The sequence below is a fragment of the Chiloscyllium punctatum genome, chromosome 39 (assembly GCF_047496795.1).
Source record: "Chiloscyllium punctatum isolate Juve2018m chromosome 39, sChiPun1.3, whole genome shotgun sequence".
Classification (NCBI taxonomy): Eukaryota; Metazoa; Chordata; class Chondrichthyes; order Orectolobiformes; family Hemiscylliidae; genus Chiloscyllium; species Chiloscyllium punctatum.
In genome coordinates this window covers 70225027-70513384 of record NC_092777.1, presented here as the reverse complement: position 1 = coordinate 70513384, position 288358 = coordinate 70225027, and the positions used below count along the sequence as shown (strand labels likewise).

At 58.2% G+C, this 288358-nt stretch overlaps 2 protein-coding genes across 2 annotated transcripts; both read right to left on the bottom strand.

Annotated features, from left to right (window-relative positions):
* Positions 1 to 58655: 58655 nt before the first annotated feature.
* Positions 58656 to 266401, bottom strand: LOC140464203 (rab11 family-interacting protein 4A-like). The gene is made up of 3 exons (XM_072559054.1): positions 266208 to 266401; positions 249372 to 249459; positions 58656 to 58831 (listed from the first exon to the last, which is right to left on the bottom strand). Exons 1-3 carry the CDS (start codon positions 266364 to 266366, stop codon positions 58656 to 58658), a joined length of 423 nt encoding a protein of 140 aa, XP_072415155.1. The 5' UTR covers positions 266367 to 266401.
* An 11376-nt stretch (positions 266402 to 277777) lies between these two features.
* On the bottom strand, positions 277778 to 283253 carry LOC140464202 (uncharacterized; the record flags this gene model as incomplete). The annotated part of the gene is made up of 6 exons (XM_072559053.1): positions 277778 to 278124; positions 279180 to 279271; positions 279877 to 279946; positions 280527 to 280574; positions 281147 to 281233; positions 282075 to 283253. Coding segments are annotated over 6 exons (1560 nt in total), but the record flags the coding sequence as incomplete, so codon positions are not given.
* Between the last annotated feature and the right edge of the window lie 5105 nt (positions 283254 to 288358).

Below are 288358 nucleotides of genomic sequence, written 5' to 3'. Positions count from 1 at the left end.
ACACGGCTCCCCTCACACACTCCAGACACACGGCTCCCCTCACACTCTCCAGACACACCGCTCCCCTAACACTCTCCAGACACACGGCTCCCCTCACACTCTCCAGACACACCGCTCCCCTCACACACTCCAGACACACGGCCCCCCTCCCACTCTCCAGACACACGGCTCCCCTCACACTCTCCAGACACACCGCTCCCCTCACACACTCCAGACACACGACTCCCCTCACACTCTCCAGACACACGGCTCCCCTCACACTCTCCAGACACACGACTCCCCTCACACACTCCAGACACACGACTCCCCTCACACTCTCCAGACACACGACTCCCCTCAGACTGTCCAGACACACGACTCCCATCACACACTCCAGACACACGGCCTCCCTCACACACTCCAGACACACGACTCCCCTCACACACTCCAGACACACGACTCCCCTCACACTCTCCAGACACACGACTCCCCTCACACACTCCAGACACACGACTCCCCTCACACTCCACAGACACACGACTCCCCTCACACACTCCAGACACACGACTCCCCTCACACTCTCCAGACACACGACTCCCCTCACACTCTCCAGACACACGGCTCCCCTCACACTCTCCAGACACACGACTCCCCTCACACTCTCCAGACACACCGCTCCCCTCACACTCTCCAGACACACCGCTCCTCTCACACACTCCAGACACACGGCCCCCTCACACACTCCAGACACACCGCTCCCCTCACACACTCCAGACACACGGCCCCCCTCACATACTCCAGACACACGACTCCCCTCACACACTCCAGACACACGACTCCCCTCACACACTCCAGACACACGGCTCCCCACACACACTCCAGACACACGGCTCCCCTCACACACTCCAGACACACGACTCCCCTCACACTCTCCAGACACACGGCTCCCCTCACACTCTCCAGACACACGACTCCCCTCACACTCTCCAGACACACCGCTCCCCTCACACTCTCCAGACACACCACTCCCCTCACAATCTCCAGACACACCGCTCCCCTCACACTCTCCAGACACACGACTCCCCTCATACTCCCCAGACACACGACTCCCCTGACACACCCCAGACACACGACTCCCCTCACACACTCCAGACACACCGCTCCCGTCACACTCTCCAGACACACGACTCCCCTCATACTCCCCAGACACACGGCTCCCCTCACACACTCCAGACACACGACTCCCCTCACACTCTCCAGACACACGGCTCCCCTCACACACTCCAGACACACGACTCCCCTGACACTCTCCAGACACACGACTCCCCTCACACTCTCCAGACACACCGCTCCCCTCACACTCTCCAGACACACGACTCCCCTCACACTCTCCAGACACACGACTCCCCTCACAGTCTCCAGACACACGACTCCCCTCACACTCTCCAGACACACCGCTACCCTCACACACTCCAGACACACGACTCCCCTCACACTCTCCAGACACACGACTCCCCTCACACTCTCCAGACACACGGCCCCCTCACACACTCTCCAGACACACGACTCCCCTCACACTCTCCAGACACACGACTCCCCTCACACACTCCAGACACACGACTCCCCTCACACACTCCAGACACACCGCTCCCCTCATACTCTCCAGACACACCGCTCCCCTCACACACTCCAGACACACGACTCCCCTCACACACTCTCCAGACACACGGCTCTCCTCACACACTCCAGACACACGACTCCCCTGACACACTCTCCAGACACACGGCCCCCCTCACACTCTCCAGACACACCGCTCCCCTCACACTCTCCAGACACACGGCTCCCCTCACACTCTCCAGACACACGGCCCCCCTCACACTCTCCAGACACACCGCTCACCTCACACTCTCCAGACACACCGCTCCCCTCACACACTCCAGACACACGGCCCCCTCACACACTCCAGACACACCGCTCCCCTCACACACTCCTGACACACCGCTCCCCTCACACACTCCAGACACACGACTCCCCTCACATACTCCAGACACACGACTCCCCTCACACACTCCAGACACACGACTCCCCTCACACACTCCAGACACACGGCTCCCCACACACACTCCAGACACACGGCTCCCCTCACACATTCCAGACACACGGCTCCCCTCACACACTCCAGACACACGACTCCCCTCACACACTCCAGGCACACGACTCCCCTCACACTCTCCAGACACACGGCTCCCCTCACACACTCCAGACACATGGCCCCCTCACACACTCCAGACACACGACTCCCCTCATACTCCCCAGACACACGGCTCCCCTCACACACTCCAGACACACCGCTCCCCTCACACTCTCCAGACACACGACTCCCCTCACACTCTCCAGACACACGGCTCCCCTCACACACTCCAGACACACCGCTCCCCTCACACTCTCCAGACACACGGCCCCCTCACACTCTCCAGACACACCGCTCCCCTCACACTCTCCAGACACACCGCTCCCCTCACACTCTCCAGACACACCGCTCCCCTCACACACTCCAGACACACGACTCCCCTCATACTCCCCAGACACACGGCTCCCCTCACACACTCCAGACACACGACTCCCCTCACACTCTCCAGACACACTGCTCCCCTCACACACTCCAGACACACGGCTCCCCTCACACACTCCAGACACACGACTCCCCTCACACACTCCAGACACACCGCTCCCCTCACACTCTCCAGACACACGGCCCCCCTCACACACTCCAGACACACGGCCTCCCTCACACTCTCCAGACACACGACTCCCCTCACACACTCCAGACACACGGCTCCCCTCACACTCTCCAGACACACCGCTCCCCTCACACTCTCCAGACACACGGCTCCCCACACACTCTCCAGACACACGACTCCCCTCACACACTCCAGACACACGACTCCCCTCACACACTCCAGACACACGGCTCCCCTCACACACTCCAGACACACCGCTCCCCTCACACACTCCAGACACACCGCTCCCCTCACACACTCCAGACACACGACTCCCCTCACACTCTCCAGACACACGGCTCCCCTCACACTCTCCAGACACACCGCTCCCCTCACACACTCCAGACACAGGACTCCCCTCACACACTCCAGACACACGACTCCCCTCACACACCCCAGACACACGACTCCCCTCACACACTCCAGACACACCGCTCCCCTCACACACTCCAGACACACGACTCCCCTCACACACTCCAGACACACCGCTCCCCTCACACTCTCCAGACACACCGCTCCCCTCACACTCTCCAGACACACCGCTCCCCTCACACACTCCAGACACAGGACTCCCCTCACACACTCCAGACACACGACTCCCCTCACACACCCCAGACACACGACTCCCCTCACACACTCCAGACACACCGCTCCCCTCACACACTCCAGACACACGACTCCCCTCACACACTCCAGACACACCGCTCCCCTCACACACTCCAGACACACGACTCCCCTCACACACTCCAGACACACCGCTCCCCTCACACACTCCAGACACACCGCTCCCCTCACACACTCCAGACACACGACTCCCCTCACACTCTCCAGACACACGACTCCCCTCACACTCTCCAGACACACCGCTCCCCTCACACTCTCCAGACACACGGCTCCCCTCACACTCTCCAGACACACGACTCCCCTCACAGTCTCCAGACACACGACTCCCCTCACACTCTCCAGACACACGACTCCCCTCACAGTCTCCAGACACACGACTCCCCTCACACTCTCCAGACACACGACTCCCCTCACACACTCCAGACACACCGCTCCCCTCACACACTCCAGACACACGACTCTCCTCACACACTCCAGACACACGACTCCCCTCACACTCTCCAGACACACGACTCCCCTCACACTCTCCAGACACACCGCTCCCCTCACACTCTCCAGACACACGACTCCCCTCACACTCTCCAGACACACCGCTCCCCTCACACACTCCAGACACACGACTCCCCTCACACTCTCCAGACACACGACTCCCCTCACAGTCTCCAGACACACGACTCCCCTCACACTCTCCAGACACACCGCTCCCCTCACACACTCCAGACACACGACTCCCCTCACACTCTCCAGACACACGACTCCCCTCACACTCTCCAGACACACGACTCCCCTCACACACTCCAGACACACGACTCCCCTCACACTCTCCAGACACACGGCCCCCTCACACACTCTCCAGACACACGACTCCCCTCACACTCTCCAGACACACGACTCCCCTCACACACTCCAGACACACGACTCCCCTCACACACTCTCCAGACACACGACTCCCCTCACACACTCCAGACACACGGCTCTCCTCACACACTCCAGACACACGACTCCCCTCACACACTCTCCAGACACACGGCCCCCTCACACACTCTCCAGACACACCGCTCCCCTCACACACTCCAGACACACGACTCCCCTCACACACTCTCCAGACACACGGCTCTCCTCACACACTCCAGACACACGACTCCCCTGACACACTCTCCAGACACACGGCCCCCCTCACACTCTCCAGACACACCGCTCCCCTCACACTCTCCAGACACACGGCTCCCCTCACACTCTCCAGACACACGGCCCCCCTCACACTCTCCAGACACACCGCTCACCTCACACTCTCCAGACACACCGCTCCCCTCACACACTCCAGACACACGGCCCCCTCACACACTCCAGACACACCGCTCCCCTCACACACTCCAGACACACCGCTCCCCTCACACACTCCAGACACACGGCCCCCCTCACATACTCCAGACACACGACTCCCCTCACACACTCCAGACACACGACTCCCCTCACACACTCCAGACACACGGCTCCCCTCACACACTCCAGACACACGGCTCCCCTCACACATTCCAGACACACGACTCCCCTCACACTCTCCAGACACACGGCTCCCCTCACACACTCCAGACACACCGCTCCCCTCACACTCTCCAGACACACCGCTCCCCTCACACACTCCAGACACACCGCTCCCCTCACACTCTCCAGACACACCGCTCTCCTCACACACTCCAGACACACGACTCCCCTCATACTCCCCAGACACACGGCTCCCCTCACACACTCCAGACACACGACTCCCCTCACACACTCCAGACACACGGCTCCCCTCACACACTCCAGACACACGACTCTCCTCACACACTCCAGACACACCGCTCCCCTCACACTCTCCAGACACACGGCCCCCCTCACACACTCCAGACACACGGCCTCCCTCACACTCTCCAGACACACGACTCCCCTCACACACTCCAGACACACGGCTCCCCTCACACTCTCCAGACACACCGCACCCCTCACACTCTCCAGACACACGACTCCCCTCACACACTCCAGACACACGACTCCCCTCACACACTCCAGACACACGACTCCCCTCACACACTCCAGACACACGGCTCCCCTCACACACTCCAGACACACCGCTCCCCTCACACACTCCAGACACACCGCTCACCTCACACTCTCCAGACACACCGCTCCCCTCACACACTCCAGACACACGGCCCCCTCACACACTCCAGACACACCGCTCCCCTCACACACTCCAGACACACCGCTCCCCTCACACACTCCAGACACACGGCCCCCCTCACATACTCCAGACACACGACTCCCCTCACACACTCCAGACACACGACTCCCCTCACACACTCCAGACACACGGCTCCCCTCACACACTCCAGACACACGGCTCCCCTCACACATTCCAGACACACGACTCCCCTCACACTCTCCAGACACACGGCTCCCCTCACACACTCCAGACACACCGCTCCCCTCACACTCTCCAGACACACGGCCCCCTCACACTCTCCAGACACACCGCTCCCCTCACACACTCCAGACACACCGCTCCCCTCACACTCTCCAGACACACCGCTCTCCTCACACACTCCAGACACACGACTCCCCTCATACTCCCCAGACACACGGCTCCCCTCACACACTCCAGACACACGACTCCCCTCACACACTCCAGACACACGGCTCCCCTCACACACTCCAGACACACGACTCCCCTCACACACTCCAGACACACCGCTCCCCTCACACTCTCCAGACACACGGCCCCCCTCACACACTCCAGACACACGGCCTCCCTCACACTCTCCAGACACACGACTCCCCTCACACACTCCAGACACACGGCTCCCCTCACACTCTCCAGACACACCGCTCCCCTCACACTCTCCAGACACACGACTCCCCTCACACACTCCAGACACACGACTCCCCTCACACACTCCAGACACACGACTCCCCTCACACACTCCAGACACACGGCTCCCCTCACACACTCCAGACACACCGCTCCCCTCACACACTCCAGACAAACCGCTCCCCTCACACACTCCAGACACACGGCTCCCCTCACACTCTCGAGACACACGGCTCCCCTCACACTCCCCAGACACACGGCTCCACTCACACTCTCCAGACACACGACTCCCCTCACACTCCCCAGACACACGACTCCCCTCACACTCTCCAGACACACGGCTCCCCTCACACTCTCCAGACACACCGCTCCCCTCACACTCTCCAGACACACGACTCCCCTCACACTCTCCAGACACACCGCTCCCCTCACACTCTCCAGAGACACGACTCCCCTCACACTCTCCAGACACACCGCTCCCCTCACACACTCCAGACACACGACTCCCCTCACACTCTCCAGACACACGACTCCCCTCACAGTCTCCAGACACACGACTCCCCTCACACTCTCCAGACACACCGCTCCCCTCACACACTCCAGACACACGACTCCCCTCACACTCTCCAGACACACGACTCCCCTCACACTCTCCAGACACACGGCCCCCTCACACACTCTCCAGACACACGACTCCCCTCACACTCTCCAGACACACGACTCCCCTCACACTCTCCAGACACACGGCTCCCCTCACACACTCCAGACACACCGCTCCCCTCATACTCTCCAGACACACCGCTCCCCTCACACACTCCAGACACACGACTCCCCTCACACACTCTCCAGACACACGGCTCTCCTCACACACTCCAGACACACGACTCCCCTGACATACTCTCCAGACACACGGCCCCCCTCACACTCTCCAGACACACCGCTCCCCTCACACTCTCCAGACACACGGCTCCCCTCACACTCTCCAGACACACGGCCCCCCTCACACTCTCCAGACACACCGCTCACCTCACACTCTCCAGACACACGACTCCCCTGACACACTCTCCAGACACACGGCCCCCCTCACACTCTCCAGACACACCGCTCCCCTAACACACTCCAGACACACGGCCCCCTCACACACTCCAGACACACCGCTCCCCTCACACACTCCAGACACACCGCTCCCCTCACACACTCCAGACACACGGCCCCCCTCACACTCTCCAGACACACGGCTCTCCTCACACACTCCAGACACACGACTCCCCTGACACACTCTCCAGACACACGGCCCCCCTCACACTCTCCAGACACACCGCTCCCCTAACACACTCCAGACACACGGCCCCCTCACACACTCCAGACACACCGCTCCCCTCACACACTCCAGACACACCGCTCCCCTCACACACTCCAGACACACGGCCCCCCTCACATACTCCAGACACACGACTCCCCTCACACACTCCAGACACACGACTCCCCTCACACACTCCAGACACACGGCTCCCCACACACACTCCAGACACACGGCTCCCCTCACACATTCCAGACACACGACTCCCCTCACACTCTCCAGACACACGGCTCCCCTCACACACTCCAGACACACGGCCCCCTCACACACTCCAGACACACGACTCCCCTCATACTCCCCAGACACACGGCTCCCCTCACACACTCCAGACACACCGCTCCCCTCACACTCTCCAGACACACGACTCCACTCACACTCTCCAGACACACGGCTCCCCTCACACACTCCAGACACACGGCCCCCTCACACTCTCCAGACACACCGCTCCCCTCACACACTCCAGACACACGACTCCCCTCACACTCTCCAGACACACGGCCCCCTCACACTCTCCAGACACACCGCTCCCCTCACACACTCCAGACACACCGCTCCCCTCACACTCTCCAGACACACCGCTCCCCTCACACACTCCAGACACACGACTCCCCTCATACTCCCCAGACACACGGCTCCCCTCACACACTCCAGACACACGACTCCCCTCACACACTCCAGACACACGGCTCCCCTCACACACTCCAGACACACGACTCCCCTCACACACTCCAGACACACCGCTCCCCTCACACTCTCCAGACACACGGCCCCCCTCACACACTCCAGACACACGGCCTCCCTCACACTCTCCAGACACACGACTCCCCTCACACACTCCAGACACACGGCTCCCCTCACACTCTCCAGACACACCGCTCCCCTCACACTCTCCAGACACACGGCTCCCCTCACACTCTCCAGACACACGACTCCCCTCACACACTCCAGACACACGACTCCCCTCACACACTCCAGACACACGGCTCCCCTCACACACTCCAGACACACCGCTCCCCTCACACTCTCCAGACACACGGCTCCCCTCACACTCTCCAGACACACGACTCCCCTCACACTCTCCAGACACACCGCTCCCCTCACACTCTCCAGACACACGACTCCCCTCACACTCTCCAGACACACCGCTCCCCTCACACTCTCCAGACACACGGCTCCCCTCACACTCTCCAGACACACGACTCCCCTCACACTCTCCAGACACACCGCTCCCCTCACACTCTCCAGACACACGACTCCCCTCACACTCTCCAGACACACCGCTCCCCTCACACACTCCAGACACAGGACTCCCCTCACACACTCCAGACACACGACTCCCCTCACACACCCCAGACACACGACTCCCCTCACACACTCCAGACACACGACTTCCCTCATACTCCCCAGACACACGGCTCCCCTCACACACTCCAGACACACGACTCCCCTCACACTCTCCAGACACACGACTCCCCTCACACACTCCAGACACACGACTCCCCTCACACACTCCAGACACACGACTCCCCTCACACACTCCAGACACACGGCCCCCCTCACACTCCCCAGACACACGACTCCCCTCACAGTCTCCAGACACACGACTCCCCTCACACTCTCCAGACACACGACTCCCCTCACAGTCTCCAGACACACGACTCCCCTCACACTCTCCAGACACACCGCTCCCCTCACACACTCCAGACACACGACTCCCCTCACACTCTCCAGACACACGACTCCCCTCACAGTCTCCAGACACACGACTCCCCTCACACTCTCCAGACACACCGCTCCCCTCACACACTCCAGACACACGACTCCCCTCACACTCTCCAGACACACGACTCCCCTCACACTCTCCAGACACACGACTCCCCTCACACACTCCAGACACACGACTCCCCTCACACTCTCCAGACACACGACTCCCCTCACACACTCCAGACACACGGCTCCCTTCACACTCTCCAGACACACGACTCCCCTCACACACTCCAGACACACGACTCCCCTCACACACTCCAGACACACCGCTCCCCTCATACTCTCCAGACACACGGCTCCCCTCACACACTCCAGATACACGACTCCCCTCACACTCTCCAGACACACGGCCCCCCTCACACACTCCAGATACACGACTCCCCTCACACACTCCAGACACACGGCTCCCCTCACACACTCCAGATACACGACTCCCCTCACACTCTCCAGACACACCGCTCCCCTCACACTCTCCAGACACACGGCCCCCCTCACACTCTCCAGACACACCGCTCACCTCACACGCTCCAGACACACGGCCCCCTCACACACTCCAGACACACCGCTCCCCTCACACACTCCAGACACACGGCTCCCCTCACACACTCCAGACACACGACTCCCCTCACACACTCCAGACACACGGCCCCCTCACACACTCCAGACACACGGCCCCCTCACACACTCCAGACACACCGCTCCCCTCACACACTCCAGACACACGGCCCCCTCACACACTCCAGACACACCGCTCCCCTCACACACTCCAGACACACCGCTCCCCTCACACACTCCAGACACACGGCCCCCCTCACACTCTCCAGACACACCGCTCCCCTCACACACTCCAGACACACGGCCCCCTCACACACTCCAGACACACCGCTCCCCTCACACACTCCAGACACACCGCTCCCCTCACACACTCCAGACACACGGCCCCCTCACACACTCCAGACACACCGCTCCCCTCACACACTCCAGACACACGACTCCCCTCACACACTCCAGACACACCGCTCCCCTCACACACTCCAGACACACCGCTCCCCTCACACACTCCAGACACACGACTCCCCTCACACTCTCCAGACACACGGCTCCCCTCACACACTCCAGACACACGGCCCCCTCACACACTCCAGACACACGACTCCCCTCATACTCCCCAGACACACGGCTCCCCTCACACACTCCAGACACACGACTCCCCTCACACTCTCCAGACACACGGCTCCCCTCACACACTCCAGACACACGACTCCCCTCACACTCTCCAGACACACCGCTCCCCTCACACTCTCCAGACACACGGCCCCCTCATACTCCCCAGACACACGGCTCCCCTCACACACTCCAGACACACGACTCCCCTCACACACTCCAGACACACGGCTCCCCTCACACACTCCAGACACACGACTCCCCTCACACACTCCAGACACACCGCTCCCCTCACACTCTCCAGACACATGGCCACCCTCACACACTCCAGACACACGGCCTCCCTCACACTCTCCAGACACACGACTCCCCTCACACACTCCAGACACACGGCTCCCCTCACACTCTCCAGACACACCGCTCCCCTCACACTCTCCAGACACACGGCTCCCCTCACACTCTCCAGACACACGACTCCCCTCACACACTCCAGACACACGACTCCCCTCACACACTCCAGACACACGACTCCCCTCACACACTCCAGACACACCGCTCCCCTCACACACTCCAGACACACCGCTCCCCTCACACACTCCAGACACACGGCTCCCCTCACACTCTCGAGACACACGGCTCCACTCACACTCCCCAGACACACGGCTCCACTCACACTCTCCAGACACACGACTCCCCTCACACTCCCCAGACACACGACTCCCCTCACACTCTCCAGACACACGACTCCCCTCACACTCCCCAGACACACGACTCCCCTCACACTCTCCAGACACACGGATCCCCTCACACTCTCCAGACACACGACTCCCCTCACACACTCCAGACACACGACTCCCCTCACACTCCCCAGACACACGACTCCCCTCACACTCTCCAGACACACGGCTCCCCTCACACTCCCCAGACACACGGCTACCCTCACACTCTCCAGACACACGACTCCCCTCACACTCTCGAGACACACGGCTCCACTCACACTCTCCAGACACACGACTCCCCTCACACTCCCCAGACACACGGCTCCACTCACACTCTCCAGACACACGACTCCCCTCACACTCCCCAGACACACGACTCCCCTCACACACTCCAGACACACGGCCCCCCTCACACTCCCCAGACACACGGCCCCCTCACACACTCCAGACACACGACTCCCCTCACACACTCCAGACACACGACTCCCCTCACACTCTCCAGACACACGACTCCCCTCACACACTCCAGACACACGACTCCCCTCACACACTCCAGACACACGGCCCCCTCACACACTCCAGACACACGGCTCCCCTCACACACTCCAGACACACGACTCCCCTCACACTCTCCAGACACACGGCCCCCTCACACACTCCAGACACACGGCTCCCCTCACACACTCCAGACACACGACTCCCCTCACACTCTCCAGTCACACGACTCCCCTCACACTCTCCATACACACCGCTCCCCTCACACTCTCCAGACACACGACTCCCCTCACACACTCCAGACACACAATTCCCTTCCACTCTCCAGACACACGGCCCCCCTCACACTCTCCAGACACACGACTCCCCTCACACTCTCCAGTCACACGACTCCCCTCACACTCTCCATACACACCGCTCCCCTCACACTCTCCAGACACACGACTCCCCTCACACACTCCAGACACACGACTCCCCTCACACACTCCAGACACACGGCTCCCCTCACACACTCCAGACACACGACTCCCCTCACACTCTCCAGACACACGGCCCCCCTCACACACTCCAGACACACGACTCCCCTCACACACTCCAGACACACGGCTCCCCTCACACACTCCAGACACACGGCCCCCCTCACACACTCCAGACACACGACTCCCCTCACACACTCCAGACACACGGCTCCCCTCACACACTCTCCAGACACACCGCTCCCCTCACACTCTCCAGACACACGGCCCCCTCACACACTCCAGACACACGACTCCCCTCACACACTCCAGACACACGGCTCCCCTCACACACTCCAGACACACGGCCCCCCTCACACACTCCAGACACACGACTCCCCTCACACTCTCCAGACACACGGCTCCCCTCACACACTCTCCAGACACACCGCTCCCCTCACACTCTCCAGACACACGGCCCCCTCACACACTCCAGACACACGACTCCCCTCACACACTCCAGACTCACCGCTCCCCTCACACTCTCCAGACACACGACTCCCCTCACACACTCCAGACACACGACTCCCCTCACACACTCTCCAGACACACGACTCCCCTCACACTCTCCAGACACACCGCTCCCCTCACACACTCCAGACACACGACTCTCCTCACACACTCCAGACACACGACTCCCCTCACACTCTCCAGACACACGACTCCCCTCACACTCTCCAGACACACCGCTCCCCTCACACTCTCCAGACACACGACTCCCCTCACACTCTCCAGACACACCGCTCCCCTCACACACTCCAGACACACGACTCCCCTCACACTCTCCAGACACACGACTCCCCTCACAGTCTCCAGACACACGACTCCCCTCACACTCTCCAGACACACCGCTCCCCTCACACACTCCAGACACACGACTCCCCTCACACTCTCCAGACACACGACTCCCCTCACACTCTCCAGACACACGACTCCCCTCACACACTCCAGACACACGACTCCCCTCACACTCTCCAGACACACGACTCCCCTCACACACTCCAGACACACGGCTCCCTTCACACTCTCCAGACACACGGCCCCCTCACACACTCTCCAGACACACGACTCCCCTCACACTCTCCAGACACACGACTCCCCTCACACACTCCAGACACACGACTCCCCTCACACACTCCAGACACACCGCTCCCCTCATACTCTCCAGACACACGACTCCCCTCACACACTCCAGACACATCGCTCCCCTCATACTCTCCAGACACACCGCTCCCCTCACACTCTCCAGACACACGACTCCCCTCACACTCTCCAGACACACGACTCCCCTCACACACTCCAGACACACGGCCCCCCTCACACACTCCAGATACACGACTCCCCTCACACACTCTCCAGACACACGGCCCCCCTCACACACTCCAGATACACGACTCCCCTCACACACTCCAGACACACGACTCCCCTGACACACTCTCCAGACACACGGCTCCCCTCACACTCTCCAGACACACGGCCCCCCTCACACTCTCCAGACACACCGCTCACCTCACACTCTCCAGACACACGGCCCCCTCACACACTCCAGACACACCGCTCCCCTCACACACTCCAGACACACGACTCCCCTCACACACTCCAGACACACGACTCCCCTCACACACTCCAGACACACGGCTCCCCACACACACTCCAGACACACGGCTCCCCTCACACATTCCAGACACACGGCTCCCCTCACACACTCCAGACACACGACTCCCCTCACACTCTCCAGACACACGGCTCCCCTCACACACTCCAGACACACGGCCCCCTCACACACTCCAGACACACGACTCCCCTCATACTCCCCAGACACACGGCTCCCCTCACACACTCCAGACACACGACTCCCCTCACACTCTCCAGACACACGGCTCCCCTCACACACTCCAGACACACGACTCCCCTCACACTCTCCAGACACACCGCTCCCCTCACACTCTCCAGACACACGGCCCCCTCATACTCCCCAGACACACGGCTCCCCTCACACACTCCAGACACACGACTCCCCTCACACACTCCAGACACACGGCTCCCCTCACACACTCCAGACACACGACTCCCCTCACACACTCCAGACACACCGCTCCCCTCACACTCTCCAGACACATGGCCACCCTCACACACTCCAGACACACGGCCTCCCTCACACTCTCCAGACACACGGCTCCCCTCACACTCTCCAGACACACGACTCCCCTCACACACTCCAGACACACGGCTCCCCTCACACTCTCCAGACACACCGCTCCCCTCACACTCTCCAGACACACGGCTCCCCTCACACTCTCCAGACACACGACTCCCCTCACACACTCCAGACACACGACTCCCCTCACACACTCCAGACACACGACTCCCCTCACACACTCCAGACACACGGCTCCCCTCACACACTCCAGACACACCGCTCCCCTCACACACTCCAGACACACCGCTCCCCTCACACACTCCAGACACACCGCTCCCCTCACACACTCCAGACACACGGCTCCCCTCACACTCTCGAGACACACGGCTCCACTCACACTCCCCAGACACACGGCTCCACTCACACTCTCCAGACACACGACTCCCCTCACACTCTCCAGACACACGACTCCCCTCACACTCTCGAGACACACGACTCCCCTCACACTCCCCAGACACACGACTCCCCTCACACTCTCCAGACACACGGCTCCCCTCACACTCTCCAGACACACGACTCCCCTCACACTCTCCAGACACACCGCTCCCCTCACACACTCCAGACACACGACTCCCCTCACACTCTCCAGACACACGACTCCCCTCACACACTCCAGACACACGACTCCCCTCACACTCTCCAGACACACGGCCCCCTCACACACTCCAGACACACGGCTCCCCTCATCCTCTCCAGACACACGACTCCCCTCACACTCTCCAGACACACGACTCCCCTCACACACTCCAGACACACGACTCCCCTCACACACTCCAGACACACGACTCCCCTCACACACTCCAGACACACGGCCCCCTCACACACTCCAGACACACGGCTCCCCTCACACACTCCAGACACACGGCCCCCCTCACACACTCCAGACACACCGCTCCCCTCACACACTCCAGACACACGGCTCCCCTCACACACTCCAGACACACGGCTCCCCTCACCCTCTCCAGACACACGACTCCCCTCACACTCTCCAGACACACGACTCCCCTCACACACTCCAGACACACGGCTCCCCTCACACACTCCAGACACACGACTCCCCTCACACTCTCCAGACACACGGCCCCCTCACACACTCCAGACACACGGCTCCCCTCACACTCTCCAGTCACACGACTCCCCTCACACTCTCCATACACACCGCTCCCCTCACACTCTCCAGACACACGACTCCCCTCACACACTCCAGACACACAATTCCCTTCCACTCTCCAGACACACGGCCCCCCTCACACACTCCAGACACACGACTCCCCTCACACACTCCAGACACACGGCTCCCCTCACACACTCCAGACACACGACTCCCCTCACACTCTCCAGACACACGGCCCCCCTCACACACTCCAGACACACGACTCCCCTCACACACTCCAGACACACGGCTCCCCTCACACACTCCAGACACACGGCCCCCCTCACACACTCCAGACACACGACTCCCCTCACACACTCCAGACACACGGCTCCCCTCACACTCTCCAGACACACGGCTCCCCTCACACTCTCCATACACACCGCTCCCCTCACACTCTCCAGACACACGACTCCCCTCACACACTCCAGACACACGACTCCCCTCACACTCTCCAGACACACGACTCCCCTCACACACTCCAGACACACGACTCCCCTCACACACTCCAGACACACCGCTCCCCTCACACACTCCAGACACACGACTCCCCTCACACTCTCCAGACACACGGCCCCCCTCACACACTCCAGACACACCGCTCCCCTCACACACTCCAGACACACGGCTCCCCTCACACACTCCAGACACACGACTCCCCTCACACACTCCAGACACACGGCTCCCCTCACACTCTCCATACACACGGCCCCCCTCACACTCCCCAGACACACGGCTCCCCTCACACACTCCAGACACACGACTCCCCTCACACACTCTCCAGACACACCGCTCCCCTCACACTCTCCAGACACACGGCCCCCTCACACTCTCCAGACACACCGCTCCCCTCACACACTCCAGACACACGACTCCCCTCACACTCTCCAGACACACCGCTCCCCTCACACTCTCCAGACACACGACTCCCCTCACACTCTCCAGACACACGACTCCCCTCACACTCTCCAGACACACCGCTCCCCTCACACACTCTCCAGACACACGACTCCCCTCACACACTCCAGACTCACGGCCCCCTCACACACTCCAGACTCACGGCCCCCTCACACACTCCAGACACACGACTCCCCTCACACACTCCAGACACACCGCTCCCCTCACACTCTCCAGACACACGGCTCCCCTCACACACTCTCCAGACACACGGCCCCCTCACACACTCCAGACACACGACTCCCCTCACACACTCCAGACACACGGCTCCCCTCACACACTCCAGACACACGACTCCCCTCACACACTCTCCAGATACACGACTCCCCTCACACACTCTCCAGACACACGTCCTCCCTCACACACTCCAGACACACGGCTCCCCTCACACACGCTCCAGACACACGGCTCCCCTCACACACTCTCCAGACACACGGCTCCCCTCACACACTCTCCAGACACACGGCTCCCCTCACACTCTCCAGACACACGGCTCCCCTCACACACTCTCCAGACACACGGCTCCCCTCACACACTCTCCAGACACACGGCCCCCTCACACACTCTCCAGACACACGGCTCCCCTCACACACTCTCCAGACACACCGCTCCCCTCACACTCTCCAGACACACGGCCCCCTCACACACTCCAGACACACGACTCCCCTCACACTCTCCAGACACACCGCTCCCCTCACACTCTCCAGACACACGACTCCCCTCACACACTCCAGACACACGACTCCCCTCACACACTCTCCAGACACACGGCCCCCTCACACACTCCAGACACACGACTCCCCTGACACACTCCAGACACACGGCCCCCCTCACACTCTCCAGACACACCGCTCCCCTCACACACTCCAGACACACGACTCCCCTCACACTCTCCAGACACACGGCCCCCCTCACACTCTCCAGACACACCGCTCACCTCACACTCTCCAGACACACCGCTCCCCTCACACACTCCAGACACACGGCCCCCTCACACACTCCAGACACACGGCTCCCCTCACAGTCTCCAGACACACCGCTCCCCTCACACTCTCCAGACACACCGCTCCCCTCACACACTCCAGACACACGGCCCCCTCACACACTCCAGACACACCGCTCCCCTCACACACTCCAGACACACCGCTCCCCTCACACACTCCAGACACACGACTCCCCTCACACTCTCCAGACACACGGCTCCCCTCACAGTCTCCAGACACACCGCTCCCCTCACACTCTCCAGACACACCGCTCCCATAGAACATAGAACAATACAGCACAGAACAGGCCCTTCGGCCCACGATGTTGTGCCGAACTTCTAACCTAGATTAAGCACCCATCCATGTACCTATCCAAATGCTGCTTAAAGGTCGCCAATGAATCTGACTCGACCACTCCCACGGGCAGCGCATTCCATGCCCCCACCACTCTCTGGGTGAAGAACCCACCCCTGACATCTCCCCTATACCTTCCACCCTTCACCTTAAATTTATGTCCCCTTGTAACACTCTGTTGTACCCGGGGAAAAAGTTTCTGACTGTCTACTCTATCTATTCCTCTGATCGTCTTATAAACCTCTATCAAGTCACCCCTCATCCTTCGCCGTTCCAACGAGAAAAGGCCGAGAACTCTCAACCTATCCTCGTACGACCTACTCTCCATTCCAGGCAACATCCTGGTAAATCTTCTCTGCACCCTCTCCAAAGCTTCCACATCTTTCCTAAAGTGAGGCGACCAGAGCTGCACACAGTACTCCAAATGTGGCCTAACCAAAGTCCTGTACAGCTGCAACATCACCTCACGACTCTTGAATTCAATCCCTCTGCTAATGAACGATAATACTCCATAGGCCTTCTTACAAACTCTATCCACCTGAGTGGCAACCTTCAAAGATCTATGTACATAGACCCCAAGATCCCTCTGCTCCTCCACCTTACTAAGAACCCTACCATTAACCCTGTATTCCGCATTCTTATTTGTTCTTCCAAAATGGACAACCTCACACTTGGCAGGGTTGAACTCCATCTGCCACTCCTCAGCCCAGCTCTGCATCATATCTAAGTCCCTCTGCAGCCGACAACAGCCCTCCTCACTGTCCACAACTCCACCTATCTTTGTATCATCTGCAAATTTACTGACCCGCCCTTCGACTCCCTCATCTAAGTCATTAATAAAAATTACAAACAGCAGAGGACCCAGAACTGATCCCTGCGGAACTCCACTTGTAACTGGACTCCATGCTGAATATTTACCATCTACTACCACTCTCTGACTTCGACCGGTTAGCCAGTTCTCTATCCAACTGGCCAAATTTCCCTCTATCCCATGCCTCCTGACTTTCCGCATAAGCCTACCATGGGGAACCTTATCAAATGCCTTACTAAAATCCATGTACACTACATCCACTGCTCTACCCTCATCCACATGCTTGGTCACCTCCTCAAATAATTCAATAAGACTTGTAAGGCAAGACCTACCCTTCACAAATCCGTGCTGGCTGTCCCTAATCAAGCAGTGCCGTTCCAGATACTCGTAAATCCTATCCCTCAGTACCCTTTCCATTACTTTGCCTACCACCGAAGTAAGACTAACTGGCCTGTAATTCCCGGGGTTATCCCTATTCCCTTTTTTGAACAGGGGCACAACATTCGCTACTCTCCAGTCCCCTGGTACCACCCCCGTTGCCAGTGAAGACGAGAAGATCATTGCCAACGGTACTGCAATTTCCTCTCTTGCTTCCCACATAATCCTAGGATATATCCCGTCAGGCCCGGGGGACTTGTCTATCCTCAAGTTGTTCAAAATGTCCAACACATCTTCCTTCCTAACAGATATCTCTTCTAGCTTATCAGTCCGTTTCACACTCTCCTCTTCAACAATACGGTCCCTCTTGTTCGTAAATACTGAAGAGAAGTACTTGTTCAAGACCTCTCCTATCTCTTCCGACTCAATACACAGTCTCCCACCACTGTCCTTGATCGGACCTACCCTCGTTCTCGTCATTCTCAGGTTTCTCACATATGCATAGAATGCCTTGGGGTTATCCTTGATCCTATCCGCCAGGGATTTTTCATGCCCTCTCTTAGCTCTCCTAATCCCTTTCTTCAGGTCCCTTCTGGCTATCCTGTATCCCTCCACTGCTCTGTCTGAACCTTGTTTCCTCAACCTTATGTAAGCCTCCTTCTTCCTCTTTACTAGACATTCAACCTCCCTCGTCAACCAAGGCTCCCTCACACGACCATTTCTTTCCTGCCTGATCGGTACATACATATCAAGGACACGTCGTATCTGCTCCTTGAAAAAGTTCCACATTTCCACCACATCCTTCCCTGACAGCCTATGCTCCCAACGTATGCTCCTCAAATCCTGTCTTACAGCATCGTAATTTCCCTTCCCCCAATTGTAAAATCTACCTTGTTGTGCGCACCTATCTCTCTCCATAACCAAGGTGAAAGTCACAGAATTGTGGTCGCCATCACCAAAATGTTCACCCACCAACAAGCCCACCACTTGTCCCGGTTCGTTACCGAGTACCAAATCCAATATGGCCTCCCCTCTGGTTGGACAATCTACATACTGCGTTAGAAAAGCTTCCTGGACACACTGCACAAACACCGCCCCATCCAATCTACTTGATCTAAAGAGCTTCCAATCAATATTTGGGAAGTTGAAGTCGCCCATGACTACGACCCTGTGGCTTCTGCACCTTTCCAAAATCTGTTTCCCAATCTGTTTCTCCACATCTCTGCTGCTATTGGGGGGCCTATAATAAACACCCAACAAGGTGACTGCACCTTTCCTATTCCTGACTTCAGCCCATACTACCTCCAAAGGCAGATCCCCCTCAAACTTCCTTTCAAACTCCCCTCACACACTCCAGACACACGGCCCCCTCACACACTCCAGACACACGGCCCCCTCACACACTCCAGACACACCGCTCCCCTCACACACTCCAGACACACCGCTCCCCTCACACACTCCAGACACACGACTCCCCTCACACACTCCAGACACACGACTCCCCTCACACTCTCCAGACACACGACTCCCCTCACACTCTCCAGACACACGGCTCCCCTCATACTCCCCAGACACACGGCTCCCCTCACACACTCCAGACACACCGGTCCCCTCACACTCTCCAGACACACGGCTCCCCTCATACTCCCCAGACACACGGCTCCCCTCACACACTCCAGACACACGGCTCCCCTCACACAATCCAGACACACGGCTCCCCTCACACACTCCAGACACACGACTCCCCTCACACACTCCAGACACACCGCTCCCCTCACACTCTCCAGACACACCGCTCCCCTCACACACTCCAGACACACGGCCCCCCTCACACACTCCAGACACACGACTCCCCTCACACACTCCAGACACACGGCCCCCTCACACACTCCAGACACACCGCTCCCCTCACACACTCCAGACACACCGCTCCCCTCACACACTCCAGACACACCGGTCCCCTCACACTCTCCAGACACACGGCTCCCCTCATACTCCCCAGACACACGGCTCCCCTCACACACTCCAGACACACGGCTCCCCTCACACACTCCAGACACACGGCTCACCTCACACACTCCAGACACACGACTCCCCTCACACACTCCAGACACACCGCTCCCCTCACACTCTCCAGACACACCGCTCCCCTCACACTCTCCAGACACACGGCTCCCCTCACACACTCCAGACACACCGCTCCCCTCACACACTCCAGACACACGACTCCCCTCACACACTCCAGACACACGGCTCCCCTCACACACTCCAGACACACGGCTCCCCTCACACACTCCAGACACACGACTCCCCTCACACACTCCAGACACACGACTCCCCTCACACACTCCAGACACACGGCCCCACTCACACACTCCAGACACACGACTCCCCTCACACACTCCAGACACACGACTCCCCTCACACACTCCAGACACACGGCTCCCCTCACACACTCCAGACACACGACTCCCCTCAGACACTCCAGACACACGGCTCCCCTCACAGTCTCCAGACACACCGCTCCCCTCACACACTCCAGACACACGACTCCCCTCACACACTCCAGACACACGGCTCCCCTCACACAATCCAGACACACCGCTCCCCACACACACTCCAGACACACGACTCCCCTCACACACTCCAGACACACGGCTCCCCTCACAGTCTCCAGACACACCGCTCCCCTCACACTCTCCAGACACACGGCTCCCCTCACACACTCCAGACACACCGCTCCCCTCACACTCTCCAGACACACGACTCCCCTCACAGTCTCCAGACACACCGCTCCCCTCACACTCTCCAGACACACGACTCCCCTCACACACTCCAGACACACGACTCCCCTCACACTCTCCAGACACACGACTCCCCTCACACACTCCAGACACACGACTCCCCTCACACTCTCCAGACACACGACTCCCCTCACACTCTCCAGACACACGACTCCCCTCACACACTCCAGACACACGGCTCCCCTCACACACTCCAGACACACCGCTCCCCACACACACTCCAGACACACGACTCCCCTCACACACTCCAGACACACGACTCCCCTCACACACTCCAGACACACGGCTCCCCTCACAGTCTCCAGACACACCGCTCCCCTCACACACTCCAGACACACCGCTCCCCTCACACACTCCAGACACACCGCTCCCCTCACACACTCCAGACACACCGCTCCCCTCACACTCACCAGACACACCGCTCCCCTCACACACTCCAGACACACGACTCCCCTCATACTCCCCAGACACACGGCTCCCCTCACACACTCCAGACACACGGCTCCCCTCACACACTCCAGACACACGACTCCCCTCACACACTCCAGACACACGGCCTCCCTCACACACTCCAGACACACGACTCAACTCACACTCTCCAGACACACGACTCCCCTCACACACTCTCCAGACACACCGCTCGCCTCACACTCTCCAGACACACGACTCCCCTCACACACTCCAGACACACGGCTCCCCTCACACACTCCAGACACACCGCTCCCCTCACACACTCCAGACACACCGCTCCCCTCACACTCTCCAGACACACCGCTCCCCTCACACACTCCAGACACACCGCTCCCCTCACACACTCCAGACACACGGCTCCCCTCACACACTCCAGACACACGACTCCCCTCACACACTCCAGGCACACGACTCCCCTCACACTCTCCAGACACACGGCTCCCCTCACACTCCCCAGACACACGACTCCCCTCACACTCTCCAGACACACGACTCCCCTCATACTCCCCAGACACACGGCTCCCCTCACACTCTCCAGACACACGACTCCCCTCATACTCCCCAGACACACGGCTCCCCTCACACTCTCCAGACACACCGCTCTCCTCACACTCCCCAGACACACGACTCCCCTCACACTCTCCAGACACACCGCTCCCCTCACACACTCCAGAAACACGACTCCCCTCATACTCCCCAGACACACCGCTCCCCTCACACTCTCCAGACACACCGCTCTCCTCACACTCCCCAGACACACGACTCCCCTCACACACTCCAGACACACGACTCCCCTCACACACTCCAGACACACGACTCCCCTCACACACTCCAGATACACGGCTCCCCTCACACTCTCCAGACACACGGCCCCCCTCACACACTCCAGACACACGACTCCCCTCACACACTCCAGACACACGACTCCCCTCACACACTCCAGACACACGGCCCCCCTCACACACTCCAGACACACGACTGCCCTCACACACTCCAGACACACGACTCCCCTCACACTCTCCAGACACACGACTCCGCTCACACTCTCCAGACACACGACTCCCCTCACACTCTCCAGACACACGACTCCCCTCACACTCTCCAGACACACGACTCCCCTCACACTCTCCAGACACACGACTCCACTCACACACTCCAGACACACGACTCCGCTCACACTCTCCAGACACACGACTCCCCTCACACTCTCCAGACACACGACTCCACTCACACACTCCAGACACACGACTCCCCTCATACTCCCCAGACACACGGCTCCCCTCACACTCTCCAGACACACCGCTCTCCTCACACTCCCCAGACACACGACTCCCCTCACACTCTCCAGACACACCGCTCCCCTCACACACTCCAGAAACACGACTCCCCTCATACTCCCCAGACACACCGCTCCCCTCACACACTCCAGACACACGACTCCCCTCACACACTCCAGACACACGACTCCCCTCACACACTCCAGATACACGACTCCCCTCACACACTCCAGACACACGGCTCCCCTCACACTCTCCAGACACACGGCCCCCCTCACACACTCCAGACACACGACTCCCCTCACACACTCCAGACACACGGCCCCCCTCACACACTCCAGACACACGACTGCCCTCACACACTCCAGACACACGACTCCCCTCACACTCTCCAGACACACGACTCCACTCACACACTCCAGACACACGACTCCCCTCACACTCTCCAGACACACGACACCCCTCACACTCTCCAGACACACGACTCCACTCACACACTCCAGACACACGACTCCGCTCACACTCTCCAGACACACGACTCCCCTCACACTCTCCAGACACACGACTCCCCTCACACTCTCCAGACACACGACACCCCTCACACTCTCCAGACACACGACTCCACTCACACACTCCAGACACACGACTCCGCTCACACTCTCCAGACACACGACTCCCCTCACACTCTCCAGACACACGGCCCCCCTCACACACTCCAGACACACGGCTCACCTCACACACTCCAGACACACGGCCCCCCTCACACACTCCAGACACACCGCTCCCCTCACACTCTCCAGACACACGACTCCCCTCACACTCTCCAGACACACGACTCCCCTCACACACTCCAGACACACCGCTCCCCTCACACACTCCAGACACACGACTCCCCTCACACACTCCAGACACACGGCTCCCCTCACACTCTCCAGACACACGGCTCCCCTCACACTCTCCAGACACACGACTCCCCTCACACTCCCCAGACACACGGCCCCCCTCACACACTCCAGACACACCGCTCCCCTCACTCACTCCAGACACACGACTCCCCTCACACACTCCAGACACACGACTCCCCTCACACTCTCCAGACACACGGCTCCCCTCACACACTCCAGACACACCGCTCCCCTCACACTCCCCAGACACACGACTCCCCTCACACACTCCAGACTCACGGCTCCCCTCACACTCTCCAGACACACGACTCCCCTCACACTCTCCAGACAAACGACTCACCTCACACTCCCCAGACACACGACTCCCCTCACACACTCCAGACTCACGGCTCCCCTCACACTCTCCAGACACACGACTCCCCTCACACTCTCCAGACAAACGACTCCCCTCACACACTCCAGACAAACGACTCCCCTCACACACTCCAGACACATGACTCCCCTCACACACTCCAGACACACCGCTCCCCTCACACACTCCAGACACACGACTCCCCTCACACACTCCAGACACACGACTCCCCTCACACTCTCCAGACACATGGCTCCCCTCACACACTCTCCAGACACACGGCTCTCCTCACACACTCCAGACACACCGCTCCCCTCACACACTCCAGACACACGACTCCCCTCACACTCTCCAGACACACCGCTCCCCTCACACTCTCCAGACACACGACTCCCCTCACACACTCCAGACACACGGCTCCCCTCACACACTCCAGACCGGCTCCCCTCACACACTCCAGACACACGACTCCCCTCACACACTCCAGACACACCGCTCCCCTCACACACTCCAGACACACCGCTCCCCTCACACACTCCAGACACACGGCTCCCCTCACACTCTCCAGACACACGACTCCCCTCATACTCCCCAGACACACGGCTCCCCTCACACACTCCAGACACACGACTCCCCTCATACTCCCCAGACACACGACTCCCCTCACACACTCCAGACACACGGCTCCCCTCACACACTCCAGACACACGACTCCCCTCACACTCTCCAGACACACGACTCCCCTCACACACTCCAGACACACGACTCCCCTCACACACTCCAGACACACGGCTCCCCTCACACTCTCCAGACACACGACTCCCCTCACACTCCCCAGACACACGACTCCCCTCACACTCTCCAGACACACCGCTCCCCTCACACTCTCCAGACACACGACTCCCCTCACACTCTCCAGACACACGACTCCCCTCACACTCTCCAGACACACCGCTCCCCTCACACTCTCCAGACACACGACTCCCCTCACACTCTCCAGACACACCGCTCCCCTCACACTCTCCAGACACACGACTCCTCTCACACTCTCCAGACACACGGCCCCCCTCACACTCCCCAGACACACGACACCCCTCACACTCTCCAGACACACGACTCCCCTCACACTCTCCAGACACACGACTCCCCTCACACTCTCCAGACACACGGCCCCCTCACACACTCCAGACACACCGCTCCCCTCACACTCTCCAGACACACGACTCCCCTCACACTCTCCAGACACACGACTCCCCTCACACTCTCCAGTCACACGACTCCCCTCACACACTCCAGACACACGGCCCCCCTCACACTCTCCAGACACACGACTCCCCTCACACACTCCAGACACACGACTCCCCTCACACTCTCCAGACACACGGCACCCCTCACACACTCCCAGACACACGGACTCCCCTCACACTCTCCAGACACACGACTCCCCTCACACTCTCCAGATACACGGCTCCCCTCACACACTCCAGACACACGACTCCCCTCACACACTCCAGACACACGACTCCCCTCACACTCTCCAGTCACACGACTCCCCTCACACTCTCCAGATACACGGCTCCCCTCACACACTCCAGACACACGACTCCCCTCACACACTCCATACACACCGCTCCCCTCACACTCTCCAGACACACAATTCCCTTCCACTCTCCAGACACACGGCCCCCTCACACTCTCCAGACACACGACTCCCTTCACACTCTCCAGACACACGGCCCCCTCACACTCTCCAGACACACGACTCCCCTCACACACTCCAGACACACGACTCCCCTCACACTCTCCAGACACACGGCTCCCCTCACACTCTCCAGACACACGGCCCCCTCACACACTCCAGACACACGGCTCCCCTCACACACTCCAGACACACGGCCCCCTCACACTCTCCAGACACACGGCCCCCTCACACACTCCAGACACACGACTCCCCTCACACTCTCCAGATACACGGCTCCCCTCACACACTCCAGACACACGATTCCCCTCACACTCTCCAGACACACGGCCCCCTCACACTCTCCAGACACACGACTCCCCTCACACACTCCAGACACACGACTCCCCTCACACTCTCCAGACACACGACTCCCCTCACACACTCCAGACACACGAATCCCCTCACACTCTCCAGACACACGGCCCCCCTCACACACTCCAGACACACGAGTCCCCTCACACACTCCAGACACACGACTCCCCTCACACTCTCCAGACACACGGCCCCCCTCACACACTCCAGACACACCGCTCCCCTCACACACTCCAGACACACGGCCCCCTCACACACTCCAGACACACGGCTCCCCTCACACTCTCCAGACACACGAATCCCCTCACACTCTCCAGACACACGGCCCCCCTCACACACTCCAGACACACGAGTCCCCTCACACACTCCAGACACACGACTCCCCTCACACTCTCCAGACACACGGCCCCCCTCACACACTCCAGACACACCGCTCCCCTCACACACTCCAGACACACGGCCCCCTCACACACTCCAGACACACGGCTCCCCTCACACTCTCCAGACACACGACTCCCCTCACACACTCCAGACACACGACTCCCCTCACACTCTCCAGACACACGACTCCCCTCACACACTCCAGACACACGAATCCCCTCACACTCTCCAGACACACGGCCCCCCTCACACACTCCAGACACACCGCTCCCCTCACACACTCCAGACACACGGCCCCCCTCACACTCCCCAGACACACGGCTCCCCTCACACACTCCAGACACACGGCCCCCTCACACTCCCCAGACACACGGCTCCCCTCACACACTCCAGACACACGGCCCCCTCACACACTCCAGACACACGGCTCCCCTCATACTCTCCAGAAACACCGGTCCCCTCACACACTCCAGACACACGACTCTCCTCACACACTCCAGACACACCGGTCCCCTCACACACTCCAGACACACGACTCCCCTCACACTCTCCAGACACACCGCTCCCCTCACACTCTCCAGACACACGGCCCCCTCACACACTCCAGACACACGACTCCCCTCACACACTCCAGACACACGACTCCCCTCACACACTCCAGACACACGACTCCCCTCACACACTCCAGACACACGACTCCCCTCACACACTCCAGACACACGGCCCCCCTCACACTCTCCAGACACACGGCCCCCCTCACACACTCCAGACACACGACTGCCCTCACACACTCCAGACACACGACTCCCCTCACACTCTCCAGACACACGACTCCACTCACACACTCCAGACACACGACTCCGCTCACACTCTCCAGACACACGACTCCCCTCACACTCTCCAGACACACGACTCCCCTCACACTCTCCAGACACACGACTCCCCTCACACACTCCAGACACACGACTCCCCTCACACTCTCCAGACACACGACTCCGCTCACACTCTCCAGACACACGACTCCCCTCACACTCTCCAGACACACGGCCCCCCTCACACACTCCAGACACACGGCTCACCTCACACACTCCAGACACACGGCCCCCCTCACACACTCCAGACACACCGCTCCCCTCACACTCTCCAGACACACGACTCCCCTCACACTCTCCAGACACACGACTCCCCTCACACACTCCAGACACACCGCTCCCCTCACACACTCCAGACACACGACTCCCCTCACACACTCCAGACACACGGCTCCCCTCACACTCTCCAGACACACGGCTCCCCTCACACTCTCCAGACACACGGCTCCCCTCACACTCTCCAGACACACGACTCCCCTCACACTCTCCAGACACACGACTCCCCTCACACTCTCCAGACACACGACTCCCCTCACACTCTCCAGACACACGACTCCCCTCACACTCTCCAGACACACGGCTCCCCTCACACTCTCCAGACACACGACTCCCCTCACACACTCCAGACACACGGCTCCCCTCACACTCTCCAGACACACGACTCCCCTCACACTCCCCAGACACACGGCCCCCCTCACACACTCCAGACACACCGCTCCCCTCACACACTCCAGACACACGACTCCCCTCACACACTCCAGACACACCGCTCCCCTCACACTCCCCAGACACACGACTCCCCTCACACACTCCAGACTCACGGCTCCCCTCACACTCTCCAGACACACCGCTCCCCTCACACTCTCCAGACACACGACTCCTCTCACACTCTCCAGACACACGGCCCCCCTCACACTCCCCAGACACACGACACCCCTCACACTCTCCAGACACACGACTCCCCTCACACTCTCCAGACACACGACTCCCCTCACACTCTCCAGACACACGGCCCCCTCACACACTCCAGACACACCGCTCCCCTCACACTCTCCAGACACACCGCTCCCCTCACACTCTCCAGACACACGACTCCCCTCACACTCTCCAGACACACGGCCCCCCTCACACTCCCCAGACACACGGCGCCCCTCACCTTCTCCAGACACACGACTCCCCTCACACACTCCAGACACACGACTCCCCTCACACTCTCCAGACACACGACTCCCCTCACACTCTCCAGACACACGACTCCCCTCACACTCTCCAGACACACGACTCCCCTCACACTCTCCAGACACACGACTCCCCTCACACTCTCCAGACACACGACTCCCCTCACACTCTCCAGACACACGGCCCCCTCACACACTCCAGACACACGGCTCCCCTCACACACTCCAGACACACGACTCCCCTCACACTCTCCAGATACACGGCTCCCCTCACACACTCCAGACACACGACTCCCCTCACACTCTCCAGTCACACGACTCCCCTCACACTCTCCAGATACACGGCTCCCCTCACACACTCCAGACACACGACTCCCCTCACACACTCCAGACACACGGCTCCGCTCACAGTCTCCATACACACCGCTCCCCTCACACTCTCCAGACACACAATTCCCTTCCACTCTCCAGACACACGGCCCCCTCACACTCTCCAGACACACGACTCCCCTCACACTCTCCAGACACACGGCCCCCTCACACTCTCCAGACACACGACTCCCCTCACACACTCCAGACACACGACTCCCCTCACACTCTCCAGACACACGGCCCCCTCACACACTCCAGACACACGGCTCCCCTCACACACTCCAGACACACGGCCCCCTCACACTCTCCAGACACACGGCCCCCTCACACACTCCAGACACACGACTCCCCTCACACTCTCCAGTCACACGACTCCCCTCACACTCTCCAGATACACGGCTCCCCTCACACACTCCAGACACACGATTCCCCTCACACTCTCCAGACACACGGCCCCCTCACACTCTCCAGACACACGACTCCCCTCACACACTCCAGACACACGACTCCCCTCACACTCTCCAGACACACGACTCCCCTCACACACTCCAGACACACGAATCCCCTCACACTCTCCAGACACACGGCCCCCCTCACACACTCCAGACACACGAGTCCCCTCACACACTCCAGACACACGACTCCCCTCACACTCTCCAGACACACGGCCCCCCTCACACACTCCAGACACACCGCTCCCCTCACACACTCCAGACACACGGCCCCCTCACACACTCCAGACACACGGCTCCCCTCACACTCTCCAGACACACGAATCCCCTCACACTCTCCAGACACACGGCCCCCCTCACACACTCCAGACACACGGCCCCCCTCACACACTCCAGACACACCGCTCCCCTCACACACTCCAGACACACGGCCCCCTCACACACTCCAGACACACGGCTCCCCTCACACTCTCCAGACACACGACTCCCCTCACACACTCCAGACACACGACTCCCCTCACACTCTCCAGACACACGACTCCCCTCACACACTCCAGACACACGAATCCCCTCACACTCTCCAGACACACGGCCCCCCTCACACACTCCAGACACACCGCTCCCCTCACACACTCCAGACACACGGCCCCCCTCACACTCCCCAGACACACGGCTCCCCTCACACACTCCAGACACACGGCCCCCTCACACTCCCCAGACACACGGCTCCCCTCACACACTCCAGACACACGGCCCCCTCACACACTCCAGACACACGGCTCCCCTCATACTCTCCAGAAACACCGGTCCCCTCACACACTCCAGACACACGACTCCCCTCATACTCTCCAGACACACCGGTCCCCTCACACACTCCAGACACACGACTCCCCTCACACTCTCCAGACACACCGCTCCCCTCACACTCTCCAGACACACGGCCCCCTCACACACTCCAGACACACGATTCCCCTCACAGACTCCAGACACACCGCTCCCCTCACACTCTCCAGACACACGACTCCCCTCACACACTCCAGACACACGGCTCCCCTCACACACTCCAGACACACGACTCCCCTCACACTCTCCAGACACACGACTCCCCTCACACACTCCAGACACACGACTCCCCTCACACACTCCAGACACACGGCCCCCTCACACACTCCAGACACACGGCTCCCCTCACACTCTCCAGACACACGACTCCCCTCACACACTCCAGACACACGACTCCCCTCACACTCTCCAGACACACGACTCCCCTCACACACTCCAGACACACCGCTCCCCTCACACACTCCAGACACACGGCCCCCCTCACACTCCCCAGACACACGGCTCCCCTCACACACTCCAGACACACGGCCCCCCTCACACTCCCCAGACACACGGCTCCCCTCACACACTCCAGACACACGGCCCCCCCACACTCCCCAGACACACGACTCCCCTCACACACTCCAGACACACGGCCCCCTCACACACTCCAGACACACGGCTCCCCTCATACTCTCCAGACACACCGGTCCCCTCACACACTCCAGACACACGACTCCCCTCATACTCTCCAGACACACCGGTCCCCTCACACACTCCAGACACACGGCTCCCCTCACACTCTCCAGACACACCGCTCCCCTCACACTCTCCAGACACACGGCCCCCTCACACACTCCAGACACACGATTCCCCTCACAGACTCCAGACACACCGCTCCCCTCACACTCTCCAGACACACGACTCCCCTCACACACTCCAGACACACCGCTCCCCTCACACTCTCCAGACACACGACTCCCCTCACACTCTCCAGACACACGACTCCCCTCACACTCTCCAGACACACGGCCCCCTCACACACTCCAGACACACGACTCCCCTGACACACTCCAGACACACGGTCCCCGTCACACTCTCCAGACACACCGCTCCCCTCACACACTCCAGACACACGACTCCCCTGACACACTCCAGACACACGGCCCCCGTCACACTCTCCAGACACACCGCTCCCCTCACACTCTCCAGACACACGACTCCCCTCACACTCTCCAGACACACGACTCCCCTCACACACTCCAGACACACGAATCCCCTCACACTCTCCAGACACACGGCCCCCCTCACACACTCCAGACACACGAGTCCCCTCACACACTCCAGACACACGACTCCCCTCACACTCTCCAGACACACGGCCCCCCTCACACACTCCAGACACACGACTCCCCTCACACTCTCCAGACACACGGCCCCCTCACACACTCCAGACACACCGCTCCCCTCACACACTCCAGACACACGGCCCCCTCACACACTCCAGACACACGGCTCCCCTCACACTCTCCAGACACACGACTCCCCTCACACACTCCAGACACACGACTCCCCTCACACTCTCCAGACACACGACTCCCCTCACACACTCCAGACACACGAATCCCCTCACACTCTCCAGACACACGGCCCCCCTCACACACTCCAGACACACGACTCCCCTCACACACTCCAGACACACGACTCCCCTCACACTCTCCAGACACACGGCCCCCCTCACACACTCCAGACACACCGCTCCCCTCACACACTCCAGACACACGGCCCCCTCACACACTCCAGACACACGGCTCCCCTCACACACTCCAGACACACGACTCCCCTCACACACTCCAGACACACGGCTCCCCTCACACTCTCCATACACACGGCCCCCCTCACACTCCCCAGACACACGGCTCCCCTCACACACTCCAGACACACGGCCCCCTCACACACTCCAGACACACGGCTCCCCTCATACTCTCCAGACACACCGGTCCCCTCACACACTCCAGACACACGACTCCCCTCACACACTCCAGACACACGGCCCCCTCACACACTCCAGACACACGATTCCCCTCACACACTCCAGACACACCGCTCCCCTCACACTCTCCAGACACACGACTCCCCTCACACACTCCAGACACACGACTCCCCTCACACTCTCCAGACACACGACTCCCCTCACACTCTCCAGACACACGACTCCCCTCACACTCTCCAGACACACGGCCCCCTCACACACTCCAGACACACGACTCCCCTGACACACTCCAGACACACGGCCCCCGTCACACTCTCCAGACACACCGCTCCCCACACTCTCCAGACACACGACTCCCCTCACACTCTCCAGACACACAGCTCCCCTCACACACTCTCCAGACACACGACTCCCCTCACACACTCCAGACACACGGCCCCCTCACACACTCCAGACACACGGCCCCCTCACACACTCCAGACACACGGCTCCCCTCACACTCTCCAGACACACGGCTCCCCTCACACACTCTCCAGACACACGGCCTCCCTCACACACTCCATACACACGGCTCCCCTCACACACGCTCCAGACACACGGCTCCCCTCACACACTCTCCAGACACACGGCTCCCCTCACACTCTCCAGACACACCGCTCCCCTCACACTCTCCAGGCACATGGCTCCCCTCACACACTCTCCAGACACACGGCTCCCCTCACACTCTCCAGACACACGACTCCCCTCACACTCTCCAGACACACCGCTCCACTCACACACTCCAGACACACGGCTCCCCTCACACTCTCCAGACACACGACTCCCCTGACACACTCCAGACACACGGCCCCCCTCACACTCTCCAGACACACCGCTCCCCTCACACACTCCAGACACACGACTCCCCTGACACACTCCAGACACACGGCCCCCCTCACACTCTCCAGACACACGGCTCACCTCACACTCTCCAGACACACCGCTCCCCTCACACACTCCAGACACACGGCCCCCTCACACACTCCAGACACACGGCTCCCCTCACAGTCTCCAGACACACCGCTCCCCTCACACACTCCAGACACACGGCCCCCTCACACACTCCAGACACACGGCTCCCCTCACACTCTCCAGACACACGACTCCCCTCACACACTCCAGACACACGACTCCCCTCACACACTCCAGACACACGGCTCCCCTTACACTCCCCAGACACACGACTCCCCTCACACACTCCAGACACACGACTCCCCTCACACTCTCCAGACACACGGCCCCCCTCACACACTCCAGACACACGGCTCCCCTTACACTCCCCAGACACACGACTCCACTCACACAATCCAGACACACGACTCCGCTCACACTCTCCAGACACACGACTCCCCTCACACTCTCCAGACACACGGCCCCCCTCACACACTCCAGACACACCGCTCCCCTCACACACTCCAGACACACGACTCCCCTCACACACTCCAGACACACGACTCCCCTCACACTCTCCAGACACACGGCTCCCCTCACACTCTCCAGACACACGACTCCCCTCACACTCCCCTGACCCACGGCCCCCCTCACACACTCCAGACACACCGCTCCCCTCACACACTCCAGACACACGACTCCGCTCACACTCTCCAGACACACGACTCCCCTCACACTCTCCAGACACACGGCTCCCCTCACACACTCCAGACACACCGCTCCCCTCACACTCCCCAGACACACGACTCCCCTCACACACTCCACACTCACGGCTCCCCTCACACTCTCCAGACACACGACTCCCCTCACACACTCCAGACACACGGCTCCCCTCACACACTCCAGACACACGACTCCCCTCACACACTCCAGACACACGGCCCCCCTCACACACTCCAGACACACAACTCCCCTCACACTCTCCAGACAAACGACTCCCCTCACACACTCCAGACACACGACTCCCCTCACACACTCCAGACACACGACTCCCCTCACACTCTCCAGACACACGACTCCCCTCACACTCTCCAGACACACGGCTCCCCTCACACACTCCAGACACACGGCTCCCCTCACACTCTCCAGACACACGACTCCCCTGACACACTCCAGACACACCGCTCCCCTCACACTCTCCAGACACACGGCTCCCCTCACACTCCCCAGACACACGACTCCCCTGACACACTCCAGACACACCGCTCCCCTCACACTCTCCAGACACACGACTCCCCTCACACACTCCAGACACACGGCCCCCGTCACACTCTCCAGACACACCGCTCCCCTCACACTCTCCAGACACACGACTCCCCTCACACTCTCCAGACACACGACTCCCCTCAGACACTCCAGACACACGAATCCCCTCACACTCTCCAGACACACGGCCCCCCTCACACACTCCAGACACACGAGTCCCCTCACACACTCCAGACACACGACTCCCCTCACACTCTCCAGACACACGGCCCCCCTCACACACTCCAGACACACGACTCCCCTCACACTCTCCAGACACACGGCCCCCTCACACACTCCAGACACACCGCTCCCCTCACACACTCCAGACACACGGCCCCCTCACACACTCCAGACACACGGCTCCCCTCACACTCTCCAGACACACGACTCCCCTCACACACTCCAGACACACGACTCCCCTCACACTCTCCAGACACACGACTCCCCTCACACTCTCCAGACACACGGCCCCCCTCACACACTCCAGACACACGACTCCCCTCACACTCTCCAGACACACGGCCCCCTCACACACTCCAGACACACCGCTCCCCTCACACACTCCAGACACACGGCCCCCTCACACACTCCAGACACACGGCTCCCCTCACACTCTCCAGACACACGGGTCCCCTCACACACTCCAGACACACGAATCCCCTCACACTCTCCAGACACACGGCCCCCCTCACACACTCCAGACACACGACTCCCCTCACACACTCCAGACACACGACTCCCCTCACACTCTCCAGACACACGGCCCCCCTCACACACTCCAGACACACCGCTCCCCTCACACACTCCAGACACACGGCCCCCTCACACACTCCAGACACACGGCTCCCCTCACACACTCCAGACACACGACTCCCCTCACACACTCCAGACACACGGCTCCCCTCACACTCTCCATACACACGGCCCCCCTCACACTCCCCAGACACACGGCTCCCCTCACACACTCCAGACACACGGCCCCCTCACACACTCCAGACACACGGCTCCCCTCATACTCTCCAGACACACCGGTCCCCTCACACACTCCAGACACACGACTCCCCTCATACTCTCCAGACACACCGGTCCCCTCACACACTCTCCAGACACACCGCTCCCCTCACACACTCCAGACACACGGCCCCCTCACACACTCCAGACACACGGCTCCCCTCACAGTCTCCAGACACACCGCTCCCCTCACACACTCCAGACACACGGCCCCCTCACACACTCCAGACACACGGCTCCCCTCACACTCTCCAGACACACGACTCCCCTCACACACTCCAGACACACGACTCCCCTCACACACTCCAGACACACGGCTCCCCTTACACTCCCCAGACACACGACTCCCCTCACACACTCCAGACACACGACTCCCCTCACACTCTCCAGACACACGGCCCCCCTCACACACTCCAGACACACGGCTCCCCTTACACTCCCCAGACACACGACTCCACTCACACAATCCAGACACACGACTCCGCTCACACTCTCCAGACACACGACTCCCCTCACACTCTCCAGACACACGGCCCCCCTCACACACTCCAGACACACGACTCCCCTCACACTCCCCTGACCCACGGCCCCCCTCACACACTCCAGACACACCGCTCCCCTCACACACTCCAGACACACGACTCCGCTCACACTCTCCAGACACACGACTCCCCTCACACTCTCCAGACACACGGCTCCCCTCACACACTCCAGACACACCGCTCCCCTCACACTCCCCAGACACACGACTCCCCTCACACACTCCAGACTCACGGCTCCCCTCACACTCTCCAGACACACGACTCCCCTCACACACTCCAGACACACGGCTCCCCTCACACACTCCAGACACACGACTCCCCTCACACACTCCAGACACACGGCCCCCCTCACACACTCCAGACACACAACTCCCCTCACACTCTCCAGACAAACGACTCCCCTCACACACTCCAGACACACGACTCCCCTCACACACTCCAGACACACGACTCCCCTCACACTCTCCAGACACACGACTCCCCTCACACTCTCCAGACACACGGCTCCCCTCACACACTCCAGACACACGGCTCCCCTCACACTCTCCAGACACACGACTCCCCTGACACACTCCAGACACACCGCTCCCCTCACACTCTCCAGACACACGGCTCCCCTCACACTCCCCAGACACACGACTCCCCTGACACACTCCAGACACACCGCTCCCCTCACACTCTCCAGACACACGACTCCCCTGACACACTCCAGACACACGGCCCCCGTCACACTCTCCAGACACACCGCTCCCCTCACACTCTCCAGACACACGACTCCCCTCACACTCTCCAGACACACGACTCCCCTCACACACTCCAGACACACGAATCCCCTCACACTCTCCAGACACACGGCCCCCCTCACACACTCCAGACACACGAGTCCCCTCACACACTCCAGACACACGACTCCCCTCACACTCTCCAGACACACGGCCCCCCTCACACACTCCAGACACACGACTCCCCTCACACTCTCCAGACACACGGCCCCCTCACACACTCCAGACACACCGCTCCCCTCACACACTCCAGACACACGGCCCCCTCACACACTCCAGACACACGGCTCCCCTCACACTCTCCAGACACACGACTCCCCTCACACACTCCAGACACACGACTCCCCTCACACTCTCCAGACACACGACTCCCCTCACACACTCCAGACACACGAATCCCCTCACACTCTCCAGACACACGGCCCCCCTCACACACTCCAGACACACGACTCCCCTCACACACTCCAGACACACGACTCCCCTCACACTCTCCAGACACACGGCCCCCCTCACACACTCCAGACACACCGCTCCCCTCACACACTCCAGACACACGGCCCCCTCACACACTCCAGACACACGGCTCCCCTCACACACTCCAGACACACGACTCCCCTCACACACTCCAGACACACGGCTCCCCTCACACTCTCCATACACACGGCCCCCCTCACACTCCCCAGACACACGGCTCCCCTCACACACTCCAGACACACGGCCCCCTCACACACTCCAGACACACGGCTCCCCTCATACTCTCCAGACACACCGGTCCCCTCACACACTCCAGACACACGACTCCCCTCATACTCTCCAGACACACCGGTCCCCTCACACACTCTCCAGACACACCGCTCCCCTCACACTCTCCAGACACACGGCCCCCTCACACACTCCAGACACACGATTCCCCTCACACACTCCAGACACACCGCTCCCCTCACACTCTCCAGACACACGACTCCCCTCACACACTCCAGACACACGGCTCCCCTCACACACTCCAGACACACGACTCCCCTCACACTCTCCAGACACACGACTCCCCTCACACTCTCCAGACACACGGCCCCCTCACACACTCCAGACACACGACTCCCCTGACACACTCCAGACACACGGCCCCCGTCACACTCTCCAGACACACCGCTCCCCTCACACTCTCCAGACACACGACTCCCCTCACACTCTCCAGACACACAGCTCCCCTCACACACTCTCCAGACACACGACTCCCCTCACACACTCCAGACACACGGCCCCCTCACACACTCCAGACACACGGCCCCCTCACACACTCCAGACACACGGCTCCCCTCACACTCTCCAGACACACGGCTCCCCTCACACACTCTCCAGACACACGGCCTCCCTCACACACTCCATACACACGGCTCCCCTCACACACGCTCCAGACACACGGCTCCCCTCACACACTCTCCAGACACACGGCTCCCCTCACACTCTCCAGACACACCGCTCCCCTCACACTCTCCAGACACATGGCTCCCCTCACACACTCTCCAGACACACGGCTCCCCTCACACTCTCCAGACACACGACTCCCCTCACACTCTCCAGACACACCGCTCCACTCACACACTCCAGACACACGGCTCCCCTCACACTCTCCAGACACACGACTCCCCTGACACACTCCAGACACACGGCCCCCCTCACACTCTCCAGACACACCGCTCCCCTCACACACTCCAGACACACGACTCCCCTGACACACTCCAGACACACGGCCCCCCTCACACTCTCCAGACACACGGCTCACCTCACACTCTCCAGACACACCGCTCCCCTCACACACTCCAGACACACGGCCCCCTCACACACTCCAGACACACGGCTCCCCTCACAGTCTCCAGACACACCGCTCCCCTCACACACTCCAGACACACGGCCCCCTCACACACTCCAGACACACGGCTCCCCTCACACTCTCCAGACACACGACTCCCCTCACACACTCCAGACACACGACTCCCCTCACACACTCCAGACACACGGCTCCCCTTACACTCCCCAGACACACGACTCCCCTCACACACTCCAGACACACGACTCCCCTCACACTCTCCAGACACACGGCCCCCCTCACACACTCCAGACACACGGCTCCCCTTACACTCCCCAGACACACGACTCCCCTCACACACTCCAGACACACGACTCCCCTCACACTCTCCAGACACACGGCTCCCCTCACACTCTCCAGACACACGACTCCCCTCACACTCTCCAGACACACGGCCCCCCTCACACACTCCAGACACACGACTCCCCTCACACACTCCAGACACACGACTCCCCTCACACACTCCAGACACACGACTCCCCTCACACTCTCCAGACACACGGCTCCCCTCACACTCTCCAGACACACGACTCCCCTCACACTCCCCTGACCCACGGCCCCCCTCACACACTCCAGACACACCGCTCCCCTCACACACTCCAGACACACGACTCCGCTCACACTCTCCAGACACACGACTCCCCTCACACTCTCCAGACACACGGCTCCCCTCACACACTCCAGACACACCGCTCCCCTCACACTCCCCAGACACACGACTCCCCTCACACACTCCAGACTCACGGCTCCCCTCACACTCTCCAGACACACGACTCCCCTCACACACTCCAGACACACGGCTCCCCTCACACACTCCAGACACACGACTCCCCTCACACACTCCAGACACACGGCCCCCCTCACACACTCCAGACACACAACTCCCCTCACACTCTCCAGACAAACGACTCCCCTCACACACTCCAGACACACGACTCCCCTCACACACTCCAGACACACGACTCCCCTCACACTCTCCAGACACACGACTCCCCTCACACTCTCCAGACACACGGCTCCCCTCACACACTCCAGACACACGGCTCCCCTCACACTCTCCAGACACACGACTCCCCTGACACACTCCAGACACACCGCTCCCCTCACACTCTCCAGACACACGGCTCCCCTCACACTCCCCAGACACACGACTCCCCTGACACACTCCAGACACACCGCTCCCCTCACACTCTCCAGACACACGACTCCCCTCACACACTCCAGACACACGGCTCCCCTCACACACTCCAGACACACGGCCCCCCTCACACACTCCAGACACACAACTCCCCTCACACTCTCCAGACAAACGACTCCCCTCACACACTCCAGACACACGACTCCCCTCACACACTCTCCAGACACACCGCTCCCCTCACACACTCCAGACACACGGCCCACTCACACTCTCCAGACACACGGCTCCACTCACACTCTCCAGACACACGGCTCCCCTCACACACTCCAGACGTACGACTCCCCTCACACACTCCAGACACACGGCCCCCTCACACACTCCAGACACACGACTCCCCTCACACACTCCAGACGCACGACTCCCCTCACACACTCCAGACACACCGCTCCCCTCACACTCTCCAGACACACCGCTCCCCTCACACACTCCAGACACACGGCCCCCCTCACACACTCCAGACACAAGACTCCCCTCACACTCCCCAGACACATGGCCCCCCTCACACTCTCCAGACACACCGCTCCCCTCACACTCTCCAGACACACGGCCCCCCTCACACTCTCCAGACACACGGCTCCCCTCACACTCCCCAGACACACGACTCCCCTGACACACTCCAGACACACCGCTCCCCTCACACTCTCCAGACACACGACTCCCCTCACACACTCCGGACAGACGACTCCCCTCATACTCCCCAGACACACGGCTCCCCTCACACACTCCAGACACACCGCTCCCCTCACACACTCCAGACACACGACTCCCCTCATACTCCCCAGACACACGGCTCCCCTCACACACTCCAGACACACGACTCCCCTCACACTCTCCAGACACACCGCTCCCCTCACACTCTCCAGACACACGACTCCCCTCACACACTCCAGACACACCGCTCCCCTCACACGCTCCAGACACACCGGTCCCCTCACACTCTCCAGACACACCGCTCCCCTCACACACTCCAGACACACGACTCCCCTCATACTCCCCAGACACACGACTCCCCTCACACTCTCCAGACACACCGCTCCCCTCACACACTCCAGACACACGACTCCCCTCACACTCTCCAGACACACGACTCCCCTCACACACTCCAGACACACCGCTCCCCTCACACACTCCAGACACACGACTCCCCTCACACTCTCCAGACACACGACTCCCCTCACACACTCCAGACACACGGCCTCCCTCACACACTCCAGACACACGACTCCACTCACACTCTCCAGACACACGACTCCACTCACACTCTCCAGACACACCGCTCCCCTCACACACTCCAGACACACCGCTCCCCTCACACTCTCCAGACACACCGCTCCGCTCACACTGTCCAGACACACGACTCCCCTCACACACTCCAGACACACGACTCCGCTCACACTGTCCAGACACACGGCTCACCTCACACACTCCAGACACACGACTCCCCTCACACTCTCCAGACACACCGCTCCCCTCACACTCCCCAGACACACGGCTCCCCTCACACACTCCAGACACACGACTCCACTCACACTCCCCAGACACACGGCTCCCCTCACACACTCCAGACACACGACTCCACTCACACTCCCCAGACACACGGCTCCCCTCACACACTCCAGACACACGACTCCCCTCACACTCTCCAGACACACGACTCCCCTCACACACTCTCCAGACACACCGCTCCCCTCACACTCTCCAGACACACCGCTCCCCTCACACACTCCAGACACACGACTCCCCTTATACTCCCCAGACACACGGCTCCCCTCACACACTCCAGACACACGACTCCCCTCACACACTCCAGACACACGACTCCCCTCACACACTCCAGACACACGACTCCCCTCACACTCTCCAGACACACGACTCCCCTCACACACTCCAGACACACGGCCCCCCTCACACACTCCAGACACACGACTCCCCTCACACACTCCAGACACACGACTCCCCTCACACACTCCAGACACACGGCCCCCCTCACACACTCCAGACACACAACTCCCCTCACACTCTCCAGACAAACGACTCCCCTCACACACTCCAGACACACGACTCCCCTCACACACTCCAGACACACGACTCCCCTCACACTCTCCAGACACACGGCTCCCCTCACACACTCCAGACACACGGCTCCCCTCACACTCTCCAGACACACGACTCCCCTGACACACTCCAGACACACCGCTCCCCTCACACTCTCCAGACACACGGCTCCCCTCACACTCCCCAGACACACGACTCCCCTGACACACTCCAGACACACCGCTCCCCTCACACTCTCCAGACACACGACTCCCCTCACACACTCCAGACACACGGCTCCCCTCACACACTCCAGACACACGGCCCCCCTCACACACTCCAGACACACAACTCCCCTCACACTCTCCAGACAAACGACTCCCCTCACACACTCCAGACACACGACTCCCCTCACACACTCTCCAGACACACGGTTCTCCTCACACACTCCAGACACACGACTCCCCTGACACACTCCAGACACACGGCCCCCCTCCCACTCTCCAGACACACCGCTCCCCTCACACACTCCAGACACACGGCCCACTCACACTCTCCAGACACACGGCTCCACTCACACTCTCCAGACACACGGCTCCCCTCACACACTCCAGACGTACGACTCCCCTCACACACTCCAGACACACGGCCCCCTCACACACTCCAGACACACGACTCTCCTCACACACTCCAGACGCACGACTCCCCTCACACACTCCAGACACACCGCTCCCCTCACACTCTCCAGACACACCGCTCCCCTCACACACTCCAGACACAAGACTCCCCTCACACTCCCCAGACACATGGCCCCCCTCACACTCTCCAGACACACCGCTCCCCTCACACTCTCCAGACACACGACTCCCCTCACACACTCCAGACACACGGCCCCCCTCACACACTCCAGACACACGGCTCCCCTCACAGTCTCCAGACACACCGCTCCCCACACACTCTCCACACACACGGCCCCCTCACACACTCCGGACAGACGACTCCCCTCATACTCCCCAGACACACGGCTCCCCTCACACACTCCAGACACACCGCTCCCCTCACACACTCCAGACACACGACTCCCCTCATACTCCCCAGACACACGGCTCCCCTCACACACTCCAGACACACGACTCCCCTCACACTCTCCAGACACACCGCTCCCCTCACACTCTCCAGACACACGACTCCCCTCACACACTCCAGACACACCGCTCCCCTCACACACTCCAGACACACCGGTCCCCTCACACTCTCCAGACACACTGCTCCCCTCACACACTCCAGACACACGACTCCCCTCATACTCCCCAGACACACGGCTCCCCTCACACACTCCAGACACACGACTCCCCTCACACACTCCAGACACACGACTCCCCTCACACACTCCAGACACACCGCTCCCCTCACACACTCCAGACACACGACTCCCCTCACACACTCCAGACACACCGCTCCCCTCACACACTCCAGACACACGACTCCCCTCACACTCTCCAGACACACGACTCCCCTCACACTCTCCAGACACACGACTCCCCTCACACACTCCAGACACACCGCTCCCCTCACACTCTCCAGACACACGGCCCCCCTCACACTCTCCAGACACACGACTCCACTCACACTGTCCAGACACACGACTCCCCTCACACACTCCAGACACACGACTCCGCTCACACTGTCCAGACACACGACTCCCCTCACACACTCCAGACACACCGCTCCCCTCACACTCCCCAGACACACCGCTCCCCTCACACTCTCCAGACACACCGCTCCCCTCACACTCCCCAGACACACGACTCCCCTCACACACTCCAGGCACACGACTCCCCTCAAACACTCCAGACACACGACTCCGCTCACACACTCCAGACACACGACTCCCCTCACACACTCCAGACACACGACTCCCCTCACACTCTCCAGACACACGACTCCCCTCACACTCTCCAGACACACGGCTCCCCTCACACACTCCAGACACACGGCTCCCCTCACACACTCCAGACACACCGCTCCCTTCACACACTCCAGACACACGACTCCCCTCACACTCTCCAGACACACGACTCCACTCACACACTCCAGACACACGACTCCCCTCACACTCTCCAGACACACCGCTCCCCTCACACTCTCCAGACACACGACTCCCCTCATACTCCCCAGACACACGGCCCCCTCACACACTCCAGACACACGACTCCCCTCACACACTCCAGACACACCGCTCCCCTCACACTCTCCAGACACACGGCCCCCCTCACACTCTCCAGACACACGGCCCCCCTCACACACTCCAGACACACCGCTCCCCTCACACTCTCCAGACACACGGCCCCCCTCACACTCTCCAGACACACGGCCCCCCTCACACACTCCAGACACACCGCTCCCCTCACACTCTCCAGACACACGGCCCCCCTCACACACTCCAGACACACGGCTCCCCTCACACACTCCAGACACACGACTCCCCTCACACTCTCCAGACACACGACTCCACTCACACTCTCCAGACACACGTCTCCCCTCACACACTCCAGACACACCGCTCCCCTCACACACTCCAGACACACCGCTCCCCTCACACTCTCCAGACACACCGCTCCCCTCACACACTCCAGACACACCGCTCCCCTCACACTCTCCAGAAATACGACTCCCCTCACACTCTCCAGACACACGACTCCTCTCACACACTCCAGACACACGACTCCCCTCACACACTCCAGACACACGACTCCCCTCACACACTCCAGACACACGACTCCCCTCACACACTCCAGACACACGGCCCCCCTCACACTCTCCAGACACACGGCTCCCCTCACACTCTCCAGACACACGACTCCCCTCACACACTCCAGACACACGACTCCCCTCACACACTCCAGACACACCGCTCCCCTCACACTCTCCAGACACACGGCCCCCCTCACACTCTCCAGACACACCGCTCCCCTCACACACTCCAGACACACCGCTCCGCTCACACTGTCCAGACACACGACTCCCCTCACACTCTCCAGACACACGACTCCCCTCACACACTCCAGACACACGACTCCCCTCACACTCTCCAGACACACCGCTCCCCTCACACTCTCCAGACACACCGCTCCCCTCACACTCTCCAGACACACCGCTCCCCTCACACTCTCCAGACACACGACTCCCCTCACACACTCCAAACACACGACTCCCCTCACACTCTCCAGACACACGGCTCCCCTCACACACTCCAGACACACGACTCCCCTCACACTCTCCAGACACACGACTCCCCTCAAACACTCCAGACACACGACTCCCCTCACACACTCCAGACACACGACTCCCCTCACACACTCCAGACACACGACTCCCCTCACACACTCCAGACACACGGCTCCCCTCACACACTCCAGACACACGACTCCCCTCACACACTCCAGACACACCGCCCCCCTCACACTCTCCAGACACACGGCCCCCCTCACACACTCCAGACACACCGCTCCCCTCACACTCTCCAGACACACGGCCCCCCTCACACTCTCCAGACACACGGCCCCCCTCACACACTCCAGACACACGGCTCCCCTCACACACTCCAGACACACGACTCCCCTCACACTCTCCAGACACACGACTCCACTCACACTCTCCAGACACACGTCTCCCCTCACACACTCCAGACACACCGCTCCCCTCACACACTCCAGACACACCGCTCCCCTCACACTCTCCAGACACACCGCTCCCCTCACACACTCCAGACACACGACTCCCCTCACACTCTCCAGACACACGACTCCCCTCACACACTCCAGACACACCGCTCCCCTCACACACTCCAGACACACCGCTCCCCTCACACACTCCAGACACACCGCTCCCCTCACACTCTCCAGAAATACGACTCCCCTCACACTCTCCAGACACACGACTCCCCTCACACTCCAGACACACGACTCCCCTCACACACTCCAGACACACCGCTCCCCTCACACTCTCCAGACACACGGCTCCCCTCACACACTCCAGACACACGACTCCCCTCACACTCTCCAGACACACGGCCCCCCTCACACTCTCCAGACACACGACTCCCCTCACACACTCCAGACACACGGCTCCCCTCACACACTCCAGACACACCGCTCCCTTCACACACTCCAGACACACGACTCCCCTCACACTCTCCAGACACACCGCTCCCTTCACACACTCCAGACACACGACTCCCCTCACAGTCTCCAGACACACGACTCCCCTCACACTCTCCAGACACACGACTCCCCTCACACACTCCAGACACACGGCTCCCCTCACACACTCCAGACACACCGCTCCCTTCACACACTCCAGACACACGACTCCCCTCACACTCTCCAGACACACGACTCCACTCACACACTCCAGACACACGACTCCCCTCACACTCTCCAGACACACCGCTCCCCTCACACTCTCCAGACACACGACTCCCCTCACACACTCCAGACACACCGCTCCCCTCACACACTCCAGACACACGACTCCCCTCACACACTCCAGACACACCGCTCCCCTCACACTCTCCAGACACACGGCCCCCCTCACACTCTCCAGACACACGGCCCCCCTCACACACTCCAGACACACCGCTCCCCTCACACTCTCCAGACACACGGCCCCCCTCACACTCTCCAGACACACGGCCCCCTCACACACTCCAGACACACGGCCCCCTCACACACTCCAGACACACGACTCCCCTCAAACACTCCAGACACACGACTCCCCTCACACACTCCAGACACACGACTCCCCTCACACTCTCCAGACACACGACTCCACTCACACTCTCCAGACACACGACTCCCCTCACACACTCCAGACACACGGCCCCCTCACACACTCCAGACACACGACTCCCCTCACACACTCCAGACACACGACTCCACTCACACTCTCCAGACACACGGCTCCCCTCACACACTCCAGACACACCGCTCCCCTCACACTCTCCAGACACACCGCTCCCCTCACACACTCCAGACACACGACTCCCCTCACACACTCCAGACACACGGCCCCCCTCACACTCTCCAGACACACCGCTCCCCTCACACTCTCCAGACACACCGCTCCCCTCACACACTCCAGACACACCGCTCCCCTCACACTCTCCAGACACACCGCTCCCCTCACACACTCCAGACACACGACTCCCCTCACACACTCCAGACACACCGCTCCCCTCACACTCTCCAGACACACCGCTCCCCTCACACTCTCCAGAAATACGACTCCCCTCACACACTCCAGACACACGGCCCCCTCACACACTCCAGACACACGACTCCCCTCACACTCTCCAGACACACGACTCCCCTCACACACTCCAGACCCACGACTCCCCTCACACACTCCAGACACACGACTCCCCTCACACACTCCAGACACACCGCTCCCCTCACACACTCCAGACACACCGCTCCCCTCACACTCTCCAGACACACCGCTCCCCTCACACACTCCAGACCCACGACTCCCCTCACACTCTCCAGACACACGGCTCCCCTCACACACTCCAGACACACGACTCCCCTCACACTCTCCAGACACACGACTCCCCTCACACTCTCCAGACACACGGTTCCCCTCACACACTCCAGACCCACGACTCCCCTCACACACTCCAGACACACGGCCCCCCTCACACTCTCCAGACACACGGTTCCCCTCACACACTCCAGACCCACGACTCCCCTCACACTCTCCAGACACACCGCTCCCCTCACACTCTCCAGACACACCGCTCCCCTCACACTCTCCATACACACGGCTCCCCTCACACTCTCCAGACACACGGCTCCCCTCACACTCTCCAGACACACGGCTCCCCTCACACTCTCCAGAAATACGACTCCCCTCACACTCTCCAGACACATGGCTCCCCTCACACACTCCAGACACACGACTCCCCTCACACTCTCCAGACACACGACTCCCCTCACACTCTCCAGACACACGGTTCCCCTCACACACTCCAGACACACGACTCCCCTCACACTCTCCAGACACACGACTCCCCTCACACTCTCCAGACACACGACTCCCCTCACACACTCCAGACACACGGCTCCCCTCACACTCTCCAGACACACCGCTCCCCTCACACACTCCAGACACACGACTCCCCTCACACTCTCCAGACACACGGCCCCCTCACACACTCCAGACACACGACTCCCCTCACACACTCCAGACACACGACTCCCCTCACACTCTCCAGACACACGACTCCCCTCACACACTCTCCAGACACACGACTCCCCTCACCCACTCCAGACACACGACTCCCCTCACACACTCCAGACACAAGACTCCCCTCACACTCTCCAGACACACGACTCCCCTCACACTCTCCAGACACACGGCCCCCTCACACACTCTCCAGACACACGGCTCCCCTCACACTCCCCAGACACACGGCCCCCCCTCACACTCACCAGACACACGGCCCCCATCACACTCTCCAGACACACGGCTCCCCTCACACACTCCAGACACACGACTCCCCTCACACTCACCAGACACACGACTCCCCTCACACTCTCCAGACACACGACGCCCCTCACTCACTCCAGACACACGGCTCCCCTCACACTCTCCAGACACACGACTCCCCTCACACACTCCAGACACACGACTCCCCTCACACTCTCCAGACACACGACGCCCCTCACACTCTCCAGACACACCGCTCCCCTCACACTCTCCAGACACACGGCTCCCCTCACACTCTCCAGACACACGGCTCCCCTCACACTCTCCAGACACACCGCTCCCCTCACACTCTCCAGACACACGACTCCCCTCACACACTCCAGACACACGACTCCCCTCACACTCTCCAGACACACGACGCCCCTCACACTCTCCAGACACACGACTCCCCTCACACACTCCAGACACACGACTCCCCTCACACACTCCAGACACACGACTCCCCTCACACTCTCCAGACACACGACGCCCCTCACACACTCCAGACACACGACTCCCCTCACACACTCCAGACACACGACTCCCCTCACACTCTCCAGACACACGACTCCCCTCACACACTCCAGACACACGACTCCCCTCACACTCTCCAGACACACGACGCCCCTCACACACTCCAGACACACCGCTCCCCTCACACACTCCAGACACACCGCTCCCCTCACACACTCCAGACACACGACTCCCCTCACACTCTCCAGACACACGACTCCCCTCACACTCTCCAGACACACGGCTCCCCTCACACTCCCCAGACACACGGCTCCCCTCACACTCCCCAGACACACCGCTCCCCTCACACTCTCCAGACACACCGCTCCCCTCACACTCTCCAGACACACCGCTCCCCTCACACACTCCAGACACACGACTCCCCTCACACACTCCAGACACACGGCCCCCCTCACACTCACCAGACACACGACTCCCCTCACACTCTCCAGACACACGGCCCCCCTCACACTCACCAGACACACGGCCCCCTCACACACTCCAGACACACGACTCCCCTCACACTCTCCAGACACACGGCCCCCCTCACACTCACCAGACACACGGCCCCCCTCACACTCACCAGACACACGACTCCCCTCACACTCTCCAGACACACGACGCCCCTCACTCACTCCAGACACACGGCTCCCCTCACACTCTCCAGACACACGGCTCCCCTCACACCCCCCAGACACACCGCTCCCCTCACACACTCCAGACACACGACTCCCCTCACACTCTCCAGACACACGACGCCCCTCACACTCTCCAGACACACCGCTCCCCTCACACTCTCCAGACACACGGCTCCCCTCACACTCTCCAGACACACGGCCCCCCTCACACTCTCCAGACACACGACTCCCCTCACACTCTCCAGACACACGACGCCCCTCACACTCTCCAGACACACGACTCCCCTCACACACTCCAGACACACGACTCCCCTCACACACTCCAGACACACGACTCCCCTCACACTCTCCAGACACACGACGCCCCTCACACACTCCAGACACACCGCTCCCCTCACACACTCCAGACACACGACTCCCCTCACACTCTCCAGACACACGACTCCCCTCACACTCTCCAGACACACGGCTCCCCTCACACTCCCCAGACACACGGCTCCCCTCACACTCCCCAGACACACCGCTCCCCTCACACTCTCCAGACACACCGCTCCCCTCACACTCACCAGACACACGACTCCCCTCACACTCTCCAGACACACCGCTCCCCTCACACTCACCAGACACACGGCCCCCCTCACACTCACCAGACACACGACTCCCCTCACACTCTCCAGACTCACGGCCCCCTCACACACTCCAGACACACGACTCCCCTCACACTCTCCAGACACACGGCTCCCCTCACACACTCCAGACACACGGCCCCCTCACACACTCTCCAGACACACTACTCCCCTCACACACTCCAGACACACGGCCCCCTCACACACTCTCCAGACACACTACTCCCCTCACACTCTCCAGACACACGGCTCCCCTCACACACTCCAGACACACGGCTCCCCTCACACACTCCAGACACACGGCTCCCCTCACACTCTCCAGACACACGGCTCCCCTCACACACTCCAGACACACGGCCCCCTCACAAACTCTCCAGACACACGGCCCCATCACACACTCTCCAGACACACGACTCCCCTCACACTCTCCAGACACACGGCTCCCCTCACACTCTCCAGACACACGGCCCCATCACACACTCTCCAGACACACGAGTCCCCTCACACTCTCCAGACACACGGCCCCATCACACACTCTCCAGACACACGACTCCCCTCACACACTCCAGACACACGGCTCCCCTCACACACTCCAGACACACTACTCCCCTCACACTCACCAGACACACGGCCCCCCTCACACACTCCAGACACACCGCTCCCCTCACACACTCCAGACACACGACTCCCCTCACACTCTCCAGACACACGGCTCCACTCACACTCACCAGACACACGGCCCCCCTCACACACTCCAGACACACGGCTCCCCTCACACTCTCCAGACACACGGCTCCACTCACACTCACCAGACACACGGCTCCCCTCACACTCTCCAGACACACGGCTCCCCTCACACACTCCAGACACACTACTCCCCTCACACTCACCAGACACACGGCCCCCCTCACACACTCCAGACACACCGCTCCCCTCACACACTCCAGACACACGACTCCCCTCACACTCTCCAGACACACGGCTCCACTCACACTCACCAGACACACGGCCCCCCTCACACACTCCAGACACACGGCTCCCCTCACACTCTCCAGACACACGGCTCCACTCACACTCACCAGACACACGGCTCCCCTCACACTCTCCAGACACACGGCTCCCCTCACACTCTCCAGACACACGGCTCCCCTCACACTCACCAGACACACGGCTCCCCTCACACACTCCAGACACACGGCTCCCCTCACACTCTCCAGACACACGGCTCCACTCACACTCACCAGACACACGGCTCCCCTCACACTCTCCAGACACACGGCTCCCCTCACACTCTCCAGACACACGGCTCCACTCACACACTCCAGACACACGGCTCCCCTCACACTCTCCAGACACACGGCTCCCCTCACACACTCCAGACACACGACTCCCCTCACACACTCCAGACACACGGCCCCCCTCACACACTCCAGACACACCGCTCCCCTCACACTCTCCAGACACACGACTCCCTTCACACACTAACCCACTTACCCGCTCACTCCCTCACTCACTCACCACACTCACTCGCTCACTCACCCGTTCGCTCAGTCACCCCCTCACACACTCACTCACCCACTCACTCACTCACCCACTCACTCACCCACTCACTCCCTCACTACAACTCCCTCACTCACTCACTCACTCACCCACTCACTCACCCACTCACTCACTCACTCACTCACCCAGTCACTCACCCACTCACTCACTCACTCACTCACCCACTCACTCACACACTCACTCACCCAGTCACACACTCACTCACCCAGTCACTCACCCACTCACTCACTCACTCACTCACCCACTCACTCACACACTCACTCACCCAGTCACACACTCACTCACCCACTCACTCACCCACTCACTCACTCACCCACTCACTCACCCACTCACTCACCCACTCACTCCCTCACTACAACTCCCTCACTCACTCACTCACTCACCCACCCACTCACCCACCCCACTCACCCACTCACTCACCCACTCACTCACCCACTCACCCACTCACTCACCCACTCACCCACTCACTCACCCACTCACTCACCCACTCACTCACCCACCCACTCACCCACCCACTCACCCAGTCACTCACCCACTCACTCACCCACTCACTCACCCACTCACCCACTCACTCACCCACTCACCCCCTCACTCACCCACTACAACTCCCTCCCTCACTCACTCACCCACTCACCCACTCACTCACCCACTCACTCACCCACTCACTCACCCACTCACTCACCCACTACAACTCCCTCCCTCACTCACTCACCCACCCACTCACCCCCTCACCCACTCACTCACCCACTCACTCACCCACTCACTCACCCACTCACCCACTCACTCACCCACTCACTCACTCACTCACCCACTCACCCACTCACTCACCCACTCCCTCACTCACTCACCCACTCACTCACTCACCCCCTCACTCACTCACTCACCCACTCACTCACCCACTACAACTCCCTCCCTCACTCACTCACCCACTCACTCACCCACTCACTCACTCACCCCCTCACTCACTCACTCACCCACTCACCCACTCACTCACTCACCCACTCACTCACTTGCTCACTCACTCACCCCCTCACTCACTCACCCCCTCACTCACTCACTCACTCACCCACTCACTCACTCACCCTCTCACTCACTCACTCACCCACACACTCACTCACTCACCCACTCACTCACCCACTAACCCCCTCACTCACCCCCTCACTCACTCACCCCCTCACTCACTCACTCACTCACCCACTCACTCACTCACCCCCTCACTCACTCACTCACTCACTCACTCACTCACTCACCCACTCACTCACTCACTCACTCACCCACTCACTCACTCACCCCCTCACTCACTCACCCACTCACTCACTCACTCACCCCCTCACTCACTCACCCCCTCACTCACTCACCCACTCACTCACTCACTCACCCACTCACTCACTCACCCCCTCACTCACTCACTCACCCACACACTCACTCACTCACCCACTCACTCACCCCCTCACTCACTCACCCACACACTCACTCACTCACCCACTCACTCACCCCCTCACTCACTCACTCACCCCCTCACTCACTCACTCACCCCCTCACTCACTCACCCCCTCACTCACTCACTCACTCACCCACTCACTCACTCACTCACCCACTCACTCACTCACCCCCTCACTCACTCACTCACCCACTCACTCACCCCCTCACTCACTCACTCACCCCCTCACTCACTCACCCCCTCACTCACTCACCCACACCCTCACTCACTCACCCACTCACTCACTCACCCACTCACTCACCCCCTCACTCACTCACTCACCCCCTCACTCACTCACCCCCTCACTCACTCACTCACCCCCTCACTCACTCACTCACCCACTCACTCACTCACCCACTCACCCCCTCACTCACTCACTCACCCCCTCACTCACTCACTCTCCCACTCACTCACCCACTCACTCACTCACCCACTCACTCACCCCCTCACTCACTCACTCACCCCCTCACTCACTCACCCCCTCACTCACTCACTCACCCCCTCACTCACTCACTCACCCACTCACTCACTCACCCACCCACTCACCCCCTCACTCACTCACTCACCCACCCACTCACCCCCTCACTCACCCCCTCACTCACTCACCCACTCACTCACTCACCCACCCACTCACCCCCTCACTCACTCACTCACCCCCTCACTCACTCACTCACCCACCCACTCACTCACTCACCCACTCACTCACTCACTCACTCACCCACTCACTCACCCGCTCACTCACCCCCTCACTCACTCGCTCACTCACTCACCCACTCACTCACCCACCCACTCACTCACTCACTCACTCACCCACTCACTCACCCACCCACTCACTTGCTCACTCACTCGCTCACTCACTCCCTCACTCACCCACTGACTTGCTCACTCGTCTCCTCACTCACACACCCACTCACTCACTCACACACCCACTCACTCACTCTCTCACTACCTCACTCCCTCACTCACTCACTCACCCACTCACTCACTCACTCACTCACCCACTCACTCACCCACCCACTCACTTGCTCACTCACTCGCTCACTCACTCCCTCACTCACCCACTGACTTGCTCACTCGTCTCCTCACTCACACACCCACTCACTCACTCACACACCCACTCACTCACTCTCTCACTACCTCACTCCCTCACTCATTATCTCACTCTCTACCTCACTCACTCCATTACTCATGCACTAACTCACTCACCCCCTCACTCACCCCCTCACTCACCCCCTCACTCACCCCCTCACTCACTCCCTCACTCACTCATCACTCACCCACTCACTCACTCACCTCCCTCCAACAACCACAACCATCTTCCTTTGTGCCAGGTATGACTCGAACCAGCGGAGAGTTTGCCCCTGATACCCATTGATTCCAGTTTTGCCAGGGCTCCTTGATTCCTTACTCGGTCAAATGTGGCCTTGATGTCAAGAGCTGTCCCTCTCCCCACCCCAATGGAATTCAGCTCCTTTGCCCATGTTTGAACCAAGGCTGTAATGAGGTCAGGAGCTGAGTGACCCTGGCAAACCCCAAACTGGGTGTTACTGAGCAGGTTATTGCTGAGCAGGTGCTGCTTGATAGCCCTGTTGATAACCCCTTCCATCACTTTACTGATGATGGAGAGTAGACTGATGGGGTGGGAACTGGCCAGGTTGGATTTGTCCTGCTTTTTGGGTACACGGCATACCTGGGCAATTTTCCACATTGTCGGGTAGATGCCATTGTTGTAACTATACTGGAAGAGCTTGGCTAGGGGAGCGGCACGTTCTGGAGCACACGTTTTCAGTACTATTGCTGGAATGCTTTAAGGGCCCATTGCCTTTGCAGGATCCAGTGCCTCCAACTGTTTCTTGATATCACATGGAGTGAATTGAATTGGTTGGAGACTGGTATCTGTGATCACTGGAGGAGCCCAAGACAGATCATCCACTCAGCACGTCTGACTGAAGATTGTTGCGAATGCATCAGCCTTATCTTTTGCCCTGATGAGCTGGGCTCCTCTATCAGTGAGGTTGGGATATTTATGGAGCCACCTCCTCCAGTGAGTTGTTTCATTGTCTATCACCATTCATGATTGGATGTTTGGGTTAAATTAAAATTCACGCATTACTGCTTAAAAATCTCTCCCAAACAGAGGGAGATTTCTCTGTCCCCTCTGTCCAGGCCCTCAAGACAGAAACAATCCCTCACCCCTCCATCTCTTCACCACCCTCACTCCTCACAGGACTGGGACCGAGAGTGAGAGTAGACTGGGAGTGATGGGGAGTATGTGAGGGAGAGGGAGAGAGGGTGAGGTGGAGGGGGAAGACGGTGAGGGTGAGGGGAGAGACAGAGGGAGGGAGGGGGAGACGGTGAGGGTGAGGGGAGAGACAGAGGGAGGGAGGGGGAGACGGTGAGGGTGAGGGGAGAGACAGAGGGAGGGAGGGGGAGACGGTGAGGGTGGGGCTTTTGCTACCTCTGAATACATCAGCTCCCATTTGTGCTGACCACCCCACAGGGCAGTGGCCTCACTTTGGGAAATTCCTGCTTTAGCCATTTGGGAAATGGTCAGTTTTGCCTGAGCTCCTTTTGCGAAATGTATTCTGTCCCTGACCTTACCCTGGACCATACCCTGACCCTGGACCATACCCTGACCCTGGACCATACCCTGACCCTGGACCATACCCTGACCCTGGATCCTGCCCTGACCCTGGACCATACCCTGGACCATACCCTGACCCTGGACCATACCCTGACCCTGGACCATACCCTGACCCTGGACCATACCCTGTCCCTGGACCATTCCCTGACCCTGGACCATACCCTGACCCTGGACCATACCCTGACCCTGGACCATTCCCTGACCCTGGACCATACCCTGACCCTGGACCATACCCTGACCCTGGACCATACCCTGACCCTGGACCATTCCCTGACCCTGGACCATACCCTGACCCTGGACCTTACCCTGACCCTGGACCTTACCCTGACCCTGGACCATACCCTGACCCTGGACCTTACCCTGACCCTGGACCATTCCCTGACCCTGGACCATTCCCTGACCCTGGACCATACCCTGACCATACCCTGACCCTGGACCTTACCCTGACCCTGGACCTTACCCTGACCCTGGACCTTACCCTGACCCTGGACCATACCCTGGACCATTCCCTGACCCTGGACCTTACCCTGACCCTGGACCTTACCCTGACCCTGGACCATTCCCTGACCCTGGACCATACCCTGACCATACCCTGACCCTGGACCTTACCCTGACCCTGGACCTTACCCTGACCCTGGACCATACCCTGACCCTGGACCTTACCCTGACCCTGGACCATACCCTGGACCATACCCTGACCCTGGACCTTACCCTGACCCTGGACCATACCCTGGACCATTCCCTGACCCTGGACCTTACCCTGACCCTGGACCATACCCTGACCCTGGACCTTACCCTGACCCTGGACCATACCCTGGACCATTCCCTTACCCTGGACCTTACCCTGACCCTGGACCTTACCCTGACCCTGGACCTTACCCTGACCCTGGACCTTACCCTGACCCTGGACCATACCCTGACCCTGCACCTTACCCTGACCCTGGACCTTACCCTGACCCTGGACCTTACCCTGACCCTGGACCATACCCTGACCCTGGACCATACCCTGACCCTGGACCATACCCTGTCCCTGGACCATACCCTGACCCTGGACCATTCCCTGACCCTGGACCATACCCTGACCCTGGACCATACCCTGACCCTGGACCTTACCCTGACCTTACTCTGACCCTGGACCGTACACTCCCTGACAACTTCCTCAAGTTCATTTCTTATTTGACCCAAAAATCTGCTCTCATTGTACCGGTTCAGGGGTCACAGGTCAGCAGGCCCCAGCTCAGGGGTACCAGGTCAGGGGTCACAGGTTAGCAGACACCAGCTCAGGGGGTACTGGGTTAGGGGTGACTGGTCAGTGCACCCAGTGTACTTGGCGAGAGTGTGTTTCCAATCTGTTCCTTCAGTTTGTCACAGGGACACACTGAGCAAACACCTTGATATTTATAACATTCATCAACACCTTCTGAAAATATCAGCAACTCAGAATGTTCCAGAAACAAATAGGAGTCATTCCCTCAGTTCAAAAGAATGATTTGTAGAGAAAATGGAGCAGTGAGAATATAGCAGGCCATTCTGCCCATCAACCTGCTCCTCCTTTCACTAAACGCACGGTCAATCAGAGTGAGGGCCAGATTGAGACAGGAGTAGGGAGGAGGGGAGAGAATGAGGAGGGCGAGTGGATCGAGATTGTGTCTGTAACTTACGGCAAGATTTCCCAACTGACCAATGGCATGCAGAGTTGGTGTCATTCCAACCGCAGGCTCCATCAACCCTGCAGCCAATCACAATTCTCCAAATTCGCAACTGTGATTGGTGGAGGATTGATACCTTCAGCCAATCAAGATGATGGACACAGCAAATGATTGATGAACTCAGTCCATCACAGGTGATCAACTCCAATGTAACCAATCAGTGCTGGAGGGAGGTGAGACACTGGGATTCCCCTGGGATTGGGAATGAGCATTCCCCGAGGCCGGCCTGAGACTGCACTGGGACAGGTCACGGCCTTACATTCTCAAATACCTCCTTCATCCAGGCAACACACGTCCACAAAACCCATTCCCACTCTCCCACTGAGATTCCAGACAGAATCCGGGCTGGAATATACCTGGCGACAGTAATAATCTTCATACACGGCGTCAAAGTGCGGGTTCTCCAGACACAGGACAGACCCCAATCGATCAGCACAACCTGTCAACACAAACAAATCAAATCACAGCAGGACAACAGCAAAACAGTCCCGAATTACTGCCCCTCACTGGGGCACAGTCCCAAATTACTGCCCCTCACTGGGACAAAGTCCCGAATTACTGACTCTCACTGGGACAAAGTCCCGAATTACTGACTCTCACTGGGGTACAGTCCCACACACTGATCCTCACTGGGGCACAGTCCCACACACTGACCCTCACTGGGGCACAGTCCCACACACTGACCCTCACTGGGGCACAGTCCCACACACTGACCCTCACTGGGGTACAGTCCCACACACTGATCCTCACTGGGGCACAGTCCCACACACTGACCCTCACTGGGGTACAGTCCCACACACTGATCCTCACTGGGGCACAGTCCCACACACTGATCCTCACTGGGGCACAGTCCCACACACTGCCCCTCACTTGGACACAGTCCAACACACTGCCCCTCACTGGGGCACAGTCCCGAATTGTTGCCCCTCACTGGGCCACCGACCCACACACTGCCCCTCACTGGGGCATAGTCCCAAATAATTGCCCCTCACTGGGGCACAGTCCCGAATTATTGCACCTCACTGGGGCACAGTCCTGAATTACGCCCCCTCACTGGGGCACAGTCCCAAACACTGACCCTCACTGGGACACAGTCCCGAATTACTGAACCTCACTGGGACACAGTCCCGAATTAGTGACCCTCACTGGACACAGTCCCACACACTGACCCTCACTGGGGCACACCACCCACACACTGTGCCACACTGGGGCACAGTCCAACACACTGCCCCTAACTGGGGCACAGTCCCAAATTATTGCCCCTCACTGGGGCACTGTCCCACACACTGACCCTCACTGGGGCACAGTCCCACACACTGACCCTCACTGGGGCACAGTCCCACACACTGCCCCACACTGGGGCACAGTCCCACACACTGCCCCACACTGGGGCACAATCCCACAAACTGACCCTCACTGGGGTACACCACCCACACACTGACGCTCACTGGGGCACAGTCCCACACACTGACCCTCACTGGGGCACAGTCCCATACACTGCCCCACACTGGGGCATAGTCCCACACACTGACCCTGTCTGGGGCACAGTCCCACACACTGCCCCACACTGGGGCATAGTCCCACACACTGACCCTGTCTGGGGCACAGTCCCACACACTGCCCCACACTGGGGCATAGTCCCACACACTGACCCTCACTGGGGCACAGTCCCACACATTGACCCTCACTGGGGCACAGTCCCACACACTGACCCTCACTGGGACACAGTCCCTCACACTGCCCTCACTTGGACACAGTCCAACACACTGCCCCTCACTGGGGCACAGTCCCGAATTATTGCCCCTCACTGGGCCACCGTCCCGAATTACTGCCCCACACTGGGGCACAGTCCCGAATTACTGCCCCACACTGGGGCACAGTCCCACACACTGACGCTCACTGGGGCACAGTGCCACACACTGACTCTCACTGGGGCACAGTCCCACACACTGCCCCTCACTGGGGCACAGTCCCATACACTGCCCCTCACTGGGGCACAGTCCCGAATTACTGCCCCACACTGGGGCACAGTCCCGAATTACTGACCCTCACGAGGGCACAGTCCCACACACTGCCCCACACTGGGGCACACTACCCACACACTGACCCTCACTGGGGCACAGTCCAACACACTGACCCTCACTGGGGCACAGTCACACACACACTGACCCACACTGGGGCACAATCCCACACACTGACCCTCACTGGGGCACCGTCCCGAATTACTGCCCCTCACTGGGGCACAGTCCCGAATTACTGCCCCACACTGCGGCACAGTCCCGAATTACTGACCCTCACTGGGGTACAGTCCCACACACTGCCCCTCACTGGGGCACAGTCCCGAATTATTGCCCCTCACTGGGGCACAGACCCACACACACTGGGGTACAGTCCCACACACTGACCCTCACTGGGGCACACAACCCACACACTGTGCCACACTGGGGCACAGTCCAACACACTGCCCCTCACTGGGGCACAGACCCGAAGTATTGCCCCTCACTGGGGCACACTCCCACACACTGACCCTCACTGGGGCACAGTTCCGAATTATGTCCCCTCACTGGGGCAGAGTCCCACAAACTGACCCTCACTGGGGCACAGTCCCACACATTGACCCTCACTGGGGCACAGTCCCACACACTGCCCCACACTGGGACACAGTCCCTCACACTGCCCTCACTTGGACACATTCCAACACACTGTCCCTCACTGGGGCACAGTCCCGAATTATTGCCCCTCACTGGGCCACCGTCCCGAATTACTGCCCCACACTGGGGCACAGTCCCGAATTACTGCCCCACACTGGAGTACAGTCCCACACACACTGGGGCACAGTCCCGAATTACTGCCCCACACTGGAGTACAGTCCCACACACACTGGGGCACAGTCCCGAATTACTGCCCCACACTGGGGCACAGCCCCACACAAACTGGGGTACAGTCCCGAATTACTGCCCCACACTGGGGCACAGCCCCACACAAACTGGGGTACAGTCCCGAATTACTGCCCCACACTGGGGCACAGCCCCACACAAACTGGGGTACAGTCCCGAATTACTGCCCCACACTGGGGCACAGCCCCACACAAACTGGGGTACAGTCCCGAATTACTGCCCCACACTGGGGCACAGTCCCACACACACTGGGACACAGTCCCGAATTACTGCCCCTCACTGGGGCACAGTCCCGACTTATTGCCCCTCACTGGGGCACAGTCCCACACACTGACCCTCACTGGGGCACAGTCCCGAATTATTGCTCCTCACTGGGGCACAGTCCAACACACTGTCCCTCACTGGGGCACAGACCCGAATTATTGCCCCTCACTGGGGCACACTCCCAAACACTGACCCTCACTGGGGCACAGTCCCGAATTATGTCCCCTCACTGGGGCACAAGCCCACAAACTGACCCTCACTGGGGCACAGTCCCACACACTGACCCTCACTGGGGCACAGTCCCGAATTTTGACCCTCACTGGGGCACAGACCCACACACTGACCCTCACTGGGACACAGTCCCGAATTATGTCCCCTCACTGGGGCACAAGCCCACAAACTGACCCTCACAGGGGCACAGTCCCACACACTGACCCTCACTGGGGCACAGTCCCGAATTACTGCCCCACACTGGGGCACAGCCCCACACAAACTGGGGTACAGTCTCGAATTACTGCCCCACACTGGGGCACAGTCCCACACACACTGGGACACAGTCCCGAATTACTGCCCCTCACTGGGGCACAGTCCCGAATTATTGCTCCTCACTGGGGCACAGTCCAACACACTGCCCCTCACTGGGGCACAGACCCGAATTATTGCCCCTCACTGGGGCACACTCCCACACACTGCCCATCACTGGGGCACAGTCCCGAATTATTGCCCCTCACCGGGCCACCGTCCCACACACTGCCCCTCACTGGGGCACAGTCCCGAATTACTGCCCCACACTGGGGCACAGTCCCGATTTACTGCCCCACACTGGGGCACAGTCCCGAATTACTGACCCTCACTGGGGTACAGTCCCGAATTACTGCCCCACACTGGGGTACAGTCCCACACACACTGGGGCACAGTCCCGAATTACTGCCCCTCACTGGGACAAAGTCCCGAATTACTGCCCCTCACTGGGGCACAGTCCCAAATTACTGCCCCTCACTGGGGCACAGTCCCGAATTACTGCCCCTCACTGGGACAAAGTCCCGAATTACTGCCCCTCACTAGGGCACAGTCCCGACATTTTGCCCCTCACTGGGGCACAGTCCCACTCACTGACCCTCACTGGGCACAGTCCCGAATTACGTCCCCTCACTGGGGCACAGTCCCACACACTGACCCTCACTGGGGCACAATCTCACAAACTGACCCACACTGGGGCACAGTCCCACACACTGGCACTCACTGTGGTACAGTCCCACACACTGACCCTCACTGGGGCACAGTCCCACACACTGACCCTCACTGGGGCACAGTCCCGAATTACTGACCCTCACTGGGGCACAGTCCCACACACTGACCCTCACTGGGCCAAAGTCCTGAATTACTGTCCCACACTGGGGCACAGTCCCACACACTGCCCCTCACTGGGGCACAGTCCCGAATTACTGACCCTCTCTGGGGCACAGTCCCACACACTGACCCTCACTGGGGCACAGTCCCACACACTGACCCTCACTGGGACACAGTCCCATACACTGCCCCTCACTGGGGCACAGTCCCGAATTACTGCCCCACACTGGGGCACAGTCCCGAATTACTGACCCTCACTGGGGTACAGTCCCGAATTACTGCCCCACACTGGGGTACAGTCCCACGCACACTGGGGCACAGTCCCGAATTACTGCCCCACACTGGGGCACAGTCCCACACAAACTGGGGTACAGTCCCGAATTACTGCCCCACACTGGGGCACAGTCCCACACACACAGGGGCACAGTCCCGAATTACTGCCCCTCACTAGGGCACAGTCCCGACTTTTTGCCCCTCACTGGGGCACAGTCCGACACACTGACCCTCACTGGGCACAGTCCCGAATTACGTCCCCTCACTGGGGCACAGTCCCACACACTGACCCTCACTGGGGCACAGTCCCACACACTGCCCCACACTGGGGCACACCACCCACACACTGCACCTCACTGAGGCACACCACCCACACACTGCCCCACACTGGGGCATAGTCCCACACACTGACCCTTACTGGGGCACAGTCCCACACACTGACCCTCACTGGGGCACCGTCCCACACACTGCCCCACACTGGGGCACACCACCCACACACTGCCCCACACTGGGGCATAGTCCCACACACTGACCCTTCACTGGGGCACAGTCCCACACACTGCCCCACACTGGGGCACACCACCCACACACTGCACCTCACTGAGGCACACCACCCACACACTGCCCCACACTGGGGCATAGTCCCACACACTGACCCTCACTGGGGCACAGTCCCACACACTGCCCCACACTGGGGTACAGTCCCACACACTGGTCCTTACTGGGGCACAGTTCCACACACTGACCCTCACTGGGGCACAGTCCCACACAATGACCCTCACTGGGGCACAGTCCCACACACTGGTCCTCACTGGGGCACAGTCCCACACACTGCCCCACACTGGGGCACAGTCCCGAATTGGTGACCCTCACTGGGGTACAGTCCCGAATTACTGACCCTCACAGGGGTACAGTCCCGAATTACTGCCCCACACTGGGGTACAGTCCCACACACACTGGGGCACAGTCCCGATTTACTGCCCCACACTGGGGCACAGTCCCATACAAACTGGGGTACAGTCCCGAATTACTGCCCCACACTGGGGCACCGTCCCACACACACTGGGGCACAGTCCCGAATTACTGCCCCTCACTTGGGCACAGTCCTGACTTATGGCCCCTCACTGGGGCATAGTCCCACACACTGACCCTCACTGGGCACAGTCCCGAATTACTGACCCTCACTGGGCCACAGTCCCACACACTGACCCTGACTGGGGCACAGTTCCAAACACTGGGGCACAGTCCCGAATTACTGCCCCTCACTGGGGCACAGTCCCGACTTATTGCCACTCACTGGGCACAGTCCCACACACTGACCCTCACTGGGCACAGTCCCGAATTACGTCCCCTCACTGGGCCACAGTCCCACACACTGACCCTCACTGGGGCACAGTCCCAAATTACTGAACCTCACTGGGGGCACAGTCCCGAATTAGTGACCCTCACTGGGGTACAGTCCCACACACTGCCTCACACTGGGGCACAATCCCACAAACTGACACACACTGGGGCACAGTCCCACACACTGAACCTCACTGGGGCACAGTCCCGAATTATTGCCCCTCACTGGGGCACAGTCCCACACACTGACCCTCACTGGGGCACAGACCCGAATTACTGACCCTAACTGGGGCACAGTCCCGAATTAGTGACCCTCACTGGGGCACAGTCCCACACACCGACCCTCACTGGGGCACAGTCCCGAATTACTGCCCCTCACTGGGGCACAGTCCCACACACTGCCCCACACTGGGGCACAGTCCCACACACTGGCCCTCACTGGGGCACAGTCCCAAATTACTGAACCTCACTGGGGGCACAGTCCCGAATTAGTGACCCTCACTGGGGTACAGTCCCACACACTGCCTCACACTGGGGCACAATCCCACAAACTGACACACACTGGGGCACAGTCCCACACACTGAACCTCACTGGGGCACAGTCCCGAATTATTGCCCCTCACTGGGGCACAGTCCCACACACTGACCCTCACTGGGGCACAGACCCGAATTACTGACCCTAACTGGGGCACAGTCCCGAATTAGTGACCCTCACTGGGGCACAGTCCCACACACCGACCCTCACTGGGGCACAGTCCCACACACTGACCCTCACTGGGGCACAGTCCCACACACTGCCCCACACTGGGGCACAGTCCCACACACTGGCCCTCACTGGGGTACAGTCCCACACACTGACCCTCACTGGGGCACAGTCCCACACACTGACCCTCACTGGGGCACAGTCCCACAAACTGACCCTCACTGGGGCACAGTCCCACACACTGACCCTCACTGGGGCACACCACCCACACACTGTGCCACACTGGGGTAAACACCCACACACTTACCCTCACTGGGGCACACCACCCACACACTGTCCCTCACTGGGGCACAGTCGCACACACTGATCCTCATTGGGGTACACCACCCACACACTGCCCCCCACTCGGGCACACCACCCACACACTGCCCCCCACTCGGGCACACCACCCACACACTGTACCACACTAGGGCATAGTCCCACACACTGACCCTCACTGGGGCACAGTCCCACGCACTGCCCCACACTGGGGCACAGTCCCGAATTACTGACCCTCACTGGGGTACAGTCCCACACACTGACCCACACTGGGGCACAGTCCCACACACTGCCCCACACTGGGGCACAGTCCCACACACTGACCCTCACTGGGGCACAGGCCCACACACTGCCCTTCACTCGTCTACAGTCCCAAATTAATAACCCTCACTGGGGCACAGTCCCACACACACTGGGGCACAGTCCCACACACACTGGGGCACAGTCCCGAATTACTGCCCCTCACTGGGCACAGTCCCGAATTATTGCCCCTCACTGGGGTACAGTCCCACACACTGACCCTGACTGGGGCACAGTCCCGAATTACGTCCCCTCACTGGGGCACAGTCCCGAATTATTGCCCCTCACTGGGGTACAGTCCCACACACTGACCCTCACTGGGGCACAGTCCCGAATTACTGACCCTCACTGGGGCACAGTCCCACAAACTGACCCTCACTGGGGCAAAGTCCCGAAATACTGTCCCACACTGGGACACAGTCCCATACAAACTGGGGTACAGTCCTGAATTACTGCCCCACACTGGGGCACCGTCCCACACACACTGGGGCACAGTCCCGAATTATTGCCCCTCACTGGGGCACAGTCCTGAATTTTTGCCCCTCACTGGGGCACAGTCCCACACACTGACCCTGACTGGGGCACAGTCCCACACACTGGGGCACAGTCCCACAAACTGACCCTCACTGGGGCACAGTCCCACACACTGCCCCATACTGGGGCACAGTCCCACACACTGCCCCTCACTGGCCACAGTCACGAATTATTGCCCCTCACTGGGCCACCGTCCCACACACTGCCCCTCACTGGGGCACAGTCCGAATTACTGCCCCACACTGGGGCACAGTCCCGAATTACTGCCCCTCACTGGGGCATAGTCCCGAATTACTGCCCCACACTGGGACACAGTCCCGAATTACTGACCCTCACTGGGGTACAGTCCCGAATTACTGCCCCACACTGGGGTACAGTCCCACACACACTGGGGCACAGGCCCAAATTACTGCCCCACACTGGGGCACAGTCCCATACAAACTGGGGTACAGTCCTGAATTACTGCCCCACACTGGGGCACCGTCCCACACACACTGGGGCACAGTCCCGAATTATTGCCCCTCACTGGGGCACAGTCCTGAATTATTGCCCCTCACTGGGGCACAGTCCCACACACTGACCCTGACTGGGGCACAGTCCCACACACTGGGGCACAGTCCCGAATTATTGACTCTCACTGGGGCACAGTTCCACACACTGCGGCACAGTCCCGAATTACTGCCCCTCACTGGGGCACAGTCCCGACTTATTGCCCCTCACTGGGGCACAGACCCACACACTGACCCTCACTGGGTCACAATCCCACACACTGCCCCTCACTGGGTCACAGTCCCGAATTACTGACCCTGACTGGGGCACAGTCCCGAATTACGTCCCCTCACTGGGGCACAGTCCCACACACTGACCCTCACTGGGGCACAGTCCCGAATTACTAACCCTCACTGGGGCACAGTCCCACTCACTGACCCCCACTGGGGCACAGTCCCGAATTACTGACCCTCACTGGGGCACATTCCCACATACTGACCCTCACTGGGTCACAATCCCGCACACTGCCCCTCACTGGGGCACAGTCCCGAATTACTGACCCTGACTGGGGCACAGTCCCGAATTACGTCCCCTCACTGGGGCACAGTCCCACACACTGACCCTCACTGGGGCACAGTCCCGAATTACTAACCCTCACTGGGGCACAGTCCCACTCACTGACCCCCACTGGGGCACAGTCCCGAATTATTGCTCCTCACTGGGGCACAGTCCAACACACTGCCCCTCACTGGGGCACAAACCCAAATTATTGCCCCTCACTGGGGCACACTCCCACACACTGACCCTCACTGGGGCACAGTCCTGAATTATGTCCCCACACTGGGGCAAAGTCCCACAAACTGACCCTCACTGGGGCACAGTCCCACACACTGACCCTCACTGCGGCACAGTCCCACACACTGTCCCACACTGGGGCACAGTCCCACACACTGACCCTCACTGGGGCACAGTCCCACACACTGCCCGTCACTTGGACACAGTCCCACACACTGCCCCTCACTTGGACACAGTCCAACACACTGCCCCTCACTGGGACACAGTCCCACACACTGCCCCTCACTTGGACACAGTCCAACACACTGCCCCTCACTGGGGCACAGTCCCGAATTATTGCCCCTCACTGTGCCACCGTCCCACACACTGCCCCTCACTGGGGCACAGTCCCGAATTACTGCCCCTCACTGGGGCACAGTCCCGAATTACTGCCCCACACTGGGGCACAGTCCCGAATTACTGACCCTCACTGGGGTACAGTCCCGAATTACTGCCCCACACTGGGGTACAGTCCCACACGCACTGGGGCACAGTCCCGAATTACTGCCCCACACTGGGGCACAGTCCCACACAAACTGGGGTACAGTCCCGAATTACTGCCCCACACTGGGGCACAGTCCCACACACACTGGGGCACAGTCCCGAATTACGTCCCCTCACTGGGGCACAGTCCCACACACTGACCCTCACTGGGGCACAGTCCCGAATTACTAACCCTCACTGGGGCACAGTCCCACTCACTGACCCCCACTGGGGCACAGTCCCGAATTACTGACCCTCACTGGGGCACATTCCCACATACTGACCCTCACTGGGTCACAATCCCGCACACTGCCCCTCACTGGGGCACAGTCCCGAATTACTGACCCTGACTGGGGCACAGTCCCGAATTACGTCCCCTCACTGGGGCACAGTCCCACACACTGACCCTCACTGGGGCACAGTCCCGAATTACTAACCCTCACTGGGGCACAGTCCCACTCACTGACCCCCACTGGGGCACAGTCCCGAATTATTGCTCCTCACTGGGGCACAGTCCAACACACTGCCCCTCACTGGGGCACAAACCCAAATTATTGCCCCTCACTGGGGCACACTCCCACACACTGACCCTCACTGGGGCACAGTCCTGAATTATGTCCCCACACTGGGGCAAAGTCCCACAAACTGACCCTCACTGGGGCACAGTCCCACACACTGACCCTCACTGCGGCACAGTCCCACACACTGTCCCACACTGGGGCACAGTCCCACACACTGACCCTCACTGGGGCACAGTCCCACACACTGCCCGTCACTTGGACACAGTCCCACACACTGCCCCACACTGGGGCACAATCCCACAAACTGACACTCACTGGGACACAGTCCCACACACTGCCCCTCACTTGGACACAGTCCAACACACTGCCCCTCACTGGGACACAGTCCCACACACTGCCCCTCACTTGGACACAGTCCAACACACTGCCCCTCACTGGGGCACAGTCCCGAATTATTGCCCCTCACTGTGCCACCGTCCCACACACTGCCCCTCACTGGGGCACAGTCCCGAATTACTGCCCCTCACTGGGGCACAGTCCCGAATTACTGCCCCACACTGGGGCACAGTCCCGAATTACTGACCCTCACTGGGGTACAGTCCCGAATTACTGCCCCACACTGGGGTACAGTCCCACACGCACTGGGGCACAGTCCCGAATTACTGCCCCACACTGGGGCACAGTCCCACACAAACTGGGGTACAGTCCCGAATTACTGCCCCACACTGGGGCACAGTCCCACACACACTGGGGCACAGTCCCGAATTACTGCCCCTCACTAGGGCACAGTCCCGACTTATTGCCCCTCACTGGGGCACAGTCCCACACACTGACCCTCACTGGGCACAGTCCCGAATTACGTCCCCTCACTGGGGCACAGTCCCACACACTGACCCTCACTGGGGCACAGTCCCAAATTACTGAACCTCACTGGGGGCACAGTCCCACACACTGCCCCACACTGGGGCACAGTCCCACACACTGACCCACACTGGGGCACAGTCCCACACACTGACCCTCACTGGGGCACAGTCCCGAATTATTGCCCCTCACTGGGGCATAGTCCCACACACTGACCCTCACTGGGGCACAGTCCCGAATTACTGACCCTCACTGGGGTACAGTCCCACACTCTGACCCTCACTGGGGCACAGTCCCACACACTGACCCTCACTGGGGCACCGTTCCACACACTGACCCTCACTGGGGCACCGTTCCACATACTGACCTTCACTGGGGCACAGTCCCACACACTGCCCCTCACTGGGGCTCAGTCCCACACACTGCCCCACACTGGGGCATAGTCCCACACACTGACCCTCACTGGGGCACAGTCCCACACACTGACCCTCACTGGGTCACAATCCCACACACTGCCCCTCACTGGGGCACAGTCCTGAATTATTGCCCCTCACTGGGGCACACTCCCACACACTGACCCTCACTGGGGCACAGTCCTGAATTATGTCCCCACACTGGGGCAGAGTCCCACAAACTGACCCTCACTGGGGCACAGTCCCACACACTGACCCACACTGGGGCACAGTCCCACACACTGCCCCTCACTGGGACACAGTCCCACACACTGCCCCACACTTGGGCACAATCCCACAAACTGACCCTCACTGGGGCACAGTCCCACACACTGCCCTTCACTTGGACACAGTCTCACACACTGCCCCACACTGGGGCACAATCCCACAAACTGACACTCACTGGGGCACAGTCCCACACACTGCCCCTCACTTGGACACAGTCTCACACACTGCCCCACACTGGGGCACAATCCCACAAACTGACACTCACTGGGGCACAGTCCCACACACTGACCCTCACTGGGACACAGTCCAACACACTGCCCCTCACTGGGGCACAGTCCTGAATTATTGCCCCTCACTGTGCCACCGTCCCACACACTGCCCCTCACTGGGGCACAGTCCCGAATTACTGCCCCGCACTGGGGCACAGTCCCGAATTACTGCCCCACACTGGGGCACAGTCCCGAATTACTGCCCCTCACTGGGGCACAGTCCCACACACTGACCCTCACTGGGGCACAGTCCTGAATTAGTGACCCTCACTGCGGTACAGTCCCACACTCTGACCCTCACTGGGGCATAGTCCCACACACTGCCCCACACTGGGGCACCGTTCCACATACTGACCTTCACTGGGGCACAGTCCCACACACTGCCCCTCACTGGGGCTCAGTCCCACACACTGCCCCACACTGGGGCATAGTCCCAAACACTGACCCTCACTGGGGCACAGTCCCACACACTGACCCTCACTGGGTCACAATCCCACACACTGCCCCTCACTGGTGCACAGTCCTGAATTATTGCCCCTCACTGGGGCACACTCCCACACACTGCCCCTCACTTGGACACAGTCCCACACACTGCCCCACACTGGGGCACAATCCCACAAACTGACCCTCACTGGGGCACAGTCCCACACACTGCCCCTCACTTGGACACAGTCTCACACACTGCCCCACACTGGGGCACAATCCCACAAACTGACCGTCATTGGGGCACAGTCCCACACACTGACCCTCACTGGGGCACAGTCCCACACACTGCCCCTCACTGGGGCACAGTCCCACACACTGCCCCTCACTGGGTCACAATCCCACACACTGCCCCTCACTGGGGCACAGTCCCGAATTACTGCCCCTCACTGGGGCACAGTCCCACACACTGCCCCTCACTGGGGCACAGTCCTGAATTATTGCCCCTCACTGTGCCACCGTCCCACACACTGCCCCTCACTGGGGCACAGTCCCGAATTACTGCCCCTCACTGGGGCACAGTCCCGAATTACTGCCCCACACTGGGGCACAGTCCCGAATTACTGCCCCTCACTGGGGCACAGTCCCACACACTGACCCTCACTGGGGCACAGTCCTGAATTAGTGACCCTCACAGGGGTACAGTCCCACACTCTGACCCTCACTGGTGCACAGTCCCACACACTGACCCTCACTGGGGCACCGTTCCACACACTGACCTTCACTGGGGCACAGTCCCACACACTGCCCCTCACTGGGTCACAATCCCACACACTGCCCCTCACTGGGGCACAGTCCTGAATTATTGCCCCTCACTGGGGCACAGTCCTGAATTATGTCCCCACACTGGGGCAGAGTCCAACAAACTGACCCTCACTGGGGCACTGTCCCACACACTGACCCACACTGGGGCACAGTCCCACACACTGCCCCTCACTTGGACAGAGTCCCACACACTGCCCCTCACTGGGGCACAGTCCCGAATTATTGCCCCTCACTGGGCCACCGTCCCACACACTGCCCCTCACTGGGGCACAGTCCCGAATTACTGCCCCTCATTGGGGCACAATCCCGAATTACTGCCCCACACTGGGGCACAGTCCCGAATTACTGCCCCTCACTGGGGCACAGTCCCGAATTACTGCACGACACTGGGGCACAGTCCCGAATTACTGACCCTCACTGGGGTACAGTCCCGAATTACTGCCCCACACTGGGGCACAGTCCCACACAAACTGGGGTACAGTCCCGAATTACTGCCCCACACTGGGGCACAGTCCCACACACACTGGGGCACAGTCCCGAATTACTAGGGCACAGTCCCGAATTACTGCCCCACACTGGGGTACAGTCCCACACACACTGGGGCACAGTCCCGAATTACTGCCCCACACTGGGGCACAGTCCCACACAAACTGGGGTACAGTCCCGAATTACTGCCCCACACTGGGGCACAGTCCCACACACACTGGGGCACAGTCCCGAACTACTGCCCCTCACTAGGGCACAGTCCCGACTTATTGCCCCTCACTGGGGCACAGTCCCACACACTGACCCTCACTGGGCACAGTCCCGAATTACGTCCCCTCACTGGGGCACAGTCCCACACACTGACCCTCACTGGGGCACAGTCCCAAATTACTGAACCTCGCTGGGGGCACAGTCCCACACACTGCCCCACACTGGGGCACAGTCCCACACACTGACCCACACTGGGGCACAGTCCCACACACTGACCCTCACTGGGGCACAGTCCCGAATTATTGCCCCTCACTGGGGCACAGTCCCACACACTGACCCACACCCTGGCACAGGCCCACACACTGCCCTTCACTGGTCTACAGTCCCAAATTAATGACCCTCACTGGGGCACAGTCCGAATTATTGCCCCTCACTGGGGCACAGTCCCATACACCGACCCTCACTGGGGCACAGTCCCGAATTACGTCCCCTCACTGGGGCACAGTCCCACACACTGACCCTCACTGGGGCACAGTCCCGAATTACTGACCCTCACTGGGGTACAGTCTCACACACTGACCCTGACTGGGGCACAGTCCCGAATTACGTCCCCTCACTGGGGCACAGTCCCACACACTGACCCTCACTGGGGCACAGTCCCGAATTACTGACCCTCACTGGGGCAAAGTCCCGAAATACTGTCCCACACTGGGCCACAGTCCCACACACTGCCCCACACTGGGGCACAGTCCCACACACTGACCCACACTGGGGCACAGGCCCACACACTGCCCTTCACTGGTCTACAGTCCCAAATTAATGATCCTCATTGGGGCACAGTCCGAATTATTGCCCCTCACTGGGGCACAGTCCCATACACCGACTCTCACTGGGGCACAGTCCCGAATTACGTCCCCTCACTGGGGCACAGTCCCACACACTGACCCTCACTGGGGCACAGTCCCGAATTACTGACCCTCACTGGGGCAAAGTCCCGAAATACTGTCCCACACTGGGACACAGTCCCACACACTGCCCCATACTGGGGCACAGTCCCACACACTTCCCCTCACTGGGGCACAGTCCCGAATTACTGACCCTCACTGGGGTAAGGTCCCGAATTACTGCCCCACACTGGGGTACAGTCCCACACACACTGGGGTACAGTCCCGAATTACTGCCCCACACTGGGGCACTGTCCCATACACACTGGGGCACAGTCCCGAATTACTGCCCCTCACTGGGGCACAGTCCTGACTTATTGCCCCTCGCTAGGGCACAGTCCCACACACTGACCCTGACTGGGGCACAGTCCCGAATTATTGACCCTCACTGGGGCACATTTCCACAAACTGGGGCACAGTCCCAAATTACTGCCCCTCACTGGGGCACAGTCCCGACTTATTGCCCCACACTGGGGCACAGTCCCACACACTGACCCTCACTGGGCAGAGTCCCGAATTACGTCCCCTCACTGGGGCACAGTCCCACACACTGACCCTCACTGGGGCACAGTCCTGAACTATTGCCCCTCACTGGGGCACAGTCCCACACACTGCCCCTCACTGGGGCACAATCGCACAAACTGACCCTCACTGGGGCACAATCCCACACACTGCCCCTCAATGGGGCACAGTCCCAAATTATTGCCCCACACTAGGGCACAGACCCACACACTGACCCTCACTGGGGCACAGTCCCACACACTGACCCTCACTGGGGCACAGTCCCACACACTGTCCCACACTGGGGCATAGTCCCGAATTAGTGACCCTCACCGGGGCATAGTCCCACACACTGACCCTCACTGGGGCACAGTCCCACACACTGACCCACACTGGGGCACAGTCCCACACTCTGCCCCTCACTTGGACACAGTCCCACACACTGCCCCACACTGGGGCACAATCCCACAAACTGACCCTCACTGCGGCACAGTCCCACACACTGACCCTCACTGGGGCACAGTCCTGAACTATTGCCCCTCACTGGGGCACAGTCCCACACACTGACCCTCAATGGGGCACAGTCCTGAACTATTGCCCCTCTCTGGGGCACAGTCCCACACACTGCCCCTCACTGGGGCACAATCCCACAAACTGACCCTCACTGGGGCACAGTCCCACACACTGACCCTCAATGGGGCACAGTCCTGAACTATTGCCCCTCTCTGGGGCACAGTCCCACACACTGACCCTCAATGGGGCACAGTCCTGAACTATTGCCCCTCTCTGGGGCACAGTCCCACACACTGACCCTCACTGGGGCACAGTCCTGAACTATTGCCCCTCACTGGGGCACAGTCCCACAAACTGACCCTCACTGGGGCACAGTCCCACACACTGCCCCTCACTTGGACACAGTCCAACACACTGCCCCACACTGGGGCACAATCCCACAAACTGACACTCAGTGGTGCACAGTCCCACACACTGACCCTTACTGGGACACAGTCCCACACACTGCCCCTCACTTGGACACAGTCCAACACACTGCCCTTCACTGGGGCACAGTCCCGAATTATTGCCCCTCACTGGGCCACCGTCCCACACACTGCCCCTCACTGGGGCACAGTCCCGAATTACTGACCCTCACTGGGGCACAGTCCCGAATTACTGCACCACACTGGGGCACAGTCCCACACAAACTGGGGTACAGTCCCGAATTACTGCCCCACACTGGGATACAGTCCCACACACACTGGGGCACAATCCCGAATTACTGCCCCACACTGGGGCACAGTCCCACACAAACTGGGGTACAGTCCCGAATTACTGCCCCTCACTAGGGCACAGTCCCGACTTATTGCCCCTCACTGGGGCACAGTCCCACACACTGACCCTCACTGGGCACAGTCCCGAATTACGTCCCCTCACTGGGGCACAGTCCCACACACTGACCCTCACTGGGGCACAGTCCCAAATTACTGAACCTCACTGGGTGCACAGTCCCACACACTGCCCCACACTGGGGCACAGTCCCACACACTGACCCACACTGGGGCACAGTCCCGAATTATTTCCCCTCACTAGGGCACAGTCCCACACACTGCCCCACACTGGGGCACAGTCCCGAATTACTGACCCTAACTGGGGACAGTCCCGAATTAATGACCCTCACTGGGGTACAGTCCCACACTCTGACCCTCACTGGGGCACAGTCCCACACACCGACCCTCACTGGGACACACTCCCACACACTGACCCTCACTGGGGCACAGTCCCACACACTGCCCCTCACTGGGGCTCTGTCCCACACACTGCCCCACACTGGGGCATAGTCCCACACACTGACCCTCACTGGGGCACAGTCCCACACACTTACCCTCACTGGGACACAGTCCCACACACTGACCCTCACTGGGGCACAAACCCGAATTATTGCCCCTCACTGGTGCACACTCCCACACACTGACCCTCACTGGGGCACAGTCCTGAATTATGTCCCCACACTGGGGCAGAGTCCCACACACTGACCCTCACTGGGACACAGTCCCACACACTGACCCTCACTGGGGCAGAGTCCCACACACTGACCCTCACTGGGACACAGTCCCACACACTGACCCTCACTGGGGCACAGTCCCACACACTGACCCTCACTGGGGCACAGTCCTACACACTGCCCCTCACTGGGGCTCAGTCCCAAACACTGCCCCTAACTGGGGCTCAGTCCCAAACACTGCCCCACACTGGGGCACAGTCCCACACACTGCCCCTCACTGGGGCTCAGTCCCAAACACTGCCCCTCACTGGGGCTCAGTCCCAAACACTGCCCCACACAGGGGCATAGTCCCACACACTGACCCTCACTGGGGCACAGTCCCACACACTGACCCTCACTGGGGCACAGGCCCACACACTGCCCTTCACTGGTCTACAGTCCCAAATTAATGACCCTCACTGGGGCACAGTCCGAATTATTGCCCCTCATTGGGGCACAGTCCCATACACCGACCCTCACTGGGGCACAGTCCCACACACTGATCCTCATTGGGGTACACCACCCACACACTGCCCCTCACTGGGGCACACCACCCACACACTGCCCCACACTGGGGCATAGTCCCACACACTGACCCTGTCTGGGGCACAGTCCCGAATTATTGCCCCTCACTGGGGTACAGTCCCACACACTGACCCTGACTGGGGCACAGTCCCGAATTACGTCCCCTCACTGGGGCACAGTCCCACACACTGACCCTCACTGGGGCACAGTCCCGAATTACTGACCCTCACTGGGGCAAAGTCCCGAAATGCTGTCCCACACTGGGACACAGTCCCACACACTGCCCCATACTGGGGCACAGTCCCACACACTGCCCCTCACTGGGGCACAGTCCCGAATTATTGCCCCTCACTGGGCCACCGTCCCACACACTGCCCCTCACTGGGGCACAGTCCCGAATTACTGCCCCACACTGGGGCACAGTCCCGAATTACTGCCCCTCACTGGGGCACAGTCCCGAATTACTGCCCCACACTGGGGCACAGTCCCGAATTACTGACCCTCACTGGGGTAAGGTCCCGAATTACTGCCCCACACTGGGGTACAGTCCCACACACACTGGGGCACAGTCCCGAGTTACTGCCCCACACTGGGGCATAGTCCCGAATTACTGCCCCTCACTGGGGCACAGTCCTTACTTATTGCCCCTCGCTGGGGCACAGTCCCACACACTGACCTTGACTTGGGCACAGTCCCGAATTATTGACCCTCACTGGGGCACAGTTCCACACACTGGGGCACAGTCCCAAATTACTGCCCCTCACTGGGGCACAGTCCCGACTTATTGCCCCTCACTGGGGCACAGTCCCACGTACTGACCCTCACTGGGGCACAGTCCTGAACTATTGCCCCTCACTGGGGCACGGTCCCACACACTGCCCCTCACTGGGGCACAATCCCACAAACTGACCCTCACTGGGGCTCAGTCCCACACACTGACCCTCACTGGGGCACAGTCCTGAACTATTGCCCCTCACTGGGGCACAGTCCCACACACTGACCCTCACTGGGGCACAATCCCACAAATTGACCCTCACTGGGGCACAGTCCCACACACTGCCCCTCAATGAGGCACAGTCCCAAATTATTGCCCCACACTGGGGCACATTCCCACAAACTGACCCTCACTGGGGCACAGTCCCGAATTACTGACCCTCACTGGGGCACAGTCCCGAATTAGTGACCCTCACTGGGACACAGTCACACACACTGCCTCACACTGGGGCACAATCCCACAAACCGACCCTCACTGGGGCACAGTCCCAAATTATTGCCCCACACTAGGGCACAGTCCCACACACTGACCCTCACTGGAGCACAGTCCCACACACTGCCCCTCACTGGGGCTCAGTCCCACACACTGACCCGCACTGGGGCACAATCCCACAAACTGACCCACACTGGGGCACAGTCCCACACACTGACCCTCACTGGGGCACACCACCCACACACTGTGCCACAGTGGGGTAAATACCCACACACTTACCCTCACTGGGGCACACCACCCACACACTGCCCCTCACTGGGGCTCAGTCCCACACACTGCCCCACACTGGGGCATAGTCCCACACACTGACCCTCACTGGGTCACAATACCACACACTGACCCTCACTGGGGCACAGTCCTGAATTATTTCTCCTCACTGGGGCACAGTCCAACACACTGCCCCTCACTGGGGCACAAACTCGAATTATTGCCCCTCACTGGGGCACACTCCCACACACTGACCCTCACTGGGGCACAGTCCTGAATTATGTCCCCACACTGGGGCACAATCCCACAAACTGACACTCACTGGGGCACAGTCCCACACACTGACCCTCACTGGGACACAGTCCAACACACTGCCCCTCACTGGGGCACAGTCCCGAATTACTGCCCCTCACTGGGGCACAGTCCCGAATTACTGCCCCACACTGGGGCACAGTCCCGAATTACTGCCCCTCACTGGGGCACAGTCCCGAATTACTTCACCACACTGGGGCACAGTCCCGAATTACTGACACTCACTGGGGTACAGTCCCGAATTACTGCCCCACACTGGGGTACAGTCCCACACACACTTGGGCTCAGTCCCGAATTACTGCCCCACACTGGGGCACAGTCCCACACAAACTGGGGTACAGTCCCGAATTACTGCCCCACACTGGGGCACAGTCCCACACACACTGGGGCACAGTCCCGAATTACTGCCCCTCACTAGGGCACAGTCCCGAATTACTGCCCCTCACTGGGGCACAGTCCCGAATTACTGCCCCACACTGGGGCACAGTCCAGAATTACTGACCCTCACTGGGGTACAGTCCTGAATTACTGCCCCACACTGGGGTACAGTCCCACACACACTGGGGTACAGTCCCGAATTACTGCCCCACACTGGGGCACAGTCCCACACACACTGGGGCACAGTCCCGAATTACTGCCCCTCACTGGGGCACAGTCCCACACACTGACCCACACTGGGGCACAGTCCCACACACTGACCCTCACTGGGGCACAGTCCCAAATTATTGCCCCTCACTGGGGCACAGTCCCACACACTGACCCTCACTGGGGCACAGTCCCGAATTACTGACCCTCACTGGGGCACAGTCCCAAATTATTGCCCCTCACTGGGGCACAGTCCCACACACTGACCCTCACTGGGACACAGTCCCACACACTGACCCTCACTGGGGCATAGTCCCACACACTGACCCTCACTGGGGCACACTCCCACAAACTGACACTCACTGGGGCACAGTCCCACACACTGCCCCTCACTGGGACACAGTCCAACACACTGCCCCTCACTGGGGCACAGTCCCGAATTATTGCCCCTCACTGGGCCACCGTCCCACACACTGCCCCTCACTGGGGCCCAGTCCCAAACACTGCCCCACACTGGGGCATAGCCCCACACACTGACCCTCACTGGGGCACAGTCCCACACACTGCCCCACACTGGGGCACAGTCCCACACACTGCCCCACACTGGGGCACAGTCCCACACACTGACCCTCACTGGGGCACAGGCCCACACACTGCCCTTCACTGGTCTACAGTCCCAAATTAATGACCCTCACTGGGGCACAGTCCGAATTATTGCCCCTCACTGGGGCACAGTCCCACACACTGATCCTCATTGGGGTACACCACCCACACACTGCCCCTCACTGGGGCATAGTCCCACACACTGACCCTGTCTGGGGCACAGTCCCGAATTATTGCCCCTCACTGGGGTACAGTCCCACACACTGACCCTGACTGGGGCACAGTCCCGAATTACTGCCCCTCACTGGGGCACAGTCCCACACACTGACCCTCACTGGGGCACAGTCCCGAATTACTGACCCTCACTGGGGCACAGTCCCACAAACTGACCCTCACTGGGGCAAAGTCCCGAAATACTGTCCCACACTGGGACACAGTCCCACACACTGCCCCATACTGGGGCACAGTCCCACACACTGCCCCTCACTGGGGCACAGTCCCAAATTATTGCCCCTCACTGGGCCACCGTCCCACACACTGCCCCTCACTGGGGCACAGTCCCGAATTACTGCCCCACACTGGGGCACAGTCCCGAATTACTGCCCCTCACTGGGGCACAGTACCGAATTACTGACCCTCACTGGGGTAAGGTCCCGAATTACTGCCCCACACTGGGGTACAGTCCCACACACACTGGGGCACAGTCCCGAATTACTGCCCCACACTGGGGCACAGTCCCATACACACTGGGGCACAGTCCCGAATTACTGCCCCTCAATGGGGCACAGTCCTGACTTATTGCCCCTCGCTGGGGCACAGTCCCACACACTGACCCAGACTTGGGCACAGTCCCGAATTACTGCCCCTCACTGGGGCACAGTCCCGACTTATTGCCCCTCACTGGGGCACAGTCCCACACACTGACCCTCACTGGGCACAGTCCCGAATTACGTCCCCTCACTGGGGCACAGTCCCACACACTGACCCTCACTGGGGCACAGTCCCACACACTGACCCTCACTGGGGCACAGTCCTGAACTATTGCCCCTCACTGGGGCACAGTCCCACACACTGCCCCTCACTGGGGCACAATCCCACAAACTGACCCTCACTGGGGCACAGTCCCACACACTGACCCTCACTGGGGCACAGTCCTGAACTATTGCCCCTCACTGGGGCACAGTCCCACACACTGCCCCCCAATGGGGCACAGTCCCAAATTATTGCCCCACACTGGGGCACAGTCCCACACACTGACCCTCACTGGGGCACAGTCCCACACACTGACCCTCACTGGGGCACAGTCCCACACACTGACCCTCACTGGGGCACAGGCCCAAATTATTGCCCCTCACTGGGGCACAGTCCCACACACTGCCCCACACTGGGGCACAGTCCCGAATTACTGACCCTCACTGGGGCACAGTCCCAAATTATTGCCACTCACTGGGGCACAGTCCCACACACTGACCCTCACTGGGGCACCGTTACACACACTGACCCCCACTGGGACACAGTCCCACACACTGACCCTAACTGGGGCACCGTTCCACACACTGCCCCACACTGGGGCACAGTCCCACACACTGACCCACACTGGGGCACAGTCCCACACACTGACCCTCACTGGGGCACAGGCCCACACACTGCCCTTCACTGGTCTACAGTCCCAAATTAATGACCCTCACTGGGGCACAGTCCGAATTATTGCCCCTCACTGGGGCACAGTCCCATACACCGACCCTCACTGGGGCACAGTCCCACACACTGATCCTCATTGGGGTACACCACCCACACACTGCCCCTCACTGGGGCATACCACCCACACACTGCCCCACACTGGGGCATTGTCCCACACACTGACCCTGTCTGGGGCACAGTCCCGAATTATTGCCCCTCACTGGGGTACAGTCCCACACACTGACCCTGACTGGGGCACAGTCCCGAATTACGTCCCCTCACTGGGGCACAGTCCCACACACTGCCCCTCACTGGGGCACAGTCCCAAATTACTGCCCCTCACTGGGGCACAGTCCCGAGTTACTGCCCCACACTGGGGCACAGTCCCGAATTACTGCCCCTCACTGGGGGCACAGTCCCGAATTACTTCACCACACTGGGGCACAGTCCCACACACTGACCCTCACTGGGGCACAGTCCCAAATTACTGAACCTCATTGGGGGCACAGTCCCACACACTGCCCCACACTGTGGCACAGTCCCACACACTGACCCACACTGGGGCACAGTCCCACACACTGACCCTCACTGGGGCACAGTCCCGAATTATTGCCCCTCACTAGGGCACAGTCCCACACACTGACACTCACTGGGGCACAGTCCCGAATTACTGACCCTAACTGGGCACAGTCCCGAATTAGTGACCCTCACTGGGGTACAGTCCCACACTCTGACCCTCACTGGGGCACAGTCCTACACACTGACCCTCACTGGGGCACCGTTCCACACACCGACCCTCACTGGGGCTCAGTCCCACACACTGCCCCACACTGGGGCATAGTCCCACACACTGACCCTCACTGGGGCACAGTCCTGAATTATGTCCCCACACTGGGGCAGAGTCCCACAAACTGACCCTCACTGGGGCACAGTCCCACACACTGCCCCTCACTTGGACACAGTCCCACACACTGCCCCACACTGGGGCACAATCCCACAAACTGACCCTCACTGGGGCACAGTCCCACACACTGTCCCTCACTTGGACACAGTCTCACACACTGCCCCACACTGGGGCACAATCCCACAAACTGACACTCACTGGGGCACAGTCCCACACACTGACCCTCACTGGGACACAGTCCAACACACTGCCCCTCACTGGGGCACAGTCCCGAATTATTGCCCCTCACTGGGGCACACACCCACACACTGACCCTCACTGGGGCACAGTCCTGAATTATGTCCCCACACTGGGGCAGAGTCCCACAAACTGACCCTCACTGGGGCACAGTCCCACACACTGCCCCTCACTTGGACACAGTCCCACACACTGCCCCACACTGGGGCACAATCCCACAAACTGACCCTCACTGGGGCACAGTCCCACACACTGTCCCTCACTTGGACACAGTCTCACACACTGCCCCACACTGGGGCACAATCCCACAAACTGACACTCACTGGGGCACAGTCCCACACACTGACCCTCACTGGGACACAGTCCAACACACTGCCACTCACTGGGGCACAGTCCCGAATTATTGCCCCTCACTGGGCCACCGTCCCACACACTGCCCCTCACTGGGGCACAGTCCCGAATTACTGCCCCTCACTGGGGCACAGTCCCGAGTTACTGCCCCACACTGGGGCACAGTCCCGAATTACTGCCCCTCACTGGGGCACAGTCCCGAATTACTGCCCCACACTGGGGTACAGTCCCACACCCACTGGGGTACAGTCCCGAATTACTGCCCCACACTGGGGCACAGTCCCACACACACTGGGGCACAGTCCCGAATTACTGCCCCTCACTAGGGCACAGTCCCGACTTATTGCCCCTCACTGGGGCACAGTCCCACACACTGCCCCTCAATGGGGCACAGTCCCAAATTATTGCCCCACACTGGGGCACAGTCCCACACACTGACCCTCACTGGGGCACAGTCCCGAATTACTGACCCTCACTGGGGCACAGTCCCGAATTAGTGACCCTCACTGGGACACAGTCCCACACACTGACCCACACTGGGGCACAGTCCCGAATTACTGACCCTCACTGGGGCACAGTCCCGAATTATTGCCCCACACTGGGGCACAGTCCCACACACTGACCCTCACTGGGGCACAGTCCCGAATTACTGACCCTCACTGGGACACAGTCCCACACACTGCCTCACACTGGGGCACAATCCCACAAACCGACCCTCACTGGGGCACAGTCCAACACACTGCCCCTCACTGGGGCACAGTCCAACACACTGCCCCTCACTGGGGCACAGTCCCAAATTATTGCCCCTCACTGGGGCTCAGTCCCACACACTGACCTGCACTGGGGCACAATCCCACAAACTGACCCACACTGGGGCACAGTCCCACACACTGACCCTCACTGGGGCACACCACCCACACACTGTGCCACAGTGGGGTAAATACCCACACACTTACCCTCAATGGGGCACACCACCCACACACTACCCCAAACTGGGGCACAGTCCCGAATATCTGACCCTCACTGGGGCACAGTCCCGAATTATTGCCCCTCACTGGGGCACAGTCCCATACACCGACCCTCACTGGGGCACAGTCCCACACACTGATCCTCATTGGGGCACACCACCCACACACTGCCCCACACTGGGGCATAGTCCCTCACACTGACCCACACTGGGGCACAGTCCTACACACTGCCCCACACTGGGGCACAGTCCCACACACTGCCCCTCACTGGGGCACAGTCCCACACACTGCCCCACACTGGGGCACAGTCCCACACACTGACCCTCACTGGGGCACAGTCCCGAATTAATGACCCTCACTGTGGCACAGTCCCACACACACTGGGGTACAGTCCCGAATTACTGCCCCTCACTGGGGCACAGTCCCACACACACTGGGGTACAGTCCCGAATTACTGCCCCTCACTGGGGCACAGTCCCATACACACTGGGACACAGTCCCGAATTACTGCCCCTCACTGGGGCACAGTCCCACACACACTGGTCTACAGTCCCAAATTACTGACCCTCACTGGGGTACAGTCCCAAATTACTGCCCCTCACTGGGGCACAGTCCCACACACACTGGGACACAGTCCCGAATTACTGCCCCTCACTGGGGCACAGACCCGAATTATTGCCCCTCACTGGGGTACAGTCCCACACACTGCCCCTGACTGGGGCACAGTCCCGAATTACGTCCCCTCACTGGGGCACAGTCCCACACACTGCCCTTCACTGGTCTACAGTCCCGAATTACTGCCCCTCACTGGGGCACAGTTCCACACATTGACCCTGACTGGGGCACAGTCCCGAATTACTAACCCTCACTGGGGCACAGTTCCACACACTGACCCTCACTGGGGCACAGTCCCGAATTACTAACCCTCACTGGGGCACAGTCCCACACACAGACCCCCACTGGGGCAAAGTCCCGAATTACTGTCCCACACTGGGGCACAGTCCCACACACTGCCCCTCACTGGGACACAGTCCAACACACTGCCCCTCACTGGGGCACAGTCCCGAATTACTAACCCTCACTGGGGCACAGTCCCACACACTGACCCCCACTGGGGCAAAGTCCCGAATTATTGCCCCTCACTGGGCCACCGTCCCACACACTGCCCCTCACTGGGGCACAGTCCCGAATTACTGCCCCTCACTAGGGCACAGTCCTGAATTACTGCCCCACACTGGGGCACAGTCCCGAATTACTGACCCTCACTGGGGTACAGTCCCGAATTACTGCCCCACACTGGGGTACAGTCCCACGCACACTGGGGCACAGTCCCGAATTACTGCCCCACACTGGGGCACAGTCCCACACAAACTGGGGTACAGTCCCGAATAACTGCCCCACACTGGGGCACAGTCCCACACACTGACCCTCACTGGGCACAGTCCCGAATTCCGTCCCCTCACTGGGGCACACTCCCACACACTGACCCTCACTGGGGCACAGTCCCAAATTACTGAACCTCACTGGGGGCACAGTCCCACACACTGCCCCACACTGGGGCACAGTCCCACACACTGACCCTCACTGGGGCACAGTCCCACACACTGACCCTCACTGGGGCACAGTCCCGAATTATTCCCCCTCACTAGGGCACAGTCCCACACACTGACCCTCACTGGGGCACAGTCCCGAATTACTGACCCTAACTGGGCACAGTCCCGAATTAGTGACCCTCACTGGGGTACAGTCCCACACTCTGACCCTCACTGGGGCACAGTCCCACACACTGACCCTCACTGGGGCACCGTTCCACACACCGACCCACACTGGGACACACTTGCACACACTGACCCTCACTGGGGCACAGTCCCACACGCTGCCCCTCACTGGGGCACAGTCCCACACGCTGCCCCTCACTGGGGCACAGTCCCACACGCTGCCCCTCACTGGGGCACAGTCCCAAACGCTGCCCCTCACTGGGGCACAGTCCCACACGCTGCCCCTCACTGGGGCTCAGTCCCACACACTGACCCTCACTGGGTCACAATCCCACACACTGACCCTCACTGGGGCATAGTCCCACACACTGACCCACACTGGGGCACAGTCCCAAACACTGACCCTCACTGGGTCACAATCCCACACACTGCCCCTCACTGGGGCACAGTCCCACACACTGACCCTCACTGGGGCACAAACCCAAATTATTGCCCCTCACTGGGGCACACTCCCACACACTGACCCTCACTGGGGCACAGTCCTGAATTATGTCCCCACACTGGGGCAGAGTCCCACAAACTGACCCTCACTGGGGCACAGTCCAACACACTGCCCCTCACTTGGACACAGTCCCACACACTGCCCCACACTGGGGCACAATCCCACAAACTGACCCTCACTGGGGCACAGTCCCACACACTGCCCCTCACTTGGACACAGTCCCACACACTGCCCCACACTGGGGCACAATCCCACAAACTGACCCTCACTGGGGCACAGTCCCACACACTGCCCCTCACTTGGACACAGTCTCACACACTGCCCCACACTGGGGCACAATCCCACAAACTGACACTCACTGGGGCACAGTCCCACACACTGACCCTCACTGGGACACAGTCCAACACACTGCCCCTCACTGGGACACAGTCCCGAATTACTGCCCCTCACTGGGGCACAGTCCCGAGTTACTGCCCCACACTGGGGCACAGTCCCGAATTACTGCCCCTCACTGGGGGCACAGTCCCGAATTACTTCACCACACTGGGGCACAATCCCGAATTACTGACCCTCACTGGGGTACAGTCCCGAATTACTGCCCCACACTGGGGTACAGACCCACACACACTTGGGCTCAGTCCCGAATTACTGCCCCACACTGGGGCACAGTCCCACACACACTTGGGCTCAGTCCCGAATTACTGCCCCACACTGGGGCACAGTCCCACACAAACTGGGGTACAGTCCCGAATTACTGCCCCACACTGCGGCACAGTCCCACACACACTGGGGCACAGTCCCGAATTACTGCACCTCACTAGGGCACAGTCCCGAATTACTGCCCCTCACTGGGGCACAGTCCCGAATTACTGCCCCACACTGGGGCACAGTCCCGAATTAGTGACCCTCACTGGGGTACAGTCCCGAATTACTGCCCCACACTGGGGTACAGTCCAACTCACACTGGGGTACCGGCCCGAATTGCTGCCCAACAGTGGGGCACAGTCCCACACACACTGGGGCACAGTCCCGAATTACTGCCCCTCACTAGGGCACAGTCCCGACTTATTGTCCCTCACTGGGGCACAGTCCCACACACTGACCCTCACTGGGCACAGTCCCGAATTACGTCCCCTCACTGGGGCACAGTCCCACACACTGACCCACACTGGGGCACAGTCCCACACACTGACCCTCACTGGGGCACAGTCCCGAATTATTGCCCCTCACTGGGGCACAGTCCCACACACTGACCCTCACTGGGGCACAGTCCCGAATTACTGACCCTAACTGGGCACAGTCCCGAATTAGTGACCCTCACTGGGGTACAGTCCCACACATTAACCATTACTGGGGCACAGTCCCACACACTGACCCTCACTGGGGCACCGTTCCACACACTGACCCTCACTGGGACACAGTCCCACACACTGACGCTCACTGGGGCACAGTCCCACACACTGCCCCTCACTGGGGCTCAGTCCCAAACACTGCTCCACACTGGGGCATAGTCCCACACACTGACCCTCACTGGGGCACAATCCCACACACTGACCCACACTTGGACACAGTCCCACACACTGACCCACACTTGGACACAGTCCCACACACTGCCCCTCACTTGGACACAGTCCAACACACTGCCCCTCACTGGGGCACAGTCCCGAATTATTGCCCCTCACTGGGCCACCGTCCCACACACTGCCCCTCACTGGGGCACAGTCCCGAATTCCTGCCCCTCACTGGGGCACAGTCCCGAATTACTGCCCAACACTGGGGCACAGTCCCGAATTACTGCCCCTCACTGGGGCAAAGTCCCGAATTACTGCCCCACACTGGGGCACAGTCCGGAATTACTGACCCTCACTGGGGTACAGTCCCGAATTACTGCCCCACACTGGGGTACAGTCCCACACACACTTGGGCTCAGTCCCGAATTACTGCCCCACACTGGGGCACAGTCCCACACAAACTGGGGTACAGTCCCGAATTACTGCCCCTCACTGGGGCACAGTCCCGAATTACTGCCCCACACTGGGGCACAGTCCCGAATTACTGACCCTCACTGGGGTACAATCCCGAATTACTGCCCCACACTGGGGTACAGTCCCACACACACTGGGGTACAGTCCCGAATTACTGCCCCACACTGGGGCACAGTCCCACACACACTGGGGCACAGTCCCGAATTACTGCCCCTCACTAGGGCACAGTCCCGACTTATTGCCCCTCACTGGGGCACAGTCCCACACACTGACCCTCACTGGGGCACAGTCCTGAACTATTGCCCCTCACTGGGGCACAGTCCCACACGCTGACCCTCACTGGGGCACAGTCCATCACACTGCCCCTCACTGGGGCACAGTCCCACACACTGCCCCTCAATGGGGCACAGTCCAGAACTATTGCCCCTCACCGGGGCACAGTCCCACACACTGACCCTCACTGGGGCACAATCCCACACACTGACCCTCACTGGGGCACAGTCCCACACACTGCCCCTCAATGGGGCACAGTCCCGAATTATTGCCCCACACTGGGGCTCAGTCCCACACACTGACCCTCACTGGGGCTCAGTCCCACACACTGACCCTCACTGGGGCACAGTCCCACACACTGCCCCTCAATGGGGCACAGTCCCGAATTATTGCCCCACACTGGGGCACAGTCCCACACACTGCCACAAACTGGGGCACAGTCCCGAATTACTGATCCTCACTGGGGCACAGTCCCGATTTATTGCCCCTCACTGGGGCACAATCCCACAAACCGACCCTCACTGGGGCACAGTCCATCACACTGCCCCTCACTGGGGCACAGTCCCAAATTATTGCCCCACACTAGGGCACAGACCCACACACTGCCCCTCACTGGGGCACAGTCCCACACACTGACCCTCACTGGGGCACAGTCCCAAATTATTGCCCCACACTAGGGCACAGACCCACACACTGCCCCTCACTGGGGCACAGTCCCACACACTGACCCTCACTGGGGCACAGTCCCGAATTATTGCCCCACACTGGGGCACAGTCCCACACACTGACCCTCACTGGGGCACAGTCCCGAATTACTGACCCTCACTGGGACACAGTCCCACACACTGCCTCACACTGGGGCACAATCCCACAAACCGACCCTCACTGGGGCACAGTCCAACACACTGCCCCTCACTGGGGCACAGTCCAACACACTGCCCCTCACTGGGGCACAGTCCCTAATTATTGCCCCTCACTGGGGCTCAGTCCCACACACTGACCCGCACTGGGGCACAATCCCACAAACTGACCCACACTGGGGCACAGTCCGACACACTGACCCTCACTGGGGCACACCACCCACACACTGTGCCACAGTGGGGTAAATACCCACACACTTACCCTCACTGGGGCACACCACCCACACACTGCCCCAAACTGGGGCACAGTCCCGAATATCTGACCCTCACTGGGGCACAGTCCCGAATTATTGCCCCTCACTGGGGCACAGTCCCATACACCGACCCTCACTGGGGCACAGTCCCACACACTGATCCTCATTGGGGCACACCACCCACACACTGCCCCACACTGGGGCATAGTCCCACACACTGCCCCACACTGGGGCACAGTCCCACACACTGCCCAACACTGGGGCACAGTCCCACACACTGACCCTCACTGGGGCACAGTCCCGAATTAATGACCCTCACTGTGGCACAGTCCCACACACACTGGGGTACAGTCCCGAATTACTGCCCCTCACTGGGGCACAGTCCCACACACACTGGGGTACAGTCCCGAATTACTGCCCCTCACTGGGGCACAGTCCCATACACACTGGGACACAGTCCCGAATTACTGCCCCTCACTGGGGCACAGTCCCACACACACTGGTCTACAGTCCCAAATTACTGCCCCTCACTGGGGCACAGTCCCACACACACTGGGACACAGTCCCGAATTACTGCCCCTCACTGGGGCACAGACCCGAATTATTGCCCCTCACTGGGGTACAGTCCCACACACTGCCCCTGACTGGGGCACAGTCCCGAATAACGTCCCCTCACTGGGGCACAGTTCCACACACTGACCCTGTCTGGGGCACAGTCCCGAATTACTGCCCCTCACTGGGGCACAGTTCCACACACTGACCCTGACTGGGGCACAGTCCCGAATTACTAACCCTCACTGGGGCACAGTTCCACACACTGACCCTCACTGGGGCACAGTCCCGAATTACTAACCCTCACTGGGGCACAGTCCCACACACAGACCCCCACTGGGGCAAAGTCCCGAATTACTGTCCCACACTGGGACACAGTCCAACACACTGCCCCTCACTGGGGCACAGTCCCGAATTACTAACCCTCACTGGGGCACAGTCCCACACACTGACCCCCACTGGGGCAAAGTCCCGAATTATTGCCCCTCACTGGGCCACCGTCCCACACACTGCCCCTCACTGGGGCACAGTCCCGAATTACTGCCCCTCACTAGGGCACAGTCCTGAATTACTGCCCCACACTGGGGCACAGTCCCGAATTACTGACCCTCACTGGGGTACAGTCCCGAATTACTGCCCCACACTGGGGTACAGTCCCACACACACTGGGGCACAGTCCCGAATTACTGCCCCACACTGGGGCACAGTCCCACACAAACTGGGGTACAGTCCCGAATAACTGCCCCACACTGGGGCACAGTCCCACACACACTGGGGCACAGTCCCGAATTACTGCCCCTCACTAGGGCACAGTCCCGACTTATTGCCCCTCACTGGGGCACAGTCCCACACACTGACCCTCACTGGGCACAGTCCCGAATTCCGTCCCCTCACTGGGGCACACTCCCACACACTGACCCTCACTGGGGCACAGTCCCAAATTACTGAACCTCACTGGGGGCACAGTCCCACACACTGCCCCACACTGGGGCACAGTCCCACACACTGACCCTCACTGGGGCACAGTCCCGAATTATTCCCCCTCACTAGGGCACAGTCCCACACACTGACCCTCACTGGGGCACAGTCCCGAATTACTGACCCTAACTGGGCACAGTCCCGAATTAGTGACCCTCACTGGGGTACAGTCCCACACTCTGACCCTCACTGGGGCACAGTCCCACACACTGACCCTCACTGGGGCACCGTTCCACACACCGACCCACACTGGGACACACTTGCACACACTGACCCTCACTGAGGCACAGTCCCACACGCTGCCCCTCACTGGGGCTCAGTCCCACACACTGACCCTCACTGGGTCACAATCCCACACACTGACCCTCACTGGGGCATAGTCCCACACACTGACCCTCACTGGGGCACAGTCCAACACACTGCCCCTCACTGGGGCACAAACCCAAATTATTGCCCCTCACTGGGGCACACTCCCACACACTGACCCTCACTGGGGCACAGTCCTGAATTATGTCCCCACACTGGGGCAGAGTCCCACAAACTGACCCTCACTGGGGCACAGTCCAACACACTGCCCCTCACTTGGACACAGTCCCACACACTGCCCCACACTGGGGCACAATCCCACAAACTGACCCTCACTGGGGCACAGTCCCACACACTGCCCCTCACTTGGACACAGTCCCACACACTGCCCCACACTGGGGCACAATCCCACAAACTGACCCTCACTGGGGCACAGTCCCACACACTGCCCCTCACTTGGACACAGTCTCACACACTGCCCCACACTGGGGCACAATCCCACAAACTGACACTCACTGGGGCACAGTCCCACACACTGACCCTCACTGGGACACAGTCCAACACACTGCCCCTCACGGGGACACAGTCCCGAATTACTGCCCCTCACTGGGGCACAGTCCCGAGTTACTGCCCCACACTGGGGCACAGTCCCGAATTACTGCCCCTCACTGGGGGCACAGTCCCGAATTACTTCACCACACTGGGGCACAATCCCGAATTACTGACCCTCACTGGGGTACAGTCCCGAATTACTGCCCCACACTGGGGCACAATCCCACAAACTGACACTCACTGGGGCACAGTCCCACACACTGACCCTCACTGGGACACAGTCCAACACACTGCCCCTCACTGGGGCACAGTCCCGAATTATTGCCCCTCACTGGGCCACCGTCCCACACACTGCCCCTCACTGGGACACAGTCCCGAATTACTGCCCCTCACTGGGGCACAGTCCCGAGTTAATGCCCCACACTGGGGCACAGTCCCGAATTACTGCCCCTCACTGGGGGCACAGTCCCGAATTACTTCACCACACTGGGGCACAATCCCGAATTACTGACCCTCACTGGGGTACAGTCCCGAATTACTGCCCCACACTGGGGTACAGACCCACACACACTTGGGCTCAGTCCCGAATTACTGCCCCACACTGGGGTACAGTCCCACACACACTTGGGCTCAGTCCCGAATTACTGCCCCACACTGGGGCACAGTCCCACACAAACTGGGGTACAGTCCCGAATTACTGCCCCACACTGCGGCACAGTCCCACACACACTGGGGCACAGTCCCGAATTACTGCACCTCACTAGGGCACAGTCCCGAATTACTGCCCCTCACTGGGGCACAGTCCCGAATTACTGCCCCACACTGGGGCACAGTCCCGAATTAGTGACCCTCACTGGGGTACAGTCCCGAATTACTGCCCCACACTGGGGTACAGTCCCACACACACTGGGGTACCGGCCCGAATTGCTGCCCAACAGTGGGGCACAGTCCCACACACACTGGGGCACAGTCCCGAATTACTGCCCCTCACTAGGGCACAGTCCCGACTTATTGTCCCTCACTGGGGCACAGTCCCACACACTGACCCTCACTGGGCACAGTCCCGAATTACGTCCCCTCACTGGGGCACAGTCCCACACACTGACCCACACTGGGGCACAGTCCCACACACTGACCCTCACTGGGGCAAAGTTTCGAATTACTGTCCCACACTGGGGCACAGTCCCACACACTGCCCCTCACTGGGGCACAGTCCCGAATTACTGACCCTCACTGGGGCACAGTCCCACACACTGACCCTCACTGGGTCACAATCCCACACACTGCCCCTCACTGGGGCACAGTCCCGAATTCCTGCCCCTCACTGGGGCACAGTCCCGAATTACTGCCCCACACTGGGGCACAGTCCTGAATTACTGCCCCTCACTGGGGCAAAGTCCCGAATTACTGCCCCACACTGGGGCACAGTCCGGAATTACTGACCCTCACTGGGGTACAGTCCCGAATTACTGCCCCACACTGGGGTACAGTGCCACACACACTTGGGCTCAGTCCCGAATTACTGCCCCACACTGGGGCACAGTCTCACACACACTGGGGCACAGTCCCGAATTACTGCCCCTCACTAGGGCACAGTCCCGAATTACTGCCCCTCACTGGGGCACAGTCCCGAATTACTGCCCCACACTGGGGCACAGTCCCGAATTACTGACCCTCACTGGGGTACAGTCCCGAATTACTGCCCCACACTGGGGTACAGTCCCACACACACTGGGGTACAGTCCCGAATTACTGCCCCACACTGGGGCACAGTCCCACACACACTGGGGCACAGTCCCGAATTACTGCCCCTCACTAGGGCACAGTCCCGACTTATTGCCCCTCACTGGGGCACAGTCCCACACACTGACCCTCACTGGGGCACAGTCCCACACACTGACCCTCACTGCGGCACAGTCCAGAACTATTGCCCCTCACCGGGGCACAGTCCCACACACTGACCCTCACTGGGGCACAATCCCACACACTGACCCTCACTGGGGCACAGTCCCACACACTGCCCCTCAATGGGGCACAGTCCCGAATTATTGCCCCACACTGGGGCTCAGTCCCACACACTGACCCTCACTGGGGCACAGTCCCACACACTGCCCCTCAATGGGGCACAGTCCCGAATTATTGCCCCACACTGGGGCACAGTCCCACACACTGCCACAAACTGGGGCACAGTCCCGAATTACTGACCCTCACTGGGGCACAGTCCCGAATTATTGCCCCTCACTGGGGCACAATCCCACAAACCGACCCTCACTGGGTCACAGTCCAACACACTGCCCCTCACTGGGGCACAGTCCCAAATTATTGCCCCACACTAGGGCACAGTCCCACACACTGACCCTCACTGGGGCACAGTCCCACACACTGACCCTCACTGGGGCTCAGTCCCACACACTGACCTGCACTGGGGCACAATCCCACAAACTGACCCACACTGGGGCACAGTCCCACACACTGACCTGCACTGGGGCACACCACCCACACACTGTGCCACAGTGGGGTAAATACCCACACACTTACCCTCACTGGGGCACACCACCCACACACCGCCCCAAACTGGGGCACAGTCCCGAATTATTGCCCCACACTAGGGCACAGTCCCACACACCGATCCTCACTAGGGCACAGTCCCACACACCGATCCTCACTAGAGCACAGTCCCACACACCGATCCTCACTGGGGCACAGTCCCACACACTGATCCTCATTGGGGCACACCACCCACACACTGCCCCACACTGGGGCATAGTCCCTCACACTGACCCTCACTGGGGCACAGTCCCACACACTGCCCCACACTGGGGCACAGTCCCACACACTGACCCTCACTGGGGCATAGTCCCACACACTGACCCTCACTGGGGCACAGTCCCGAATTAATGACCCTCACTGTGGCACAGTCCCACACACACTGAGGTACAGTCCCAAATTACTGCCCCTCACTGGGGCACAGTTCCACACACTGACCCTGACTGGGGCACAGTCCCGAATTACTAACCCTCACTGGGGCACAGTCCCACACGCTGACCCCCACTGGGGCAAAGTTTCGAATTATTGTCCCACACTGGGGCACAGTCCCACACACTGCCCCTCACTGGGGCACAGTCCCGAATTACTGACCCTCACTGGGGCACAGTCCCACACACTGACCCTCACTGGGTCACAATCCCACACACTGTCCCTCACTGGGGCACAGTCCCGAATTATTGCTCCTCACTGGGGCACAGTCCAACACACTGTCCCTCACTGGGGCACAAACCCGAATTATTGCCCCTCACTGGGGCACACTCCCACACACTGACCCTCACTGGGGCACAGTCCTGAATTATGTCCCCACGCTGGGGCAGAGTCCCACAAACTGACCCTCACTGGGGCACAGTCCCACACACTGACCCTCACTGGGGCACAGTCCCACACACTGACCCTCACTGGGGCACAGTCCCACACACTGACCCACACTGGGGCACAGTCCCACACACTGCCCCTCACTTGGACACAGTCCAACACACTGCCCCCCACTGGGGCACAGTCCCACACACTGCCACTCACTTGGACACAGTCCCACACACTGCCCCTCACTGGGGCACAGTCCCGAATTACTGCCCCTCACTAGGGCACAGTCATGAATTACTGCCCCACACTGGGGCACAGTCCCGAATTACTGACCCTCACTGGGGTACAGTCCCGAATTACTGCCCCACACTGGGGTACAGTCCCACGCACACTGGGGCACAGTCCCGAATTACTGCCCCACACTGGGGCACAGTCCCACACAAACTGGGGTACAGTCCCGAATTACTGCCCCACACTGGGGCACAGTCCCACACACACTGGGGCACAGTCCCGAATTACTGCCCCTCACTAGGGCACAGTCCCGACTTATTGCCCCTCACTGGGGCACAGTCCCACACACTGACCCTCACTGGGGCACAGTCCCACACACTGACCCTCACTGCGGCACAGTCCAGAACTATTGCCCCTCACCGGGGCACAGTCCCACACACTGACCCTCACTGGGGCACAATCCCACACACTGACCCTCACTGGGGCACAGTCCCACACACTGCCCCTCAATGGGGCACAGTCCCGAATTATTGCCCCACACTGGGGCTCAGTCCCACACACTGACCCTCACTGGGGCACAGTCCCACACACTGCCCCTCAATGGGGCACAGTCCCGAATTATTGCCCCACACTGGGGCACAGTCCCACACACTGCCACAAACTGGGGCACAGTCCCGAATTACTGACCCTCACTGGGGCACAGTCCCGAATTATTACCCCTCACTGGGGCACAATCCCACAAACCGACCCTCACTGGGTCACAGTCCAACACACTGCCCCTCACTGGGGCACAGTCCCAAATTATTGCCCCACACTAGGGCACAGTCCCACACACTGACCCTCACTGGGGCACAGTCCCACACACTGACCCTCACTGGGGCTCAGTCCCACACACTGACCTGCACTGGGGCACAATCCCACAAACTGACCCACACTGGGGCACAGTCCCACACACTGACCTGCACTGGGGCACACCACCCACACACTGTGCCACAGTGGGGTAAATACCCACACACTTACCCTCACTGGGGCACACCACCCACACACCGCCCCAAACTGGGGCACAGTCCCGAATTATTGCCCCACACTAGGGCACAGTCCCACACACCGATCCTCACTAGGGCACAGTCCCACACACCGATCCTCACTAGAGCACAGTCCCACACACCGATCCTCACTGGGGCACAGTCCCACACACTGATCCTCATTGGGGCACACCACCCACACACTGCCCCACACTGGGGCATAGTCCCTCACACTGACCCTCACTGGGGCACAGTCCCACACACTGCCCCACACTGGGGCACAGTCCCACACACTGACCCTCACTGGGGCATAGTCCCACACACTGACCCTCACTGGGGCACAGTCCCGAATTAATGACCCTCACTGTGGCACAGTCCCACACACACTGAGGTACAGTCCCAAATTACTGCCCCTCACTGGGGCACAGTTCCACACACTGACCCTGACTGGGGCACAGTCCCGAATTACTAACCCTCACTGGGGCACAGTCCCACACGCTGACCCCCACTGGGGCAAAGTTTCGAATTATTGTCCCACACTGGGGCACAGTCCCACACACTGCCCCTCACTGGGGCACAGTCCCGAATTACTGACCCTCACTGGGGCACAGTCCCACACACTGACCCTCACTGGGTCACAATCCCACACACTGTCCCTCACTGGGGCACAGTCCCACACACTGACCCGCACTGGGGCACAATCCCACAAACTGACCCACACTGGGGCACAGTCCCACACACTGACCCTCACTGGGGCACACCACCCACACACTGCCCCAAACTGGGGCACAGTCCCGAATATCTGACCCTCACTGGGGCACAGTCCCGAAATATTGCCCCTCACTGGGGAACAGTCCCATACACCGACCCTCACTGGGGCACAGTCCCACACACTGATCCTCATTGGGGCACACCACCCACACACTGCCCCACACTGGGGCATAGTCCCTCACACTGACCCTCACTGGGGCACAGTCCCACACACACTGGGGCACAGTCCCGAATTAATGACCCTCACTGGGGCACAGTCCCACACCCACTGGGGTACAGTCCCGAATTACTGCCCCTCACTGGGGCACAGTCCCACACACACTGGTCTACAGTCCCAAATTACTGCCCCTCACTGGGGCACAGTCCCACACACACTGGTCTACAGTCCCGAATTACTGCCCCTCACTGGGGCACAGACCCGAATTATTGCCCCTCACTGGGGTACAGTCCCACACACTGACCCTGACTGGGGCACAGTCCCGAATTACGTCCCCTCACTGGGGCACAGTCCCACACACTGCCCTTCACTGGTCTAAAGTCCCGAATTACTGCCCCTCACTGGGGCACAGTTCCACACACTGACCCTGACTGGGGCACAGTCCCACACACTGACCCCCACTGGGGCACAGTCCCGAATTACTAACCCTCACTGGGGCACAGTTCCACACACTGACCCTCACAGGGGCACAGTCCCGAATTACTGTCCCACACTGGGGCACAGTCCCACACACTGCCCCTCACTGGGACACAGTCCAACACACTGCCCCTCACTGGGGCACAGTCCCGAATTACTAACCCTCACTGGGGCACAGTCCCACACACTGACCCCCACTGGGGCAAAGTCCCGAATTATTGCCCCTCACTGGGCCACCGTCCCACACACTGCCCCTCACTGGGGCACAGTCCCGAATTACTGCCCCTCACTAGGGCACAGTCATGAATTACTGCCCCACACTGGGGCACAGTCCCGAATTACTGACCCTCACTGGGGTACAGTCCCGAATTACTGCCCCACACTGGGGTACAGTCCCACGCACACTGGGGCACAGTCCCGAATTACTGCCCCACACTGGGGCACAGTCCCACACAAACTGGGGTACAGTCCCGAATTACTGCCCCACACTGGGGCACAGTCCCACACACACTGGGGCACAGTCCCGAATTACTGCCCCTCACTAGGGCACAGTCCCGACTTATTGCCCCTCACTGGGGCACAGTCCCACACACTGACCCTCACTGGGCACAGTCCCGAATTCCGTCCCCTCACTGGGGCACAGTCCCACACACTGACCCTCACTGGGGCACAGTCCCAAATTACTGAACCTCACTGGGGGCACAGTCCCACACACTGCCCCACACTGGGGCACAGTCCCACACACTGACCCACACTGGGGCACAGTCCCACACACTGACCCTCACTGGGGCACAGTCCCGAATTATTGCCCCTCACTTGGGCACAGTCCCACACACTGACCCTCACTGGGGCACAGTCCCGAATTACTGACCCGAACTGGGCACAGTCCCGAATTAGTGACCCTCACTGGGGTACAGTCCCACACTCTGACCCTCACTGGGGCACAGTCCCACACACTGACCCTCACTGGGCACCGTTCCACACACCGACCCTCACTGGGACACACTCGCACACACTGACCCTCACTGGGGCACAGTCCCACACGCTGCCCCTCACTGGGGCTCAGTCCCACACACTGCCCCACACTGGGGCATAGTCCCACACACTGACCCTCACTGGGGCACAGTCCCACACACTGACCCCCACTGGGTCACAATCCCACACACTGACCCTCACTGGGCACAGTCCCGAATTCCGTCCCCTCACTGGGGCACAGTCCCACACACTGACCCTCACTGGGGCACAGTCCCAAATTACTGAACCTTCACTGGGGGCACAGTCCCACACACTGCCCACACTGGAACACAGTCCCACACACTGACCCACACTGGGGCACAGTCCCACACACTGATCCTCACTGGGGCACAGTCCCGAATTATTGCACCTCACTGGGGCACAGTCCCAAATTATTGCCACTCACTGGGGCACAGTCCCACACACTGACCCTCACTGGGGCACCGTTACACACACTGACCCCCACTGGGACACAGTCCCACACACTGACCCTAACTGGGGCACCGTTCCACACACTGACCCTCACTGGGGCACAGTCCCACACACTGCCCCACACTGGGCACAGTCCCACACACTGACCCTCACTGGGGCACAGGCCCACACACTGCCCTTCACTGGTCTACAGTCCCAAATTAATGACCCTCACTGGGGCACAGTCCGAATTATTGCCCCTCACTGGGCACAGTCCCATACACCGACCCTCACTGGGGCACAGTCCCACACACTGATCCTCATTGGGGTACACCACCCACACACTGCCCCTCACTGGGGCATACCACCCACACACTGCCCCACACTGGGGCATTGTCCCACACACTGACCCTGTCTGGGGCACAGTCCCGAATTATTGCCCCTCACTGGGGTACAGTCCCACACACTGACCCTGACTGGGGCACAGTCCCGAATTACGTCCCCTCACTGGGGCACAGTCCCACACACTGACCCTCACTGGGGCACAGTCCCAAATTACTGACCCTCACTGGGGCAAAGTCCCGAAATACTGTCCCACACTGGGACACAGTCCCACACACTGCCCCATACTGGGGCACAGTCCCACACACTGCCCCTCACTGGGGGACAGTCCCAAATTATTAGCCCTCACTGGGCCACCGTCCCACACACTGCCCCTCACTGGGGCACAGTCCCAAATTACTGCCCCTCACTGGGGCACAGTCCCGAGTTACTGCCCCACACTGGGGCACAGTCCCGAATTACTGCCCCTCACTGGGGGCACAGTCCCGAATTACTTCACCACACTGGGGCACAGTCCCACACACTGCCCCACACTGTGGCACAGTCCCACACACTGACCCACACTGGGGCACAGTCCCACACACTGACCCACACTGGGGCACAGTCCCACACACTGACACTCACTGGGGCACAGTCCCGAATTACTGACCCTAACTGGGCACAGTCCCGAATTAGTGACCCTCACTGGGGTACAGTCCCACACTCTGACCCTCACTGGGGCACAGTCCCACACACTGACCCACACTGGGGCACAGTCCCGAATTACTGCCCCTCACTGGGGGCACAGTCCCGAATTACTTCACCACACTGGGGCACAGTCCCACACACTGCCCCACACTGTGGCACAGTCCCACACACTGACCCACAATGGGGCACAGTCCCACACACTGACCCACACTGGGGCACAGTCCCACACACTGACACTCACTGGGGCACAGTCCCGAATTACTGACCCTAACTGGGCACAGTCCCGAATTAGTGACCCTCACTGGGGTACAGTCCCACACTCTGACCCTCACTGAGGCACCGTTCCACACACCGACCCTCACTGGGGCTCAGTCCCACACACTGACCCTCACTGGGGCACAGTCCTGAATTATGTCCCCACACTGGGGCAGAGTCCCACAAACTGACCCTCACTGGGGCACAGTCCCACACACTGCCCCTCACTTGGACACAGTCTCACACACTGCCCCACACTGGGGCACAATCCCACAAACTGACACTCACTGGGGCACAGTCCCACACACTGACCCCCACTGGGGCAAAGTCCCGAATTATTGCCCCTCACTGGGCCAACGTCCCACACACTGCCCCTCACTGGGGCTCAGTCCCGAATTACTGCCCCTCACTAGGGCACAGTCATGAATTACTGCCCCACACTGGGCCACAGTCCCGAATTACTGACCCTCACTGGGGTACAGTCCCGAATTACTGCCCCACACTGGGGTACAGTCCCACGCACACTGGGGCACAGTCCCGAATTACTGCCCCACACTGGGGCACAGTCCCACACAAACTGGGGTACAGTCCCGAATTACTGCCCCACACTGGGGCACAGTCCCACACACACTGGGGCACAGTCCCGAATTACTGCCCCTCACTGGGGCACAGTCCCGAGTTACTGCCCCACACTGGGGCACAGTCCCGAATTACTGCCCCTCACTGGGGGCACAGTCCCGAATTACTTCACCACACTGGGGCACAGTCCCACACACTGACCCTCACTGGGGCACAGTCCCAAATTACTGAACCTCACTGGGGGCACAGTCCCACACACTGCCCCACACTGGGGCACAGTCCCACACACTGACCCACACTGGGGCACAGTCCCACACACTGACCCTCACTGGGGCACAGTCCCGAATTATTGCCCCTCACTAGGGCACAGTCCCACACACTGACACTCACTGGGGCACAGTCCCGAATTACTGACCCTAACTGGGCACAGTCCCGAATTAGTGACCCTCACTGGGGTACAGTCCCACACTCTGACCCTCACTGGGGCACAGTCCCACACACTGACCCTCACTGGGGCACCGTTCCACACACCGACCCTCACTGGGACACACTCGCACACACTGACCCTCACTAGGGCACAGTCCCACACGCTGCCCCTCACTGGGGCTCAGTCCCACACACTGCCCCACACTGGGGCATAGTCCCACACACTGACCCTCACTGGGGCACAGTCCCACACACTGACCCTCACTGGGTCACAATCCCACACACTGCCCCTCACTGGGGCACAGTCCTGAATTATTTCTCCTCACAGGGGCACAGTCCAACACACTGCCCCTCACTGGGGCACAAACCCGAATTATTGCCCCTCACTGGGGCACACTCCCACACACTGACCCTCACTGGGGCACGGTCCTGAATTACGTCCCCACACTGGGGCAGAGTCCCACAAACTGACCCTCACTGGGGCACAGTCCCAAACACTGCCCCTCACTTGGACACAGTACCACACACTGCCCCACACTGGGGCACAATCCCACAAACTGACACTCACTGGGGCACAGTCCCACACACTGACCCTCACTGGGACACAGTCCAACACACTGACCCTCACTGGGGCACAGTCCCGAATTATTGCCCCTCACTGGGGCACAGTCCCACACACTGCCCCTCACTGGGACACAGTCCCGAATTACTGCCCCTCACTGGGGCACAGTCCCGAGTTACTGCCCCACACTGGGGCACAGTCCCGAATTACTGCCCCTCACTGGGGGCACAGTCCCGAATTACTTCACCACACTGGGGCACAGTCCCGAATTACTGACCCTCACTGGGGTACAGTCCCGAATTACTGCCCCACACTGGGGTACAGTCCCACACACACTTGGGCTCAGTCCCGAATTACTGCCCCACACTGGGGCACAGTCCCACACAAACTGGGGTACAGTCCCGAATTACTGCCCCACACTGGGGCACAGTCCCACACACACTGGGGCACAGTCCTGAATTACTGCCCCTCACTAGGGCACAGTCCCGACTTATTGCCCCTCACTGGGGCACAGTCCCACACACTGCCCCTCAATGGGGCACAGTCCCAAATTATTGCCCCACACTGGGGCACAGTCCCACACACTGACCCTCACTGGGGCACAGTTTCGAATTACTGACCCTCACTGGGGCACAGTCCCGAATTAGTGACCCTCACTGGGACACAGTCCCACACACTGACCCACACTGGGGCACAGTCCCGAATTACTGACCCTCACTGGGGCACAGTCCCGAATTATTGCCCCACACTGGGGCACAGTCCCACACACTGACCCTCACTGGGGCACAGTCCCGAATTACTGACCCTCACTGGGACACAGTCCCACACACTGCCTCACACTGGGGCACAATCACAAAAACCGACCCTCACTGGGGCACAGTCCAACACACTGCCCCTCACTGGGGCACAGTCCAACACACTGCCCCTCACTGGGGCACAGTCCCAAATTATTGCCCCTCACTGGGGCTCAGTCCCACACACTGACCCGCACTGGGGCACAATCCCACAAACTGACCCACACTGGGGCACAGTCCCACACACTGACCCTCACTGGGGCACACCACCCACACACTGTGCCACAGTGGGGTAAATACCCACACACTTACCCTCAATGGGGCACACCACCCACACACTGCCCCAAACTGGGGCACAGTCCCGAATATCTGACCCTCACTGGGGCACAGTCCCGAATTATTGCCCCTCACTGGGGCACAGTCTCATACACCGACCCTCACTGGGGCACAGTCCCACACACTGATCCTCATTGGGGCACACCACCCACACACTGCCCCACACTGGGGCATAGTCCCTCACACTGACCCACACTGGGGCACAGTCCCACACACTGCCCCACACTGGGGCACAGTCCCACACACTGCCCCACACTGGGGCACAGTCCCACACACTGACCCTCACTGGGGCACAGTCCCGAATTACTGCCCCTCACTGGGGCACAGTCCCACACACACTGGTCTACAGTCCCAAATTACTGCCCCTCACTGGGGCACAGTCCCACACACACTGGGACACAGTCCCGAATTACTGCCCCTCACTGGGGCACAGACCCGAATTATTGCCCCTCACTGGGGTACAGTCCCACACACTGCCCCTGACTGGGGCACAGTCCCGAATTACGTCCCCTCACTGGGGCACAGTCCCACACACTGCCCTTCACTGGTCTACAGTCCCGAATTACTGCCCCTCACTGGGGCACAGTTCCACACAATGACCCTGACTGGGGCACAGTCCCGAATTACTAACCCTCACTAGGGCACAGTTCCACACACTGACCCTCACTGGGGCACAGTCCCGAATTACTAACCCTCACTGGGGCACAGTCCCACACACAGACCCCCACTGGGGCAAAGTCCCGAATTACTGTCCCACACTGGGGCACAGTCCCACACACTGCCCCTCACTGGGACACAGTCCAACACACTGCCCCTCACTGGGGCACAGTCCTGAATTACTAACCCTCACTGGGGCACAGTCCCACACACTGACCCCCACTGGGGCAAAGTCCCGAATTATTGCCCCTCACTGGGCCACCGTCCCACACACTGCCCCTCACTGGGGCACAGTCCCGAATTACTGCCCCTCACTAGGGCACAGTCCTGAATTACTGCCCCACACTGGGGCACAGTCCCGAATTACTGACCCTCACTGGGGTACAGTCCCGAATTACTGCCCCACACTGGGGTACAGTCCCACGCACACTGGGGCACAGTCCCGAATTACTGCCCCACACTGGGGCACAGTCCAACACAAACTGGGGTACAGTCCCGAATAACTGCCCCACACTGGGGCACAGTCCCACACACACTGGGGCACAGTCCCGAATTACTGCCCCTCACTAGGGCACAGTCCCGACTTATTGCCCCTCACTGGGGCACAGTCCCACACACTGACCCTCACTGGGCACAGTCCCGAATTCCGTCCCCTCACTGGGGCACAGTCCCACACACTGACCCTCACTGGGGCACAGTCCCAAATTACTGAACCTCACTGGGGGCACAGTCCCACACACTGCCCCACACTGGGGCACAGTCCCACACACTGACCCACACTGGGGCACAGTCCCACACACTGACCCTCACTGGGGCACAGTCCCGAATTATTCCCCCTCACTAGGGCACAGTCCCACACACTGACCCTCACTGGGGCACAGTCCCGAATTACTGACCCTAACTGGGCACAGTCCCGAATTAGTGACCCTCACTGGGGTACAGTCCCACACACCGACCCACACTGGGACACACTTGCACACACTGACCCTCACTGGGGCACAGTCCCACACGCTGCCCCTCACTGGGGCTCAGTCCCACACACTGACCCTCACTGGGTCACAATCCCACACACTGACCCTCACTGGGGCATAGTCCCACACACTGACCCTCACTGGGGCACAGTCCCAAACACTGACCCTCACTGGGTCACAATCCCACACACTGCCCCTCACTGGGGCACAGTCCTGAATTATGTCTCCTCACTGGGGCACAGTCCAACACACTGCCCCTCACTGGGGCACAAACCCAAATTATTGCCCCTCACTGGGGCACACTCCCACACACTGACCCTCACTGGGGCACAGTCCTGAATTATGTCCCCACACTGGGGCAGAGTCCCACAAACTGACCCTCACTGGGGCACAGTCCAACACACTGCCCCTCACTTGGACACAGTCCCACACACTGCCCCACACTGGGGCACAATCCCACAAACTGACCCTCACTGGGGCACAGTCTCACACACTGCCCCTCACTTGGACACAGTCCCACACACTGCCCCACACTGGGGCACAGTCCCACAAACTGACCCTCACTGGGGCACAGTCCCACACACTGCCCCTCACTGGGGCACAATCCCACAAACTGACACTCACTGGGGCACAGTCCCACACACTGACCCTCACTGGGACACAGTCCCACACACTGCCCCTCACTTGGACACAGTCGAACACACAGTCCCGAATTACTGCCCCACACTGGGGCACAGTCCCGAATTACTGCCCCTCACTGGGGCACAGTCCCGAATTACTGCCCCACACTGGGGCACAGTCCCGAATTACTGACCCTCACTGGGGTACAGTCCCGAATTACTGCCCCACACTGGGGTACAGACCCACACACACTTGGGCTCAGTCCCGAATTACTGCCCCACACTGGGGTACAGTCCCACACACACTTGGGCTCAGTCCCGAATTACTGCCCCACACTGGGGCACAGTCCCACACAAACTGGGGTACAGTCCCGAATTACTGCCCCACACTGCGGCACAGTCCCACACACACTGGGGCACAGTCCCGAATTACTGCACCTCACTAGGGCACAGTCCCGAATTACTGCCCCTCACTGGGGCACAGTCCCGAATTACTGCCCCACACTGGGGCACAGTCCCGAATTAGTGACCCTCACTGGGGTACAGTCCCGAATTACTGCCCCACACTGGGGTACAGTCCCACACACACTGGGGTACCGGCCCGAATTGCTGCCCAACAGTGGGGCACAGTCCCACACACACTGGGGCACAGTCCCGAATTACTGCCCCTCACTAGGGCACAGTCCCGACTTATTGTCCCTCACTGGGGCACAGTCCCACACACTGACCCTCACTGGGCACAGTCCCGAATTACGTCCCCTCACTGGGGCACAGTCCCACACACTGACCCACACTGGGGCACAGTCCCACACACTGACCCTCACTGGGGCACAGTCCCGAATTATTGCCCTTCACTGGGGCACAGTCCCACACACTGACCCTCACTGGGGCACAGTCCCGAATTACTGACCCTAACTGGGCACAGTCCCGAATTAGTGACCCTCACTGGGGTACAGTCCCACACACTAACCCTCACTGGGGCACAGTCCCACACACTGACAGTCACTGGGGCACCGTTCCACACACTGACCCTCACTGGGACACAGTCCCACACACTGACGCTCACTGGGGCACAGTCCCACACACTGCCCCTCACTGGGGCTCAGCCCCAAACACTGCTCCACACTGGGGCATAGTCCCACACACTGACCCTCACTGGGGCACAGTCCTGAATTATGTCCCCACACTGGGGCACAGTCCCACACACTGACCCACACTTGGACACAGTCCCACACACTGCCCCACACTGGGGCACAATCCCACAAACTGACCCTCACTGGGGCACAGTCCCACACACTGCCCCTCACTTGGACACAGTCCCACACACTGCCCCACACTGGGGCACAATCCCACAAACTGACACTCACTGGGGCACAGTCCCACACACTGACCCTCACTGGGACACAGTCCCAAACACTGCCCCTCACTTGGACACAGTCCAACACACTGCCCTTCACTGGGACACAGTCCCACACACTGCCCCTCACTTGGACACAGTCCAACACACTGCCCCTCACTGGGGCACAGTCCCGAATTATTGCCCCTCACTGGGCCACCGTCCCACACACTGCCCCTCACTGGGGCACAGTCCCGAATTCCTGCCCCTCACTGGGGCACAGTCCCGAATTACTGCCCCACACTGGGGCACAGTCCCGAATTACTGCCCCTCACTGGGGCAAAGTCCCGAATTACTGCCCCACACTGGGGCACAGTCCGGAATTACTGACCCTCACTGGGGTACAGTCCCGAATTACTGCCCCACACTGGGGTACAGTCCCACACACACTTGGGCTCAGTCCCGAATTACTGCCCCACACTGGGGCACAGTCCCACACAAACTGGGGTACAATCCCGAATTACTGCGCCACACTGGGGCACAGTCTCACACACACTGGGGCACAGTCCCGAATTACTGCCCCTCACTAGGGCACAGTCCCGAATTACTGCCCCTCACTGGGGCACAGTCCCGAATTACTGCCCCACACTGGGGCACAGTCCCGAATTACTGACCCTCACTGGGGTACACTCCCGAATTACTGCCCCACACTGGGGTACAGTCCCACACACACTGGGGTACAGTCCCGAATTACTGCCCCACACTGGGGCACAGTCCCACACACACTGGGGCACAGTCCCGAATTACTGCCCCTCACTAGGGCACAGTCCCGACTTATTGCCCCTCACTGGGGCACAGTCCCACACACTGACCCTCACTGGGGCACAGTCCTCAACTATTGCCCCTCACTGGGGCACAGTCCCACACGCTGACCCTCACTGGGGCACAGTCCATCACACTGCCCCTCACTGGGGCACAGTCCCACACACTGCCCCTCAATGGGGCACAGTCCAGAACTATTGCCCCTCACCGGGGCACAGTCCCACACACTGACCCTCACTGGGGCACAATCCCACACACTGACCCTCACTGGGGCACAGTCCCACACACTGCCCCTCAATGGGGCACAGTCCCGAATTATTGCCCCACACTGGGGCTCAGTCCCACACACTGACCCTCACTGGGGCTCAGTCCCACACACTGCCCCATACTGGGGCACAGTCCCACACACTGACCCTCACTGGGGCTCAGTCCCACACACTGCCCCATACTGGGGCACAGTCCCACACACTGACCCTCACTGGGGCACAGTCCCACACACTGACCCTCACTGGGGCACAGTCCCACACACTGCCCCTCACTGGGGCTCAGTCCCACACACTGACCCGCACTGGGGCACAATCCCACAAACTGACCCACACTCGGGCACAGTCCCACACACTGACCCTCACTGGGGCACACCACCCACACACTGCCCCAAACTGGGACACAGTCCCGAATATCTGATCCTCACTGGGGCACAGTCCCGAATTATTGCCCCTCACTGGGGCACAGTCCCATACACTGCCCCACACTGGGGCACAGTCCCACACACTGACCCTCACTGGGGCATAGTGCCACACACTGACCCTCACTGGGGCACAGTCCCGAATTAATGACCCTCACTGTGGCACAGTCCCACACACTGGGACACAGTCCCGAATTACTGCCCCTCACTGGGGCACAGGCCCACACACACTGGTCTACAGTCCCAAATTACTGCCCCTCACTGGGGCACAGTCCCACACACACTGGTCTACAGTCCCAAATTACTGCCCCTCACTGGGGCACAGTCCCACACACACTGGGACACAGTCCCGAATTACTGCCCCTCACTGGGGCACAGTCCCACACACACTGGTCTACAGTCCCAAATTACTGCCCCTCACTGGGGCACAGTCCCACACACACTGGTCTACAGTCCCGAATTACTGCCCCTCACTGGGGCACAGACCCGAATTATTGCCCCTCACTGGGGTACAGTCCCACACACTGACCCTGACTGGGGCACAGTCCCGAATTACGTCCCCTCACTGGGGCACAGTCCCACACACTGCCCTTTACTGGTCTACAGTCCCGAATTACTGCCCCTCACTGGGGCACAGTTCCACACACTGACCCTGACTGGGGCACAGTCCCACACACTGACCCCCACTGGGGCAAAGTCCCGAATTACTGTCCCACACTGGGGCACAGTCCCACACACTGCCCCTCACTGGGGCACAGTCCCGAATTACTGACCCTCACTGGGGCACAGTCCCGAATTATTGCCCCTCACTGGGCCACCGTCCCACACACTGCCCCTCACTGGGGCACAGTCCCGAATTATTGCTCCTCACTGGGGCACAGTCCAACACACTGCCCCTCACTGGGGCACAGACCCGAATTATTGCCCCTCACTGGTGCACACTTCCACAGACTGACCCTCACTGGGGCACAGTCCAGAATTATGTCCCCACACTGGGACAGAGTTCCACAAACTGACCCTCACTGGGGCACAGTCCCACACACTGACCCCCACTGGGGCAAAGTTTCGAATTACTGTCCCACACTGGGGCACAGTCCCACACACTGCCCCTCACTGGGGCACAGTCCCGAATTACTGACCCTCACTGGGGCACAGTCCCACACACTGACCCTCACTGGGTCACAATCCCACACACTGCCCCTCACTGGGGCACAGTCCCGAATTCCTGCCCCTCACTGGGGCACAGTCCCGAATTACTGCCCCACACTGGGGCACAGTCCTGATTTACTGCCCCTCACTGGGGCAAAGTCCCGAATTACTGCCCCACACTGGGGCACAGTCCGGAATTACTGACCCTCACTGGGGTTCAGTCCCGAATTACTGCCCCACACTGGGGTACAGTCCCACACACACTTGGGCTCAGTCCCGAATTACTGCCCCACACTGGGGCACAGTCCCACACAAACTGGGGTACAGTCCCGAATTACTGCCCCACACTGGGGCACAGTCTCACACACACTGGGGCACAGTCCCGAATTACTGACCCTCACTGGGGTACAGTCCCGAATTACTGCCCCACACTGGGGTACAGTCCCACACACACTGGGGTACAGTCCCGAATTACTGCCCCACACTGGGGCACAGTCCCACACACACTGGGGCAGAGTCCCGAATTACTGCCCCTCACTAGGGCACAGTCCCGACTTATTGCCCCTCACTGGGGCACAGTCCCACACACTGACCCTCACTGGGGCACAGTCCTGAACTATTGCCCCTCACTGGGGCACAGTCCCACACGCTGACCCTCACTGGGGCACAGTCCCGAATTATTGCCCCACACTGGGGCACAATCCCACAAACTGACCCTCACTGCGGCACAGTCCAGAACTATTGCCCCTCACCGGGGCACAGTCCCACACACTGACCCTCACTGCGGCACAGTCCAGAACTATTGCCCCTCACCGGGGCACAGTCCCACACACTGACCCTCACTGGGGCACAATCCCACACACTGACCCTCACTGGGGCACAGTCCCACACACTGCCCCTCAATGGGGCACAGTCCCGAATTATTGCCCCACACTGGGGCTCAGTCTCACACACTGACCCTCACTGGGGCTCAGTCCCACACACTGACCCTCACTGGGGCACAGTCCCACACACTGCCCCTCAATGGGGCACAGTCCCGAATTATTGCCCCACACTGGGGCACAGTCCCACACACTGCCACAAACTGGGGCACAGTCCCGAATTACTGACCCTCACTGGGGCACAGTCCCGAATTATTGCCCCTCACTGGGGCACAATCCCACAAACCGACCCTCACTGGGGCACAGTCCAACACACTGCCCCTCACTGGGGCACAGTCCCAAATTATTGACCCACACTAGGGCACAGTCCCACACACTGACCCTCACTGGGGCACAGTCCCAGACACTGACCCTCACTGGGGCTCAGTCCCACACACTGACCTTCACTGGGGCACAATCCCACAAACTGACCCACACTGGGGCACAGTCCCACTCACTGACCCTCACTGGGGCACACCACCCACACACTGTGCCACAGTGGGGTAAATACCCACACACTTACCCTCACTGGGGCACACCACCCACACACTGCCCCAAACTGGGGCACAGTCCCGAATTATTGCCCCACACTAGGGCACAGTCCCACACACCGATCCTCACTAGAGCACAGTCCCACACACCGATCCTCACTGGGGCACAGTCCCACACACTGATCCTCATTGGGGCACACCACCCACACACTGCCCCACACTGGGGCATAGTCCCTCACACTGACCCTCACTGGGGCACAGTCCCACACACTGCCCCACACTGGGGCACAGTCCCACACACTGACCCTCACTGGGGCATAGTCCCACACACTGACCCTCACTGGGGCACAGTCCCGAATTAATGACCCTCACTGTGGCACAGTCCCACACACACTGAGGTACAGTCCCAAATTACTGCCCCTCACTGGGGCACAGTTCCACACACTGACCCTGACTGGGGCACAGTCCCGAATTACTAACCCTCACTGGGGCACAGTCCCACACACTGACCCCCACTGGGGCAAAGTTTCGAATTACTGTCCCTCACTGGGGCACAGTCCCGAATTACTGACCCTCACTGGGGCACAGTCCCACACACTGATCCTCACTGGGGCACAGTCCCTAATTACTAACCCTCACTGGGGCACAGTCCCACACACTGACCCCCGCTGGGGCAAAGTTTCGAATTACTGCCCCTCACTAGGGCACAGTCCCGACTTATTGCCCCTCACTGGGGCACAGTCCCACACACTGACCCTCACTGGGCACAGTCCCGAATTCCGTCCCCTCACTGGGGCACACTCCCACACACTGACCCTCACTGGGGCACAGTCCCAAATTACTGAACCTCACTGGGGGCACAGTCCCACACACTGCCCCACACTGGGGCACAGTCCCACACACTGACCCACACTGGGGCACAGTCCCACACATTGACCCTCACTGGGGCACAGTCCCGAATTATTCCCCCTCACTAGGGCACAGTCCCACACACTGACCCTCACTGGGGCACAGTCCCGAATTACTGACCCTAACTGGGCACAGTCCCGAATTAGTGACCCTCACTGGGGTACAGTCCCACACTCTGACCCTCACTGGGGCACAGTCCCACACACTGACCCTCACTGGGGCACCGTTCCACACACCGACCCACACTGGGACACACTTGCACACACTGACCCTCACTGGGGCACAGTCCCACACGCTGCCCCTCACTGGGGCTCAGTCCCACACACTGACCCTCACTGGGTCACAATCCCACACACTGACCCTCACTGGGGCATAGTCCCACACACTGACCCTCACTGGGGCACAGTCCCAAACACTGACCCTCACTGGGTCACAATCCCACACACTGCCCCTCACTGGGGCACAGTCCTGAATTATGTCTCCTCACTGGGGCACAGTCCAACACACTGCCCCTCACTGGGGCACAAACCTAAATTATTGCCCCTCACTGGGGCACACTCCCACACACTGACCCTCACTGGGGCACAGTCCTGAATTATGTCCCCACACTGGGGCAGAGTCCCACAAACTGACCCTCACTGGGGCACAGTCCAACACACTGCCCCTCACTTGGACACAGTCCCACACACTGCCCCACACTGGGGCACAATCCCACAAACTGACCCTCACTGGGGCACAGTCTCACACACTGCCCCTCACTTGGACACAGTCCCACACACTGCCCCACACTGGGGCACAATCCCACAAACTGACCCTCACTGGGGCACAGTCCCACACACTGCCCCACACTGGGGCACAATCCCACAAACTGACACTCACTGGGGCACAGTCCCACACACTGACCCTCACTGGGACACAGTCCAACACACTGCCCCTCACTGGGACACAGTCCCGAATTACTACCCCTCACTGGGGCACAGTCCCGAGTTACTGCCCCACACTGGGGCACAGTCCCGAATTACTGCCCCTCACTGGGGGCACAGTCCCGAATTACTTCACCACACTGGGGCACAATCCCGAATTACTGACCCTCACTGGGGCACAAACCCAAATTATTGCCCCTCACTGGGGCACACTCCCACACACTGACCCTCACTGGGGCACAGTCCTGAATTATGTCCCCACACTGGGGCAGAGTCCCACAAACTGACCCTCACTGGGGCACAGTCCAACACACTGCCCCTCACTTGGACACAGTCCCACACACTGCCCCACACTGGGGCACAATCCCACAAACTGACCCTCACTGGGGCACAGTCTCACACACTGCCCCTCACTTGGACACAGTCCCACACACTGCCCCACACTGGGGCACAATCCCACAAACTGACCCTCACTGGGGCACAGTCCCACACACTGCCCCACACTGGGGCACAATCCCACAAACTGACACTCACTGGGGCACAGTCCCACACACTGACCCTCACTGGGACACAGTCCAACACACTGCCCCTCACTGGGACACAGTCCCGAATTACTACCCCTCACTGGGGCACAGTCCCGAGTTACTGCCCCACACTGGGGCACAGTCCCGAATTACTGCCCCTCACTGGGGGCACAGTCCCGAATTACTTCACCACACTGGGGCACAATCCCGAATTACTGACCCTCACTGGGGTACAATCCCGAATTACTGCCCCACACTGGGGTACAGTCCCACACACACTTGGGCTCAGTCCCGAATTACTGCCCCTCACTGGGGGCACAGTCCCGAATTACTTCACCACACTGGGGCACAATCCCGAATGACTGACCCTCACTGGGGTACAGTCCCGAATTACTGCCCCACACTGGGGCACAATCCCACAAACTGACACTCACTGGGGCACAGTCCCACACACTGACCCTCACTGGGACACAGTCCAACACACTGCCCCTCACTGGGGCACAGTCCCGAATTATTGCCCCTCACTGGGCCACCGTCCCACACACTGCCCCTCACTGGGACACAGTCCCGAATTACTGCCCCTCACTGGGGCACAGTCCCGAGTTACTGCCCCACACTGGGGCACAGTCCCGAATTACTGCCCCTCACTGGGGGCACAGTCCCGAATTACTTCACCACACTGGGGCACAATCCCGAATTACTGACCCTCACTGGGGTACAATCCCGAATTACTGCCCCACACTGGGGTACAGTCCCACACACACTTGGGCTCAGTCCCGAATTACTGCCCCACACTGGGGCACAGTCCCACACAAACTGGGGTACAGTCCCGAATTACTGCCCCACACTGGGGCACAGTCCCACACACACTGGGGCACAGTCCCGAATTACTGCCCCTAACTAGGGCACAGTCCCGAATTACTGCCCCTCACTGGGGCACAGTCCCGAATTACTGCCCCACACTGGGGCACAGTCCCGAATTACTGCCCCACACTGGGGTACAGTCCCACACACACTTGGGCTCAGTCCCGAATTACTGCCCCACACTGGGGCACAGTCCCACACAAACTGGGGTACAGTCCCGAATTACTGCCCCACACTGCGGCACAGTCCCACACACACTGGGGCACAGTCCCGAATTACTGCACCTCCCTAGGGCACAGTCCCGAATTACTGCCCCACACTGGGGCACAGTCCCGAATTAGTGACCCTCACTGGGGTACAGTCCCGAATTACTGCCCCACACTGGGGTACAGTCCCACACACACTGGGGTACCGGCCCGAATTGCTGCCCAACAGTGGGGCACAGTCCCACACACACTGGGGCACAGTCCCGAATTACTGCCCCTCACTAGGGCACAGTCCCGACTTATTGTCCCTCACTGGGGCACAGTCCCACACACTGACCCTCACTGGGCACAGTCCCGAATTACGTCCCCTCACTGGGGCACAGTCCCACACACTGACCCACACTGGGGCACAGTCCCACACACTGACCCTCACTGGGGCACAGTCCCGAATTATTGCCCCTCACTGGGGCACAGTCCCACACACTGACCCTCACTGGGGCACAGTCCCGAATTACTGACCCTAACTGGGCACAGTCCCGAATTAGTGACCCTCACTGGGGTACAGTCCCACACACTAACCCTCACTGGGGCACAGTCCCACACACTGACAGTCACTGGGGCACCGTTCCACACACTGACCCTCACTGGGACACAGTCCCACACACTGACGCTCACTGGGGCACAGTCCCACACACTGCCCCTCACTGGGGCTCAGTCCCAAACACTGCTCCACACTGGGGCATAGTCCCACACACTGACCCTCACTGGGGCACAGTCCTGAATTATGTCCCCACACTGGGGCACTGTCCCACACACTGACCCACACTTGGACACAGTCCCACACACTGCCCCACACTGGGGCACAATCCCACAAACTGACCCTCACTGGGGCACAGTCCCACACACTGCCCCTCACTTGGACACAGTCCCACACACTGCCCCACACTGGGGCACAATCCCACAAACTGACACTCACTGGGGCACAGTCCCACACACTGACCCACACTTGGACACAGTCCCACACACTGCCCCACACTGGGGCACAATCCCACAAACTGACCCTCACTGGGGCACAGTCCCACACACTGCCCCTCACTTGGACACAGTCCCACACACTGCCCCACACTGGGGCACAATCCCACAAACTGACACTCACTGGGGCACAGTCCCACACACTGCCCCACACTGGGGCACAATCCCACAAACTGACACTCACTGGGACACAGTCCCACACACTGCCCCTCACTTGGACACAGTCCAACACACTGCCCCTCACTGGGACACAGTCCCACACACTGCCCCTCACTTGGACACAGTCCAACACACTGCCCCTCACTGGGGCACAGTCCCGAATTATTGCCCCTCACTGGGCCACCGTCCCACACACTGCCCCTCACTGGGGCACAGTCCCGAATTCCTGCCCCTCACTGGGGCACAGTCCCGAATTACTGCCCCACACTGGGGCACAGTCCCGAATTACTGCCCCTCACTGGGGCAAAGTCCCGAATTACTGCCCCACACTGGGGCACAGTCCGGAATTACTGACCCTCACTGGGGTACAGTCCCGAATTACTGCCCCACACTGGGGTACAGTCCCACACACACTTGGGCTCAGTCCCGAATTACTGCCCCACACTGGGGCACAGTCCCACACAAACTGGGGTACAGTCCCGAATTACTGCGCCACACTGGGGCACAGTCTCACACACACATTGGGCACAGTCCCGAATTACTGCCCCTCACTAGGGCACAGTCCCGAATTACTGCCCCTCACTGGGGCACAGTCCCGAATTACTGCCCCACACTGGGGCACAGTCCCGAATTAGTGACCCTCACTGGGGTACAATCCCGAATTACTGCCCCACACTGGGGTACAGTCCCACACACACTGGGGTACAGTCCCGAATTACTGCCCCACACTGGGGCACAGTCCCACACACACTGGGGCACAGTCCCGAATTACTGCCCCTCACTAGGGCACAGTCCCGACTTATTGCCCCTCACTGGGGCACAGTCCCACACACTGACCCTCACTGGGGCACAGTCCTGAACTATTGCCCCTCACTGGGGCACAGTCCCACACGCTGACCCTCACTGGGGCACAGTCCATCACACTGCCCCTCACTGGGGCACAGTCCCACACACTGACCCTCAATGGGGCACAGTCCAGAACTATTGCCCCTCACCGGGGCACAGTCCCACACACTGACCCTCACTGGGGCACAATCCCACACACTGACCCTCACTGGGGCACAGTCCCACACACTGCCCCTCAATGGGGCACAGTCCCGAATTATTGCCCCACACTGGGGCTCAGTCCCACACACTGACCCTCACTGGGGCTCAGTCCCACACACTGACCCTCACTGGGGCACAGTCCCACACACTGCCCCTCAATGGGGCACAGTCCCGAATTATTGCCCCACACTGGGGCACAGTCCCACACACTGCCACAAACTGGGGCACAGTCCCGAATTACTGACCCTCACTGGGGCACAGTCCCGAATTATTGCCCCTCACTGGGGCACAATCCCACAAACCGACCCTCACTGGGGCACAGTCCATCACACTGCCCCTCACTGGGGCACAGTCCCAAATTATTGCCCCACACTAGGGCACAGTCCCACACACTGACCCTCACTGGGGCACAGTCCCACACACTGACCCTCACTGGGGCTCAGTCCCACACACTGACCTGCACTGGGGCACAATCCCACAAACTGACCCACACTGGGGCACAGTCCCACACACTGACCCTCACTGGGGCACACCACCCACACACTGTGCCACAGTGGGGTAAATACCCACACACTTACCCTCACTGGGGCACACCACCCACACACTGCCCCAAACTGGGGCACAGTCCCGAATTATTGCCCCACACTAGGGCACAGTCCCACACACCGATCCTCACTAGGGCACAGTCCCACACACCGATCCTCACTGGGGCACAGTCCCACACACTGATCCTCATTGGGGCACACCACCCACACACTGCCCCACACTGGGGCATAGTCCCTCACACTGACCCTCACTGGGGCACAGTCCCACACACTGCCCCACACTGGGGCACAGTCCCACACACTGACCCTCACTGGGGCATAGTCCCACACACTGACCCTCACTGGGGCACAGTCCCGAATTAATGACCCTCGCTGTGGCACACTCCCACACACACTGAGGTACAGTCCCAAATTACTGCCCCTCACTGGGGCACAGTTCCACACACTGACCCTGACTGGGGCACAGTCCCGAATTACTAACCCTCACTGGGGCACAGTCCCACACACTGACCCCCACTGGGGCAAAGTTTCGAATTACTGTCCCACACTGGGGCACAGTCCCACACACTGCCCCTCACTGGGGCACAGTCCCGAATTACTGACCCTCACTGGGGCACAGTCCCACACACTGACCCTCACTGGGTCACAATCCCACACACTGCCCCTCACTGGGGCACAGTCCCGAATTCCTGCCCCTCACTGGGGCACAGTCCCGAATTACTGCCCCACACTGGGGCACAGTCCTGAATTACTGCCCCTCACTGGGGCAAAGTCCCGAATTACTGCCCCACACTGGGGCACAGTTCGGAATTACTGACCCTCACTGGGGTACAGTCCCGAATTACTGCCCCACACTGGGGTACAGTGCCACACACACTTGGGCTCAGTCCCGAATTACTGCCCCACACTGGGGCACAGTCCCACACAAACTGGGGTACAGTCCCGAATTACTGCCCCACACTGGGGCACAGTCTCACACACACTGGGGCACAGTCCCGAATTACTGCCCCTCACTAGGGCACAGTCCCGAATTACTGCCCCTCACTGGGGCACAGTCCCGAATTAGTGACCCTCACTGGGGTACAGTCCCGAATTACTGCCCCACACTGGGGTACAGTCCCACACACACTGGGGTACAGTCCCGAATTACTGCCCCACACTGGGGCACAGTCCCACACACACTGGGGCACAGTCCCGAATTACTGCCCCTCACTAGGGCACAGTCCCGACTTATTGCCCCTCACTGGGGCACAGTCCCACACACTGACCCTCACTGGGGCACAGTCCTGAACTATTGCCCCTCACTGGGGCACAGTCCCACACGCTGACCCTCACTGGGGCACAATCCCACAAACTGACCCTCACTGGGGCACAGTCCCACACACTGACCCTCACTGGGGCACAGTCCCACACACTGACCCTCACTGCGGCACAGTCCAGAACTATTGCCCCTCACTGGGGCACAGTCCCACACGCTGACCCTCACTGGGGCACAATCCCACAAACTGACCCTCACTGGGGCACAATCCCACACACTGACCCTCACTGGGGCACAGTCCCACACACTGCCCCTCAATGGGGCACAGTCCCGAATTATTGCCCCACACTGGGGCTCAGTCCCACACACTGACCCTCACTGGGGCTCAGTCCCACACACTGACCCTCACTGGGGCACAGTCCCACACACTGCCCCTCAATAGGGCACAGTCCCGAATTATTGCCCCTCACTGGGGCACAGACCCACACACTGCCACAAACTGGGGCACAGTCCCGAATTACTGACCCTCACTGGGGCACAGTCCCGAATTATTGCCCCTCACTGGGGCACAATCCCACAAACCGACCCTCACTGGGGCACAGTCCAACACACTGCCCCTCACTGGGGCACAGTCCCAAATTATTGCCCCACACTAGGGCACAGTCCCACACACTGACCCTCACTGGGGCACAGTCCCACACACTGACCCTCACTGGGGCTCAGTCCCACACACTGACCTGCACTGGGGCACAATCCCACAAACTGACCCACACTGGGGCACAGTCCCACACACTGACCCTCACTGGGGCACACCACCCACACACTGTGCCACAGTGGGGTAAATACCCACACACTTACCCTCACTGGGGCACACCACCCACACACTGCCCCAAACTGGGGCACAGTCCCGAATTATTGCCCCACACTAGGGCACAGTCCCACACACCGATCCTCACTAGAGCACAGTCCCACACACCGATCCTCACTGGGGCACAGTCCCACACACTGATCCTCATTGGGGCACACCACCCACACACTGCCCCACACTGGGGCATAGTCCCTCACACTGACCCTCACTGGGGCACAGTCCCACACACTGCCCCACACTGGGGCACAGTCCCACACACTGACCCTCACTGGGGCATAGTCCCACACACTGACCCTCACTGGGGCACAGTCCCGAATTAATGACCCTCACTGTGGCACAGTCCCACACACACTGAGGTACAGTCCCAAATTAGTGCCCCTCACTGGGGCACAGTTCCACACACTGACCCTGACTGGGGCACAGTCCCGAATTACTAACCCTCACTGGGGCACAGTCCCACACACTGACCCCCACTGGGGCAAAGTTTCGAATTACTGTCCCACACTGGGGCACAGTCCCACACACTGCCCCTCACTGGGGCACAGTCCCGAATTACTGACCCTCACTGGGGCACAGTCTCACACACTGACCCTCACTGGGGCACAGTCCCGAATTATTGCTCCTCACTGGGGCACAGTCCAACACACTGCCCCTCACTGGGGCACAAACCCGAATTATTGCCCCTCACTGGGGCACACTCCCACACACTGACCCTCACTGGGGCACAGTCCTGAATTATGTCCCCACGCTGGGGCAGAGTCCCACAAACTGACCCTCACTGGGGCACAGTCCCACACACTGACCCTCACTGGGGCACAGTCCCACACACTGACCCACACTGGGGCACAGTCCCACACACTGCCCCTCACTTGGACACAGTCCAACACACTGACCCACACTGGGGCACAGTCCCACACACTGCCCCTCACTTGGACACAGTCCAACACACTGCCCCCCACTGGGGCACAGTCCCACACACTGCCACTCACTTGGACACAGTCCCACACACTGCCCCCCACTGGGGCACAGTCCCACACACTGCCCCTCACTTGGACACAGTCCAACACACTGCCCCTCACTGGGGCACAGTCCCGAATTACTGACCCTAACTGGGCACAGTCCCGAATTAGTGACCCTCACTGGGGTACAGTCCCACACTCTGACCCTCACTGGGGCACAGTCCCGCACATCGACCCTCACTGGGACACACTCGCACACACTGACCCTCACTGGGGCACAGTCCCACACACTGCCCCACACTGGGGCATAGTCCCACACACTGACCCTCACTGGGGCACAGTCCCGAATTACTGACCCTCACTGGGGCACAGTCCGGAATTAGTGACCCTCACTGGGACACAGTCCCACACACTGCCTCACACTGGGGCACAATCCCACAAACCGACCCTCACTGGGACACAGTCCCACACACTGCCTCACACTGGGGCACAATCCCACAAACTGACCCTCACTGGGGCACAGTCCCAAATTATTGCCCCACACTAGGGCACTGTCCCACACACTGACCCTCACTGGGGCACAGTCCCACACACTGCCCCTCACTGGGGCTCAGTCCCACACACTGACCCGCACTGGGGCACAATCCCACAAACTGACCCACACTGGGGCACAGTCCCACACACTGACCCTCACTGGGGCACACCACCCACACACTGTGCCACAGTGGGGTAAATACCCACACACTTACCCTCACTGGGGCACACCACCCACACACTGCCCCAAACTGGGGCACAGTCCCGAATATCTGACCCTCACTGGGGCACAGTCCCGAAATATTGCCCCTCACTGGGGAACAGTCCCATACACCGACCCTCACTGGGGCACAGTCCCACACACTGATCCTCATTGGGGCACACCACCCACACACTGCCTCTCACTGGGGCACACCACCCACACACTGCCCCACACTGGGGCATAGTCCCTCACACTGACCCTCACTGGGGCACAGTCCCACACACACTGGGGCACAGTCCCGAATTAATGACCCTCACTGGGGCACAGTCCCACACACACTGGGGTACAGTCCCGAATTACTGCCCCTCACTGGGGCACAGTCCCACACACACTGGTCTACAGTCCCGAATTACTGCCCCTCACTGGGGCACAGACCCGAATTATTGCCCCTCACTGGGGTACAGTCCCACACACTGACCCTGACTGGGGCACAGTCCCGAATTACGTCCCCTCACTGGGGCACAGTCCCACACACTGCCCTTCACTGGTCTAAAGTCCCGAATTACTGCCCCTCACTGGGGCACAGTTCCACACACTGACCCTGACTGGGGCACAGTCCCACACACTGACCCCCACTGGGGCACAGTCCCGAATTACTAACCCTCACTGGGGCACAGTTCCACACACTGACCCTCACAGGGGCACAGTCCCGAAATACTAACCCTCACTGGGGCACAGTCCCACACACTGACCTCCACTGGGGCAAAGTCCCGAATTACTGTCCCACACTGGGGCACAGTCCCACACACTGCCCCTCACTGGGACACAGTCCAACACACTGCCCCTCACTGGGGCACAGTCCCGAATTACTAACCCTCACTGGGGCACAGTCCCACACACTGACCCCCACTGGGGCAAAGTCCCGAATTATTGCCCCTCACTGGGCCACCGTCCCACACACTGCCCCTCACTGGGGCACAGTCCCGAATTACTGCCCCTCACTAGGGCACAGTCATGAATTACTGCCCCACACTGGGGCACAGTCCCGAATTACTGACCCTCACTGGGGTACAGTCCCGAATTACTGCCCCACACTGGGGTACAGTCCCACGCACACTGGGGCACAGTCCCGACTTACTGCCCCACACTGGGGCACAGTCCCACACAAACTGGGGTACAGTCCCGAATTACTGCCCCACACTGGGGCACAGTCCCACACACACTGGGGCACAGTCCCGAATTACTGCCCCTCACTAGGGCACAGTCCCGACTTATTGCCCCTCACTGGGGCACAGTCCCACACACTGACCCTCACTGGGCACAGTCCCGAATTCCGTCCCCTCACTGGGGCACAGTCCCACACACTGACCCTCACTGGGGCACAGTCCCAAATTACTGAACCTCACTGGGGGCACAGTCCCACACACTGCCCCACACTGGGGCACAGTCCCACACACTGACCCACACTGGGGCACAGTCCCACACACTGACCCTCACTGGGGCACAGTCCCGAATTATTGCCCCTCACTTGGGCACAGTCCCACACACTGACCCTCACTGGGGCACAGTCCCGAATTACTGACCCTAACTGGGCACAGTCCCGAATTAGTGACCCTCACTGGGGTACAGTCCCACACTCTGAACCTCACTGGGGCACAGTCCCACACACTGACCCTCACTGGGGCACCGTTCCACACACCGACCCTCACTGGGACACACTCGCACACACTGACCCTCACTGGGGCACAGTCCCACACGCTGCCCCTCACTGGGGCTCAGTCCCACACACTGCCCCACACTGGGGCATAGTCCCACACACTGACCCTCACTGGGGCACAGTCCCACACACTGACCCCCACTGGGTCACAATCCCACACACTGACCCTCACTGGGCACAGTCCCGAATTCCGTCCCCTCACTGGGGCACAGTCCCACACACTGACCCTCACTGGGGCACAGTCCCAAATTACTGAACCTCACTGGGGGCACAGTCCCACACACTGCCCCACACTGGAACACAGTCCCACACACTGACCCACACTGGGGCACAGTCCCACACACTGATCCTCACTGGGGCACAGTCACGAATTATTGCCCCTCACTGGGGCACAGTCCCAAATTATTGCCACTCACTGGGGCACAGTCCCACACACTGACCCTCACTGGGGCACCGTTACACACACTGACCCCCACTGGGACACAGTCCCACACACTGACCCTAACTGCGGCACCGTTCCACACACTGACCCTCACTGGGGCACAGTCCCACACACTGCCCCACACTGGGGCACAGTCCCACACACTGACCCTCACTGGGGCACAGGCCCACACACTGCCCTTCACTGGTCTACAGTCCCAAATTAATGACCCTCACTGGGGCACAGTCCGAATTATTGCCCCTCACTGGGGCACAGTCCCATACACCGACCCTCACTGGGGCACAGTCCCACACACTGATCCTCATTGGGGTACACCACCCACACACTGCCCCTCACTGGGGCATACCACCCACACACTGCCCCACACTGGGGCATTGTCCCACACACTGACCCTGTCTGGGGCACAGTCCCGAATTATTGCCCCTCACTGGGGTACAGTCCCACACACTGACCCTGACTGGGGCACAGTCCCGAATTACGTCCCCTCACTGGGGCACAGTCCCACACACTGACCCTCACTGGGGCACAGTCCCGAAATACTGTCCCACACTGGGACACAGTCCCACACACTGCCCCATACTGGGGCACAGTCCCACACACTGCCCCTCACTGGGGGACAGTCCCAAATTATTAGCCCTCACTGGGCCACCGTCCCACACACTGCCCCTCACTGGAGCACAGTCCCAAATTACTGCCCCTCACTGGGGCACAGTCCCGAGTTACTGCCCCACACTGGGGCACAGTCCCGAATTACTGCCCCTCACTGGGGGCACAGTCCCGAATTACTTCACCACACTGGGGCACAGTCCCACACACTGCCCCACACTGTGGCACAGTCCCACACACTGACCCACACTGGGGCACAGTCCCACACACTGACCCTCACTGGGGCACAGTCCCGAATTATTGCCCCTCACTAGGGCACAGTCCCACACACTGACACTCACTGGGGCACAGTCCCGAATTACTGACCCTAACTGGGCACAGTCCCGAATTAGTGACCCTCACTGGGGTACAGTCCCACACTCTGACCCTCACTGGGGCACAGTCCCACACACTGACACTCACTGGGGCACCGTTCCACACACCGACCCTCACTGGGGCTCAGTCCCACACACTGCCCCACACTGGGGCATAGTCCCACACACTGACCCTCACTGGGGCACAGTCCTGAATTATGTCCCCACACTGGGGCAGAGTCCCACAAACTGACCCTCACTGGGGCACAGTCCCACACACTGCCCCTCACTTGGACACAGTCTCACACACTGCCCCACACTGGGGCACAATCCCACAAACTGACACTCACTGGGGCACAGTCCCACACACTGACCCCCACTGGGGCAAAGTCCCGAATTATTGCCCCTCACTGGGCCACCGTCCCACACACTGCCCCTCACTGGGGCTCAGTCCCGAATTACTGCCCCTCACTAGGGCACAGTCATGAATTACTGCCCCACACTGGGCCACAGTCCCGAATTACTGACCCTCACTGGGGTACAGTCCCGAATTACTGCCCCACACTGGGGTACAGTCCCACGCACACTGGGGCACAGTCCCGAATTACTGCCCCACACTGGGGCACAGTCCCACACAAACTGGGGTACAGTCCCGAATTACTGCCCCACACTGGGGCACAGTCCCACACACACTGGGGCACAGTCCCGAATTACTGCCCCTCACTGGGGCACAGTCCCGAGTTACTGCCCCACACTGGGGCACAGTCCCGAATTACTGCCCCTCACTGGGGGCACAGTCCCGAATTACTTCACCACACTGGGGCACAGTCCCACACACTGACCCTCACTGGGGCACAGTCCCAAATTACTGAACCTCACTGGGGGCACAGTCCCACACACTGCCTGACACTGGGGCACAGTCCCACACACTGACCCACACTGGGGCACAGTCCCACACACTGACCCTCACTGGGGCACAGTCCCGAATTATTGCCCCTCACTAGGGCACAGTCCCACACACTGACACTCACTGGGGCACAGTCCCGAATTACTGACCCTAACTGGGCACAGTCCCGAATTAGTGACCCTCACTGGGGTACAGTCCCACACTCTGACCCTCACTGGGGCTCAGTCCCACACACTGCCCCACACTGGGGCATAGTCCCACACACTGACCCTCACTGGGGCACAGTCCCACACACTGACCCTCACTGGGTCACAATCCCACACACTGCCCCTCACTGGGGCACAGTCCTGAATTATTTCTCCTCACTGGGGCACAGTCCAACACACTGCCCCTCACTGGGGCACAATCCCGAATTATTGCCCCTCACTGGGGCACACTCCCACACACTGACCCTCACTGGGGCACAGTCCTGAATTATGTCCCCACACTGGGGCAGTGTCCCACAAACTGACCATCACTGGGGCACAGTCCCACACACTGCCCCTCACTTGGACACAGTACCACACACTGCCCCACACTGGGGCACAATCCCACAAACTGACCCTCACTGGGGCACAGTCCCAAACACTGCCCCTCACTTGGACACATTCTCACACACTGCCCCACACTGGGGCACAATCCCACAAACTGACACTCACTGGGGCACAGTCCCACACACTGACCCTCACTGGGACACAGTCCAACACACTGACCCTCACTGGGGCACAGTCCCGAATTATTGCCCCTCACTGGGGCACAGTCCCACACACCGCCCCTCACTGGGGCACAGTCCCGAATTACTGCCCTTCACTGGGGCACAGTCCCGAGTTACTGCCCCACACTGGGGCACAGTCCCGAATTACTGCCCCTCACTGGGGGCACAGTCCCGAATTACTTCACCACACTGGGGCACAGTCCCGAATTACTGACCCTCACTGGGGTACAGTCCCGAATTACTGCCCCACACTGGGGTACAGTCCCACACACACTTGGGCTCAGTCCCGAATTACTGCCCCACACTGGGGCACAGTCCCACACAAACTGGGGTACAGTCCCGAATTACTGCCCCACACTGGGGCACAGTCCCACACACATTGGGGCACAGTCCCGAATTACTGCCCCTCACTAGGGCACAGTCCCAAATTACTGCCCCTCACTGGGGCACAGTCCCGAGTTACTGCCCCACACTGGGGCACAGTCCCGAATTACTGCCCCTCACTGGGGGCACAGTCCCGAATTACTTCACCACACTGGGGCACAGTCCCACACACTGCCCCACACTGTGGCACAGTCCCACACACTGACCCACACTGGGGCACAGTCCCACACACTGACCCTCACTGGGGCACAGTCCCGAATTATTGCCCCTCACTAGGGCACAGTCCCACACACTGACACTCACTGGGGCACAGTCCCGAATTACTGACCCTAACTGGGCACAGTCCCGAATTAGTGACCCTCACTGGGGTACAGTCCCACACTCTGACCCTCACTGGGGCACAGTCCCACACACTGACACTCACTGGGGCACCGTTCCACACACCGACCCTCACTGGGGCTCAGTCCCACACACTGCCCCACACTGGGGCATAGTCCCACACACTGACCCTCACTGGGGCACAGTCCTGAATTATGTCCCCACACTGGGGCAGAGTCCCACAAACTGACCCTCACTGGGGCACAGTCCCACACACTGCCCCTCACTTGGACACAGTCTCACACACTGCCCCACACTGGGGCACAATCCCACAAACTGACACTCACTGGGGCACAGTCCCACACACTGACCCCCACTGGGGCAAAGTCCCGAATTATTGCCCCTCACTGGGCCACCGTCCCACACACTGCCCCTCACTGGGGCTCAGTCCCGAATTACTGCCCCTCACTAGGGCACAGTCATGAATTACTGCCCCACACTGGGCCACAGTCCCGAATTACTGACCCTCACTGGGGTACAGTCCCGAATTACTGCCCCACACTGGGGTACAGTCCCACGCACACTGGGGCACAGTCCCGAATTACTGCCCCACACTGGGGCACAGTCCCACACAAACTGGGGTACAGTCCCGAATTACTGCCCCACACTGGGGCACAGTCCCACACACACTGGGGCACAGTCCCGAATTACTGCCCCTCACTGGGGCACAGTCCCGAGTTACTGCCCCACACTGGGGCACAGTCCCGAATTACTGCCCCTCACTGGGGGCACAGTCCCGAATTACTTCACCACACTGGGGCACAGTCCCACACACTGACCCTCACTGGGGCACAGTCCCAAATTACTGAACCTCACTGGGGGCACAGTCCCACACACTGCCTGACACTGGGGCACAGTCCCACACACTGACCCACACTGGGGCACAGTCCCACACACTGACCCTCACTGGGGCACAGTCCCGAATTATTGCCCCTCACTAGGGCACAGTCCCACACACTGACACTCACTGGGGCACAGTCCCGAATTACTGACCCTAACTGGGCACAGTCCCGAATTAGTGACCCTCACTGGGGTACAGTCCCACACTCTGACCCTCACTGGGGCTCAGTCCCACACACTGCCCCACACTGGGGCATAGTCCCACACACTGACCCTCACTGGGGCACAGTCCCACACACTGACCCTCACTGGGTCACAATCCCACACACTGCCCCTCACTGGGGCACAGTCCTGAATTATTTCTCCTCACTGGGGCACAGTCCAACACACTGCCCCTCACTGGGGCACAATCCCGAATTATTGCCCCTCACTGGGGCACACTCCCACACACTGACCCTCACTGGGGCACAGTCCTGAATTATGTCCCCACACTGGGGCAGTGTCCCACAAACTGACCATCACTGGGGCACAGTCCCACACACTGCCCCTCACTTGGACACAGTACCACACACTGCCCCACACTGGGGCACAATCCCACAAACTGACCCTCACTGGGGCACAGTCCCAAACACTGCCCCTCACTTGGACACATTCTCACACACTGCCCCACACTGGGGCACAATCCCACAAACTGACACTCACTGGGGCACAGTCCCACACACTGACCCTCACTGGGACACAGTCCAACACACTGACCCTCACTGGGGCACAGTCCCGAATTATTGCCCCTCACTGGGGCACAGTCCCACACACCGCCCCTCACTGGGGCACAGTCCCGAATTACTGCCCTTCACTGGGGCACAGTCCCGAGTTACTGCCCCACACTGGGGCACAGTCCCGAATTACTGCCCCTCACTGGGGGCACAGTCCCGAATTACTTCACCACACTGGGGCACAGTCCCGAATTACTGACCCTCACTGGGGTACAGTCCCGAATTACTGCCCCACACTGGGGTACAGTCCCACACACACTTGGGCTCAGTCCCGAATTACTGCCCCACACTGGGGCACAGTCCCACACAAACTGGGGTACAGTCCCGAATTACTGCCCCACACTGGGGCACAGTCCCACACACATTGGGGCACAGTCCCGAATTACTGCCCCTCACTAGGGCACAGTCCCGAATTACTGCCCCTCACTGGGGCACAGTCCCGAATTACTGCCCCACACTGGGGCACAGTCCCGAATTACTGACCCTCACTGGGGTACAGTCCCGAATTACTGCCCCACACTGGGGTACAGTCCCACACCCACTGGGGTACAGTCCCGAATTGCTGCCCAACACTGGGGCACAGTCCCACACTCACTGGGGCACAGTCCCGAATTACTGCACCTCACTAGGGCACAGTCCCGACGTATTGCCCCTCACTGGGGCACAGTCCCACACACTGCCCCTCAATGGGGCACAGTCCCAAATTATTGCCCCACACTGGGGCACAGTCCCACACACTGACCCTCACTGGGGCACAGTCCCGAATTACTGACCCTCACTGGGGCACAGTCCCGAATTAGTGACCCTCACTGGGACACAGTCCCACACACTGACCCACACTGGGGCACAGTCCCGAATTACTGACCCTCACTGGGGCACAGTCCCGAATTATTGCCCCACACTGGGGCACAGTCCCACACACTGACCCTCACTGGGGCACAGTCCCGAATTACTGACCCTCACTGGGACACAGTCCCACACACTGCCTCACACTGGGGCACAATCCCACAAACCGACCCTCACTGGGGCACAGTCCAACACACTGCCCCTCACTGGGGCACAGTCCAACACACTGCCCCTCACTGGGGCACAGTCCCAAATTATTGCCCCTCACTGGGGCTCAGTCCCACACACTGACCCGCACTGGGGCACAATCCCACAAACTGACCCACACTGGGGCACAGTCCCACACACTGACCCTCACTGGGGCACACCACCCACACACTGTGCCACAGTGGGGTAAATACCCACACACTTACCCTCAATGGGGCACACCACCCACACACTGCCCCAAACTGGGGCACAGTCCCGAATATCTGACCCTCACTGGGGCACAGTCCCGAATTATTGCCCCTCACTGGGGCACAGTCCCATACACCGACCCTCACTGGGGCACAGTCCTACACACTGATCCTCATTGGGGCACACCACCCACACACTGCCCCACACTGGGGCATAGTCCCTCACACTGACCCACACTGGGGCACAGTCCCACACACTGCCCCACACTGGGGCACAGTCCCACACACTGCCCCACACTGGGGCACAGTCCCACACACTGACCCTCACTGGGGCACAGTCCCGAATTAATGACCCTCACTGTGGCACAGTCCCACACACACTGGGGTACAGTCCCGAATTACTGCCCCTCACTGCGGCACAGTCCCACACACACTGGGGTACAGTCCCGAATTACTGCCCCTCACTGGGGCACAGTCCCATACACACTGGGACACAGTCCCGAATTACTGCCCCTCACTGGGGCACAGTCCCACACACACTGGTCTACAGTCCCAAATTACTGCCCCTCACTGGGGCACAGTCCCACACACACTGGGACACAGTCCCGAATTACTGCCCCTCACTGGGGCACAGACCCGAATTATTGCCCCTCACTGGGGTACAGTCCCACACACTGCCCCTGACTGGGGCACAGTCCCGAATTACGTCCCCTCACTGGGGCACAGTCCCACACACTGCCCTTCACTGGTCTACAGTCCCGAATTACTGCCCCTCACTGGGGCACAGTTCCACACACTGACCCTGACTGGAGCACAGTCCCGAATTACTAACCCTCACTGGGGCACATGTCCACACACTGACCCTCACTGGGGCACAGTCCCGAATTACTAACCCTCACTGGGGCACAGTCCCACACACAGACCCCCACTGGGGCAAAGTCCCGAATTACTGTCCCACACTGGGGCACAGTCCCACACACTGCCCCTCACTGGGACACAGTCCAACACACTGCCCCTCACTGGGGCACAGTCCCGAATTACTAGACCCTCACTGGGGCACAGTCCCACACACTGACCCCCACTGGGGCAAAGTCCCGAATTATTGCCCCTCACTGGGCCACCGTCCCACACACTGCCCCTCACTGGGGCACAGTCCCGAATTACTGCCCCTCACTAGGGCACAGTCCTGAATTACTGCCCCACACTGGGGCACAGTCCCGAATTACTGACCCTCACTGGGGTACAGTCCCGAATTACTGCCCCACACTGGGGTACAGTCCCACACACACTGGGGCACAGTCCCGAATTACTGCCCCACACTGGGGCACAGTCCCACACAAACTGGGGTACAGTCCCGAATAACTGCCCCACACTGGGGCACAGTCCCACACACACTGGGGCACAGTCCCGAATTACTGCCCCTCACTAGGGCACAGTCCCGACTTATTGCCCCTCACTGGGGCACAGTCCCACACACTGACCGTCACTGGGCACAGTCCCGAATTCCGTCCCCTCACTGGGGCACAGTCCCACACACTGACCCTCACTGGGGCACAGTCCCAAATTACTGAACCTCACTGGGGGCACAGTCCCACACACTGCCCCACACTGGGGCACAGTCCCACACACTGACCCACACTGGGGCACAGTCCCACACACTGACCCTCACTGGGGCACAGTCCCGAATTATTCCCCCTCACGAGGGCACAGTCCCACACACTGACCCTCACTGGGGCACAGTCCCGAATTACTGACCCTAACTGGGCACAGTCCCGAATTAGTGACCCTCACTGGGGTACAGTCCCACACTCTGACCCTCACTGGGGCACAGTCCCACACACTGGCCCTCACTGGGGCACCGTTCCACACACCGACCCACACTGGGACACACTTGCACACACTGACCCTCACTGGGGCACAGTCCCACACGCTGCCCCTCACTGGGGCTCAGTCCCACACACTGACCCTCACTGGGTCACAATCCCACACACTGACCCTCACTGGGGCATAGTCCCACACACTGACCCTCACTGGGGCACAGTCCCACACACTGACCCTCACTGGGTCACAATCCCACACACTGCCCCTCACTGGGGCACAGTCCTGAATTATTTCTCCTCACTGGGGCACAGTCCAACACACTGCCCCTCACTGGGGCACAAACCCAAATTATTGCCCCTCACTGGGGCACACTCCCACACACTGACCCTCACTGGGGCACAGTCCTGAATTATGTCCCCACACTGGGGCAGAGTCCCACAAACTGACCCTCACTGGGGCACAGTCCAACACACTGCCCCTCACTTGGACACAGTCCCACACACTGCCCCACACTGGGGCACAATCCCACAAACTGACCCTCACTGGGGCACAGTCCCACACACTGCCCCTCACTTGGACACAGTCCCACACACTGCCCCACACTGGGGCACAATCCAACAAACTGACCCTCACTGGGGCACAGTCCCACACACTGCCCCTCACTTGGACACAGTCTCACACACTGCCCCACACTGGGGCACAATCCCACAAACTGACACTCACTGGGGCACAGTCCCACACACTGCCCCTCACTGGGACACAGTCCAACACACTGCCCCTCACTGGGGCACAGTCCCGAATTATTGCCCCTCACTGGGCCACCGTCCCACACACTGCCCCTCACTGGGACACAGTCCCGAATTACTGCCCCTCACTGGGGCACAGTCCCGAGTTACTGCCCCACACTGGGGCACAGTCCCGAATTACTGCCCCTCACTGGGGGCACAGTCCCGAATTACTTCACCACACTGGGGCACAATCCCGAATTACTGACCCTCACTGGGGTACAGTCCCGAATTACTGCCCCACACTGGGGTACAGTCCCACACACACTTGGGCTCAGTCCCGAATTACTGCCCCACACTGGGGCACAGTCCCACACAAACTGGGGTACAGTCCCGAATTACTGCCCCACACTGGGGCACAGTCCCACACACACTGGGGCACAGTCCCGAATTACTGCCCCTCACTAGGGCACAGTCCCGAATTACTGCCCCTCACTGGGGCACAGTCCCGAATTACTGCCCCACACTGGGGTACAGTCCCACACCCACTGGGGTACAGTCCCGAATTACTGCCCCACACTGGGGCACAGTCCCACACACTGACCCTCACTGGGGCACAGTCCCACACACTGACCCCCACTGGGACACAGTCCCACACACTGACCCTAACTGGGGCACAGTCCCACACACTGACCCTCACTGGGGCACAGTCCCAAATTATTGCCCCTCACTGGGGCACAGTCCCACACACTGACCCTCACTAGGGCACAGTCCCGAATTACTGACCCTCACTGGGGCACAGTCCCAAATTATTGCCCCTCACTGGGGCACAGTCCCACACACTGACCCTCACTGGGGCACCGTTCCACACACTGACCCCCACTGGGACACAGTCCCACACACTGACCCTAACTGGGGCACCGTTCCACACACTGACCCTCACTGGGGCACAGTCCCACACACTGACCCTCACTGGGACACAGTCCCACACACTGACCCTCACTGGGACACAGTCCCACACACTGACCCTAACTGGGGCACAGTCCCACACACTGGCCCTAACTGGGGCACAGTCCCACACACTGACCCTGTCTGGGGCACAGTCCCGAATTATTGCCCCTCACTGGGGTACAGTCCCACACACTGATCCTGACTGGGGCACAGTCCCGAATTACGTCCCCTCACTGGGGCACAGTCCCACACACTGACCCTCACTGGGGCACAGTCCCAAATTACTGACCCTCACTGGGGCACAGTCCCACAAACTGACCCTCACTGGGGCAAAGTCCCGAAATACTGTCCCACACTGGGACACAGTCCCACACACTGCCCCATACTGGGGCACAGTCCAACACACTGCCCCTCACTGGGGGACAGTCCCAAATTATTGCCCCTCACTGGGCCACCGTCCCACACACTGCCCCTCACTGGGGCACAGTCCCGAATTACTGCCCCTCACTGGGGCACAGTCCCGAGTTACTGCCCCACACTGGGGCACAATCCCACAAACTGACACTCACTGGGGCACAGTCACACACACTGACCCTCACTGGGACACAGTCCCACACACTGCCCCTCACTTGGACACAGTTCAACACACTGCCCCTCACTGGGGCACAGTCCCGAATTATTGCCCCTCACTGGGCCACCGTCCCACACACTGCCCCTCACTGGGGCACAGTCCCGAATTACTGCCCCTCACTGGGGCACAGTCCCGAGTTACTGCCCCACACTGGGGCACAGTCCCGAATTACTTCACCACACTGGGGCACAGTCCCACACACTGACCCTCACTGGGGCACAGTCCCAAATTACTGAACCTCACTGGGGGCACAGTCCCACACACTGCCCCACACTGGGGCACAGTCCCACACACTGCCCCACACTGGGGCACAGTCCCACACACTGACCCACACTGGGGCACAGTCCCACACACTGACCCTCACTGGGGCACAGTCCCGAATTATTGCCCCTCACTAGGGCACAGTCCCACACACTGACACTCACTGGGGCACAGTCCCGAATTACTGACCCTAACTGGGCACAGTCCCGAATTAGTGACCCTCACTGGGGTACAGTCCCACACTCTGACCCTCACTGGGGCACAGTCCCACACACTGACCCTCACTGGGGCACCGTTCCACACACCGACCCTCACTGGGACACACTCGCACACACTGACCCTCACCTGGGGCACAGTCCCACACGCTGCCCCTCACTGGGGCTCAGTCCCACACACTGCCCCACACTGGGGCATAGTCCCACACACTGACCCTCACTGGAGCACAGTCCCACACACTGACCCTCACTGGGTCACAATCCCACACACTGCCCCTCACTGGGGCACAGTCCTGAATTATTTCTCCTCACTGGGGCACAGTCCAACACACTGCCCCTCACTGGGGCACAAACCCGAATTATTGCCCCTCACTGGGGCACACTCCCACACACTGACCCTCACTGGGGCACAGTCCTGAATTATGTCCCCACACTGGGGCAGAGTCCCACAAACTGACCCTCACTGGGGCACAGTCCCACACACTGCCCCTCACTTGGACACAGTCCCACACACTGCCCCACACTGGGGCACAATCCCACAAACTGACCCTCACTGGGGCACAGTCCCACACACTGCCCCTCACTTGGACACAGTCTCACACACTGCCCCACACTGGGGCACAATCCCACAAACTGACACTCACTGGGGCACAGTCCCACACACTGACCCTCACTGGGACACAGTCCAACACACTGCCCCTCACTGGGGCACAGTCCCGAATTATTGCCCCTCACTGGGCCACCGTCCCACACACTGCCCCTCACTGGGGAACAGTCCCGAATTACTGCCCCTCACTAGGGCACAGTCCCGAGTTACTGCCCCACACTGGGGCACAGTCCCGAATTACTGCCCCTCACTGGGGGCACAGTCCCGAATTACTTCACCACACTGGGGCACAGTCCCGAATTACTGACCCTCACTGAGGGCACAGTCCCACACACACTTGGGCTCAGTCCCGAATTACTGCCCCACACTGGGGCACAGTCCCACACAAACTGGGGTACAGTCCCGAATTACTGCCCCACACTGGGGCACAGTCCCACACACACTGGGGCACAGTCCCGAATTACTGCCCCTCACTAGGGCACAGTCCCGAATTACTGCCCCTCACTGGGGCACAGTCCCACACAAACTGGGGTACAGTCCCGAATTACTGCCCCACTCTGGGGCACAGTCCCACACCCACTGGGGTACAGTCCCGAATTACTGCCCCACACTGGGGCACAGTCCCACACACACTGGGGCACAGTCCCGAATTACTGCCCCTCACTAGGGCACAGTCCCGACTTATTGCCCCTCACTGGGGCACAGTCCCACACACTGACCCTCACTGGGCACAGTCCCGAATTACGTCCCCTCACTGGGGCACAGTCCCACACACTGACCCACACTGGGGCACAGTCCCACACACTGACCCTCACTGGGGCACAGTCCCAAACACTGACCCTCACTGGGGCACAGTCCCAAATTATTGCCCCTCACTGGGGCACAGTCCCACACACTGACCCTCACTAGGGCACAGTCCCGAATTACTGACCCTCACTGGGGCACAGTCCCAAATTATTGCCCCTCACTGGGGCACAGTCCCACACACTGACCCTCACTGGGGCACCGTTCCACACACTGACCCCCACTGGGACACAGTCCCACACACTGACCCTAACTGGGGCACAGTCCCACACACTGACCCCCACTGGGACACAGTCCCACACACTGACCCTCACTGGGGCACAGTCCCACACACTGCCCCTCACTGGGGCTCAGTCCCAAACACTGCCCCTCACTGGGGCTCAGTCCCAAACACTGCCCCACACTGGGGCATAGTCCCACACACTGACCCTCACTGGGGCACAGTCCCACACACTGCCCCACACTGGGGCACAGTCCCACACACTGACCCTCACTGGGGCACAGTCCCACACACTGCCCCACACTTGGGCACAGGCCCACACACTGCCCTTCACTGGTCTACAGTCCCAAATTAATGACCCTCACTGGGGCACAGTCCGAATTATTGCCCCTCACTGGGGCACAGTCCCATACACCGACCCTCACTGGGGCACAGTCCCACACACTGATCCTCATTGGGGTACACCACCCACACACTGCCCCTCACTGGGGCATACCACCCACACACTGCCCCACACTGGGGCATAGTCCCACACACTGACCCTGTCTGGGGCACAGTCCCGAATTATTGCCCCTCACTGGGGTACAGTCCCACACACTGACCCTGACTGGGGCACAGTCCCGAATTACGTCCCCTCACTGGGGCACAGTCCCACACACTGACCCTCACTGGGGCACAGTCCCGAATTACTGACCCTCACTGGGGCACAGTCCCACAAACTGACCCTCACTGGGGCAAAGTCCCGAAATACTGTCCCACACTGGGACACAGTCCCACACACTGCCCCATACTGGGGCACAGTCCCACACACTGACCCTCACTGGGGCACAGTCCCACACACTGCCCCTCACTGCGGCACAGTCCCACACACTGCCCCTCACTGGGGCACAGTCCCACACACTGACCCTCACTGGGGCTCAGTCCCACACACTGACCCGCACTGGGGCACAATCCCACAAACTGACCCACACTGGGGCACAGTCCCACACACTGACCCTCACTGGGGCACACCACCCACACACTGCCCCAAACTGGGACACAGTCCCGAATATCTGATCCTCACTGGGGCACAGTCCCGAATTATTGCCCCTCTCTGGGGCACAGTCCCATACACTGCCCCACACTGGGGCACAGTCCCACACACTGACCCTCACTGGGGCATAGTGCCACACACTGACCCTCACTGGGGCACAGTCCCGAATTAATGACCCTCACTGTGGCACAGTCCCACACACTGGGACACAGTCCCGAATTAATGACCCTCACTGTGGCACAGTCCCACACACTGGTCTACAGTCCCAAATTACTGCCCCTCACTGGGGCACAGTCCCACACACACTGGTCTACAGTCCCAAATTACTGCCCCTCACTGGGGCACAGTCCCACACACACTGGGACACAGTCCCGAATTACTGCCCCTCACTGGGGCACAGTCCCACACACACTGGTCTACAGTCCCAAATTACTGTCCCTCACTGGGGCACAGTCCCACACACACTGGGACACAGTCCCGAATTACTGCCCCTCACTGGGCCACAGACCCGAATTATTGCCCCTCACTGGGGTACAGTCCCACACACTGACCCTGACTGGGGCACAGTCCCGAATTACGTCCCCTCACTGGGGCACAGTCCCACACACTGCCCTTTACTGGTCTACAGTCCCGAATTACTGCCCCTCACTGGGGCACAGTTCCACACACTGACCCTGACTGGGGTACAGTCCCACACACTGACCCTGACTGGGGCACAGTCCCGAATTACGTCCCCTCACTGGGGCACAGTCCCACACACTGCCCCTCACTGGGCCACAGACCCGAATTATTGCCCCTCACTGGGGCACAGTTCCACACACTGACCCTGACTGGGGCACAGTCCCGAATTACGTCCCCTCACTGGGGCACAGTCCCACACACTGCCCTTTACTGGTCTACAGTCCCGAATTACTGCCCCTCACTGGGGCACAGTTCCACACACTGACCCTGACTGGGGCACAGTCCCACACACTGACCCCCACTGGGGCAAAGTCCCGAATTACTGTCCCACACTGGGACACAGTCCCACACACTGCCCCATACTGGGGCACAGTCCCGAATTACTGACCCTCACTGGGGCACAGTCCCGAATTACTGACCCTCACTGGGGCACAGTCCCGAATTATTGCCCCTCACTGGGCCACCGTCCCACACACTGCCCCTCACTGGGGCACAGTCCCGAATTATTGCTCCTCACTGGGGCACAGTCCAACACACTGCCCCTCACTGGGGCACAAACCCGAATTATTGCCCCTCACTGGTGCACACTTCCACAGACTGACCCTCACTGGGGCACAGTCCAGAATTATGTCCCCACACTGGGACAGAGTTCCACAAACTGACCCTCACTGGGGCACAGTCCCACAAACTGACCCTCACTGGGGCACAGGCCCACACACTGACCCTCACTGGGGCACAGTCCCACACACTGACCCACACTGGGGCACAGTCCCACACACTGACCCTCACTGGGGCACAGTCCCACACACTGCCCCACACTGGGGCACAGTCCCACACACTGCCCCTCACTTGGACACAGTCCCACACACTGCCCCACACTGGGGCACAATCCCACAAACTGACCCTCACTGGGGCACAGTCCCACACACTGCGCCTCACTGGGGCACAATCCCACAAACTGACACTCACTGGGGCACAGTCCCACACACTGACCCTCACTGGGACACAGTCCCACACACTGCCCCTCACTTGGACACAGTCCAACACACTGCCCCTCACTGGGGCACAGTCCCGAATTATTGCCCCTCACTGGGCCACCGTCCCACACACTGCCCCTCACTGGGGCACAGTCCCGAATTACTGCCCCTCACTGGGGCACAGTCCCGAATTACTGCCCCACACTGGGGCACAGTCCCGAATTACTGCCCCTCACTGGGGCACAGTCCCGAATTACTGCCCCACACTGGGGCACAGTCCCGAATTACTGACCCTCACTGGGGTACAGTCCCGAATTACTGCCCCACACTGGGGTACAGACCCACACACACTTGGGCTCAGTCCCGAATTACTGCCCCACACTGGGGTACAGTCCCACACACACTTGGGCTCAGTCCCGAATTACTGCCCCACACTGGGGCACAGTCCCACACAAACTGGGGTACAGTCCCGAATTACTGCCCCACACTGCGGCACAGTCCCACACACACTGGGGCACAGTCCCGAATTACTGCACCTCACTAGGGCACAGTCCCGAATTACTGCCCCTCACTGGGGCACAGTCCCGAATTACTGCCCCACACTGGGGCACAGTCCCGAATTAGTGACCCTCACTGGGGTACAGTCCCGAATTACTGCCCCACACTGGGGTACAGTCCCACACACACTGGGGTACCGGCCCGAATTGTTGCCCAACAGTGGGGCACAGTCCCACACACACTGGGGCACAGTCCCGAATTACTGCCCCTCACTAGGGCACAGTCCCGACTTATTGTCCCTCACTGGGGCACAGTCCCACACACTGACCCTCACTGGGCACAGTCCCGAATTACGTCCCCTCACTGGGGCACAGTCCCACACACTGACCCACACTGGGGCACAGTCCCACACACTGACCCTCACTGGGGCACAGTCCCGAATTATTGCCCCTCACTGGGGCACAGTCCCACACACTGACCCTCACTGGGGCACAGTCCCGAATTACTGACCCTAACTGGGCACAGTCCCGAATTAGTGACCCTCACTGGGGTACAGTCCCACACACTAACCCTCACTGGGGCACAGTCCCACACACTGACAGTCACTGGGGCACCGTTCCACACACTGACCCTCACTGGGACACAGTCCCACACACTGACGCTCACTGGGGCACAGTCCCACACACTGCCCCTCACTGGGGCTCAGTCCCAAACACTGCTCCACACTGGGGCATAGTCCCACACACTGACCCTCACTGGGGCACAGTCCTGAATTATGTCCCCACACTGGGGCACTGTCCCACACACTGACCCACACTTGGACACAGTCCCACACACTGCCCCACACTGGGGCACAATCCCACAAACTGACCCTCACTGGGGCACAGTCCCACACACTGCCCCTCACTTGGACACAGTCCCACACACTGCCCCACACTGGGGCACAATCCCACAAACTGACACTCACTGGGGCACAGTCCCACACACTGACCCTCACTGGGACACAGTCCCACACACTGCCCCTCACTTGGACACAGTCCAACACACTGCCCTTCACTGGGACACAGTCCCACACACTGCCCCTCACTTGGACACAGTCCAACACACTGCCCCTCACTGGGGCACAGTCCCGAATTATTGCCCCTCACTGGGCCACCGTCCCACACACTGCCCCTCACTGGGGCACAGTCCCGAATTCCTGCCCCTCACTGGGGCACAGTCCCGAATTACTGCCCCACACTGGGGCACAGTCCCGAATTACTGCCCCTCACTGGGGCAAAGTCCCGAATTACTGCCCCACACTGGGGCACAGTCCGGAATTACTGACCCTCACTGGGGTACAGTCCCGAACTACTGCCCCACACTGGGGTACAGTCCCACACACACTTGGGCTCAGTCCCGAATTACTGCCCCACACTGGGTCACAGTCCCACACAAACTGGGGTACAATCCCGAATTACTGCGCCACACTGGGGCACAGTCTCACACACACTGGGGCACAGTCCCTAATTGCTGCCCCTCATTCGGGCACAGTCCCGAATTACTGCCCCTCACTGGGGCACAGTCCCGAATTACTGCCCCACACTGGGGCACAGTCCCGAATTACTGACCCTCACTGGGGTACAGTCCCGAATTACTGCCCCACACGGGGTACAGTCCCACACACACTGGGGTACAGTCCCGAATTACTACCCCACACTGGGGCACAGTCCCACACACACTGGGGCACAGTCCCGAATTACTGCCCCTCACTAGGGCACAGTCCCGACTTATTGCCCCTCACTGGGGCACAGTCCCACACACTGACCCTCACTGGGTCACAATCCCACACACTGACCCTCACTGGGGCATAGTCCCACACACTGCCCCTCACTGGGGCACAGTCCCGAATTCCTGCCCCTCACTGGGGCACAGTCCCGAATTATTGCCCCTCACTGGGCCACCGTCCCACACACTGCCCCTCACTGGGGCACAGTCCCGAATTCCTGCCCCTCACTGGGGCACAGTCCCGAATTACTGCCCCACACTGGGGCACAGTCCCGAATTACTGCCCCTCACTGGGGCAAAGTCCCGAATTACTGCCCCACACTGGGGCACAGTCCGGAATTACTGACCCTCACTGGGGTACAGTCCCGAACTACTGCCCCACACTGGGGTACAGTCCCACACACACTTGGGCTCAGTCCCGAATTACTGCCCCACACTGGGGCACAGTCCCACACAAACTGGGGTACAGTCCCGAATTACTGCCCCACACTGCGGCACAGTCCCACACACACTGGGGCACAGTCCCGAATTACTGCACCTCACTAGGGCACAGTCCCGAATTACTGCCCCTCACTGGGGCACAGTCCCGAATTACTGCCCCACACTGGGGCACAGTCCCGAATTAGTGACCCTCACTGGGGTACAGTCCCGAATTACTGCCCCACACTGGGGTACAGTCCCACACACACTGGGGTACCGGCCCGAATTGTTGCCCAACAGTGGGGCACAGTCCCACACACACTGGGGCACAGTCCCGAATTACTGCCCCTCACTAGGGCACAGTCCCGACTTATTGTCCCTCACTGGGGCACAGTCCCACACACTGACCCTCACTGGGCACAGTCCCGAATTACGTCCCCTCACTGGGGCACAGTCCCACACACTGACCCACACTGGGGCACAGTCCCACACACTGACCCTCACTGGGGCACAGTCCCGAATTATTGCCCCTCACTGGGGCACAGTCCCACACACTGACCCTCACTGGGGCACAGTCCCGAATTACTGACCCTAACTGGGCACAGTCCCGAATTAGTGACCCTCACTGGGGTACAGTCCCACACACTAACCCTCACTGGGGCACAGTCCCACACACTGACAGTCACTGGGGCACCGTTCCACACACTGACCCTCACTGGGACACAGTCCCACACACTGACGCTCACTGGGGCACAGTCCCACACACTGCCCCTCACTGGGGCTCAGTCCCAAACACTGCTCCACACTGGGGCATAGTCCCACACACTGACCCTCACTGGGGCACAGTCCTGAATTATGTCCCCACACTGGGGCACTGTCCCACACACTGACCCACACTTGGACACAGTCCCACACACTGCCCCACACTGGGGCACAATCCCACAAACTGACCCTCACTGGGGCACAGTCCCACACACTGCCCCTCACTTGGACACAGTCCCACACACTGCCCCACACTGGGGCACAATCCCACAAACTGACACTCACTGGGGCACAGTCCCACACACTGACCCTCACTGGGACACAGTCCCACACACTGCCCCTCACTTGGACACAGTCCAACACACTGCCCTTCACTGGGACACAGTCCCACACACTGCCCCTCACTTGGACACAGTCCAACACACTGCCCCTCACTGGGGCACAGTCCCGAATTATTGCCCCTCACTGGGCCACCGTCCCACACACTGCCCCTCACTGGGGCACAGTCCCGAATTCCTGCCCCTCACTGGGGCACAGTCCCGAATTACTGCCCCACACTGGGGCACAGTCCCGAATTACTGCCCCTCACTGGGGCAAAGTCCCGAATTACTGCCCCACACTGGGGCACAGTCCGGAATTACTGACCCTCACTGGGGTACAGTCCCGAACTACTGCCCCACACTGGGGTACAGTCCCACACACACTTGGGCTCAGTCCCGAATTACTGCCCCACACTGGGGCACAGTCCCACACAAACTGGGGTACAATCCCGAATTACTGCGCCACACTGGGGCACAGTCTCACACACACTGGGGCACAGTCCCTAATTACTGCCCCTCATTCGGGCACAGTCCCGAATTACTGCCCCTCACTGGGGCACAGTCCCGAATTACTGCCCCACACTGGGGCACAGTCCCGAATTACTGACCCTCACTGGGGTACAGTCCCGAATTACTGCCCCACACGGGGTACAGTCCCACACACACTGGGGTACAGTCCCGAATTACTACCCCACACTGGGGCACAGTCCCACACACACTGGGGCACAGTCCCGAATTACTGCCCCTCACTAGGGCACAGTCCCGACTTATTGCCCCTCACTGGGGCTCAGTCCCACACACTGACCCTCACTGGGTCACAATCCCACACACTGACCCTCACTGGGGCATAGTCCCACACACTGACCTTCACTGGGGCACAGTCCCACACACTGACCCTCACTGGGTCACAATCCCACACACTGCCCCTCACTGGGGCACAGTCCTGAATTATTTCTCCTCACTGGGGCACAGTCCAACACACTGCCCCTCACTGGGGCACAAACCCAAATTATTGTCCCTCACTGGGGCACACTCCCACACACTGACCCTCACTGGGGCACAGTCCTGAATTATGTCCCCACACTGGGGCAGAGTCCCACAAACTGACCCTCACTGGGGCACAGTCCAACACACTGCCCCTCACTTGGACACAGTCCCACACACTGCCCCACACTGGGGCACAATCCCACAAACTGACCCTCACTGGGGCACAGTCCCACACACTGCCCCTCACTTGGACACAGTCCCACACACTGCCCCACACTGGGGCACAATCCCACAAACTGACCCTCACTGGGGCACAGTCCCACACACTGCCCCTCACTTGGACACAGTCTCACACACTGCCCCACACTGGGGCACAATCCCAAAAACTGACACTCACTGGGGCACAGTCCCACACACTGACCCTCACTGGGACACAGTCCAACACACTGCCCCTCACTGGGGCACAGTCCCGAATTATTGCCCCTCACTGGGCCAGCGTCCCGCACACTGCCCCTCACTGGGACACAGTCCCGAATTACTGCCCCTCACTGGGGCACAGTCCCGAGTTACTGCCCCACACTGGGGCACAGTCCCGAATTACTGCCCCTCACTGGGGGCACAGTCCCGAAATTACTTCACCACACTGGGGCACAATCCCGAATTACTGACCCTCACTGGGGTACAGTCCCGAATTACTGCCCCACACTGGGGTACAGTCCCACACACACTTGGGCTCAGTCCCGAATTACTGCCCCACACTGGGGCACAGTCCCACACAAACTGGGGTACAGTCCCGAATTACTGCCCCACACTGGGGCACAGTCCCACACACACTGGGGCACAGTCCCGAATTACTGCCCCTCACTAGGGCACAGTCCCGAATTACTGCCCCTCACTGGGGCACAGTCCCGAATTACTGCCCCACACTGGGGCACAGTCCCGAATTACTGCCCCACACTGGGGTACAGTCCCACACCCACTGGGGTACAGTCCCGAATTACTGCCCCACACTGGGGCACAGTCCCACACACTGACCCTCACTGGGGCACAGGCCCACACACTGCCCTTCACTGGTCTACAGTCCCAAATTAATGACCCTCACTGGGGCACAGTCCGAATTATTGCCCCTCACTGGGGCACAGTCCCATACACCGACCCTCACTGGGGCACAGTCCCACACACTGATCCTCATTGGGGTACACCACCCACACACTGCCCCTCACTGGGGCATACCACCCACACACTGCCCCACACTGGGGCATAGTCCCACACACTGAACCTGTCTGGGGCACAGTCCCGAATTATTGCCCCTCACTGGGGTACAGTCCCACACACTGATCCTGACTGGGGCACAGTCCCGAATTACGTCCCCTCACTGGGGCACAGTCCCACACACTGACCCTCACTGGGGCACAGTCCCAAATTACTGACCCTCACTGGGGCACAGTCCCACAAACTGACCCTCACTGGGGCAAAGTCCCGAAATACTGTCCCACACTGGGACACAGTCCCACACACTGCCCCATACTGGGGCACAGTCCAACACACTGCCCCTCACTGGGGGACAGTTCCAAATTATTGCCCCTCACTGGGCCACCGTCCCACACACTGCCCCTCACTGGGGCACAGTCCCGAATTACTGCCCCTCACTGGGGCACAGTCCCGAGTTACTGCCCCACACTGGGGCACAGTCCCGAATTACTGCCCCTCACTGGGGGCACAGTCCTGAATTACTTCACCACACTGGGGCACAGTCCCACACACTGACCCTCACTGGGGCACAGTCCCAAATTACTGAACCTCACTGGGGGCACAGTCCCACACACTGCCCCACACTGGGGCACAGTCCCACACACTGACCCACACTGGGGCACAGTCCCACACACTGACCCTCACTGGGGCACAATCCCGAATTATTGCCCCTCACTAGGGCACAGTCCCACACACTGACACTCACTGGGGCACAGTCCCAAATTACTGACCCTAACTGGGCACAGTCCCGAATTAGTGACCCTCACTGGGGTACAGTCCCACACTCTGACCCTCACTGGGGCACAGTCCCACACACTGACCCTCACTGGGGCACCGTTCCACACACCGACCCTCACTGGGACACACTCGCACACACTGACCCTCACCTGGGGCACAGTCCCACACGCTGCCCCTCACTGGGGCTCAGTCCCACACACTGCCCCACACTGGGGCATAGTCCCACATACTGACCCTCACTGGAGCACAGTCCCACACACTGACCCTCACTGGGTCACAATCCCACACACTGCCCCTCACTGGGGCACAGTCCTGAATTATTTCTCCTCACTGGGGCACAGTCCAACACACTGCCCCTCACTGGGGCACAAACCCGAATTATTGCCCCTCACTGGGGCACACTCCCACACACTGACCCTCACTTGGACACAGTCTCACACACTGCCCCACACTGGGGCACAATCCCACAAACTGACCCTCACTGGGGCACAGTCCCACACACTGCCCCTCACTTGGACACAGTCTCACACACTGCCCCACACTGGGGCACAATCCCACAAACTGACACTCACTGGGGCACAGTCCCACACACTGACCCTCACTGGGACACAGTCCAACACACTGCCCCTCACTGGGGCACAGTCCCGAATTATTGCCCCTCACTGGGCCACCGTCCCACACACTGCCCCTCACTGGGGAACAGTCCCGAATTACTGCCCCTCACTAGGGCACAGTCCCGAGTTACTGCCCCACACTGGGGCACAGTCCCGAATTACTGCCCCTCACTGGGGGCACAGTCCCGAATTACTTCACCACACTGGGGCACAGTCCCGAATTACTGACCCTCACTGAGGGCACAGTCCCACACACACTTGGGCTCAGTCCCGAATTACTGCCCCACACTGGGGCACAGTCCCACACAAACTGGGGTACAGTCCCGAATTACTGCCCCACACTGGGGCACAGTCCCACACACACTGGGGCACAGTCCCGAATTACTGCCCCTCACTAGGGCACAGTCCCGAATTACTGCCCCTCACTAGGGCACAGTCCCGAATTACTGACCCTCACTGAGGGCACAGTCCCACACACACTTGGGCTCAGTCCCGAATTACTGCCCCACACTGGGGCACAGTCCCACACAAACTGGGGTACAGTCCCGAATTACTGCCCCACTCTGGGGCACAGTCCCACACACACTGGGGTACAGTCCCGAATTACTGCCCCACACTGGGGCACAGTCCCACACACACTGGGGCACAGTCCCGAATTACTGACCCTCACTGGGGTACAGTCCCGAATTACTGCCCCACACGGGGTACAGTCCCACACACACTGGGGTACAGTCCCGAATTACTACCCCACACTGGGGCACAGTCCCACACACACTGGGGCACAGTCCCGAATTACTGCCCCTCACTAGGGCACAGTCCCGACTTATTGCCCCTCACTGGGGCTCAGTCCCACACACTGACCCTCACTGGGTCACAATCCCACACACTGACCCTCACTGGGGCATAGTCCCACACACTGACCTTCACTGGGGCACAGTCCCACACACTGACCCTCACTGGGTCACAATCCCACACACTGCCCCTCACTGGGGCACAGTCCCGAATTATTGCTCCTCACTGGGGCACAGTCCAACACACTGCCCCTCACTGGGGCACAAACCCAAATTATTGTCCCTCACTGGGGCACACTCCCACACACTGACCCTCACTGGGGCACAGTCCTGAATTATGTCCCCACACTGGGGCAGAGTCCCACAAACTGACCCTCACTGGGGCACAGTCCAACACACTGCCCCTCACTTGGACACAGTCCCACACACTGCCCCACACTGGGGCACAATCCCACAAACTGACCCTCACTGGGGCACAGTCCCACACACTGCCCCTCACTTGGACACAGTCCCACACACTGCCCCACACTGGGGCACAATCCCACAAACTGACCCTCACTGGGGCACAGTCCCACACACTGCCCCTCACTTGGACACAGTCTCACACACTGCCCCACACTGGGGCACAATCCCAAAAACTGACACTCACTGGGGCACAGTCCCACACACTGACCCTCACTGGGACACAGTCCAACACACTGCCCCTCACTGGGGCACAGTCCCGAATTATTGCCCCTCACTGGGCCAGCGTCCCACACACTGCCCCTCACTGGGACACAGTCCCGAATTACTGCCCCTCACTGGGGCACAGTCCCGAGTTACTGCCCCACACTGGGGCACAGTCCCGAATTACTGCCCCTCACTGGGGGCACAGTCCCGAAATTACTTCACCACACTGGGGCACAATCCCGAATTACTGACCCTCACTGGGGTACAGTCCCGAATTACTGCCCCACACTGGGGTACAGTCCCACACACACTTGGGCTCAGTCCCGAATTACTGCCCCACACTGGGGCACAGTCCCACACAAACTGGGGTACAGTCCCGAATTACTGCCCCACACTGGGGCACAGTCCCACACACACTGGGGCACAGTCCCGAATTACTGCCCCTCACTAGGGCACAGTCCCGAATTACTGCCCCTCACTGGGGCACAGTCCCGAATTACTGCCCCACACTGGGGCACAGTCCCGAATTACTGCCCCACACTGGGGTACAGTCCCACACCCACTGGGGTACAGTCCCGAATTACTGCCCCACACTGGGGCACAGTCCCACACACTGACCCTCACTGGGGCACAGGCCCACACACTGCCCTTCACTGGTCTACAGTCCCAAATTAATGACCCTCACTGGGGCACAGTCCGAATTATTGCCCCTCACTGGGGCACAGTCCCATACACCGACCCTCACTGGGGCACAGTCCCACACACTGATCCTCATTGGGGTACACCACCCACACACTGCCCCTCACTGGGGCATACCACCCACACACTGCCCCACACTGGGGCATAGTCCCACACACTGACCCTGTCTGGGGCACAGTCCCGAATTATTGCCCCTCACTGGGGTACAGTCCCACACACTGATCCTGACTGGGGCACAGTCCCGAATTACGTCCCCTCACTGGGGCACAGTCCCACACACTGACCCTCACTGGGGCACAGTCCCAAATTGCTGACCCTCACTGGGGCACAGTCCCACAAACTGACCCTCACTGGGGCAAAGTCCCGAAATACTGTCCCACACTGGGACACAGTCCCACACACTGCCCCATACTGGGGCACAGTCCAACACACTGCCCCTCACTGGGGGACAGTTCCAAATTATTGCCCCTCACTGGGCCACCGTCCCACACACTGCCCCTCACTGGGGCACAGTCCCGAATTACTGCCCCTCACTGGGGCACAGTCCCGAGTTACTGCCCCACACTGGGGCACAGTCCCGAATTACTGCCCCTCACTGGGGGCACAGTCCTGAATTACTTCACCACACTGGGGCACAGTCCCACACACTGACCCTCACTGGGGCACAGTCCCAAATTACTGAACCTCACTGGGGGCACAGTCCCACACACTGCCCCACACTGGGGCACAGTCCCACACACTGACCCACACTGGGGCACAGTCCCACACACTGACCCTCACTGGGGCACAGTCCCGAATTATTGCCCCTCACTAGGGCACAGTCCCACACACTGACACTCACTGGGGCACAGTCCCGAATTACTGACCCTAACTGGGCACAGTCCCGAATTAGTGACCCTCACTGGGGTACAGTCCCACACTCTGACCCTCACTGGGGCACAGTCCCACACACTGACCCTCACTGGGGCACCGTTCCACACACCGACCCTCACTGGGACACACTCGCACACACTGACCCTCACCTGGGGCACAGTCCCACACGCTGCCCCTCACTGGGGCTCAGTCCCACACACTGCCCCACACTGGGGCATAGTCCCACACACTGACCCTCACTGGAGCACAGTCCCACACACTGACCCTCACTGGGTCACAATCCCACACACTGCCCCTCACTGGGGCACAGTCCTGAATTATTTCTCCTCACTGGGGCACAGTCCAACACACTGCCCCTCACTGGGGCACAAACCCGAATTATTGCCCCTCACTGGGGCACACTCCCACACACTGACCCTCACTGGGGCACAGTCCTGAATTATGTCCCCACACTGGGGCAGAGTCCCACAAACTGACCCTCACTGGGGCACAGTCCCACACACTGCCCCTCACTTGGACACAGTCCCACACACTGCCCCACACTGGGGCACAATCCCACAAACTGACCCTCACTGGGGCACAGTCCCACACACTGCCCCTCACTTGGACACAGTCTCACACACTGCCCCACACTGGGGCACAATCCCACAAACTGACACTCACTGGGGCACAGTCCCACACACTGACCCTCACTGGGACACAGTCCAACACACTGCCCCTCACTGGGGCACAGTCCCGAATTATTGCCCCTCACTGGGCCACCGTCCCACACACTGCCCCTCACTGGGGCACAGTCCCGAATTATTGCCCCTCACTGGGGCACAGTCCCACACACTGACCCTCACTGGGGCACAGTCCCGAATTACTGACCCTAACTGGGCACAGTCCCGAATTAGTGACCCTCACTGGGGTACAGTCCCACACACTAACCCTCACTGGGGCACAGTCCCACACACTGACAGTCACTGGGGCACCGTTCCACACACTGACCCTCACTGGGACACAGTCCCACACACTGACGCTCACTGGGGCACAGTCCCACACACTGCCCCTCACTGGGGCTCAGTCCCAAACACTGCTCCACACTGGGGCATAGTCCCACACACTGACCCTCACTGGGGCACAGTCCTGAATTATGTCCCCACACTGGGGCACTGTCCCACACACTGACCCACACTTGGACACAGTCCCACACACTGCCCCACACTGGGGCACAATCCCACAAACTGACCCTCACTGGGGCACAGTCCCACACACTGCCCCTCACTTGGACACAGTCCCACACACTGCCCCACACTGGGGCACAATCCCACAAACTGACACTCACTGGGGCACAGTCCCACACACTGACCCTCACTGGGACACAGTCCCACACACTGCCCCTCACTTGGACACAGTCCAACACACTGCCCTTCACTGGGACACAGTCCCACACACTGCCCCTCACTTGGACACAGTCCAACACACTGCCCCTCACTGGGGCACAGTCCCGAATTATTGCCCCTCACTGGGCCACCGTCCCACACACTGCCCCTCACTGGGGCACAGTCCCGAATTCCTGCCCCTCACTGGGGCACAGTCCCGAATTACTGCCCCACACTGGGGCACAGTCCCGAATTACTGCCCCTCACTGGGGCAAAGTCCCGAATTACTGCCCCACACTGGGGCACAGTCCGGAATTACTGACCCTCACTGGGGTACAGTCCCGAACTACTGCCCCACACTGGGGTACAGTCCCACACACACTTGGGCTCAGTCCCGAATTACTGCCCCACACTGGGGCACAGTCCCACACAAACTGGGGTACAATCCCGAATTACTGCGCCACACTGGGGCACAGTCTCACACACACTGGGGCACAGTCCCTAATTACTGCCCCTCATTCGGGCACAGTCCCGAATTACTGCCCCTCACTGGGGCACAGTCCCGAATTACTGCCCCACACTGGGGCACAGTCCCGAATTACTGACCCTCACTGGGGTACAGTCCCGAATTACTGCCCCACACGGGGTACAGTCCCACACACACTGGGGTACAGTCCCGAATTACTACCCCACACTGGGGCACAGTCCCACACACACTGGGGCACAGTCCCGAATTACTGCCCCTCACTAGGGCACAGTCCCGACTTATTGCCCCTCACTGGGGCTCAGTCCCACACACTGACCCTCACTGGGTCACAATCCCACACACTGACCCTCACTGGGGCATAGTCCCACACACTGACCTTCACTGGGGCACAGTCCCACACACTGACCCTCACTGGGTCACAATCCCACACACTGCCCCTCACTGGGGCACAGTCCTGAATTATTTCTCCTCACTGGGGCACAGTCCAACACACTGCCCCTCACTGGGGCACAAACCCAAATTATTGTCCCTCACTGGGGCACACTCCCACACACTGACCCTCACTGGGGCACAGTCCTGAATTATGTCCCCACACTGGGGCAGAGTCCCACAAACTGACCCTCACTGGGGCACAGTCCAACACACTGCCCCTCACTTGGACACAGTCCCACACACTGCCCCACACTGGGGCACAATCCCACAAACTGACCCTCACTGGGGCACAGTCCCACACACTGCCCCTCACTTGGACACAGTCCCACACACTGCCCCACACTGGGGCACAATCCCACAAACTGACCCTCACTGGGGCACAGTCCCACACACTGCCCCTCACTTGGACACAGTCTCACACACTGCCCCACACTGGGGCACAATCCCAAAAACTGACACTCACTGGGGCACAGTCCCACACACTGACCCTCACTGGGACACAGTCCAACACACTGCCCCTCACTGGGGCACAGTCCCGAATTATTGCCCCTCACTGGGCCAGCGTCCCGCACACTGCCCCTCACTGGGACACAGTCCCGAATTACTGCCCCTCACTGGGGCACAGTCCCGAGTTACTGCCCCACACTGGGGCACAGTCCCGAATTACTGCCCCTCACTGGGGGCACAGTCCCGAAATTACTTCACCACACTGGGGCACAATCCCGAATTACTGACCCTCACTGGGGTACAGTCCCGAATTACTGCCCCACACTGGGGTACAGTCCCACACACACTTGGGCTCAGTCCCGAATTACTGCCCCACACTGGGGCACAGTCCCACACAAACTGGGGTACAGTCCCGAATTACTGCCCCACACTGGGGCACAGTCCCACACACACTGGGGCACAGTCCCGAATTACTGCCCCTCACTAGGGCACAGTCCCGAATTACTGCCCCTCACTGGGGCACAGTCCCGAATTACTGCCCCACACTGGGGCACAGTCCCGAATTACTGCCCCACACTGGGGTACAGTCCCACACCCACTGGGGTACAGTCCCGAATTACTGCCCCACACTGGGGCACAGTCCCACACACTGACCCTCACTGGGGCACAGGCCCACACACTGCCCTTCACTGGTCTACAGTCCCAAATTAATGACCCTCACTGGGGCACAGTCCGAATTATTGCCCCTCACTGGGGCACAGTCCCATACACCGACCCTCACTGGGGCACAGTCCCACACACTGATCCTCATTGGGGTACACCACCCACACACTGCCCCTCACTGGGGCATACCACCCACACACTGCCCCACACTGGGGCATAGTCCCACACACTGAACCTGTCTGGGGCACAGTCCCGAATTATTGCCCCTCACTGGGGTACAGTCCCACACACTGATCCTGACTGGGGCACAGTCCCGAATTACGTCCCCTCACTGGGGCACAGTCCCACACACTGACCCTCACTGGGGCACAGTCCCAAATTACTGACCCTCACTGGGGCACAGTCCCACAAACTGACCCTCACTGGGGCAAAGTCCCGAAATACTGTCCCACACTGGGACACAGTCCCACACACTGCCCCATACTGGGGCACAGTCCAACACACTGCCCCTCACTGGGGGACAGTTCCAAATTATTGCCCCTCACTGGGCCACCGTCCCACACACTGCCCCTCACTGGGGCACAGTCCCGAATTACTGCCCCTCACTGGGGCACAGTCCCGAGTTACTGCCCCACACTGGGGCACAGTCCCGAATTACTGCCCCTCACTGGGGGCACAGTCCTGAATTACTTCACCACACTGGGGCACAGTCCCACACACTGACCCTCACTGGGGCACAGTCCCAAATTACTGAACCTCACTGGGGGCACAGTCCCACACACTGCCCCACACTGGGGCACAGTCCCACACACTGACCCACACTGGGGCACAGTCCCACACACTGACCCTCACTGGGGCACAATCCCGAATTATTGCCCCTCACTAGGGCACAGTCCCACACACTGACACTCACTGGGGCACAGTCCCAAATTACTGACCCTAACTGGGCACAGTCCCGAATTAGTGACCCTCACTGGGGTACAGTCCCACACTCTGACCCTCACTGGGGCACAGTCCCACACACTGACCCTCACTGGGGCACCGTTCCACACACCGACCCTCACTGGGACACACTCGCACACACTGACCCTCACCTGGGGCACAGTCCCACACGCTGCCCCTCACTGGGGCTCAGTCCCACACACTGCCCCACACTGGGGCATAGTCCCACACACTGACCCTCACTGGAGCACAGTCCCACACACTGACCCTCACTGGGTCACAATCCCACACACTGCCCCTCACTGGGGCACAGTCCTGAATTATTTCTCCTCACTGGGGCACAGTCCAACACACTGCCCCTCACTGGGGCACAAACCCGAATTATTGCCCCTCACTGGGGCACACTCCCACACACTGACCCTCACTTGGACACAGTCTCACACACTGCCCCACACTGGGGCACAATCCCACAAACTGACCCTCACTGGGGCACAGTCCCACACACTGCCCCTCACTTGGACACAGTCTCACACACTGCCCCACACTGGGGCACAATCCCACAAACTGACACTCACTGGGGCACAGTCCCACACACTGACCCTCACTGGGACACAGTCCAACACACTGCCCCTCACTGGGGCACAGTCCCGAATTATTGCCCCTCACTGGGCCACCGTCCCACACACTGCCCCTCACTGGGGAACAGTCCCGAATTACTGCCCCTCACTAGGGCACAGTCCCGAGTTACTGCCCCACACTGGGGCACAGTCCCGAATTACTGCCCCTCACTGGGGGCACAGTCCCGAATTACTTCACCACACTGGGGCACAGTCCCGAATTACTGACCCTCACTGAGGGCACAGTCCCACACACACTTGGGCTCAGTCCCGAATTACTGCCCCACACTGGGGCACAGTCCCACACAAACTGGGGTACAGTCCCGAATTACTGCCCCACACTGGGGCACAGTCCCACACACACTGGGGCACAGTCCCGAATTACTGCCCCTCACTAGGGCACAGTCCCGAATTACTGCCCCTCACTAGGGCACAGTCCCGAATTACTGACCCTCACTGAGGGCACAGTCCCACACACACTTGGGCTCAGTCCCGAATTACTGCCCCACACTGGGGCACAGTCCCACACAAACTGGGGTACAGTCCCGAATTACTGCCCCACTCTGGGGCACAGTCCCACACACACTGGGGTACAGTCCCGAATTACTGCCCCACACTGGGGCACAGTCCCACACACACTGGGGCACAGTCCCGAATTACTGCCCCTCACTAGGGCACAGTCCCGACTTATTGCCCCTCACTGGGGCACAGTCCCACACACTGACCCTCACTGGGCACAGTCCCGAATTACGTCCCCTCACTGGGGCACAGTCCCACACACTGACCCACACTGGGGCACAGTCCCACACACTGACCCTCACTGGGGCACAGTCCCAAATTATTGCCCCTCACTGGGGCACAGTCCCACACACTGACCCTCACTAGGGCACAGTCCCGAATTAATGACCCTCACTGGGGCACAGTCCCAAATTATTGCCCCTCACTGGGGCACAGTCCCACACACTGACCCTCACTGGGGCACCGTTCCACACACTGACCCCCACTGGGACACAGTCCCACACACTGACCCTAACTGGGGCACCGTTCCACACACTGACCCTCACTGGGGCACAGTCCCACACACTGACCCTCACTGGGACACAGTCCCACACACTGACCCCCACTGGGACACAGTCCCACACACTGACCCTCACTGGGGCACAGTCCCACACACTGCCCCTCACTGGGGCTCAGTCCCAAACACTGCCCCTCACTGGGGCTCAGTCCCAAACACTGCCCCACACTGGGGCATAGTCCCACACACTGACCCTCACTGGGGCACAGTCCCACACACTGCCCCACACTGGGGCACAGTCCCACACACTGACCCTCACTGGGGCACAGTCCCACACACTGCCCCACACTGGGGCACAGGCCCACACACTGCCCTTCACTGGTCTACAGTCCCAAATTAATGACCCTCACTGGGGCACAGTCCGAATTATTGCCCCTCACTGGGGCACAGTCCCATACACCGACCCTCACTGGGGCACAGTCCCACACACTGATCCTCATTGGGGTACACCACCCACACACTGCCCCTCACTGGGGCATACCACCCACACACTGCCCCACACTGGGGCATAGTCCCACACACTGACCCTGTCTGGGGCACAGTCCCGAATTATTGCCCCTCACTGGGGTACAGTCCCACACACTGACCCTGACTGGGGCACAGTCCCGAATTACGTCCCCTCACTGGGGCACAGTCCCACACACTGACCCTCACTGGGGCACAGTCCCGAATTACTGACCCTCACTGGGGCACAGTCCCACAAACTGACCCTCACTGGGGCAAAGTCCCGAAATACTGTCCCACACTGGGACACAGTCCCACACACTGCCCCATACTGGGGCACAGTCCCACACACTGACCCTCACTGGGGCACAGTCCCACACACTGCCCCTCACTGGGGCTCAGTCCCACACACTGACCCGCACTGGGGCACAATCCCACAAACTGACCCACACTGGGGCACAGTCCCACACACTGACCCTCACTGGGGCACACCACCCACACACTGCCCCAAACTGGGACACAGTCCCGAATATCTGATCCTCACTGGGGCACAGTCCCGAATTATTGCCCCTCACTGGGGCACAGTCCCATACACTGCCCCACACTGGGGCACAGTCCCACACACTGACCCTCACTGGGGCATAGTGCCACACACTGACCCTCACTGGGGCACAGTCCCGAATTAATGACCCTCACTGTGGCACAGTCCCACACACTGGGACACAGTCCCGAATTACTGCCCCTCACTGGGGCACAGTCCCACACACACTGGTCTACAGTCCCAAATTACTGCCCCTCACTGGGGCACAGTCCCACACACACTGGTCTACAGTCCCAAATTACTGCCCCTCACTGGGGCACAGTCCCACACACACTGGGACACAGTCCCGAATTACTGCCCCTCACTGGGCCACAGACCCGAATTATTGCCCCTCACTGGGGTACAGTCCCACACACTGACCCTGACTGGGGCACAGTCCCGAATTACGTCCCCTCACTGGGGCACAGTCCCACACACTGCCCTTTACTGGTCTACAGTCCCGAATTACTGCCCCTCACTGGGGCACAGTTCCACACACTGACCCTGACTGGGGCACAGTCCCACACACTGACCCCCACTGGGGCACAGTCCCGAATTACTGTCCCACACTGGGGCACAGTCCCACACACTGCCCCTCACTGGGGCACAGTCCCGAATTACTGACCCTCACTGGGGCACAGTCCCGAATTACTGTCCCACACTGGGGCACAGTCCCACACACTGCCCCTCACTGGGGCACAGTCCCGAATTACTGACCCTCACTGGGGCACAGTCCCGAATTATTGCCCCTCACTGGGCCACCGTCCCACACACTGCCCCTCACTGGGGCACAGTCCCGAATTATTGCTCCTCACTGGGGCACAGTCCCGAATTATTGCCCCTCACTGGGCCACCGTCCCACACACTGCCCCTCACTGGGGTACAAACCCGAATTATTGCCCCTCACTGGTGCACACTTCCACAGACTGACCCTCACTGGGGCACAGTCCCACACACTGATCCTCATTGGGGTACACCACCCACACACTGCCCCTCACTGGGGCATACCACCCACACACTGCCCCACACTGGGGCATAGTCCCACACACTGACCCTGTCTGGGGCACAGTCCCGAATTATTGCCCCTCACTGGGGTACAGTCCCACACACTGATCCTGACTGGGGCACAGTCCCGAATTACGTCCCCTCACTGGGGCACAGTCCCACACACTGACCCTCACTGGGGCACAGTCCCAAATTACTGACCCTCACTGGGGCACAGTCCCACAAACTGACCCTCACTGGGGCAAAGTCCCGAAATACTGTCCCACACTGGGACACAGTCCCACACACTGCCCCATACTGGGGCACAGTCCAACACACTGCCCCTCACTGGGGGACAGTTCCAAATTATTGCCCCTCACTGGGCCACCGTCCCACACACTGCCCCTCACTGGGGCACAGTCCCGAATTACTGCCCCTCACTGGGGCACAGTCCCGAGTTACTGCCCCACACTGGGGCACAGTCCCGAATTACTGCCCCTCACTGGGGGCACAGTCCTGAATTACTTCACCACACTGGGGCACAGTCCCACACACTGACCCTCACTGGGGCACAGTCCCAAATTACTGAACCTCACTGGGGGCACAGTCCCACACACTGCCCCACACTGGGGCACAGTCCCACACACTGACCCACACTGGGGCACAGTCCCACACACTGACCCTCACTGGGGCACAATCCCGAATTATTGCCCCTCACTAGGGCACAGTCCCACACACTGACACTCACTGGGGCACAGTCCCAAATTACTGACCCTAACTGGGCACAGTCCCGAATTAGTGACCCTCACTGGGGTACAGTCCCACACTCTGACCCTCACTGGGGCACAGTCCCACACACTGACCCTCACTGGGGCACCGTTCCACACACCGACCCTCACTGGGACACACTCGCACACACTGACCCTCACCTGGGGCACAGTCCCACACGCTGCCCCTCACTGGGGCTCAGTCCCACACACTGCCCCACACTGGGGCATAGTCCCACACACTGACCCTCACTGGAGCACAGTCCCACACACTGACCCTCACTGGGTCACAATCCCACACACTGCCCCTCACTGGGGCACAGTCCTGAATTATTTCTCCTCACTGGGGCACAGTCCAACACACTGCCCCTCACTGGGGCACAAACCCGAATTATTGCCCCTCACTGGGGCACACTCCCACACACTGACCCTCACTTGGACACAGTCTCACACACTGCCCCACACTGGGGCACAATCCCACAAACTGACCCTCACTGGGGCACAGTCCCACACACTGCCCCTCACTTGGACACAGTCTCACACACTGCCCCACACTGGGGCACAATCCCACAAACTGACACTCACTGGGGCACAGTCCCACACACTGACCCTCACTGGGACACAGTCCAACACACTGCCCCTCACTGGGGCACAGTCCCGAATTATTGCCCCTCACTGGGCCACCGTCCCACACACTGCCCCTCACTGGGGAACAGTCCCGAATTACTGCCCCTCACTAGGGCACAGTCCCGAGTTACTGCCCCACACTGGGGCACAGTCCCGAATTACTGCCCCTCACTGGGGGCACAGTCCCGAATTACTTCACCACACTGGGGCACAGTCCCGAATTACTGACCCTCACTGAGGGCACAGTCCCACACACACTTGGGCTCAGTCCCGAATTACTGCCCCACACTGGGGCACAGTCCCACACAAACTGGGGTACAGTCCCGAATTACTGCCCCACACTGGGGCACAGTCCCACACACACTGGGGCACAGTCCCGAATTACTGCCCCTCACTAGGGCACAGTCCCGAATTACTGCCCCTCACTGGGGCACAGTCCCACACAAACTGGGGTACAGTCCCGAATTACTGCCCCACTCTGGGGCACAGTCCCACACACACTGGGGTACAGTCCCGAATTACTGCCCCACACTGGGGCACAGTCCCACACACACTGGGGCACAGTCCCGAATTACTGCCCCTCACTAGGGCACAGTCCCGACTTATTGCCCCTCACTGGGGCACAGTCCCACACACTGACCCTCACTGGGCACAGTCCCGAATTACGTCCCCTCACTGGGGCACAGTCCCACACACTGACCCACACTGGGGCACAGTCCCACACACTGACCCTCACTGGGGCACAGTCCCAAATTATTGCCCCTCACTGGGGCACAGTCCCACACACTGACCCTCACTAGGGCACAGTCCCGAATTAATGACCCTCACTGGGGCACAGTCCCAAATTATTGCCCCTCACTGGGGCACAGTCCCACACACTGACCCTCACTGGGGCACCGTTCCACACACTGACCCCCACTGGGACACAGTCCCACACACTGACCCTAACTGGGGCACCGTTCCACACACTGACCCTCACTGGGGCACAGTCCCACACACTGACCCTCACTGGGACACAGTCCCACACACTGACCCCCACTGGGACACAGTCCCACACACTGACCCTCACTGGGGCACAGTCCCACACACTGCCCCTCACTGGGGCTCAGTCCCAAACACTGCCCCTCACTGGGGCTCAGTCCCAAACACTGCCCCACACTGGGGCATAGTCCCACACACTGACCCTCACTGGGGCACAGTCCCACACACTGCCCCACACTGGGGCACAGTCCCACACACTGACCCTCACTGGGGCACAGTCCCACACACTGCCCCACACTGGGGCACAGGCCCACACACTGCCCTTCACTGGTCTACAGTCCCAAATTAATGACCCTCACTGGGGCACAGTCCGAATTATTGCCCCTCACTGGGGCACAGTCCCATACACCGACCCTCACTGGGGCACAGTCCCACACACTGATCCTCATTGGGGTACACCACCCACACACTGCCCCTCACTGGGGCATACCACCCACACACTGCCCCACACTGGGGCATAGTCCCACACACTGACCCTGTCTGGGGCACAGTCCCGAATTATTGCCCCTCACTGGGGTACAGTCCCACACACTGACCCTGACTGGGGCACAGTCCCGAATTACGTCCCCTCACTGGGGCACAGTCCCACACACTGACCCTCACTGGGGCACAGTCCCAAATTACTGACCCTCACTGGGGCACAGTCCCACAAACTGACCCTCACTGGGGCAAAGTCCCGAAATACTGTCCCACACTGGGACACAGTCCCACACACTGCCCCATACTGGGGCACAGTCCCACACACTGACCCTCACTGGGGCACAGTCCCACACACTGCCCCTCACTGGGGCTCAGTCCCACACACTGACCCGCACTGGGGCACAATCCCACAAACTGACCCACACTGGGGCACAGTCCCACACACTGACCCTCACTGGGGCACACCACCCACACACTGCCCCAAACTGGGACACAGTCCCGAATATCTGATCCTCACTGGGGCACAGTCCCGAATTATTGCCCCTCACTGGGGCACAGTCCCATACACTGCCCCACACTGGGGCACAGTCCCACACACTGACCCTCACTGGGGCATAGTGCCACACACTGACCCTCACTGGGGCACAGTCCCGAATTAATGACCCTCACTGTGGCACAGTCCCACACACTGGGACACAGTCCCGAATTACTGCCCCTCACTGGGGCACAGTCCCACACACACTGGTCTACAGTCCCAAATTACTGCCCCTCACTGGGGCACAGTCCCACACACACTGGTCTACAGTCCCAAATTACTGCCCCTCACTGGGGCACAGTCCCACACACACTGGGACACAGTCCCGAATTACTGCCCCTCACTGGGCCACAGACCCGAATTATTGCCCCTCACTGGGGTACAGTCCCACACACTGACCCTGACTGGGGCACAGTCCCGAATTACGTCCCCTCACTGGGGCACAGTCCCACACACTGCCCTTTACTGGTCTACAGTCCCGAATTACTGCCCCTCACTGGGGCACAGTTCCACACACTGACCCTGACTGGGGCACAGTCCCACACACTGACCCCCACTGGGGCACAGTCCCGAATTACTGTCCCACACTGGGGCACAGTCCCACACACTGCCCCTCACTGGGGCACAGTCCCGAATTACTGACCCTCACTGGGGCACAGTCCCGAATTACTGTCCCACACTGGGGCACAGTCCCACACACTGCCCCTCACTGGGGCACAGTCCCGAATTACTGACCCTCACTGGGGCACAGTCCCGAATTATTGCCCCTCACTGGGCCACCGTCCCACACACTGCCCCTCACTGGGGCACAGTCCCGAATTATTGCTCCTCACTGGGGCACAGTCCAACACACTGCCCCTCACTGGGGTACAAACCCGAATTATTGCCCCTCACTGGTGCACACTTCCACAGACTGACCGTCACTGGGGCACAGTCCAGAATTATGTCCCCACACTGGGACAGAGTTCCACAAACTGACCCTCACTGGGGCACAGTCCCACAAACTGACCCTCACTGGGGCACAGGCCCACACACTGACCCTCACTGGGGCACAGTCCCACACACTGACCCACACTGGGGCACAGTCCCACACACTGCCCCTCACTTGGACACAGTTCCACACACTGCCCCTCACTGGGGCACAGTCCCACACACTGACCCTCACTGGGGCACAATCCCACAAACTGACCCTCACTGGGGCACAGTCCCACACACTGCCCCTCACTGGGGCACAATCCCACAAACTGACACTCACTGGGGCACAGTCCCACACACTGACCCTCACTGGGACACAGTCCCACACACTGCCCCTCACTTGGACACAGTCGAACACACTGCCCCTCACTGGGGCACAGTCCCGAATTATTGCCCCTCACTGGGCCACCGTCCCACACACTGCCCCTCACTGGGCACAGTCCCGAATTACTGCCCCTCACTGGGGCACAGTCCCGAATTACTGCCCCACACTGGGGCACAGTCCCGAATTACTGCCCCTCACTGGGGCACAGTCCCGAATTACTGCCCCACACTGGGGCACAGTCCCGAATTACTGACCCTCACTGGGGTACAGTCCCGAATTACTGCCCCACACTGGGGTACAGACCCACACACACTTGGGCTCAGTCCCGAATTACTGCCCCACACTGGGGTACAGTCCCACACACACTTGGGCTCAGTCCCGAATTACTGCCCCACACTGGGGCACAGTCCCACACAAACTGGGGTACAGTCCCGAATTACTGCCCCACACTGCGGCACAGTCCCACACACACTGGGGCACAGTCCCGAATTACTGCACCTCACTAGGGCACAGTCCCGAATTACTGCCCCTCACTGGGGCACAGTCCCGAATTACTGCCCCACACTGGGGCACAGTCCCGAATTAGTGACCCTCACTGGGGTACAGTCCCGAATTACTGCCCCACACTGGGGTACAGTCCCACACACACTGGGGTACCGGCCCGAATTGCTGCCCAACAGTGGGGCACAGTCCCACACACACTGGGGCACAGTCCCGAATTACTGCCCCTCACTAGGGCACAGTCCCGACTTATTGTCCCTCACCGGGGCACAGTCCCACACACTGACCCTCACTGGGCACAGTCCCGAATTACGTCCCCTCACCGGGGCACAGTCCCACACACTGACCCACACTGGGGCACAGTCCCACACACTGACCCTCACTGGGGCACAGTCCCGAATTATTGCCCCTCACTGGGGCACAGTCCCACACACTGACCCTCACTGGGGCACAGTCCCGAATTACTGACCCTAACTGGGCACAGTCCCGAATTAGTGACCCTCACTGGGGTACAGTCCCACACACTAACCCTCACTGGGGCACAGTCCCACACACTGACAGTCACTGGGGCACCGTTCCACACAATGACCCTCACTGGGACACAGTCCCACACACTGACGCTCACTGGGGCACAGTCCCACACACTGCCCCTCACTGGGGCTCAGTCCCAAACACTGCTCCACACTGGGGCATAGTCCCACACACTGACCCTCACTGGGGCACAGTCCTGAATTATGTCCCCACACTGGGGCACTGTCCCACACACTGCCCCACACTGGGGCACAGTCCCACACACTGACCCACACTTGGACACAGTCCCACACACTGCCCCACACTGGGGCACAATCCCACAAACTGACCCTCACTGGGGCACAGTCCCACACACTGCCCCTCACTTGGACACAGTCCCACACACTGCCCCACACTGGGGCACAATCCCACAAACTGACACTCACTGGGGCACAGTCCCACACACTGACCCTCACTGGGACACAGTCCCACACACTGCCCCTCACTTGGACACAGTCCAACACACTGCCCTTCACTGGGACACAGTCCCACACACTGCCCCTCACTTGGACACAGTCCAACACACTGCCCCTCACTGGGGCACAGTCCCGAATTATTGCCCCTCACTGGGCCACCGTCCCACACACTGCCCCTCACTGGGGCACAGTCCCGAATTCCTGCCCCTCACTGGGGCACAGTCCCGAATTACTGCCCCACACTGGGGCACAGTCCCGAATTACTGCCCCTCACTGGGGCAAAGTCCCGAATTACTGCCCCACACTGGGGCACAGTCCAGAATTACTGACCCTCACTGGGGTACAGTCCCGAATTACTGCCCCACACTGGGGTACAGTCCCACACACACTTGGGCTCAGTCCCGAATTACTGCCCCACACTGGGGCACAGTCCCACACAAACTGGGGTACAATCCCGAATTACTGCGCCACACTGGGGCACAGTCTCACACACACTGGGGCACAGTCCCGAATTACTGCCCCTCACTCGGGCACAGTCCCGAATTACTGCCCCTCACTGGGGCACAGTCCCGAATTACTGCCCCACACTGGGGCACAGTCCCGAATTACTGACCCTCACTGGGGTACAGTCCCGAATTACTGCCCCACACTGGGGTACAGTCCCACACACACTGGGGTACAGTCCCGAATTACTGCCCCACACTGGGGCACAGTCCCACACACACTGGGGCACAGTCCCGAATTACTGCCCCTCACTAGGGCACAGTCCCGACTTATTGCCCCTCACTGGGGCACAGTCCCACACACTGACCCTCACTGGGGCACAGTCCTGAACTATTGCCCCTCACTGGGGCACAGTCCCACACGCTGACCCTCACTGGGGCACAGTCCATCACACTGCCCCTCACTGGGGCACAGTCCCACACACTGCCCCTCAATGGGGCACAGTCCAGAACTATTGCCCCTCACCGGGGCACAGTCCCACACACTGACCCTCTCTGGGGCACAATCCCACACACTGACCCTCACTGGGGCACAGTCCCACACACTGCCCCTCAATGGGGCACAGTCCCGAATTATTGCCCCACACTGGGGCTCAGTCCCACACACTGACCCTCACTGGGGCTCAGTCCCACACACTGACCCTCACTGGGGCACAGTCCCACACACTGACCCTCACTGGGGCACAGTCCCACACACTGCCCCTCAATGGGGCACAGTCCCGAATTATTGCCCCACACTGGGGCTCAGTCCCACACACTGACCCTCACTGGGGCTCAGTCCCACACACTGACCCTCACTGGGGCACAGTCCCACACACTGCCCCTCAATGGGGCACAGTCCCGAATTATTGCCCCACACTGGGGCACAGTCCCACACACTGCCACAAACTGGGGCACAGTCCCGAATTACTGACCCTCACTGGGGCACAGTCCCGAATTATTGCCCCTCACTGGGGCACAATCCCACAAACCAACCCTCACTGGGGCACAGTCCATCACACTGCCCCTCACTGGGGCACAGTCCCAAATTATTGCCCCACACTAGGGCACAGTCCCACACACTGACCCTCACTGGGGCACAGTCCCACACACTGACCCTCACTGGGGCTCAGTCCCACACACTGACCTGCACTGGGGCACAATCCCACAAACTGACCCACACTGGGGCACAGTCCCACACACTGACCCTCACTGGGGCACACCACCCACACACTGTGCCACAGTGGGGTAAATACCCACACACTTACCCTCACTGGGGCACACCACCCACACACTGCCCCAAACTGGGGCACAGTCCCGAATTATTGCCCCACACTAGGGCACAGTCCCACACACCGATCCTCTCTAGGGCACAGTCCCACACACCGATCCTCACTGGGGCACAGTCCCACACACTGATCCTCATTGGGGCACACCACCCACACACTGCCCCACACTGGGGCATAGTCCCTCACACTGACCCTCACTGGGGCACAGTCCCACACACTGCCCCACACTGGGGCACAGTCCCACACACTGACCCTCACTGGGGCATAGTCCCACACACTGACCCTCACTGGGGCACAGTCCCGAATTAATGACCCTCGCTGTGGCACAGTCCCACACACACTGAGGTACAGTCCCAAATTACTGCCCCTCACTGGGGCACAGTTCCACACACTGACCCTGACTGGGGCACAGTCCCGAATTACTAACCCTCACTGGGGCACAGTCCCACACACTGACCCCCACTGGGGCAAAGTTTCGAATTACTGTCCCACACTGGGGCACAGTCCCACACACTGCCCCTCACTGGGGCACAGTCCCGAATTATTGCTCCTCACTGGGGCACAGTCCCACACACTGACCCTCACTGGGTCACAATCCCACACACTGCCCCTCACTGGGGCACAGTCCCGAATTCCTGCCCCTCATTGGGGCACAGTCCCGAATTACTGCCCCACACTGGGGCACAGTCCTGAATTACTGCCCCTCACTGGGGCAAAGTCCCGAATTACTGCCCCACACTGGGGCACAGTCCGGAATTACTGACCCTCACTGGGGTACAGTCCCGAATTACTGCCCCACACTGGGGTACAGTGCCACACACACTTGGGCTCAGTCCCGAATTACTGCCCCACACTGGGGCACAGTCCCACACAAACTGGGGCACAGTCCCGAATTACTGCCCCACACTGGGGCACAGTCTCACACACACTGGGGCACAGTCCCGAATTACTGCCCCTCACTAGGGCACAGTCCCGAATTACTGCCCCTCACTGGGGCACAGTCCCGAATTACTGCCCCACACTGGGGCACAGTCCGGAATTACTGACCCTCACTGGGGTACAGTCCCGAATTACTGCCCCACACTGGGGTAAAGTCCGACACACACTGGGGTACAGTCCCGAATTACTGCCCCACGCTGGGGCACAGTCCCACACACACTGGGGCACAGTCCCGAATTACTGCCCCTCACTAGGGCACAGTCCCGACTTATTGCCCCTCACTGGGGCACAGTCCCACACACTGACCCTCACTGGGGCACAGTCCTGAACTATTGCCCCTCACTGGGGCACAGTCCCACACGCTGACCCTCACTGGGGCACAATCCCACAAACTGACCCTCACTGGGGCACAGTCCCACACACTGACCCTCACTGCGGCACAATCCCACAAACTGACCCTCACTGGGGCACAGTCCCACACACTGACCCTCACTGGGGCACAGTCCCACACACTGCCCCTCAATGGGGCACAGTCCCGAATTATTGCCCCACACTGGGGCTCAGTCTCACACACTGACCCTCACTGGGGCTCAGTCCCACACACTGACCCTCACTGGGGCACAGTCCCACACACTGCCCCTCAATGGGGCACAGTCCCGAATTATTGCCCCACACTGGGGCACAGTCCCACACACTGCCAGAAACTGGGGCACAGTCCCGAATTACTGACCCTCACTGGGGCACAGTCCCGAATTATTGCCCCTCATTGGGGCACAATCCCACAAACCGACCCTCACTGGGGCACAGTCCGACACACTGCCCCTCACTGGGGCACAGTCCCAAATTATTGCCCCACACTAGGGCACAGTCCCACACACTGACCCTCACTGGGGCACAGTCCCACACACTGACCCTCACTGGGGCTCAGTCCCACACACTGACCTGCACTGGGGCACAATCCCACAAACTGACCCACACTGGGGCACAGTCCCACACACTGACCCTCACTGGGGAGTGCCACAGTGGGGTAAATACCCACACACTTACCCTCACTGGGGCACACCACCCACACACTGCCCCAAACTGGGGCACAGTCCCGAATTATTGCCCCACACTAGGGCACAGTCCCACACACCGATCCTCACTAGAGCACAGTCCCACACACCGATCCTCACTGGGGCACAGTCCCACACACTGATCCTCATTGGGGCACACCACCCACACACTGCCCCACACTGGGGCATAGTCCCTCACACTGACCCTCACTGGGGCACAGTCCCACACACTGCCCCACACTGGGGCACAGTCCCACACACTGACCCTCACTGGGGCATAGTCCCACACACTGACCCTCACTGGGGCACAGTCCCGAATTAATGACCCTCACTGTGGCACAGTCCCACACACACTGAGGTACAGTCCCAAATTACTGCCCCTCACTGTGGCACAGTCCCACACACACTGAGGTACAGTCCCAAATTACTGCCCCTCACTGGGGCACAGTTCCACACACTGACCCTGACTGGGGCACAGTCCCGAATTACTAACCCTCACTGGGGCACAGTCCCACACACTGACCCCCACTGGGGCAAAGTTTCGAATTACTGTCCCACACTGGGGCACAGTCCCACACACTGCCCCTCACTGGGGCACAGTCCCGAATTACTGACCCTCACTGGGGCACAGTCCCACACACTGACCCTCACTGGGTCACAATCCCACACACTGTCCCTCACTGGGGCACAGTCCCGAATTATTGCTCCTCACTGGGGCACAGTCCAACACACTGCCCCTCACTGGGGCACAAACCCGAATTATTGCCCCTCACTGGGGCACACTCCCACACACTGACCCTCACTGGGGCACAGTCCTGAATTATGTCCCCACGCTGGGGCAGAGTCCCACAAACTGACCCTCACTGGGGCACAGTCCCACACACTGACCCTCACTGGGGCACAGTCCCACACACTGACCCACACTGGGGCACAGTCCCACACACTGCCCCTCACTTGGACACAGTCCCACACACTGCCCCTCACTTGGACACAGTCCCACACACTGCCCCCCACTGGGGCACAGTCCCACACACTGCCACTCACTTGGACACCGTCCCACACACTGCCCCCCACTGGGGCACAGTCCCACACACTGCCCCTCACTTGGACACAGTCCAACACACTGCCCCTCACTGGGGCACAGTCCCGAATTACTGACCCTAACTGGGCACAGTCCCGAATTAGTGACCCTCACTGGGGTACAGTCCCACACTCTGACCCTCACTGGGGCACAGTCCCGCACATCGACCCTCACTGGGACACACTCGCACACACTGACCCTCACTGGGGCACAGTCCCACACACTGCCCCACACTGGGGCATAGTCCCACACACTGACCCTCACTGGGGCACAGTCCCGGATTACTGACCCTCACTGGGGCACAGTCCCGAATTAGTGACCCTCACTGGGACACAGTCCCACACACTGCCTCACACTGGGGCACAATCCCACAAACCGACCCTCACTGGGACACAGTCCCACACACTGCCTCACACTGGGGCACAATCCCACAAACTGACCCTCACTGGGGCACAGTCCCAAATTATTGCCCCACACTAGGGCACAGTCCCACACACTGACCCTCACTGGGGCACAGTCCCACACACTGCCCCTCACTGGGGCTCAGTCCCACACACTGACCCGCACTGGGGCACAATCCCACAAACTGACCCACACTGGGGCACAGTCCCACACACTGACCCTCACTGGGGCACACCACCCACACACTGTGCCACAGTGGGGTAAATACCCACACACTTACCCTCACTGGGGCACACCACCCACACACTGCCCCAAACTGGGGCACAGTCCCGAATATCTGACCCTCACTGGGGCACAGTCCCGAAATATTGCCCCTCACTGGGGAACAGTCCCATACACCGACCCTCACTGGGGCACAGTCCCACACACTGATCCTCATTGGGGCACACCACCCACACACTGCCTCTCACTGGGGCACACCACCCACACACTGCCCCACACTGGGGCATAGTCCCTCACACTGACCCTCACTGGGGCACAGTCCCACACACACTGGGGCACAGTCCCGAATTAATGACCCTCACTGGGGCACAGTCCCACTCACACTGGGGTACAGTCCCGAATTACTGCCCCTCACTGGGGCACAGTCCCACACACACTGGTCTACAGTCCCAAATTACTGCCCCTCACTGGGGCACAGTCCCACACACACTGGGACACAGTCCCGAATTACTGCCCCTCACTGGGGCACAGACCCGAATTATTGCCCCTCACTGGGGTACAGTCCCACACACTGACCCTGACTGGGGCACAGTCCCGAATTACGTCCCCTCACTGGGGCACAGTCCCACACACTGCCCTTCACTGGTCTAAAGTCCCGAATTACTGCCCCTCACTGGGGCACAGTTCCACACACTGACCCTGACTGGGGCACAGTCCCACACACTGACGCCCACTGGGGCACAGTCCCGACTTATTGCCCCTCACTGGGGCACAGTTCCACACACTGACCCTCACTGGGGCACAGTCCCGAATTACTAACCCTCACTGGGGCACTGTCCCACACACTGACCCCCACTGGGGCAAAGTCCCGAATTACTGTCCCACACTGGGGCACAGTCCCACACACTGCCCCTCACTGGGACACAGTCCAACACACTGCCCCTCACTGGGGCACAGTCCCGAATTACTAACCCTCACTGGGGCACAGTCCCACACACTGACCCCCACTGGGGCAAAGTCCCGAATTATTGCCCCTCACTGGGGCACAGTCCCACACACTGACCCTCACTGGGGCACAGTCCCGAATTATTGCCCCTCACTTGGGCACAGTCCCACACACTGACCCTCACTGGGGCACAGTCCCGAATTACTGACCCTCACTGGGGTACAGTCCCGAATTACTGCCCCACACTGGGGTACAGTCCGACGCACACTGGGGCACAGTCCCGAATTACTGCCCCACACTGGGGCACAGTCCCACACAAACTGGGGTACAGTCCCGAATTACTGCCCCACACTGGGGCACAGTCCCACACACACTGGGGCACAGTCCCGAATTACTGCCCCTCACTAGGGCACAGTCCCGACTTATTGCCCCTCACTGGGGCACAGTCCCACACACTGACCCTCACTGGGCACAGTCCCGAATTACGTCCCCTCACTGGGGCACAGTCCCACACACTGACCCTCACTGGGGCACAGTCCCAAATTACTGAACCTCACTGGGGGCACAGTCCCACACACTGCCCCACACTGGGGCACAGTCCCACACACTGACCCACACTGGGGCACAGTCCCACACACTGACCCTCACTGGGGCACAGTCCCGAATTATTACCCCTCACTTGGGCACAGTCCCACACACTGACCCTCACTGGGGCACAGTCCCGAATTACTGACCCGAACTGGGCACAGTCCCGAATTAGTGACCCTCACTGGGGTACAGTCCCACACTCTGACCCTCACTGGGGCACAGTCCCGCACACCGACCCTCACTGGGACACACTCGCACACACTGACCCTCACTGGGGCACAGTCCCACACACTGCCCCACACTGGGGCATAGTCCCACACACTGACCCTCACTGGGGCACAGTCCCGAATTACTGACCCTCACTGGGGCACAGTCCCGAATTAGTGACCCTCACTGGGACACAGTCCCACACACTGCCTCACACTGGGGCACAATCCCACAAACCGACCCTCACTGGGACACAGTCCCACACACTGCCTCACACTGGGGCACAATCCCACAAACTGACCCTCACTGGGGCACAGTCCCAAATTATTGCCCCACACTAGGGCACAGTCCCACACACTGACCCTCACTGGGGCACAGTCCCACACACTGCCCCTCACTGGGGCTCAGTCCCACACACTGACCCGCACTGGGGCACAATCCCACAAACTGACCCACACTGGGGCACAGTCCCACACACTGACCCTCACTGGGGCACACCACCCACACACTGTGCCACAGTGGGGTAAATACCCACACACTTACCCTCACTGGGGCACACCACCCACACACTGCCCCAAACTGGGGCACAGTCCCGAATATCTGACCCTCACTGGGGCACAGTCCCGAAATATTGCCCCTCACTAGGGCACAGTCCCACACACTGCCCCTCACTGGGGCACAGTCCCGAATTACTGACCCTAACTGGGCACAGTCCCGAATTAGTGACCCTCACTGGGGTACAGTCCCACACTCTGACCCTCACTGGGGCACAGTCCCACACACTGACCCTCACTGGGGCACCGTTCCACACACCGACCCTCACTGGGAAACACTCGCACACACTGACCCTCACTAGGGCACAGTCCCACACGCTGCCCCTCACTGGGGCTCAGTCCCACACACTGCCCCACACTGGGGCATAGTCCCACACACTGACCCTCACTGGGGCACAGTCCCACACACTGACCCTCACTGGGTCACAATCCCACACACTGACCCTCACTGGGGCACAGTCCCACACACTGACCCTCACTGGGGCACAATCCCACAAACTGACCCACACTGGGGCACAGTCCCACACACTGACCCTCACTGGGGCACACCACCCACACACTGTGCCACAGTGGGGTAAATACCCACAAACTTACCCTCACTGGGGCACACCACCCACACACTGCCCCAAACTGGGGCACAGTCCCGAATTATTGCCCCACACTAGGGCACAGTCCCACACACCGATCCTCACTAGGGCACAGTCCCACACACCGACCCTCACTGGGGCACAGTCCCACACACTGATCCTCATTGGGGCACACCACCCACACACTGCCCCACACTGGGGCATAGTCCCTCACACTGACCCTCACTGGGGCACAGTCCCACACACTGACCCTCACTGGGGCATAGTCCCACACACTGACCCTCACTGGGGCACAGTCCCGAATTAATGACCCTCACTGTGGCACAGTCCCACACACACTGAGGTACAGTCCCAAATTACTGCCCCTCACTGGGGCACAGTTCCACACACTGACCCTGACTGGGGCACAGTCCCGAATTACTAACCCTCACTGGGGCACAGTCCCACACACTGACCCTCACTGGGGCACAGTCCCGAATTACTAACCCTCACTGGGGCTCAGTCCCACACACTGACCCCCACTGGGGCAAAGTTTCGAATTACTGTCCCACACTGGGGCACAGTCCCACACACTGCCCCTCACTGGGGCACAGTCCCGAATTATTGCTCCTCACTGGGGCACAGTCCAACACACTGCCCCTCACTGGGGCACAAACCCGAATTATTGCCCCTCACTGGGGCACACTCCCACACACTGACCCTCACTGGGGCACAGTCCTGAATTATGTCCCCACGCTGGGGCAGAGTCCCACAAACTGACCCTCACTGGGGCACAGTCCCACACACTGACCCTCACTGGGGCACAGTCCCACACACTGACCCACACTGGGGTACAGTCCCACACACTGCCCCTCACTTGGACACAGTCCCACACACTGCCCCACACTGGGGCACAATCCCACAAACTGACACTCACTGGGGCACAGTCCCACACACTGACCCTCACTGGGACACAGTCCCACACACTGCCCCCCACTGGGGCACAGTCCCACACACTGCCCCTCACTTGGACACAGTCCCACACACTGCCCCTCACTTGGACACAGTCCCACACACTGCCCCACACTGGGGCACAATCCCACAAACTGACACTCACTGGGGCACAGTCCCACACACTGACCCTCACTGGGACACAGTCCCACACACTGCCCCCCACTGGGGCACAGTCCCACACACTGCCCCTCACTTGGACACAGTCCAACACACTGCCCCTCACTGGGGCACAGTCCCGAATTACTGACCCTAACTGGGCACAGTCCCGAATTAGTGACCCTCACTGGGGTACAGTCCCACACTCTGACCCTCACTGGGGCACAGTCCCGCACATCGACCCTCACTGGGACACACTCGCGCACACTGACCCTCACTGGGGCACAGTCCCACACGCTGCCCCTCACTGGGGCTCAGTCCCACACACTGCCCCACACTGGGGCATAGTCCCACACACTGACCCTCACTGGGGCACAGTCCCGAATTACTGACCCTCACTGGGGCACAGTCCCGAATTAGTGACCCTCACTGGGACACAGTCCCACACACTGCCTCACACTGGGGCACAATCCCACAAACCGACCCTCACTGGGGCACAGTCCAACACACTGCCCCTCACTGGGGCACAGTCCAACACACTGACCCTCACTGGGGCACAGTCCCAAATTATTGCCCCACACTAGGGCACAGTCCCACACACTGACCCTCACTGGGGCACAGTCCCACACACTGCCCCTCACTGGGGCTCAGTCCCACACACTGACCCGCACTGGGGCACAATCCCACAAACTGACCCACACTGGGGCACAGTCCCACACACTGATCCTCACTGGGGCACACCACCCACACACTGTGCCACACTGGGGTAAATACCCACACACTTACCCTCACTGGGGCACACCACCCACACACTGCCCCAAACTGGGGCACAGTCCCGAATATCTGACCCTCACTGGGGCACAGTCCCGAATTATTGCCCCTCACTGGGGCACAGTCCCATACACCGACCCTCACTGGGGCACAGTCCCACACACTGATCCTCATTGGGGCACACCACCCACACACTGCCCCACACTGGGGCATAGTCCCTCACACTGACCCACACTGGGGCACAGTCCCACACACTGCCCCACACTGGGGCACAGTCCCACACACTGACCCTCACTGGGGCATAGTCCCACACACTGACCCTCACTGGGGCACAGTCCCGAATTAATGACCCTCACTGTGGCACAGTCCCACACACACTGGGGTACAGTCCCGAATTACTGCCCCTCACTGGGGCACAGTCCCACACACACTGGTCTACAGTCCCAAATTACTGCCCCTCACTGGGGCACAGTCCCACACACACTGGGACACAGTCCCGAGTTACTGCCCCTCACTGGGGCACAGTCCCACACACACTGGTCTACAGTCCCAAATTACTGCCCCTCACTGGGGCACAGTCCCACACACACTGGGACACAGTCCCGAATTACTGCCCCTCACTGGGCCACAGACCCGAATTATTGCCCCTCACTGGGGTACAGTCCCTCACAGTGACCCTGACTGGGGCACAGTCCCGAATTACGTCCCCTCACTGGGGCACAGTCCCACACACTGCCCTTCACTGGTCGAAAGTCCCGAATTACTGCCTTTCACTGGGGCACAGTTCCACACACTGACCCTGACTGGGGCACAGTCCCGAATTACTAACCCTCACTGGGGCACAGTTCCACACACTGACCCTCACTGGGCCACAGTCCCGAATTACTAACCCTCACTGGGGCACAGTCCCACACACTGACCCCCACTGGGGCAAAGTCCCGAATTACTGTCCCACACTGGGGCACAGTCCCACACACTGCCCCTCACTGGGACACAGTCCAACACACTGCCCCTCACTGGGGCACAGTCCCGAATTACTAACCCTCACTGGGGCACAGACCCACACACTGACCCCCACTGGGGCAAAGTCCCGAATTATTGCCCCTCATTGGGCCACCGTCCCACACACTGCCCCTCACTGGGGCACAGTCCCGAATTACTGCCCCTCACTAGGGCACAGTCATGAATTACTGCCCCACACTGGGGCACAGTCCCGAATTACTGACCCTCACTGGGGTACAGTCCCGAATTACTGCCCCACACTGGGGTACAGTCCCACACACACTGGGCCACAGTCCCGAATTACTGCCCCACACTGGGGCACAGTCCCACACAAACTGGGGTATAGTCCCGAATTACTGCCCCACACTGGGGCACAGTCCCACACACACTGGGGCACAGTCCCGAATTACTGCCCCTCACTAGGGCACAGTCCCGACTTATTGCCCCTCACTGGGGCACAGTTCCACACACTGACCCTCACTGGGGCACAGTCCCGAATTACTAACCCTCACTGGGGCACAGTCCCACACACTGACCCCCACTGGGGCAAAGTCCCGAATTACTGTCCCACACTGGGGCACAGTCCCACACACTGCCCCTCACTGGGACACAGTCCAACACACTGCTCCTCACTGGGGCACAGTCCCGAATTACTAACCCTCACTGGGGCACAGTCCCACACACTGACCCCCACTGGGGCAAAGTCCCGAATTATTGCCCCTCACTGGGCCACCGTCCCACACACTGCCCCTCACTGGGGCACAGTCCCGAATTACTGCCCCTCACTAGGGCACAGTCATGAATTACTGCCCCACACTGGGGCACAGTCCCGAATTACTGACCCTCACTGGGGCACAGTCCCGAATTAGTGACCCTCACTGGGACACAGTCCCACACACTGCCTCACACTGGGGCACAATCCCACAAACCGACCCTCACTGGGGCACAGTCCAACACACTGCCCCTCACTGGGGCACAGTCCAACACACTGACCCTCACTGGGGCACAGTCCCAAATTATTGCCCCACACTAGGGCACAGTCCCACACACTGACCCTCACTGGGGCACAGTCCCACACACTGCCCCTCACTGGGGCTCAGTCCCACACACTGACCCGCACTGGGGCACAATCCCACAAACTGACCCACACTGGGGCACAGTCCCACACACTGATCCTCACTGGGGCACACCACCCACACACTGTGCCACACTGGGGTAAATACCCACACACTTACCCTCACTGGGGCACACCACCCACACACTGCCCCAAACTGGGGCACAGTCCCGAATATCTGACCCTCACTGGGGCACAGTCCCGAATTATTGCCCCTCACTGGGGCACAGTCCCATACACCGACCCTCACTGGGGCACAGTCCCACACACTGATCCTCATTGGGGCACACCACCCACACACTGCCCCACACTGGGGCATAGTCCCTCACACTGACCCACACTGGGGCACAGTCCCACACACTGCCCCACACTGGGGCACAGTCCCACACACTGACCCTCACTGGGGCATAGTCCCACACACTGACCCTCACTGGGGCACAGTCCCGAATTAATGACCCTCACTGTGGCACAGTCCCACACACACTGGGGTACAGTCCCGAATTACTGCCCCTCACTGGGGCACAGTCCCACACACACTGGTCTACAGTCCCAAATTACTGCCCCTCACTGGGGCACAGTCCCACACACACTGGGACACAGTCCCGAGTTACTGCCCCTCACTGGGGCACAGTCCCACACACACTGGTCTACAGTCCCAAATTACTGCCCCTCACTGGGGCACAGTCCCACACACACTGGGACACAGTCCCGAATTACTGCCCCTCACTGGGCCACAGACCCGAATTATTGCCCCTCACTGGGGTACAGTCCCTCACAGTGACCCTGACTGGGGCACAGTCCCGAATTACGTCCCCTCACTGGGGCACAGTCCCACACACTGCCCTTCACTGGTCGAAAGTCCCGAATTACTGCCTTTCACTAGGGCACAGTTCCACACACTGACCCTGACTGGGGCACAGTCCCGAATTACTAACCCTCACTGGGGCACAGTTCCACACACTGACCCTCACTGGGCCACAGTCCCGAATTACTAACCCTCACTGGGGCACAGTCCCACACACTGACCCCCACTGGGGCAAAGTCCCGAATTACTGTCCCACACTGGGGCACAGTCCCACACACTGCCCCTCACTGGGACACAGTCCAACACACTGCCCCTCACTGGGGCACAGTCCCGAATTACTAACCCTCACTGGGGCACAGACCCACACACTGACCCCCACTGGGGCAAAGTCCCGAATTATTGCCCCTCATTGGGCCACCGTCCCACACACTGCCCCTCACTGGGGCACAGTCCCGAATTACTGCCCCTCACTAGGGCACAGTCATGAATTACTGCCCCACACTGGGGCACAGTCCCGAATTACTGACCCTCACTGGGGTACAGTCCCGAATTACTGCCCCACACTGGGGTACAGTCCCACACACACTGGGCCACAGTCCCGAATTACTGCCCCACACTGGGGCACAGTCCCACACAAACTGGGGTATAGTCCCGAATTACTGCCCCACACTGGGGCACAGTCCCACACACACTGGGGCACAGTCCCGAATTACTGCCCCTCACTAGGGCACAGTCCCGACTTATTGCCCCTCACTGGGGCACAGTTCCACACACTGACCCTCACTGGGGCACAGTCCCGAATTACTAACCCTCACTGGGGCACAGTCCCACACACTGACCCCCACTGGGGCAAAGTCCCGAATTACTGTCCCACACTGGGGCACAGTCCCACACACTGCCCCTCACTGGGACACAGTCCAACACACTGCTCCTCACTGGGGCACAGTCCCGAATTACTAACCCTCACTGGGGCACAGTCCCACACACTGACCCCCACTGGGGCAAAGTCCCGAATTATTGCCCCTCACTGGGCCACCGTCCCACACACTGCCCCTCACTGGGGCACAGTCCCGAATTACTGCCCCTCACTAGGGCACAGTCATGAATTACTGCCCCACACTGGGGCACAGTCCCGAATTACTGACCCTCACTGGGGTACAGTCCCGAATTACTGCCCCACACTGGGGCACAGTCCCGAATTACTGCCCCTCACTAGGGCACAGTCATGAATTACTGCCCCACACTGGGGCACAGTCCCGAATTACTGACCCTCACTGGGGCACAGTCCCGAATTACTGCCCCACACTGGGGTACAGTCCCACACACACTGGGGCACAGTCCGAATTACTGCCCCACACTGGGGCACAGTCCCACACACTGACCCTCACTGGGGCACCGTTCCACACACCGACCCTCACTGGGACACACTCGCACACACTGACCCTCACTGGGGCACAGTCCCACACGCTGCCCCTCACTGGGGCTCAGTCCCACACACTGCCCCACACTGGGGCATAGTCCCACACACTGACCCTCACTGGGGCACAGTCCCACACACTGACCCTCACTGGGTCACAATCCCACACACTGACCCTCACTGGGCACAGTCCCGAATTCCGTCCCCTCACTGGGGCACAGTCCCACACACTGACCCTCACTGGGGCACAGTCCCAAATTACTGAACCTCACTGGGGGCACAGTCCCACACACTGCCCCACACTTGGGCACAGTCCCACACACTGACCCTCACTGGGACACAGTCCCGAATTACTGACCCTAACTGGGCACAGTCCCGAATTAGTGACCCTCACTGGGGTACAGTCCCACACTCTGACCCTCACTGGGGCACAATCCCACACACTGCCCCTCACTGGGACACAGTCCAACACACTGCCCCTCACTGGGGCACAGTCCCGAATTACTAACCCTCACTGGGGCACAGTCCCACACACTGACCCCCACTGGGGCAAAGTCCCGTATTATTGCCCCTCACTGGGCCACCGTCCCACACACTGCCCCTCACTGGGGCACAGTCCCGAATTACTGCCCCTCACTAGGGCACAGTCATGAATTACTGCCCCACACTGGGGCACAGTCCCGAATTACTGACCCTCACTGGGGTACAGTCCCGAATTACTGCCCCACACTGGGGTACAGTCCCACACACACTGGGGCACAGTCCGAATTACTGCCCCACACTGGGGCACAGTCCCACACACTGACCCTCACTGGGGCACCGTTCCACACACCGACCCTCACTGGGACATACTCGCACACACTGACCCTCACTGGGGCACAGTCCCACACGCTGCCCCTCACTGGGGCTCAGTCCCACACACTGCCCCACACTGGGGCATAGTCCCACACACTGACCCTCACTGGGGCACAGTCCCACACACTGACCCTCACTGGGTCACAATCCCACACACTGACCCTCACTGGGCACAGTCCCGAATTCCGTCCCCTCACTGGGGCACAGTCCCACACACTGACCCTCACTGGGGCACAGTCCCAAATTACTGAACCTCACTGGGGGCACAGTCCCACACACTGCCCCACACTTGGGCACAGTCCCACACACTGACCCACACTGGGGCACAGTCCCACACACTGCCCCTCACTGGGGCACAGTCCTGAATTATTTCTCCTCACTGGGGCACAGTCCAACACACTGACCCTCACTGGGGCACAAACCCGAATTATTGCCCCTCACTGGGGCACACTCCCACAAACTGACCCTCACTGGGGCACAATCCCACACACTGCCCCTCACTTGGACACATTCCCACACACTGCCCCACACTGGGGCACAATCCCACAAACTGACCCTCACTGGGGCACAGTCCCACACACTGCCCCTCACTTGGACACAGTCTCACACACTACCCCACACTGGGGCACAATCCCACAAACTGACACTCACTGGGGCACAGTCCCGAATTATTGCCCCTCACTGGGCCACCGTCCCACACACTGCCCCTCACTGGGGCACAATCCCACACACTGCCCCTCACTGGGGCACAATCCCACAAACTGACCCTCACTGGGGCACAGTCCCACACACTGACCCTCACTGGGGCACAATCCCACACACTGCCCCTCACTGGGGCACAATCCCACAAACTGACCCTCACTGGGGCACAGTCCCACACACTGACCCTCACTGGGGCACAGTCCTGAACTATTGCCCCTCACTGGGGCACAGTCCCACACACTGACCCTCACTGGGGCACAATCCCACAAACTGACCCTCACTGGGGCACAGTCCCACACACTGACCCTCACTGGGGCACAGTCCCGAATTACTGACCCTCACTGGGCCACCGTCCCACACACTGCCCCTCACTGGGGCACAGTCCCGAATTACTGCCCCTCACTGGCGGCACAGTCCCGAATTACTTCACCACACTGGGGCACAGTCCCGAATTACTGACCCTCACTGGGGTACAGTCCCGAATTACTGACCCACACTGGGGTACAGTCCCACACACACTTGGGCTCAGTCCCGAATTACTGCCCCACACTGGGGCACAGTCCCACACAATCTGGGGTACAGTCCCGAATTACTGCCCCACACTGGGGCACAGTCCCACTCACACTGGGGCACAGTCCCGAATTACTGCCCCTCACTAGGGCACAGTCCCGAGTTACTGCCCCTCACTGGGGCACAGTCCCGAATTACTGCCCCACACTGGGGCACAGTGCCGAATTACTGACCCTCACTGGGGTACAGTCCCGAATTACTGCCCCACACTGGGGTACAGTCCCACACCCACTGGGGTACAGTCCCGAATTACTGCCCCACACTGGGGCACAGTCCCACACACACTGGGGCACAGTCCCGAATTGCTGCCCCTCACTAGGGCACAGTCCCGACTTTATTGCCCCTCACTGGGGCACAGTCCCACACACTGACCCTCACTGGGCACAGTCCCGAATTACGTCCGCTCACTGGGGCACAGTACCACACACTGACCCCCACTGGGACACAGTCCCACACACTGACCATCACTGGGGCACCGTTCCACACACTGACCCTCACTGGGGCACAGTCCCACACACTGACCCTCACTGGGACACAGTCCGACACACTGACCCCCACTGCGACACAGTCCCACACACTGACCCTCACTGGGGCACAGTCCCACGCACTGCCCCTCACTGGGGCTCAGTCCCAAACACTGCCCCTCACTGGGTCACAATCCCACACACTGCCTCTCACTGGGGCACAGTCCCGAATTATTGCCCCTCACTGGGCCACCGTCCCACACACTGCCCCTCACTGGGGCACAGTCCTGAATTACTGCCCCACACTGGGGCACAGTCCCGAATTACTGCCCCTCACTGGGGCACAGTCCCGAATTACTGCCCCACACTGGGGCACAGTCCCGAATTACTGACCCTCACTGGGGTACAGTCCCGAATTACTGCCCCACACTGGGGTACAGTCCCACACACACTGGGGCACAGTCCCGAATTACTGCACCACACTGGGGCACAGTCCCATACACACTGGGGCACAGTCCCGAATTACTGCCCCTCACTGGGGCACAGTCCTGACGTATTGCCCCTCGCTGGGGCACAGTCCCACACACTGACCCTGACTGGGGCACAGTCCCGAATTATTGACCCTCACTGGGGCACAGTTCCACACATTGGGGCACAGTCCCGACTTATTGCCCCTCACTGGGGCACAGTCCCGACTTATTGCCCCTCACTGGGGCACAGTCCCACACACTGACCCTCACTGGGCACAGTCCCGAATTACGTCCCCACACTGGGGCACAATCCCACACACTGCCCCTCACTGGGGCACAATCCCACAAACTGACCCTCACTGGGGCACAGTCCCACACACTGACCCTCACTGGGGCACAGTCCTGAACTATTGCCCCTCACTGGGGCACAGTCCCACACACTGACCCTCACTGGGGCACAATCCCACAAACTGACCCTCACTGGGGCACAGTCCCACACACTGACCCTCACTGGGACACAGTCCCACACACTGCCTCACACTGGAGCTCAATCCCACAAACCGAGCCTCACTGGGACACAGTCCCACACACTGCCCCTCACTTGGAAACAGTCCAACACACTGCCCCTCACTGGGGCACAGTCCCGAATTACTGCCCCTCACTGGGGCACAGTCCTGAATTACTGCCCCACACTGGGGCACAGTCCCGAATTACTGCCCCTCACTGGGGCACAGTCCCGAATTACTGACCCTCACTGGGGTACAGTCCCGAATTACTGCCCCACACTGGGGTACAGTCCCACACACACAGGGGCACAGTCCCGAATTACTGCCCCACACTGGGGCACAGTCCCCCACAAAGTGGGGTACAGTCCCGAATTACTGTCCCACACTGGGGCACAGTCCCACACACTGACCCTCACTGGGGCACAGTCACGAATTACTGACCCTCACTGGGGCACAGTCCCACACACTGACCCTCACTGGGACACAATCCCACACACTGACCCTCACTGGGGCACAGTCCTGAATTATGTCCCCACGCTGGGGCAGAGTCCCACACACTGACCCACACTGGGGCACAGTCCCACACACTGCCCCTCACTTGGACACAGTCCCACACACTGCCACACACTGGGGCACAATCCCACACACTGACCCTCACTGGCGCACAGTCCTGAATTATGTCCCCACGCTTGGGCAGATTCCCACAAACTGACCCTCACTGGGACACAGTCCCACACACTGCCCCCCACTGGGGCACAGTCCCACACACTGCCCCTCACTGGGACACAGTCCCACACACTGCCCCTCACTTGGAAACAGTCCAACACACTGCCCCTCACTGGGGCACAGTCCCGAATTACTGCCCCTCACTGGGGCACAGTCCTGAATTACTGCCCCACACTGGGGCACAGTCCCGAATTACTGACCCTCACTGGGGTACAGTCCCGAATTACTGCCCCACACTGGGGTACAGTCCCACACACACAGGGGCACAGTCCCGAATTACTGCCCCACACTGGGGCACAGTCCCCCACAAAGTGGGGTACAGTCCCGAATTACTGTCCCACACTGGGGCACAGTCCCACACACTGACCCTCACTGGGGCACAGTCACGAATTACTGACCCTCACTGGGGCACAGTCCCACACACTGACCCTCACTGGGTCACAATCCCACACACTGCCCCTCACTGGGGCACAGTCCCGAATTATTGCTCCTCACTGGGGCACAGTCCAACACACTGCCCCTCACTGGAGCACAAACCCGAATTATTGCCCCTCACTGGGGCACACTCCCACACACTGACCCTCACTGGGGCACAGTCCTGAATTATGTCCCCACGCTGGGGCAGAGTCCCACAAACTGACCCTCACTGGGGCACAGTCCCACACACTGACCCACACTGGGGCACAGTCCCACACACTGCCCCTCACTTGGACACAGTCCCACACACTGACCCTCACTGGGACACAGTCCCACACACTGTCCCCCACTTGGGCACAGTCCCACACACTGCCCCTCACTGGGGCACAGTCCCAAATTAATGCCCCTCACTGGGCCACCGTCCCACACACTGCCCCTCACTGGGGCACAGTCCTGAATTACTGCCCCTCACTGGGACACAGTCCTGAATTACTGCCCCACACTGGGGCACAGTCCCGAATTACTGACCCTCACTGGGGCACAGTCCTGAATTACTGACCCTCACTGGGGCACAGTCCCGAATTACTGACCCTCACTGGGGCACAGTCCCGAATTACTGACCCTCACTGGGGTACAGTCCCGAATTACTGCCCCACACTGGGGTACAGTCCCACACACACTGGGGCACAGTCCCGAATTACTGCCCCACACTGGGGCACAGTCCCCCACAAAGTGGGGTACAGTCCCGAATTATTGACCCACACTGGGGCACAGTCCCACACACACTGGGGCACAGTCCCGAATTACTGCCCCTCACTAGGGCACAGTCCTGACTTAATGCCCCTCTCTGGGGCACAGTCCCACACACTGACCCTCACTGGGCACAGTCGCGAATTACGTCCCCTCACTGGGGCACAGTCCCACACACTGACCCTCACTGGGGCACAGTCCCGAATTACTGACCCTAACTGGGCACAGTCCCGAGTTAGTGACCCTCACTGGAGTACAGTCCCACACACTGACCCTCACTGGGGCACCGTTCCACACACTGACCCTCACTGGGACACAGTCCCACACACTGACCCTCACTGGGGCACAGTCCCACACACTGCCCCTCACTGGGGCCCAGTCCCACACACTGCCCCACACTGGGGCACAGTCCCACACACTGACCCTCACTGGGGCACAGGCCCACACACTGCCCTTCACTGGTCTACAGTCCCAAATTAATGACCCTCACTGGGGCACAGTCCCGAATTATTGCCCCACACTGGGGCACAGTCCCATACACCGACCCTCACTGGGGCACAGTCCCACACACTGATCCTCATTGGGGTACACCACCCACACACTGCCCCTCACTGGGGCACACCACCCACACACTGCCCCACACTGGGGCATAGTCCCACACACTGACCCTGTCTGGGGCACAGTCCCACACACTGCCCCACACTGGGGCACAGTCCCACACACTGACCCTCACTGGGGCACAGTCCCACACACTGACCCTCACCGGGGCACAGTCCCACACAAACTGGGGTACAGTCCCGAATTACTGCCCACAATGGAGCACAGTCCCACACACACTGGGACACAGTCCCGAATTACTGCCCCTCACTGGGGCACAGTCCCGAATTATTGCCCCTCACTGGGGTACAGTCCCACACACTGACCCTGACTGGGGCACAGTCCCGAATTACGTCCCCTCACTGGGGCACAGTCCCACACACTGCCCTTCACTGGTCGACAGTCCCGAATTAATGACCCTCACTGGGGCACAGTCCCACACACACTGGGGCACAGTCCCAAATTACTGCCCCTCACTGGGGCACAGTCCCACACACACTGGGGTACAGTCCCAAATTACTGCCCCTCACTGGGGCACAGTCCCAAACACACTGGGGCACAGTCCCGAATTACTGCCCCTCACTGGGGCACAGTCCCACACACTGACCCTCACTGGGCACAGTCCCGAATTACGTCCCGTCACTGGGGCACAGTCCCACACACTGACCCACACTGGGGCACAGTCCAACACACTGCCCCTCACTGGGGCACAAACCCAAATTATTGCCCCTCACTGGGGCACACTCCCACACACTGACCCTCACTGGGGCACAGTCCTGAATTATGTCCCCACACTGGGGCAGAGTCCCACAAACTGACCCTCACTGGGGCACAGTCCCACACAAACTGGGGTACAGTCCCGAATTACTGCCCACAATGGAGCACAGTCCCACACACACTGGGACACAGTCCCGAATTACTGCCCCTCACTGGGGCACAGTCCCGAATTATTGCCCCTCACTGGGGTACAGTCCCACACACTGACCCTGACTGGGGCACAGTCCCGAATTACGTCCCCTCACTGGGGCACAGTCCCACACACTGCCCTTCACTGGTCGACAGTCCCGAATTAATGACCCTCACTGGGGCACAGTCCCACACACACTGGGGCACAGTCCCGAATTACTGCCCCACACTGGGGCACAGTCCCACACACACTGGGGCACAGTCCCAAATTACTGCCCCTCACTGGGGCACAGTCCCACACACACTGGGGTACAGTCCCAAATTACTGCCCCTCACTGGGGCACAGTCCCAAACACACTGGGGCACAGTCCCGAATTACTGCCCCTCACTGGGGCACAGTCCCACACACTGACCCTCACTGGGCACAGTCCCGAATTACGTCCCGTCACTGGGGCACAGTCCCACACACTGACCCACACTGGGGCACAGTCCAACACACTGCCCCTCACTGGGGCACAAACCCAAATTATTGCCCCTCACTGGGGCACACTCCCACACACTGACCCTCACTGGGGCACAGTCCTGAATTATGTCCCCACACTGGGGCAGAGTCCCACAAACTGACCCTCACTGGGGCACAGTCCCACACACTGACCCTCACTGTCGCACAGTCCCACACGCTGACCCACACTGCGGCACAGTCCCACACACTGCCCCTCACTTGGACACAGTCCCACACACTGCCCCACACTGGGGCACAATCCCACAAACTGACCCTCACTGGGGCACAGTCCCACACACTGCCCCTCACTTGGACACAGTCCCACACACTGCCCCACACTGGGGCACAATCCCACAAACTGACCCTCACTGGGACACAGTCCCACACACTGCCCCTCACTTGGACACAGTTCAACACACTGCCCCTCACTGGGGCACAGTCCCGAATTATTGCCCCTCACTGGGCCACCGTCCCACACACTGCCCCTCACTGGGGCACAGTCCCGAATTACTGCCCCTCACTGGGGCACAGTCCCGAATTACTGCCACACACTGGGGCACAGTCCCGAATTACTGCCCCTCACTGGGGCACAGTCCCGAATTACTGCCCCACACTGGGGCACAGTGCCGAATTACTGACCCTCACTGGGGCACAGTCCCGAGTTACTGCCCCACACTGGGGTACAGTCCCACACACACTTGGGCTCAGTCCCGAATTACTGCCCCACACTGGGGTACAGTCCCACACAAACTGGGGTACAGTCCCGAATTACTACCCCACACTGGGGCACAGTCCCACACACACTGGGGCACAGTCCCGAATTACTGCCCCTCACTAGGGCACAGTCCCGAATTACTGCCCCACACTGGGGCACAGTCCCACACAAACTGGGGTACAGTCCCGAATTACTGCCCCACACTGGGGCACAGTCCCACACACACTGGGGCACAGTCCCGAATTACTGCCCCTCACTAGGGCACAGTCCCGAATTACTGCCCCTCACTGGGGCACAGTCCCGAATTACTGCCCCACACTGGGGCACAGTCCCGAATTACTGACCCTCACTGGGGTACAGTCCTGAATTACTGCCCCACACTGGGGTACAGTCCCACACACACTGGGGTACAGTCCCGAATTACTGCCCCACACTGGGGCACAGTCCCATACACACTGGGGCACAGTCCCGAATTACTGCCTCTCACTAGGGCACAGTCCCGACTTATTGCCCCTCACTGGGGCACAGTCCCACACACTGACCCTCACTGGGCACAGTCCCGAATTACGTCCCCTCACTGGGGCACAGTCCCACACACTGACCCACACTGGGGCACAGTCCCACACACTGACCCTCACTGGGGCACAGTCCGAATTATTGCCCCTCACTGGGGCACAGTCCCACACACTGACCCTCACTGGGGCACAGTCCCGAATTACTGACCCTAACTGGGCACAGTCCCGAATTAGTGACCCTCACTGGGGCACAGTCCCACACACACTGGGGCACAGTCCCGAATTACTGTCCCTCACTAGGGCACAGTCCCGACTTATTGCCCCTCACTGGGGCACAGTCCCACACACTGACCCTCACTGGGTCACAGTCCCGAATTACTGTCCCACACTGGGGCACAGTCCCACACACTGCCCCTCACTGGGGCACAGTCCCGAATTACTGACCCTCACTGGGGCACAGTCCCACACACTGCCCCTCACTGGGGCACAGTCCCGAATTATTGCTCCTCACTGGGGCACAGTCCAACACACTGCCCCTCACTGGGGCACAAACCCGAATTATTGCCCCTCACTGGGGCACTTTCCCACAAACTGACCCTCACTGGGGCACAGTCCCACACACTGACCCTCACTGGGGCACAGTCCCACACACTGACCAACACTGGGGCACAGTCCCACACACTGCCCCTCACTTGGACACTGTCCCACACACTGCCCCACACTGGGGCACAATCCCACAAACTGACCCTCACTGGGGCACAGTCCCACACACTGCCCCTCACTTGGACACAGTCCCACACACTGCCCCTCACTTGGACACAGTTCAACACACTGCCCCTCACTGGGGCATAGTCCCGAATTATTGCCCCTCACTGGGGCACAGTCCCACACACTGCCCCTCACTGGGGCACAGTCACGAATTACTGCCCCACACTGTCGCACAGTCCCGAATTACTGCCCCTCACTGGGGCACAGTCCCGCATTACTGACCCTAACTAGGCACAGTCCCGAATTAGTGACCCTCACTGGGGTACAGTCCCACACACTGACCCTCACTGGGGCACAGTCCCACACACTGACCCTCACTGGGGCACCGTTCCACACACTGACCCTCACTGGGACACAGTCCCACACACTGACCCTCACTGGGGCACAGTCCCACACACTGCCCCTCACTGGGGCTCAGTCCCACACACTGCCCCACACTGGGGCATAGTCCCACACACTGACCCTCACTGGGGCACAGTCCCACACACTGCCCCACACTGGGGCACAGTCCCACACACTGCCCCACACTGGGGCTCAGTCCCACACACTGCCCCACACTGGGGCATAGTCCCACACACTGACCCTCACTGGGGCACAGTCCCACACACTGCCCCACACTGGGGCACAGTCCCACACACTGCCCCACACTGGGGCACAGGCCCACACACTGCCCTTCACTGGTCTACAGTCCCAAATTAATGACCCTCACTGGAGCACAGTCCTGAATTATTGCCTCTCACTGGGGCACAGTCCCACACACTGATCCTCATTGGGGTACACCACCCACACACTGCCCCTCACTGAGGCACACCACCCACACACTGCCCCACACTGGGGCATAGTCCCACACACTGACCCTCACTGGGGCACAGTCCCGAATGAATGACCCTCACTGGGGCACAATCCCACACACACTGGGGTACAGTCACGAATTACTGCCCCACAATGGAGCACAGTCCCACACACACTGGGACACAGTCCCGAATTACTGCCCCACACTGGGGTACAGTCCCAAATTAATGACCCTCACTGGGGCAGAGTCCCACACACACTGGGGTACAGTCCCAAATTACTGCCCCTCACTGGGGCACAGTTCCACACACTGATCCTGACTGGGGCACAGTCCCGAATTACGTCCCCTCACTGGGGCACAGTCCCACACACTGACCCTCACTGGGGCACAGACCCGAATTACTAACCCTCACTGGGGCACAGTCCCCCACAAAGTGGGGTACAGTCCCGAATTATTGACCCACACTGGGGCACAGTCCCACACACACTGGGGCACAGTCCCGAATTACTGCCCCTCACTAGGGCACAGTCCTGACTTAATGCCCCTCTCTGGGGCACAGTCCCACACACTGACCCTCACTGGGCACAGTTGCGAATTACGTCCCCTCACTGGGGCACAGTCCCACACACTGACCCTCACTGGGGCACAGTCCCAAATTACTGAACCTCACTGGGGGCACAGTAGCACACACTGCCCCACACTGGGGCACAGTCCCACACACTGACCCACAGTGGGGCACAGTCCCACACACTGACCCTCACTGGGGCACAGTCCCGAATTATTGCCCCTCACTGGGGCACAGTCCCACACACTGACCCTCACTGGGGCACAGTCCCGAATTACTGACCCTAACTGGGCACAGTCCCGAGTTAGTGACCCTCACTGGAGTACAGTCCCACACACTGACCCTCACTGGGGCACCGTTCCACACACTGACCCTCACTGGGACACAGTCCCACACACTGACCCTCACTGGGGCACAGTCCCACACACTGCCCCTCACTGGGGCCCAGTCCCACACACTGCCCCACACTGGGGCACAGTCCCACACACTGACCCTCACTGGGGCACAGGCCCACACACTGCCCTTCACTGGTCTACAGTCCCAAATTAATGACCCTCACTGGGGCACAGTCCCGAATTATTGCCCCACACTGGGGCACAGTCCCATACACCGACCCTCACTGGGGCACAGTCCCACACACTGATCCTCATTGGGGTACACCACCCACACACTGCCCCTCACTGGGGCACACCACCCACACACTGCCCCACACTGGGGCATAGTCCCACACACTGACCCTGTCTGGGGCACAGTCCCACACACTGCCCCACACTGGGGCACAGTCCCACACACTGACCCTCACTGGGGCACAGTCCCACACACTGACCCTCACTGGGGCACAGTCCCACACACTGACCCTCACTGGGGCACAGTCCCACACAAACTGGGGTACAGTCCCGAATTACTGCCCACAATGGAGCACAGTCCCACACACACTGGGACACAGTCCCGAATTACTGCCCCTCACTGGGGCACAGTCCCGAATTATTGCCCCTCACTGGGGTACAGTCCCACACACTGACCCTGACTGGGGCACAGTCCCGAATTACGTCCCCTCACTGGGGCACAGTCCCACACACTGCCCTTCACTGGTCGACAGTCCCGAATTAATGACCCTCACTGGGGCACAGTCCCACACACACTGGGGCACAGTCCCGAATTACTGCCCCACACTGGGGCACAGTCCCACACACACTGGGGCACAGTCCCAAATTACTGCCCCTCACTGGGGCACAGTCCCACACACACTGGGGTACAGTCCCAAATTACTGCCCCTCACTGGGGCACAGTCCCAAACACACTGGGGCACAGTCCCGAATTACTGCCCCTCACTGGGGCACAGTCCCACACACTGACCCTCACTGGGCACAGTCCCGAATTACGTCCCGTCACTGGGGCACAGTCCCACACACTGACCCACACTGGGGCACAGTCCAACACACTGCCCCTCACTGGGGCACAAACCCAAATTATTGCCCCTCACTGGGGCACACTCCCACACACTGACCCTCACTGGGGCACAGTCCTGAATTATGTCCCCACACTGGGGCAGAGTCCCACAAACTGGCCCTCACTGGGGCACAGTCCCACACACTGACCCTCACTGTCGCACAGTCCCACACGCTGACCCACACTGCGGCACAGTCCCACACACTGCCCCTCACTTGGACACAGTCCCACACACTGCCCCACACTGGGGCACAATCCCACAAACTGACCCTCACTGGGGCACAGTCCCACACACTGCCCCTCACTTGGACACAGTCCCACACACTGCCCCACACTGGGGCACAATCCCACAAACTGACCCTCACTGGGACACAGTCCCACACACTGCCCCTCACTTGGACACAGTTCAACACACTGCCCCTCACTGGGGCACAGTCCCGAATTATTGCCCCTCACTGGGCCACCGTCCCACACACTGCCCCTCACTGGGGCACAGTCCCGAATTACTGCCCCTCACTGGGGCACAGTCCCGAATTACTGCCACACACTGGGGCACAGTCCCGAATTACTGCCCCTCACTGGGGCACAGTCCCGAATTACTGCCCCACACTGGGGCACAGTGCCGAATTACTGACCCTCACTGGGGCACAGTCCCGAGTTACTGCCCCACACTGGGGTACAGTCCCACACACACTTGGGCTCAGTCCCGAATTACTGCCCCACACTGGGGCACAGTCCCACACAAACTGGGGTACAGTCCCGAATTACTGCCCCACACTGGGGCACAGTCCCACACACACTGGGGCACAGTCCCGAATTACTGCCCCTCACTAGGGCACAGTCCCGAATTACTGCTCCACACTGGGGCACAGTCCCACACAAACTGGGGTACAGTCCCGAATTACTGCCCCACACTGGGGCACAGTCCCACACACACTGGGGCACAGTCCCGAATTACTGCCCCTCACTAGGGCACAGTCCCGAATTGCTGCCCCTCACTGGGGCACAGTCCCGAATTACTGCCCCACACTGGGGCACAGTCCCGAATTACTGACCCTCACTGGGGTACAGTCCTGAATTACTGCCCCACACTGGGGTACAGTCCCACACACACTGGGGTACAGTCCCGAATTACTGCCCCACACTGGGGCACAGTCCCATACACACTGGGGCACAGTCCTGAATTACTGCCTCTCACTAGGGCACAGTCCCGACTTATTGCCCCTCACTGGGGCACAGTCCCACACACTGACCCTCACTGGGCACAGTCCCGAATTACGTCCCCTCACTGGGGCACAGTCCCACACACTGACCCACACTGGGGCACAGTCCCACACACTGACCCTCACTGGGGCACAGTCCGAATTATTGCCCCTCACTGGGGCACAGTCCCACACACTGACCCTCACTGGGGCACAGTCCCGAATTACTGACCCTAACTGGGCACAGTCCCGAATTAGTGACCCTCACTGGGGCACAGTCCCACACACACTGGGGCACAGTCCCGAATTACTGTCCCTCACTAGGGCACAGTCCCGACTTATTGCCCCTCACTGGGGCACAGTCCCACACACTGACCCTCACTGGGTCACAGTCCCGAATTACTGTCCCACACTGGGGCACAGTCCCACACACTGCCCCTCACTGGGGCACAGTCCCGAATTACTGACCCTCACTGGGGCACAGTCCCACACACTGCCCCTCACTGGGGCACAGTCCCGAATTATTGCTCCTCACTGGGGCACAGTCCAACACACTGCCCCTCACTGGGGCACAAACCCGAATTATTGCCCCTCACTGGGGCACTTTCCCACAAACTGACCCTCACTGGGGCACAGTCCCACACACTGACCCTCACTGGGGCACAGTCCCACACACTGACCAACACTGGGGCACAGTCCCACACACTGCCCCTCACTTGGACACTGTCCCACACACTGCCCCACACTGGGGCACAATCCCACAAACTGACCCTCACTGGGGCACAGTCCCATACACTGCCCCTCACTTGGACACAGTCCCACACACTGCCCCTCACTTGGACACAGTCCCACACACTGCCCCTCACTTGGACACAGTTCAACACACTGCCCCTCACTGGGGCATAGTCCCGAATTATTGCCCCTCACTGGGGCACAGTCATACACACTGCCCCTCACTGGGGCACAGTCACGAATTACTGCCCCACACTGTCGCACAGTCCCGAATTACTGCCCCTCACTGGGGCACAGTCCCGAATTACTGACCCTAACTAGGCACAGTCCCGAATTAGTGACCCTCACTGGGGTACAGTCCCACACACTGACCCTCACTGGGGCACAGTCCCACACACTGACCCTCACTGGGACACAGTCCCACACACTGACCCTCACTGGGGCACAGTCCCACACACTGCCCCTCACTGGGGCTCAGTCCCACACACTGCCCCACACTGGGGCATAGTCCCACACACTGACCCTCACTGGGGCACAGTCCCACACACTGCCCCACACTGGGGCACAGTCCCACACACTGCCCCACACTGGGGCACAGTCCCACACACTGCCCCACACTGGTCTACAGTTCCAAATTAATGACCCTCACTGGGGCACAGTCCTGAATTATTGCCTCTCACTGGGGCACAGTCCCATACACCGACCCTCACTGGGGCACAGTCCCACACACTGATCCTCATTGGGGTACACCACCCACACACTGCCCCTCACTGAGGCACACCACCCACACACTGCCCCACACTGGGGCATAGTCCCACACACTGACCCTCACTGGGGCACAGTCCCGAATGAATGACCCTCACTGGGGCACAATCCCACACACACTGGGGTACAGTCACGAATTACTGCCCCACAATGGAGCACAGTCCCACACACACTGGGACACAGTCCCGAATTACTGCCCCTCACTGGGGCACAGTTCCACACACTGATCCTGACTGGGGCACAGTCCCGAATTACTGCCCCACACTGGGGTACAGTCCCAAATTAATGACCCTCACTGGGGCAGAGTCCCACACACACTGGGGTACAGTCCCAAATTACTGCCCCTCACTGGGGCACAGTCCCACACACACAGGGGCACAGTCCCGAATTACTGCCCCTCACTGGGGCACAGTTCCACACACTGCCCCTCACTGGGGCACAGTCCCACACACTGACCCACACTGGGGCACAGTCCCACACACTGACCCACACTGGGGCACAGTCCCACACACTGCCCCTCACTTGGACACAGCCCCACACTGGGGTACAGTCCCACACACACTGGGCCACAGTCCCGAATTACTGCCCCACACTGGGGCACAGTCCCACACAAACTGGGGTACAGTCCCGAATTACTGCCCCACACTGGGTCACAGTCCCACACACACAGGGGCACAGTCCCGAATTACTGCCCCTCACTAGGGCACAGTCCCGACTTATTGCCCCTCACCGGGGCACAGTCCCACACACTGACCCTCACTGGGCACAGTCCCGAATTACGTCCCCTCACTGGGGCACAGTCCCACACACTGACCCTCACTTGGGTACAGTCCCGAATTACGTCCCCTCACTGGGGCACAGTCCCACACACTGACCCTCACTTGGGTACAGTCCCGAATTAGTGACCCTCACTGGGGTACAGTCCCACACACTGACCCTCACTGGGGCACAGTCCCACACACTGCCCCTCACTGGGGCACAGTCCCGAATTATTGCCCCTCACTGGGGCACAGTCCCGAATTACTGACCCTCACTGGGGCACAGTCCCGAATTATTGCCCCTCACTGGGACACAGTCCCACACACTGCCCCTCACTGGGACACAGTCCCACACACTGACCCACACTGGGGCATTTTCCCACACACTGCCCCTCACTGGGACACAGTCCCACACACTGACCCTCACTGGGGTACAGTCCCACACACTGACCCACACTGGGGCATTTTCCCACACACTGACCCTCACTGGGGCACAGTCCCACACACTGACCCTCACTGGGGCACAGTCCCACACACTGACCCTCACTGGGGCACAGACCCGAATTATTGCCCCTCACTGGGGCACAGTCACACACACTGACTCTCACTGGGGCACAGACCCGAATTATTGCCCCTCACTGGGGCACACTCCCACACACTGACCCTCACTGGGGTACAGTCCCACACACTGCCCCACACTGGGGCACAGTCCCACACACTGACCCTCACTGGGGCACAGTCCCACACACTGCCCCTCACTGGGGCACAATCTCACAAACTGACCCACACTGGGGCACAGTCCAACACACTGACCCTCACTGGGGCACACCACCCACACACTGCCCCTCACTGGGGCACAGTCCCGAATATCTGACCCTCACTGGGGCACAGTCCCGAATTATTGCCCCTCACTGGGGCACAGTCCCATACACCGACCCTCACTGGGGCACACCACCCACACACTGCCCCCCACTGGGGCACACCACCCACACACTGCCCCACACTGGGGCACAGTCCCACACACTGACCCTCACTGGGGCACAGTCCCACACACTGCCCCACACTGGGGCACAGTCCCACACACTGACCCTCACTGGGGCACAGTCCCACACACTGCCCCACACTGGGGCACAGTCCCACACACTGACCCTCACTGGGGCACAGTCCCACACACTGCCCCACACTGGGGCACAGTCCCACACACTGACCCTCACTGGGGCACAGTCCCACACACTGCCCCACACTGGGGCACAGTCCCACACACTGACCCTCACTGGGGCACAGGCCCACACACTGCCCTTCACTCGTCTAGAGTCCCAAATTAATGACCCTCACTGGGGCACAGTCCCACACACACTGGGGCACAGTCCCGAAATGCTGCCCCTCACTGGGGTACAGTCCCACACACTGACCCTGACTGGGGCACAGTCCCGAATTACGTCCCCTCACTGGGGCACAGTCCCACACACTGACCCTCACTGGGGCACAGTCCCGAATTACTGACCCTCACTGGGGCACAGTCCCACAAACTGACCCTCACTGGGGCAAAGTCCCGAAATACTGTCCCACACTGGGACACAGTCCCACACACTGCCCCATACTGGGGCACAGTCCCACACACTGCCCCTCACTGGGGCACAGTCCCGAATTATTGCCCCTCACTGGGCCACCGTCCCACACACTGCCCCTCACTGGGGCACAGTCCCGAATTACTGCCCCACACTGGGGCACAGTACCGAATTACTGCCCCTCACTGGGGCACAGTCCCGAATTACTGACCCTCACTGGGGTACAGTCCCGAATTACTGCCCCACACTGGGGTACAGTCCCACACACTGACCCGCACTGGGGCACAGTCCCACACACTGCCCCTCACTGGGGCACAATCCCACAAACTGACCCTCACTGGGGCACAGTCCAACACACTGCCCCTTAATGGGGCACAGTCCCGAATTATTGCCCCACACTGGGGCACAGTCCCACACACTGACCCTCACTGGGGCACAGGCCCGAATTACTGACCCTCACTGGGGCACAGTCCCGAATTAGTGACCCTCACTGGGACACAGTCCCACACACTGCCTCACACTGGGGCACAATCCCACAAACCGACCCTCACTGGGGCACAGTCCCAAATTATTGCCCCACACTAGGGCACAGACCCACACACTGACCCTCACTGGGGCACAGTCCCGAATTAGTGACCCTCACTGGGGCACAGTCCCACACACTGACCCACACTGGGGCACAATCCCACACACTGACCCTCACTGGGGCACAGTCCCACACACTGACCCGCACTGGGGCACAATCCCACAAACTGACCCACACTGGGGCACAGTCCCACACACTGACCCTCACTGGGGCACACCACCCACACACTGTGCCACACTGGGGTAAACACCCACACACTTACACTCACTGGGGCACACCACCCACACACTGCACCACACTGGGGCACAGTCCCGAATATCTGACCCTCACTGGGGCACAGTCCTGAATAATTGCCCCTCACTGGGGCACAGTCCCATACACCGACCCTCACTTTGGCACACCACCCACACACTGACCCTCACTGGCGCACAGTCGCACACACTGATCCTCATTGGGGTACACCACCCACACACTACCCATCACTGGGGCACACCACCCACACACTGCCCCACACTGGGGCATAGTCCCACACACTGACCCTCACTGGGGCACAGTCCCACACACTGCCCCACACTGGGGCACAGTCCCACACACTGACCCTCACTGGGGCACAGGCCCACACACTGCCCTTCACTCGTCTAGAGTCCCAAATTAATGACCCTCACTGGGGCACAGTCCCACACACACTGGGGCACAGTCCCGAATTACTGCCCCTCACTGGGGCACAGTCCCGAATTATTGTCCCTCACTGGGGTACAGACCCACACACTGACCCTGACTGGGGCACAGTCCCGAATTACGTCCCCTCACTGGGGCACAGTCCCACACACTGACCCTCACTGGGGCACAGTCCCGAATTACTGACCCTCACTGGGGCACAGTCCCACACACTGACCCTCACTGGGGCAAAGTCCCGAAATACTGTCCCACACTGGGACACAGTCCCACACACTGCCCCATACTGGGGCACAGTCCCACACACTGCCCCACACTGGGGCACAGTCCCGAATTACTGCCCCTCACTGCGGCACAGTCCCGAATTACTGCCCCACAGTGGGGCACAGTCCCATACAAACTGGGGTACACTCCCGAATTACTGCCCCACACTGGGGCACCGTCCCGAATTACTGCTTCACACTGGGGCACAGTCCCGAATAACTGCTCCACACTGGGGCACAGTCCCATACAAACTGGGGTACACTCCCGAATTACTGCCCCACACTGGGGCACCGTCCCGCACACACTGGGGCACAGTCCCGAATTTCTGCCCCTCACTGGGGCACAGTACTGACTTATTGCCCCTCACTGGGGCACAGTCCCACACACTGACCCTGACTGGGGCACAGTCCCGAATTACTGACCCTCAGTGGGGCACAGTCCCAAATTACTGAACCTCACTGGGGGCACAGTCCCGAATTAGTGACCCTCACTGGGGCACAGTCCCACACACTGACCCTGACTGGGGCACAGTCCCGAATTATTGCCCCTCACTGGGGCACAGTCCCACACACTGAACCTCACTGGGGCACAGTCCCGAATTATTGCCCCTCACTGGGGCACAGTCCCGAATTACTGCCCCACACTGGGGCACAGTCCCGAATTACTGACCCTCACTGGGGTACAGTCCCGAATTACTGCTCCATACTGGGGTACAGTCCCACACACACTGGGGCACAGTCCCGAATTTCTGCCCCTCACTGGGGCACAGTCCTGACTCATTGCCCCTCACTGGGGCACAGTCCCACACACTGACCCTGACTGGGGCACAGTCCCGAATTACTGACCCTCACTGGGGTACAGTCCTGAATTACTGCCCCACACTGGGGCACAGTTCCACACACTGGGGCACAGTCCCGACTTATTGCCCCTCACTGGGGCACAGTCCCACACACTGACCCTCACTGTGCACAGTCCCGAATTACGTCCCCTCACTGGGGCACAGTCCCAAATTACTGAACCTCACTGGGGGCACAGTCCCGAATTAGTGACCCTCACTGGGGTACAGTCCCACACACTGCCTCACACTGGGGCACAATCCCACAAACTGACCCACACTGGGGCACAGTCCCACACACTGAACCTCACTGGGGCACAGTCCCGAATTATTGCCCCTCACTGGGGCACAGTCCCACACACTGACCCTCACTGGGGCAGAGTCCCGAATTACGTCCCCTCACTGGGGCACAGTCCCGAATTAGTGACCCTCACTGGGGCACAGTCCCACACACTGACCCTCACTGGGGCACAGGCCCACACACTGCCCTTCACTGGTCTACAGTCCCAAATTAATGACCCTCACTGGGGCACAGTCCCACACACACTGGGGCACAGTCCCGAATTACTGCCCCTCACTGGGGTACAGTCCCACACACTGACCCTGACTGGGGCACAGTCCCGAATTACGTCCCCTCACTGGGGCACAGTCCCACACACTGACCCTCACTGGGGCACAGTCCCGAATTACTGACCCTCACTGGGGCACAGTCCCACAAACTGACCCTCACTGGGGCAAAGTCCCGAAATACTGTCCCACACTGGGACACAGTCCCACACACTGCCCCATACTGGGGCACAGTCCCACACACTGCCCCTCACTGGGGCACAGTCCCAAATTATTGCCCCTCACTGGGCCATCGTCCCACACACTGCCCCTCACTGGGGCACAGTCCCGAATTACTGCCCCACACTGGGGCACAGTACCGAATTACTGCCCCTCACTGGGGCACAGTCCCGAATTACTGCCCCACACTGGGGCACAGTCCCGAATTACTGACCCTCACTGGGGTACAGTCCCACACACTGACCCTGACTGGGGCACAGTCCCGAATTACGTCCCCTCACTGGGGCACAGTCCCACACACTGACCCTCACTGGGGCACAGTCCCGAATTACTGACCCTCACTGGGGCACAGTCCCACAAACTGACCCTCACTGGGGCAAAGTCCCGAAATACTGTCCCACACAGGGACACAGTCCCACACACTGCCCCATACTGGGGCACAGTCCCACACACTGCCCCTCACTGGGGCACAGTCCCGAATTATTGCCCCTCACTGGGCCATCGTCCCACACACTGCCCCTCACTGGGGCACAGTCCCGAATTACTGCCCCATACTGGGGCACAGTACCGAATTACTGCCCCTCACTGGGGCACAGTCCCGAATTACTGCCCCACACTGGGGCACAGTCCCGAATTACTGACCCTCACTGGGGTACAGTCCCGAATTACTGCTCCACACTGGGGTACAGTCCCACACACTGCCCCTCACTGGGGCACAATCCCACAAACTGACCCTCACTGGGGCACAGTCCAACACACTGCCCCTCAATGGGGCACAGTCCCGAATTATTGCCCCACACTGGGGCACAGTCCCACACACTGACCCTCACTGGGGCACAGTCCCGAATTAGTGACCCGCACTGGGGCACAGTCCAACACACTGCCTCACACTGGGGCACAATCCCACAAACCGACCCTCACTGGGGCACAGTCCCAAATTATTGCCCCACACTAGGGCACAGTCCCACACACTGACCCTCACTGGGGCACAGTCCCGAATTAGTGACCCTCACTGGGGCACAGTCCCACACACTGACCCTCACTGGGGCACAGTCCCACACACTGCCCCTCACTGGGGCACAATCCCACAAACTGACCCACACTGGGGCACATTCCACACACTGACCCTCACTGGGGCACACCACCCACACACTGTGCCACACTGGGGTAAACACCCACACACTTACCCTCACTAGGGCACACCACCCACACACTGCCCCACACTGGGGCACAGTCCTGAATTATTGCCCCTCACTGGGGCACAGTCCCATACACCGACCCTCACTTTGGCACACCACCCACACACTGACCCTCACTGGCGCACAGTCGCACACACTGATCCTCATTCGGGTACACCACCCACACACTGCCCGTCACTGGGGCACACCACCCACACACTGCCCCACACAGGGGCATAGTCCCACACACTGACCCTCACTGGGGCACAGTCCCACACACTGCCCCACACTGGGGCACAGTCCCACACACTGCCCCACACTGGGGCACAGACCCACACACTGACCCTCACTGGGGCACAGGCCCACACACTGCCCTTCACTCGTCTAGAGTCCCAAATTAATGACCCTCACTGGGGCACAGTCCCACACACACTGGGGCACAGGCCCGAATTACTGCCCCTCACTGGGGCACAGTCCCGAATTATTGCCCCTCACTGGGCCACCGTCCCACACACTGCCCCTCACTGGGGCACAGTCCCGAATTACTGCCCCACACTGGGGCACAGTCCCGAATTACTGCCCCTCACTGGGACACAGTCCCGAATTACTGCTCCACACTGGGGCACAGTCCCATACAAACTGGGGTACACTCCCGAATTACTGCCCCACACTCGGGCACCGTCCCGCACACACTGGGGCACAGTCCCGAATTTCTGCCCCTCACTGGGGCACAGTACTGACTTATTGCCCCTCACTGGGGCACAGTCCCACACACTGACCCTGACTGGGGCACAGTCCCGAATTATTGACCCTCACTGGGGCACAGTCCCACACACTGACCCTGACTGGGGGACAGTCCCGAATTATTGCCCCTCACTGGGGCACAGTCCCACACACTGAACCTCACTGGGGCACAGTCCCGAATTATTGCCCCTCACTGGGGCACAGTCCCGAATTACTGCCCCACACTGGGGCACAGCCCCGAATTACTGACTCTCACTGGGGTACAGTCCCGAATTACTGCTCCATACTGGGGTACAGTCCCACACACACTGGGGCACAGTCCCGAATTTCTGCCCCTCACTGGGGCACAGTCCTGACTCATTGCCCCTCACTGGGGCACAGTCCCACACACTGACCCTGACTGGGGCACAGTCCCGAATTACTGACCCTCACTGGGGTACAGTCCTGAATTACTGCCCCACACTGGGGCACAGTTCCACACACTGGGGCACAGTCCCGACTTATTGCCCCTCACTGGGGCACAGTCCCACACACTGACCCTCACTGTGCACAGTCCCGAATTACGTCCCCTCACTGGGGCACAGTCCCAAATTACTGAACCTCACTGGGGGCACAGTCCCGAATTAGTGACCCTCACTGGGGTACAGTCCCACACACTGCCTCACACTGGGGCACAATCCCACAAACTGACCCACACTGGGGCACAGTCCCACACACTGAACCTCACTGGGGCACAGTCCCGAATTATTGCCCCTCACTGGGGCACAGTCCCACACACTGACCCTCACTGGGGCAGAGTCCCGAATTACGTCCCCTCACTGGGGCACAGTCCCCAATTAGTGACCCTCACTGGGGCACAGTCCCACACACTGACCCTCACTGGGGCACAGGCCCACACACTGCCCTTCACTGGTCTACAGTCCCAAATTAATGACCCTCACTGGGGCACAGTCCCACACACTGACCCTGACTGGGGCACAGTCCCACACACACTGGGGCACAGTCCCGAATTACTGCCCCTCACTGGGGTACAGTCCCACACACTGACCCTGACTGGGGCACAGTCCCGAATTACGTCCCCTCACTGGGGCACAGTCCCACACACTGACCCTCACTGGGGCACAGTCCCGAATTACTGACCCTCACTGGGGCACAGTCCCACAAACTGACCCTCACTGGGGCAAAGTCCCGAAATACTGTCCCACACTGGGACACAGTCCCACACACTGCCCCATACTGGGGCACAGTCCCACACACTGCCCCTCACTGGGGCACAGTCCCAAATTATTGCCCCTCACTGGGCCATCGTCCCACACACTGCCCCTCACTGGGGCACAGTCCCGAATTACTGCCCCACACTGGGGCACAGTACCGAATTACTGCCCCTCACTGGGGCACAGTCCCGAATTACTGCCCCACACTGGGGCACAGTCCCGAATTACTGACCCTCACTGGGGTACAGTCCCACACACTGACCCTGACTGGGGCACAGTCCCGAATTACGTCCCCTCACTGGGGCACAGTCCCACACACTGACCCTCACTGGGGCACAGTCCCGAATTACTGACCCTCACTGGGGCACAGTCCCACAAACTGACCCTCACTGGGGCAAAGTCCCGAAATACTGTCCCACACTGGGACACAGTCCCACACAGGGACACAGTCCCACACACTGCCCCATACTGGGGCACAGTCCCACACACTGCCCCTCACTGGGGCACAGTCCCGAATTATTGCCCCTCACTGGGCCATCGTCCCACACACTGCCCCTCACTGGGGCACAGTCCCGAATTACTGCCCCACACTGGGGCACAGGACCGAATTACTGCCCCTCACTGGGGCACAGTCCCGAATTACTGCCCCACACTGGGGCACAGTCCCGAATTACTGACCCTCACTGGGGTACAGTCCCGAATTACTGCTCCACACTGGGGTACAGTCCCACACACTGACCCGCACTGGGGCACAGTCCCACACACTGCCCCTCACTGGGGCACAATCCCACAAACTGACCCTCACTGGGGCACAGTCCAACACACTGCCCCTCAATGGGGCACAGTCCCGAATTATTGCCCCACACTGGGGCACAGTCCCACACACTGACCCTCACTGGGGCACAGTCCCGAATTAGTGACCCGCACTGGGGCACAGTCCAACACACTGCCTCACACTGGGGCACAATCCCACAAACCGACCCTCACTGGGGCACAGTCCCAAATTATTGCCCCACACTAGGGCACAGTCCCACACACTGACCCTCACTGGGGCACAGTCCCGAATTAGTGACCCTCACTGGGGCACAGTCCCACACACTGACCCTCACTGGGGCACAGTCCCACACACTGCCGCTCACTGGGGCACAATCCCACAAACTGACCCACACTGGGGCACATTCCACACACTGACCCTCACTGGGGCACACCACCCACACACTGTGCCACACTGGGGTAAACACCCACACACTTACCCTCACTAGGGCACACCACCCACACACTGCCCCACACTGGGGCACAGTCCTGAATTATTGCCCCTCACTGGGGCACAGTCCCATACACCGACCCTCACTTTGGCACACCACCCACACACTGACCCTCACTGGCGCACAGTCGCACACACTGATCCTCATTCGGGTACACCACCCACACACTGCCCGTCACTGGGGCACACCACCCACACACTGCCCCACACAGGGGCATAGTCCCACACACTGACCCTCACTGGCGCACAGTCCCACACACTGCCCCACACTGGGGCACAGTCCCACACACTGCCCCACACTGGGGCACAGACCCACACACTGACCCTCACTGGGGCACAGGCCCACACACTGCCCTTCACTCGTCTAGAGTCCCAAATTAATGACCCTCACTGGGGCACAGTCCCACACACACTGGGGCACAGTCCCGAATTACTGCCCCTCACTGGGGCACAGTCCCGAATTATTGCCCCTCACTGGGCCACCGTCCCACACACTGCCCCTCACTGGGGCACAGTCCCGAATTACTGCCCCACACTGGGGCACAGTCCCGAATTACTGCCCCTCACTGGGGCACAGTCCCGAATTACTGCCCCACACTGGGGCACAGTCCCGAATAACTGACCCTCACTGGGGTACAGTCCCGAATTACTGCCCCACACTGGGGTACAGTCCCACACACACTGGGACACAGTCCCGAATTACTGCTCCACACTGGGGCACAGTCCCATACAAACTGGGGTACACTCCTGAATTACTGCCCCACACTGGGGCACCGTCCCACACACACTGGGGCACAGTCCCGAATTACTGCCCCTCACTGGGGCACAGTCCCACACACTGACCCACACTGGGGCACAGTCCCGAATTGGTGACCCTCACTGGGGCACAGTCCCACACACTGCCCCACACTGGGGCACAGTCCCACACACTGCCCCTCACTGGGACACAGTCCCACACACTGACCCTCACTGGGGCACAGTCCCACACACTGACCCACACTGGGGCACAATCCCACAAATTGACCCACACTGGGGCACAGTCCCACACACTGTCCCTCACTGGGGAACACCACCCACACACTGTGCCACACTGGGGTAAACACCCACACACTTACCCTCACTGGGGCACACCACCCACACACTGACCCTGACTGGCGCACAGTCGCACACACTGATCCTCATTGGGGTACACCACCCACACACTGCCCCCCATTGGGGCATAGTCCCACACACTGACCCTCACTGGGGCACAGTCCCACACACTGCCCCAAACTGGGGCACAGTCCCACACACTGCCCCACACTGGGGCACAGTCCCACACACTGACACTCACTGGGGCACAGGCCCACACACTGCCCTTCACTCGTCTACAGTCCCAAATTAATGACCCTCACTGGGGCACAGTCTCACACACACTGGGGCACAGTCCCGAATTACTGCCCCTGACTGGGGCACAGTCCGGAATTATTGCCCCCCACTGGGGTACAGTCCCACACACTGACCCTGACTGGGGCACAGTCCCGAATTACGTCCCCTCACTGGGGCACAGTCCCACAAACTGACCCTCACTGGGGCAAAGTCCCACACACTGACCCTCACTGGGGCACAGTCCCGAATTACTGACCCTCACTGGGGCACAGTCCCGAATTAGTGACCCTCACTGGGACACAGTCCCACACACTGCCTCACACTGGGGCACAATCCCACAAACCAACCCTCACTGGGGCACAGTCCCAAATTATTGCCCCACACTAGGGCACAGTCCCACACACTGACCCTCACTGGGGCACAGTCCCGAATTAGTGACCCTCACTGGGGCACTGTCCCACACACTGACCCACACTGGGGCACAGTCCCGAATTGGTGACCCTCACTGGGGCACAGTCCCACACACTGCCCCACACTGGGGCACAGTCCCACACACTGCCCCTCACTGGGACACAGTCCCACACACTGACCCTCACTGGGGCACAGTCCCACACACTGACCCTCACTGGGGCACAGTCCCACACACTGACCCACACTGGGGCACAATCCCACAAACTGACCCACACTGGGGCACAGTCCCACACACTGTCCCTCACTGGGGCACACCACCCACACACTGACCCTGACTGGCACACAGTCGCACACACTGATCCTCATTGGGGTACACCACCCACACACTGCCCCCCATTGGGGCATAGTCCCACACACTGACCCTCACTGGGGCACAGTCCCACACACTGCCCCAAACTGGGGCACAGTCCCACACACTGACCCTCACTGGGGCACAGTCCCACACACACTGGGGCACAGTCCCGAATTACTGCCCCTCACTGGGGCACAGTCCCGAATTATTGCCCCTCACTGGGCCACTGTCCCACACACTGCCCCTCACTGGGGCACAGTCCCGAATTACTGCCCCACACTGGGGCACAGTCCCGAATTACTGCCCCTCACTGGGGCACAGTCCCGACTTATTGCCCCTCACTGGGGCACAGTCCCACACACTGACCCTCACTGTGCACAGTCCCGAATTACGTCCCCTCACTGGGGCACAGTCCCACACATTGACCCTCACTGGGGCACAGTCCCAAATTACTGAACCTCACTGGGGGCACAGTCCCGAATTAGTGACCCTCACTGGGGTACAGTCCCACACACTGCCTCACACTGGGGCACAATCCCACAAACTGACCCACACTGGGGCACAGTCCCACACACTGAACCTCACTGGGGCACAGTCCCAAATTATTGCCCCTCACTGGGGCACAGTCCCACACACTGACCCTCACTGGGGCACAGTTATGAACTACTGACCCTCACTGGGGCACAGTCCCGAATTAGTGACCCTCACGGGGGTACGGTCCCACACACTGACCCTCACTGGGGCACAGTCCCGAATTAGTGACCCTCACTGGGGTACAGTCCCACACACTGCCTCACACTGGGACACAGTCCCACACACTGACCCTCACTGGAGCACCGTTCCACACACTGACCCCCACTGGGGCAAAGTCCCACACACTGACCCACACTGGGGCACAGTCCCGAATTGGTGACCCTCACTGGGGCACAGTCCCACACACTGCCCCACACTGGGGCACAGTCCCACACACTGCCCCTCACTGGGACACAGTCCCACACACTGACCCTCACTGGGGCACAGTCCCACACACTGACCCACACTGGGGCACAATCCCACAAACTGACCCACACTGGGGCACAGTCCCACACACTGTCCCTCACTGGGGAACACCACCCACACACTGACCCTGACTGGCGCACAGTCGCACACACTGATCCTCATTGGGGTACACCACCCACACACTGCCCCCCATTGGGGCATAGTCCCACACACTGACCCTCACTGGGGCACAGTCCCACACACTGCCCCAAACTGGGGCACAGTCCCACACACTGCCCCACTCTGGGGCACAGTCCCACACACTGACACTCACTGGGGCACAGGCCCACACACTGCCCTTCACTCGTCTACAGTCCCAAATTAATGACCCTCACTGGGGCACAGTCTCACACACACTGGGGCACAGTCCCGAATTACTGCCCCTCACTGGGGCACAGTCCGGAATTATTGCCCCCCACTGGGGTACAGTCCCACACACTGACCCTGACTGGGGCACAGTCCCGAATTACGTCCCCTCACTGGGGCACAGTCCCACAAACTGACCCTCACTGGGGCAAAGTCCCACACACTGACCCTCACTGGGGCACAGTCCCGAATTACTGACCCTCACTGGGGCACAGTCCCGAATTAGTGACCCTCACTGGGACACAGTCCCACACACTGCCTCACACTGGGGCACAATCCCACAAACCAACCCTCACTGGGGCACAGTCCCAAATTATTGCCCCACACTAGGGCACAGTCCCACACACTGACCCTCACTGGGGCACAGTCCCGAATTAGTGACCCTCACTGGGGCACAGTCCCACACACTGACCCACACTGGGGCACAGTCCCACACACTGACCCTCACTGGGGCACAATCCCACAAACTGACCAACACTGGGGCACAGTCCCACACACTGACCCTCACTGGGGCACACCACCCACACACTGTGCCACACTGGGGTAAACACCCACACACTTACCCTCACTGGGGCACACCACCCACACACTGCCCCACACTGGGGCACAGTCCCGAATATCTGACCCTCACTGGGGCACAGTCCTGAATTATTGCCCCTCACTGGGGCACAGTCCCATACACCGACCCTCACTTTGGCACACCACCCACACACTGACCCTCACTGGCGCACAGTCGCACACACTGATCCTCATTGGGGTACACCACCCACACACTGCCCATCACTGGGGCAAACCAACCACACACTGCCCCACACTGGGGCATAGTCCCACACACTGACCCTCACTGGGGCACAGTCCCACACACTGCCCCACACTGGGGCACAGTCCCACACACTGCCCCACACTGGGGCACAGTCCCACACACTGACCCTCACTAGGGCACAGTCCCACACACACTGGGGCACAGTCCCGAATTACTGCCCCTCACTGGGGCACAGTCCCGAATTATTGCCCCTCACTGGGCCACCGTCCCACACACTGCCCCTCACTGGGGCACAGTCCGAATTACTGCCCCACACTGGGGCACAGTCCCGAATTACTGCCCCACACTGGGGCACAGTCCCGAATTACTGCCCCACACTGGGGCACAGTCCCGAATAACTGACCCTCACTGGGGTACAGTCCCGAATTACTGCCCCACACTGGGGTACAGTCCCACACACACTGGGACACAGTCCCGAATTACTGCTCCACACTGGGGCACAGTCCCATACAAACTGGGGTACACTCCCGAATTACTGCCCCACACTGGGGCACCGTCCCACACACACTGGGGCACAGTCCCGAATTTCTGCCCCTCACTGGGGCACAGTCCTGACTTATTGCCCCTCACTGGAGCACAGTCCCACACACTGACCCTGACTGGGGCACAGTCCCGAATTATTGACCCTCACTGGGGCACAGTTCCACACACTGGGGCACAGTCCCGACTTATTGCCCCTCACTGGGGCACAGTCCCACACACTGACCCTCACTGTGCACAGTCCCGAATTGCGTCCCCTCACTGGGGCACAGTCCCACACATTGACCCTCACTGGGGCACAGTCCCAAATTACTGAACCTCACTGGGGGCACAGACCCGAATTAGTGACCCTCACTGGGGTACAGTCCCACACACTGCCTCACACTGGGGCACAATCCCACAAACTGACCCACACTGGGGCACAGTCCCACACACTGAACCTCACTGGGGCACAGTCCCGAATTATTGCCCCTCACTGGGGCACAGTCCCACACACTGACCCTCACTGGGGCACAGTTATGAATTACTGACCCTCACTGGGGCACAGTCCCGAATTAGTGACCCTCACGGGGGTACGGTCCCACACACTGACCCTCACTGGGGCACAGTCCCACACACTGACCCTCACTGGAGCACCGTTCCACACACTGACCCTCACTGGGGCACAGTCCCAAACACTGCCCCTCACTGGGGCAAAGTCCCACACACTGACCCACACTGGGGCACAGTCCCGAATTGGTGACCCTCACTGGGGCACAGTCCCAAATTACTGAACCTCACTGGGGGCACAGACCCGAATTAGTGACCCTCACTGGGGTACAGTCCCACACACTGCCTCACACTGGGGCACAATCCCACAAACTGACCCACACTGGGGCACAGTCCCACACACTGAACCTCACTGGGGCACAGTCCCGAATTATTGCCCCTCACTGGGGCACAGTCCCACACACTGACCCTCACTGGGGCACAGTTATGAATTACTGACCCTCACTGGGGCACAGTCCCGAATTAGTGACCCTCACGGGGGTACGGTCCCACACACTGACCCTCACTGGGGCACAGTCCCACACACTGACCCTCACTGGACCACCGTTCCACACACTGACCCTCACTGGGGCACAGTCCCAAACACTGCCCCTCACTGGGGCAAAGTCCCACACACTGCCCCTCACTGGGACACAGTCCCACACACTGACCCTCACTGGGGCACAGTCCCACACACTGACCCTCACTGGGGCACAGTCCCACACACTGACCCACACTGGGGCACAATCCCACAAACTGACCCACACTGGGGCACAGTCCCACACACTGTCCCTCACTGGGGCACACCACCCACACACTGACCCTGACTGGCACACAGTCGCACACACTGATCCTCATTGGGGTACACCACCCACACACTGCCCCCCATTGGGGCATAGTCCCACACACTGACCCTCACTGGGGCACAGTCCCACACACTGCCCCAAACTGGGGCACAGTCCCACACACTGCCCCACACTGGGGCACAGTCCCACACACTGACACTCACTGCGGCACAGGCCCACACACTGCCCTTCACTCGTCTACAGTCCCAAATTAATGACCCTCACTGGGGCACAGTCCCACACACACTGGGGCACAGTCCCGAATTACTGCCCCTCACTGGGGCACAGTCCGGAATTATTGCCCCCCACTGGGGTACAGTCCCACACACTGACCCTGACTGGGGCACAGTCCCGAATTACGTCCCCTCACTGGGGCACAGTCCCACACACTGACCCTCACTGGGGCACAGTCCCGAATTACTGACCCTCACTGGGGCACAGTCCCACAAACTGACCCTCACTGGGGCAAAGTCCCACACACTGACCCTCACTGGGGCACAGTCCCGAATTACTGACCCTCACTGGGGCACAGTCCCGAATTAGTGACCCTCACTGGGACACAGTCCCACACACTGCCTCACACTGGGGCACAATCCCACAAACCAACCCTCACTGGGGCACAGTCCCAAATTATTGCCCCACACTAGGGCACAGTCCCACACACTGACCCTCACTGGGGCACAGTCCCGAATTAGTGACCCTCACTGGGGCACAGTCCCACACACTGACCCACACTGGGGCACAGTCCCACACACTGACCCTCACTGGGGCACAATCCCACAAACTGACCCACACTGGGGCACAGTCCCACACACTGACCCTCACTAGGGCACAGTCCCACACACACTGGGGCACAGTCCCGAATTACTGCCCCTCACTGGGGCACAGTCCCGAATTATTGCCCCTCACTGGGCCACCGTCCCACACACTGCCCCTCACTGGGGCACAGTCCCGAATTACTGCCCCACACTGGGGCACAGTCCCGAATTACTGCCCCTCACTGGGGCACAGTCCCGAATTACTGCCCCACACTGGGGCACAGTCCCGAATAACTGACCCTCACTGGGGTACAGTCCCGAATTACTGCCCCACACTGGGGTACAGTCCCACACACACTGGGACACAGTCCCGAATTACTGACCCTCACTGGGGCACAGTCCCGAATTAGTGACCCTCACTGGGACACAGTCCCACACACTTCCTCACACTGGGGCACAATCCCACAAACCAACCCTCACTGGGGCACAGTCCCAAATTATTGCCCCACACGAGGGCACAGTCCCACACACTGACCCTCACTGGGGCACAGTCCCGAATTAGTGACCCTCACTGGGGCACAGTCCCACACACTGACCCACACTGGGGCACAGTCCCACACACTGACCCTCACTGGGGCACAATCCCACAAACTGACCCACACTGGGGCACAGTCCCACACACTGACCCTCACTGGGGCACACCACCCACACACTGTGCCACACTGGGGTAAACACCCACACACTTACCCTCACTGGGGCACACCACCCACACACTGCCCCACACTGGGGCACAGTCCCGAATATCTGACCCTCACTGGGGCACAGTCCCACAAACTGACCCTCACTGGGGCAAAGTCCCACACACTGACCCTCACTGGGGCACAGTCCCGAATTACTGACCCTCACTGGGGCACAGTCCCGAATTAGTGACCCTCACTGGGACACAGTCCCACACACTGCCTCACACTGGGGCACAATCCCACAAACCAACCCTCACTGGGGCACAGTCCCAAATTATTGCCCCACACTAGGGCACAGTCCCACACACTGACCCTCACTGGGGCACAGTCCCGAATTAGTGACCCTCACTGGGGCACAGTCCCACACACTGACCCACACTGGGGCACAGTCCCACACACTGACCCTCACTGGGGCACAATCCCACAAACTGACCCACACTGGGGCACAGTCCCACACACTGACCCTCACTGGGGCACACCACCCACACACTGTGCCACACTGGGGTAAACACCCACACACTTACCCTCACTGGGGCACACCACCCACACACTGCCCCACACTGGGGCACAGTCCCGAATATCTGACCCTCACTGGGGCACAGTCCTGAATTATTGCCCCTCACTGGGGCACAGTCCCATACACCGACCCTCACTTTGGCACACCACCCACACACTGACCCTCACTGGCGCACAGTCGCACACACTGATCCTCATTGGGGTACACCACCCACACACTGCCCATCACTGGGGCACACCACCCACACACTGCCCCACACTGGGGCACAGTCCCACACACTGACCCTCACTGGGGCACAGTCCCACACACTGCCCCACACTGGGGCACAGTCCCACACACTGCCCCACACTGGGGCACAGTCCCACACACTGACCCTCACTAGGGCACAGTCCCACACACACTGGGGCACAGTCCCGAATTACTGCCCCTCACTGGGGCACAGTCCCGAATTATTGCCCCTCACTGGGCCACCGTCCCACACACTGCCCCTCACTGGGGCACAGTCCCGAATTACTGCCCCACACTGGGGCACAGTCCCGAATTACTGCCCCTCACTGGGGCACAGTCCCGAATTACTGCCCCACACTGGGGCACAGTCCCGAATAACTGACCCTCACTGGGGCACAGTCCCGAATTACTGCCCCACACTGGGGCACAGTCCCGAATTACTGCTCCACACTGGGGCACAGTCCCATACAAACTGGGGTACACTCCCGAATTACTGCCCCACACTGGGGCACCGTCCCACACACACTGGGGCACAGTCCCGAATTTCTGCCCCTCACTGGGGCACAGTCCTGACTTATTGCCCCTCACTGGAGCACAGTCCCACACACTGACCCTGACTGGGGCACAGTCCCGAATTATTGCCCCTCACTGGGGCACAGTCCCACACACTGACCCTCACTGTGCACAGTCCCGAATTGCGTCCCCTCACTGGGGCACAGTCCCACACATTGACTCTCACTGGGGCACAGTCCCAAATTACTGAACCTCACTGGGGGCACAGACCCGAATTAGTGACCCTCACTGGGGTACAGTCCCACACACTGCCTCACACTGGGGCACAATCCCACAAACTGACCCACACTGGGGCACAGTCCCACACACTGAACCTCACTGGGGCACAGTCCCGAATTATTGCCCCTCACTGGGGCACAGTCCCGAATTACTGACCCTCACTGGGGCACAGTCCCGAATTAGTGACCCTCACTGGAGCACAGTCCCACACACTGACCCTGACTGGGGCACAGTCCCGAATTATTGACCCTCACTGGGGCACAGTTCCACACACTGGGGCACAGTCCCGACTTATTGCCCCTCACTGGGGCACAGTCCCACACACTGACCCTCACTGTGCACAGTCCCGAATTGCGTCCCCTCACTGGGCCACCGTCCCACACACTGCCCCTCACTGGGGCACAGTCCCGAATTACTGCCCCACACTGGGGCACAGTCCCGAATTACTGCCCCTCACTGGGGCACAGTCCCGAATTACTGCCCCACACTGGGGCACAGTCCCGAATAACTGACCCTCACTGGGGCACAGTCCCGAATTACTGCCCCACACTGGGGCACAGTCCCGAATTACTGCTCCACACTGGGGCACAGTCCCATACAAACTGGGGTACACTCCCGAATTACTGCCCCACACTGGGGCACCGTCCCACACACACTGGGGCACAGTCCCGAATTTCTGCCCCTCACTGGGGCACAGTCCTGACTTATTGCCCCTCACTGGAGCACAGTCCCACACACTGACCCTCACTGGGGCACAGTCCCGAATTAGTGACCCGCACTGGGGCACAGTCCAACACACTGCCTCACACTGGTGCACAATCCCACAAACCGACCCTCACTGGGGCACAGTCCCAAATTATTGCCCCACACTAGGGCACAGTCCCACACACTGACCCTCACTGGGGCACAGTCCCGAATTAGTGACCCTCACTGGGGCACAGTCCCACACACTGACCCTCACTGGGGCACAGTCCCACACACTGCCCCTCACTGGGGCACAATTCCACAAACTGACCCACACTGGGGCACATTCCACACACTGACCCTCACTGGGGCACACCACCCACACACTGTGCCACACTGGGGTAAACACCCACACACTTACCCTCACTAGGGCACACCACCCACACACTGCCCCACACTGGGGCACAGTCCTGAATTATTGTCCCTCACTGGGGCACAGTCCCATACACCGACCCTCACTTTGGCACACCACCCACACACTGACCCTCACTGGCGCACAGTCGCACACACTGATCCTCATTCGGGTACACCACCCACACACTGCCCGTCACTGGGGCACACCACCCACACACTGCCCCACACAGGGGCATAGTCCCACACACTGACCCTCACTGGCGCACAGTCCCACACACTGCCCCACACTGGGGCACAGTCCCACACACTGCCCCACACTGGGGCACAGACCCACACACTGACCCTCACTGGGGCACAGGCCCACACACTGCCCTTCACTCGTCTAGAGTCCCAAATTAATGACCCTCACTGGGGCACAGTCCCACACACACTGGGGCACAGTCCCGAATTACTGCCCCTCACTGGGGCACAGTCCCGAATTATTGCCCCTCACTGGGCCACCGTCCCACACACTGCCCCTCACTGGGGCACAGTCCCGAATTACTGCCCCACACTGGGGCACAGTCCCGAATTACTGCCCCTCACTGGGGCACAGTCCCGAATTACTGCCCCACACTGGGGCACAGTCCCGAATAACTGACCCTCACTGGGGTACAGTCCCGAATTACTGCCCCACACTGGGGTACAGTCCCACACACACTGGGACACAGTCCCGAATTACTGCTCCACACTGGGGCACAGTCCCATACAAACTGGGGTACACTCCTGAATTACTGCCCCACACTGGGGCACCGTCCCACACACACTGGGGCACAGTCCCGAATTACTGCCCCTCACTGGGGCACAGTCCCACACACTGACCCACACTGGGGCACAGTCCCGAATTGGTGATCCTCACTGGGGTACAGTCCCACACACTGCCCCACACTGGGGCACAGTCCCACACATTGCCCCTCACTGGGACACAGTCCCACACACGGACCCTCACTGGGGCACACCACCCAAACACTGTGCCACACTGGGGTAAACACCCACACACTTACCCTCACTGGGGCACACCACCCAAGCACTGCACCACACTGGGACACAGTCCCGAATATCTGACCCTCGCTGGGGCACAGTCCCGAATTATTGCCCCTCACTGGGGCACAGTCCCATACACCGACCCTCACTGGTGCACACCACCCACACACTGATCCTCATTGGGGTACACCACCCACACACTGCCCCACACTGGGGCACAGACCCACACACTGACCCTCACTGGGGCACAGTCCCACACACTGCCCCACACTGGGGCACAGTCCCACACACTGACCCTCACTGGGGCACAGTCCCACACACTGCCCCACACTGGGGCACAGTCCCACACACTGACCCTCACTGGGGCACAGTCCCACACACGGCCCTTCACTGGTCTACAGTCCCAAATTAATGACCCTCACTGGGGCACAGTCCCACACACACTGGGGCACAGTCCCGAATTACTGCCCCTCACTGGGGTACAGTCCCGAATTATTGCCCCTCACTGGGGTACAGTCCCACACACTGACCCTGACTGGGGCACAGTCCCACACACTGACCCTCACTGGGGCACAGTCCCGAATTCCTGACCCTCACTGGGGCACAGTCCCACAAACTGACCCTCACTGGGGCAAAGTCCCGAAATACTGTCCCACACTGGGACACAGTCCCACACACTGCCCCATACTGGGGCACAGTCCCACACACTGCCGCTCACTGGGGCACAGTCCCGAATTATTGCCCCACACTGGGGCACAGTCCCACACACTGACCCTCACTGGGGCACAGTCCCGAATTACTGACCCTCACTGGGGCACAGTCCCGAATTAGTGACCCTCACTGGGACACAGTCCCACACACTGCCCCACACTGGGGCACAATCCCACAAACCGACCCTCACTGGGGCACAGTCCCAAATTATTGCCCCACACTAGGGCACAGTCCCACACACTGACCTTCACTGGGGCACAGTCCCGAATTAGTGACCCTCACTGGGGCACAGTCCCACACACTGACCCTCACTGGGGCATAGTCCCACACACTGACCCTCACTGGGGCGCAGTCCCACACACTGCCCCTCACTGGGGCACAGTCCCGAATATCTGACCCTCACTTGGGCACAGTCCTGAATTATTGCCCCTCACTGGGGCACAGTCCCACACACTGACCCTCACTGGGGCACACCACCCACACACTGTGCCACACTGTGGTAAACACCCACACACTTACCCTCACTGGGGCACACCACCCACACACTGCCCCACACTGGGGCACAGTCCCGAATTACTGCCCCACACTGGGGCACAGTCCCGAATTACTGCCCCTCACTGGGGCACAGTCCCGAATTACTGCCCCACACTGGGGCACAGTCCCGAATAACTGACCCTCACTGGGGTACAGTCCCGAATTACTGCCCCACACTGGGGTACAGTCCCACACACACTGGGACACAGTCCCGAATTACTGCTCCACACTGGGGCACAGTCCCATACAAACTGGGGTACACTCCTGAATTACTGCCCCACACTGGGGCACCGTCCCACACACACTGGGGCACAGTCCCGAATTACTGCCCCTCACTGGGGCACAGTCCCACACACTGCCCCACACTGGGGCACAGTCCCACACATTGCCCCTCACTGGGACACAGTCCCACACACGGACCCTCACTGGGGCACACCACCCAAACACTGTGCCACACTGGGGTAAACACCCACACACTTACCCTCACTGGGGCACACCACCCAAGCACTGCCCCACACTGGGGCACAGTCCCGAATATCTGACCCTCGCTGGGGCACAGTCCCGAATTATTGCCCCTCACTGGGGCACAGTCCCATACACCGACCCTCACTGGTGCACACCACCCACACACTGATCCTCATTGGGGTACACCACCCACACACTGCCCCACACTGGGGCACAGACCCACACACTGACCCTCACTGGGGCACAGTCCCACACACTGCCCCACACTGGGGCACAGTCCCACACACTGACCCTCACTGGGGCACAGTCCCACACACTGCCCCACACTGGGGCACAGTCCCACACACTGACCCTCACTGGGGCACAGTCCCACACACGGCCCTTCACTGGTCTACAGTCCCAAATTAATGACCCTCACTGGGGCACAGTCCCACACACACTGGGGCACAGTCCCGAATTACTGCCCCTCACTGGGGTACAGTCCCGAATTATTGCCCCTCACTGGGGTACAGTCCCACACACTGACCCTGACTGGGGCACAGTCCCACACACTGACCCTCACTGGGGCACAGTCCCGAATTCCTGACCCTCACTGGGGCACAGTCCCACAAACTGACCCTCACTGGGGCAAAGTCCCGAAATACTGTCCCACACTGGGACACAGTCCCACACACTGCCCCATACTGGGGCACAGTCCCACACACTGCCGCTCACTGGGGCACAGTCCCGAATTATTGCCCCACACTGGGGCACAGTCCCACACACTGACCCTCACTGGGGCACAGTCCCGAATTACTGACCCTCACTGGGGCACAGTCCCGAATTAGTGACCCTCACTGGGACACAGTCCCACACACTGCCCCACACTGGGGCACAATCCCACAAACCGACCCTCACTGGGGCACAGTCCCAAATTATTGCCCCACACTAGGGCACAGTCCCACACACTGACCTTCACTGGGGCACAGTCCCGAATTAGTGACCCTCACTGGGGCACAGTCCCACACACTGACCCTCACTGGGGCACAGTCCCACACACTGACCCTCACTGGGGCGCAGTCCCACACACTGCCCCTCACTGGGGCACAGTCCCGAATATCTGACCCTCACTTGGGCACAGTCCTGAATTATTGCCCCTCACTGGGGCACAGTCCCACACACTGACCCTCACTGGGGCACACCACCCACACACTGTGCCACACTGTGGTAAACACCCACACACTTACCCTCACTGGGGCACACCACCCACACACTGCCCCACACTGGGGCACAGTCCCGAATATCTGACCCTCACTGGGGCACAGTCCTGAATTATTGCCCCTCACTGGGGCACAGTCCCATACACCGACCCTCACTTTGGCACACCACCCACACACTGACCCTCACTGGCGCACAGTCGCACACACTGATCCTCATTGGGGTACACCACCCACACACTGCCCCTCACTGGGGCACACCACCCACACACTGCCCCACACTGGGGCATAGTCCCACACACTGACCCTCACTGGGGCACAGTCCCACACACTGCCCCACACTGGGGCATAGTCCCACACACTGACCCTCACTGGGGCACAGTCCCACACACTGCCCCACACTGGGGCACAGTCCCACACACTGCCCCACACTGGGGCACAGTCCCACACACACTGGGACACAGTCCCGAATTACTGCCCCTCACTGGGGCACAGTCCAGAATTATTGCCCCTCACTGGGCCACCGTCCCACACACTGCCCCTCACTGGGGCACAGTCCCGAATTACTGCACCAAACTGGGGCACAGTCCCGAATTACTGCCCCTCACTGGGGCACAGTCCCGAATTACTGCCCCACACTGGGGCACAATCCCGAATAACTGACCCTCACTGGGGTACAGTCCCGAATTACTGCCCCACACTAGGGTACAGTCCCACACACACTGGGACACAGTCCCGAATTACTGCTCCACACTGGGGCACAGTCCCATACAAACTGGGGTACACTCCCGAATTACTGCCCCACACTGGGGCACCATCCCACACACACTGGGGCACAGTCCCGAATTTCTGCCCCTCACTGGGGCACAGTCCTGACTTATTGCCCCTCACTGGGGCACAGTCCCACACACTGACCCTGACTGGGGAACAGTCCCGAATTATTGACCCTCACTGGGGCACAGTTCCACACACTGGGGCACAGTCCCGACTTATTGCCCCTCACTGGGGCACAGTCCCACACACCGACCCTCACTGTACACAGTCCCGAATTGCGTCCCCTCACTGGGGCACAGTCCCACACATTGACCCTCACTGGGGCACAGTCCCACACACTGACCCACACTGGGGCACAGTCCCAAATTACTGAACCTCACTGGGGGCACAGACCCGAATTAGTGACCCTCACTGGGGGCACAGACCCGAATTAGTGACCCTCACTGGGGGCACAGACCCGAATTAGTGACCCTCACTGGGGGCACAGACCCGAATTAGTGACCCTCACTGGGGTACAGTCCCACACACTGCCTCACACTGGGGCACAATCCCACAAACTGACCCACACTGGGGCACAGTCCCACACACTGAAATCACTTGGGCACAGTCCCGAATTATTGGCCCTCACTGGGGCACAGTCCCACACACTGACCCTCACTGGGGCACAGTCCCGAATTAGTGACCCTCACGGGGGTACAGTCCCACACACTGACCCTCACTGGGGCACAGTCCCGAATTAGTGACCCTCACTGGGGCACAGTCCCACACACTGGCCCACACTGGGGCACAGTCCCACACACTGCCCCTCACTGGGGCACAATCCCACAAACTGACCCTCACTGGGGCACAGTCCCACACACTGACCCTCACTGGGGCACACCACCCACACACTGTGCCACACTGGGGTAAACACCCACACACTTACCCTCACTGGGGCACAGTCCCGAATATCTGACCCTCACTGGGGCACAGTCCTGAATTATTGCCCCTCACTGGGGCACAGTCCCATACACCGACCCTCACTTTGGCACACCACCCACACACTGACCCTCACTGGCGCACAGTCGCACACACTGATCCTCATTGGGGTACACCACCCACACACTGCCCATCACTGGGGCACACCACCCACACACTGACCCTCACTGGGGCATAGTCCCACACACTGACCCTCACTGGGGCACAGTCCCACACACTGCCCCACACTGGGGCACAGTCCCACACACTGACCCTCACTGGGGCACAGTCCCACACACACTGGGGCACAGTCCCGAATTACTGCCCCTCACTGGGGCACAGTCCCGAATTATTGCCCCTCACTGGGCCACTGTCCCACACACTGCCCCTCACTGGGGCACAGTCCCGAATTACTGCCCCACACTGGGGCACAGTCCCGAATTACTGCCCCTCACTGGGGCACAGTCCTGACTTATTGCCCCTCACTGGGGCACAGTCCCACACACTGACCCTCACTGTGCACAGTCCCGAATTACGTCCCCTCACTGGGGCACAGTCCCACACATTGACCCTCACTGGGGCACAGTCCCAAATTACTGAACCTCACTGGGGGCACAGTCCCGAATTAGTGACCCTCACTGGGGTACAGTCCCACACACTGCCTCACACTGGGGCACAATCCCACAAACTGACCCACACTGGGGCACAGTCCCACACACTGAACCTCACTGGGGCACAGTCCCAAATTATTGCCCCTCACTGGGGCACAGTCCCACACACTGACCCTCACTGGGGCACAGTTATGAACTACTGACCCTCACTGGGGCACAGTCCCGAATTAGTGACCCTCACGGGGGTACGGTCCCACACACTGACCCTCACTGGGGCACAGTCCCGAATTAGTGACCCTCACTGGGGTACAGTCCCACACACTGCCTCACACTGGGACACAGTCCCACACACTGACCCTCACTGGAGCACCGTTCCACACACTGACCCCCACTGGGGCAAAGTCCCACACACTGACCCACACTGGGGCACAGTCCCGAATTGGTGACCCTCACTGGGGCACAGTCCCACACACTGCCCCACACTGGGGCACAGTCCCACACACTGCCCCTCACTGGGACACAGTCCCACACACTGACCCTCACTGGGGCACAGTCCCACACACTGACCCACACTGGGGCACAATCCCACAAACTGACCCACACTGGGGCACAGTCCCACACACTGTCCCTCACTGGGGAACACCACCCACACACTGTGCCACACTGGGGTAAACACCCACACACTTACCCTCACTGGGGCACACCACCCACACACTGACCCTGACTGGCGCACAGTCGCACACACTGATCCTCATTGGGGTACACCACCCACACACTGCCCCCCATTGGGGCATAGTCCCACACACTGACCCTCACTGGGGCACAGTCCCACACACTGCCCCAAACTGGGGCACAGTCCCACACACTGCCCCACACTGGGGCACAGTCCCACACACTGACACTCACTGGGGCACAGGCCCACACACTGCCCTTCACTCGTCTACAGTCCCAAATTAATGACCCTCACTGGGGCACAGTCTCACACACACTGGGGCACAGTCCCGAATTACTGCCCCTCACTGGGGCACAGTCCGGAATTATTGCCCCCCACTGGGGTACAGTCCCACACACTGACCCTGACTGGGGCACAGTCCCGAATTACGTCCCCTCACTGGGGCACAGTCCCGAATTACTGACCCTCACTGGGGCAAAGTCCCACACACTGACCCTCACTGGGGCACAGTCCCGAATTACTGACCCTCACTGGGGCACAGTCCCGAATTAGTGACCCTCACTGGGACACAGTCCCACACACTGCCTCACACTGGGGCACAATCCCACAAACCAACCCTCACTGGGGCACAGTCCCAAATTATTGCCCCACACTAGGGCACAGTCCCACACACTGACCCTCACTGGGGCACAGTCCCGAATTAGTGACCCTCACTGGGGCACTGTCCCACACACTGACCCACACTGGGGCACAGTCCCGAATTGGTGACCCTCACTGGGGCACAGTCCCACACACTGCCCCACACTGGGGCACAGTCCCACACACTGCCCCTCACTGGGACACAGTCCCACACACTGACCCTCACTGGGGCACAGTCCCACACACTGACCCACACTGGGGCACAGTCCCACACACTGACCCTCACTGGGGCACAGTCCCACACACTGTCCCTCACTGGGGCACACCACCCACACACTGACCCTGACTGGCACACAGTCGCACACACTGATCCTCATTTGGGTACACCACCCACACACTGCCCCCCATTGGGGCATAGTCCCACACACTGACCCTCACTGGGGCACAGTCCCACACACTGCCCCAAACTGGGGCACAGTCCCACACACTGACCCTCACTGGGGCACAGTCCCACACACACTGGGGCACAGTCCCGAATTACTGCCCCTCACTGGGGCACAGTCCCGAATTATTGCCCCTCACTGGGCCACTGTCCCACACACTGCCCCTCACTGGGGCACAGTCCCGAATTACTGCCCCACACTGGGGCACAGTCCCGAATTACTGCCCCTCACTGGGGCACAGTCCCGACTTATTGCCCCTCACTGGGGCACAGTCCCACACACTGACCCTCACTGTGCACAGTCCCGAATTACGTCCCCTCACTGGGGCACAGTCCCAAATTACTGAACCTCACTGGGGGCACAGTCCCGAATTAGTGACCCTCACTGGGGTACAGTCCCACACACTGCCTCACACTGGGGCACAATCCCACAAACTGACCCACACTGGGGCACAGTCCCACACACTGAACCTCACTGGGGCACAGTCCCAAATTATTGCCCCTCACTGGGGCACAGTCCCACACACTGACCCTCACTGGGGCACACTTATGAACTACTGACCCTCACTGGGGCACAGTCCCGAATTAGTGACCCTCACGGGGGTACGGTCCCACACACTGACCCTCACTGGGGCACAGTCCCGAATTAGTGACCCTCACTGGGGTACAGTCCCACACACTGCCTCACACTGGGACACAGTCCCACACACTGACCCTCACTGGAGCACCGTTCCACACACTGACCCCCACTGGGGCAAAGTCCCACACACTGACCCACACTGGGGCACAGTCCCGAATTGGTGACCCTCACTGGGGCACAGTCCCACACACTGCCCCACACTGGGGCACAGTCCCACACACTGCCCCTCACTGGGACACAGTCCCACACACTGACCCTCACTGGGGCACAGTCCCACACACTGACCCACACTGGGGCACAATCCCACAAACTGACCCACACTGGGGCACAGTCCCACACACTGTCCCTCACTGGGGAACACCACCCACACACTGACCCTGACTGGCGCACAGTCGCACACACTGATCCTCATTGGGGTACACCACCCACACACTGCCCCCCATTGGGGCATAGTCCCACACACTGACCCTCACTGGGGCACAGTCCCACACACTGCCCCAAACTGGGGCACAGTCCCACACACTGCCCCACACTGGGGCACAGTCCCACACACTGACACTCACTGGGGCACAGGCCCACACACTGCCCTTCACTCGTCTACAGTCCCAAATTAGTGACCCTCACTGGGGCACAGTCTCACACACACTGGGGCACAGTCCCGAATTACTGCCCCTCACTGGGGCACAGTCCGGAATTATTGCCCCCCACTGGGGTACAGTCCCACACACTGACCCTGACTGGGGCACAGTCCCGAATTACGTCCCCTCACTGGGGCACAGTCCCACAAACTGACCCTCACTGGGGCAAAGTCCCACACACTGACCCTCGCTGGGGCACAGTCCCGAATTACTGACCCTCACTGGGGCACAGTCCCGAATTAGTGACCCTACTGGGACACAGTCCCACACACTGCCTCACACTGGGGCACAATCCCACAAACCAACCCTCACTGGGGCACAGTCCCAAATTATTGCCCCACACTAGGGCACAGTCCCACACACTGACCCTCACTGGGGCACAGTCCCGAATTAGTGACCCTCACTGGGGCACAGTCCCACACACTGACCCACACTGGGGCACAGTCCCACACACTGACCCTCACTGGGGCACAATCCCACAAACTGACCCACACTGGGGCACAGTCCCACACACTGACCCTCACTGGGGCACACCACCCACACACTGTGCCACACTGGGGTAAACACCCACACACTTACCCTCACTGGGGCACAGTCCCGAATATCTGACCCTCACTGGGGCACAGTCCTGAATTATTGCCCCTCACTGGGGCACAGTCCCATACACCGACCCTCACTTTGGCACACCACCCACACACTGACCCTCACTGGCGCACAGTCGCACACACTGATCCTCATTGGGGTACACCACCCACACACTGCCCATCACTGGGGCACACCACCCACACACTGACCCTCACTGGGGCATAGTCCCACACACTGACCCTCACTGGGGCACAGTCCCACACACTGCCCCACACTGGGGCACAGTCCCACACACTGCCCCACACTGGGGCACAGTCCCACACACTGACCCTCACTGGGGCACAGTCCCACACACACTGGGGCACAGTCCCGAATTACTGCCCCTCACTGGGGCACAGTCCCGAATTATTGCCCCTCACTGGGCCACTGTCCCACACACTGCCCCTCACTGGGGCACAGTCCCGAATTACTGCCCCACACTGGGGCACAGTCCCGAATTACTGCCCCTCACTGGGGCACAGTCCTGACTTATTGCCCCTCACTGGGGCACAGTCCCACACACTGACCCTCACTGTGCACAGTCCCGAATTACGTCCCCTCACTGGGGCACAGTCCCACACATTGACCCTCACTGGGGCACAGTCCCAAATTACTGAACCTCACTGGGGGCACAGTCCCGAATTAGTGACCCTCACTGGGGTACAGTCCCACACACTGCCTCACACTGGGGCACAATCCCACAAACTGACCCACACTGGGGCACAGTCCCACACACTGAACCTCACTGGGGCACAGTCCCAAATTATTGCCCCTCACTGGGGCACAGTCCCACACACTGACCCTCACTGGGGCACAGTTATGAACTACTGACCCTCACTGGGGCACAGTCCCGAATTAGTGACCCTCACGGGGGTACGGTCCCACACACTGACCCTCACTGGGGCACAGTCCCGAATTAGTGACCCTCACTGGGGTACAGTCCCACACACTGCCTCACACTGGGACACAGTCCCACACACTGACCCTCACTGGAGCACCGTTCCACACACTGACCCCCACTGGGGCAAAGTCCCACACACTGACCCACACTGGGGCACAGTCCCGAATTGGTGACCCTCACTGGGGCACAGTCCCACACACTGCCCCACACTGGGGCACAGTCCCACACACTGCCCCTCACTGGGACACAGTCCCACACACTGACCCTCACTGGGGCACAGTCCCACACACTGACCCACACTGGGGCACAATCCCACAAACTGACCCACACTGGGGCACAGTCCCACACACTGTCCCTCACTGGGGAACACCACCCACACACTGTGCCACACTGGGGTAAACACCCACACACTTACCCTCACTGGGGCACACCACCCACACACTGACCCTGACTGGCGCACAGTCGCACACACTGATCCTCATTGGGGTACACCACCCACACACTGCCCCCCATTGGGGCATAGTCCCACACACTGACCCTCACTGGGGCACAGTCCCACACACTGCCCCAAACTGGGGCACAGTCCCACACACTGCCCCACACTGGGGCACAGTCCCACACACTGACACTCACTGGGGCACAGGCCCACACACTGCCCTTCACTCGTCTACAGTCCCAAATTAATGACCCTCACTGGGGCACAGTCTCACACACACTGGGGCACAGTCCCGAATTACTGCCCCTCACTGGGGCACAGTCCGGAATTATTGCCCCCCACTGGGGTACAGTCCCACACACTGACCCTGACTGGGGCACAGTCCCGAATTACGTCCCCTCACTGGGGCACAGTCCCACAAACTGACCCTCACTGGGGCAAAGTCCCACACACTGACCCTCACTGGGGCACAGTCCCGAATTACTGACCCTCACTGGGGCACAGTCCCGAATTAGTGACCCTCACTGGGACACAGTCCCACACACTGCCTCACACTGGGGCACAATCCCACAAACCAACCCTCACTGGGGCACAGTCCCAAATTATTGCCCCACACTAGGGCACAGTCCCACACACTGACCCTCACTGGGGCACAGTCCCGAATTAGTGACCCTCACTGGGGCACTGTCCCACACACTGACCCACACTGGGGCACAGTCCCGAATTGGTGACCCTCACTGGGGCACAGTCCCACACACTGCCCCACACTGGGGCACAGTCCCACACACTGCCCCTCACTGGGACACAGTCCCACACACTGACCCTCACTGGGGCACAGTCCCACACACTGACCCACACTGGGGCACAGTCCCACACACTGACCCTCACTGGGGCACAGTCCCACACACTGTCCCTCACTGGGGCACACCACCCACACACTGACCCTGACTGGCACACAGTCGCACACACTGATCCTCATTTGGGTACACCACCCACACACTGCCCCCCATTGGGGCATAGTCCCACACACTGACCCTCACTGGGGCACAGTCCCACACACTGCCCCAAACTGGGGCACAGTCCCACACACTGACCCTCACTGGGGCACAGTCCCACACACACTGGGGCACAGTCCCGAATTACTGCCCCTCACTGGGGCACAGTCCCGAATTATTGCCCCTCACTGGGCCACTGTCCCACACACTGCCCCTCACTGGGGCACAGTCCCGAATTACTGCCCCACACTGGGGCACAGTCCCGAATTACTGCCCCTCACTGGGGCACAGTCCCGACTTATTGCCCCTCACTGGGGCACAGTCCCACACACTGACCCTCACTGTGCACAGTCCCGAATTACGTCCCCTCACTGGGGCACAGTCCCACACATTGACCCTCACTGGGGCACAGTCCCAAATTACTGAACCTCACTGGGGGCACAGTCCCGAATTAGTGACCCTCACTGGGGTACAGTCCCACACACTGCCTCACACTGGGGCACAATCCCACAAACTGACCCACACTGGGGCACAGTCCCACACACTGAACCTCACTGGGGCACAGTCCCAAATTATTGCCCCTCACTGGGGCACAGTCCCACACACTGACCCTCACTGGGGCACAGTTATGAACTACTGACCCTCACTGGGGCACAGTCCCGAATTAGTGACCCTCACGGGGGTACGGTCCCACACACTGACCCTCACTGGGGCACAGTCCCGAATTAGTGACCCTCACTGGGGTACAGTCCCACACACTGCCTCACACTGGGACACAGTCCCACACACTGACCCTCACTGGAGCACCGTTCCACACACTGACCCCCACTGGGGCAAAGTCCCACACACTGACCCACACTGGGGCACAGTCCCGAATTGGTGACCCTCACTGGGGCACAGTCCCACACACTGCCCCACACTGGGGCACAGTCCCACACACTGCCCCTCACTGGGACACAGTCCCACACACTGACCCTCACTGGGGCACAGTCCCACACACTGACCCACACTGGGGCACAATCCCACAAACTGACCCACACTGGGGCACAGTCCCACACACTGTCCCTCACTGGGGAACACCACCCACACACTGACCCTGACTGGCGCACAGTCGCACACACTGATCCTCATTGGGGTACACCACCCACACACTGCCCCCCATTGGGGCATAGTCCCACACACTGACCCTCACTGGGGCACAGTCCCACACACTGCCCCAAACTGGGGCACAGTCCCACACACTGCCCCACACTGGGGCACAGTCCCACACACTGACACTCACTGGGGCACAGGCCCACACACTGCCCTTCACTCGTCTACAGTCCCAAATTAGTGACCCTCACTGGGGCACAGTCTCACACACACTGGGGCACAGTCCCGAATTACTGCCCCTCACTGGGGCACAGTCCGGAATTATTGCCCCCCACTGGGGTACAGTCCCACACACTGACCCTGACTGGGGCACAGTCCCGAATTACGTCCCCTCACTGGGGCACAGTCCCACAAACTGACCCTCACTGGGGCAAAGTCCCACACACTGACCCTCACTGGGGCACAGTCCCGAATTACTGACCCTCACTGGGGCACAGTCCCGAATTAGTGACCCTCACTGGGACACAGTCCCACACACTGCCTCACACTGGGGCACAATCCCACAAACCAACCCTCACTGGGGCACAGTCCCAAATTATTGCCCCACACTAGGGCACAGTCCCACACACTGACCCTCACTGGGGCACAGTCCCGAATTAGTGACCCTCACTGGGGCACAGTCCCACACACTGACCCACACTGGGGCACAGTCCCACACACTGACCCTCACTGGGGCACAATCCCACAAACTGACCCACACTGGGGCACAGTCCCACACACTGACCCTCACTGGGGCACACCACCCACACACTGTGCCACACTGGGGTAAACACCCACACACTTACCCTCACTGGGGCACACCACCCACACACTGCCCCACACTGGGGCACAGTCCCGAATATCTGACCCTCACTGGGGCACAGTCCTGAATTATTGCCCCTCACTGGGGCACAGTCCCATACACCGACCCTCACTTTGGCACACCACCCACACACTGACCCTCACTGGCGCACAGTCGCACACACTGATCCTCATTGGGGTACACCACCCACACACTGCCCATCACTGGGGCACACCACCCACACACTGCCCCACACTGGGGCATAGTCCCACACACTGACCCTCACTGGGGCACAGTCCCACACACTGCCCCACACTGGGGCACAGTCCCACACACTGCCCCACACTGGGGCACAGTCCCACACACTGACCCTCACTAGGGCACAGTCCCACACACACTGGGGCACAGTCCCGAATTACTGCCCCTCACTGGGGCACAGTCCCGAATTATTGCCCCTCACTGGGCCACCGTCCCACACACTGCCCCTCACTGGGGCACAGTCCCGAATTACTGCCCCACACTGGGGCACAGTCCCGAATTACTGCCCCACACTGGGGCACAGTCCCGAATTACTGCCCCACACTGGGGCACAGTCCCGAATAACTGACCCTCACTGGGGTACAGTCCCGAATTACTGCCCCACACTGGGGTACAGTCCCACACACACTGGGACACAGTCCCGAATTACTGCTCCACACTGGGGCACAGTCCCATACAAACTGGGGTACACTCCCGAATTACTGCCCCACACTGGGGCACCGTCCCACACACACTGGGGCACAGTCCCGAATTTCTGCCCCTCACTGGGGCACAGTCCTGACTTATTGCCCCTCACTGGAGCACAGTCCCACACACTGACCCTGACTGGGGCACAGTCCCGAATTATTGACCCTCACTGGGGCACAGTTCCACACACTGGGGCACAGTCCCGACTTATTGCCCCTCACTGGGGCACAGTCCCACACACTGACCCTCACTGTGCACAGTCCCGAATTGCGTCCCCTCACTGGGGCACAGTCCCACACATTGACCCTCACTGGGGCACAGTCCCAAATTACTGAACCTCACTGGGGGCACAGACCCGAATTAGTGACCCTCACTGGGGTACAGTCCCACACACTGCCTCACACTGGGGCACAATCCCACAAACTGACCCACACTGGGGCACAGTCCCACACACTGAACCTCACTGGGGCACAGTCCCGAATTATTGCCCCTCACTGGGGCACAGTCCCACACACTGACCCTCACTGGGGCACAGTTATGAATTACTGACCCTCACTGGGGCACAGTCCCGAATTAGTGACCCTCACGGGGGTACGGTCTCACACACTGACCCTCACTGGGGCACAGTCCCACACACTGACCCTCACTGGAGCACCGTTCCACACACTGACCCTCACTGGGGCACAGTCCCAAACACTGCCCCTCACTGGGGCAAAGTCCCACACACTGACCCACACTGGGGCACAGTCCCGAATTGGTGACCCTCACTGGGGCACAGTCCCACACACTGCCCCACACTGGGGCACAGTCCCACACACTGCCCCTCACTGGGACACAGTCCCACACACTGACCCTCACTGGGGCACAGTCCCACACACTGACCCTCACTGGGGCACAGTCCCACACACTGACCCACACTGGGGCACAATCCCACAAACTGACCCACACTGGGGCACAGTCCCACACACTGTCCCTCACTGGGGCACACCACCCACACACTGACCCTGACTGGCACACAGTCGCACACACTGATCCTCATTGGGGTACACCACCCACACACTGCCCCCCATTGGGGCATAGTCCCACACACTGACCCTCACTGGGGCACAGTCCCACACACTGCCCCAAACTGGGGCACAGTCCCACACACTGCCCCACACTGGGGCACAGTCCCACACACTGACACTCACTGCGGCACAGGCCCACACACTGCCCTTCACTCGTCTACAGTCCCAAATTAATGACCCTCACTGGGGCACAGTCCCACACACACTGGGGCACAATCCCGAATTACTGCCCCTCACTGGGGCACAGTCCGGAATTATTGCCCCCCACTGGGGTACAGTCCCACACACTGACCCTGACTGGGGCACAGTCCCGAATTACGTCCCCTCACTGGGGCACAGTCCCACACACTGACCCTCACTGGGGCACAGTCCCGAATTACTGACCCTCACTGGGGCACAGTCCCACAAACTGACCCTCACTGGGGCAAAGTCCCACACACTGACCCTCACTGGGGCACAGTCCCGAATTACTGACCCTCACTGGGGCACAGTCCCGAATTAGTGACCCTCACTGGGACACAGTCCCACACACTGCCTCACACTGGGGCACAATCCCACAAACCAACCCTCACTGGGGCACAGTCCCAAATTATTGCCCCACACTAGGGCACAGTCCCACACACTGACCCTCACTGGGGCACAGTCCCGAATTAGTGACCCTCACTGGGGCACAGTCCCACACACTGACCCACACTGGGGCACAGTCCCACACACTGACCCTCACTGGGGCACAATCCCACAAACTGACCCACACTGGGGCACAGTCCCACACACTGACCCTCACTAGGGCACAGTCCCACACACACTGGGGCACAGTCCCGAATTACTGCCCCTCACTGGGGCACAGTCCCGAATTATTGCCCCTCACTGGGCCACCGTCCCACACACTGCCCCTCACTGGGGCACAGTCCCGAATTACTGCCCCACACTGGGGCACAGTCCCGAATTACTGCCCCTCACTGGGGCACAGTCCCGAATTACTGCCCCACACTGGGGCACAGTCCCGAATAACTGACCCTCACTGGGGTACAGTCCCGAATTACTGCCCCACACTGGAGTACAGTCCCACACACACTGGGACACAGTCCCGAATTACTGACCCTCACTGGGGCACAGTCCCGAATTAGTGACCCTCACTGGGACACAGTCCCACACACTTCCTCACACTGGGGCACAATCCCACAAACCAACCCTCACTGGGGCACAGTCCCAAATTATTGCCCCACACGAGGGCACAGTCCCACACACTGACCCTCACTGGGGCACAGTCCCGAATTAGTGACCCTCACTGGGGCACAGTCCCACACACTGACCCACACTGGGGCACAGTCCCACACACTGACCCTCACTGGGGCACAATCCCACAAACTGACCCACACTGGGGCACAGTCCCACACACTGACCCTCACTGGGGCACACCACCCACACACTGTGCCACACTGGGGTAAACACCCACACACTTACCCTCACTGGGGCACACCACCCACACACTGACCCTGACTGGGGCACAGTCCCGAATTACGTCCCCTCACTGGGGCACAGTCCCACAAACTGACCCTCACTGGGGCAAAGTCCCACACACTGACCCTCACTGGGGCACAGTCCCGAATTACTGACCCTCACTGGGGCACAGTCCCGAATTAGTGACCCTCACTGGGACACAGTCCCACACACTGCCTCACACTGGGGCACAATCCCACAAACCAACCCTCACTGGGGCACAGTCCCAAATTATTGCCCCACACTAGGGCACAGTCCCACACACTGACCCTCACTGGGGCACAGTCCCGAATTAGTGACCCTCACTGGGGCACAGTCCCACACACTGACCCACACTGGGGCACAGTCCCACACACTGACCCTCACTGGGGCACAATCCCACAAACTGACCCACACTGGGGCACAGTCCCACACACTGACCCTCACTGGGGCACACCACCCACACACTGTGCCACACTGGGGTAAACACCCACACACTTACCCTCACTGGGGCACACCACCCACACACTGCCCCACACTGGGGCACAGTCCCGAATATCTGACCCTCACTGGGGCACAGTCCTGAATTATTGCCCCTCACTGGGGCACAGTCCCATACACCGACACTCACTTTGGCACACCACCCACACACTGACCCTCACTGGCGCACAGTCGCACACACTGATCCTCATTGGGGTACACCACCCACACACTGCCCATCACTGGGGCACACCACCCACACACTGCCCCACACTGGGGCACAGTCCCACACACTGACCCTCACTGGGGCACAGTCCCACACACTGCCCCACACTGGGGCACAGTCCCACACACTGCCCCACACTGGGGCACAGTCCCACACACTGACCCTCACTAGGGCACAGTCCCACACACACTGGGGCACAGTCCCGAATTACTGCCCCTCACTGGGGCACAGTCCCGAATTATTGCCCCTCACTGGGCCACCGTCCCACACACTGCCCCTCACTGGGGCACAGTCCCGAATTACTGCCCCACACTGGGGCACAGTCCCGAATTACTGCCCCTCACTGGGGCACAGTCCCGAATTACTGCCCCACACTGGGGCACAGTCCCGAATAACTGACCCTCACTGGGGCACAGTCCCGAATTACTGCCCCACACTGGGGCACAGTCCCGAATTACTGCTCCACACTGGGGCACAGTCCCATACAAACTGGGGTACACTCCCGAATTACTGCCCCACACTGGGGCACCGTCCCACACACACTGGGGCACAGTCCCGAATTTCTGCCCCTCACTGGGGCACAGTCCTGACTTATTGCCCCTCACTGGAGCACAGTCCCACACACTGACCCTGACTGGGGCACAGTCCCGAATTATTGACCCTCACTGGGGCACAGTTCCACACACTGGGGCACAGTCCCGACTTATTGCCCCTCACTGGGGCACAGTCCCACACACTGACCCTCACTGTGCACAGTCCCGAATTGCGTCCCCTCACTGGGGCACAGTCCCACACATTGACTCTCACTGGGGCACAGTCCCAAATTACTGAACCTCACTGGGGGCACAGACCCGAATTAGTGACCCTCACTGGGGTACAGTCCCACACACTGAACCTCACTGGGGCACAGTCCCGAATTATTGCCCCTCACTGGGGCACAGTCCCGAATTACTGACCCTCACTGGGGCACAGTCCCGAATTAGTGACCCTCACTGGGACACAGTCCCACACACTGCCTCACACTGGGGCACAATCCCACAAACCAACCCTCACTGGGGCACAGTCCCAAATTATTGCCCCACACTAGGGCACAGTCCCACACACTGACCCTCACTGGGGCACAGTCCCGAATTAGTGACCCTCACTGGGGCACAGTCCCACACACTGACCCACACTGGGGCACAGTCCCACACACTGACCCTCACTGGGGCACAATCCCACAAACTGACCCACACTGGGGCACAGTCCCACACACTGACCCTCACTGGGGCACACCACCCACACACTGTGCCACACTGGGGTAAACACCCACACACTTACCCTCACTGGGGCACACCACCCACACACTGCCCCACACTGGGGCACAGTCCCGAATATCTGACCCTCACTGGGGCACAGTCCTGAATTATTGCCCCTCACTGGGGCACAGTCCCATACACCGACCCTCACTTTGGCACACCACCCACACACTGACCCTCACTGGCGCACAGTCGCACACACTGATCCTCATTGGGGTACACCACCCACACACTGCCCATCACTGGGGCACACCACCCACACACTGCCCCACACTGGGGCATAGTCCCACACACTGACCCTCACTGGGGCACAGTCCCACACACTGCCCCACACTGGGGCACAGTCCCACACACTGCCCCACACTGGGGCACAGTCCCACACACTGACCCTCACTAGGGCACAGTCCCACACACACTGGGGCACAGTCCCGAATTACTGCCCCTCACTGGGGCACAGTCCCGAATTATTGCCCCTCACTGGGCCACCGTCCCACACACTGCCCCTCACTGGGGCACAGTCCCGAATTACTGCCCCACACTGGGGCACAGTCCCGAATTACTGCCCCTCACTGGGGCACAGTCCCGAATTACTGCCCCACACTGGGGCACAGTCCCGAATAACTGACCCTCACTGGGGCACAGTCCCGAATTACTGCCCCACACTGGGGCACAGTCCCGAATTACTGCTCCACACTGGGGCACAGTCCCATACAAACTGGGGTACACTCCCGAATTACTGCCCCACACTGGGGCACCGTCCCACACACACTGGGGCACAGTCCCGAATTTCTGCCCCTCACTGAGGCACAGTCCTGACTTATTGCCCCTCACTGGAGCACAGTCCCACACACTGACCCTGACTGGGGCAAAGTCCCGAATTATTGACCCTCACTGGGGCACAGTTCCACACACTGGGGCACAGTCCCGACTTATTGCCCCTCACTGGGGCACAGTCCCACACACTGACCCTCACTGTGCACAGTCCCGAATTGCGTCCCCTCACTGGGGCACAGTCCCACACATTGACCCTCACTGGGGCACAGTCCCAAATTACTGAACCTCACTGGGGGCACAGACCCGAATTAGTGACCCTCACTGGGGTACAGTCCCACACACTGCCTCACACTGGGGCACAATCCCACAAACTGACCCACACTGGGGCACAGTCCCACACACTGAACCTCACTGGGGCACAGTCCCGAATTATTGCCCCTCACTGGGGCACAGTCCCACACACTGACCCTCACTGGGGCACAGTTATGAATTACTGACCCTCACTGGGGCACAGTCCCGAATTAGTGACCCTCACGGGGGTACGGTCCCACACACTGACCCTCACTGGGGCACAGTCCCACACACTGACCCTCACTGGAGCACCGTTCCACACACTGACCCTCACTGGGGCACAGTCCCAAACACTGCCCCTCACTGGGGCAAAGTCCCACACACTGACCCACACTGGGACACAGTCCCGAATTGGTGACCCTCACTGGGGCACAGTCCCACACACTGCCCCACACTGGGGCACAGTCCCACACACTGCCCCTCACTGGGACACAGTCCCACACACTGACCCTCACTGGGGCACAGTCCCACACACTGACCCTCACTGGGGCACAGTCCCACACACTGACCCACACTGGGGCACAATCCCACAAACTGACCCACACTGGGGCACAGTCCCACACACTGTCCCTCACTGGGGCACACCACCCACACACTGACCCTGACTGGCACACAGTCGCACACACTGATCCTCATTGGGGTACACCACCCACACACTGCCCCCCATTGGGGCATAGTCCCACACACTGACCCTCACTGGGGCACAGTCCCACACACTGCCCCAAACTGGGGCACAGTCCCACACACTGCCCCACACTGGGGCACAGTCCCACACACTGACACTCACTGGGGCACAGGCCCACACACTGCCCTTCACTCGTCTACAGTCCCAAATTAATGACCCTCACTGGGGCACAGTCCCACACACACTGGGGCACAGTCCCACACACACTGGGGCACAGTCCCGAATTACTGCCCCTCACTGGGGCACAGTCCGGAATTATTGCCCCCCACTGGGGTACAGTCCCACACACTGACCCTGACTGGGGCACAGTCCCGAATTACGTCCCCTCACTGGGGCACAGTCCCACACACTGACCCTCACTGGGGCACAGTCCCGAATTACTGACCCTCACTGGGGCACAGTCCCACAAACTGACCCTCACTGGGGCAAAGTCCCACACACTGACCCTCACTGGGGCACAGTCCCGAATTACTGACCCTCACTGGGGCACAGTCCCGAATTAGTGCCCCTCACTGGGACACAGTCCCACACACTGCCTCACACTGGGGCACAATCCCACAAACCAACCCTCACTGGGGCACAGTCCCAAATTATTGCCCCACACTAGGGCACAGTCCCACACACTGACCCTCACTGGGGCACAGTCCCGAATTAGTGACCCTCACTGGGGCACAGTCCCACACACTGACCCACACTGGGGCACAGTCCCACACACTGACCCTCACTGGGGCACAATCCCACAAACTGACCCACACTGGGGCACAGTCCCACACACTGACCCTCACTAGGGCACAGTCCCACACACACTGGGGCACAGTCCCGAATTACTGCCCCTCACTGGGGCACAGTCCCGAATTATTGCCCCTCACTGGGCCACCGTCCCACACACTGCCCCTCACTGGGGCACAGTCACGAATTACTGCCCCACACTGGGGCACAGTCCCGAATTACTGCCCCTCACTGGGGCACAGTCCCGAATTACTGCCCCACACTGGGGCACAGTCCCGAATAACTGACCCTCACTGGGGCACAGTCCCGAATTACTGCCCCACACTGGGGTACAGTCCCACACACACTGGGACACAGTCCCGAGTTACTGCTCCACACTGGGGCACAGTCCTGACTTATTGCCCCTCACTGGAGCACAGTCCCACACACTGACCCTGACTGGGGCACAGTCCCGAATTATTGACCCTCACTGGGGCACAGATCCACACACTGGGGCACAGTCCCGACTTATTGCCCCTCACTGGGGCACAGTCCCACACACTGACCCTCACTGTGCACTGTCCCGAATTGCGTCCCCTCACTGGGGCACAGTCCCACACATTGACCCTCACTGGGGCACAGTCCCAAATTACTGAACCTCACTGGGGGCACAGACCCGAATTAGTGACCCTCACTGGGGTACAGTCCCACACACTGCCTCACACTGGGGCACAATCCCACAAACTGACCCACACTGGGGCACAGTCCCACACACTGAACCTCACTGGGGCACAGTCCCGAATTATTGCCCCTCACTGGGGCACAGTCCCACACACTGACCCTCACTGGGGCACAGTTATGAATTACTGACCCTCACTGGGGCACAGTCCCGAATTAGTGACCCTCACGGGGGTACGGTCCCACACACTGACCCTCACTGGGGCACAGTCCCACACACTGACCCTCACTGGAGCACCGTTCCACACACTGACCCTCACTGGGGCACAGTCCCAAACACTGCCCCTCACTGGGGCAAAGTCCCACACACTGACCCACACTGGGGCACAGTCCCGAATTGGTGACCCTCACTGGGGCACAGTCCCACACACTGCCCCACACTGGGGCACAGTCCCACACACTGCCCCTCACTGGGACACAGTCCCACACACTGACCCTCACTGGGGCACAGTCCCACACACTGACCCTCACTGGGGCACAGTCCCACACACTGACCCACACTGGGGCACAATCCCACAAACTGACCCACACTGGGGCACAGTCCCACACACTGTCCCTCACTGGGGCACACCACCCACACACTGACCCTGACTGGCACACAGTCGCACACACTGATCCTCATTGGGGTACACCACCCACACACTGCCCCCCATTGGGGCATAGTCCCACACACTGACCCTCACTGGGGCACAGTCCCACACACTGCCCCAAACTGGGGCACAGTCCCACACACTGCCCCACACTGGGGCACAGTCCCACACACTGCCCTTCACTCGTCTACAGTCCCAAATGAATGACCCTCACTGGGGCACAGTCCCACACACACTGGGGCACAGTCCCGAATTACTGCCCCTCACTGGGGCACAGTCCGGAATTATTGCCCCCCACTGGGGTACAGTCCCACACACTGACCCTGACTGGGGCACAGTCCCGAATTACGTCCCCTCACTGGGGCACAGTCCCACACACTGACCCTCACTGGGGCACAGTCCCGAATTACTGACCCTCACTGGGGCACAGTCCCACAAACTGACCCTCACTGGGGCAAAGTCCCACACACTGACCCTCACTGGGGCACAGTCCCGAATTACTGACCCTCACTGGGGCACAGTCCCGAATTAGTGACCCTCACTGGGACACAGTCCCACACACTGCCTCAAACTGGGGCACAATCCCACAAACCAACCCTCACTGGGGCACAGTCCCAAATTATTGCCCCACACTAGGGCACAGTCCCACACACTGACCCTCACTGGGGCACAGTCCCGAATTAGTGACCCTCACTGGGGCACAGTCCCACACACTGACCCTCACTGGGGCACAGTCCCACACACTGACCCTCACTGGGGCACAATCCCACAAACTGACCCACACTGGGGCACAGTCCCACACACTGACCCTCACTGGGGCACACCACCCACACACTGTGCCACACTGGGGTAAACACCCACACACTTACCCTCACTGGGGCACACCACCCACACACTGCCCCACACTGGGGCACAGTCCCGAATATCTGACCCACACTGGGGCACAGTCCTGAATTATTGCCCCTCACTGGGGCACAGTCCCATACACCGACCCTCACTTTGGCACACCACCCACACACTGACCCTCACTGGCGCACAGTCGCACACACTGATCCTCATTGGGGTACACCACCCACACACTGCCCATCACTGGGGCACACCACCCACACACTGCCCCACACTGGGGCATAGTCCCACACACTGACCCTCACTGGGGCACAGTCCCACACACTGCCCCACACTGGGGCACAGTCCCACACACTGCCCCACACTGGGGCACAGTCCCACACACTGACCCTCACTAGGGCACAGTCCCACACACACTGGGGCACAGTCCCGAATTACTGCCCCTCACTGGGGCACAGTCCCGAATTATTGCCCCTCACTGGGCCACCGTCCCACACACTGCCCCTCACTGGGGCACAGTCCCGAATTACTGCCCCACACTGGGGCACAGTCCCGAATTACTGCCCCTCACTGGGGCACAGTCCCGAATTACTGCCCCACACTGGGGCACAGTCCCGAATAACTGACCCTCACTGGGGTACAGTCCCGAATTACTGCCCCACACTGGGGTACAGTCCCACACACACTGGGACACAGTCCCGAATTACTGCCCCACACTGGGGCACAGTCCCATACAAACTGGGGTACACTCCCGAATTACTGCCCCACACTGGGGCACCGTCCCACACACACTGGGGCACAGTCCCGAATTTCTGCCCCTCACTGGGGCACAGTCCTGACTTATTGCCCCTCACTGGGGCACAGTCCCACACACTGACCCTGACTGGGGCACAGTCCCGAATTATTGACCCTCACTGGGGCACAGTTCCACACACTGGGGCACAGTCCCGACTTATTGCCCCTCACTGGGGCACAGTCCCACACACTTACCCTCACTGTGCACAGTCCCGAATTGCGTCCCCTCACTGGGGCACAGTCCAAAATTACTGAACCTCACTGGGGGCACAGACCCGAATTAGTGACCCTCACTGGGGTACAGTCCCACACACTGCCTCACACTGGGGCACAATCCCACAAACTGACCCACACTGGGGCACAGTCCCACACACTGAACCTCACTGGGGCACAGTCCTGAATTATTGCCCCTCACTGGGGCACAGTCCCACACACTGACCCTCACTGGGGCACAGTTATGAATTACTGACCCTCACTGGGGCACAGTCCCGAATTAGTGACCCTCACGGGGGTACGGTCCCACACACTGACCCTCACTGGGGCACAGTCCCACACACTGACCCTCACTGGAGCACCGTTCCACACACTGACCCTCACTGGGGCACAGTCCCAAACACTGCCCCTCACTGGGGCAAAGTCCCACACACTGCCCCTCACTGGGGCACAGTCCCGAATTGGTGACCCTCACTGGGGCACAGTCCCACACACTGCCCCACACTGGGGCACAGTCCCACACACTGCCCCTCACTGGGACACAGTCCCACACACTGACCCTCACTGGGGCACAGTCCCACACACTGACCCTCACTGGGGCACAGTCCCACACACTGACCCACACTGGGGCACAATCCCACAAACTGACCCACACTGGGGCACAGTCCCACACACTTACCCTCACTGGGGCACACCACCCACACACTGACCCTGACTGGCGCACAGTCGCACACACTGATCCTCATTGGGGTACACCACCCACACACTGCCCCCCATTGGGGCATAGTCCCACACACTGACCCTCACTGGGGCACAGTCCCACACACTGCCCCAAACTGGGGCACAGTCCCACACACTGCCCCACACTGGGGCACAGTCCCACACACTGACACTCACTGCGGCACAGGCCCACACACTGCCCTTCACTCGTCTACAGTCCCAAATTAATGACCCTCACTGGGGCACAGTCCCACACACACTGGGGTACAGTCCCGAATTACTGCCCCTCACTGGGGCACAGTCCCGAATTATTGCCCCCCACTGGGGTACAGTCCCACACACTGACCCTGACTGGGGCACAGTCCCGAATTACGTCCCCTCACTGGGGCACAGTCCCACACACTGACCCTCACTGGGGCACAGTCCCGAATTAGTGACCCTCACTGGGGTACAGTCCCACACACTGCCTCACACTGGGGCACAATCCCACAAACCGACCCTCACTGGGGCACAGTCCCGAATTAGTGACCCTCACTGGGGCACAATCCCACACTCTGACCCTCACTGGGGCACAGTCCCACACACTGCCCCTCACTGGGGCACAATCCCACAAACTGACCCTCACTGGGGCACTGTCCCACTCACTGCCCCTCAATGGGGCACAGTCCCGAATTATTGCCCCACACTGGGGCACAGTCCCGCGCACCGACCCTCACTGGGGCACAGTCCCGAATTAGTGACCCTCACTGGGACACAGTCCCACACACTGCCTCACACTGGGGCACAATCCCACAAACCGAGCCTCACTGGGGCACAGTCCCAAATTATTGCCCCACACTAGGGCACAGTCCCACACACTGACCCTCACTGGGGCACAGTCCCGAATTAGTGACCCTCACTGGGGCACAGTCCCACACACTGACCCTCACTGGGGCACAGTCCCACACACTGCCCCTCACTGGGGCACAATCCCACAAACTGACCCTCACTGGGGCACAGTCCCACACACTGACCCTCACTGGGGCACAGTCCCACACACTGACCCTCACTGGAGTACAGTCCCACACACTGATCCTCACTGGGGCACAGTCCCGAATTAGTGACCCTCACCGGGGCATAGTCCCACACACTGACCCTCACTGGGGTACAGTCACACACACTGACCCTCACTGGGGCACAGTCCCACACACTGACCCTCACTGGGGCACACCACCCACACACTGTGCCACACTGGGGTAAACACCCACACACTTACCCTCACTGGGGCACACCACCCACACACTGCCCCACACTGGAGCACAGTCCCCGAATATCTGACCCTCACTGGGGCACAGTCCTGAATTATTGCCCCTCACTGGGGCACAGTCCCATACACCGACCCTCACTGGTGCACACCACCCACACACTGACCCTCACTGGCGCACAGTCGCACACACTGATCCTCATTGGGGTACACCACACACACACTGCCCATCACTGGGGCACACCACCCACACACTGCCCCACACTGGGGCATTGTCCCACACACTGACCCTCACTGGGGCACAGTCCCACACACTGCCCCACACTGGGGCACAGTCCCACACACTGCCCCACACTGGGGCACAGTCCCACACACTGACCCTCACTGGGGCACAGTCCCACACACACTGGGACACAGTCCCGAATTACTGCCCCTCACTGGGGCACAGTCCAGAATTATTGCCCCTCACTGGGCCACCGTCCCACACACTGCCCCTCATTGGGGCACAGTCCCGAATTACTGCCCCACACTGGGGCACAGTCCCGAATTACTGCCCCTCACTGGGGCACAGTCCCGAATTACTGCCCCACACTGGGGCACAGTCCCGAATAACTGACCCTCACTGCGGTACAGTCCCGAATTACTGCCCCACACTGGGGTACAGTCCCACACACACTGGGACACAGTCCCGAATTACTGCTCCACACTGGGGCACAGTCCCATACAAACTGGGGTACACTCCCGAATTACTGCCCCATACTGGGGCACCGTCCCACACACACTGGGGCACAGTCCCGAATTTCTGCCCCTCACTGGGGCACAGTCCTGACTTATTGCCCCTCACTGGGGCACAGTCCCACACACTGACCCTGACTGGGGCACAGTCCCGAATTATTGACCCTCACTGGGGCACAGTTCCACACACTGGGGCACAGTCCCGACTTATTGCCCCTCACTGGGGCACAGTCCCACACACTGACCCTCACTGTGCACAGTCCCGAATTACGTCCCCTCACTGGGGCACAGTCCCACACATTGACCCTCACTGGGGCACAGTCCCAAATTACTGAACCTCACTGGGGGCACAGACCCGAATTAGTGACCCTCACTGGGGTACAGTCCCACACACTGCCTCACACTGGGGCACAATCCCACAAACTGACCCACACTGGGGCACAGTCCCACACCCTGAACCTCACTGGGGCACAGTCCCGAATTATTGCCCCTCACTGGGGCACAGTCCCACACACTGACCCTCACTGGGGCACAGTTATGAATTACTGACCCTCACTGGGGCACAGTCCCGAATTAGTGACCCTCACGTGGGTACAGTCCCACACACTGACCCTCACTGGGGCACAGTCCCGAATTAGTGACCCTCACTGGGGCACAGTCCCACACACTGACCCTCACTGGGGCACAATCCCACAAACTGACCCACACTGGGGCACAGTCCCACACACTGACCCTCACTGGGGCACACCACCCACACACTGTGCCACACTGGGGTAAACACCCACACACTTACCCTCACTGGGGCACACCACCCACACACTGCCCCACACTGGGGCACAGTCCCGAATATCTGACCCTCACTGGGGCACAGTCCTGAATTACTGCCCCACACTGGGGCACAGTCCCGAATTACTGCCCCTCACTGGGGCACAGTCCCGAATTACTGCCCCACACTGGGGCACAGTCCCGAATAACTGACCCTCACTGGGGTACAGTCCCGAATTACTGCCCCACACTGGGGTACAGTCCCACACACACTGGGACACAGTCCCGAATTACTGCTCCACACTGGGGCACAGTCCCATACAAACGGGTACACTCCCGAATTACTGCCCCACACTGGGGCACCGTCCCACACACACTGGGGCACAGTCCCGAATTTCTGCCCCTCACTGGGGCACAGTCCTGACTTATTGCCCCTCACTGGGGCACAGTCCCACACACTGACCCTCACTGGGGCACAGTCCCGAATTATTGACCCTCACTGGGGCACAGTTCCACACACTGGGGCACAGTCCCGACTTATTGCCCCTCACTGGGGCACTGTCCCACACACTGACCCTCACTGTGCACAGTCCCGAATTACGTCCCCTCACTGGGGCACAGTCCCAAATTACTTAACCTCACTGGGGGCACAGACCCGAATTAGTGACCCTCACTGGGGTACAGTCCCACACACTCCCTCACACTGGGGCACAATCCCACAAACTGACCCACACTGGGGCACAGTCCCACACACTGAACCTCACTGGGGCACAGTCCCGAATTATTGCCCCTCACTGGGGCACAGTCCCACACACTGACCCTCACTGGGGCACAGTTATGAATTACTGACCCTCACTGGGGCACAGTCCCGAATTAGTGACCCTCACGGGGGTACAGTCCCACACACCGACCCTCACTGGGACACAGTCCCACACACTGACCCCCACTGGGGCACAGTCCCACACACTGACCCCCACTGGGGCACAGTCCCACACACTGACCCTCACTGGGGCACAGTCCCGAATTACTGGCCCTCACTGGGGCACAGTCCCGAATTACTACCCCACACTGGGGCACAGTCCCGAATAACTGACCCTCACTGGGGTACAGTCCCGAATTACTGCCCCACACTGGGGTACAGCCCCACACACACTGGGACACAGTCCCGAATTACTGCTCCACACTGGGGCACAGTCCCATACAAACTGGGGTACACTCCCGAATTACTGCCCCACACTGGGGCACCGTCCCACACACACTGGGGCACAGTCCCGAATTTCTGCCCCTCACTGGGGCACAGTCCTGACTTATTGCCCCTCACTGGGGCACAGTCCCACACACTGACCCTGACTGGGGCACAGTCCCGAATTATTGACCCTCACTGGGGCACAGTTCCACACACTGGGGCACAGTCCCGACTTATTGCCCCTCACTGGGGCACTGTCCCACACACTGACCCTCACTGTGCACAGTCCCGAATTACGTCCCCTCACTGGGGCACAGTCCCACACATTGACCCTCACTGGGGCACAGTCGCAAATTACTGAACCTCACTGGGGGCACAGACCCGAATTAGTGACCCTCACTGGGGTACAGTCCCACACACTACCTCACACTGGGGCACAATCCCACAACATGACCCACACTGGGGCACAGCCCCACACACTGAACCTCCATGGGGCACAGTCCCGAATTATTGCCCCTCACTGGGGCACAGTCCCACACACTGACCCTCACTGGGGCACAGTTATGAATTACTGACCCTCACTGGGGCACAGTCCCGAATTAGTGACCCTCACGGGGGTACGGTCCCACACACTGACCCTCACTGGGGCACAGTCCCACACACTGACCCTCACTGGAGCACCGTTCCACACACTGACCCTCACTGGGGCACAGTCCCAAACACTGCCCCTCACTGGGGCAAAGTCCCACACACTGACCCTCACTGGGGCACAGTCCCGAATTGGTGACCCTCACTGTGGCACAGTCCCACACACTGCCCCACACTGGGGCACAGTCCCACACACTGCCCCTCACTGGGACACAGTCCCACACACTGACCCTCACTGGGGCACAGTCCCACACACTGCCCCTCACTGGGGCACAGTCCCACACACTGACCCACACTGGGGCACAATCCCACAAACTGACCCACACTGGGGCACAGTCCCACACACTGTCCCTCACTGGGGAACACCACCCACACACTGTGCCACACTGGGGTAAACACCCACACACTTACCCTCACTGGGGCACACCACCCACACACTGACCCTGACTGGCGCACAGTCGCACACACTGATCCTCATTGGGGTACACCACCCACACACTGCCCCCCATTGGGGCATAGTCCCACACACTGACCCTCACTGGGGCACAGTCCCACACACTGCCCCAAACTGGGGCACAGTCCCACACACTGCCCCACACTGGGGCACAGTCCCACACACTGACACTCACTGGGGCACAGGCCCACACACTGCCCTTCACTCGTCTACAGTCCCGAATTACTGCCCCACACTGGGGCACCGTCCCACACACACTGGGGCACAGTCCCGAATTATTGCCCCTCACTGGGGCACAGTCCTGAATTATTGCCACTCACTGGGGCACAGTCCCACACACTGACCCTGACTGGGGCACAGTCCCACACACTGGGGCACAGTCCCGAATTATTGACCCTCACTGGGGCACAGTTCCACACACTGGGGCACAGTCCCGAATTACTGCCCCTCACTGGGGCACAGTCCCGAATTATTGCCCCCCACTGGGGTACAGTCCCACACACTGACCCTGACTGGGGGCACAGTCCCGAATTACGTCCCCTCACTGGGGCACAGTCCCACACACTGACCCTCACTGGGGCACAGTCCCGAATTACTGACCCTCACTGGGGCACAGTCCCACAAACTGACCCTCACTGGGGCAAAGTCCCACACACTGACCCTCACTGGGGCACAGTCCCGAATTACTGACCCTCACTGGGGCACAGTCCCGAATTAGTGACCCTCACTGGGACACAGTCCCACACACTGCCTCACACTGGGGCACAGTCCCACAAACCGACCCTCACTGGGGCACAGTCCCAAATTATTGCCCCACACTAGGGCACAGTCCCACACACTGACCCTCACTGGGGCACAGTCCCGAATTAGTGACCCTCACTGGGGCACAGTCCCACTCACTGACCCTCACTGGGGCACAGGCCCACACACTGCCCTTCACTCGTCTACAGTCCCAAATTAATGACCCTCACTGGGGCACAGTCCCACACACACTGGGGCACAGTCCCGAATTACTGCCCCTCACTGGGGCACAGTCCCGAATTACTGCCCCTCACTGGGGCACAGTCCCAAATTATTGCCCCCCACTGGGGTACAGTCCCACACACTGACCCTGACTGGGGCACAGTCCCAAATTACGTCCCCTCACTGGGGCACAGTCCCACACACTGACCCTCACTGGGGCACAGTCCCGAATTACTGACCCTCACTGGGGCACAGTCCCACAAACTGACCCTCACTGGGGCAAAGTCCCGAAATACTGTCCCACACTGGGACACAGTCCCACACACTGCCCCATACTGGGGCACAGTCCCACACACTGCCCCACACTGGGGCACAGTCCTGAATTACTGCCCCACACTGGGGCACAGTCCCGAATTACTGCCCCTCACTGGGGCACAGTCCCGAATTACTGCCCCACACTGGGGCACAGTCCCGAATTACTGACACTCACTGGGGTACAGTCCCGAATTACTGCCCCACACTGGGGTACAGTCCCACACACTGACCCACACTGGGGCACAGTCCCACACACTGCCCCTCACTGGGGCACAATCGCACAAACTGACCCTCACTGGGGCACAATCCCACACACTGCCCCTCAATGGGGCACAGTCCCAAATTATTGCCCCACATTAGGGCACAGACCCACACACTGACCCTCACTGGGGCACAGTCCCACACACTGACCCTCACTGGGGCACAGTCCCACACACTGTCCCACACTGGGGCATAGTCCCGAATTAGTGACCCTCACCGGGGCATAGTCCCACACACTGACCCTCACTGGGGCACAGTCCCACACACTGACCCACACTGGGGCACAGTCCCACACTCTGCCCCTCACTTGGACACAGTCCCACACACTGCCCCACACTGGGGCACAATCCCACAAACTGACCCTCACTGGGGCACAGTCCCACACACTGGAGCACAGTCCCACACACTGCCCCTCACTGGGGCACAGTCCCGAATTAATGCCCCTCACTGGGCCACCGTCCCACACACTGCCCCTCACTGGGGCACAGTCCCGAATTACTGCCCCACACTGGGGCACAGTCCCACACACACTGGGGCACAGTCCCGAATTACTGCCCCTCACTGGGGCATAGTCCCACACACTGACCCTCACTGGGGCACAGTCCCAAATTACTGAACCTCACTGGAGCACAGTCCCACACACTGACCCACACTGGGGCACAGTCCCACACACTGCCCCTCACTGGGACACAGTCCCGAATTATGTCCCCTCACTGGGGCACAGTCCCACACACTGCCCCTCACTGGGACACAGTCCCGAATTATGTCCCCTCACTGGGGCACAGTCCCACACACTGACCCTCACTGGGGCACAGTCCCGAATATCTGACCCTCACTGGGGCACAGCCCCGAATTATTGCCCCTCCCTGGGACACAGTCCCACACACTGACCCTCACTGGGGCATAGTCCCACACACTGCACCACACTGGGGCACAGTCCCGAATTACTGACCCTCACTGGCGCACAGTCCCAAATTAGTGACCGTCACTGGGGTACAGTCCCACACACTGGGGCACAGTTCCACACACTGACCCTCACTGGGGCACAGTCCCGAATTACTGACCCTCACTGGGACACAGTCCCACACACTGCCCCACACTGGGGCACAGTCCCACACACTGACCCTCACTGGGGCACAGTCCCACACACTGACCCTCATTGGGGTAAACACCCATACACTGACTCTCATTGGGGTACAGTCCCACACACTGACTCTCACTGGGGCACAGTCCCACATACTGCCCCACACTCGGGCACAGTCCCACACACTGCCCCACACTGGGGCACAGTCCCACATACTGCCCCACACTGGGGCACAGTCCCAAACACTGACCCTCACTGGGGCACAATCCCACACACTGCCCCTCACTGGGGCACAGTCCCACACACTGGGGCACACACACACACACTGCCCCTCACTGGGGCACAGTCCCACACACTGACCCACACTGGGGCACAGTCCCGAATTACTGCCACACACTGGGGCACAGTCCCGAATTAATGACCCTCACTGGGGCACAGTCCCACACACACTGGGGCACAGTCCCGAATTACTGCCACTCACGGGGCACAGTCCCACACACTGGGGCACACACACACACACTGCCCCTCACTGGGGCACAGTCCCACACACTGACCCACACTGGGGCACAGTCCCGAATTACTGCCACACACTGGGGCACAGTCCCGAATTAATGACCCTCACTGGGGCACAGTCCCACACACACTGGGGCACAGTCCCGAATTACTGCCCCTCACTGTGGCACAGTCTCACACACTGCCCCTCACTGTGGCACAGTCCCGAATTACTGCCCCTCACTGGGGCACAGTCCCGAATTAGTGCCCCTCACTGGGGTACAGTCCCACACACTGACCCTCACTGGGGCACAGTCCCACACACTGCCCCTCACTGGGGCACAGTCCCACACACACTGACTCTCACTGGGGTACAGTCCCACACACACTGACTCTTACTGGAGTACAGTCCCACACACACTGACTCTCACTGGGGTACACTCCCACACACACACTGACTCTCACTGGGGTACAGTCCCACACACACTGACTCTTACTGGAGTACAGTTCACACACTCTGACTCTCACTGGGATACAGTCTCACACACACTGACTCTCACTGGGGAACAGTCCCACACACACTGACTCTCACTGGGGTACAGTCCCACACACACTGACTCTTACTGGAGTACAGTCCCACACACACTGACTCTCACTGGGGTACACTCCCACACACACACTGACTCTCACTGGGGTACACTCCCAGACACACTGACTCTCACTGGGGTACACTCCCACACACACTGACTCTCACTGGGTACAGTCCCACAAACACTGACTCTCACTGGGGCACAGTCCCATAAACTGACCCTCACTGGGGTACAGTCCTACACACACTGACTCTCACCGGGGTACAGTCCCACACACACTGACTCTCACTGGGGTACACTCCCACACACACACTGACTCTCACTGGGGTACAGTCCCACACACACTGACTCTTACTGGAGTACAGTTCACACACTCTGACTCTCACTGGGATACAGTCTCACACACACTGACTCTCACTGGGGAACAGTCCCACACACACTGACTCTCACTGGGGTACAGTCCCACACACACTGACTCTTACTGGAGTACAGTCCCACACACACTGACTCTCACTGGGGTACACTCCCACACACACACTGACTCTCACTGGGGTACACTCCCAGACACACTGACTCTCACTGGGGTACACTCCCACACACACTGACTCTCACTGGGTACAGTCCCACAAACACTGACTCTCACTGGGGCACAGTCCCATAAACTGACCCTCACTGGGGTACAGTCCTACACACACTGACTCTCACCGGGGTACAGTCCCACACACACTGACTCTCACTGGGGTACACTCCCACACACAATGACTCTCACTGGGTATAGTCCCACAGACACTGACTCTCACTGGGGTACAGTCCCACACACACTGACTCTCACTGGGGTACAGTCCCACACACACTGACTCTCACCGGGGTACAGTCCCACACACACTGACTCTCACTGGGGTACAGTCCCATACACACTGACTCTCACTGGGGTACAGTCCCACAAACACTGACTCTCACTGGGGCACAGTCCCATAAACTGACCCTCACTGGGGTACAGTCCTACACACACTGACTCTCACCGGGGTACAGTCCCATACACACTGACTCTCACTGGGTATAGTCCCACAGACACTCACTCTCACTGGGGTACACTCCCACACACACTGACTCTCACTGGGGTACAGTCCCACACACACTGACTCTCACTGGGGTACAGTCCCACACACACTGACTCTCACCAGGGTACAGTCCCACACACACTGACTCTCACTGGGGTACACTCCCACACACACTGACTCTCACTGGGGTACAGTCTCACACACACTGACTCTCACTGGGTTACAGTCCCATACACACTGACTCTCACTGGGGTACAGTCCCACACACACTGACTCTCACTGGGGTACAGTCCCATACACACTGACTCTCACTGGGGTACAGTCCCACACACACTGACTCTCACTGGGGTACAGTCCCACACACACTGACTCTCACTAGGGTACAGTCCCACACACACTGACTCTCACTAGGGTACAGTCCCAAACACACTGACTCTCACTGGGTTACAGTCCCATACACACTGACTCTCACTGGGGTACTGTCCCACACACACTGACTCTCACTGGGGTACACTCCCACACACAATGACTCTCACTGGGGTACACTCCCACACACACTGACTCTCACTGGGGTACACTCCCACACACAATGACTCTCACTGGGGTACACTCCCACACACACTGACTCACTGGGGTACACTCCCACACACAATGACTCTCACTGGGGTACACTCCCACACACACTGACTCTCACTGGGTACACTCCCACACACAATGACTCTCACTGGGGTACACTCCCACACACACTGACTCTCACTGGGGTACACTCCCACACACACTGACTCTCACTGGGTACACTCCCACACACAATGACTCTCACTGGGGTACACTCCCACACACACTGACTCTCACTGGGGTACACTCCCACACACACTGGCTCTCACTGGGGTACACTCCCACACACACTGACTCTCACTGGGTACACTCCCACACACAATGACTCTCACTGGGGTACACTCCCACACACACTGACTCTCACTGGGTACACTCCCACACACACTGGCTCTCACTGTGGTACACTCCCACACACACTGACTCTCACTGGGGTACACTCCCACACACAATGACTCTCACTGGGGTACACTCCCACCCACTCTGACTCTCACTGGGGTACACTCCCACACACAATGACTCTCACTGGGGTACACTCCCACCCACTCTGACTCTCACTGGGGTACAGTCCCACCCACTCTGACTCTCACTGGGGTACAGTCCCACACACACTGACTCTCACTGGGGTACAGTCCCACACACACTGACTCTCACTGGGGTATGGCTCTCTTCCAGCTCTCTCTGGTTGCCATGGCACCCTATTCTATTCCCTCCGGGCATGCTCCCTTCAAGGTGCCCCACCCCCAGGATTTGTCCTTACCTTTGATGGCGAAGATTCCCTGACAGAATTCCTCAAAGCTGATCCGTCCCAGGTTCTGTGGGTCCAGGTACCTGGCCACTCTCTGCAGCTGCAAACAGAGACAATCATTTGTCTGAAACGTTGAGGATCATCCACACTGTCTTCCCCTGGTGATCACCTCCCCACATGAAACAGGCAGCAGCCATGCTCCTGAGCTCCATAGCAACGGCACGTCAGGCACTCATTGGCTGTCATCCTCCCAACTCTACAGATTCCTCAAAGTTCCTGCTGACTTGAACATTGCAGATGTTGACCCTTCACACCCTGAGGATTTCCCCCTTGTCAGAGTGAACCTGGTGGTCCCTGGACCAGCTCAGGTTAGGGTAGGGTTTGGCTGTTGTGGGGACTTGGGGGAGGGTCTTGAACAGACTGCCCTGGTTTCCACTTGAGTTCATATGGAAATGTGTCAGAACCTGGTGGGTCTTGGCAGAGGAAGCTGCTTCTCTTTCAGGGAGGGACAGTAACAAGGGGACCCTGTTCCAAAATAAGGGATGGCCCACTCATTCTGGCAGACAGGATAGTGTGAGTCTGTGAAACCAGCCCCCGCCCACAGGACAGTGCACACTCGGTCACTGAGTATTTCTAAGACAGAGGCTGATGGATTGTTCACTAATGAGCGAGACAGAGTTAGAGCGTCGAGGCCACAATGAGATCAGCCATGATTGGATTGGAGAAACGAGCAGCTCTGAGGAGCAGAGTGGCCTTCTCCTGCTCCTATTATGTGGAATGTTTAAACACCTGACTGAGCTTGGAGCTGCTTCCCTCCATCACCGATCCTCACTGCGCTCTACTCAATGGAGTTTGGACAGATGGGGGTCTCTCATTGAAACCCACAGAATACTGAGAGGCCTGGGGAGTGTGGACGTGGGGAAGATGTTTCCTCAAGTGAGAGAGACTAGGACCAAAGGGCACACCCTCAGGGTGAAGGGTCAACCCTTTAATATGGAGATGGGGAGGGATTTCTTCAGCCAGAGGGTGGGGAGTCTGTGGAGCTCATTGTCACAGAGGACCATGGAGACCAAGTCATGATTCAAAACAGAGATAGGGAGGTTCTTCATTAAGAGGATCAAGGGTTACGGGGAGAAGGCAGGAGAATGGGATTGAGAAACATATCAGCCATGATCGAATGGTGGAGCTGACGAGACCTGTGTGTCCTAATAGACGGGTCACTGAAGGTCAGCAGGCAGTGAAGAAAACAGATGGTACATTGGTCTTTACAGGATACAGGAGAGGATTCAGGTCCAGGAGCAGGAATGGCTTGTTGCAATTATACAGGACCGTGGTGAGACCACATCTGGAATCTTGTGTGCGATTCAGGTATCCTTCACTGAGGAAGGGTGTCCTGGTGATGGAGGGACTATAGTGAACGTTTCCTGAACTGATCCCTATGAGGAGAGACTGGAACAGTTCGGATTATACTGACTGAGGTTTAGAAGAATGGGAAGGGATCTAATTGAATCCTGTAAAATTCTGACCGAGCTCGACAGGGTAGAAGCAGGAAGGATGTTCCTTATCTTGGGGGGAATCGAGAGTGAGGCACACAGAGTAAGGATTTAGGGTAAACCATTTAGATTAGATTAGATTCCCTACAGTGTGGAAACAGGCCCTTCGGCCCAACAAGTCCACACTGACCCGCTGAAGCGCAACCAACCCCTACATTTACCCTTCACCTAACACTACGGACAATTTAGCATGGCCAAGTCATCTAACCTGCACCTCTTCAGACTGTGGGAGGAAACCGGAACACCCAGAGGAAACCAACGCAGACACGGGGAGAATGTGCAAACTCTACACAGTCAGTTGCCCGAGGCTGGCATTGAACCTGGGTCTCTGGCGCTGTGAGGCAGCAGTGCTAACCACTGTGCCACCGAGCCGCCCACACACAGGCACAGGATGAGATGTTGAGAGAACGGCGAGCCGATGGAATTCGCTACCACAGGCTCAACGGCCTGAATGGGTTACTGCTGGTATCTTCTGTGTTTGTGTGTCTGAGCAGAGCAGTCTGTGTTGGAGCTGGCAATATCTCAGTGGGACACTGCCTGGAATAAGATGGAGCAGTGTTACTGCTGATGCACAGAACACCGTAACAGTGTGAGAAGATCGCAGCCCTTAGTGACAGCTCTTGCTTACATCAGTGATGTAAATGTGTTGAAGTGTTGTTGGGCTCACTAATCTGTGAGGATTGAACAGCAAGCACCTGTAATACAGCACAGAAACAGGCCCTTCGGCCCAACTCATCCATGCTGACCAGGTATCCCAAACTCATCTAGTCCCATTCACCTGCATTTGGCCCATATCCCTCCAAACCCTTCCTATTCATATACCCATCCAAATGCCTCTTAAATATTGTAATTGTACCAGCCTCCACCACATCCTCTGGCAGCTCATTCCATACACGTACCACCCTCTGTGTGAAAATGTTGTTGCTCAGATCCCTTTTAAATCTTTCTGTTATCACCTTAAATCTATGTCCTCCAGTTTTAGACTCCATTACCCCAGGGAAAATATCTTAGCTATTCACCCTTTCCACACCCCTCGTGCTTTTATAAACCTCTATAAGATCAGTCCTCAGCTTCCAAGTTCCAGTGAAATCGGCCCTGGCCTGTCCAGCCTCTCGCTGTAGCCCAAACCGTCCAGTCTTGATAACATCCTGGTAAATCTATTTTGCATGCTTTCCATTTTAGTAACTTCCTTCCAATAGCAGGATGAGCACAAAGCGTTTCTAAGCACAGTATGTCTGTTTCTAAGGCTAACCTGTCTTTTCATCATGCAGTCATAGAATCACAGAGTCATAGAGATGTACAGCATAGAAACAGACCCTTCGGTCCAACCTGTCCATGCCGACCAGATATCCCAACCCAATCTAGTTCCACCTGCCAACACCCGGCCCATATCCCTCCAAACCCTTCCTATTCATATACCCATTCAAATGCCGCTTAAATGTTGTAATTGTACCAGCCTCCACCACGTCCTCTGGCAGCTCATTCCATACACGTATCACCCGTAGGTCTCTTTTATATCTTTCCCCTCTCACCCTAAACCTATGCCCTCTAGTTCTGGACTCCCCAACCCCAGGGAAAAGACTTTGTCTATTTATCCTATCCATGCCCCTCATGGTTTTATAAACCTTTATAAGGTCACCCCTCAGCCTCTGACGCTCCAGGGAAAACAGCCCCAGCCTGTGCAGCCTCTCCCTATAGCTCAATCCTCCAACCCTGGCAACATCCTTGTAAATCTTTTCTGAACCCTTTCAAGTTTCACAACATCTTTCCGATAGGAAGGAGACCAGAATTGCACACAATATTCCAATAGTGGCCTAACCAATGTCCTGTACAGCTGCAACATGACCTCCCAACTCCTGTACTCAATACTCTGACCAATAAAGAAAAGCATACCAAACACCTTCTTCACTATCCTATCTACCTGCGACTCCACTTTCAAGGAGCTATGAACCTGGATTCCAAGGTCTCTGTTCAGCAACACTCCCTAGGACCTTACCATTAAGTGTATAAATCCTGCTAAGGTTTGCTTTCCCAAAATGCAACAACTCGCATTTATCTGAATTAAACTCCAGCCCATTGGCCCATCTGGTCCAGATCCTGTTGTAATCTGAGGTAACCCTCTTCGCTGTCCACTATACCTCCAATTTTGGGGTCATCTGCAAACTTACCAACTCTACCTCTTATGCTCGCATCCAAATCATTTATGTAAATGACAAAAAGTAGAGGACCCAGCACCGATCGCTTGTGGCACTCCACTGGTCATAGGCCTCCAGTCTGAAAAACAACCCTCCACCACCACCCTCTGTCTTCTATCTTTGAGCCAGTTCTGTATCCAAATGGCTAGTTCTCCCTGTATTCCATGAGATCTAACCTTGCCAATCAGTCTCCCATGGGGAACCTTGTCGAACGCCTTACTGAAGTCCATATAGATCACATCTACTGCTCTGCCCTCATCAATCCTCTTTGTTACTTCTTCAAAAAACTCAATGAAGTTTGTGAGACATGATTTCCCACACACAAAGCCATGAGGACTATCCCTAATCAGTCCTTGCCTTTCCAAATACATGTACATTCTGTCCCTCAGGATTCCCTCCAACAACTTGCCCATCACCGAGGTCAGGCTCACCAGTCTATAGTTCCCTGGCTTGTCCTTACCATCCTCCTTAAACAGTGGCACCACGTTTGCCAAACGCCAGTCTTCTGGCACCTCACCTGTGACTATCGATGATACAAATATCTCAGCAAGAGACCCAACAATCACTTCTTTAGCTTCCCACAGAGTTCTCGGGTACACCTGATCAGGTCCTGGGGATTTATCCACCTTTATGTGTTTCAAGACATCCAGCACTTCCTCCTCTGTAACATGGTCATTTTGCAAGATGTCACCATCTATTTCCCTACAGTCTATATCTTCCATATCCTTTTCCACAGTAAATACTGATGCAAAATACTCATTTAGTATCTACCCCATTTTCTGCGGCTCCACACAAGAGCTCTCTTGCTGATTGTTGAGGGCCCTATTCTCTCCCTAGTTACCTTTTTGTCCTTAATATATTTGTAAAAACCCTTTGGATTCTCCTTAATTGTATTTGCCAAAGCTATCTCATGTTCCCTTTTTGCCCTCCTGATTTCCCTCTTAAGTATATTCCTACTTCCTTTATACTCTGCTAAGGATTCACTCGATCTATCCTGTCTATACCTGACATATGCTTCCTTCTTTTTGTTAACCAAACCCTCAATTTCTTTAGTCATCCAGCATTCCCTATACCTACCAGCCTTCCCTTTCACCCTGACAGGAATATACTTTCTCTGGATTCTTGTTATCTCATTTCTGAAGGCTTCCCATTTTCCAGCCGTCCCTTTACCTGTGAACATCTCCCTCAGCACAGCTGTAATGCTATCCCTTATCAAAAATGCCACTCCCCCTCTCTTGCTTTCTTTTCCATCCTTCCTGGAACATTAAGCTGCCAGTCCTGCCCATCCCTGAGCCATGTTTCTGTAATTGCTATGATATCCCAGTCCCATGTTCCTAACCATACCCTGAGTTCATCTGCCTTCCCTGTTAGGCCCCCTGCATTGAAATAAATGCAGTTTAATTTATCATTCCTACCTTGTCTCTGCCTGCCCTGACTGTTTGATTCATTTCTGTTCTCAACTGTACCAATCTCAGATTGATCTCTTTCCTCACTATCTCCCTCGGTCCCACCCCCCCCACCTTACTAGTTTAAATCCTCCTGAGCACCTCCAGCAAATCTCCCTGCCAATATATTAGTCCCCTTCCAATTCAGGTGCAATTGGTTTTAAGTCCTGAAGGAAATCGCTCCAATCTGTAGGGAATCCCATGAAAGTTGGAATTGTTTGCATTGACTAGTGCCTCTGGAAGTGAAGCAAGTTGGCCTTTCCCCTCATGGCTGTAATCCATCATTCAAGGATTTCATCAAGGCTGGGATTCATTATTGAAATAGTTATCAAACTGAAAATGACCATTCTTTTACATTTCTAGTTTGTCCCTTAACTGCCTCTGTCTGTCAGTCTGTGATTGGAGGTTAGTGATTAAAAAAGATAGGGTTCCAATTGTAGATATTAAAGTTCGTGTATATTCTGCTAAAGTTAGAGTGAAATTAATTTTTGTTTAAGTTATAAGCTTCATGTCTAAGACCTGTTATTTGTAATGTCTGGTTCGGAACAATTGGGCAGTTTTGGAGGGTCATTGAATATTTTAATTTCATTGTGTTGTAATTCTAATGATAATGAGGCTGATTTGATTTGGCTTTTTAAAATTGACTCCATGAGATATTGGTGTTGCTGGCTGTGTTTGACAAGGTGGGGGGGAGCTGCCTTACTGAACCGCTGCAGTCCCTGTGTTGTGGACAAACCCACAATGCCCTGAGGGAGGGAACTCCAGGATTTTGACCCAGCGGTATTGAAGGAACGGGGATATATTTCCAAAGTGAGTGGTGAGTGGCTTAGAGGGGAACTTGCAAGGGCTGGGGTTCCCATGTATTGGCAGCCCCTGCCTTTCTAGATAGAAGTGATCGTGGGTGTGGAAGGTGCTGCCTGAGGATCTTTGGTGAATTTCTGCAGTGTATCTTGTAGATTGTACCCACTGTTGCTGCTGAGCATCGGTGATGGAGGGAGGGGATGTCTGGGTTTGGTGCCAATCAAGCAGAGGCTGCTTTGTCCTGGATGGTGTCAAGCTTCTTGAGTGTTGTTGGAGCTGCCCCATCGCTGGCAAGTGGGGAGTATTCCATCCCACTCCTGACTTGTGCCTTGTAGATGGACAGGCTTTAGGGAGTCAGGAGGGGAGTTACTCACCACAGTATTCCCAGCCTCTGACCTGCTCTTGTAGCTGCTGTGTTTATGTGAAGAGTCCATTTCAGTTTCTGGTCAATGGTAGCCCCCAGGATGTTGATAGTGGGGGGGTTCAGTGATGGTAACCCCATTGAATGTCATGGGACAGTGATCAGAAAAGAACATAAAAACCAGGAGCAGGAGTAGGCCGTCTGGCCCCTCGAGCTTGCTCCACCATTCAATAAAACCATGGCTGATCTTTTTGTGGGCTCAGCTCCACTTACCTGCCACTCACCATAACTTTTAATTCCTTTACTGCTCAAAAATCCTTTACTGCCGTGGGGTGGCACAGTGGCTCAGTGGTTAGTACTGTTGCCTCACACTGCCAGGGAGCTGGGTTCAATGCCCATCTCAGGTGACTGGGTGGAGTTTGCACATTCTCCCTGTGTCTGTGTGGGTTTCCTTCTACAGTCACAAAGATATGCAGGCCAGGTGAATTGGTTAAGCTAAATTTCCCATAGTGTTCAGTGCATTAGTCAGAGGGAAATAGGTCTGGGTGGGTTACTCTTCAGAGGGTCGGTGTGGACTTGTTGGGCCAAATGGCCTGTTTCCACACTGTAGGGAATCTAATTGGAGCACAGAATTCCACAAATTCACCACCCTTTGGGTGAAGAAATTCCTCCTCAACTCCGTTCCAAATCTGCTTCCACTTATTTTGGGACTATACCCATTCGTTCTAGTTTCACCTGCCAGTGGAAACAACCAGCCTGCTTCCATCTTATCCACTGCTGTTATAAATTTATAGGTTTCTGTAAGATCCCCCTCATTCTTTGAAATTCCAGTGAGTACAGTCCCAGTCTACTCAGTCTCTCCTCATAAGACAACTTTCTCAACTCCAGAATCAACCTAGTGAACCTCCTTTGCACCCCACTGGCACCAGTATATCCTTTCTCAAGTAAGGAGACCAAAACTGTACACACTGTATTCCATGTGTGGCCTCACCAGCACTCTATACAGCTGCAGCATCACCTCCCTCTTCTTAAACTCCATCCTCCAGCAATGAAGGACAATATTCCATGGACCTTCTTAATTACCTGCTGCACCTGCAAACCGACCTTCTGTGATTCATGCACAAGAACACACAGGTGCCTCTGTACAACAGCACGCTGCAATTTTTCATCATTTAAATAATAGGCCATTTTGCTGTTATTCCAATAAAATGGATGACCTCACATTTGCCAACATTGTACTCCATGTGCCAGACCCTGGCCCACTCACTTAACCTGTCTATATCCCTCTGCAGAGTGCTCTCTGCACACTTTGCTCAACCACTCATTTTAGTAACATCTGCTAACTTTGACACACTACACTTGGTCCCCAACTCTAAATCATCTATCTAAATTGTAAACAATTGCAGTCCCAACACTGATCCCTGAGGCACACCACAAACTACTGATCACCAACCAGAAAAATTCCCATTTAGCCCCACTCTGCTTCCTGTTAGTTAACCAATCCTCTATCCCTGCTAATACATTACTCATAATGCCTCACAGCTTTACCTTATACAGCAGCATCTTTTCTAACACCTTTTGGAAATCTCGGTACATGACATCCATTGGGTACCCATTGTCCACCTTACTCATAATATCTTCATAGAATTCCAGTAAATTATTTAAATATGACCTGCCCTTCATGAACCCATGTTGTGTCAGCCCGATGAGACAATTTCTCTCCAGATGACTTGCCATCTATTCCTTAATAATGATTCAAGCATTTTCCCCTCGACAGAGGTTAAGCTAATGTGCCTGTAGTTACCTCCTTTTGCTACCTCTTTTTTAAACTGTGGTGCCACATTTGCTGTTTTCCAATCTGCTGGAACTGCCCCAGAGTGCCAGCAAATTTTGGAAAATTACCACAAGTGCATTTCCTATTTCTCCCACCAACTCTTTGAGCACCCTGGGATGCATTCCATCAGGGTCGGAAACTTGTCCACCCTTAGCTTCATTAGTTTGCCCAACGCCACCTCCTTCGTGGTGATTGTTTCTAGGTCCTCACCTGCATAGCCTCCTTGTCATTGATTATTTATGTCTTCCATTGTGAAGACCAACACAAAATACCTGTTCAATGCTTTGGCCATTTCCTCATTCCCCAATATTAAATCCCCATCTCATTCTCTGAAGGATTCATGTTTACATTGACCACTCTTTCTTGTTTTATATATTTGCAGAAACTGTTGCGATCTGCCTTTATATTCTGAGCTAGGTTACTCTCAAATCCCTCTTACCTTCCCATATGATGTTATTCATGGTGACCTTTGAAGATTTCCCCAATCTCCTAGTTTCCCACTATTCTTCGCCACTTTGTATGCACTAGCTTTCAATTTAATATCACCTGAAATGTCCTTACATATCCAGAGCTGATTATCCATTTTCCTATAGTCCTTCCTTCTCACTAGGACACTCTTTTACATTTCTGATGAAGGGCTTTTGCCCGAAATGTCGATTCTCCTGCTCCTCGGATGCTGCCTGACCTGCTGCGCTTTTCCAGCAACACACTCTCGACTCTGATCTCCAGCATCTGCAGCCCTCACTTTCTCCCATACTTTTGCTGAGCACTGTGAAAAATCACTTTGAAAGTCTTCCACTATTCCTCAATTGTCCCACTACAATGTAGGAGTTGGGAGGTCATGTTGCAGCTGTACAGGACATTGGTTAGGCCACTGTTGGAATATTGTGTGCAATTCTGATCTCCTTCCTATCGGAAAGATGTGAAACTTGAAAGGGTTCAGAAAAGATTTACAAGGATGTTGCCAGGGTTGGAGGATTTGAGCTACAGGGAGAGGCTGAACAGGCTGGGACTGTTTTCCCTGGAGCATCAGAGGCTGAGGGGTGACCTTATAGACGTTTACAAAATTATGAGGGGCATGGATAGGATAAATAGACAAAGTCTTTTCCCTGGGGTCGGGGAGTCCAGAACTAGAGGGCATAGGTTTAGGGTGAGAGGGGGAGGATTTAAAAGGGACCTAAGGGGCAACATTTTCATGCAGAGGGTGGTACGTGTATGGAATGAGCTGTCAGAGGATGTGGTGGAGGCTGGTACAATTACAACATTTAAAAGCATCTGGATGGGTATATGAATAGGAAGGGTTTGGAGGGATATGGGCCAATTGGGGCTAATTAATTTAGGATATCTAGTCGGTATGGACAAGTTACATTGAAGGTTCTGGATTAGTGGTGCTGGAAGAGCACAGCAGTTCAGGCAGCATCCAAGGAACTTCGAAATCGACGTTTTGGGCAAAAGTTCCTGATGAAGGGCTTTTGCCTGAAACGTTGATTTCGAAGCTCCTTGGATGCTGCCTGAACTGCTGTGCTCTTCCAGCACCACTAATCCAGTATCTGGTTTCCAGCATCTGCAGTCATTGTTTTTACCTAAGTTACATTGAAGCGTTTCTGTTTGTCATTTTTATAAATGACCTGGAGGAAGGGTTAGAAGGTTGGGTGAGCAAGTTTGCGGATGATACAAAAGTCGGAGGAGTTGTTGACAGTGAGGAAGGATGTGGCAGGTTACAGCGGGATATAGATAAGCTGCAGAGCTGGGCAGAAAGATGGCAAATGGAGTTCAATGTGGGTAAGTGTGAGGTGATTCACTTTGGTAAGAGTAACAAAAAGATGGGGTACTGGGCTAATGGTCAGATACTTGGTAGTGTGGATGAGCAGAGGGATCTTGGTGTCCATGTACACAGATCTCTGAAAGTTGCCACCCAGGTAAATAGTGCGGTGAAGAAGGCATATGGCGTACTGGCTTTTATTGGTAGAGGAATTGAGTTCCGGAGTCCTGAGGTCATGCTGCAGTTGTATAAGACTCTGGTGCGGCCGCAACTGGAATATTGTGTGCAGTTTTGGTCGCCATACTATAGGAAGGATGTGGAGGCACTGGAACGGGTGCAGAGGAAGTTTACCAGGATGTTGCCTGGTATGGTAGGAAGATCCTATGAGGAAAGGCTGAGGCACTTGGGGCTGTTTCCATTGGAGAAAAGAAGGTTTAGGGGTGACTTGATAGAGGTGTACAAGATGATTAGGGGTTTAGATAGGGTTGACAGTGAGAACCTTTTTCCACGTATGGAGTCAGCTATTACGAGGGGGCATAGCTTTAAATTAAGGGGTGGTAGGTATAGGACAGATGTTAGGGGTAGATTCTTTACTCAGCGAGTCGTGAGTTCATCGACTGCCCTGCCAGTAGCAGTGGTGGACTCTCCCTCTTTATGGGTATTTAAACGGGCATTGGATAGGCATATGGAGGATAGTGGGCTAGTGTAGGTTAGGTGGGCTTGGATCGGTGCAACATCGAGGGCCAAAGGGCCTGTATTGCGCTGTAATGTTCTATGTTCTATGTTCTATGTCTGTTTCCATGCTGTCCATCTCTATAACTCTGTGCTCCTCCTTAGCCAAACTTAGTCTACCTTAGCCAACTCCTCCCTCATCCCACTGTAGTCTCCTTTGTTGAAGTACAAGACATTGGGATTAGATTTTACCTTCTTACCCTCCATTTGTATTTTCAATTCAACCTCAGACAGTGATCGCCCTTCCGAAAGGATCCCTAACTGTGAGGACAGGAATAGTTATTCCTGTCTCATTACACAGGACCAGATCGAGGATAGCTGGCTCCCTTGTAGTCTCCATTACGTATTGTTTGAGGAAACTATCACAGATATGTTCTACTAACTCCTCCTCAATGCTACATTGACCAACCTGGTTTGACCAGTCAATATGCAGATTAACTCGCCCGTGATAATTGCTGTTCCGGTTTTATTGGCATCAGTTATTTTTTTGTTTCCTTCCCGCCCTGATGTGGTGTTGTTATCTGGTGGCCTCTGAATTACCCTGATCAGGGACTTCTTCCCCTTACTATTTCTAATTTCCACCCACACTGATTCAACCTTTTTCTCCGTAGAACCGAGATCATCTCTCAGCACTGCCCTGATGCCATCCTTGAATATCAGAGCTACACCACCTTCCTACCTTCCTGTCTGTCCTTCCGAATAGTCTGATACCCCTGGATAGTTCACTCCCAATCGTGCCCACCCTGCAATAATGTCTCTGTGATAGTGACTAAATCATACCCACTCGTGATGATTTGTGCTGTTTGGAATGCTATGAGAATTCAGGTAAAGTGTCTTTATGTGATTTTTTATTCCTTCTTTTTGAATCCTAACACCTCCACAAGAAGAATCTTTAGTTTTTACACATTCTCACTTTTTTCTGTCATTACCCGGTTTGCATTCGCCTTAGTGCTACACTGCTCAGCTCCTTCTTGCTTTTTATTTATGACCTTGATTCTCTTTTTACTTAAACCCTCACCCACTCTAGCTAACTCAGAGCCTCCCATTAGGTTCCCATCCCCCTGCCCCCAGGTAGATTCTCTCTTGTTGGAAATGGTCATAGCCTGGCATTTGTGTGGTATGGGTGTTTCCCCTTGTCAGCCCAAGCCTGGATATTGTCCAGATCTTATTGCATTTGAACATGGACTGCTTCAGTATCTGAGGAGTTGTGAATGGTGCTGAACATTGTGCAATGATCAGTGAACATCCCCACTTCTGACCTTCTGACGGAGGGAAGGTCATTGATGAAGCAGCTGAAGATGGTTGGGCCGAGGACATTATCCTGAGGAACTCCTGCAGAGATGTCCTGGCGCTGAGATGACTGACCCTCCAACAATCACAACCAGCTTCCTTTGTGCCAGGTATGACTCTAACTAGCAGAGAGTTTGCCCGTGATACCCATTGATTCCAGTTTTGCCAGGGCCCCTTGGTGCCACAATCATTTCAATGCCACCAGTGATGTCACCTCCCATCACTACCGGAATTCAACTCTTTTCCTGTATTTGAACTCAGGTTGTAAAACCATAAGACCATAAGACTAGTGTCTTTAGCAACATTTTAGCAAAACCTCCTCACTGTCATTCTCCATTCCTTTTGAAAGAAAGGACAATATTCCATTTAGGAGGAGAAAGTGAGGACTGCAGATGCTGGAGATCAGTTCTGAAAATGTCTTGCTGGAAAAGCGCAGCAGGTCAGGCAGCATCCAAGGAGCAGGAGAATCGACGTTTCGGGCATCAGCCCTTCTTCAGGAAGAAGGGTTTATGCCCAAAACGTTGATTCTCCTGCTCCTTGGATGCTGCCTGACCTGCTGCGCTTTTCCAGCAAGACATTTTCAACAATATTCCATTTGCCTGTATTATTATCGATGCCTGTATAGGGACTCCCACATCTCTCTGTTCTGTAACTTTCTGCAGTCTTTCTCCATTTCAATAATATTCAGCTCTCCTGCCAAAGTGCGTAACTTCACATTTCCTCTCATTATATTCTATCTGCCAAGTTCCCACTCACTCACTTACCCTGTCTACATCCCTCTGCAGACTCTTGCCTTCCCACTTACTTTTGTGTTATCTGCAAACCTGGCAGTAGCGCTGTCACTTTTCCTCATCCACGTCATTAATGTGTATTGTAAATAATTGTAATCCCAGCAGTGATTCCTGTGGCACTTCAGGTTGTCATCCTGAAAGTACCCTCTTTAACCCAACTGTCATGTTTTCCATTAGTTAGCTAATCCTCCAACCATGTTAATCAACTACCTCCAACACCATGGGCTCTAGTCTGATTAAGTATTCTCCTGAAGTTGACGGCCCCTAGCGCCTCATGGATGCCCAGTCTTGTGCTGCTAGATCGGTTTGAAGTCTGTCCCATTTAGCAGGGTGATAGTACCACACAACACGATGGAGGGGATTCTCAATGTGGACAGTGCGGTGGTCACTTTTACCGATCCTGTCATGGACAGATGCTTCCGCAGCCGGCAGATTAGTAAGGATGAGGTCAGGTATGTCTTTTCCTCTTGTTGGTTCCTTCACCACATGCCGCAGACCCCAGTCCAGCGGTTATCTTCTTTAGGACCCGACCAGCTTGGTCAGGAATGCTGCTGCCGAGTCACTCATGGTGGTGGACAGTGTAATCCTCCACCCAGAGTACACTTCGTTCCCTTGCCACCCTCAGTGCTTCCTCCAAGTGTTGTTCAACATGGAGGAGTAACAATTCATCAGCCGAAGGAGGACGGTACGTGGTAACCAGTAAGAGGTTTCCTTACCCAAGTTTAACCTGAAGCCATGAAACTTCGTGGGGTCCAGATTCGATGTCAAGGACTTCCTGGGCAACTCCCTCCCGACTGTATCCCACTGTGCCGCCACGTGTGCTGGATCTATCCTGCTGGTGGGACAGGACATATCCAGGGATGGTAAAGGAGGGGTCTGAGGTATTATCTGTAAGGTATGATTCTGTAAGAATGACTAGTCTGTGAGACTGCACTAGCTCCCAGGTTAATAAGGAGGATTTTACAGGGTTAAATTGGCTGTTTCTGCCATTGTCTTTTTGAGTGCTGAGGTTGACGCTGGGTGTTCTGTCCAGTTTCACTTCTTTTTCTGAGACTTTTGAGCAATTTGAAACAGTTTGCTCGGCCATTTCAGAGATTAGTTAAGTACCAACTATGTTGCTGTGGTCACATGAGGGCCAGACCAACTGAGTTTGGCAGATTTCCTTCTCTAAAGGGCATTAAGTGAACCAGGTGGGTTTTCACAGCAATGGTTACCTAGTTAGCATTAAACATGCACTTTCAGATTCTATGTGAATTCAAATTTCAACATCATGTAAGATTTGAAACTCAGTCTGCAGCCTCCTAGGTTACTGGTCCAGTAACACTACCACTCCACAGCTGAGAACACTGCCAATCTCCCTAACTATAATCTTCCAACATTCGAATTTCAACAACTGCTTCAGTCAATCAGAAAGTTGTACAAATAAGTCCACTGCTTAAGGAAGCTGCGAGAGGGAGCCCACAAAATTACAGACCATTTAAGTCAAAGTCTAAATGATTTGAATGAATGGTTCAGGATAGGATGATCAATAAGCTTGTAAATATTCAGCTGAGCAGAGAGGTTTATAAAGGGGCAGTCATGGTTCAGGAATGGGAGTGATATGTTAGAAGAGGTGATGTATGTAGTGGATGGGGAATGTGTGCAGATGTTAATTCTATTGACTTACATGGACAATCAGGAGAAATCTTTCCAAAATGATTCTTTGTTAAAGTTGGAACTGACAGAATTAAAAGTAGATGATGGGCTTGGTTAGGACACTGACCTAACAACAGGAAACAGAGAGTGGGGATAATGAGCAGGTGTAAATGGAGGTGAGGGGGGGGCTTGCTGACGGGATACTGGTCTCTGTGCAGTTATTTCAGCAGGTCCTTTAATGACGGTGGGGGGTGTGTTGATGGGATACTGGTCTCTGTGCAATTCTTCAATTCCTTTGACTGAGAAGCATCTATCTCGCGCCACCTTAAAAATATTCAATCTACCTGGTTACGTGAACAGGAGAAGCTGTGGCAAGTGAATATCAATGCAGGAAAATTACAGGCTGCCCATTTTGAATCAGGAAAGTATGTAAAGTGGGACTTTCTAAATGGTGGACAACCAGAAACAATGAGCAACAAGATCAGAAGTCAAAGTGAACTCATCATTATCTTCTATTCCCAATCATGACGTTTTAATCGAAAGTGGTATGGTGGCTTCATATCGCAAGGACACGAACACAAGACAATCAAGGTTCTAGCTGTCCACACCTGGTTCGGAGTACCACCTCAGGAAGGAGGAGACTGATCTTGGAGGGAATGCACCAGAAAGCTGCTGGGACTTCATGAGTTTAATTCTGTGCAGAGATGAAACAATCTGGGATTGGATCTCTGGAATTTAGAAGAGTAAGGGGTGATTTCATTGAAACTTTCAATGTTTTAAGGGCTACAGAAATAGTAGATAAATAAACTATTTCCGTTACTTGGGGAGTCTAGAATGAGGGGGCAGAGTTTAAAAATGGGAGCCAGGTCTCTTGAGGAATGAATACTGGAAATATCTTTAGACACAAAGGGTGACAGATGTTTGAAATTCTCTTCTGCAAACGGTAATTAATTCTGAATAATGTTCATTTAATCTGACATTGAGAGATTACAGTGAAGCAAGGATAAGGAGGAATATGGAGCAAAGGCAGAAGATACGGGGGTGGGTCACAAATCAGTCATGGTAGATGGAGTGGGCTGAAAGGGCTGAATGGTCTGTTCTTTCTCTTAGAGACTGAGGGGGCTATAGGATGCAGGGGTAAGGGGGGGCTGTGGGATGGGGGGGGGGGAATGTGGGGTGGAGGGGTTAATCTGGGCAGTAGGGGGGGTGGAATTTGAGGATGAGGTTCCCAGTTCACAGGTTCTTGTCTGACTGGCCATGTGCTCCCTGTGAATGAAGATGGGGTTTAATCCTACCCATTGTCATTAATCATTTCAATAAAGAACCTGTCTAGTTATTTCACCGAGTGGATCCTCCATATTCCTCACAGAAATGAACCAGGGCCTAGCTCCCTTTCTCACTTTGTTTGTGACAGAGGAACACCAATCCCCAGCATCTGACCCTGATCTACAGCATCAGTACCACGGAGAGACAGGGAGGGCACACTGTCCCCAAAAACAGGCAGGATCTGGGTACACTGTCCCCAATAACAGGCAGGATCCGGGTACACTGTCCCCAATAACAGACAGGATTAAGGTACACTGTCCCCAATAACAGGCAGGATCTGGGTACACTGTCCCCAATAACAGACAGGATTAAGGTACACTGTCCCCAATAACAGACAGGATCTGGGTACACTGTCCCCAATAACAGACAGGATTAAGGTACACTGTCCCCAATAACAGGCAGGATCTGGGTACACTGTCCCCAATAACAGACAGGATTAAGGTACACTGTCCCCAATAACAGACAGGATCTGGGTACACTGTCCCCAATAACAGACAGGATCTGGGTACACTGTCCCCAATAACAGACAGGATTAAGGTACACTGTCCCCAATAACAGACAGGATCTGGGCACACTGTCCCCAATAACAGACAGGATCTGGGTACACTGTCCCCAATAACAGACAGGATTAAGGTACACTGTCCCCAATAACAGACAGGATCTGGGTACACTGTCCCCAATAACAGACAGGATTAAGGTACACTGTCCCCAATAACAGACAGGATCTGGGTACACTGTCCCCAATAACAGACAGGATTAAGGTACACTGTCCCCAATAACAGACAGGATCTGGGTACACTGTCCCCAATAACAGACAGGATTAAGGTACACTGTCCCCAATAACAGACAGGATCTGGGCACACTGTCCCCAATAACAGACAGGATCTGGGCACACTGTCCCCAATAACAGACAGGATCTGGGCACACTGTCCCCAATAACAAACAAGGCCGTCACAAACCGTGCCCATTAACAGACAGGCTGTGAGCACCATGTCCCCAGGAACAAAGAGGGACTGGGATCCCGTCCCCGGGAACAACCAGGATTTGAGCGGCCCGTCCCCATCACCAAGGGGCGAGGGAGCAGAGCGAGGCGATAAAGCGGCGGTTCTCCGAACGCTCTCACCTCTTCCCCATCCATGAACTGTAGCCCGAGGTGGATGAAGTTGTCCACTCGGATAAAGCCCGGGCTGTCTGCAGCCACCGCATCAAAAACCTCCCGCAGTTTGTGGACGGTCTGAGCGAGCGATTCCTGCCCGCGGTCTCCAGCTCCATCTCTATCCATCGCCAGCGGCTTCTGCAGCAACTCGGGCAGATCGCAACATCAGCACCACAGCGCAATGACATCACACCCACTCACACCCACTCACACTCACACTCACACCCACCCACACATACTCACACTCACACTCACACCCACTCACACTCACACTCACATTCACACCCACTCACACACACACCCACTCACACTCACCCACTCACACTCACACATACTCACACTCACACACTCACACCCACTCACACCCACTCACACTCACACTCACACCCACCCACACATACTCACACTCACACTCACACCCACTCACACTCACACTCACATTCACACCCACTCACACACACACCCACTCACACTCACCCACTCACACTCACACATACTCACACTCACACACTCACACCCACTCACACTCACACTCACACCCACCCACACATACTCACACTCACACTCACACCCACTCACACTCACACTCACATTCACACCCACTCACACACACACCCACTCACACTCACCCACTCACACTCACACATACTCACACTCACACACTCACACCCACTCACACCCACTCACACTCACACTCACACCCACCCACACATACTCACACTCACACTCACACCCACTCACACTCACACCCACCCACACATACTCACACTCACACTCACACTCACACCCACTCACACTCACACTCACACCCACCCACACATACTCACACTCACACCCACTCACACTCACACACACATACTCACACTCATACCCACCCACACATACTCACACTCACACACTCACACTCACACCCACCCACACATACTCACACTCACACACCCACTCACACTCACACTCACACACTCACACCCACCCACACATACTCACACTCACACACCCACTCACACTCACACTCACCCACTCACACTCACCCACTCACACTCACACACTCACCCACTCACACTCACCCACTCACACTCACACACTCACCCACTCACACCCACTCACACTCACACTCTCACACACACACATACTCACACTCACACTCACACCCACCCATACATACTCACACTCACACTCACACCCACTCACACTCACATTCACACCCACTCACACACACACCCACTCACACTCACACTCACACTCACCCACTCACCCACTCACACACTCACCCACACACTCACACATACTCACACTCACACACTCACACCCACTCACACACACATACTCACACTCACACACACTCACACCCACTCACACTCATACCCACTCACACACTCACTCACACACACACCCACACTCTCACACTCACACACACTCACACACACTCACACACACACACTCACACACACACACTCACACTCACACATACACTCACACACTCACACCCACTCACACTCACACTCACACCCACTCACACACACCCACACATACTCACACTCACACACTCACACCCACACTCACACCCAATCACACACTCACACATACTCACACATACTCACTCACACACACATACTCACACTCACACACCCACACACAGTCACACACACACCCACACTCACACTCACTCACACACTCACACTGAGACCCTGGGTAATAACGAACTAACAACAATATACACTGAGATCCTAGGTAATACCTAGCTAATAACAATAATACTCTGAAACCCTGGGTAATAACTAACTAGCAGCAATTATACTCTGAGACTATGGGTAATAACTAGCTAGCAACAATATACACTGAAACCCTGAGTAATAACGAGCCATTAACAATATACACTGAGACCCTTGGTAATAACTGGCCAGCAACAATGTATACTGAGATGCTGGGTAATAACCCAGCCAGCACCAATACACACTGAGACCCTGGGGAATAACCAGATAGCCGTTATTCAGACATCCTTCAGGACATCTCCTTTTTGACAACCCTGTGGTTCCTCACTATTACCCTTCCCATTTCTTTGAGACCCTTTTTACTTTTTTTAAAATTTGCATCATTGCCATTCTCTTTTATAAACACAGACCTTCAGAAACTCCAGGAAAATCCAACCAGACTCACAATTATACCTCTGTCTCTCTTTTCACGATTGTGCTGAGTTCCTCTAGCGCAGAACCTCAGAATTATTACAGTGCATGATGAGGCCACTTAGCCCATTGTGCCTGCACACCTTCTATTCTCTATTGCCAATCTCTTGCCCCTTCCCCCATTTCCCTGTACACCATTATTATCAAACATAACAATACAGTCTCCCCTTCAATGTTTCACTTGAGCCTGCCTCCATCACTTTTCCAGGCAGTGCATTGCAAACTCTAATGACTTTTTTTCTCACATCGCCCTTGCTTCATTTGCCCATCACTTTCAACCATTGCCATCTTGGTCTTGTTCCTTTTGTGAGCAAGACTAGTTTCTCCTTATCCACTTTGTCCTCACCTGAATCTCCTCTCAGCCTCTCCACTCTAGGAAGAACGGTCCCAACTTCTTCATTCTGTCCTCATCGCCGAAATCTCTCATCCCTGGAACCATTCTTGTCAATCCTTTCTGCTCTCTCTCCAACACATTCACCTCTTTCCTATAATGTAGTGCCCACATCTTTACACAATATCCAGCTGAGGCCTAACAAGTGCCTTAGACAAAGTCAACATCACCTCCCTGCTCTTGTTGTTTTTATTTCAGTTTTCCAGCATCCTGAATATTTTGCTATTTGTTACCATTCTCTTTTTCTTGCTCCATCACTCTTTGGTCATTTCCATCTCTCCTGCCTTCCACCTACTCAAGACCTTCCCTTTTCCTAATTTCCATCGCCGTCTTCCCTGACTCTGGAAAGATTTTAATAACAATCAGTGTTAAATCACTCCATTCTGATAGAAGGTGAAGAGCAGAAAAAATCCCCCTGTTTCATTTTGCACTGATGAGGAATTGGTTGTGTTTGGTGAATTGGTTCTGTTTTAACAAGTTAATCCTGTATTGTCCAGATTCTTTTAACACAAAGATGTACATATCCAGAAGGTCAACTGAAAGGACCTAGGATCAAAAAGATCCAAACTTCTGAATATGTAAAATATTCCAAACAATTGTTTGAGAGATTGTCAGATGAATGAATCAGAATTCTGATGTTCTGAACCCTGAGGCATATTCAAAGTTCAAAGTTCAAAGGTTTGCATTAAGGGGGCAGTTTGAATAGGTCTCTGCTGCTTTGATTCTGAGCTTCCCTGGACTGATATTAGCAGCTTCCTTCCAAGGGAAGAGAAATTAAATGTTGTCCTTACAGGTAGATTGCTTTCCATCATACTTTTGGAGAAAGTGTGACTCTTAACCACAACAACCTTAAACAGAGAGAGCAGGCAGAAATGTCTGCAGGTGGCTCCGCACTGATACTGATTGAGGAGGAGAGAAACCAGCTCACACTGCCCTGTACCAGGAATCACACAAACAGAAAGTTTCAGACATGGACACTACGCAAAGCAAACCCCAACAGTTATCCAGGGAAAGGTCCATGCCCAGCACCTCAACAGCATCCTACCACGGTCCACCAGAGGGACCCCACGTCTTTAACAGAGACACGGTCAGTTTGCTCCTTCAGTCTGCCCCAGATTTTCCTTCAGGATGCCAGTTGTGTTTGTTTCTGACAGATACATGCTCTGGCTATACAGCTGAATCGTGACAATGCCTGGTGTCATCACTTGGGTAGTATTAACCACACAGTCCCTTCACTTCCTGGAAATAAGCAGACTCCATTCGAAGGTGCTCTGACAGCTTTAGCATTTCACTAACTTCTCCACCTGGATACCCAGCCGACACTCCTGCCCTTAGATCTAACCCTCAGGTCCCACTGATGATACCCTGCCTCCTGGGTAAAACCTCTTGTCTGGACCAATCAGTCAGAGTGGACAGAGTGGTACAACTCATGCATTGATATAGAAGCTTCAATATAAATAACAATAAAATATCCCCAAGCTCATCTCAGGCTTGAGGGAAAGATGACACTGACTGAGCCAGAGCAATGTACCAAAGCTTAGTTATAGCAGAGTTTAAAGAAAGTGCGGGAGATTGAGAAGTGGAGCAGTTTAGAGAGAATGGTGGGACTTAGGAGAGGCAAGGAATAGACACAAAGAGCAGCATGAGTTGGGGTGAGGCACAGAGAGAAGAGAGGGCAGAGGTTTGTATCAAAGGGAGGTCGACACAAGAGGAGAGCAGCACCAGAGGAGGTTCCAGAGATGAGGATAAGAAATATTCGATTCAAACCCAAAGATGAGAATTTTAAACTCATCTCTGGTGGACCATGAATCACTTTAGTTCTGCAAAAACACTGGATGGTGGGTGAACTGGACTCAGTGCAAGCTGGTGTATAAAGATTTGGATGTACTGACATTGGTGAAGGTGGTGGGCAGTCAGTTACGTCTGGAATGCAGTGAAAAAGGTTTGGGTTAAAGCCAGTGGCTGTCTCAGTCACCAGGAGTGAGACAATGACTTCAAACCACAGTCAGACAAATCCACATGATTTAATAGGATGACTGCTTGGAAAGTGGTACCTTAGCCCCCATGATGCTGAATTATACCAAAGCCATTCCTTAAATGAGGCAGCTGTGAGGAAAGGGAGGCAGTGTAACGATATTGCTAGACACACTGGAGTATCATGTACAGGTGTGGGCACCTTGCTATAGGAAAGATATAAGTGCATTGCAGAGAGTGCAGAAGTGGTTTACAAAAACGATTCCAGAAACAAGAATGGACTTCAGTAAGGCAATTGATAAGGTTCCCCATGGTAGGCTGATGGAGTAAGTGAAATTGCTATGGCCCAGGGTGTATTAGCTAGATGGATAGAGAACTGGCTGTGCAGTGGTGGAAGAGGACTAGATTGGGTTGGGATATCTGGTCGGCATGGACGGGTTGGACCGAAGGGTCTGTTTCTGTACTGTACATCTCTATGACTCTATAACTGTGACCAGTGGTGTCTCACAGGGATCCGTGGTGGGACCACTGCTGTTTGTGATTTACACAAATGATTTGGAGGAAGGTGCAGGTAGTCTGATTAGCAAGTTTGCAGATGACACTAAGATTGGTGGAATAGCAGATAGCCAGAGAATGCAGCAGAATATGGATAGATTGGAGAGTTGGGCAGAGAAATGGCAGATGGAGTTCAATCCGGCCAAATGTGAGGTGATGCATTTTGGAACATCCAATTCAAGAGCGAAATATACAGGAGGGTCATAGAGATGTACAGCACAGAAACAGACCCTTCGGTCCAACCCATCCATGCCAACCAGATATCCCAACCCAATCTAGTCCCACCTGCCAGCACTTGGCCCATATCCCTCCAAACCCTTCCTATTCATATACTCATCCAAATGCTTCTTAAATGTTGCAATTGTACCAGCCTCTACCACTTCTTCTGGCAGCTCATTCCATGCACGTACCACCCTCTGCGTGAAAATGTTGCCCCTTAGGTCTCTTTTATATCTTTCCCCTCTCACCCTAAACCTATGCCCTCTAGTTCAGGACTCCCTGACCCCAGGGAAAAGACTTTGTCTATTTACCTGATCCATGCCCCTCATAATTTTGTAAACCTCTATAAGGTCAACCCTCAGCCTCTGATGCTCCAGGGAAAACAGCCCCAGCCTGTTCAGCCTCTCCCTGTAGCTCAAATCCTCCAACCCTGGCAATATCCTTGTAAATCTTTTCTGAACCCTTTCAAGTTTCACAACATTTTTCCAATAGGAAGGAGACCAGAATTGCACACAATATTCCAACAGTGGCCTAACCAATGTCTTGTATAGCTGCAACATGACCTCCCAACTCCTGTACTCAATACTCTGACCAATAAAGGAAAGTATACCAAACGCCTTCTTCACTATCCTATCTACCTGCAACTCCACTTTCAAGGAGCTATGAACCTGCACTCCAAGGTCTCTATGCTCAGCAACATTCCCTAGGATCTTACCATTAAGTGTATAAGTCCTGCTAAGATTTGCTTTCCCAAAATGCAGCACCTCGCATTTATCTGAATTAAACTCCATCTGCCCCTTCTCAGCCCATTGGCCCATCTGGTCAAGATCCTGTTGTAATCTGAGGCAACCCTCTTCGCTGTCCACTACCCCTCCAATTTTGGTGTCATCTGCAAACTTACTAACTCTACCTCTTATGCTCACATCCAAATCATTTATGTAAATGTCAAAAAGTAGAGGACCCAGCACCGATCCTTATGGCACTCCACTGGTCACAGACCTCCAGTCTGAAAAACAACCCTCCACCACCACCCTCTGTCTTCTAAATGGAAATGCCTGAGGAAGATTGACATAGAGAGACCTGGGTGTTCAGGTCCATTGTTCCCTGATGGTGGTAATGCAGGTCAGTGAGTGGTCAAGAAGGCATACAGCATGCTTTCCTTCATCGGACGGGGTATTGAGTACAAGAGTTGGCTGGTTATGTTACAGTTGTATAAGACTTTGGTTCGGCCACGTTTGGAATACTGTGTACAGTTCTGGTCACCACATTACCAAAAGGATGTGAATGGTTTAGAGAGGGTACAGGGGAGGTTCACCAGGATGTTGCCTGGTATGGAGGATGCTAGCTATGAGGAGAGATTGAGTAGATTAGAGTTATTTTCATTGGAAAGAAGGAGGTTGGGGTGGGGGGTGGGTGTGGAATCCTGATTGAGGCCTACAAAATCTATGATTTGGAGATGCTGGTGTTGGACTGGGGTGTACAAAGTTAAAAATCACACAATACCAGATTATAGTCCAACAGGTTTAATTGGAAGCACACTAGCTTTCGGAGCGTCACTCCTTCATCAGGTGATAGTGGAGAGCTCAATCCTAACACACAGAATTTATAGCAAAAATTTACAGTGTGATGTAAATGAAATTACACATTGAAAAATACCATGGTTGTCTATTGAGTCTTTCATCTGTTAGAATACCATGATAGTTTCACTTCTTTCATGTGTAAATCACAAAACCTTTTCTTAAAAGTTGCATTCTCAGGTTAGCTGTTAACAATGGTGATAGTTAGACAATATGTTGAAGGTGTTGGCCCCCTGTGTTCTCTGTCTATGCCATGATGTTTAGATTGATTCTAATCTAAAAAGTGCGATACCTTCAACATATTGTCTCGCTTACATCAATTGTTACAGCTAACCTGAGAATGCAACTTTTAAAAAAAGGTTTTATGATTTACACATGAAAGAAGCGAAACTATCATGGTATTTGAACAGATGAAAAACTCAACAGACGATCAAGGTATTTTTCAATGTATAATTTCAGTTACATCACACTGTAAACTTTTGCTATAAATTCTGTGCCTTACAATTGTGTCCCCCACTATCACCTGATGAAGGAGCGATGCTCCGAAAGCTAGTGCTTCCAATTAAACCTGTTGGACTATAACCTGGTGCGTGATTTTTAACTTTGTACAAAATTGTGAGTGATGTAGACAGGGTGGATAGCACAAAACATTTTCCCCAGAACGGGGGATTCAATTACTAGGGGCCACGAGTTTAAGGTGAGAGGGGAAGAATTTAGGGGAGGTATGTGTGGAAAGTTCTTTACACAGAGGGTGCTGGGAACATGCTGCCAGCAGAGGTGGTAGGGGCAGGAATGATAGTGCCATTTAAGATGTATCCAGACATGAATGGGCAGGGAGCAAAGGGATACAGATCCTTAGGAAATAGGTGACAGGTTTAGGTCGAGGATCTGGATCGGCACAGGTTCGGAGGGCCGAAGGGCCCGTTCCTGTGCTGTAATTTTGTTTGTTCTTTGAGAAACTTCAGCGATGAGGAAAGGTTGAAGTTGGGATTGCTTTTGGAGAAAAAGCTGAGGGGTCTGATCTGAGATTTTCACAATCATGAGCAGGTTGGAGAAATAGTGTGCAGCTGTTCCCACTCATAAAACGAACAAGATATTTAAAATGATGTGTAAATGAAGCAAGGGTGATGTGAGACAAAGCTGTCTTACCCAGAGAGCAGTTAGGGTCTGAATGTGCTGCCTGAATCGGGGTGGAGGTGGGTTTAATTAAAGGATTGGAAAGGATACTGGCTATTTGGATAAAAATAGTGTGCAGGGAAATGGTAGGAAATTGACACCTGGTAATAATACATGTTTGAATTGTTAGTTTCTGCAGGACGTATTGGAAGTGAGTTGATCTGGGCACTGTGCTGGTGAGTTTCTACTCGGGTGTCTGGTCTCATATTTACAGGACATCCCAGAACCAGATGTGTTGTTTTAAAACAATGTACTTTAAGTACATTTAAGTTGCCATTGAACAAGCATATGGACATACATGGAATAGTGTAGGTTGGATGGGCTTCAGATTGGTATGACAGGTCGGTGCAACATCGAGGGCCGAAGGGCCTGTACTACCCTGTAATGTTCTGTGTTCTAAGTTCTATGAGAGTTCCATGGTCACCATACCAGAGGCTAGTTTTCAATTCCTGACTTATTAATTGCAGTTTTACTGGGCGCTGTGATTTTGAAACCACGTCCCTCAGAGAATCAGTCTGTGCCTCTGGTTTACTCAATAAGTGACATTCCCACCCCATCACCAACTCCCCAGAACTTTACAGCCATGAGGTTCAAAACCTCAGCTCCACCGATAAGTCAGCATGCTCATGGAATCTCATCACTTTCTCAATCTGCAGAAAACATGCTCCTGAATGAGGGGCCTGGAGACTAATCGTATGGAGCCTGACACCCCCACCTTTCACACGAATGCAACCTTCCTTGCAGATCCCACTCTGCCCCACTGTTAAAGCCAGAGTGTGGTGTAGCTAGTTGCTAAATCACTGACCAGTCAATCCTCTGCTTTCTCCACTTGTTTGATTGGCACCAGCTCTTCACTCAGTACTCCTGAGGCACTCTTCAATAAATGCTTCCATTAGATGTGAGACCAGAGCCTCGGTTGGAAACTCACTTTGACTCTCAATTGTACTAGAGCACTTTACATAGAGACAGGAAAGGGTAATGGAAACCCTGGGCCTCCCAGTTGTTTCCCAGGGAACAGGCTGACTGAGGGCAGTGTGCTCTAATGTAAAACAGAGCAGGATCAGTATCATGGTGATCAGGAGCAAAGAGCTGGCTCAACAGCCCTCCAGAACCCATGGTCTCAGACAAAGACAAATCCTGTAACACACACTCTTTACCAAACCACACAATACAGTCAACCTCACTCCATGCACTGTTGTTAGATAGTTAACACATTGGGCTCAGTGTGAGGGACACCAGCCGGGACAGTCAGTGATAAGCGTGTGCCAGTTTCCATAAAGCAGGTAAAAACAAGGACTGCAGATCCTGGAAACCAGAGTCTAGATTAGAGTGGTGCTGGAAAAGCACAGCAGGTCAGGCAGCATCGGTATTCCTGATGAAGAGCTTTTGCCCGAAACGTTGATTGTCCTGCTCCTTGGATATTGCCTGAACTGCTGTGCTTTTCCAGCACCACTCTATAATCTAGTTCCCATAAAGCAGGCAATCATTATCCATCCCTAACCAGCCTCAGTCATGGTGAACTGTTGCACTTATGAGGTAAAATTGCTTCTATAATACTGTTGGAAATTTTGAGTTGTCAAATATGTTTTTTAAAAATTCACTGGTGGGACACGAGCACCGCTGGCTGACCAGCATTTATTGCTGTTCCTAGTTGCCCTGGAGGTGAAACCACTGCAGTCCCTGTAAGGTAGGACTACAATGCTCTGAGGGAGGACCTAGGTGGGCCATCCAGCTTCGTATCTTTGTTGAGATTTCATAGCAATTGATACAACTGTGTGGTTTGCTGCATCACTCCAAGGGCAGGTATGGGTCTGGAGTCACATACAGGCCACAGCCGGTGAGAATCACAGATTTCGCACATTAGTGAGCAAAGTGGGCTTTTACAATGATCACTAACAGTTATCCTTAATTCTAGATATTTTTCACTGAATCCAAATTCCACCATCTGCCATGGCAAGATTCAAACCTGGGTCTCGAGCACATTAGCTGACTTTCTGGATTAATAGTCTAGCGAGAATAACATTAGGCCTAATTAACACGCTGATTTAGTCTCTTACCTGTGGGAGACTGGACATTAACAATGGTCAGGGGAACACAGTTAACCATAGAATCCCTTTAGCCCAGCAAGTCCACATGGACCCATTCTCCCTATTGCTTTACATTTACCCCTGACTAACGGACCTAGACACATCTCTGAACACTTTGGGTGGTCACAAAGTTGGTCCCTTTTTTTCCTAAAAGCTACTCCTTTTCTCATGGATACCCTGTCCTTGGTTTTTTTCAGAGAGGATATTAAACTCTCCCAGTTCTGATCAGACTGGTTGGATACAGAGATTAAAAGGGTATTGAGAGGCCTTTTTATTTATTTGTAAATAGATGAAACTTCAAGTCAAAGTGGTCATGTATTAGAAGTGACCTGTATAATGAAAGTGGAGCGGTCAGCTCTCTAGCTGGGCAGTTCAGTCCATAGACAGCTAGGAGTTCAGCTGTGTGGAAACAGGTTGCAAAACTCCCTCTTTCTGCCCTAACTTCAACCTGTAAGCATTTGTTCCATTTTTGTTTACTGTGTTTTAGGAAGGTTTGCTTATTAGGACATGTATATTCAGAACAGCATAATTAAGTCTAGTTTGGATAGATTGAGTTCTGTCAGGGTTCTCTATTCTGTTCTTGGTGTTTCATTGTGTAATTTTGTGAATAAACTTTTGCCTGTTTTAAAACCTGGTAGTCAACCTCGCTAACTTACTCACTGTACACTTGCTGCAATAAATTGCAAAGTTATAGTCTAGGCTGCCAGCTTAAGAATGCTTCGAGTGGTCTGGCCTAGTCCATAACAGATTGGAGGCTCTTTGTGGGATTTTAAACAGCGAGTAGTAGGTGCTAGTGTCTTTATTTTGGGTGTTGGTTTGGTTGGAAGACAAAGCTTGGGGTAGGAATGGCTCTTTCAGTCGCCAAAGGTTTTCTGGAGATGGATGCGGTGACTTTGGAAATTTTGCAAAAGGTGAAAAAGACCAAGCTGCAGGAATTAACAGACCAGCTGGGGTTGGACCTGCCTGCTTCGGAGGGAAGGAGAGATAATTACAGCAGTCGCTCAGCATTTAAACTTGCTGGAGAAACCATCAGAATCTATGGAAATAGCAAGAGGTCAATTGCAAATGAAGCAGCTTGAGTTAGAGGTGAGAGATACGGAAAGGGCAGCAGAAATGAAACAGTTTGAGTTACGATTAAAAGCAGAAGAGAGGAAAGAGAGCAAAAGAGAAAGGAAGAGAGGTTTTGAACTTCAAAAGGAAAGTCAGCTTAAACGGCTGGAGATAAAGGCTGAGGATAGGCTCAGAGAGGAAGAGAGTGAGGAGCAGCAAGACCCTGGTAGTCAGAACCCTCGTGAGAAACTGGTTATGTTCAAGCATTGCCTAAATTTGATGAGGCAATCCTTCACCACTTCATAGTGTTCAAAGGAAACAGAAATCTTAGAAAAAACACATTTATTAAACAATTCACAAAAGATCATTCCCAGAACTGCAATCTCAGAAAATATACAACCACAGCCATTGCCAAAAGCCCAGCTCCACATTCTGCAGTCAGTGTGGTGAACAGGACAGGCAGGATCGTGCAGGGATGGAGCTACATTAGCAGAACAATCCCTGCACAACAATCAGTGAGGGCAGAGATGTGACGGGGGGGGGGGGGGGGGGGGGCGGAGAAGGAGGTGGGCTGATGGTGGTGATCACTTAGGCCAACTCCACAGCTACTGGCTCAGCACTAGGTGTCACAATCAGACGAGGTTCAACCAGAGTGCTCCAACTTTCAGTTACCTGTTGGAACAGAGTGAGAAACAGCTTAGTCAATACAATGGAATTATCTACAGTGCAAATTTCAGAAGCAAGCCATTCAACACACGTAGACTGGGATGTGACCGGTGGCTGCATCCACCATCCACCAGAGTTGCCCTGAGGAATTGGAAGTCATGTGCAGATCAGACACTAATGAGGATCCGCCCCTGAACTCACATTTGGTTACACTGCTCGATCTGACAGTATGGCAGGATAAGGTCACAGCTGATAATCACTGCTTTACAAGTGCAGTCTGGGACCGGAGAGCTCATTGTACATAGCATAACATGTGGCATGGGGCTCAGCGGTTAGCATGGCTGCCTCACAGCACCAGGGACCTGGGTTCAATTCCAGACGCGGGGGACTGTCTGTGCGGAGTCTGCACATTCTCCAGGATCTGCGTGGGTTTCCTCCAGGTGCTCCGGTTTCCTCCAACAATCCAAAGATGTGCAGATGGATTGGATATGCTAAATTGCCCATAGTGTTCAGGGGTGTGTAGGTTAAGTGTGTTAGTCAGGGGCAAATGTAGAGTAATGGGTCTGAGTGGGGCACTCTGAGGAGGAACAGTGTGGACTTGTTGGGTTGAAGGACCTATTTCCACACTGTAGGGATTCTATGATAATATGTCACACACACACTAGACAGACAAAAAAAAACTTCCCCACACATCCCCTCCCACCCCCAACCTGCAGCAACATGTGCCACACCCCTATGTCCCATCCTGAGAAACCTTGCCTCCACAGGTGGGTGTAAACAATCTAACACCACCATTTTAATGAAGAGTTTTCCCATGCTCTGTGCAACATTTAATCCTCAATGAATTTGACCAAAGCTCTAATTATTCATTGTGGGGTCTTGCTATGCGCAAATTGGCAGTTGAGTTTCTTATGGTTTCAATGGTGGATAAGCAGAACAGGGTCGGTTGTGATGGGATAGAGTAAGGACGTTATCTCTTTTTGTTGTGATGACCTCACACAGTATAGAGGTCAGCTAGCATCCCGTTTCCCTCCATGATGGTTAGCTCCCACTGCACGTACCTGGGGCTGTCTTGCCACTGCATACTCCACCACATCCTCACCGTTCTTTGTTGGATAAATAAGGTCAAACTTCCCAGGCTCTTTAGAACGTTCTGGAACAAAGTGATACAGTATATGGTAATCCTCAGACACAGGCCAAAGAATCTAAATTGTTGCAGCAAATGCACTGATGAGAATGTGGAATAGTCACTATCCATAATTCAATCAACTACATGGCTGAAATGAAGATCAATATTGTTCAATATGGAAGATGGCTGAACAATAAACATACAATCCCCCCCTGCCCCCGCCCACCCTACTTTCCTTGGTTACATATTCCAAAGATCACGAGCATAGTCGAATCTAAACCAGCTCATCAACCACTCACTGGAGAGTGAGCTTTTAATGTTGACAGCTGGAGCTCTCTGTTCCCAATCTGCACCGATGGAGCTCCCCAGAGAGGCAGTGACAGATAGGAGACCCATCAGCTCTCCCCAAGGGACTTTACCCCCATCCTGGCTGGATTCTGGAGATGGAATGGGATCTCAGCCCTGGCTAGCCTTTTGCTCAGTATCTCAGAATAAACTCAGAGCCACCCAAGAGCCCAGTAGATAGTTGTTTGATTATTAAAATGCTTTGGCAGTTCTGAGATATTGGGATTTTTGTTTCATAAACACTGTCCCTTTTGTTTCAGTCCTGTTCCTGTATAGAACCTCACCTGTGGACACGGAATCCAAACACAGCTCCACTTCTTGGGTACTGGCATTGTAACTCACAATTCTTCCTTCCTTTAAGGAATGATTTCACAAGTCATTCAAACGGCTTCCCAGCTCACCCTCTCCTTGTCTCTGTAACCTGTAACTTTCCCATCATTCACTGAACCCTCCCTCACCAGTCTTGGCTGGTACTAGCCCCCATGCTGCCTCCCCATGGCAACTCCCCACCTATCCTCATGCTGCCTCCACACCTCCCCTGCCACCCCCAATAACCTGTCTCCCAATAACCCTCAATCCCTGTACCCTCCACCAACCCCCACCCCCCGACCAGGAGCCCATCTCTCTTCCACCAACTAGGCCTTTGTTGCCTGTTCCTGACCCTGTCCTCCACTTTCCATTTCCCTCTTCGCTGTCAAGTGCATTCCCTCCAGGCATCAGTGGTTGTCTCCTCCTTGTCCACATACCCATCCTTTCTATCACTACCCCTTCCCCATTTCACTGCCCAGTACAGCCCCACTTTACCCTCCCACCTGACACTTCTTCAATGCTGCCCCATGCTGCCACCCTCTGCCCCAGTAGCTCCCACCATCCCCCAAACCCCGCATCCAATCCGCCATGTTTGTGCTAAATGAACACTCATTCCCTTTAATACCTTGTAGTCTGACAGCTCTGGTGTGTAATTCTCTGATAGTTCCAACATCTGAGGAGGAAAGCAGATACAATCATGTGAGGGTGTGGAGATTCACAATAACAGACTGATCTCAGAAAGTGCCTCCTCCAGCCAGTGCATCCCCAGAACTCTGCCCACCACCTTCAGACAAATACTTCTAACTGCCCACTGACCCCAATTACACATCCTGCTTCAATGGGAGCTTTCCTCGGGAGCTGATCCTACTCGGCTTCAAGGGTTTGCCCAGATTCCAACCAAAGGCTTCAGATACTCGTTTTCATCTTCACTCCTTTAAGGTTCAAAACCTTTCACCTACTTTTCTTCTCAATTTTCATCATCTTGAAATGTTCACACATTAACTCAAAGCCAGCGCTTCCCTAAAGAAAACAGAGATTCTATCCAACTGATTGAAATTTGTAATGTCTAGAAATAGTTTCCATGTCTGCCTCTGTACATTCTCAAGGACAACAACCCCATTCTTACAGCGGCAAATATCACCAAGTTATTGTTAGAGCTAGACAGTGCAGTCTGTATTCCAATAAAGGTCAGGGATATGTTTAAACAAATGTTGAAGGTGCCCAGAATGACTGCACAGAGGTTACCTTAAAGGCAATTCTTTCTCCCACTTCAGGTGGTGCAGCTAGGAGTGGAAGTTTGCTGTAGTCTCTCTTGGGAGCCCCAGGAGAACTCTGTTCAAAGGCAGAAACACACAATTATAAACAGTAATTGGGATGCAGAGGTATTTGCAGTCCTGGACCCAAAGCTCCTTTCTGGCTGCAACTTTCCTAGGTCATACTGTAACCACACAGCTACCTCGCTATCTCTCTCTCTCTCTCTCTCACCCACATCAGATTACTGGAAAAACAAGAGGGGCCCTGCTCATGGAGTGCGTTTTGGGCTGGATCCTACACAAAACTTGTGAAACCAACCAGGTTTTATTTTTATCTTGTCTTGGAGAAATCCGAGAGGGTTAACAAATCATCTCACAGCAATGAAATCCCTTTGAAAGAGCAATCACAAAATGGTTGTATTTATCATTAACTTAGAGAGTGGTATACCCAAGTACAAAACTACAGTCTTTGACTCCAGGTTAATTACACACTTACAGGAGAGAGTTGGGTCAGATATTAATTAAAATGTTAGACTGCAGATAAGTAAGAATAAAGTGAACAGGGTCCTAGGTTTTGCAAATTGAGACATTCAGTATAGAGGACAGGGAGTATTGTTAAACTTGTACAAAACACTAACTCAGCCTCAGCTGGAGGATCGTGCTCAGTTCGGCAGCACATTTCAGGAGACTGACAGGGTGTTAGAGCACTTACAGGGCTCTCGAGACTGGTCTGAGGGGAAGGACTTCAGCTTCCTCTGAGGTGGAACTCAGTTGGTCTTGTCTGATGATCTACATAATGGTGTAAATAGTCTCCTAGCACGCTGTAATCGGTCTTACAAAGAGTCCACCAGCTTTGTTCTATCAAATTTCTGATTAGAGTTAAACAAAATTACTGCATACTTGCCCTCAGATCGACTCACCTCGACAACAGGCTGCTTATTAGTTAACGATTGATTTGATTCTCCAGGTTTGGGTTCCTGGCTATTTTCATAGTTATAGTAAAAGCAGCCCGTTCCTCTGCCCCTGCCCCGGAATGCCCCTCGCTGCTGACGTCCCCCTCTCCATGGGAATCCATTAAATCCTCGACCTCGCCCCCTTCCATTGCCCTGTCCGAAGTCCGAATGCTCTGCTGGCTTAGGGAGCAGGGTAGCAGGTGTTGGGCGATATCCCTCTGTGTTAGTTTGGCCTGGCGCTGCAGCATCTTCACTTCCAGCTCTACTCTTGGTTTGCTCGGATTCAGAATCTTGAGAGTCTGAAGAAGCTGTAGGTGATGTCCTGGCAGCAAGAGACTTACCATTTTCAGAATGGCCAGATATCCTTTCCACTGGAGGCAGAGCTCTGTGATTCAGAGTGAGGGCTTTCTTAACTCTAGGTGTTTGAAAGTCACTGCTCTGAGAGTCCGAGCTGCTGTCTGTACTTACTCCTGCCATTTTAGGGGTAAGGTCAGTCTGGGCAGGTCTCTTCCCATGTCGAGAGTTGGGATGTTTCTTTGTCGAGTTGCCCTTCCCCTCACTCTTGGTGATGGTGTGACCTGTTGCCAGCTGTGGAGTCTTTGCCTGTGGATGGTCACTCTCACTGATGCTGCTGGATGAACACTCACTGTCTATTGCCTGCACTGCCACTTTCCTTGGAGGCAGAATATCATTTGAAACATTTATTCCTTCTGCTTGTTTAGAGAGTGGTGTCGGAGCAGTAGGCTCTGAGGGAGCTTTCCCCAAACATCCAGAACTGGCTCTTTTTCGGGAACAATCCTGTCTGGTTTGATCTTTGCTGGATTTATCTTTCTTCTTTTTGCAATGTTTCTTTTGAATATTACACTTTGCACCATCTTCTATTGTTTTCTTTCGTTTTTTCACACTCTCCACATTTCCAATCTCTATAGTTTCTTCCACAGAATGATGCCTCTGCTCCTTCAGCCCAGCCTCCTTCCTTTTTTTCTTTCTTTGACCAGTTTCACCCTGTGCCTGTTGTTCCTCCACAGATAGGTGCCGGTGTCTTTTCTTTGGTTTCACTGCCAGCCAGTCTGGAGAGCTGCTGGTCACAAACCCATTTTCTGTAATCAGCTCCTCCTGTTGCACTCTGTAAAAGGTGAACAGACACCGATGAAGTCACTTTAGAATTAGTGCCTCTAGAATGAACCAGCATTGCTGTCAAACGGTCCGCAAAACATGTACCACATGTGGCTGGTCTTCACAAACCATCTCTAATGAAGGAGCGACAACAGATACATCAACATTAACATGATTACCAAAGCACCTTCACTGAAGCACACTTCAGGGTGTCACAGAAGGAGCAGTTCCTTATTCTTTCAGAGAATGTGGACATCCCTGGCTAAGCCAGCATTTGGTCTCTTTCTCTCTCCCTCTCTTCACTATGTGTCTGGCTCAGCCATTTCAAAAGGGCACTGGAGTGTTAACCACATTTGTGTAGCTCTGGAGTCTGACAACACAATGTAGGCCATACCAGCAAAAGGCCGCAGATTTCCTTCCCTCAAAGGAATTAGTAAACCAGATGAGGTTGTAGGACAATAGGTGAAACTTTCATGGTCACTATCAAGGACATCAGCTTTCAATTCTGGATGAATCAGATTGATCTTCCATGCGTGGATGTGGTAAGAATTGAGGCCATGTCCCAGACCATTATCCTGCACCCCTGCACTAACAGGGCATCGCCATTACCACTCTGTAACCTTCTGCCTCATGGACAAACATGACAACTTAAAAAGTGCCACTTCACAAACAGTCAATGCAGGTCAGTAAGCTCTGGGACAAATGGGTGAACAGAATGTGGTGCATGTTGGTTAGGTATATTAGGTTAGTTTGGGATCACCATGAGCTTATACAGGGCAGGATAGAAACATGAGTAGATCCTTCAGTCCCCTCCCACGTTCAACCTGATCATAGCTGTTCCTCCAACTTAGGGCATTACTCTCACTCTCTCCATATCACTTCACATCTTTCAAAATGAAATAGATTTGTGGAGACTAAACACATTCAGCGATCGGGCCCCCACAGCCTTCTGTGATTCACCACCCTCTGAGTGAAGACGTTTTGCCGCATCTGTCTTAAATGTGGGATAATTTATTCTGAGATTACGTCCTCTAGTGGACTGGGAAAGGCCCAGGTGCAGATCCCAAGAAAAGGAATTTGTGGAATGTCTACAAGATGTTTCTTTGGAACAACCTGTGGTAGAGCCAACTGGGGTACAGGAAATTCAGAATTTGGTGATGTGTAATCAGGTAGACTTGATTAGGGAGCTGAAAGTGATGGAACCCCAAGGGGTCAGTGACCGTAATATGATAGAACTCACCCTGCAGTTACAGGGGGAAGTAGCTGGAATCAGATGCCATGGTGTTACAATTAAGTAAAGGTCACGACAAAAACAGGAAGGAGGAGCTGGCTAAACCTGATTGGGAAGGGGAACTGAGTGGGGAAGATGGTGGAGCAGCAATGGCAGGGGTTTCTGGGGATCATTCAGGAAGCACAACAGAGATTCATCCCGAGGAAGAAGAAACATACTGAGGGAAGGACGAGGCAACCATGGCTGACAAGGGAAGTCAGCGACTGTGTAAAACCAAAATAAAAAGCATCCAATGTGGTGAAGATCAGTGGGAAGCCAGAAGATTGGAATGCCTTGAAAAATCAACAGAGAACTTAAAAAGCAGGGGAAATACTGAAATATAAGGGCAAGCAAAGAGCTTTTTCTAAGATTATATAAGGTAAGAGAGGAGCAAGAGTAGACACTGGATTGCTGGAAAAGGAGGCTGGAGAAAGTGGTAATGGGGAACAAAGAAATGGCAGAGAAATGAAGAGATATTTTACATCAGACTTCATGATGGCAGACATCAATAACATGCTAGAACTTCAAGAGAATTAGGGGGCAGAAGTCAATGCAGTGGCCAACACTAAGGAGGAGTTGGGGAGTCTGAAAGGTCTGAAGATGGATAAATCACCCAATCAGATGGACTACACCCCAGAGTTTGAGAAGATAATGGAGATCATGGAGGCATTGGTGATCTTTCAAGAATCACTGGAAAATGGCTAAAGTTATACCCCTGTTTAAGAAGGGAGAGTCAGAGGACAGGAAATTAGACAGACCTTGGGAAGATTTAGGAGTCTATTATTAAGGATGAGATTACAGAAAGCTTGGAAGCAGATGGTAAAATAGGGCTGAGTCAGAACAGCTGTGTTATGGGGAGGTGATGCATAACAAATCTTTTACAATTCTTTGAGAAAATAAAGAAGTTACAAAGAAGAGCCATGGACATGATCTATTTAGATTTCCAGAAGGCCTTTGACAAGGTGTCACATAAGATAATGCTGAATGAGAGCCATGATGTTAGGAGCAATGTACTGGCATGGACACAGGATTGGCTGATGGGTAGAAGGCAGAGACCGGGGATAAAGGGATCTTTTTCAGAATGGCAGCCAGTGACTATTGGAGTTCTGCAGGGATCAGTAACTATTCGTGTTACTAACTATCTGGATGAAGAAACTGAGGGCATTGTTGCTGAGTTTACAGCTGGCAAAAAGATAGGTGGAGAGGCAGGAAGCAAAGAGGCAGCAGGATTTAGACAGGCTCTAGAAGGACTTGGACAGGGTAGGAGAGCGAGCAAAGTAATGGCAGATGGAATACAACTTGGGAAATTGTGAGGTTATGCATTTTAGTAGGAAGAATGGAGGTGTAGACTATTTTCTAAACTGGGAAAGGTTTCGGGAATCTGAAGCACAGAGAGACTCGGGACTTCAGTTCAGGAATCTCGAGGTTAATGTGCAGACTCAGCTGGCAGTTAGGAGGGCAAACGTAATGTTAGCACTCACTTCCAGAGAGCTAGAATATAACAGCAGGGATGTACTGCCGAGGCTCTATAGGCCTCTGGTCACTTTGCATTTGGAATATTGTGACCAGTCTTGGGCCCTGTCGCTAAGCTGGCATTGGAGGGGGTCCACAGATGGTTTACAAGAATGCTCTCAATAATGAAGGGTTTGTCATGAGGAATTTTGAAGACTTTGGGTCTGTGCTTGATGGAGTTTAAAAGGGGGGTGATTTACTGAGACTTATTGAATACTAAGAGGCCTGGAGAGATTGGTGTGGAGAAGATGTTTCCACTAGGTCCCAACAGCACAGCTGCAGAGTGCACGGACAACCCTTTAGAACTGAGAGGAGGAGGAATTTCTTCAGCCAGAGGGTGGTGACTCTGTGGAACTCATTGCCACAGAGGACTATGGAGACCAGGTCAGTGTGCTTAAGACAGAGGTAGATAGATTCTTGATTAGTGAGGGGATCAAGGGTTATGGGGAGAAGGCAGGAGAATGGGGTTTAGAAACATATCAGCCATGATCGAATGGTGGAGCAGCCACGATGGGCTGAATGGCCTAATTCTGCTCCCATGTCTTATAGAAATATAGGATCCCTTCAGTGTGGAAGCAGACCATTTGGCCCATTAAGTCACATCAACCCTCCAGCGAGAATTCCACCTAGACCCAACCCCCTACTCTATTGCTGCATTCTCCATGGCTAATTCACCTAGCCTGCACACCCCTGGACACTATGGTCAATTTAGCATGGCTAATCCACCTAACCTATATACCGTTGGACTGTGGGAGGAAACCAGAGCACCCAGAGGAAACCCATACAGACACAGGGAGAATGCACAGACTCCACACAGTCAGTCAGTCACCCAAATGTGGAATTGAATCCAGGCCTCTGATACTGAGCCACCATGCCAACCATAGTTTATACTCTCCTGCAAAGGAAACAATCTCTGCACATCTACCTGTATAAGATTTTTAGAGGGCTTGACATTTCAAGAAGATTGTTTCTGCTTCTTCTAAATTCCAACAATTACCTGCTCAACTGTGAAGAGAGTGGAGAGAAACAGAGAGACAGATACACTCTGACCAAGAGACAGAGAGTGACAGAAGGATTTCCAGATCAGATCAGTCTTAGATTGAAATTGAAGATGTTATTGTTGAGAATAGTTTAGAAGGCAATTGTTAAGGGGATATAAGGGGATTCAAATTCAGCAATGTAGTGATGGTCAGTGAGTGATTAAAACATTGTCCAATGCAGTATAAAGTGAAGAGTATGATGTTTGTCAGACTTTGCTTTAACCGGGGAAATGTTGCAGGACTTGGAGGTGCAGAGGTATCTTGCTGCCCTGAGATATCAATCACATTGAGTTAAGTCTGCAGGGGTAGCAATTGATTAGGAAGGCAAAGGGATTGTTTATTTTTTTCATTCATTGACAGTATGGGAGTATCACTGGCTGGGCCAGCATTTATCCATACCCCATTCATATCAGGCCTTGAGAAGGTGGTAGGGAGGGGTCTTATTGAACCACTGTACTCCATAATAACAATTTTTCTGGAGAAACAGAATGCGGCAGAAATTAAACTGCAGTTTTCTCAGTTCCTGCTCCCAATTTAACATTCAATCATTTAACTTATATGGAGTTACAGACTGGAGTCTCATTGATGTTCTCAGCAAGTTTAACTATAGCATAACACAAGGATTGAGATACAGACTGTAATCTGCAGGGATCGAGGGGATTTTTAGACAGAGCATAACACTTATTGGGAAGTGAGTTACGGTCTGAAATCTAATGAATGTATTTGGGGTGGTTTTTATACAGTGACCAGTCTCAGGGAGTGAGCTACAGACTGGAATCTAATCGAGGGGAACGGAGTGGTTTACACACATTAACAAACAGCCGAGAGTGGGTTACATGTGAAAATCTACTCAAGGGACAAATGGGCCAATTGGCCAGGGAGTGTCGGATGGAATTTAATTGAGATAAATGTGAGGTGTTGCATTTTGGAAAGGCAAACCAGGGTAGGACTTATACAGTTAATAGTATGGCCCTGCTGAACAAAGAGACCTAGTGGTGCAGGTTCATTGTTCCCTGAAAGTGCAGTCACAAGTAGACATTTGCCTTCATTGGTCAGTGCACTGAGTATAGAAGTTGGGATGTCAAGCGACAGTTGTACAGGACATTGGTTCAAACACTTTTGGAATACTGCATGCAATTCTAGTTTCCCTGCTATAGGAAAGATACTGTTAAAGATGAAAACGTTCAGAAAAGTTTCAGTAAGAGCTTGCTGGGATTGGAGGGTTTGAGCCACAGGGAGAGGCTGAATAGATTGGGGCTTTTTTCCCCTGAAGCATCAGACAGGTAGAGGTTTGTAAAATCATGAGGAAGATG

What these genes read in the sequence shown, in the direction of transcription:
- LOC140464203 (XM_072559054.1), bottom strand. Translation starts at nt 266,366, where the DNA reads ATGGATAGAGATGGAGCTGGAGACCGCGGGCAGGAATCGCTCGCTCAG. An exon ending in AGTTCATGGATGGGGAAGAG is followed by an intron (nt 249,460 to 266,207) that starts GTGAGAGCGTTC and finishes CTCTGTTTGCAG; the next exon opens with CTGCAGAGAGTGGCCAGGTA. An exon ending in GGGAATCTTCGCCATCAAAG is followed by an intron (nt 58,832 to 249,371) that starts GTAAGGACAAAT and finishes TTGTGTTGACAG; the next exon opens with GTTGTGCTGATCGATTGGGG.